Consider the following 288,358-nt stretch of genomic DNA (forward strand, 5'->3'; position numbering starts at 1 on the left):
CACCAAATTAACTGATATTTTACTGCCATGGCAAAAAAAGTTTGGGTTGATGATGAAAATTCAGTTTTTCATACAGGGTGAGTCTTTGACTCGTACAAATATTTTAATAGTAGATTCTTGAGGTCAAAAGAAACACTTTTTTTCTATAACATTTTTTTCGATTCGGCTCGTATAAAAATATATAACCATTTTAAGTTTTCATAATGAGCTGTGCCACCCCTGGGAAACAAAATCACCTTCAGAATAACTAGCTAAATCTGTGATACTACACATCTGTTTCTTTTTTCGAATTTCACAGGTATATTTTCTATTTTTGAACATCAAATTACTCGAAAATATGGGGCATTAATCTATACGAGAAAATATGAAGAATACTTTTAGACACAAAACGTTCAAATACGAGGATATATTGAAAAATTCAGAATTTCAAAATATTTTAACACTCAACATATTCTCCTCTTAATTGGATACATTTATTATAGCGAATCTGCAACGTCTCTAGACCTTTCAAAAAAAATGTTTCTTCTTGCTCTGCAAACCAGACCTCCACAGCTTTTATTTCCTCCCCGTTGGAAGAAAATTTACGACCTTTTAAACTTTTTTCCAGTTAGGGAAAGAGATGATAGTCAGATGGAGACAAATCTCCATTAAGGGGGGTGTTCTAGTGATTCAAACCCTAAATCACGAATTTTTTGCATGGCAACATGAGATTTGTGTGCTGGGACGTTGTCCTGCAAGAACAAAACACCATTGGATAGCATTCCGCTTCTTTTCTCTTTAATTTTTTCCTGTAGAGTGGTCAGTAATGTCGAATAGTAATCTTTGGTTATTGTCTGATAAAATCATGCCACGAACTGCATCGGTATTTTCGAGGACTGACACAGAAACTGTCTTTCCCGATCGGCCATCATCTTCAATGGAAAATTTATCTCTTTTGAAGCTTGCAGTCCAATTTTTCACGGTCGCATACGAAGGACATTGATCACCAAGGGTATTAAGCACATCTTCGTAAATCTGCTTACCTCTAAACCCTTTTAAATACAGGTACTTGATGATTGCTCGATACTCCAATTTTTCGATTTTCACAATTTCGGTGGACATCTTCTTTCTATTATTTTATTCCGTAAGTCTGGTTTACTTTTTTGACCTCACACTTCACACTGACACTTCTAATGAGTTATTGTTCGTTGCTATGGTAACGTAATATCCAGACCAACTAGATATCAATACATCCTCGTATTCATTAGATATCTTCCAACTCAGTTTCAAGAGTTGGGTTCTTTGAATTTTTGGAACTTTTATGGTACGTAATGGTCATAATGGGAAAATTGGAAGACGTGTTCGTAAAAGATTCATCAAATAAATGAAAAACAATATTCCGAAATTCATTTTATTCGATAAAACCGTTTGTTGAGATTGAACTAAAAACAACCTTTTTTATGGTTTTTCAAGAGCCTGTATTGAGTCGAAAACTCACCCTGTATAATAGAGAATTTCAATTTTCATATATAATTATTTCGTTTTTTAATGCTTTTGATTTTCCAGTGATATTCCATTCCATATTTGTTTTTAATAAGAAACTAAACGGTGCTATATTGAATTCATTGATATATCATAAAATTCAATCAACATGTTTTATTCTAATTTCCATTGGCATTTTGTGTCAAAGTTTAGTATCTCATTCATCATGCAATCAAATTAAAATGAGATAGCTCGATCATCGCTGATTGGGCAGAGTATACACAGTGCGTTATGAATGGAAACCTTATATGAATAGAAATATGGTTCTATTCATAATCTCGTCATCTAGGTAGCTGGATTTGATGATCATCTCATCACAAGCCGCAGAAAACCCATTAGGGCCTAGATTCCGTAGGGATCGTTTTTATCCGAGGCAGATTAACACATACTCCCAAGAGCCCTATTATTATGCGCACCTCGGGGAGTATCTGTGGTGTGAAAAATCATACACAGCCTCGACAATGAACGAAGTGATACAGAACAAAGTGTATTATGAAAACGCGTCAATAATACATTGGGAGGTATTAGTGCGTGAAATCGCGTACACATCCCATACACAGTGTGAGCCAAATCCTCATTCAGCAAACATATAGTTTACGGCTTAGAAACATCGCACTCAAAACATTTTATTCACCGGAATCTTCTGAATGCCGGCAAAAAATTCGGGCCCTAAATGGGGCATACGGCGTAACGAGGAAATCTCCAATATTTCAATGGCAACAAACGAGGCCCCTTCTAAGCGCATAATATGCTTGTTCTCCATTGTGGTCAACTTGAAAAGAACACGGCATTGTAAATATCTAACCTTTCTTTTCTACGTGTCGGACTACTGTATCTCAAGAGGCTCCCATTCTTCCATATTTACACTATCTCTTGCGGATCTTGGCGCAGTAACAAGTATCAAAAAGGAGATTATCTTTTCTTGGGTATCGGGCGCTTTTGTTGCCCGCGGTTTGTTTGGATTTTGCGTTCTGTCCTGCGGAGAACGTGCCCGATTTTATTGAATTTCGGTTTCCGTTCGCATTTCTGGGGTAATTACGAGGCTAAGTACTTTATTGGCGAGATGCCCAGCTGGGTTGGTTATCTTGATTGCTCCGGATTTTGGCGGATGACAGCTGCTCTTTTCATGCCGCCGTTGAAATTGTCCGAATTTACAACAATTTCATCTGGTTTGGAGATTGCGATCTGGAGGTTTAACCACGTGTTTGGTTATATTGATACGGAAATATGAGAGTAGTCCGCTTAGATTCTCATGATATGGCCAGGAAGCTGATCTTTGTCTAACTTCTTTGAATGCTTCTTGAATCCACAGGAATTCTACACGCGATTTTAGTATTCGTTTGCTGATTGAATTTACACCAGTGTAGGAGAGGTGTAGTTTATCTACATATCCCTTTGACTATGTGAAGATAAACTACACTGTAAATCAAAGTAGAAAAGTGCTACACTTTTTATGCAAACGAAAGGACCTATTAAGTCGGTTCTATTGATATTGTTGTTATGAGCATCAAATTATGATCTTTATAGAGTTTTAAATTCAATACAATTAGTTCAAGGGTATATTCCCTGAGTAATTTTAGGGCAAAAAGTTGCAGATGCGGAAAAATATCAGAGGCTCATACAGTTTGCCGATGAAACAAGGGTTTTTCGTTTTGGGTTTTTGAATATACCAGTAGCACACATCAAAAAATTCCGGAGATTAGCTGGTTAGTTGATGACATTGATGAGTTCTACATTCTGCCAAAAAAAACTTTGAATTCATTCTGGAGATTAAATGACTTTTAAATCATTGATCTAAGTGTCAAAGTTTTGTGGTATTGGCTGTATTCCTTTGAACACTGAGAAGAGCAATAAAATCAATAGTTTTCCAAAATTCATAACCAGATCATTCATCTATACATAGCTACCAAGCATAAACCACAATGCTTTGAGCTGAGTACAGGCTGGGCAAAATTCGTTGTTTATTGGTGGGATCTCGAGAACTATAAGAGCTAGAAGAAAACGGATGACACATTTCCGAGCCCTTTTTTAGAGAAACAAAGAATGGTGAAAACCATAGCCACCAACGATTCTTCGTTTTTGAGTTATCAGCAAAAATTGTGAAAATCGAAAAATTGGAGTATCGAGCCATCTACTGATCTATACAAGTACCTGTATTTAAAAGGGTTAAGAGGTGAGCAGATTCACGAACATATGCTTAATACCCTTGGTGATCAATGTCCTTCGTATGTGACCGTGAAAAATTGGACTGGAAGCTTCAAAAGAGGTAACTTGTCCATTGAAGATGATGACCGATCGGGAAGGCCAGTTTCTGTGTCAGTCCCCGAAAATATCGATGCAGTTCATGACATTTTATTTTATCAGACCGCCGAATTGGGCTAAAACGGATATCTGAAGCACTGAATATTTCATACGAACGCTTTCATCATATAGTTCACGTCAATTTGGGCATGAGAAAAATTGCTGCAAAATGGATCCCCAAATGTTTGAATGTTGACCAAAAGCGTGCAAGGGAAGAAGCATCGCGTTCGATCTGTGCTCGATTTGAAAACGATGTAGACTTCTTAAACCGAATTGTTACTACGGATGAGACTTGGGTACATTTCTACGATCCAGAAACAAAGCAACAATCGATGGAATGACGACACTCTGGTTCTCCAAGACCTAAGAAGTTTCGTGTCCAAAAATCTGCTTCTTGCTTCAGTTTCTTGGAATTGCCATGGAGTAATCATGATTTATAAGGTTAGAACAATAACAGAAGATTACTATTCGACACAACTGACCACTCTACGGGAGAAAATTAAAGAGAAAAGACGCTGAAAGCTATCCAAAGGTGTTTTGTGTTTGCAGGACAACGCCCCTGCACACAAATCTCATGTTGCCATGCAAAAAATTCATGATTTAGGGTTGGAATTACTAGAAAACCCTTCTTATTCACCAGATTTGGCTCCATCCGACTACCATCTATTTCCTCAACTGAATAAAAAGTTGAAAAAGTCGTAAATTTTTTTCCAACGTGGAGGTAATAATAGCTGTGGAGGTCAGAACAAAAGAAACATTTTTTTTAAAGGTCTAGGGACGTTTTAGGTTCGCTGTAATAAATGTATCCAATCAAGAAGAGAATATGTTGAGTAATAAAATATTTTAACATTGAAATTTTGTTTGGTTCTATAGTAGGCTAAGAATTTTTCAATATATGCATCTTTCGATTGCAAGTCATTCAGCCTAAGCAGTAGTATTCCTTTTCCCATTCTTTCCTCTTACATATAGCATCGTGTTAAAGTTCTTGTCAAAGCTTATTTTTTGAATCATAACACCGCTAGATAGTTCCGCCGATGAGAAGTACGTGCTTAAAGAGGGCCAGGCTCTCTGACTTTTAATTCCCATATTACCTTTGTAGGATTTTGGAATTAAGACAGAGGTAAAGTTGTCGGACTGTTAGTTCCTCTAGGGCAGCAAGACCGTGATTTTAAAGCTCGATAAGCATTGCGATTTTCAACGTAACTCATTTCGGTGATAGAGGCAAGTACTTCACTTGAATCGATTGGAAGAACATTTCTTGCCACAGATTTGTGTAGTGAGAGACAATCAAGAGTCCAGCACCTATCCGGACAAGACTACTAGGATTGATAAGCTTGGTACTTGAATCTATTAAAGAAATATCTCATGACGTCCATCTTCTTCGTCGAGCGTCAAGCTTCGCAGAGACTCTGACTAACGCTTGACGCGTTAACGTGCCCGCCGCCTAACTAGGCCGTCAGAACTCTCATCCATCAGAGAAGACATAATGATACACCCGTATTCATTGACGGTTAGATTTATAAAGCCATCAGCGTGTAAACGGGGCGTTTTCTACCCGAAATAACGTTTTTCGATTGAAATAATTGCGTCCGATATGTAACATTATCAGGGCAGGTGAAAAATCAATATTTCCCGGCCGAATGCGATCCGGGATTGTCGAAAACGTGGCAACACAAACACCGAATCCTGCAGTTTCCATAAACCGATTTGATTTCCGTAGCAGGACTATGGCCTGCAGATGCTGCGCCCCCCTCTGCGGCCACGGACGACGAAGAACTAATCATGACTGCGGCCTCAGTTAGACTCTATTATTTAGTCAACTGCTTCCATTGATTGGCCTGATTGGAAATTGCCATGGAAAATCAGTGTTTCCAACATTGCTGAACGCTTGTCGAAACATTGTTAGCGATTCTTGGACGTATGGCGGGTTTATGTGAGGACTCTATTCAGTAACTTTCGACTGGACGATAAAGTATTAATTGGATTTGAAACTCGTGGCTTAGTTTCAGTTGGCGGTAATTACTTCCATGCATCGCTTGTGATGACTAGTTTTGTTACAAAATCAACTATAAAGTATATCTACCAATTTGTTGGTCCCAATACTACCGATTCCATTGTTGTCTTCAATTTTATATTTAATTCTCAATTTGTTTCGTTTAGGTTTTCTGAAGAGACTTAAATTTATGGAAATATTTATTGAACTTTAATGTCATCAGTTTCATTGCTTAATTTGTGCTGGGGATCGAATCAATATCTCACATAATTTTCGTTTTAACTTCTCTTCCCTAATGAGCTATAGACAGCTATGGTCAGGGAAACTGAGTTCAGTTTATCCCAGTTAGTGAAAGCGTATTTTCCCGACTCGTCCATATATATCAAGAAACTGGAAACATGTTCGGAAGACCGAGAAGTGGATGCTGAAGATCTACCACTTCTGCACAAGATCGGTTTCTGACCATGTCTACCTGAAGAGAGCCTTGAAGTACCTACTTGTGAATGTAGCAGCGGCTTTGAAACGATTGAAACAGTTCACCCAAGACTTCGAGACGTAAATCTACATTCTCGACGACTTTTAAGAAGGACGGGAGGACGTAGTTTTTCTTTGAGGAGGCAGGTTTTTTAACAGTAGAGTTGCTCTTTCAGAATATGCATCACGTTTAGATCTACGATAATTTACCTGGAATATAATCGACTCGAAAGATGATTTTCGAAAAATTCCTAAAAAGTTGGGTTCAGTTAAAACTTCTTCAAGACCGAAAGGTTGCGCCGAAATGAATGAAATTCTCAGATGTATTACTAGAAGAGTTGTTTTTTCAGAATATGTATCACATTTAGATCTACGAAGATTTTTCTGGGATATACGAGTATCAAAATTTGAGCTTCGAAAAATCTCCAAAAAGATGGGGCCAGTAAAAACTTCTTCAAGACCGAAGGGTCGTGCCAAAATGGATGAAGTTCTAAGATTTATAACTATAAGAGTTGCTCTTCCAGATTATGTACCACATTTAGATCTGCGATAATTTTCGTGGAAGAAAAACTACTCGCAAGTTGACCATCAAAAAATTATCATAAAGATGGGGTCAGTTGAAACTTCCTCAAGACCGAACGGTTGTGCCGAAATGGATGAAGTTCTCAGATTTATTACTAGAAGAGTTGCTCTTTCAGAATATGCATCACATTTAGATCTGCGATAATTTTCCTGGAAGAAAAAAGACTCGCAAATTGACCATCGACAAATTCCCAAAAAGATGGGGTCAGTTGAAACTTCCTCAAGACCGAACGGTTGTGCCGAAATGGATGAAATTCTCAGATTTATTACTAAAAGAGTTACTTTTTCAGAATATGTATCACATTTAGATCTGCGATAATTTTCCTGGAAGATAATCGACTCTAAAGATGACCTTCGAAAAATTCCCAAAAGTTGAGTTCAGTTAAACCTCCCTCATCCCTCAAGATCGATCACATTTAGATCTACGATGATTTTTCTGGAATATATGAGTATCAAAAGTTGTCCTATGAAAAATCTCGTAGAAGATGCGGTAAGTTAACAATTCGTCAAGACCGAACGGTTGCACCAAGCTCGACGAAATTCAAAAGGTATCCGTTAACAGAGTTTTTACAGAGCTAGAAGATTCAGCTTCCGATTCGCCCTCAATTGGCGTCGTCATTGTGAAAACGACGCAAGAAATGTTACAATAGACGCAAAATATAACACAACACAGGGTCTGCCAGCTCATAAAACTTGTTAGGACCAAAGTCGAGTCTCGTTTATCCGTGATTAAAAACAATATCGCATCAGCGGAATCGAGTTAGGGGGCACAAAGAGTCTAAAACAATCGAAACGTCCGTACATACACGAACTGGCACAAAGTGAGAATGCGCCAATTTTCCCCTAAACGGGCCATTGTATCTGCGAAATATAATAAAAGCATTTTTATGGGAGCTCCCATCTGCCGTTCTATCTTGGCACTAATCAGATTACGTACTCCATTTTTGAAGCATCCCGCCCAGGGCGCCAACAATTTAATTTAAAAGTCATTTGTTCCATGCAGGAATATTGTGAGGATCGCTAATAATAATAATAATTTCATTTCGTTGTCGGGACAAAAAGAGAGGTATTACGGCGCCAGTCCGTGTTGTTAAAAATGAACCTTATAAACTCGTTAAGCGGGGAAAATTCATAATTTTCAACACCTCATAAAAAACGTAAATGAAGAGATAAAGGAGCTAGGCGGCGTTAAATCTGCTCGTTGCGCTACAAATTGCGCAATTTCGTCGACGTTGAATACGAGTGTTGCTCTACTCGGATATATTCAATTTGGAAATTCTATCAAAAGCAACGGTTTTTCGTGAAATGTTCCGGCTACTCAGATTTTTCGGATATGAGAAATGCCCTCGGTGAAAATTCTGGAAATAGTCGAAATAAAATATCCTGTGGACCCTTAAACAGGAGTTAAACTTGTCAGACAATTTATGTTTCTGGCGTAGTCTTATTGTAAAATCAGTCATATTATAATACGCCTAGGCTTTTTCAATACGACTAGGCATGTTACAATATCACAACAATAATCCAGGATCTCACAGTTTGACTGACAATTTGAGGCTTAGAGTCATTCGGAGTAACTGAGCGCAGAGGGTAAGTGTGCGCAGTGCGTATATCTCGACTATGCAATGTATGAAAGAGGGGTTCATTTGGGTGAAGCAAGGGCGCAGAATCTCCAAATTAGTTTTTCATAGGAGTGCGCCATGCGACGTTTCGTTAACTTTTTATTTGCAATCAATCAAATTCACTAGTTTTCTTGTTGATTTTCAGCATCTCTGCAAATTCTGCCAGGTCCAAGTTCCGAGTCCGACAGTGTTAAACAATATTTTATTCGATCATACTAATCTAAATATATAATAAAAAATTTCAGGTTCTCTTAGCTGCTCAACTCTATAAGAACGTCAATTCAAATTTTGGCTTACTGGGGAAAGTGTGCGCGGGTAAGTGTGCACATAGATTCATTATATGGGCATTAGTTCAGTGAGGAATAAATTATGACATTGTTGATTTTCTTGGTTAGGACTCGATCAATATTGTTCTATTTGTTCGGAAAAATATGAAGAGCCACCAACAAGGGAATGTATCAAGTGTTGTGTTTACCAGAAATGGTGGCACGAACAATAAAGCACTGCTTATAAAAAGGCGCTTCTGTATTGACTATAAACAGCATTTCATTAATATTGTAACATTTTGATGACATTATTTTGTAATTTGTTTTGATTGTGTGGTTCACTAAGCACTGCGTTCACTTACCCCGTGAGGGTGCGCACACTTACCCGCAATACGGGGCATGTGAACGCACTCCGACTTTCACCATTAAATTTCTTTTTGCGGAAAGAAAACGTTTTTGTTTGTTGGCTTTTTGATGTTTTCTTATAGATTGGAAAATTCTCTATCTTATGAATATGTTTTAATTTTCCTAGCTTCAACATTTGAAACAGGATATGGCTTGAAAGGCGAAAGTGCGCACAGTTGCCCCGAATGACTCTGTTATTGTCAAAATTCAAAAACGCGCGAACACTTTGGATTCTGATTGAAGAATCTAATTTATGCAAAAATGAAGAAATAGTGATAATGACCAAAAAAGAGTAGTAGTAGTGTAATGCAATGGGCCAAAAAAGACTGCAGAAAAAATGCTGAACGTGAGTACCTACTAAGAAATTGAAACTTCTTGAGATAGGGCTTTCACTCCCAATCTCTGAAACAAAATCAATTAAAAATGAAATCAACGATTTGCTCCTGCGTAAATTCTTGCACTAATTTGTCAGGAGCAAATTAACTAGAAAAAATTGTTGCCTGACAATGAACTCAAAATAAATAACGTTGAAATTATAATTCTTCGTAACGTTTCGGAGTCTATATCGTTATTTATTTTGAGTTCATTGTCAGGCAACAATTTTTTCTAGTTAATTTGCTCCTGACAAATTAGTGCAAGAATTTACGCAGGAGCAAATCGTTGATTTCATTTTTAATTGATTTTGTTTCAGAGATTGGGAGTGAAAGCCCTAAAAGGTTTGTGAAGAGATGCAAAATCCTCCCAAAATAAATTTCAATCGATATCTTCTTGAGATAGGTCAAACCGCAGCAATCGAAGTTCCTAGATAGAGGACCTCTGGATTCCAAAAATATCTCAGGAACCATAGTAAAAATGTTAAACCGATGGTTTCGAGGGATGAGATTGCCACAGTAATGAAGTGATTAATATTCCAGAGAATAGTGTAATTTCCTCAAGGGAAGCTTTAAGATTATTTCCAAAATTCGAAGGACAGGGATTCAAAGAGTGTTCTCGCAAACCAAATCAAATCCCATATGAAATATACAAGCAAATGTGATAAGGGTGGACCATGTTGTAATAAATAATCAAAATCTATAATTATTTATTTTTTGTCCTATAGGGATTTCTATGATTTGCCTGGTATATACACTGCCAGTCGTATTATAATACGACGTATTTTATACAGTCAAATTCTAAAAACATCAGGTACAATAACAATAAGACTTAGAAGCGTCTTAAATAATCAGTCATATTGTCCGATTTTCATTTACTTTGTTAGTTTTACAAGTTGCCTAGTCATATTGAAAAAGCCTAGGTTTATGATAATAAGACTGATATTATGATAAGCCTGCGACATTTCCACAAACCGGAATCAGCCAATTGATGGATGAATTTAGGTGGGGATTTCACTGAATACAGCGTGAGTCATTGACTCGTACAAATATTTTAACAGTAGATTCTTGAGGTCAAAAGAATTACTTTTTTCCTTCACCAATTTTTCTGAATCGGCTAGGTTCAAAAGATACAGGCTGTTGAAAAACCTTAAAATGTTATTTGTACTTCTATCTCACAAACGGTTTTATCAAATGAAATGTCTTTCGGAGTATAGTTTTTCATTTATTTTATTAATCTTTTTCTAACACAAGATATCACCCACGTCTTCCAGTTTTCCCATTACGTACCCCTACCATAAAAAAACCAAAAATTCAAAGAGCCCAACCCTTGGAACTAAGTTGGAAGCTATCTAGTAAATATTTGAACGTTTGGTGAAATAAAAGTATTCTGCTTATTTTCTCGTATAATGCGCCTGTTTCGAGCAATTTGATGTTCAAAAATGAAAAATATCTGTGAAATTCGAAAAATTGGGAACTTTGACCGAATGCAACTCTTTTTGAAAGATGTACAGATGTATAGTCTCAGAGTCTCACAGATTTAGCAAGTTATTCTGAAAGTAATTTTAAAGAAGAAGCTTGATCATCAGTGATGCTGACTGGGTCCAGAAAATATCTAGTTACTTTTGAACAACTTCCATATGGACAAACCTGAAACCCTCATTTTTACTCTCATTGTTATCGACTGAGAAAATCAAATCCAAACTCCACCCTCATCGAAGCGTCAAACATTACCAATCACCTCATCCCATGCATATTCATCGAAGAAATTCCCTTTCCTTTCACCGAAGGCGGATTAATATAGATGCATATAGATCAGTTCGTTCCTTCAGGGGTATGAGTTCTTTAATAGCCCAAAATGACCCCAAAACGCCAAGATAAAGTTGCCAGAGTACCCTCGGGAGTCAATTAAATTGTCCCCCTGTATACAAATGATTCGAATGATTTGAGTTTGGCAAACACCGATATGTCGTCCCTTTCATCCCGGACTTCAATTACAGGAGAGCGGCGAGGGCAAGTTAGGGGCAGGACCGGATTCAGCCGCGGATTCCAGCTAGGAAAAATAACCCTGCTGCATCGTGTTTCATTTTGAAATGAAATATCTGTTCATAATAGATAATTTACCCAGTAAGCTCTAAAAGAACTTTTAGAGAAAAAGAAATACTCTTTTCCTATATCTAATATTTTTTCTGATTCGGCCCTTATAAAAAGATAAAGCCATTTTAAATTTTCAAAATGAGCTGTGCCACCCCTGGAAAAACAAAATAACCTTCAGAATATCTAGCTAAATCTGTAACACTACACATCTGTGGATCCTTGAATCAAAGTTGTATTCAGCCAAAGTACCCTATTTTTAAAATTTCACATATACTTTTTAATTTTTGAACATCAAATGACTCCAAAACGGCTCATTATACGAGAAAAATATGAGGAATACTCTTATTTTATAAAACGTTCAAATATTCATTAGATAGCGTCCGTTTAGCGATAGTTTCAAGAGTTGGGTTCTTTGAATTTTTGGTATTTTTATGGTACGTAATGAGAAAACAAGAAGACGTAGGTGATATCTTGTATTAGAAGAAGATTCATCAAGAAGACTCACCTTGTACAAATGTGTAAGAGTAAAACAAGCACATATCTAAGGAAAAATTAACCGGCGGAATGAATCAGGTTTGCCGAAGAGAAGTATGAACATCTTGATTCCGATCAGTTTCCAACTTGATATGATCTGCGTTTTTGAAAATATTGAGGAAAAGTTCGTTTTCTGTTTCTGTGTTCCAGGTGAATTCGAAAATAGTCGAGTCCGGCCCTGTTCCCGGTTCCGCCCTCCCTACGCAACGTTTTATAGAGACATTTGCACCCCAAGCGATGTTGTAATGATTTTTTGAACGCAATTAGGTTTGTTTCATACTTTATTGAATTGGACATCGTAACATTTGTTGTGGGTCGCACTCGGTGATTTTTATTGAATTATTTTTGATTTTATGGAGTAGAGTCCTGCGCGAGGGGTTACCGTACGGGGTTCCGTATGATATTTGTATCAGCGCTTTTGTAACTTCACTCCATGGAGTATTGAAATCTTGATTTGATAATATGTGGGTGGTCTACACCATTATCATTACTCGTTGTGGGACACCAAGAGGCGTGGGGATGAACACATGCCGTAAAAAGTAGCTTCTTTTGTTTATTGTTCATTGTTAGGCATCTGTCGATGGGTCGTAAGAATATTCAATCTTCATGGATGTTCATCCCCCAAAAAATCATGACCTTACTCCTTACTCAGACAGCATCATCTATAGATAATAATTCCCAGTGAGAGAAATATTAACAGCCCTTAATCGAAGTCAGGAGCATGTTCAAATCCATTTCCAAGTTGGTCACCCATCCAGGTAACGAACTCACCCAACGATTCTTGGCTGCCGAAAAAATATGATTATAGGTACAACCGATCATCCAGAATCAGATAGGTACTTCTTAGATCTAGCATTTTTTCCAAGGAACTTTTTGGTGTGTTCCAGTCTCGAAATATTATGCTCCAGAGAAATTCTCCTTCGGTTTTTTCCTTCTTCTGAAAGTCTTTCTTGTAGGTACGTTTTCTTTTTGACCTATACCACAGAAGGGGTCTCTACCAATGAAAAAAGTGTCCTTATATCTTGTGAAAGCAAGATGATGACACGACTTTGTGAGCTCCTAAATAAAAATCCCAGGTTCTTCCTAGCAGACACGTGGTTGTGCCAGAGATGTACGAGGACATATTGAAAAATTCTTAGCCTACTATGAAACCAGACTAAATTTCAACGTCAAAATATTTTATTCCTCAACATATTCTCCTCTTAATTGGGTACATTCATTACAGCGAACCTGCAACGTCCCTAGGCCTTCGAAAAAAAATGTTTCTTCTTGCTCTGAAAACCAGACCTCCACAGCTTTCATTACCACCTTGTTGGAAGGAAATTTACGACCTTTTAAACATTTTTTCAGTTGTTTAAAGAGATGCTAGTCGGATGGAGCCAAATCTGGTGAATAAGGGGGGTGTTTTAGTAATTCAAATCCTAAATCACGAATTTCTTGCAAGGCAATATGAGATTCGTGTGCAGGGGCGTTGTACTGTTCCCATAGAGTGGTAAATGTTATCGAATAATAATCTACGGTTATTGTTCTATCCTTATCCTAAAAATCAATCATGCTTACTCTATGGCAATCCCAAAAAACCGAAGCAAAAGCTTTTCCAGCAGATTTTTGGACAAGAAACTTCTTAGGTCTTGGAGAACCCAGAGTGTCGCCATTCCAGCTATTGTTGCTTTGTTTTTGGATCGTAGAAATGTACCATGTACCCAAGTCTCATCCATAGTAAAAATTCGGTCTACATCGATTTCAAATCGAGCATAGATCGAACGCGATGCTTCTACCCTTGCACACTTTCGGTCAACATTCAAACATTTGAGGATCTATTTTGCAGCAATTTTCCTCATGTCCAAATTGACGTGAACTATATGATGAACGCGATCGTATGAAATATTCAGTGCTTCAGATATTCGTTTTAGCCCAATTCGATAGTCTGATAAAACGTGTCACGAACTGCATCGATATTTTCGAGGACTGACACAGAAACTGGCCTTCCCGATCGGTCATCATCTTCAATGGAAAATTTACCTCTTTTGAAGCTTGCAGTCCAATTTTTCACGGCCGAAGGACATTGATCACCAAGGGGGTATTAAGCATGTCTTCGTAAATCTGCTTACCTCTTAGCCCCTTTAAATACAAGTACTTGATGATGGCTCGATACTCCAATTTTTCGATATTCACAATTTCGGTGGACATCTTCTTTCTTTTAATTTATTGTGTAACTCTGCTTTATTTTTTTGACTTCTTGACACTTCTAATGAGTTATTGTTCGTTGCTATGGAAACGCAATATTTTTTTTATGCATGGAACTGGTCTATGCTAACTAGATATCAATACATCCTCGTACTACTACCATGTATATACACTAACTCACCAGAAAGATTCTCGTACATGCCAGAGAGGACAGGGGCGTACTTAGGTTCGTTGGTGAAAGTTTGTCTTCCTTTTGAAAGTTTATTTTCTCGTGATTAATTGTTTTTTTTTCGGAATTGGGTGATTTTCGAGAGACTTTTTTGTAAAATTCTAACATTGCTCAGTTTCCCACATATCATTAATTGGGAATGATATTGTCTATGATTCTACCACTGAAACATAGTCCATTTCGATATTCTCAGCATTGCAGTCACGTCTTTAGCTCCAATTATGAATGCCTAATAAAATCGATCTGATTAAATGAAATTCCTTGAGGAGCCTGTCAGCACCAGAACGTCGGGAACACAGCAACTTGTATATCCCTGCCCCTGCCCATTATTACTGCGAAGGCTGAGGGGATGAGACCTAATGGCTTACTTCATTTTGTAGAACACCTTTCAATCAATTTTAAACAGTTATAGGTTCATAACAGACTTCCAGCCAGATTACGGGTAGATAAGAGAGGCAGAAAATTACTAATCCCTCCGAAACATTTCTATGCAATCATCCCTTCGATCTTGCATTTGACATGGTTGAAAAGGCAGGAGCGCCACGCACGAATCGCTTTAAAGAGCCCTCGGTCGTTATTGGTTATTATTGTTATTGAATTGGGGGTATTTGAAACTTTGATCCTTTACCCGATAGAGCTAATGTTATAGGGACTACATTATTCCGTACTTTAATAAATCAGTTTGGATTTTATTACGGTTAAGGGTTTGTTCGTTACGCGGCCACTTTCTAAATTATTCAGATCATATGTGGTCAACTCAATTATGTCATCGGTGAAATTAAGTTTGTTGCGTGTCACAAATCATCCTGTTCAGCGAATAACTTTCGAATAATGGTTATTGACGATGTGTATTGTTGTTAATATTTCATGGGGTTTTTCGTCCTTGAGCTTCGAATTATTTGATTTCGAATTGATGGTGTTTTGTGGCTGAAAAAATGCTCATCATTCAACTAAAAAGTGATCTGTTGAAGGAATTAATTGATGGCAGACTCCATCTCTCTAAAGATTTTTCGAAGATCAACTTTTGACACGTCGTAGATCTAAATGTGATACATATTCTAAAAGAACAACTCTTCTAGTGACAAATCTCGAAATTTCATCGACCTCGGTGCAACCATTAGGTCTTGACGAATTTTTAACTGGCACCATCTTTTTAGGGATTTTTCTAAGGTCAAATTTCGACACGCGGTATCATCGTAGATCTCAATGTGATACATAATCTAGAAGAGCAACTTTTCTAGTAACAAATCTCGAAATTTCATCGAGCTAGGTGCAACCGCTTGGTCTTGACGAATTTTTAACTGACCCCATCTTTTTAGGGATTTTTCGAAGGTCAAATTTCGACACTTGTATCTATCTCCCAAAAAAATCATCCTAGATCTGAATAGGATGAATATTTCGAAAGACCAACTCTTCTAGCAGTAACTCTCCGTTTGGTCTAGAGAGCTTAGAATGTTACCTCCAATTTCGCTTTTTCTTCAAAACATAAAAAAGAAATTTTCACACCCAATTAGAGGGATTAGGTAAGACTTGCGTAAAGTTTCTATTGACAGAAGGCCAAGGGGGTTACATTCTCGTGGAGGAATCCTCCGGGTTCTTTAAAGGGTGTAAACAATGACGCACAAGCACCGATTAACCCCAACGGTCTATCACCCCTCCTGTTCAGATGCACCCTCCAGGCCGGTTATTTACATAATTATTTGTAAGATAACGAGGCATTTCAACTCGCAAATCGAGTTTCGCCCAATGATAGAGTTATGTTCGTTCAATTCTCAAGCATCTTAGCCATTTTCGTGTATACTGTTTGGTATTCACAATATTTCAATCCACATGGATGATGAAGATGACTGTAACAGTATCAGCCAAGATTTTGACTAGTAGAAACTTAAACCGAGAGAATTACTTTAAAGTTTTGAGGGGATCAGAAGCCTTTTACCCTTCGAATTTTGGGTATAAAAGACCCTTTTATGAGTGAATGTGAAGAAGGTAGAGAAAAATATTGATTTCTCATTTATTTTTGTATAATCTGGAGAGGACCTATGAGCAAAAAGTGGTTCATCAACTAACTGATAACTAACCAATCTTGCCAATGCAAAACGCGTTGGAAATCCGATAGGATACGGATCTGATATTTGCTGATAGCACTTGCTATCTACGAAAGAGGATATGCGCCTTTTTCAGTGTTTCCATCCCGAAAGAAATATGCCGATGCGAAATGCCCTGCGAAAATCACACTTTCCAACCCTATCTCTGATTGCCGATCTAAGTGAGCGAGATTCCCAACTGATATTGGCTAGTATTTTTAACTAAAATTCCATGTCTCGCTCTCTCCAGAATAAGACTCAACAATTTCCGTCAACTTTGGAAATGAGGAGCGAATTGGAAGTTGATTGACAATTTTGCGACTCGGGCTGAAAATTCATCACCATCTTTTAATTTGCCCACTTCTAGGTTTTAATTATCTTCATTCGATTAGCGAATTATTGATGAATTTCCACGGGAAAATGTGACAGGAAAATAAAAGAACAAGCGGTTAGGTCGATGGCATTCGGGCGTTCTTCGTCTTTTTTTTCTGTCTCCGTTCCGCTTCGATCTCCGTCTTTAATGAATTTATGATTTAATGAAGGTGTCAGCGAGTATCGCTTCGGATTACTTTGTTCGCTACATCGTTCTCTGAGAAATTGGGTCGAACATTGGGAGGTTACAAATAGAGAACCTCTTTCGTTCAACTAAAAGACTAATGGATTTTTTATCCTGCTTCTATTCCTTCCTTTAGATACTGCGTTTCCTACAGTACCCACGATTTGCATTAATGAAATATATCATTAGATAATAGGAATAATTTTAAGGGTTTAACGACTCTTTTGTTAAACCCTTAAAATTATTCCTATTATTCATAGTATAGACTCTGATAGCACATAAACTATCATTAGATATATGATATTTACGTTTACCTAAGAAAAATCTCTTCAGATTCAGAGGAGGGAAATCCCATTTCTTAAATTTCCTTTGAACCAAATGATATGAATGAAAATGAATATATTTTTTTAACTACTACATAAATATTGATATTTTGGGATATTCAGAAAACTGCGCAACATTCTGAATCTGGAAAAAGCATGATGAGCGCATGAAATTTGTCCTATTTTGACTTTTCTTTCGATTTACAACTTTCGATAAGCTTTAACATAGGCAACCCCTAGTGACCACTTGGGGTATTGTGGGTTATCAACCCTTTGACACGTCTTAATAATTTCAACAAAAGAGTAAGTTATTTGAAATAAAAGAAAAAGAAAAATTCTGTGTTCTGTGATCGTGAAGGAGATTAACTAACCTCTCTTTTTTAAAAGTGAAGTAAACACGAAACACGGTACGTACGTTAGAAGGATTTTCTTCAAATTCAAGTCTATTAATTAATCACAATGAAACGAGTAGTAATCGAACAGAGTGAAGGTAAGTTATTACGAATAGTGTTACAATTCATCATTATTAACTCAATTTATACAGATTCAGATACAGAAGAAGTTGGAAGCAATTCCTCTTCGGGAAACGAGGAACAAATGGACGAAAGTCATTCTGAGAACGAATTGTCTGTTGGGGATGAAAATGATGCCAGTGAGGAAGATGTATCAAGTGATGAGTATGAATCGGATAAGGAAACTGGAGCGAAAAATTTAGCTTGGGCAGATTCAGTGTCCAAAATTTTAAAAAGTAAACCGAAAGCTAATAAACCTCTAGTGCTGTCCAAGGCAAAGAAACTAACTGAAGTAAAGCCCAAACCTAAGGAAGCAGGTTTTGAAGTAGTACTTGATGATGGTAATGTTAAAAAAGAACTAGTAGAAGAAAAACCTGCTGAAAGTGAGAAGAACACTAAAACTAAAAAGAAGAGGGTAAGCCCCGAGTTCGATATTTCTATACTTATGTTTGATATCTTTTCAGAATTTATTATATATGTAGTTAAGTCTCATCAATATAATTTCTTTTAAAATAAACGACTCTGATATATTGTTTTTTTGTTTTAAGATAAAAGATATTCCTGGCTTGAGAGTGAAGCCTAATGTTTTGGATAAGGATCGTGAAAGAGTTCTAGCAAAAATTGCCACAAGAGGTGTAGTTCAATTATTTAATGCTGTTAGAGCTCAACAAAAAGATATAAATAAAAAGTTAGATGAGGCAGGACCTTTAGAAGTGCGAAAAGAGAAAGTAATGAAAAGTATTGATAAAAATACTTTCCTGGATGCTTTAATGGGTAAGCGGTCAGAAAATGTAGATGAGGTTCTAGAGAAAGATATTGAAGCACCATATAAAAAGAAAAAGTTGGCCGATAAAGAAGATGCCGATAAGAAAGTATGGGATGTATTAAGGGATAATTATATGATGGATGCTAAAATGAAAGATTGGGACAAAGAATTAGAAATTGAAGAAGAGATTGAAACAGAATGAAACATCAACTGAGGATTAAACCAATACTGAATAACTTTAATTCAATGTATATATCTTGTACAGACTTTTACTAAGATAAAGACTTCATTAAAAATGGGTAGTTTGTATTTTCACAATAAATTTTCATTGAGTTCCGGTCTAATTTATTGTTAATGAAATTTATATACACAAGAAAGAAATTTCCATCTTGATGAAGCTTCTAGTTATCAAATATACATGTGTTGTAACCACCCAAGTACATGTGTGATGTATACCGTAACTATTTAATTTTGTGCAAAATTAATTATCATTAATACAACTGAAAGTCTGCTAAATGTATCATCTGCTAAGTTGAACTGAAAAATTAGATAGAAATTAGAAATCCTTCGCCAGGTTATGTCAAATTACAATTCAAGAACCCCTTTCACCCAAGACTTGCGACGTCACTGTTCCAATATTGTTATTTACTCTATGCTATGAATATGACTACCGGTAGTAGTGCGGGTAAAATTCGAATCGTCAGTGTGCTTTGATCGTCTAAAATGCATTCTAATCAAGATAAATTCAAAATATTTAATTCGCTAACTGGAATAGTAGTGGGTCTAGAAGGCGAATACACCACCATCGATCTGAGAAATGAAGCAATAGTTACAGGAAAAATTGAAAGTGTGGACGGGATGATGAATATAAATATGGAGGATGTAACTTTTTATGATGCAAGAGGTAAAAATTATCAGTTTAATAGCTTATATACATTTAGAGTTCATTTATATGCTCTTATTCAAATAATGAAACTGTTTTTTGTTTTTGAATGGAGGTTAAGGTAAGCTCATAGAAATAAGTATTTTTTCCATAGACGTAAATTTTTCCAGTGGTGGCGTGTAGATTAATTCATTTTATTTAGTTTATTTTGAAAAAACAACACAATAGTTCATTCTATTCACATAAAATTCATTTTTCAGGTGTGAAGCAATCATTTGAAACCTTTTTCGTAAATGCAAGAACAATTCGTCATGTCCATATACCGAATAATTTAACTCCAGAGGAATTATTTTCCAGACAACAAATGAAGATGTCTAGGGTGATTACCAAAGAAAAACCTACATTCAAAAAAGTGAGAGCCCAAAGGAAAAATGCAGAGACTGTTAGAGAAGCCTTCAAATAGCTTACTCATATTTTAATTCTTTAAATTCATTTTGTCGGAATTACTGTAATTACACATATCTCCAGTTTTAGTGCTTTTTATTATCAGAAAAATATATTATTATCAGAGGGATGTCTTATAAATAATAAAAGTGTGTTGAAATTCTTTTTTTATATTAGTGACTTCTGTGTTTATGACCTATAAACGTCACAACAATAACCTCAATAATCATAATAACAAATAATCGTTTTTGTTAGGTTGTTGGAAGAAAATTAAATTGATTATTATTATACCAAAACCTTGGTCTATAAGCGCTTCTATTATTATTTCAAATGGGTAGAACATCAAAAGTTGTCGTTTGCGGCATGAAAGGGGTTGGGAAAACTACCATTCTACATCAAGTGATTTATGGAAATGTAACAACAAAAACAGTAAGAAAATTTTTTTTTCTTGAGATGTGCCTAATATCATTCACATCTTCTTTAGGAGTTTTATCCAACTATAGAGGATATTTATGTGGCCAATATAGAGTGTGATAAAGGGACTCGTGAGAAAGTGAGATTTTACGATACAGCAGGGATAGAGCAATCACTTACAAGTACAGCGAATGGAACTACAAACCAACAATTACCAAGACACTATCTAGCATGGGCAGATGGCTATATCCTTGTATATGACACTGAAAAATCAGAATCTCTGGACATACTAGTTGCACTGAAAAAAGATATTGATAGAAACAAAGACAAAAAAGAGGTTAAACTCCAGTTCGGTTCATTTTTGCTTCTTATTACTTATCCTTTTTCAGGTAATTATCACTGTCATCGCTAATAAAACAAAGGAGGTAGAAAATAATGGATTTGAATCCACCATCAGTAAGGCAACGGCATGGTGCAACCGAGAGAAACTGAGGCATTTTACTGTAAGTGCATTTGAAAGGAAATCCCTTTATGAACCATTTGTTCATATAACGAATAAATTGAACCCGTCACCAAACAAAAGTACCTTCACACCTCTGTCAATGACAAGGAAAGTGTTGAAAGATTCTGTAGGGTGATACGTGTTTTGTATAACTCCATTATGATCTGCTATTTATTCATGTTAATTTTTATAATTTTATTATTCCTATTTTGATTGATCAATCTATATCTGCATCTCATTTTTAGTCATAGTTACTATCGTTATGTATATATATTCAAATAAATTACGTTTTAGTGTATATAGTACCATATTATCATCTATGTTCCTATATTTCAACACAAATTGAAGCTGGTAGTAAGGTTTTTATTGCTTTTTTGCTTTTTCCATCGGAGATGTTTGATGTTATTCATCAAGTTTGTTATGATATTAGAATAAGGGATTCATTTAGATAGAGAGATAATAATAATTATACCCAATATTATTATACATCCCTTATGATAATTGAAGTAAATGAAAAGTGGATTTCGATTAAAAATATATTGAGACTTTGAGACCACATATCTCTATAGATATAATATAAGAATTTATTATTAATTAATACATTAGGTTCATAAATTTCTAGTATTAAAAAAGGCTTACTCCTAAATATGTACAAAATATCTGCAAAAAATACTTGATGAAATATTAATTGATTCAAAAATCATTTGTAGGAATGTTTTAGTAGTTATCAAAATGTTTCTTCAAAGATTTACATTCTTCACTGATTGCTTGGGGTAAATCTTCTCCAACTTGCTCTTGGAAATATTTTTCTATCGAACTCATCTGTAAATTAAGGAACAATTTCAGATAATTCAATAGTTGAAATTTGATTGATTTCAATACCTCTTGTTTCCAAAATTCTGGGTCAATTCTGAAAAGTTCATCAAAATCGATGTTCGATAGCCCGTTGAAATTCAAGGACCCTTTTTTTGGTATGAACCCTATCGGGGTTTTCAAGGCACAGTCTTCGTTATCCAGTCTTCTCAAAATCCAGTCTAATACTCTGCAGTTTTCTCCGAAACCAGGCCATAAAAATTTACCTTCATTATTTTTCCTGAACCAATTAACCAGGAAAACTTTAGGGAGATTCGTTGTGCGTTTTTCCATGCTCAACCAGTGTTGCAAATAGTGACCAAAGTTATAACCGAAGAATGGTCTCATTGCGAAGGGATCATGCATTATAACTTTGCCCTAGAACAAATGAATGTCAAATGAAAAGCTCTGCAGAGAAGTTTCGTGGATTAATTCCAAACATGTTATTTTCTTCTGAAAATAATTACCTTGTGTTCAGCTGCTGCAGTAGCTTCACTCCTCAATGAAGCGCCCATAAATACTGCATGCTTCCAGTTTTTAGCCTCAGTAATTAGGGGGACGCCAGTTGGCCTTCTTCCACCGAAGAGAATTGCAGAAATTGGTACTCCTTCTGGAGATTCCCATTGGGGATCGATTATGGGACATTGGCTTGCAGGCGTGCAAAACCTAGATGATAATAATAAATTAGTTAGAATTGTTTTCTCACAAAGCATTTGTTTCAATATTTGGACTTTAATCTTTTATTGATTTTAGTTTTTTTTCATTTATTTATTTTTATTTAGACAAAAGCTGGTACCTTGAATTAGGGTGGGCAGCTGGGGTCTTGCTGGACTTTTTGTTCCACGGTTTTCCTAGCCAATCAGTGATCTCCACGTTTGGATCAATATCGTTCTCCATACCTTCCCAATATACTCCCCCATCACTGGTTTTTGCCACGTTCGTAAAGATCGTATTCTTGAATATGGTCTTCATAGCTATAGGATTGCTGGCGTTGGAAGTACCAGGAGCTACACCAAAGAAGCCATTTTCAGGGTTGATTGCCCTAAGTTGTCCGTTTTCGTCGAAACGCATCCAAGCTATGTCATCGCCAACACACTCTACCTTGTATCCTGGCAGAGTGGGCGTCATCATAGCCAAGTTGGTTTTGCCACAAGCGGACGGGAAAGCTGCAGCTATGTAGCGTTTTACGCCGTTTCTGGTAATCCCAAGGATCTGCAAAGAAAAACCAGATAAGATTTGACAAAAATTCACTCCACCCCACAATTTTAAATTCTGGGATCCAACTACATACCAACATATGTTCTGCCAGCCATCCTTCTCTTTTAGCAATCGTGGATCCTATTCTCAGGGCAAAACACTTTTTCCCTAGCAGAGAATTTCCCCCATATCCACTTCCGTACGATACTATTTCCATGTTTTGTGGCCTAGAAATTCGAAATTCTGGTTAATACCAACCTGATTTCACCAATTAAACGTTAGACCTACTTGTGAAGGATGAGAGTCCTTTCAGGATCGCACGGCCAACTTGGCATATCTACGACTCCGTTAGCTGGCGTTCCAACCGAGTGCAGACACTTGACAAACTCTGTGTCCTCCGTCATGGCCCTCGCTACTTCTTGGCCGATTCTGGTCATGATCCTCATGGATGCAACGACGTAGGCGGAATCGGTGATCTGGATGCCAATCTTGGATAGGGCCGAGCCGACTGGGCCCATGGAGAAGGGGATGACGTACATCGTCCTCTTTTTCATGCAGCCGTTGAAGCGTTCAACGACCGCTTTGTCCATTTCATACGGTGACATCCAGTTTCCCAAGGTACCTTTGACGCCTTCCGCGGGTGTTGGGATGGTGTCTGATTTCTTCTCGGTGCATATGAAGGTTTTGGATTCTACCCTGGCGGTGTCAGCTGGGTTGGTTCTTGCTAACCAGCTGGAATTTGGAGAAGTAAGTTGGAAGCCTCAAAAGTTTGAAATGAATAATCTCCGTGACTTACCAGTTTTCATATTTGGGAAGCGCTTCTATGGTACCTTGTTTTTGAAGTAAGGAAAGCAGACCTCTGTTTTCAGACTCTGAGCCATCGCAGATGTGGATGTTCTCCGGTTTGCACAGGTCGATCTTGTCCTCAACGTAAGTCCTAGCCTGCATTGGAAACGAAAAGTTATCAAAAATGTCCGTCATTTTTTGCTTTCGCGGAGTAAATGGAAAGGTTCCACGCGGGAGCTTGAGTTGAAAAGCTTATTGTTATCAGCTCACAATCGAGGAATTTTTACAACCTTCGTAGCTATAAAAAGTGTAGAATACGTGAGGGATGATAAGTGGAGCCGATTTAACGCTTCGTTTTATGCAAATCGCATATTGTTGTATAAATCAATCTGAAGTTTCTGGGAAATATACCTACTGGAGAAAATACGGAAAAAAATGAGATAAAATCAACGAATGTTACGACATGTTTCGAACTAGCCAACTACCATCACTCAGAGTATCTATTAACAGAAATACCATTTCGTCGAGAAAGAATAATAGGACCATGGTTTCGGCATCATTTGAACTTGTCAGAGCAACACAACTTTTACCTCGACGAAAATGGAATGACTTTATAGCCTCTTTTTCGATGTCAATAGTCGGTAGGGTTTGTTTATATGGAAACTATAGGCCACGTCGATTCACTAATTTTTTTTTGTGGTAGTCGAATCCTTCAAACTTACCTTTTCAGTGAGCACATTGATGTCTCCATAAACAACAGAAACTCCTCTCAGATGATGGAAAAATCCATAACTCGAATGTTTCAACTGTTTACTGAATCTGCCTATTTCTGTTCCATATCTAAAAGAAAATCAATAATAACTTACAGGTGAAAATGCATTGTTATCAACAGTTGGGATTTTTTCATGCTTCAACACTAAATGGTGTTAACACACAATCTAATATTTATTTTGGAAAAAGAAGTAATAAAACAATATCTATTATTATAGGTGGACCCTACATGAATTAATGTGGTCTACGCCATTGCATTCGATGCACCTAATCCGATAAAAATTTCCACGAAGATTGATGTAATTCATCACATCATATTTTTCTCTGATATTGATTAATAATAAAACTGATAGATCTGATATTATGATCCCATTTTAGATAGCCGGTGTACTAATACGTTACTCATAGCCTACTTTCATCGACAAATTTTTCCTGTTGAAAAAATTGGTTGTGACTTATCTGAGAGGACTTTGAAATGTCGATTTCCGCGTAACATATCGCAATGTTTAGTTTTTACTCGATCTTTGGGACTTTGGTCAATCTAGGACACAACAGTGTTTTTTAGAAAGAAATTGTCTTTCTGAATATAATCATAGGGACGCAGAGTCCAATAAACATTTCCGCTGTTGTTGATTAATTGGAGTTGTTTTTATTTGTCTGTAGAATGAGGAAGTCCTAGAACTTTCAATTAGAGAGGTTGAACTAAACTGATGATTTTGTTGGACGCAAATCGAGTATGATCTCAAATATCAAAAGAATATTTTGAGCATTATCAATTATCTGTAGACTCTACGCTACTTATTCATAGGTACACTGATATTTTGAAAGATTAATTGGTTGATAACTTGAATATGTAATAAACTACGAATCAAAAGAAACGAATAAAAAAGATATTAACCTGAATCATTAAAATTTGTTGATAAACCAATTGCTTTTCATGAATGTTGATAACGTTATGAAAATGTAGAATGTATATTATTCGTAATACACTAATACAGGTACCTATTTATAATTTTCTGATTATTTCCATAACGTCATCTGATTTCCGCGAATATTTCACAAATAGGTACAACTCCGGGGAAGGAAATGTGCAATTTCAGGAGCGCAGTTTTCCAAAGCCACAATTCAGGTAGATTAAAGATTGAATTTTTTTCTAGTTTTTAGCATCTACCTACACTTCACAAGATGTTCAACTAAAATTGGCACAAATATTATAATTGATAGTTCACATCATACGACATGCCAATTTCAATAGCAAATCTACAGTGTGATATTTTTTCTGGAACTCTGATGTCGCGTTTTCCTCTATAGAAATTTTTTTTGGTGAGCCACTGTTAATTTGAAAGAATGTAAAAAAAAATTGTTATTTTAAATTTTATGGTCTCATGTAGTATTGTCGTATCTTCTACCGATTTCGAGAAAAAAATTTTGAAAGATTCTTTCGAAATCCTCAGAAAAATCCAAATTGTTATAAAGAATCCAGTTAGGAAGCTGTGGTGAATACCTAAATTCATATTAGTTTTCATGCACAATTTCAGTTGAAGATCTTGTGAAGTGTAGATACGTTCAGAAAAAAAAAACACTTGAAAAAATTCAAACTTTAACACCCTGTTTCTCAAAAACGAAACGTTTCTGATCTCATGTTTATGGGACTTTTTTTTTAATTACTAAAGGAATCCCCCCACTTTTTTTGTACCTCCAATTTAAGAACACCACACCCTGTATATTGTACTAACAAGTTTTGAAGAATTACAAAAGTAACATTTGTATTCCGAAAATTCTCATTCAATAATTTTGGTTACCAATTTACTATAGGGAAAGACAGGTAGGTAGTAGGAACATTATTGAAGGATAACAGGGCAGGTGTTGGTTTATTGGGCAACCTATTCTGGGTGGAAATTTAATGAAGGAGATTTTTCAAATGCGAAGCAATTTATTATACAACAGGTAGATTTTGTGGAGAGGACTCCCAAATGAATCTCGATTTAGAAGACTTATATTTCAAAGGATCTACGAATAAAAATTCCAGGGAAATGGCTAATCAAATAATGAAACTAATTCGAATTAAATTCAAATCAGTATTATCTGAACATGTGTAGATAATCGAAAAGTGTAAAATCAATTAGGTGAACTCATGAATAGTTTACATCAGCCTAATTTCCCTGAAGAAATGAATATCGATAAAAGTTGAAAATTGTTCGAAAAAATTTTCAGATGAAAGTACCAGAGAAAAAAGCTCTGTCGACTCAAATACCTATATTTTTCCGTGCCCAGAAAGGCATTCAGTCAAAATAAGACAAATTTTCAACGGATTATACGAATTATAAAAAATATTCCTACTGAAACAAACATAAGGATAAATGATTAAGAATTCCAATAATCAAATGTCTCAGGTATCTAGGTTGCTCTAGATACTAGCGGTGAAAGTAAAATTTTGATAAATCCTACCGATCCTTTCTCCACCTTATTCTACTCCTGTTCTCAAGATATACAAAATTACCGGTTGAAAATCTTTGAAAAAAATACTTACGAGAACAATTCTTCGCAATTTTCTTCGTACTCAGGCATCTTGATCTCTTCTTGTTCGTTCTACCGAAACCAGAATTTCGCAAAAAAAATTATTTCAGTCGTAAACCTCGGAAATTACCCTTTCTAAGTGTAACTCTTATGGTACATAGAATAAAACCCGAAAATGTATTTCAAATATATTTTATCGGACTTTGAGACGAAGCAATTCGGCCTGTGATATTTTGGTATTAACTTTGAAAAAGCCAGATTGCAAAAATTAAGTTCGAAACTTTCAATAAGATACAATACCGGAGAAGGTAAGTAAGCGAATAAACCCGTTCGTTTTGTTCTCCGGCTTTATACAATTCTGTGACGCGCTGAGGGAGTGGGGGGTGCCTAGACTTTTATTACTATAACAATGATTACAAATATTATCGATTTGGAAATTGTTGATATGCCGAATATACGATTTTGATCCTAGTTCTTGGTACTGATCTATGGTAGGTAAAGGTATACAACGATAATCAAAATGATGAGAAATTAAGGGTTACTTTGTAATCAAGTGCCTAGGTCTAGGCATGGCGAAGGTTCTTCTTCATTTGGACCATATGTTGATATTTGATAAGGTATATTCGATATGAAACAGTTTTACACCGATAAAACAGATAGAAAATGAGATGGATATTTTACGATTTTTATTGCATTCTATGATTAATTTCTCAGACAGACAAGTTTTGTCCATGGTAGAATTGATTATCAGTTAATTATGCTCTTTAATATTGATTAATTTTTCGATGAGTAAGTAATCGTTAATGCGATTATGTTCTGATATCTATATTTTCTTCGAATGTGTAATATTTCATGGTTAAATCAGTTTTTCTAAGAAGATTCTAGGGTCAAAATATGAGAACCTATGTAAAAGAGCTTAAAGAACGTTTGTGGTTATCTTTCACATTGAATAAGTACTAACTGCTGAGTTAGTGATTGTGCAGAAATCTTTTCAAAAATGTTCATTTTGTCTGAAAATTACAGCATGATATCATATCAACTTTTTCCTACAAAGTACAAAAAAGCCCTATATTTCAACTTCCAAAATACCATCGCCTACATGAGGACTAATTTTTTTAACGCTCGTTATTACAGCAGCAGAAAAATATCCCTGCCATATGTAGTTTTGCATTGTGATAACCGAAGGAAAATTATCCCAATTTTTTCTTACGTCAATATTACATTATCTGAACTGAACTATCAATAATAGAATTTTGTAACTTTCCGCGTAAATTTATATTTAATAAATTATCTCTGCAGGGGACACAGTGAATGTCGAGAGGTTAAATTGACCCAATCTGTTGTTTTATTATTCATGAAATTGCAATTTTATGTATATATTTGTTTTCATTTCGAAACTAAAAATAAGTGAAATTACTTACGCAAATTATTTTGAATTTTTTTTGGACTTTTTTAAACTACTATTTCGAAAGTTCGTCAGTGGAAAAAAATCTCATGAGGGATAACGAAATTTTAACGGTCTTTGAGCTGAACTACTCAACAACGAAGTTTTCAGTAGACTTCACAAAATGCTGTTGTAGTTTTGGTATTTTTGGTCTGTTCTTTGTTTTATATCCATATACGAAAGAAATATTTTTCCTACAATTCATATCCAACCGATAATGTTTTTTATTTGGAGCATTTCTGCAATTCGCGATTGACTTCGCTCGTCATTCAAACAAAGAAATTCCAATAGCGAATTTAACATTGTAATCCTAAGCGCTTATCGCATAAAGTCAACCTATGCTGATATTGCGTCAGAAAATCAATTCTACATAGGCGTCCAACATGTACCTGAAGCATGATTCACTGGAATCAAGGGTAGAAAAAGCTACCCCAACTTTTTTGTCGCAAAAACAATTTTTTTCTAATTTTGACATATAAAGTGACACTTTTCAAAACCAATTTTATTTGAAAGACTCAATTTGCACCCTGTATATTATTGATCAGTTGTTCATTCATGATATGATTCAAATAATTGGTAAGAATTCAAACTTAGACATTTTTAATCTTTATACGTGAACAGTAAAAGAGTAATTGGAACCTATTACTAATTCAAATAAAAAATAAATCTCATGATTCCTTTCAACAATTCCGGCGTTTTCATGAACAAATTTAAACATGGATTTCTTCCTGTGCGCCACCTGTACTTATAACGTAGTGTTCAAAAATCCAGTTGTTGAAGATAACGAGGAGGTAGGATAGTTGGACACTCCAATACATAAAAAAAAATTTTTTCAGCATAAAAGTCCTTGATCGCTAGAGGCTATTGGTAGGAGCGGTCCAGCATCTGCCTGAACCGCTATTTGAACGTCTGATCTCTGATGAAAAAAAATGCTATTTTTAGCCTGCGGACACGCCACTGTTTCCATCCGCCAACACACCTACAATCTCGACCAATAGCGTACGGGTTTAAAGTCGAGCCCCACGGCCTTCAAATTGAAATTGAATCTAAACCGGAGTTCAAGTTGCAAATACACAATCAGCTGGCTTCACATTTTGCTCGACTCCTCTCACCCAAGATCCCAGGAATCTCGACAACAAAGAGAGAAACACTTGAACTTCGGACAGGAAAATACGAAGATAAAACGATGACTTATCTGGCGAAAATAGGTTGAGAAAGAGGGATTTCGAAAGATTTCTAGGGCACGCTGCTTCAGATAACAGTTTTTTTCCTTTATTTGTCTCTATGCGCAGATAATTGTTTTGATTCTAAAATTCCGATACCCATCGATGTTTTATTTCATCATCCAGCACATATAAATGCCAAGCACAATAAAGAGGTGTGTCCGCATTGCTAGAGCATGTTTATTTGTCGGCCCATTTTTAAAAATTTTCTAGAGCACTTTTAAAATAAGAAAAAATTCACTTTAACGTCATATTAAGGGCTAAGGAGTTCAGAAAATTGTAAACTAAACAGTTCTCGAGAAAAACATAATTATTCAAACACAACGTCAAGTTTTGTCGAGGAAAAATAAATTCGAACATAAAGATAAATATTGTCTCTCTAAGAAGAACCCAATGAAAAGAATTCAGTTTAGAAAAATGTTCAACTTTCCATCGAGCAGTGACCTATCATTGATGTTTTTCTGAACTTAATTCTGGACCGATTATTGGTAGGTATTAAGATTCTTAGAATATTCAATAATCTCCCGAAGGAAATCAACAGAGAAGCAAATCAAAACAGTGAACCGCTCTTGATTTAACTGCCTTCATCCTGAAAGGTCTTGTTGCCTATACAGCATTCCAACAAGTGATTTTCTTTAAAGGGGATCATTTTATAATATCCTACCTGGCTTATTATATATCCACTGTAATTATACAAGCAACTCACCTTCTGAGTAGTACTGAAACACCCATTATATTCTTTGAAAAATATACCTGTAATGAAAGAACACCTTTCTTAGCGACAAAACGACACAGTATAGATTATTCTACAAGCTTTATGTACTCAATTAGAATAAAATTTTACATAACCAGGTCTATTATAGAACTTACAAGTTTCGATAAAATTGATAAGAAATTGTATTTTAATTATTCATAATCTTAGTTGATTTACAGCTGTATGGAGTTATACAGGGTGTTTACCACTCTTATAACAAATACTCCAAGATTTCAGAGAATGAGGTATTCAACTGCAAATTTGCATCTTACGAGAAGTTCGCCCTGTATACATAACGATTGGTTTCAGGGCGTTTATGCGCATTTTGGTCTTTGATAGCAATTTGAAATACTTCTCGATGACTCAAAATCAAATTATTTTTCTCCGATGAGTTCAAAATACTTCAAATGAAGTGTTTACTTCCATTTTATATTCTTCATACTTAAGTAGGGCTTTGTTAAGTTTCATTTGACAGAATTCTTCACGTGATGCGCAAACAAACATCCAATTAAACGCAGAAACTTAATCTACAATATGAATGAATAAAATGAATAGGTATTTGATTTACGAAATGAAGGTAGTATAGGTGGATGTAATTCAAAACAGTGCAGACCATATTTAGTACATATATTAACACATGAGATTCATCTAGTTATTCCTAACATGACGTAAACTATCTGCAAACAGCATACACATTAATTCAAGATAACATATTATTCCCCATTTGAAAATTAAGCATACAAACGCTGACCTCTAAAACAGTTCCATAAATATACGAGTTGGAACAATCAATTAATTTAGATAAAAGCAACAACGACATATGATTAGGAAATATGACTTACTTCTTGACTATCTCTCACAATCAACTATCACAAAAAATCTTGGAACGTTTTACCAATAAAATAACTTCGTGATGTGCATCCAAAGGGTTTCACAATTAATTGAATACTATTGATCTGGTGGGGACCGAGTCAACTTTTGCTTGTTTATCTCTTAAGTGCGATCGGAGAAATTATTTTAATCTCCTAAACGGGAAAATTACAAAAGAAATATCTACATTTGTGTGAAAGACAAGAGAACAAAAATAAAATTCGTTGTTGTTAGTTGTTAAGCTCTAATTTCGTACAATTGAGTTTCTCAACAGATTAGACGTCATTGTAGGTCTCATGCGTTCAACTCGCTTCAATTGAATGGAAAATTTCAACGAAAAAATACCCTGCGAGCATGGAAACTGGGACCTGTTGATCAATAGAGAATTCTATTGAATACGTATACGCTAGTGTTTGTTTCTCGATTCTAGAATCTAGAATACCTATGAAATTATTGATCCCCTGTTCGAGACCACATTTCTAATAGAATTTTGAGCACAACATTCACCTGAATTATTGATGACTATTGAAAAACTATATATTTTCTGCTGATTGTAGAATTGCGAAGTAGGTATTCTTTGAAATATCCGAAGAAACTTAAGTAGCTCTCATAGATTTCGGTTTTTAATTCCGAATAATAAACAGTTTTTTGAAGATTCCGAGAACGAATATTCGTCAATGCAACATGCATGTCGTACCTATATATACAAACTCTTCGTCATATAATATTTTCGATAAATTGATGAAATTTGGGTGAGAAATCGAGTGAAATTATTCCTTGGAGTCTGTGAAAAGTTTGATTTTTCTATTTTCTGATGTTTTTCCGGATCGAAGGTTGTCAACTATTTTTCCCCAATAATTTTTCCTCTCCCTGTACTTTTCTTTAGACATCTTTACAGCCCAGAGTCAAACTCGAATCTAGTTGTACAGTTTTGAATTAATGAAACCTATTTGTCGGTATAGATCTTTGCCTTCTAAGATGATAGATGTCACTGCCTTAATTTTGAAGATCCCTTTCATCTTCTGTTTTTATCGTCTTTGACAGATGCTGACTGCGACACTGTTGACAATTTGATATCCTGTTTTTGACACAAGAATATCAAAACAGCTGACACCCCCAGATTTTTATCGAAAAGTTTGCGTAGTGAAATATGATTTGTGATATGTGTTTCTCTATTATATGATTAATTTAAAAAATAAGTAAGTTTTTTGTTGTGTCGCAGTCATTGTACTTAGCTAGCATGGGTATTTATATGCACGAACGTTCGGTTAATTCTCTCTGTACATTGTTTATTCGTTTTAAGGAAATGAAAAAATGATGCCGATCAGAGATAATCAAGATGTTGCGTGTTTCTTCGTCACAAAACATTCATGGAAAGGAAAGTACGTAAAGGTGTTAATTCTATAATAATATGGGTAACTTATGATTGATTTCTTCAAGGTATAAAAGAATATTCTCAGTTGGATCCCTGGGGATAACCACATATAATCCAAACACACTAGATGTAACGAACCGATGGGTGTACAATGATTTCATTTCCCTTCAGCCGTTGCCAAAAGCTGGCAATGCAAATAATGAGTTCCAAATAAGTATGAAAAAACAGAACAAAATTGATAATATGAGATTCTCGTCTGATCACCGAACACAATTGTTGACAGAAGCTCTGAAATTTAGGAATCACTTTGCGGAGAAACCTAAGGAAATATTAGTGAGTATACCTTCAAAAAAATATAAGAACAAATACGAATTGTTTAGATTTTAACATTTGGCATTGAGAAGAAACTGTGTTTATTTATAATCATTCAGTTTTGTTCATTGTAATTCTATTTATAGTACAATGCATTCAAACTCTGAATTGAATTTCCCTGAAATTTCTTCTTGTTTTTTCCATAATGATCAATATTTAGAGATAATCAAAGAAATTTTCCAGAGATATCAAGCTTATAAACATCACTGGTCCGATGTACGACTGCCAGTACTATTAGAAGTGACCCCTTATTCTTTAGATCAGTTGGATCCCACATCCAATGTAGTTCTTGCCAGTTATAACTTTAAAGATTTCGAAGGAATTTGTATAACCTCGGATTATCCAGGTTAGTAAGGATTGATAACTTTTCTTTAATTGCAATAACTTTGCTTCAAATTCAGGTGGATTTGTGATAGTGTGTGGAGGCTTTGGAAGGCTCCATTTATTCCAGTCAAGTGAATATGAAGAAATAAAGATCAAGTTGATAGAGAGTGCTGCAATTAATTTAGGTTTAACTTTGAAAGTTTTGAGCACTCCCATTACTCTGGAGGATTTTCAGAAACAAAGATTTGGTAAATACAGGTAAGTGTGAGATAGCTTTACCCTTTGAGGACTGAACTTTTTTTAATCTTAACTTCATTATTTCTGTTGCAGTGATGATGAACATTTAACGTCGGTTTGTGAGTTTTCAGTCTATAAAGTTCACAAATGCAGACATCCTGAACCTTTGCGAAGAACCCTATGCCTTTCAGAAACTTGCATTTTGGAGAGAGATCCACAGACGTACAATATATGTACTTTGAAACCATTAGGATATATATTTGCTTTGGTTAGAGACAATAATAATCCACAGCAATTCAGTATAGAATACATAGATGGCCAAATAAGGACTTACACAGCAATTGATAGGTATAAATATTCATTTTCAGCTTTTAAAAAAGTTATTCTATTCATTGTTATTTCAGGGATTCTCTATTAGCATCACTACTTGATGGAGTTAGAGCTTCAGGAAACAGAGATGTTCACATTAAGATGACCCCGACTGAACGTGGTTTCAGATTGGGTCTTCTACAAATACCTGTCGAAGAAGAGCCTGAAAGTATTCATGTCAAATTTTTATACAACCCCCCTCCCAAAAAATCTTTCACTGAATGCGTCAGAAGATTCAATGCAAATGTACCTTACAGTGGTTTATTATACAGTGTTACACAAGATGTGAGTAGTTTGATGAATTTCATTTATTTATTTGAACTAGGGAATTTCACTGAATCCTGCTTGAGCTCAGGTTTGGTAACATTTAAAAAATGAAACAGAAAAAAAGTTTTTTCTTTTATTTATATTTTGTTGTTTATATTGTATTTTGAAATTATTTTATTGATATCTTGATTATTCATTGTGGGATACTAACCAGCATTTTAAATTCACTCGTCATCAAATTGAAAAGTCTTATTGCTGTTTTTCAGCCTTTTTGTGTGTTAAAACTTTTTTTTACTACTTGATTATTCATTCAGGGAATTTTTTCGGAGAACAAAGAAAAAATGATAATAGGTGCCTTGAATGCATTAGTCAAAAATGAAGGTGATCAAAAAACCATAAGCGTTTTTGATCTTGAAGCTCAGTTTCAAGCATTGAGACGTTTGATTGCCAGCAAAGTAGGATATGCAGCATTCACAACATTACCAGGGTAGGTTCATCTACAGCATATTAACGTCAAGAATATAACGCTGAATCTGAAATTTTTTTAGATTCAGAGAAGCTATTGGTTTAAAAGTGGTGAACGCTCTTAAACGTCAAGATTTCGCAGTAACACATGCTGCAATCGACATGGTGTGCGCTCTGATGCACCCCATGCACGAAGAGAGCGATTTAAAACAGGAACAACTGAACAAACTGTCGTTACTTCAAACTAAGAGCTTCCTGGAGAACCTTTTAGACATGTGGACGTTACATATCGTGAGTGTGATTCAATTTCGGAGAGATTCAGTCGATAGTTTTTTTTTAATTCTAGAACCAAGGTACAGGAGCACTTGTCGTTTCGGCCATGCTGGATTTTTTGACGTTTGCGCTCTGCGTTCCCTACAGCGAGACTACGGATGGAAGACATTTCGACAGTTTGCTCGATATGGTATCTGAAAGGGGGAGATCCTTATTCAGACTTTTCCAGGTTGAAATTTTTGTTATTTCTCATGTTTTTTGTAGTTGTTACTAGAAGAATATTTAGAATAATTGAGTTATGGAAGTCAACGACATCTTTTGTGTTATTCGAATCTTAATAGCAAGCGCTAGCTCCTGAGGAGGATATGGTGGATATCGGAAAAACGGTTTTTGAGTTATTCGGATTTTTCGAAAAAATGTGGGCTACAGTTGGCAATTTTGAATCTATCGATGTAAAATTTCGCACCAAGGTGCTCACCTGAAGCGTGACGAAGCTTATTGATTTTGGTCAGTATCAATCCAGCCGTTTTTGAGTTTTTTGAAATTTACCGATAATTTTCTGCTCGTCACATATCGGAATTTTTCCTAATATACTATATGTATAAAAGCGGTATGTTGTTGACTTCTATTACTCAATTGGTATCTGGTCGTGAAATCCTTCCTTTTTGTTAGATAATTTAATCTGAGGAAGAACGACCAAATCAGTTAGAATTCAATTTTAGCATCCCTCAATGGCAGTCGTTAAGGGCGCAGGCCTGGTGATGCGCGCTCTAATCGAAGAAGGAGAACCGGAGACTGCGGCCAGAATGCAAGAACTGGCCCTTGCCGAAGGTGCTCTGCCCAGTCATCTTCTTGCAGCCCTTTACACTCAAGGATCTGACGGCAGACTATTGACCCATCGTCAGTTATCCAGGCACCTAGTAGGCCTCTGGGTTACGGGAAACCCCATAGCGTTGGGACTCCTGAAGAGAATATTGGTAAAAATTCAGATACACTAAACTCTGACACAAATTTCACAAACTCCTTTCCACAGCCAACCGGATTAACTAGTTTTCTAGATTCCCAAGACAAGGTTCCAGAGAATGCCGTGGAACAAGAGCTACTAAACCACCGTGATAATCTGAAGCTTGCTCAGGACCATGCGTCTCGTAATAAGAAAAATCCCAATTGGTTGGCCGTTGAGCGTAAAATAAAACTGATGGAAAAGCAAGTCGAGCATTACACCAATTTGGCTATGCAACATTGGGGTGCGAGAGTTGGATTGTCGGTTGAAAGGAAGGATAAGAACAGGGAGAGACCTATTGTGTTGAGAAAGAGAAGGGAGAGGATCAAGGCAGAGGCGAATTGGGCTCTTTTTTATTATCAGTTTAATCAGGATCACGCTCTTCCGAATCTCATTTGGAATCACAAGGTAAATGGAAGAAAATTATTGGGGAAAAAATTGATATGTTGTTTTCAGACCAGAGAAGAGCTACGCAGTGCCTTGGAGAACGAAGTGAGACTTTTCAGCAATGATAGGGAATTGGCTGGAGCAGCTCTGGTGGCTTGGAATCATCAAGAATTCGAACTAACCTATCACTGTCTGGCAGACGAGATAAAGATCGGAGATTACTATCTTAGATTGCTGTTGGAAATGGATGAAAATAACGATGATTCACCAATAAGAAGATCGTAAGTTGAACTTTTCGATTTCCACGGAAATTTCTATATCTGTATCGTTTTTTCAAGCTATGAGTTCTTCAATGATCTCTACCATAGATTTTTATTAACAAGTAAAGTAGAAATGAAATGTATGTGTCTTCAAGCTATGTCCATTGTTTATGGACGATATTATGAGGATATTGGACCCTTTAGTGATACTAAATATATTATAAGTATGTTAGAAAGAGTAAGTAACAATTGATGGTATTTATAACCCTAGTGAATTACATATTGTCTTTCGGAAGAATAGTAGATATTTTGGAAGTTTAGTTTGGTGTACAGGGTGTTTTCATAGCCGAGTCTTTTTTTTAACATTTCACCACTACAAAATATTCAAGACGGCGGACTTACCATCCCCTGAAATTCGATGCGAATTTTTGAATCTGTGTCTTCTGAAACGTAATACGTGATAATTCTTTTTTGAAAAATACTTTTTCGGAATGTAAGGGAGCGCATAACAGCCTACTGAAATCAATTTCGTCGTTAATTTTTCCAACTTTGTATGGGTGATTTTAGAGACACACTGTATTTCGACCAGTTCTACTTTCTGTCAAAAAAAGGCTCTCCTTTGAATGCACCCTGTATAGTGGATGAAGAGAAAGTAGAAAATTAACTTAGTGCCATTAGATATTTATTTCCAGTGGTTTTCAATTGATTTTAACGAACATATTTCAATAAAAAATTCTTCACCAACTACGTAGTGATGTTGAGGAGATCTACTTTGTATATTGTTTATAACGAAGATTTTTCCTCTAGTGTGTGGATAAAATGGAGCGTGATAGGCTCGTTATGTTCATCAATAAACTTATCCTCCATCATAAGAATGTTAGAGAAATTGTAGATGCAGGTGGTGTCAGAATATTTGTTGAACTGATGACACTGGCTCATCTGCACACCTCAAGAGCTGTGATACCCACCCAGACAAATGTTATAGAGGCCGGTCCTGGCATGCAAATTGTGCAGGAGAAAGAATGGCACTACTTGAGGAGTACAGAAGAGGGTAGACAAGGACCTATTAGCTTCAATGAGGTAAATCCATTACCCGTAGTATCTTACATTGTAAACGTCACTTCGTCTATGAACTTCTAGATGAAAGACCTCTTCAATAAAAACGAAATAAATCCAAGAACAAGATGTTGGGCAATGGGCCTTGATGGTTGGAAGGCTCTCGCTCAGTTACCCCAATTGAAATGGACACTTATCGCCAAAGGGCAACAAGTGTTGAATGAGAGTGAATTGGCGACATACTTATTGAAAATTCTGATCAAAATGTGCGAATATTATCCTAGCAGGTGAGGATCGGTTTTCTCTTTAGTAGGAAAGGAAAAACGAATTTACTATAAATTATTTCAGGAACAAAGATGATGCGATCATACGACCCCTACCCAAGGTCAAACGTATCCTATCGGAACCCACTTGTTTGTCGCATATAGTTCAACTTCTCTTAACTTTCGATCCGATACTGGTAGAGAAAGTTGCTTGTCTGCTATTCGAGGTGATGAAAGATAATCCCGAGATATCGAAGGTTTACACCACAGGGGTTTTCTTCTTCATTTTGATGTACACTGGAAGTAACGTACTTCCGATCGCCAAGTTTCTGCAACTCACCCATATGAAACAAGCGTTCAAATCAGATGACGTAAGTAGTTCTACAAATTAGACCAGCAACTTCCTCTAATTTGAATTTACTGAATTTTCAGAATTCTTCAGATATAATGCAAAGGAGTATATTGGGACAACTATTGCCAGAAGCCATGGTGTATTATTTGGAGAATCATGGTGCTGATAAGTTCGCTCAGATATTCTTAGGCGAATTCGATACACCTGAGGCCATCTGGAACACTGAAATGAGGTCAGAAATCGTGAAATGTCGCTCTTTTAACTTTTATTGAACCTCTTGAATAATATAAAACTCGTTTGTAGGAGAATGCTGATTGAAAAAATATCTGCTCACATCGCCGATTTCACCCCTCGTTTGAGAAGTCACACAATGGCTAGATACGTATATATTCCTATACCGGCAGTTCGGTACCCTCAGCTCGAGCATGAACTGTTCTGCAACATATTCTACCTGCGACATCTCTGCGATATAACAAAGTTCCCAGATTGGCCCATACCCGATCCAGTAAGTTCAATCAGCTGCTTCGCATTTCACTTGGGAATAATCACTAATTTCAGGTTATGTTATTGAGAAACGTACTGGAAGCTTGGAAGTCGGAGGTTGAGAAGAAACCTCCGATTATGACGGTGGAAGAAGCCTATAAAACATTGGAATTGAACGGAACCCAACACGAGGAGTCTGCAATTCGAAAGGCTTATTATCGTTTGGCTACTATTTATCACCCGGATAAGAATCCGGCTGGAAGGGTACGTATCTGAATGATTTCAAGAGCAATTGTGACGTTGCGTTATGATTTTAGGAACAATTTGAAGCCGTCAATCAAGCGTACGAATTTTTATGTAGCAGGAGCAGTTGGAATGCGGATGGGCCCAATCCTCACAATATAGTGCTCATCTTACAAACCCAGAGTATTTTGTTCCATCGTTACTCTCAAGGTAAGCGTAATTAAGCTTAAGTTAATGAAAAAGGTACTAGTTAGTCGGTAGATTTACAACAGCCATAGATACCCCTTTTTGGCAAGTGCAACTCTTCAGATTGGATAAACACATAAAAAAAATGCGAAAACCCGTCAAAAACCTCTTAAAATATGCCTGTAGAACTATCTACGACCATCTTGCAGTCGAATGTTACGCCCATGTATGTGCAGATTAATCGAAGACACTTTTTCAACTTCTCCCAATTTTAGGCTATTATTTAGTGCAGATCGAAATGAGTTACGTTAGAAATATCATTCATCGAAAGCTGATGGTCCAAAATTGGATGACAGATTTTCGAGACAGAATCAGGAGAACCCAATTTTTGTTTTTTATCAGGTGGCCCATTGAATTTCTCGCATAAAAATAGTCTTTTCTTTCATCTCAGAATCCGGTCATATGAAAATCACTGAATTTGGTGCAAAGGAGTTGTGCGATATCTCAAAGTGCTACCTATTTCATTCAAGACAATTTGTACTGGGCCATAATGTCTTCCATCTACTAAATATTAACCGCTTATTTGAATTTCTTGAAAATTGTTTTTGCATCAGAACTATACCATTCATCTTGACCTTGAGCCCTCAAATTGTGATACTTTCAGAATTGCATCCTTATAAATACGCTGGGTATCCCCAGCTTATAAAGACCATCAAACTTGAAACGGAGGACGATCAATTATTTTCGAAGAGTGCACCTTTACTTTCTGCTGCAAGTGAACTTGCCTACTTCACAGTGCACTGTTCGTCTTTGAATGCGGAGGAATTAAGAAGGGAAAACGGTTTAGAGGTATGGCTTTCGGTGAATCTTTTTCGTGATTCACCATGATCGATTTTTGCAGGTACTCTTAGATGCATACACAAGATGCGTCAATGTTTTGAGTAAGTCTTCCAAACACAACGACGTTGCTGTTCATGTCTGTATGCATATTACGAGATGCTTCAGTGTTGCCGCGAAATTCCCCGCCTGTAGGGAAAAAATGGTTGATCTCAAACAGTTGGTTAGAGATCTTTGCAGGATTTTGTATTTCAAAGTGAGTTTCTATAATGAATTTAACTGTTTCATGGTTAAAATGATGATTTTGGTTTCAGCACCTCACAAGACTTTGCTCGGTAGCAACTGAGTGTGTAAAGGCTCTCTCGATAGACTCGATACTTCAACTGGAACTGTTGAAATCAGGAGCGCTATGGCATCTGTTACTATTCATGTTCAACTACGATTTCACATTAGACGAAGGAGGGGTCGAGAAAAGTGAAGACGCCAATCAGCAAGAAGTAAGCAATAGATTGGCAAAGGAAGCTGTTAAGGCTTGCGCTGCATTGGGGGGCTATTTACAAGGGGAAAACCAACCACCTGCAAATAATTTATGCAGAAGTATTCTGGAGTCTCTCTTGACAGAATATCTGGCCAATCAGCTTGGAAACGATGATCACCCAGAAGTGGTAAGATAATTATCGAATAAATCCTTTCAGTTTGATTATAAAACGTTTGGGAACATGGAGTTATAAGTGAGTTTATATACTTTTAGATACTGAAAACTTTGAATAGCAATAGCGAATCTCCTTATCTCGTATGGGATAACAGTACAAGAGCCGAACTCATAGATTTCCTGGAAAATCAGAGAGATTCTAGAGGCGATCCTGATTTAACTGTTGTGAACGATTTCAAATATTCGGCACACAAGGATGAACTTAGAATTGGAGGAATATTCATTAAGATGTATAACGAACAACCTGCATACATCATCAAGGTATATCCGTTTCCTGTTGAAGGAATCGATGTTCTGACAGTTTTTTTTTTCACAGGATCCTAAAGACTTCACAACTCATCTGGTGAAGTTCATTTCCGAGCAGTACCCGTTCATACGTAACCTAGAAGATATCGCAATTTCGGTGTCGATAGAAAATAGGCTGAAACAAACTGTGATGGCTCTGGAAGCCTTAACCAATGTGATAAGAAACAATAGCGGCGTCGAAACGCACTGCATAGGGCACTTTCAACTATTCTTCGGCCTACTCCACGTCAACTATACACCAATACAAAAGGGTGCACTCAATGTTATTGCTGTTGTTACTAGAACCAACGAGTGCATTAACGATATCGCTTCGGTAGAGGTCCTAGGATACCTATTATCGCTGCTATACACTCTGCAGGAGCAACAGTTACAAATTTTGGCTGTGCTGAACGCCCTCATGTCAACCACGAAGATTGTTAAAGAAGCTCTGGGAAAAGGGGCAGTTGTTTATTTATTAGATCTGTTTTGCAATTCTAACGACCACAATATACGTCAAACCTGCGCCGAACTTTTGGCGAAAATGACGTCTGACAAGTTGGTGGGTCCTAAAGTGAGGTTAGCTCTTGGTGCATTCCTACCTCCGATATTCGCCGATGCGATGAGGGACAGTCCCGAGACCGCTGTTAGTATGTTCGAATCTCAACATGAACATCCCGAATTGATTTGGGATCAAGATTCGAAAGATAGAGTATGTTTAGCTGTTGCCAGGTTACGTAAAGAGTGAGTAAAGACAAATTTTAATTGATTTTTAATGAAAGTCTGATTCACCTTTGAAATTTAAGGCATCATATGGAACAAATCGTTGCTCCTTCCACTCCATGGAAGATGCCAGATACAAACGGCCTCTCTAACTTTTCAAATCCGAACGAAGTAATGGTTGGTGGTGTTTACCTCAGGATTTTCATAGCTAATCCATCGTGGACGTTACGGAAACCGAAAGAGTTCCTTTCGGAGTTGCTGGAGACTTGCCTTTCCCTTATGGCAAAGGATAAACCAAATGTAATTGTCGGTGGATAGTTTAGGTGAATAATTTTCATCGATGTTGTGATTTCAGGTGGATTTATTGGAAATATCAACTACAGCTTTATGTTCGTTAGTCCAAACACAACCGGCACTTCTAGATTTCATTCCAGCGATGGGACATATTCCGAGGCTTTGCAGGCAAATGGGATCCAATATTAGGCAGATTTGTGTCCCCAAATCAGCCATTTTGATCTTCCATTCTTTGTCTCTCAGCACCGTGAGTAGTTTGAAGAGCAGTAAAAATAACAATTTTTTAAATAAATAGGCGTCAATTTCATTAAGTTTATTTTCACAGATATGCATCCATGCTATTGCCCAAACAGATTGTATGCATTCGCTGAAAAAAGCAATGCAGGTGCGGAAAGATATGGTTGCCGTCGCTTGTGAAGCGCTAAGTCGACTTTTCTCCAACAATCAAGAACAGCTGGTGAAACAAGCTCTAGAAGCCGATTTTGTACAGTTCCTATTAAATTTACTCGAAGCACGGCTTGAGCTGATCGATAATCCAGCCATGACAAAAGCGCAAATCGTTAAGGCGCTGAAGTCGATGGGAAGAAGTTTATTATATGGAGATAGAATAAACGCGATACTTGAGAAGAGTTCCATTTGGGCAGAGTTCAAGGACCAAAAACACGATCTCTTCATTTGTAATTCTCCTGTGGCCGGATATCTCACAGGTAAATCAATTTTTTTCGCACTTATACAACTTAACTCAAATCTAAGAAAGTAACAGAAGTTGTTCAGCCTCTCTTATGTCCCAGTAATACTGCATAACTCAACCATTATTTACTGTGAGATAACTGAACTAGTTGACTTGATTCAATTCCTTACAGCTGGAACACCAACTGTTGCCGGATATCTAACCCAAGGTCCTAGTAACAAAGTTTCTGTTGCACCACCACCAATTGATAAGGAAGATCCAGTTCTTAATTTTGATTTACCTTAGTGTCATCAACAGCAGGAATTAAACTGGTTATTTAATCTTTACATTTATTGCAGTATTTTTTAACTGTATATACATATTATTCCGTGATTCAAAATTTTATATTATGTATAGACATTCCCAAGACTAAGCAATAGGTATCTTAGCAGTGTCGACTGCAAGACAACCGAAATGTATAAAATCACATTGTACAAATGCATTAAATTTAAGCCAAAAGTACTGTGTATACTTTAATTAAATTATTTATAGAGAACAAAAATTTATATTTTCTCTATCAAAATATCGAGTGTATCTCTTTCCTTTGTTTCCACATTCTTAATCCATTTATAATGAAATAAATATTTCTCAATCATGAGTTATTTGAATTATAAAAAACCTATCTGAATAACCTCTTGATTTCAGAAATTCGTTCTAGAATTTGATTATTATGATTTCAGGTTAAAAGAATACTCGAGAAATAAAATTTCAATTCAAGTTTTATTTTTTTAATTTTTTCGATTTCACTTTAACACTTTTGATTTTTCTTTTCGCTGGTTTCTCTGAGATTTCCTCCATATTTTTGAAAATCTCCTCATATTCATCGTCAACTTCTGTTTCAGCAACCTCATTACCCATTTCTTTTTCCTCTTTTATTATAGGTTTTATTAATATTCTGTTCAGGTTTTGCTTCATATATTGCTAAAAAAAAGTAATTTTTTCAGCTTTATTGAATTTTCTAGAGAGCCATTAAGTTTACCTTGTAAAGGATCTTTTTACTGTCGAGATCAAATATTCGTAAATAACGATCCAAGCTTGTTGTGAAAAGGATTGGTTCTACAGGATCACACAAAACAGAGGTGACACTTCCACATATGTTAGTGAATGTTCTCAAACATTTACCATTTTTCATATCAACATATTCAACGTATCCTTTTGTTGTTCCAGCGAGAATATTTCTAAAATAAATATTTTGAAAATTTTTATTCCACTTTCGGCGATTAAACAAGTGAAGGCTTCAGGAGTCAAACTGCTTCTTATCTGGCAATGTAGTTGTAAATTATAGACCGCCACCAAAGTCTTCACTGGTTTGAACAGCATGTAACCTGACTTTGTTAATCCCTAAAATATTATTTAGCAATACTATACCTTTCTCTATAGGCGGTTGTAATGCAGGTGAAACTAGCTTTAGGTTCTAAGAATTTACAAACTGGCCTTCTCTGAGCTCTGTCATCATATAGTAAGACATGTCCTTCTTTAGTTGAACAACAACATGTGTTTTGTTCTTCTGGAATAAATGTTATTCCTCTTATGGAAGTTTTGATTGGCAGATTGAGAAAATCGTGTCCCATCTGAAATTTCAATGGATAAGACAATTCTTAATGGACAAAAATAACTTACAGATTTTGCCCCAAATACACACTGTTTGGTTTCAACATCCCATAGTTTCAAGTCATTCATTTCCCCTCCAGTTGCTATAATGTTTGGTTTATTTATATTTTGACAAGAAGTTTCTAGGGTTCCATTTTCAGTTGAAAGAGTCATTATACTCTCTGTTTTGTTTTTTGTATTCAATATATTGATATTTCCTTTAGAAGAAGTCACCAATATTTTTTTGTTAAATAAACCAAGTCCTACCACTGATCCATCATCTTCGAATTGATTTAGGGTCTTAACATATTTTTGTGCAATTGTATCATAAGTGCTAACGAGTCCATTCTTAAAACCAACTAATATTTCTGTATCTCCTCCCCAAATCATGGAAGAAATTTCGGAAGCTTGTTCTGCGAACTCGTATTGAATTTTGTTTTCTGGATTTAGATCTGTATCTATAGACATAAAAGAAAAATGATATTTGTAAGCTAACAGTGTTGATATCAAACTAGAAAATTGTTACTTACACGTTAGAGTTCCTCTTACCGAACCAACATATATAGAATATCTATTATTCAAATCCATTTTTTTAAACAGTTTTTGTAATATCTTAAATCTAGATACAAAATATTTAATGTTTATGACAATACCATAATTTTAACCCATAGACATAGAGACTATGTTTTAACCGTTTAAACGGGACAGCACGTTATTTTGTAGGTTAGGGCCACAGATGGATTGCTCATCACGTGGTTTTCATCTTTTTGAGTTCAATGTTCTACTGTCACTGTAGTTCTAAGTAACATAGAACATAGTAGAAGTTTCCTTTCAAAATTTCTCTGGGATATTCAAAACTTCACCAATAGATGTCGCCAAAGTTTGTAAACAAGTTCACTGACACAAGGGTAAGTGAGGTTAATCAAACCTAAACCTAACCTAATTCCCAACTTTGCTTCTGCAGGCAAGGGACAAGTACAAGTAGAAGGCAAAGATCAAAGATGAGTCAAACAAAAGGAAATAATATCCTCAATAATATATTCATTCATCAGTTTATGGATGATGCAACCCTTTTCAATATGATCGATACAGAAGAATCTATTTCCAAACTTTCTTGTTTGCTGCAAGTGCTCTACGAAAGAATTGAAAAAAATTTATCTAAAAAACATAACTTCAGTGTAGCTAAAATTTTGGAGAGTGAATGCTCCTACGATATGAAAAAGACTGCCCTCGACTTTGCCTTACATATTCAAGCTGATCTGGGAGAATTCATATATTGTCTTCGTTTATTCAATGAGAAATTGTCCATGATAGATTTGGAAAGCAAATGGGAAGATATTATCATGGATTCATCAGAAATCTTATGCTTAGCTGCCGTTATTATTGATGTGAATATTCAACATGAAGAAGACATCTTTAAGTATGTGGATAAGTTGAAACTTAAGATTTTTTTGTTGAAAATATGTGCTTTGAAAATGAGTAAAGATTTTCCTCTTGATAAGAGTTCTTTATTTTTCAAATACTTTATGTACATTTCATCAAGAGATCCTAAATTTATTGATGAAACTTTGCAATATTTTGTTGAACAAGAAAATTTCGATTTCTTGTGCCTGTTGTTTGATAAGACGCTGAGATATCTAGTAACATGCGAATACTTTAAACAAGACAATTTCTGGACTTACATAAAGATTCATATTGTAAGTGATGACACTGTAAGAAAGAAGCAAGTGCAGTATATTTTGTGGAGAACTATAGATTACTACAAAACGAATTGTATGTTATTACCTGATGTATTACAAACGGGAACATTTCAAGATTGGGACTTTTTCTTTATTCTGCTGGAAATGTCTAAAGAAAAACAACTGCACTTAATACAACCTACTTTGAAACTATTACCGTCAATAACAGAACTGCATATGAGTTGGAGAAGTTGTCTGTATCGAGAACTTCTGAATCATTCACAGTTGATTGTTGTATATAATATCGTAAAGCATATACTGAAATTGAAATTTTCTTGTGACGAAATTCATCGAAAAATCCTATTCGATTGTTTACTGGCCTTGAATAAATTTGAATATTCAAACTTGAGTAAGGATGTCTTCTGCCAGCTTAGAATATTTTGTGATGAATTGACTGAGGATTGTTATCTCATATTTTTCGAAGAATTTTTGAGAATCGATTGGAACCCAGCAGCAGCATGGTGTGTATTAACCAGTTCTTCGACAATCTTAGGCAAAATTCCACACCATTTGATTACAAAAATGCTGTTGTGCTTGAAAAAGTTACCACATACATATATTAAACAGAGTTGTATAATTTTTTTCATTGAAAAGTTTTTGAATAATTCTACCAATCTTTTTGAAAATCTAATGTTAGTGGGGAAATTTTTATTTTCAACTCATCGGAAAGTGGACAAGGAAGTCTTTTATCGAATCATTGAACAAAGAAAAAGTGAAATAAAAAAATACGAGGAGGTATTAGAAAAATCACTAATTATATCTCTGGCAGAGATGGATTCAGAATGTTTAGTATTCAGTTTGGAGTTGATGAGAAAATTGAATATGGAAATAAAGAAAGATTTGGCAATACCATATTCAGGTTTAGGTGATATAATACTCTTTTACTACCCAGCTCTGATAAAACCTTCTGACCTGGAGAATTATTTAGTGGAAAGGTTTCAAAATGTGGATGGTAGTGATGATCAATTTCTTTTTAAACTTCTGGAGCTGCTATTTGATAAAGACTTGAATAATATATTATCCAGTGAGAAGTCCTTAGCCCTTTGGAATTCAGCAGGAACTGATGAGACTAAACGATTCTTTGCAAGTTATTTGTTGCTCCTGACAGTTGGTCCCAATACAATTGATTCAGTTATAATGGAACAAGCAGAAATTTATTTGAAACATTCTAAATATGACTTCGGTGCATCATGTATGAAAAGATGGAGGAAGTGTGTTGAAAAAGTGCAGGACGAGCAACAAATGAGTGAAATGCTCAAAACCTTTCTTGACCTCCTAGATAGTGATGATGAAAAAAAACTTGAGATTGTAGTCAGTAACTTGGATTTGGTTGTTAAATATGCTACTCTTTGGAAAGACAAGGTCATCCAGATTTTGGATCTCTGCTTGAGAAAATTATGCACTTTACCAAACAATTTGATGAGGGAGTACTCTGCAATGTTTTTCCATTCAATATTCCAGGCAGATCTGTTTTCTATTGCCGCATTTGCTGAATGTTGGGAAAAATGGTATTCGGAATTGTTCCACTGTTATTTCTTCGATTGTGATTATTTGCTCAAAATTATGTTGGAGGGGTGCCGAAACATCATTTTACAGGAAGCACCGTTTGTTCAGACTTTGGTACCATTTATTCTGGGCGCTTTGACTAAAGGAACTGTTATTCAGAAAAATCAAAGGTGAGTTTGAGCTCCAATTGAACATTTGATGAAAGAATTGCGGAGTATTCAACAATGCTTTACAACCATTTTTTCAAATTTCAGGGTGGAGTATGGAATATGTCAGGAAATTCATGATAATATCGATTTGCCATTTATCCAAAAGTAAGAATTTGACTATACATATACTTAAAAAAATATTAATCCAATTTTTAATGTTCCATTTTCAACAGATGCTAAGAAAACTTTTGCTAAATTTATAGATCATTGATCTTTTCTTTCAGTCCCAATATTATCACTTCGGAATCAAAGATGTTATCTGTGGAATGTTTATATCTTTTAGCTAAAAACAAGAACACTAAACATTTTCCATCAGCTGATAGTCTGATGAAGATGTTGTTAGAGCGATATATGGAAAATTACAACAAGAGATATTTTCCAGAATCGAAGGTGAATAATACGAAAGAGCTGAACAGACATATAGAAAAAAATTATTTTAGTTGGCACTTATAATATTTTTTTCTGCATGTCTGCCGAGCGCTTTCGTAAAATTATCTTTTTTTCGCGCTTTTCATATTTTATAATTTTAGATCCACCTTGACAAACTTAGAATTGTTCAAGCTATGCTCATTATAGTTAATTTTATAGACAGATCAAAAGACCAATTGGTGCAATTTATACTGAAGAGTTTCTGTGAAGAGAGTCACCAACCATCAGTGAAACAATTGTTGCAATGGTTGCTCATAATTTTGGTAACGGAAACGCCTGATTACTTGAAATTGATGATCAAGAAAGTAGAAACTGAAAATTTTTCTCATCCCTCAACTGTTGTTACATTGATACCAGTGATGTATCATTTGGTAACATCCTTAGGAGATAAAGTGTATTGGAATGAATTTACTGATGCTTTGATACCTTTGATGATGGGAGCCAACTTCAAACTGAGAGTTTATTCTCAGGTAAAATTATAAGAAATTTTATCCCAGCTTGGTAGAATTATTTATATTAATTTCTTTTAGGTTATTCTCCGAAATATTTTACAGAAAGCAAAGGAAGCTCAACTTCTTGAGTTTACTGATAAATATTCATTCTTGGAAAAATCTATTTCAGCTGTACTTGATGCTACTGGTAATTCCGTATCAGAAACTTTGAAACACGACATCGTATTCATTGAAAATTTTGATCCAGCTCTACATTTTTCTGTGGAAACTATATTCGTTACTCTACCCAAAATGCTGGATGTACCCCCGTCTGAATGGGAAAACGTTTTAGAACACCGTTTTTCTGAAAAATTCGACATAAAAATCGAAGCCGTAAATAAACTGCCTAATATTCCTCACCCAAAAATTGTCGACCACAAAAACGAGGATGATTTGGTTTGTGTGAATGTACAGAAGAAAATAATTCCATGGAAGCAAGATCTGCCCAGGTAGAACGGTGTTGTCTCGAAGACGTCTTCATTAGGTCTTTATTGGTCTTCGACGTCACTCGGACGTACAATAACGTCTCTGAGACGTCAATTCAAGTACGCTAGTAAGACGTCGTACAATAACGTCTCCGAGACGTCAATTCAAGTGGGCTAGTAAGACGTCACACAAAAGACGTCTGAATAACGTTATTCTTAGACCACTCTGAGACTTTAGACTTATAATTTTTTCAAGGTTCGATATATATCGGACAGTTTGAATATAGATATGTAGATATGAAACGGAGGATAACGTCCGTTAAATTATAAATCGCTATATTCATATCCTTTAGATTGAAGGAAAATGAAATTATTTGCAGTCAAAAACCTGAAAAAAATATGACTAGCTATCCTGTTCCATTTAGCCTATGTAAATGCATGTGTCAACGCATTGATAATTGATCTTTTGCTTCATTTCCGTTAGTACATAGTCTTCAAAATAACTTTTTCTGACACACTTTTTCATGATACTCAATACCAATAATACCAACATCTTACACAGCCTCGACGGCCGTGACGGCAGCGCACTCGGCTAGGATGCCGGAGGAAGCGGGTTCGAATCCCGCCGATATCATAGATGTTTGTGGGTGTCTTGTACCTAGGATTTCATATAATGTATGCTGATATGCTCGAACACAAGGCCAGGGGGAATAAAAAAAAACAATGTTGGTTTATGTTTAATTTTTATCCATGAAATTCCAAAATTTTCTGAAAAATACTAACGTCCTCAGAACGTCAGAAAGACGTACGCAAGACGTAAAAGTACCGAATAATCGTCTTCCAAATTCGTCTTCAAGACGTCACCGTAAGACGTCTTCAGGCTGTGACATATTAACGTCACCATAAGGTTTCACTGACGTCACCAAGTTGGTCACCATACGTCCGAACATGACCAACCAAAGACGTCTTGAAGACTAAAATTTCTACCTGGGTGGAAGAAAAAATTGATAATGACTGTCTGAACAGCCTCATTTGTGTCGCTTCATTGGTCGAGAAATCCAGCAATATTGGCGGTTTGTCTAGGACATGCGAAATTTTCAATGTGCAACAGCTGGTACTGCACAACATTAAAATAAAAGACGATAAGGAATTCAAAAATTTGAGCATGTCCTCGGAGAACTGGGTCGATTTTATGGAGGTTAAAAGGGACGATTTATCGAATTTTTTGACGACATTGAGGCAACAAGGGTATTCTATTGTCGGTCTAGAGCAGACCTCTGAAAGTGTGAAGCTGGATAAATTTAAGTTTGAGAAGAAAACTGTCATATTGTTAGGGTAAATATATTTTCATATTTACAGTCTGTTTAAAAAAAAATCATTTTATTCGTTTATTGGTATAATCCACGATAACTTTCTATTATTTCAACTAAATACTTCAAGGATGAAGAAGAAGTAAAGACAATTATCGACGTTTACAAAAAGTAGGTACCTGCGTGGAGGACTCAACCCACGATATCTTGATTGCTGGTGAAATGCTCTTTTCTAGCACTGAATTCTACTAGTGCTTCTCTCTGTCCTTTTGGTAGCTCAAAGGTTTTAGATAGCAAGTGGTCGTGGGTTCGAGTCCCGCCCAACTAGCAAAATAGTCTTATAATTTTTTTCTTATACGACAATTTGGCCTTGTAGTTGTTGTAATATTGTCCCACGAATACTTTTTTGTCATGTAAATATTCTGATAGGGACGGTTTTGTTGTGTTGAACTAAAAAGTTCTATAAATTATCGTGTAAATATTCTCAGAACAATATTATAGGACATTTATACAATTATTTCGCAGAATGTTGTATAAACGTTTACAGGACAATTTTTATACGACATTTTCATCCATGAGATGTAGTTGTCGATTAATTGTCGTAATGATGTATTTTGAAACAGTTATATGTCTCTTATAGGAATGTCCTGTATGTGTATGTTGGGAATCCTTTTCACGACTTATTCTGAATGTGAAATATAACTATCGTAGAAGGCCTGTATGGTAGGTCAACTAAAGGACGCTTACAAAATCATTATAATACAAAAGATTCATATTCAACAAAGCTATACAACCAACTTTTATGTAGAGGTAATATTCGTCAATATAGGTCTGATCTAATGCGTTCTTGGGAAAAAGTAAAACATAGTGGAGCTTTCAGGCGAGTGTTATGAGAAAATACTGCGTGCAGTAGAAAAAACTCATTTTGAAAGTAGAGCACACAATTTACTCAGGTATAAACACATGGAATTGAGTGAGGTTATATGATTTGTCCCCTAAGAGTTCTCTTTGCGACTAAATGTGATCAACGCAAAGAGGTTATAATAAACTGATGTTGATGCGACCATACCGGTTCTATATTGTTTTGCGAATGTTGCATAATGAAATAAATTTGTTGTATTAATGAGGAATGAAGGTAACTAAGTATCATGTAAAAAAACAAGCAGATAAGTTGTTACAGTAATGTATTCAAAAAATTTTTGGTGATATATATAAGTAATACTATATTCGAAATTATTATGAAATATGTTATGAAGGTACCATAAGTTCTCAGAATATTGACTTTATATTTATAACTATTACGGGCCTGTTATTCTATGCAGCAATAGATAACAAAGGTTGTATAAGTATTCGATTGATGTACCTTACAGAATCAATATGTTCTATAAAAGTTTCGTCTGTCATCAGAAAATTATATTGAAAAGACGCCATCTTAAAAACTAGAAGGACACGTATCATCAATCGCCATATTGTAAAAAACAAATCAAATGTATGGAAAATTATAATTTTGGGTCTCCTATGTAGATGAAATTATTTTTCTTTATATCATTGATGAAAAATTGAGTAATAGGGCACATTGAATGGAGCAAGAACAAAAATCAACAGAAATTTTTTTTTTTCGAATGAAGTTTTTTTTCTTAATATTATTTATTTCTGAAGCGCATGAAAATTTAGTATCATATATGCCATCTATTTCACAATAAAATTAATTTGCCATGTGAAATACCCTATGAATTTCGCGACATTACATTTTATCATCAATATATCCGCTGTAACAAAGATTCAACACTTGAAAATGAAAATATATTTATCGATGTGGAAGAATGATTACTTTGTCTACTAGTGGGGCACATTTACACGATCGTATAGTTTTATAAATATTCTCAGAATCACAAAATAGTCTTATACCTGAACGAAATATAATAAGGAATGAAAGGACGTATAGGGGAACTTTAACAGTTCTGAAAGTTCTATTAAATGTCGTGTAACAGTTCGCTAAACGTTTATTCGTCATTCCTGTAACAGTTCTAAAGTGCGCTACCAAATTAATCTAAATAACTAAATTGTCGTATAAATCTTGCCCATTTTGGTTGAATAGGTGTTGTATATACGAAATGAAAAAGTTTATAGGACTTTGTCTTGTCGCGTAAAAATGTACTGAGAACGTTTACAGGATTTTTACAAGACATGAAATTGCTAGCTGGGCGTATAGGCAGATACTTTTTTCAAAATTCAATAATTGTCACATACGAAAAAATTTCTTCTGAATCATTTCTGTTCAAAAAAATACACACATAAATACTGCTGCACTCCAAATGTATGATGTTGCATGATTAGTGATTAGGATGAAAAAATGGGGAAGATTAAAATACCTAGTTAATTAATAGAAGAATAAATTTATTTCAGAAACGAGAAAGGAGGCATTCCTGCTCCCTTACTACCTTTATTGGACACTTGTGTAGAAATACCTCAGTTTGGACAAACTAGGTCATTAAATGTTCATGTTGCTGGCGCTACATTTATTTGGGAATATGTAAAACAACATATGTTATAACATTATGATTTGAGAAGAATATGTATATGAAATGTAAATATGTATCTATAATAAAGAATCTTAAAAATGACTGATAAAAGTGGTACTTTATTTTCTTCCTATTTGTTCCATGAATAAAGCTAAACTCTTCTTGAAATGAATCTCCAAATTTTATGGACCTTAGTATAAACGTTTGGTCTCGACGAATTTTTAAGTGACCCCATATCTTCTTCGGAATTTTTCTATCTCCTAGAAAAATAGTCGTAGAGCTAAAAGTGATACATAGTCTAAAAGAGTAACTCTTCTAGTAATAAATCTCGAAATTTCATTGACCGCAGTGTAACCATTTGGTCTTGGCGAGTTTTTAAGTGACCCCATCATTTTCGGAAATTTTCGAACGTATACTCTCGACATTTGGTACTAGACACGTGATCTAACAGCTGTCCTTTTGTTCGGATATCAAAATTAGAATGTACAGAATGCGGAGACCTGCATACTTGGTTCCATACTTAAACCCAACCCTGTATAATCATGGAGGGTGCAAGTCATCATTGTTTCCTCCTGATTTGGGATCGTCTACCAGTTACCTTATCTTGGGCAAATAAACATTTATAACAAAAATTAATGAAAAACGGTCAATCTATCTGTGTGAAAACTAGATGGTCTGTGGATAAATTATTATTCCGGACCACCTGTATGATTCGATCGTTGAACACACGCGATCGCGAGCGCAAACAGGATCCTTGTCTGTTAGTCGAAAACAAACTTTGTCAGTTGAATTGTCCTAGCACTTCATAAAGCTAGTGTGGCAAAATGTTAGAGCCGCGCCAGAAGTAAGCGAACATAACGTTTACCTCAACATTCGATTGTTTGATGTTTCGTCTGTTTCAGTCGTTCTAGTGGATGCTGGAAAAGGAAAACCCGCCTTGAAAAATCCTTGATCCCTTGTTGTTCGATATTGTGCGTTTTAACCGTGCTGCTTTTGATTCTCTACATTTTACAGACTCCAGGTAAGTCGCGGTGTTCCTTTTTTTGGACAAATTGATTTTTATCTTGTAAATCCCTTAATCTTATGGAGAAGTGTCTGATAGGCGTATTAGCTATCTTCCATTGAAAAAAAATCGTAAAATATTACTATTTTTGAACCACATTCCGGCCGGAATTCTAGATGATCAAATTATAAACAAGGCGCGCGTTGTTTTGGTTGGGGAGCTTTCAAAGGATTTAAGCTGAGAAGTTTCTGGTGGTATAGCGAAAGAAACGTTAATGTAATTTACGTATGCGGAATGCAGAACATCTGATTGCCAAGGTCCGTTGGGAATTGTTCGTTTTAGTGCATGTGCTATTATTAGACTTAATATCTAAGGAACATAACTATGAATTCTAATGATCTAATCTTTACCGACCAAAAACGGTTCGATGACTTGATTGTAAGCTTATGTTACTCATCGATCTCTGTAATCAGTGTAATCTACTGAACCATCGAAGAAATTTGTTTTCATTTGTGCTAGACGTGCGAAATTTATTCCCTGTATAGATCAATAAAAAGAGCATTCAAATTTTGGAGACTGTAGACAGGATAAAAGGAAACCTAAAGAACATCTTCGCAGTTACATGTATAAAATTTAGCACAAATACCTCCTTCCATTTATAGAGTCTCGCGTTAGGATATTTTAATTATTTTACTATATTCTGAAAGTTTTCTCTCAGACTAAATTTATTTCAAAATTCCGTAATTCTCACCTTTCCAGAATCTGACCCAAAGGATATCTGCACATCCAAATACTGCGTGAAATCTTCCGCAGAACTTCTAGATTATGCGGATTTCAAAGAGAACCCTTGTAAAGATTTTTACAAATACGTTTGCGGATCTTTCTACAAACATGCAGTTAAAAAACAAGCTACCACTCCCCTAGTCACCCTCACCGAAGAACTCGAGAATGAATTGAAAGCGATAGTGGTCGATCCTATCGGCAATAGGAATCCACCAGCTCTTATCTCTATGAAGCAATTTTACCAGCAATGCATGGACGAGAAAAAGATCAACGGTGACCACAGCAAAACCTTCTTGAAGGCAGTCGATGAGCTTGGCGGATGGCCTTTGATGAAAGGTGATTCTTGGAATGGGGCAAACTTCGATTGGGTGGACTGGCAAATAAAGGCCAGCAGGCTAGGCCTTCCAGTTTATGGATTTTTTACGTTCAGTCGTGTGAAAACGGAAGCTGGAGGCTCCATACTGAAAGTAACTGAAAAATGGGAATGTAAAAAATTTCTCTCCTCATTTCAATGCGTTTTAGGTCGCTGAACATTCAAATGAAGCCAATTTCTATGTTGCTGGCAGCCGTTACAACAGAATCATGTTAGAAGTTCTGGAAGAACTAGGGGTCGAAGATAAAAATGGAACTATTGAAAAACAAAATGGAGAAGTCAATGAATTCATGCACCAAATAGGATTGGTAATTAAAGCAGGGATAATTATTAATCTAATAGCTTGAAAATAAATAAAAAAACATAAAGACGTTACTTTTTTCCATTATTGCAGCTTAGTATACCCGAGACTAAAAATCTTGAAGAGAAGACACTCAAGGACATACAAGAGGATTGCCCTTCAGTACCATGGTTGAAGTTAATGAATTCGCTGGCAAATGGACAAATTAAATTCGATAATGAATCCAAAGTTGTTTATGGTTCAATTCAGCATTACTGCGATAAATTGGATGATCTAATAAAAAAAACATCTCCAAGGTGCGACAGCATTCTTGAACATGTCTGAACGAAGTTGTGATTTTATGAGAACATCTTTTCATATTTTCAGAACCGTTGCGAATTATTTCATTTGGAGTCTTCTAGATCAAACTTACAACTATCTGAGTATAAGGAAACTGTATGCAGGAATGGATTATGTATCATCATCCAGATTTGAAACTTGTTTCGAAGATGTGGAGAAGAGGTGAATATTCGAGTTGAATCTCTTATTCTTATCATATAGAAAACAATATAGGTCGGAATTTTCTTTCAGCAGGGTTTTCAAACTTGACAATGTTATCATGCTGAATTTTTTTGAATATACCGAATTTTCTCAGAGGAAGTTGCTACGAAAAATTCCATAGTGACTTTCAGTACCTCGCGATCAATTTTCACGGAATTCACCACAAAAAGGAAATATCCAACTATAACTTGGATAAATCGATGGCGAAGATATTGCATAAGGAAATATGTCTAGGAATATGTTAACCAAAATTATCCAATTATTTCAAGGAAAATTTGATTAGGTATCACGAATTCCTTGCAATGAAAGCCTATATGCGGAATTTCGACCATACAGAAATCGGACTTTTGATTTGAACCACAAATGGATTTTCCGTGATTAAAGAAAATCACAGACATCTTTTTTCAACTGATTTTGTTTCTATAATACAAGGATCTCGCAAGAATTTTGTCGAAGAACATTTTTTCCTTGTTCATGATGCATTAAAGTAGATTGTAGATTGTATATAAGGGGGTTGCGACCTAAAGGTCTATTGTACCCCTATCAGAGTAATTATATTTCGCCTTTTTCTTCCTTCTGAATCTCTTTCTCTACCACAGAATGGTTCCTTGCCAATGGAAGGAGTTTGTGCTCCTCCTTGTATCCCTAAAAATGTATGTTAGACTACTTTCATCATTGTTTATCCTAGTAGGGTTTTATTTGAGTGGAAAATGAAATCATTATAATGATTAACTGTTATTGAATAATGGTGTACAAATTCTCAATCTTTTTCCAAGGTTTCAATATGTGAAAGAGACTGTCTACATCAGGAAGAAGACACCTAAAGTGGTTAGGGATGATTTATCTGAAATGATCGAAATTATGAAAGAAGTATTCATCGAGCATGTGAAAGCAAGTGATTGGATGGATGCTAAAACCAAGGACCTTGCTGTGAAAAAAACTGAACAAATCGAGAGTATGATTGGAGGAGATGATGAAATGTACGAGCCTGAATTTTTCGAAAAAGCTTTAGGAATTGGAGAGGTAAAGCCAAATATCCTCAAACTTATTATACTCCACCAGAAAGACCATGGCTGAATGTGAAGAAATATAGAAAAATGAAGCTGTTTGAATACGAGTGCAATCATTAATTGCCTTGGTCCTTCATGTTGGGTTATTTTAATGATAATAATAATGATTTTTTTGTTTCTTTTGTTCCATGGAGATATGATTTATATTGTATTATAAGAACATATTCCATATTCTACTTGGACAACCATTTTTCAGTAAGTTTTTTCACTTTTCAGTTTAATTTCACTTCAGGTAATATGTTCGAAATGTCCCAACAAAAAAGTTTAAGCGAAACAAAATTTTTCTTCAAAACTTTGTATCAGGACGATGATGAAGACTGGGATGGTTTCTTCCAAAATATGATGCAGGTCAACGCCTTTTTTGTACCACCCCTAAACGTCATGAGTAAGTATCGAGAATCAATATACTTTTCTCGCAAGAAACAGCAATCTTTTCTGTTTCAGTTCTTCCCGCACCAATTCTGAATTCCATCTTCTACGACTACCGAAAGCCGGCTTTCATGAACTACGGTTCAATAGGAAGAGTTATAGGGCATGAGATTATGCATGGGTTTGAAAAAAGTGCACGGTATGTTGTTGCAGGATCAGGGACGATCGATTGGTGGACCAATGAAACTGCTGATGCTTACGATAAGAAGGTTAAATGCGTTGTGGAGAACTATGAGAAGATTCCCTTCCGTTATAGGGTGAGTATTTCCATAATATCAAATGGGGAAATCAAATAACGAAGTTATAGGTATCTACATAATACAACGATAGGTTTTACAATCAAATCACCTTACCGAAGTTATTCCTGTTCACATGAGAATAATAAGATCTGTGCGCCTAAACAAATATCTCCCCAAACGCACACTGAACCACCACCGAAAAAATGTTGGCATAACTTTTTGAAGAATTTTAATTTCGAATCACAGTTTACTCGTGTGGCGCCTAGATCTCCGACTATGAAAAGTAGGCGAGTTCGAATGAACTTTTTTTTTACGATCTGAATCGAACTAGCCAATTTGCCATCGTCAGGACAACTACTTGGAGAAACGTTCCACCGAAGAAGAGCAGATGCTGACCATGATCTAGTTCTCATTTGACCTCGTCAGGAGTAACACAGCTACGTCTCTGATGGAAAAACGTTTGAAATTGATGGACCCTAATTAAATACTGGTAGTCGCTTCTGAGTATCATCGAGTAGAACTCAGAAGCGACTACCAGTATTGAATATTCAATAACACTTGTTCCAAAAAGTTTGTTAGTTTTTACCTTGAAGTTATCTACACTTTTTTCAGGCTCATATTCTTGTTGCGATTTATTAAAGATCTGTGACGTTTCTTCCAGTTGAACGGTACCTTGACTCTCGACGAGAATGTCTCAGATTTCGTTGGCATCGATGTGGCCTACGAAGCATACCTCAAATATGTCAAAAAGCATGGCCCAGAAAAAGGTATACCTGGAATACCGCTCAAACCCGAACAGATATATTGGATACAAACTGGAACCTGGCTGTGCTTCAGGAAATTAGACGACAGCGATGTAGATTATGAGGAAGAAGACGAACACGCCATTCCCGGTTTCAGAGTCCAAGGTGGAGCCAGAAATTCCCTATATTTCGCCAAAGATTTCAATTGTCCTGAGGGGTCATTCATGAATCCCGAGAAAAAGTGTCGTATACTCTGAATGTTGACAAGATATATTTTTCAATGAATGTTTAACATTTTATAAGAATTATTGTGATAAACCAATTAATGTTGATGTTTAATCCCTCTGCATTCTCAATCAATGTTGCACTAACATTCTTGCACAATAAAGACTCAAAAATTCGACTTATACTTTTTATTCAAATATTTTACAGAATTTACATAATTCTCCATACAATTTCTACGAATATCCTCTGGTTATTCAACTAGTATAGTAACAATATATTCCAACAATATTTATAAAAGTACAAATAAATTATTTACAAAATTCAAATATTTCTAAAATACATATTAGGATCAGTGTACATTTTGTAAGTAGGTATATAAATATTAGAGTTTATAAATTTGTGTCAGTTCTATCTCTAGATACCCTGAATACTTTCATTTTTACATATTTTTGGCAACTGAATGTAATGGAAGGCTTGATTCGCTTCAAGAACAGGTATAATCATGATATAATGCAGTTCTTATCTTTCTCATCTAAACCGGATTTTTTTCCTTGCGATTGGTTCGAAGCTTGTCTACGTCTGGCGCAAGCTAGGGCGTCATTAGGAACGTAGGATATTCTAACGCCACCGTAAGCTCTCCTTGGAGGTAACTGATAGTCTAAGTCATCACTAGAAGAACTAGATGAGCAAGTTGAACAATAACTCCTGTTGTCGTCGTCATCGTGGCGGCTCGTAGAAGGCAACTGTGGAAGAGCTGTAGGTCTCTTGGATTTCGTTTTTCTGTTCAACGTATCTATGTATTTCGAGCGACCCGAGTAGCTCCTGCTTCTTGGTAGCCGGTTGGAAGCTTCAACAGTTGCTGCGTCTGCTTCATCACATTCGAACGCGTCGTTATCACCGAGAAATCGGACACTCAATGTAGTTTTATCACGTTTGTTTGGAGATCCTGGAGTAGTCGGTTGTTCTTGATTGGCGCTACTGGTCGAAGTGGCAAGTTCAGGCATCGAAGAAGCATGAGGTTGGATGTTGTCACTCGGAGTTTCCAGTTCTGGCAGGTATTCGGTCGAGTTCGTGTCTAGTTTACTCTCGTTTTGACTCACGTCCGTGTTCTCTGACCGTAAATTGGGCGACCAATCATCAAGGCTCAAGTCGGCAAGGTGTAGAGGTTCCCTACTTCTATCTCTAGAGTGAAGAAGTTTCTCCAGATCCTGGGAGGAAGGATTTCTATCAGTCAACAAACGTTCAAGATTCCTCTCTAACAGCGCTCTGTCCAAACCCCTGCCACCTACTGGACTTTGCTGTGCCGTTTGTTGATTTTGTACTCTACACGCTTCTTCAGTAAGGAATAGGTTATCTTGAGGACCTGTTTGGCTACTATCGGAAGGTGTTGGAGTCGCTGGATTCGATCCTGGTTTCGGCGATCTCTGCAAGGCACGTCGTCCCATTTTTGGCGATCTTACTGGCAGTGATAATTTTCCTATGGGCATCTGGCCTGAATGCCTTGGCGGCGATGACGGTGAAGATATGGTGGATGAATTAGTATTATTGGCTTTTGTACTAGGGGAAGGTGGCGGCGTATGAGAATCACTTGGAGATGAAGATCTTGTTTTTCCTTTGTTAGGCGGTCTCGCTATTCTGCTACCAGGCCCCGAGCTATCTGAAGGCGTTGGCGGTTCCCCTTTGCTACAAGCAATAGAACAATAAATTGCTCCCCTTCTAGGGAGGAAAGACCTTCCGAGTAAGGAAGAATGGCAGGTGTGGCAACAGAAGCAGTTTTCGGTGGCATGCCAGTGTTGACCTTCGTGGCTCATCTGTCCTTGATCCACCCCGATGGGTTCTCCGCAGGAATCGCAGTATTCGGCAAACATGGCGTCGAAGCAATGGAGACAGTATGGGCGCCCCTCTCTCATAATGTATCGCTGTCCACCTAGCTGACGTTCGCACTCCGAGCAAGCGAAATGCTTCATATGCCATGCTCGACCTTCGGCTTCCGTACATTCGTCTGCCAGAATTATCTGAAAAAAAATCTTCTTGTAATACTTCGAACAGAAAACAGGAAAGTAAATTTTATTTACCTCATCACAAGCGGAACATCTTGGCTTGATGGTTTCAGCATGATGTCGGCCACAATACAGCCTTCCCTCTTTGTAGAAATAGATCAAATCCACCAGGAGTTCGTTACAAACGTAGCAAGTGAAGCAGGCGGGATGCCAGCAGGTGTTTGGTCCAGCTCTAGAAGCGAATACGCATATATCTCCTGCAGAAACGGTCTCATCGCACTGTGAAAAATAAATATTTAATTAAGACTCCATCTTTACATTGAGAATGCTGAGTGAGTGGTGAAATTCAATGTTCAACTCACCCCATCACATTGCATCGATGTTGGGGGTTGCCTCACAGAACCCCTTCCAAGGGCTTCCCTCTTTCTTTGAGCAGAAAACAACCTCAGCTCTTTTCTCTCCTCGTCACTCAGGGCATGGCAATATCGTACTTCGTTATCATGCGGCGGAAGCTGTTGAAGGAGTTGCCGTACTCTGTATCTCTCTCCTACTGAGTTCACGTATGGTACTTTGTCTTCAGGAAGAGCGCTGAAGTACAAGTGAACCTAGAAAAGTATAAAAATTTCTTCTTAGTCTAATAGTTCGTGAGGAATAGAATTTTCCAAGTTTTGAAGCAGGATTGCTAGATATACTAACCTGGTCCGGTCTGAGTCCTGGTGGTACCCAAGTATATTCTTCCAGAGCACAGCCGGAGTCATCATCGCTCTGAGAATGCCTCTGGGGATCTCCAGTAGGTGGGGAGAATGGAGATCCTTTGCCTAAGAACCTGTCCGAAGGATCCATCGTTGAATGTTTGCTTCCAGCTCCAGGCGATGAGAGAGCTGGGGAAGCTATAGGGCCTCCCAACTGCCCAGCGTCATGTGTTGACATTCCGTTGTCAGACCAGGGGTAGTTACGACATACCGTCCTGAAAAAATTGGTATATTTTAGTTGACCAATCAACATTTTGGGAGATTGGAGATTTGAGTGTAGAAATTTTTTTTTTATGTTTGGGCATGTCTACTTCTGGTTCGTCGACATATCTATTGAAGAATTAAGTGCCATTGGAAAATTATTGGAGAAAACAATCAAAACGATTCATAAATACGATGGTTGATTGACGTGAGTAAACATTTATGAAAAGATAAATTGTATAGGCAAGTATTCCTGGACCTCTCTCTGGATTGTTGATAAAATTAGGAATAACTGGCATCAGCCCAACCAAAACGAAACGTATTTTGCGTTCCGTATTTCTGGATAGAATTTTGTAATCGATCCACCCGACTCTTGTTCCGAAATTCACGATTTTGACAATGATCAGATGTTGGATAATTTCGAAATTTTTTGTCGAAGGTACTCAGGGAAATCGAGGCTTATTATGCTATCGAAAGATAACTCTCAATTCTTGGAAGGCTTCCAGATTTCGAACTGATTTACGAATCCGGCTAAATGTTCATAAGTTACTGGATATCTTTCATATACGAGAATTTTGATTGATTGAACAATTTTAATTCGAGGCATGACCTAAGATTTGATTCATAATCTTGATGGTTTTGCTATATTTTTGATATTGAAATGCACAATGTTGAATTCTACTAAGGAGAAAATTATCAACAGAAGGAGCCAAATTACGGTTCAACTGATTTCGAAAAAGCCCCACATGAAGAACCTTGATAATAATTAAGTAGAATCAACTGCTTGTAGAGAAAAAAGTTGGCAAAATATTTCGAATTGGATTAACATGATGAACTTTAATCTACAAACAAATGAGGCTGTTACAAATGAACCAAATGATCTCATTATTTAATCAATAATTTTTTTTTTTTAAATTGCGGAATCAGATAACCTCAAGCAATTTACCAAACTTCTATCGATATCTAATTAAATGATGACCCTAAACAATTAATGAAATGAAAAAGTATCGAATTCAACCAACCAATCGACCTTGGATCTCTGATAACTCCAAGATCTCAGAGGCTCCACGCTTGGTCAGTTCTTCGCAGGCAGGTGATCCAAGTAAAAATAAATACCAACTAATATTATTTTGTTCCATGGGATGGAGCGTTGGCAAATCGGCAAATCGAAATGTTTTAGAGTAGCTCCGTCACATTCTGCCAAGTGAAGTCGCGTTGGCATCATGCCTAAGGCAAAGTAATGAAATTTCAAATCGCGTTTCTTCAGGTATTTCAACTTTATTTGGTTTCAGTGAAGAGGGACGATGTTGGAGTAGGAGGACAGGGTTGGAGAAGAAATTGATAATTGGTGCCTCAGTGCTCGCCGCTATAGCCCTTATACTTTTCTTGATATTCGCTTTACAGAAGTCCTGTAAGTTGAATTTTGTGCTGAAACTTTTTGCGTTGCATGCATTCTAGTCATTCTATATAAGATCGAATATTTGAATATTTTTTCGTTGGATTCCACTAAAAACTGAACATCCATGAGAATCGATCGTTATTGCAGATTTCGGCGAAGAAATCATTCAATCTTCAGTGAATTTGTAGCTTTTCGAATTTTCAGAAAACTCAAGGTTAGATGCTTTTCCAGATTATGATCGAGGAAAATATCAGGTCAAACTCAATTAACATCGACAGCTGAATGTTGTCCACTTATTTCTGACCCTACTACTTTATCTCTTGAAACGTAATTCCATAACGTTCATTCGAAATTAATGCACATTATAGATAAGATGCGATGATTAAAATTCTCATATAACGAGTAAATGTTGATTGATGATGAAGAACCTATTTTAATTTTTTATCCATTTCAACAATTGGTTCAGTAGAAATTTGTTGATAAAAATGTATATAATTTTTAATTTACCACTTAACCACAGTTGGACAAATAAAAAAAAAAGATTTTTTAAGTATCATTGATAGAAGTTATGCTGTCTCAGAGACATCCTCAAAAAACCAAATAAAAATGCATTTTTGGAAAGACCAAAATATACTTAATTCTTCTTTCGGTAGAACAAAAGTTTGCAAAAGTATAACATTTTCCATTTCTCCATCTCGATGATGAACTGTTTCCCGTTTTTATCTCATAATTGATCCACATTATTCAAATTTATTAACATCAATTTATGCCATGCGAAATTCATATTCCACATACTTCTACCCTATTATGTTGCATGCAGTTTCTATTTTACAATTGGATATCAAGGTGATGTGAAAATGGACGCTGAAACCCAACAATTTCTCAGATATTTATTGTATTGAAAAAAAAAAGAAAACTTGGGTATTCCTTGACGTCCTAAGTTTTAATTTTTATTCGGTGCAATATGTTATTAGTAATTTACGATTTTAAAAAGAGGAAGTTGTAGGCTAGATTATGTGGTTTGGAATTGTGTGGATGTCACAATGAATTAACGTCGATTCTGTTTTGGCAGCGACATCAATGACGACGCTTAGAAAAACGCTGTAAATTTTACACTCAAGTTTGTTTTCGAACTTCTAATCTCCAATACAGGGTGAGTCTTTGACTCGTAGAACCATTTCAACAGTATATTCTTGAGATCGAAAGAAACACTTTCTTTTACCATTTGAAATTGGAATTTGGCTGAAGTCAGCTCTGTTTAAAATATACACAGAGATGTGTAGTGTAGATTTATGGTGGTATTCTGCTTTCATCTGTAAGCCAATCTGTAACTTTTCATAAGCTTACAGGAAAACTGCAATTCTGGACGTTTTTAGTGATCTGTAGCTTACAGGAATTCGAAACTAATTACGATAAGTAGTTCGAAAGTACACTGTAAAGAAGATAGTTACAGGAACATTTCCAGAATTGCATCATTTAGGAATCTGTCAATCGGACACTGACAGATAGATCGCACGTTACAGATTTGTAATTTACAGATGGAAAGCAGAATACAACCATTAGTTGGTTATTCTGAAGGTAATTTTGTTTTTCCAGGGGTGACACATCTCATTGTGAAACTTTAAAATGGCTATATTATTTTATAAGGGCCAAATCGGACGAAATGGTATGGGAAAAATATTTCTTTTGACCTCAAGAATCTACTGTTAAAATATGTGTACGAGTCGAAGACTCACCCTGTATATTGCGGGTTATATGAAAAATTATGACCAGGACGGGTATCGTTTCCCGTAAAAAAAATTTTTTTATGATTTATTTCACAATTTTCAGCCCTTCAGTCTGGGTTATCAGACACAAGAGAAAGAGGGGGTTACAGTCGAATGATACTCGATTTTTCAATTCCATCTCAGGTAGTGTTCGATGTAGAACTTGTGACAGGTTTTTCCATTTTTCGATCTATATGAAAATAGTTTGTAGTGTTATTAAAGCATTGAACATAGCTCTTGTTCAATTTCTGCTATAGCTATAGCTATAGCTCAAGTAAAAAATAAATAATTCTTCGATAGGTGAGGTCGCCGAAGAAGAATGCAACACCAAGAGCTGCGTGAAGGCAGCAGCGGAGCTATTAGAATTCGTGGACCTCAAGGCTGACCCATGTCACAACTTCTACAAATTCTCGTGCGGATCGTTCTTCAAAAACGCCGTGAAAAAAGACACCCCCTCTCCATGGACTTCCACGAGAACCCTCTTCGAGAATGAGATGAAAGGACTGGTCGTCGATCCCATAGGAGACAGAGATTCCAACGCCCACGTTCTGATGAAGAAGTTCTACCACGAGTGCATGAACACCACCAAGATAGAGGAGGATGGTGATGACACCTTCATGGACGCCATCGACGAGCTAGGTGGATGGCCCTTGATCAACGGTACCGACTGGGATGGCAAAGATTTCAACTGGGCCGATTGGTACATAAAAGCGAAACAGTTGGGTCTTCCCGTGATCGGGTTCTTCCATTTTGATAAAGCTAGTCCGGGTGTTCTGAGGGTAAGAAAAAACTATTTTCTCCGAGACAAAATCAATAAGTTTCGAAAATTATCAAGGTTAGAGGACCATTTTTGGATTCAGAACATTATTACACCACAACAAGTTTCAAGAGGCTCATGAAAGGAATATCTGAAGCATTCGATGCCCCTCCAAAAACCAAGGATTACCAAGATGTTCACCACTTGATCAACGCACTATACAGACATAGATATGTGAGTCTGCAAATCAATCTTTTCTAGGTTTCCTAAATAGAACTTTTTCCTCATCCTCTCTCGAAACATTTCCTCTTAGAAAATCCTCATATTTCACCACAATCTTCGACAATGACACTCTCTCCTATATAGACAGTTTTCACTCTCTCACAATGATTCTTTTCTAATTTAATTCATTTGACAGGAACTAGATTCTATGTTTGAAGATGATGACGACGAAGATGATGATGATGCTGATGATAATGACGACAATGACGATGATGACGCGGATGAAAAAGAAAATGCGGAGGAACCTTCCACTATAGCCAATTTAACAGACATATGTCCCAACGTGCCTTGGCTAGATATCCTGAATGGAATTTCGGGAAATTCTTCACAGTTCGACAACTCTTCCAAGGTTCATTTTCGAGAGGAGCATATGCTGAAATACTGCACGAAATTGGATACTTTGCTGAAGGACACAAAACCAGAGTAATTATACCCAAATAAGTTTGAATATGCGTTCATAGTAAAACTTCAATATTTTTTAATTGAGACTTATATTAATATGGAGTTATGGAGGATTATTCTGGTCCAATCTCTTGCTGTGGCAAAATAGAATCAAGAAGCTATTTACTTTCTTCTGACGACACCAATTCATGATTTTTCATCTTCCCTTGCATCTCATTCTCGATTTTTGTCGGGAATCTCATCTATTGATTCGACTTTGTGCATTTATGGCCTTGATTTTCACTAATAATTAATCTAGTTTGGCAAGTTTGTTCATAGCAACACTTATTATAACTTGATTCCAACGAAGCACACTCAAATCTTCATAAAAAAGTTAACTAGCGATGTTATAACGTTGTTCAATTGCTATTTTTCCGAGCTCACTAAGGAAAAGACTGTTAAATTATTCACTATTTTAGGGTGATTGCGAATTACTACATATGGAGCATAATTCACAATGCCCATAAATACATGAGTAGAGACATCAGAGGAGTGTACGAAGACATCGATGATGATGACGATGACAGGTTCAAAACTTGCTACAAATCGATCGATGAAAGGTAAGGAAAAACAACGCAAAACGGCAACAGTTCTTACATTTCTCGTTCTCAGGTTCGAATACGTCAAAGAAACGGTTTACATAAGGAGGAAAACATTTCCGAAGGTGAAGAGGGATCTTTTCGAAATGATCGAAATAATAAAGAAACTTTTCGTCGCTCGTCTGAAAAAATGCGATTGGATGGATGAGAAGTCAAAGGCTATGGCTCTGAAGAAGGCCGAAAGCATAGAAAATCTGGTGGGAGCCGATGACGACCTGTATGACGTTAAGAAGTTTGACAAAATTTTGGGTTTGGATGAGGTAATCGTATTTTCATGATGAGTCTCTTGCGACTTAGAGTTCACTCCAAAAACGTTGCTAGTGACTGAGATTCGATCATTTTTGTTTCACTAGGACAAATTGGAATTTTCGATAATAGAAAAGAAAATCTACTTTAGCTTAGAGGTCAAGTTCTTAGACCAAACTACTTTACAATTTCAGTTCAACTTCACATCCGACAATCTTTTCAAAATGTACCAAGAGAAACTAGTCAAAGAGGATCACAGCTTCTTCGATAAGCTCGATGATGAAGACGATGATGATTGGCCAACATTCTTTGAGAATGCCGTAGAAGTAAACGCATTCTTCCTCTTATCTGCTAATGTTATGGGTGAGTTGAATCTATTTCTGACTTTGATTTGAAACTGCACATGAACTCCTTGAAAAAATCCAGCTCTCTCACCTGAAATTTCAGTTTGGAGACTACTGGAGTTATTTGGAGTGTTACCTGATTTCTTGTGAAGTTTTAGCGTTATTTTCAAATTTTCAGATAGTTAAGTAGGTTATGTAACTGTGAAGGTAGATATTCTCTGTTGAAACGTAATTCTTAGCTTCTTCTGCACCATTTGAAGTGTGAAATGCCAATATGGCATTCTGGATTATCAGCAAATAAATACTCATAATCCTCTTTCATTCGATACTACACCTAGTGCACTAGAAAAACTGACAGAGACAGATCTTTCAGTTTGCAGTTATGTTTCTCCATCAGATGATTAGAAACTGATAATTATTGAACATCTTTCGAAATTTCAGTGATTCCTGCACCCATCCTGACATCCATCTTCTACAACTGGAAGTTCCCAGCTTCTATGAACTACGGGGCTATGGGCAGTACAGTTGGTCACGAAATAATGCACGGTTTCACCGAATCTTCCCGTGAATACCTCGTTGATGGCGAACCTGTGGACTGGTGGACGAACGCCACCAAAGAAAATTACGACAAGAAGATACAGTGCATCATAGACGAATACGAGAGCATACCATTCAAGTACAGGGTGAGTTCAGGGGATCAAATCTGGTCTGTTAGTTGATGGTAGTATTGAGCAAAGGTCACAAGGCCAAATTAACTAATTTTTTTTTTCTTTTCAAAGCTGAACGGGACTCTGACGCTGGAAGAGAACATAGCTGACTTCGTAGGCGCCGACATTGGTTACGAGGCTTACAAAATGTGGGTCAAGAAACATGGCGTAGAGAGAAAATTGGCAGGAGTACCCTTGACACCAGAACAGATCTACTGGGTTCAGACGGCGACCAATTTCTGCTTCAGGAAACTCGACGACAACGACGTAGACTTTGAGGAAGAAGACGAGCATGGAATTCCGGCTTTTCGAGTCCAGGGTCCTGCCAGACATTCCGTTCACTTTGCGGAAGCCTTCAACTGTCCCTTGGGCACTTTCATGAACCCAAAAGACAAATGCCAGATTCTCTGATTGGTTCATTGTCCATGATTAAATTTTTCCAAATTGCCATAATTGATTTAATGTGAAAACCTATTTTCAACAGTATTTTTCACGAATCTTGCCCGGTTCGATCAACAATGAGATTACTGCTTGAAAAAACAATTTCATAGCGTAAAGTTTGAAATGAATATAATTATTTATTATTGTTGTCAAATGTTGTGATTTAATAAATTGTTTTATTTTGATAATGCAGCAAATTTTATTGGACCCTTCCAATCAATTGCAGAGTCATTTTTGCTTCTGTGACATATAAGAATTATACAGGGTCTTCATGAATTATTGAACATTGCAATGGGTGACGAAATAGTTCTCATTATGCAGATTGAATTGACTTTTAAGGTTTTGGGAATGGAACACAGAATTTCAATAATATTTGAGCAAACAATGAAAAATATGTATTGTTTCGAAATTTCTTGATGTCAGATTCAAGTCTCATTCAAAGGAAATGCTTCTTGTGGAGGGTAAAACATATACAGGGTAACTCTTCACAAACCTTTTAGGGTAAGTCTTTGACTCGTACAAACATTTTAACAGTAGATTCTTGAGGTCAACAGAAAAAATTTTTTCCTTAACCATTTTTTCTGAACAGTCGAAAAAACCATAAAAAAATGTAATTTGTAGTTCAAACGGTTTTATCGAATAAAATGAATTTCGGAATATAGTTTTTCATTTATTGGATGAATCTTTTTTGAACACAAAGGTATCACCCACGTTTTCCAGATTAACCATTACGTACCATAAAAATTCCAAAAATTCAGAGAAATCAACTCTTGAAACTGAGTTGGGCGCTATCTAATGAATATTTGAACGTTCTGCAAAATAAAAGTATTCCTCATATTTCCTCGTATAATGCGCCGTTTTCGAGAAATTTGATGTTCGAAAATTAAACAGCATCTGTGATATTTGAAAAATTAGCTACCGTGGCTGAATACAATTCTGTTCTAAAGATCCACAGATGTGTAGTGTCACATATTCAGCGAGTTATTCTGAAAGCAATTTTGTTTTTCCAGAGGCGGCACAGCTAATTATGAAAACTTGAAATGGCTATATCTTTTTATCAAGGCCGAATTGGAAAAAATGGTATATAAAAAAGTGTTTTTTTTTGACCTCAAGAATCTACTGTTAAAATATTCGTACGAGTCAAAGATTACACTGTATAAATAAAATCCAATGATCGGGTCATTCGATTGGTGCTTCATTTGATGCAACGAAATGGAGATTGATTTCTGGTCTAACTGAAAGCAGTAGGAAGTTGATAGATGATTGAAATTTTTGTGTACAAATTTGCAGGGAACTAAAACCTAATAATTCGTATTATAAAAACGATAGTTCCAAGGAGTCAACGATGAGGAATGAACTAAAAGTGTGAAATCATCATATAGTTGATCGTTTCTTGACTCAGTTCATCACTGCACTTGAAAATCAATCATAAATATGTATCAGCAATGAACATATAAGATCAATCATATACCGAGTTATGTATATTAATAGGTCGTTGTGAAAAGATAAAAATAGAAGACAAAGTGGTGATTCACTAGGATTATCAATTCAAATAACATCAATATATACATTATGCAGAGCTCGAATAAACAGGAAAATAGCTCAATCCAGTCTGAATTTTTGTATGGACGAGGCAGCAACTAACTCAAGGATTCCTTTTCTATTCTCATTCTAGATTTTCTTGAGAATTCCATCATAATTTGACGCTTGAGAAAACATAGATTATTTCCCAAAGTATAATTCGATAAAGGCATCGAAATCGAAGAGTTGTATGCACGGTCAAGGTTGCAGGTTTTATTCGAAAACAATATCTATTGAATCATCGAAAACGCAATTCCCTCCTTTGAAGGAATTTCACGATTCGCACGAATACAGAAGGAAATGTGACAATAAACAGGAACACCGAAACGTATCAGTAATCATCAACTACATATCATATCAACTGAATTAATTTCGAATTTTAAACAGCCTTTTTAGCATGCCCTACATATTGTGTTTCACAGCTCGATTCCCACACATTTCAATGCCGCAATTAATGAAATACAAGGCATGAAAAATGTCACCGTTGTGGAACAAAAATAATGGGAGACGTAGTTTGTTGTCATATGGGGGAAAATGATACATCTCACGAAGGCCTTTTTCATCGTCAGTGATTCTAACAGTGGCGGTTCTTGAGGGGGAGCTATGTTGTTACGATTGTTGACCTGAATTGAAGGATCATTAATAAACTAAAAAATGATGTTTATTGAATTCATAAAAAAAATTTTTTTCGAATGAAGTTGTTATTAATTCTTGTTCCAATTTTCTTACAACATGTATTCCAGGACCTCTGCCACTGTATACTTCCGTCCTAATATAATTGGCATTTATAACCGCAACCCGTAGGGCAAAAACCGCTATCAGTAGACCTCATCAACTCTGTTTGTCAAGATGCTAGAGCCCAGCAAAAAGTAATGTTTTCAAGTTCTTCAAAATTTCAGAAATGACAAACATATCTCATCCTAATTTTTAATTTTTTCCCTCATTTGTAGTCGCGCGAATGACGAAAAACAGAGGCGTAACACTGGATTGGAGAAGGGTTTGATCTCTGCTGTTACCTTAGTGTCCGTTGTTGCTGTAGTGTTTTTGATACTCTTCGTCACCAAGAAATGTGAGTTTATGAACTAAATAATCTCAGTAGTCCACATGCAGCATTCGAGTTTTTATTTATCGAAAATTTCATTCATTAATCTCTTGTCTTTCTATGGTTTAAATAATACAGATTCATCTTGTTTTTCATCAATCATTTTCAAGCTTTCAATTCATGTAGTCATATCAACAGCGAATTTTTCACTCCATCGAAATCAATACAATCTTTATTTGAACAAAATTCTCAGACTTTTTATATGATCATCAATTACTTCATCTGACAGGTATCCGGTAAAATCCAGTTTACTGGGGGGTTGAAATAATCACATACAGTACCTACTTATATTCACTATAAAATCTCTATTGAACTTCGAATTCAAGAGGTGCAAACAAAACCAAATAACGGAATATACTTATGAACTATCAACACTTTTCATCGCATTGGTTTTAGACAAAATATCCCTCTAATCTCTCTAATGTTCATAATATCTTAAATTACTTCATTAACTAAGGGTTATTGATCTCTATTCCAAGATTTTACTCAACAGAATTCAAACTTTGCAACACTTTGCAAACACTGAATGACAGTATATCTCGTTGTCTCTTTCAACCTTGCTCCAAATATCGTCTGAGCAGAAGTCTGTTCGAAAAAGGTGCAATGCAAATTCGGTTCACCGTACTAAAAGCTTTTTCATATTCCTTGAATCGGGTGAAGTGAACTGTTGACCCTCAACAGTCCCAGTAGTTGAAGTGGTCCAGAAGTTAGGAACTAAAGTTTTCAGATGCGCATTCGATATATTAATTCCCGCTCTAACAAAGGTCAAATAACATTGTTCATGAAGGTCAAGTTGACTATTGAAACTAATTTGTCATAAAGAATGACGCCTCTTCTGTTTTTTAAAAGGAACGAATAATAGAAATATTAGACGCCAGTTCTTTTCGATAACTATTAAGGACGTTCACATTGTGGCGTTTTTGTCAATAAATGTTCGAAACACGTACAGACCATTTATTGCAGACTTATAATGATATCGTTCTAATTAGGATTCTACTTTGAATGGAGTGAGGTAGGTTCTAAAAATATAATACAATAATGAAATGGTGGACATCGACTTGATTAATTGGCCAATTAAATACAGTGTCGAACTATTTTCACTGCGAAACACTACAGAATTTCAATGCCATCGAAATGATCTAGTGAACTATCATTAATGTTTGAAATAAATTACGATGAGCGCTGAAATAATTACTCTGAAAATGGGAAGGTTAAAGAATTAATGGACAGGATTGTGAGAAAATGAACGTTTTATTCTACTTCCTACTAAATGAGTATATTAATTTTTCTAACGTTAATCGATTTTCTCCAATATTGTGTGAAATAACCAGAAAGTTTATCAATGAATTTCTTATGTTGTCGATTTCCTCTGATGCCAGATAAGAAGTTGACGTATAACGTCTGGTGTTCCAGAATCGTTATTAAAAACCTGAATCAAACTCAATACGAACCTCAAATCTTCCACTAGTCGAAACTATTTTCTTATAAATATCCGATAATCGAACTGAGAAGATTTCTTTATTTTTCTTGGCGTTCGATGGGAGGTTCAAAATAAAATCTCGTTCAGGAAAATGAGTTGCAGTATGAAAGAACTACGACGTAAATCAGCATAATAGATTTGTGACTTTTCTCCCTATAAACAATCATATTACCTTGATTGAAACTACATAATCATCCTATTTTGAACAAATAAGGAAGTCCAAGGCTATAGAACCAAATAAATTCTCAGCCATAAATGAATAATTTCGCCATGCAAATAGCTGACTGCTAAATCTATCTCAGGTTCATCAGAAGAAGAATGCACGGACAAAAACTGCGTCAAGGCCGCCGCGGAACTGCTAGAATTCGTCGATCTCAAGAAGGACCCCTGCAACGACTTCTACCACTACGTCTGCGGTCATTACATAAAAGAAGCGGTCAAAAACGACGCCCCAACACCGATTCTTCAGATATCGAAACAGGTGGAAAACGAGAAGAAGGCAATCATCGTCGATCCTATCTTGAAGAAGGATTCTAAGTCGAACGTTGCCATGAAGAAATTCTACCAGGCCTGCATGAACGAAACAAGGATAGACGCGGATAAAGACGCCAATTTTTGGGAAGCCATAAACGAGTTGGGTGGTTGGCCTTTGGTGAATGGGTCTGATTGGGAAGGTTCTTCTTTCGACTGGGTGGACTGGCACATCAAGTCTGTCAAATTGGGGGTTCCTGTCATTGGTTTCTTCGACTTCAAGCCTGCCACTGTTTCTGAAAACACTACCATTTTAAGGGTACGTTCTAAGGTGTATATTTTCTTTGGGTAGTGACCCACAATCCCTAAGTAAGCTATCCTTATGGTACAGACGGAAAAGAAGGGATATCCAAATGGAACCTTGCGGTACCCCCTTATTCTGCAGTCAGAATTATTTCAAAGAGTATGAAGCCACCTAAATCTACCTTAAAAAACATTTATTCTGAAAATTATTGATATCTTTGAAATAAATAGTGCAGTCTTCTTATTTTAATATCACTCAAATTTCTGAAGTATACTGTTTTATTTTCTTTTAGTGCCAAAACGTTCTGTCTTGTTTATGACTTTTTGCAGATTACCAAATCTGCCATTGCTCGTGTTTCTTTGAGCAGATACGAATATCGTTCTTTACTCGGAGATATCATGAAGGCATTCAACGCTACTGGTGGTTCCCACGAAGATATATCTGAAGCATACGAATTTTGGAAGAACGTGAAGAAGGTACATAAGCGTGGGTATAAAGCTTACAGAAGAGAGAAAGATTTTTTTTTTGAAGTTCACATTCGAATTGTATTTCAATGAAATGGTAAAATAATACTCTAGCTCACGTTTTGCAGCTTCGTCTCTGTATTCTTCTAGTTAACAATTAGGCTTATTTGATACCTTTCGACAGTTGGCAGACGATTTCAAGGAGGACGACGATGATGAGGCGGACATCTCAACGGTTGAAGATTTATATCGGGAATGTCAACACGTACCTTGGATAAAACTCCTGAATGGCCTGTCCGACGGAGTCAGAGAATTCCAGAATGACACCGAGATCGTGTTTGGATCTATAGGAAACTATTGCGAGAAACTACAGAAGTTACTGAGGGATACATCTACACGGTGAGAATATTTATCGCGATACCTGAAGGTACCTACATGAAAAATTAATGTTTTCAGGATAATAGCTAATTATTACGTGTGGACTATAATCCACAATTCTCATCATTTCATGAGCAAAAAGGTGCGAGAAGCCTACGAAAATCTGGAAGACGAGAGCGAGGAAAGATACAAAAAATGTTTCGATTTGACCGATGAAAGGTGAGACTTTGGTCTACGTCAAATTGCGATGATATCGAGCTCCATTTTCAGTTTCTTATATCTGAAAGAGACAATATACATAAGGCGGAAGACGAATCCTCAGGTGAGGCAACAACTGGATGAACTGGTGGAAATTATGAAAACCATTTTTATCGAACACATCAAAACGTGTACTTGGATGGACGAAGACACTAAAAAGCTGGGTATTAAGAAAACGTTACTGCTTAAAAAAGTTATTGGAGCCGATGATATCCTGTACGACGTCGACAAGTTCGATAAAATTCTTGGTGTAAATGAGGTAAGAGCCCCATCATTCTAATCTGTGAGAAAATATACCAAAATTTGCACGTACTTTTTCAGCTCGAATTTTCTTCAGATGTTCCTTACCAAGTCTACAGGGAAAAGAGGATCAGAGAGAATAAACACGTTTGGGAAACCGTGTACGAAGAGACACAAGACGAATGGAAAGTTTTCTTCAACCTGATGGATGGTGTCAACGCTTTCTTTTCACCTTCACGAAACACCATGGGTGCTTATGATCCTTGATCAACATTTCAACAAATTATGAGTTGTTTTTATTTTTCAGTTATACCAGCGCCTATTTTAACTTCCATTTACTTCAACTACAAACTACCAGCCTTCATGAATTACGGATCTATTGGCAGGGTGGTAGCTCATGAGATGCAACATGGCTTTGGAGAAGATGGTCGTAGGGTAATCTTGGAGGACGACCATCAGATAGACTGGTGGTCCAACGCGACGGCTGAGGCTTTTAATGAAACCAAACAATGCGTCATAGAAGAGTATGAAAGGATTCCTTTCACGTATAAGGTGATTAGGCTGATTATGCGTTTCTAGATCTAGATCCCTGAGTATAACCATCTCCAATCTTAATTTATTTAAACCCTTTCTGATCTTAAATCAATTCTAAAACGAAATAAGTAGTTATTGATGAAATTTTCTGTAATGTTTTCACAGTTAAATGGCACTCTTACCCTGGAAGAGAACTTGGCAGACATTGTTGGAATAGACGTCGCTTATGAAGCTTATAATGAGTGGGTGAAGAAATACGGAGAAGAGAAAAAACTGCCAGGGATACCTTTGACACCCAAACAAATATTCTGGATACAAACTGGCACCTCACTGTGTTTCAGAAAACTGGACGATGACAGCATAGATTTGAACCTGCCAGATGACCATCCCATACCCTCGTTCAGGGTTACTGCAGGTGCAAGGAATTCTAGATACTTCGCGAAAGATTTCGATTGTCCCGTAGGATCTTTCATGAACCCTAAGGAAAAATGCAGAATTCTATGAAATCATCGTCTTCTAGTTGAAGCAAGAAGTATATCGAATCAATTTTATTGTTGATCTCTGCTGAAGGAGAGCGAAATTGTACAAATAATAATACAGTATTGAATGGAATATTCCTTTTATTGGGAATCGACACCTGATGCATTTCAAACTGTAACCTTGTTTCAACAGTAAAATTTGTAAATAGGAAAAATTTGGTATTATTTTATATTATTTACATAGGCGAATGAAGATGAAGAAAATAGCTCAAAATTTTGAATCAATACGAATTAATAACGCTGCTGTCTGAAAAGGTGAAGTCCAAGTATGTTGTGGACATAGAAACAGATAAGTATTTCTCAGAAATGTTGGATCGAACATCTGACCTTAGCCACGAGGTGTTATTCTTGGTGATACGATTTGGGAAAATTGATATCAATGCAAGTAAGCAAGGGTATTTTCAGTTGGGCAAACATTCAAATTTCACAGTTATGATGAGCGATGGTTTTTAGCAACAAACCTGGTCAAAGACTTAAATTTCTTCGTGAATGTCAGCAGATATGTATATGGTATTCACCTACCTATGTATATGTGCGTTTTTTATAATTTCATTGGGGTCATTCCTGAATATGGATTACTGCTCCTTTTCTATCTAGAGATCGGTCAATATTAAATCAGTAAATACTTCCCTTGATAAAATATCATACCCCCCCAGTAATCATTGTCAAAAAAGGGCCTCGCAAAAACGTTTCGCTCCAGGCATCGCATTTGCTTAGGACGGCTCTGTCACCAACGATCTACTCAGATGAAATCTATCACCATTCGCAAAATTCACCCACTTATCTAATGACCGATAATCTACATTCCGTTATCGACCAAACAGTAGAGCACATTATTGGCTAAAGGATGCAATTCAATTGGCAGTTTATTTCTCTTCCAATTTGAAAAAATTGCATGCGACGAGCTGCCACTGTTTCCTTCAGTTCTTACGTAATAGTCGTCTGTAACAGAGTGTATAGTTCAAAAACAACCTCGATTCTTTCCCGATCGAAATATGCGCTCAGTAGACTTCGTGAACGTCGTTTGAAAAGATGCTGGAGCCCAGCAGAAAGTAATGCTTTCGTGTTTTTCGGCATATCTCAATTTTTCATTGTTTTTATCGTTTGCAGCCGTGCTAAGGGGGAGAAACAGAAGCAGAGGACTACATTGGAGAAGTGTTTGATCCCTGCTGTTGCTGTAGTGTCTGTTATTGCCTTGGTTTTTTTGATATTGTACTTCACTAAAAACTGTGAGTTTTTCAGAGAAATATTCGAATGAACAACAAATTTGTTGTTCAACAATTGTTTTCTAACGAAGTAGAAAAATCAATCAATCAATCAATCAATCAATCGAATAGTAATGATTACTAGTTTCGGGTGTATACAGGGTTATCGTTATCATGATAATTCCTTCATTAAGAAATTCTCGGCTTCTAGAAGAAATAGAGTTCTGAAATTCAACACACCGGTATTTTCCATTGGGGGCAATCTTTTCAAAGTAGTTTCATCCAAATCGCATTTTTCGGCTAAATTGGAAGTGGCTATCAATATTTTTATGAGAAATGTTTTTCGTAGATGCTATGGTAACGAATATATACAGGGTGGTTCAGAACTCAGGGGTGCTGTTCGTGATAAAAAAGTAAAATAAAATTTTTGGATATTGTCTTGTTTCCGAGATATGAGTGTTCAGAATTTCTGCATGTCATCAATTTTAAACTTTAATAGCTGATAAAAATACAGAAAAAATCAAACAAAATGTTCAAAAATGCCTTCATTAGCATCGATACATGCTTGGCAACGCAGAATAAGGGCAATTGCATGTTTTGCCTATTCTGAGTGGATTCGACTGCATTAATAATTCGTTCCATTAATTATTGTCCTTTATCATTAATTTCCACTGCGTAAACTTGTTGTTTCAAATGTCCCCATACAAAATAATCCAAAGGATTCGAATCAGGTGATCTCGCTGGCCATAGCACCTGACCACGCCGACCAATCCATCCACCATTGAAATTTTGGTTTAACCAGGCGACAACATTTCATCCAACATGCGGTGGTAATTTATGAAATTTAATTGATTGCATACAGAAACATTATTGTGCAAAAACTCGGAAACAAGTATCATCGGCCAAAAATTTTTTTACGCGCAATCAAGAATATCAGTCTCTCTATGTCTCTCGCCTCGAGTTTTGAATCACCCCAAGGGCGGATCCAGGATTTTTTTCTGGGGGGGGCACAACGGGCAGACGAGCAAAAAAATCAACAGTAACTGTGAGAAATGAACTTCACTTTTATTTTTAAGAGTTCAAGTATGTATAGAAAGATCCGTCCGTCTGGGGGGGGCACGTACCCCCGTGCCCCCCCCCCTAAATCCGCCCTTGAATCACCCTGTATAACAATTTTAATGATAAATGGCTACTTGCAGCGGTCTGCAATCATAGCGTCCAACCTATCCATAATAGAGGAACAAACAAAATACCTAAGAAAAACGCAATAATTTAGCATCAGATGATGTCATTCGATTGGAATTGCCATAATAAATTCATAAGTTCGTAGATAGAACTTCATTATTTCAAATGACATCCTTCTATTTTTTTTCACTTATCGTAGACAATGCCAAACTTTTTTCTCTAGGGTTAAATATGTCTTTCATCCACCGTTTTCAAGAAAACTTATATGTTTATTCTTAAATTTGGCTGAAGTGCAAATGAATAAGTGATGATAAATTTGACAGTGCTTGTAAGAACATTTCCTAAAAATTGTAACAAAATTTAGAATACCTCGATGAATATTAGTTAGCTATTCTAACCTTTCGCAAGAACCCATAAAATTTTTTAGATGAATCACAACAAACCCAGCTCATAAGGGTTTTTTCATTTGATAGTTGGACCTATAAGATACATTTTTCCTGGGTCCCAGACTGTATTGCTACGCCACTGTAAACATATCGCCATTCTAAACGAACAAGGAAGTAAGAGACCAACCCAAAGAGTCTGTTCTTAACATAAATAATTCATCTCGCCATTCGAATACGTTTTGAGGTCGGTTCTTAGTTTGAATAAATTTCAGGTTCTCCATCAGAAGAAGAATGCACGGACAAAAACTGCGTCAAGGCCGCCGCGGAACTGCTCGAATTCGTGGACCTCAAGAAGGATCCCTGCGACGACTTCTACCACTACGTCTGCGGTCATTACATAAAAGACGCAGTCAAAAACGCCGCCCCCACACCGATTCTTCAGATAACGAATCAGGTGGATAACGAGAAGAAGGCCATCATCGTCGATCCTATCTCGAAAAGGGATTCTAAGCCGAACGTTGCCATGAAGAAATTCTACCAGGCTTGCATGAACGAAACAAGGATAGACGCGGATAAAGACGCCAATTTTTGGGAAGCAATAAACCAGTTAGGTGGTTGGCCATTGGTGAATGGGTCTGATTGGGAAGGTGATTCTTTCGACTGGGTGGACTTCCACATAAAGTCGGTCAAATTAGGGCTTCCTATCATTGGTTTCTTCGAGTTCAAGCCTGCAGTGGTTTCTGATAACACTACGATTCTTAGGGTGAGTTTAGTGGGTACCTCGAATTTTCTCAAACTCTTCACTTGAGGAAGCAGCTTCAACAATACCCCGATACGTTATTCATATTCTATTAGGTAACAGAAAATATGTGTTAACAAAATAGAACCTTGTGGAACACCTGTATCTTTCAGTTATCATATGTTTTCGGTTGCACGGTGAGTTTCTTGAAGGTGGAAACCTCTGCACCACAATCTTTGGATGATTTGGATAAAAAATAACTTTTCCCCTTCGAAATTTCTACGTAGCTTTTGGTTTTTCTTCCACCTGACTTTTGATCGTTTACCTTTCCCTGTCTAAAAACGTCAATTCCAGGAAAGAAACTATTGAAATATTCCCTCTTTCACTGGATGTTCTTATTCAAGAGCTTTTTTTATTGCAAGTTGCCTCAATTGGTGGAGCCTTGAGACAATTTTTGACTTTCTCGATCGTGATTTTTTGCAGGTGACCAAATCTGCCATTACTCGTGTTTCCTTGACCGAATATCCTTTCTTGATGGGAGGTTTAATGAGAGCTTTCAACGGCACTGGTGGTACCAGCGAGGATATTTCAGAAGTATATGAATTCATGAAGAATGTGAAGAAGGTACATTATATAGTGTGGTCCGAAAGTGAACAGAGAAGCAATAGAGTTTCGAAAGATAACGATAAGGCGGCAAGCATTTCCTATGGTTATAGAAACGGTAAAATAATCTTCTAGCTTACGTTTTGCAGCTCCTCCTTTCTGTTCACTTTTGGTCCCTTCTGTTGAGTTTACGATTTAGCTCATGAAATTTTTTGGACAGTTGGGTGAGGATTTCAAGGAGGATGGCGATTATAATTCGGACATCTTAACGGTCGGAGATTTAAATCGTGAATGTCCACAAGTACCCTGGCTAAAACTTCTGAATGGTCTTTCCAGTGGGGTCAGGGAATTCAAGGATGACACGAAAGTCGTGTTCGGATCTATCGGAAAGTATTGTGAGAAACTACACAAGTTATTGGGGGATACATCTGCACGGTGAGAATATCTATCGGAATATCTGAACAATGTGGAAAATTGACGTTTTCAGGAAAATAGCCGATTATTACGTGTGGAGCATAATTCACAACTCTTACGATTTCATGAGCAGAAAGGTGAGAGACGCCTTTGAGCATTTGCAGTTTATGAGAGAGGAAAGATTCAAGAAATGTTTTGATTTGACCGATAGAAGGTGAGAACAAACACTGACGTATTTTACATTGTAATGCAATAAAGTGGGGGTGCAATTCTAGTTTCTTATATCTGAAAGAGACACTGTACATAAGGCGAAAAACTAATCCTCAAGTGAAGAAACAACTGGAGGAACTGATAGAAATTATGAAAAAAATCTTTATCGAACACGTCAAAGCGTCTACTTGGATGGACGAAGAGACCAAAAAGAGAGGCGTTGAGAAGGCTTTACTGATTGAAAAAGTGATTGGAGCCGATGATATCCTGTACGATGTGGACAAGTTCGATAAACTCCTTGGTGTAGATGGGGTAAGAGATACTAATCGAATGTCTGAGAAAATTTAAGAAAATTTGCACATACTTTTTCAGCTCGAATTTTCTTCTGATGTTCCCTACCAAATCTTCAGGGAAAAAAGGATCAGAGAGAATAAACGCCTTTGGGAAACGGTATATGAGGAGACGCAGGACAATTGGGAAGTTTTCTTCGACGAAGTGGATGGAGTCAACGCTTTCTTTGCAGCTCCCCTCAACATCATGAGTAGGTTGATCAGCACTTGCTTCTATTACTCGATCAACAATGCATCGAATGATAACTTCGTATTTTCCAGTTATACCAGCGCCTATTCTGACCTCTATTTTCTTCAACTACAAACTACCAGCCTTCATGAATTACGGATCTATCGGAAGGGTGGTTGGTCACGAACTGCAGCATGGGTTCGGAGAGTTTGGTCGCAACGTGATCTTGAAGAACAACGAAGAGGTTGACTGGTGGACTAACGCGACGGCTGAGGCTTTTAATAAAACCAAACAATGCGCCATACAAGAATACGAAAGGGTTCCTTTCTCGTATAAGGTATTTACCCTTAGGATCACATCTTCAATCTTAATTCCTCTAAACTGTGTAACAGTGATTTAAACCCTTTCTGACCTTAAATCAATTCTAAAACGAAATAAGTAGTTATTGATGAAAATTTCTGTAATGTTTTCACAGTTGAATGGCACTCTCACCCTGGAAGAGAACCTGGCAGACATTGTTGGAATAGACGTCGCTTATGAAGCTTACAATGAGTGGGTGAAGAGATATGGAGAGGAGAAAAAACTGCCAGGGATACCTTTGACACCCAAACAAATATTCTGGATACAAACTGGAACCTTCCTGTGTTTCAGAAAGCTGGACGATGAGAACATAGATCTGAACGCTGAAGATGTACATGCCATACCTTCGTTTAGGGTCACTGCCGGTGCAAGAAATTCGAGATACTTCGCGAAGGATTTCGGTTGTCCCGAAGGTTCTTTCATGAACCCCAAAGAAAAATGCAGAATTCTATGAAAGTAGGTGTTTATTTCGTTAGAGCTGGAGGCCTCTCGAAATCACGATCTTCCAGAAATTTCTGGATTCAATTTTATAGTTATAAGATCTCTTCTGGAGAAGAGTTATGAATGCGAATTGTACAAATTAATGTGTTGAATCAACATCAACCATTTTTTATCTGGATATCACATTCAAAGTAATGCAAAGTGTAACCTTGTTTTAACAGTAAAATTTGTAAATGAAAAGAGAAAATTGGTAATTCGTTACTTTATTAATATACCCAAGTATAATTAAATAGAAAAGATAATATTGGGGGATGAAGAGAAAAACTCCAAATTTACTGTCGCACTCAATATGGATTTACACAGATTGTGTATTTGAATTGAAAATGTGAAAACAAATTTCAATAACAACCAATAAATTCTTTCTCCAGACGAAAGTATTGTAGGCAACCAATGTTACAATCTTCAGCGGAAAACGTGTATGTCTGGTTATCTGCCGACGTTGTTATCCACTATATATTATATAGTTATAAACTATTCATGATTTCAAGGTGGAAGATTTGACGAGAATTCAAGATGAAGAGGTAAGGCATTCGGTTTGCAGGATGAATTCGTAATATACACTAGTGACTGTGTATCCATACGCCATACGATGTAGAATCGATTTGAATAATTCTGCATATATACGGCCAGTGATTTGTAAAAATATTTCACTGTACATAATTTCAAAGAAGATCATATACACAGTGCCCAGGTTTGTGATTCAAGAAGTCGAAATACACCAAACAAATACCTTATCAAACTAGGTCCTAAAATCCACCCCCAGGCAGTTAGAAAAACTATATCATGACCCCCAAAAACCCCCTGTATTTTTCCAATTGTTTTTTCATAGTTTGACAAAGACAAACGTGGAAGTTTTCGGATATAAGTCAAATTTTTCGATGATGATAACAAAAATTTCAATTTCTGCCAGTGGCGGAGATAACCGCAGGGATTCTGACAGAATGCCAACAATATCGATAAATAAATGGAATACTGAAACGAAATAAAATTGAACAATAGTGGTTTCTAATATACATAGCGACTGACTATACTCAATTTGGCTGTGAGGAGCTAGTACGTAACAGAAATGATTCCGAACTAACTGTTTCCTTCCATATCACGCGTTTCGCGTGTAAAAATAGACTGTTTAATTTTTCTCGATTAACGGAAGCGAACCCATTTTTCCGTTCGGTGCGTAAACAGAATTTCGACACGTGAAATCTGAGCGGAAACCCAAGTGAAAAACAACATGGAATGCCGACGATAATTGACGACAGCTGCACAGAGACTCCGGAATGCCAAAATATCACCGAATTAATCCTACCTACATCGTATAATTGGGGTTAGTCACAACTTATTACCCATCGAATTAAAACCGTATTAGATCACACACACGACTTGAACTTAACAGCATCAATTATAGCACACGTTGACGGACCTCTTCCAGAGACAGTCCTGGAACTTTTGTCACTTATAATGCGAAGTTGCTTGCGGTCGTTCGTAGTTTGAGAAGATGTCTTTTGGATGTGTGAAGAGGTCGAGGGTGTTCTGGGAGAACCGAAGTGAGTTGGAGAAGAAACTGCTGCTCTTTGTGCTGTTCCTGAGTATAGTGCTGTTGGTGGTTATTTTATTTATAGTCTTCGTCGATAGAGGTGAGACGATATTTTTAACCGACTCACCTAATAGCTAGTGTTGAATAACTAACGTCAAAAATTCAGAATTTGAAAGTACAGCATGAGTTTCATCATTACTTTCAAAGGAAAAGCAATTACTGAAGGCCAAAATGCATCTGAAATTCAATTGAAGGTCTCTTGACCTCTGCACTTAATAAATGTAAGAATTAAAACGATTATACGGTCAGACGATGTTGAATGTTTCGCACATACTTCTTTTTCGGGGAATTTGCTGTCAACAGAATGTATAAATATTAATTGGATTGATGAACTAAAGGCCAACTATATCTCATTAGTAAAATAATCACTCAATGGGGAATAAGAGAGAATTACATATAATATCTTTGAAATTTTGTTTCCAATTATTAAGTTTCAAATTGATTCATTTCTAGGGGAAACACGCAGAAAAATAGAGGAACCGACAATTCAAAAACGAGGTATTTTCAACTGGCTTGAAATCTTCTTTTAGGTGTAGGATATAAATCTGTACATATTTTCAAACGCTTCAATCTCACTAGATTTCTAATTTCACCCACAACCTCTTTTGTTGCCAAGCTGTATAAATGCACTTCTGGACTAAGGCAGGCAGTTTTTAACTCTTTTCAATTAGGTGACGACCATATTAAAATCGAAACACGCGCTATTCATCAATGAAGACAAATTTGAATGATAGAAGAAGATTCGAATTCTTCATTATTAGTTTCTCCTACCAATTTTCATGAAATATTCATAATTAAGAAAGCTGACTAATATGTTTGGATACAGGTGTCAATGTAGAATTGAGTTGTCTGATATCAGGACCCATTTGCATGAGGAGAACAGATAAAATATTTAATGGTCCTCTTGGAGATTTGCATGAAGCTGAAGAGAAAGGACGTGACTGATTGCTGAATCAATTAACATAATTTCGAAACGGTATTCATTCCTGAGATGTACGTTACATTATACAAACAGAACATGCTTTTTACGATACGTGAATTAATTTTTTTTATATCGTATGGACAGGACCGCCATTTCGAACAAGCAGAGATTCCTGAGAGGAATACCTACTTGAGAATTTTGCAGATTGATTGGCCTCAACCTAAACTGTATTGGTTAAAATCTCGAATCAGGGAAATTTGCGATGTAACTTTTGAATGATAACATGTCATATGTTGGACCTTCATATACATCCAATTTTCTTTCAGATGATACTTGCCTCACCATGAATTGTGTTAGCGCCTCTACTCATATTCTCGACTACGTTGATTTCTCAGTACGACCATGCGAGAACTTCTACAACTTCGTGTGTGGTTCTTTCTTGAATAAAGCTTCGGAATATAACAAAAAACCCGCTATAAAAAACATTGAAGAACGGACTCGAAGTCAGATAGAGTCGCTGATCACGTCAAACACTGATGACACTGCGACCAACTCCCTGAAGCTACAAAGGCAGTTTTACAGGAGTTGCATCAACACAACTGCGATCGAAGAAGACGAGAATGACACTTTTTTGACCCTTATCGATTCTATTGGCGGCTGGCCGGTCATAAAGAATAACTTTTGGGATGAGAAGAATTTCGATTGGAAACAGACAATGATAATGTCCAGAAAATTGGGGCTCAGCTTCCAGAAATTGATCGGGTTATCCATTTCCTACAGCGATGAGAATACGACGATATTAGAGGTTAGATCATTTGAGATAGGAGCGTGGTGGGATGTATCCAAATCTTCATTTTCAGATAACCCCTCCTGATGATGTCGATCACATCAACGCCGAAACAATGGAACCGTATGTAGAGCTCATACGAGATGTCGCCATCCTCCTACACGCCCCAAGTTTAGGCATCAATTCCGATCTACGTCACGTGGTCCATTTCCAGAACGAACTCTACAGTGTGAGATACACCTCTCTATTAACAGCATCAATAATGGAACTAACGAAATATTCTCGTTTTAGATAATAAGCAAGGCTCGAAGTTCTAAGGCTTCGTCGAAAGAAATGACTGTCAAACAATTGCAAGACAAGTATCCCCGGATATCTTGGTTGCAATTCCTGAACGCAGTGCTGTCAGATGCTTTGGTTTTGAAAGAATCCGATACTATTTCTCTGAGATCCGAAAGATATCTGATAGATTTGGAGATTCTCCTCCTGAATACGAAAAAAAGGTGGGGTAGAAAATTGTAACGTGTTTTTGGTTCACTGATCAATAAATTGTATAGATAGATTCATTTGACATGTTTTTTCATTTATTTTTTCAGTACACAGGCAAACTACATAATTTGGAAAACGATAGAGAAATTTGTGCCCTTTCTAACAGAGGAGATCCGAAGTAGGTTTACAAGATTTCAAAGACAGTTTTTGGATAAGAAAACCAACGGACACACGAGAAAGGAAGAATGCGTGAAACTAGCTAAAGAAATGTAAGTTTCTCGCATCGAAACGAAAAATCCGATTGTACCAATTAACTTTTCAGGTTCACCAACGTGGCTGAGATCGAATACGCGAGAAGATATACTGATCCAGACACTAGGAAGGTGGTGAAAAATATTTTCGAAAAAGTGAAGGACGCCCTCATTAGAAGACTGAAAGCTTCCACGCGTTTGGAAGCGCATTTCGGAGAAGATATCGAAAAGGAAATGAGAAATATGGAAATACATATCGGTGGCACTGATATGATATTCGATAAAGAGAAAGTAGAGGACGCTTTGGGATACAATGATGTAAGGTTTACTATTCAATAGTTGCAAGAATTAGATTATCATAATTCATATTTATCTTTTCTGAAGGAATCAATTGAAATAGTTGACCATTTCATCATCGAAAGTTCTCTTTTTCGTATAATGAGATGTTACATTTGAAATTCAATGCAACTCATCAATAATGGACAGTTAAATACCAAAGAATACGAAATGAATATCGAATTATTCTAATTGAATATCAAAACGGAGTTGTCTTATCCCAAAGGTCTCCGAAATTTTCCCATTTTCACAATTTCGACATACTGATACAATTTCTCGCAAAAATAATCATTTTGTACTTTCAGCTGATATTCTTGAACGATGATTTGGTGAAAATAGTGACAAAGGTATCGATGAATAGAGTCAGTTATTTCTTCGGTAAAATTGGAAAACAGGATGAAACATTTGCTCCATATACGGATGTGAATGCTTATTATAGTTCTTGGAGAAACGCCCTAAGTAAGTTGAATTCCTTTTTAATAAGAGAAATGAGCAAATTTTGAACTTCAAATCGATCCTCGATTCTGGAGCACTCGAAAACCAAAAATTTCTTTTCAGTACTCTCCGTTCCCCTCCTACACGATATTTTCTACGACAAAAATCGTCCAAATTTTATGAATTATGGAGCCCTGGTATCTGGAATAGGTCATGAATTCGCGCACAGCTTGGAGAAGTTGGGAAATCAGACTGAAGAGACGAAGGGTAGGTTTGTCTTCATCTACAATGAGGCATTCTCGACTGCATTCGGGAATTACTCCAGGTGCTTCGAAGAAGAATACAGACGATATCACAACGAAACGCATCAGAAATTTGGGGTGAGTAAGGAGTAAATATAAGAATTTCAAATTGCCGTTGAGCCAATCCTGCGATATGTGGTCAGATGTGTTGAAATGACCAATGACCTGTATGGAAAAGAGTAACTGAGGACCATATAAACTCCATTTATGGACCCCTATTACTCCTCCATGGGTCATTGGTCAGAAATCACCCTGTACAGGGTGGGCAAATTTCGATGTTTTAGCACTACAGTTTTTAAACCAGAGGAGATACACAAAATCTGATACCCCATTCTCGTTCTCTTTTCCTGAGAAACCAACAATAGTAGTAGTCATTTTTGGCCACTTTCTTTTGTTTTCGAGTTATAAGCAAAAAGTGGAAAAATGGCGATATCGAAATAAATTTATATCTCCGCTAATATTGATGATAGAGCTCTGAAATTGAAACATTATACAGGCACTTTTTTACGTAGAATCCAGTGGCGTGCTCGCCTTTTTAGCAGGATTTTTAATTACGAAGCTATGACCCAAAGTTATGTTTTTTTAAATAAGAACACTAGTTTTCTGTGCATTTTTTTGAAAGCTTAATTTTTACTGATTTCAAAAATATATAACATCATATGGTTTGTAAATATTTCTATGGTTTCAACTTCTGATGAGCATAGAAAAATATAGCATCGTATGATTACCAGTGTCTCTTTCTATAAGTCCTTTCAGTATTATGAAAATTTATGAAATATATCTTGATTCAAATTTTGTGAAAATTGGTAAAAAGCATAGAAAGAATGACATTGCCGGAAGGAGACTTCTTTTGTTATAGGAAACTCTATTTTTCTGTGCTCGTCAAAAGTTGAAACCATAGAAATATTGAGAAAAAGTGTTTTTGACCGTTTTCTATTATTTATATTGATACAAACCATATGATATATATTTTTGAAATCAGTAAAAATTAAGCTTTCAAAAAATTGCACAGAAAACTAGTGTTCTCATTTAAAAAAACATAACTTTGGGTCATAGCTTCGTAATTAAAAATCCTGCTAAAAAGGCGAGCACGCCACTGGATTCTACGTAAAAAAGTGCCTTATAATGTTTCAATTTCAGAGCTCTATCATCAATATTAGCGGAGATATAAATTTATTTCGATATCGCCATTTTTCCACTTTTTGCTTATAACTCGAAAACAAAAGAAAGTGGCCAAAAATGACTACTACTATTGTTAGTTTCTCAGAAAAAGAGAACGAGAATGGGGTATCAGATTTTGTCTATCTCCTCTGGTTTGAAAGCTGTAGTGCTAAAACATCGAAATTTGCCCACCCTGTACATTTTTCGAGAATTCACGAAGAAAGACATTTCGTCTAGAAAAACTCATTTTCGCAAATGGTGCTCTTTTTCAGACACCCCCTGAAATAAGCAACTCAACGCTGGAAGAAAACATAGCAGACTTCGTGGGTACAGACATTGCCCATGAACTTTACCAGGATTACGTACATCAAAATGGAGTAGAAAAGAATCTTCCAGGTATTGACTTGACGCCCAACCAAATTTTTTGGGTTATGACAGGAACGTTTCTCTGCGGAATGCCGTCTTCAGAAAAACCACTGTTTCTGCACGCAAACAGCGAATACAGGATAAATTACAGACTCAGAAATCTACCGCAGTTCGCTAGAGATTTTCACTGTCCCTCTGGTTCGTTTATGAACCCTGAAGAAAAATGTAAACTGTACTGATAGAATAGTTATTTAATAAAAAAAAACAAAAAGTATGAGTTTGTCTTTCGTAAGTATAATTCATAAAAATTAGAGTAAAGAATCCATGTTCCATATTATGTGCTTACTTACAAGTCTCTCCACTCAGAATATATGACGAAACCGTGTGAACACTTACCTGAAACAAGAAAAAATCATTAGATGAAAGTAACCAAGCAAAGCGAAGCTAATATAAACAATTCACTGTTTCAAACAATAACTCGATTTCCATATTCGGCGCTGTGTTTGACATTCCACTATGGAAACAGTGATGTTCTCGAGACATATTTGAATACATGAATGTGATTAAAAAACCATTTCCGAATATTGACTTCTACATTGTTCCTCGGTCCTTCAGACAAGATACTTGAGCTACTCTCTCCTCGGGTTGTAGTTTACATTACAACTCCTCGAAATATCGAAAAACATTCCACGTTCCTATAGTCAGGCGCTGATCTGACTTGGTCAATGGATAAAACCAAGAAAGAACAAACATCATATTGAAGAGCAAAGCTCATAATTGACAAACATGTGGTAAATTTGTTCACCTGAATGTGGGATCATCAAGGTAAATGTTGCAATGACAAATGTGGTGTTTGAATATGAAGATGATATTTGGAATCACCAAATAAAGTCTGTACACGTGTAAGGATACATTGGAAAGGATATAGCGTTGATGGATATCACTCAGATACAACATAAGCATGGAACAAATTCTTTCAACGTCACACATCCATCACAAACGGTTTTGAGCGTACCTAAACGGCGGATCTAATTTTTCTCTTCAATCTTTCACCCATGAGAGATAACATCGAGAAGAAATATTGGCCTGACAGCCTAAATAACTATCATTTATAATGCGAGTTACACAATCCGTAAGTTATACATATCCGCAAGGCACATACAACATATTAATGTATGTTTACGTCAGTTATAGTGCCAAATACCCTTGTTGACATAAATGATTAAAACACATCAATATAACTCTTCCAGATCGAGCGTGAACTACTTAGATCAAACTCAGCGTGATATTATTGAAACGAGTTTATAATTATTCCCAAAGAGAAAAACGTGAGCGCTAATTGCCTTACGGTCTTCAATGTATCTTCTTGACGTCGTTCGTCCGTTAACATAACTACTTTGCAGTGAGCTTCAACTGGTTTTTGAATACAGAAGGAAAGTTTTCACTTATAAACCATTTGGGACAACAATAACTTTACGCAAAAGACTTGTTTCGGCTTGTGTTGATTTGGGATATCGAAGTATGTATCCTGATGATGCCATTTGTCTTCACCAAATGTGGAATCTTATGGAGGTAGTGCTTCTTGTCTCCCGTTGGTGGTATATCTAATACCACTAGGCAGTATTCATTGAAAAGATATATGTATAGCAACTCTCATGCGATGAGACGTTGGTTTCTGCATATTGTAGATACATCCTCTACGTTACTCTAGAAATTCTTATAGAGATATCCCTCACCTAACAACTATTCATAATTTTCAAATGGCTAATTAGCGATCATCAAATCTCAGCATTCCAGTCATTAAACACGAAGGGTCCAGATCATAGCAAGGCTGAAGTACTTAAGAGCTGAATAACTGCTATTACATTGCGAATAACTCATGAAATTGGTAGTTAATAATCTACATCTGTTATCATCCTACCAACAGCGGGAGCCACATTGCTTATATGTTGGTAGTTTTAACGATTTCTTTTTTAAAGAAACTTCCTCAGAGCCGCTATCAAGTTTATATTACTAGTGCACGCAGTAATTTTATATCATTTTGATAGCTTACCTCTTGTGGTTACCGGAAAAAGAGAGAATCATATGGACTGGAAAATGTCTGGTAATCATTCGTTATTCAAATTCCTTTGAGACTTATAGGGGGAGTATTTTTTGCAAGATAAACGGAAGGAGGCCACCAAGTCTGGGAGAAAAAGGATGTGAATCAAAGATACTTGAATCCATTCGCATGTAGAGGTACAGAAGCAGTGATTGTCCTCTATTAATCAAAAAACCACCTGAAAAGTAGCCAATGAATGTTTCCAAACTCAAGGATGGGTATAAAACCACCAGATCATAAATGTTCATCATTTGGCACCGACCCTTATCGAATTTTAACGAACTCGGTGACACAGCACCCATAAACCCCATCTCCACCATTTTTATGGAACTTAAAGGCCGCCAGATACGATCATAAATTCATGATCTTGAAGTCCGATCTCAATCTACAGTTATTTAAAGTATCGTTAAACCCCGAAATCTAGATATCCACTTTGTCTTATCGTTTTTTCGGTAGGCTGTAAAAAAAAAACGAAATATTACCTGTTCGGTTAGGATTCCTACCGAAAGGCGAATTCCTCATGTCCGTTGGGTTGTTTAGTTAGGATCGTAACTATGTAACAGACGAAAAAGGTGGTCATAATGGCACCGGCAATTAGATGCAGGCCCGGAATGGGGGGACCTCACACAAATATAGGGCAGGACGTAGACGGGCGTTTTCAGATAATATAATGGGCGTGAAATGGCATGACAGTTGGGCTGAGTTTCCTCTGAAATCTTCCTTGAATAGACAGAAGAATTTATAATCGATATATACCATCAGTTGAATGTTGTGGTGCTGGAGAGTTGAGAGCATTCCAAAATATTTTTATGGTCATTTTTAATATATGTATTCCAGTCAACGATTATTGATTTCAATTTAATGGATGAAATTTGAGTATGCGATGCTTCAAATTACTTGGAATTGAATGCACTTAAGCAAAAAATCACTCTGGTGGGAATATATTCCCATTATCGAACCTTTGGAAACGAATTCTGATATGTCGCAGTTCGTAAAATGTTTTTGGTCAATCGATAAAGGTTTTGTCGGAAGGTACTGGATTTTTGTACCAAATTTTATCGACAAACCCTCTGAGAAAGAGCTCGTATGGGGTATGGATGGATTGAAATTTTACATCACAGTACATACAGTAGAGGTAGGTATATGAAAACATACATATAAAACTCAAGCGTTCAATTTCAATTATAGCTTTGTATTTCAATCTTCTTCTTAATAATCTTCGTCCTGTATACCCAAAATCGACCGACTAGACTCACTGAACCGATTCCCACACATAATTTATCGTTTTCCATACCGAATCAATTCACTAAACCATTTTGTATCTTGCCGTGAACACTATGTTTAAAGATACCACACTTCTCACAAATTTTTTTTTCCCCATTTATCTAACCGGCTGCTTTTATACCGCCTGTATTCGACTAATAAATTACCCGTTTCTGATAAAAGACTCCTTGAACACCCAAAGAATATAGAACATAATGGTAGGGAGAACAGTTGCCTTGATGGCATTTCTTGGGAAAAAAATTTCGTGATTGCCAGGTAGCTATTCCAAGTTTTTGAAATTTGATATACGAGGGTGTACCGATATCTGGTTAGCCTAGGCCAGTTCCATGCATAAAAAAATATTGCGTTACCATAGCAACGAACAATGACTCATTAGAAGTCTCAGTGTGAAGTTTAAGGTCAAAAAAGTAAACCAGAGTTACGCAATAAATTAAAAGAAAGAAGATGTCTAACGAAAATGTGAAAATCGAAAAATTGGAGTATCGAGCCAGCATCAAGTACCTGTATTTAAAAGGGTTACGAAGATATGCTCAATATTCCCTTGGTGATCAATGTCCTTCGTATTCGACCGTGAAAAATTGGACTGCAAGCTTCAAAAGAGGTAAATTTTCCATTGAAGATGATGACCGATCGGGAAGGCCAGTTTCTGTGTCAGTGCCCGAAAATATCGATGAAGTTCATGACATGATTTTATCAGACCGTCGAATTGGGCTAAAACGGATATCTGCAGTGCTGAATATTTCATACGAACGCGTTCATCATATATTTCACGTCAATTTGGACATGAGAAAAATTGCTGCAAAATGTTTGAATCTTGACCAAAAACGTGCAAAGGTAGAAGCATCGCGTTCGATCTGTGCTCGATTTGAAAACAATGTAGACTTTTTAAACCGAATTGTGACTATGGATGAGACATGGGTACTTTTGTACGATCCAGAAACAAAACAACAATCGATGAAATGGCGACATTCTGGTTCTCCAAGACCTAAGAAGTTTCGTGTCTAAAAATCTGCTGGAAAAGTTTTTGTTTCAGTTTTTTGGGATTGCCATGGACTAATCATGATCGATTTTTTGGATATGGGATATGGATAACCGGAGATTATTATTCGGTATTACGGACCACTCTACAGGAAAAGATTAAAGAGAAAAAAAGCGGAAAGCTATCCAAAGGTGTTTTGTTTTTGCAGGACAACGCCCCTGCACCCAAATCTCATGTTGCCATGCAAAAAATTCGTAATTTAGGGTTTAAATTACCAGAACACCCCCCTCATTCACCAGATTTGGCTACATTCGACTATCATCTCTTTCCTCAACTGAAAAAAAGTTTAAAGGGTCGTAAATTTTATTTCAACGAGGAGATAATAAAAGCTGTGGAGGTCTGGTTTGCAGAGCAAGAAACATTTTTTTTGAAAGGTCTAGAGACGTTGCAGGTTCGGTGTAATATATGTATCCAATAAAGAGGAGAATAAGTATGTTGAGTAATAAAATATTTTGACATTGAAATTTTGTTTGGTTCTATAGTAGGCTAAGAAATTTTCAATATATCCTCGTATATATATTTCATCGTAACTAATTTTAATGACAACTCTGGAGGACTTTAAGAGAGCTAGAACTCCTGCACCTGAAGACTTATGATACCTAGAAAATAATCTAATGATAATTCACCATGTGGGTAGATGGTAAGTTTGATAATGTGCCTGGTACAGAAGCAGGAAGTCCCATTTATATGTTTGATACCGCAGCACGATTAAATAGCTCACTAGTAACAGCGTTTTTATTGCTATTTGTACAGATAGCAATCGCTCATAAGTGTCTGTAATTATTACAATTACAATGTAGTGGACTGTGAATGATAAATTCACCAGATAGGCCCGGGGGTTTTCGATATTCCTATGAAAATGGACAAGAGATAAATATGGAAATGAGGCGAATATTTTCAGCGCTTCCGGCTGTATTTTAATTAATTGATTTGTGTAATTTGGAAGAATTATAGGATGGACATTAGATTGATCGGGTTTTGGAATGCTTCAGAGGATTAATCAAGTGATAAATGGGTTCTCGAATGGCAGAAACATTTTTCGACATCGAGAAAATGCTTCAGGTCAAGATAAGATGGCATTTTGAAAATAATTAATATGTATTACATAGAGTGAGTGTTTGACTTGAACATATATTTCAATAGGAGGTGAAAAAAAACACTTTTTCCATTTACCAAAAAAAACTCAACTTTTAAAAGTGGAATGAACGCTCAAAAATGAATTTTTGACCTATTGGAAAATAAAAGGAAATTTTATTGTCATTATATTGTTCTATGTTGTTCACTTGGCAAAGAAGAAGAACATTTGAAGGTTCAGAGAAAATATCATCTATACTTTGAAATGAAAGGTCTCAACCTGAATCTGGTAACTTTTTCAGGGAATCCCTAGATTTATATTACATGTTTCTATAAAACATTCGATTATTTCAACATAAACGTAGTGAACACAATTGCTTATTTATGGTCACCCATTATTTTTATTGCCAAATCAAGTCTTTGTCTGTATAAACAATAACTTTCGAAATCCTTCCTTTTCCAACTTAATTTCTTGCAATTAAAGCCATAAATGACGCTATTTTCGGTATCGTAAAAGGTAGTTCGCGGGAACAACTTAAATTAATGTTTCTCTTGGATTCAACACTTACATCTAGATGGCTTACATCTACGACTTTACAGGAAGGTGTGATTCAACTTTTGGTATACATTGTTTACTGCCTTTCTCACATCTAGGCTACTTCAAAAGATGTGATGGGTTTCCTGTTGTCAAATTTGAAGAAAAAATGGTGAAGACCCACTACACGTCATTATTTGTGAAAGAAGGACCGAACATCAGAAATATTAAAGAAAAAAATAAATTTGTTCGTGAATTGAAATATTTTCCACTCATTTCTCTCATCCAACTAACATCGAGGAAATATCTTGCGCAGCGTTATAATCCTCCTGAACGCAGCGCACTCTGTATTCTAACGCAGTCCCAACAAGATTTGTGGCGTCCATCAATCAAACCAACGTTGAATAAATCTTCTCCCAGTCTTTCAACTTTCATTAGCATTTTAGCAGGTCATTGTGTTCTCGAGTGGTGGGTTGCTCGGTCCAGTCAGTCCTTCGACATACCAAAGGAGCGATCAAATTTATTCGGTAATTTCAATGTTGACTGACCCACATGCAATAAACGAATTAAGTTTTACGAAATCGTAAAACGCAGTCGTACACTATCATCGCTTATTCATGAGTTGATAATTTTCCTGAGATGGATAATTATCTGGCACAAGATGTTCCTGGTCAAACGATCGAGTTCCTAGAAGGATAGAAAAAAAATTTGTTTTGTTTTACGAGGCGATTAAAAAAAACCTCTTCGATATTGATGGGAACTTGGTTGTTATATCAACTAACCTGCAAGAACCATATAGACTTAAAATGAGCCTACTTGGAAGGACTTTGAGATTATATCAGCACCTTCCAATGGACCAAAACATCATGTTTTCGCTTCTTCCCACGTCAGCTAAAACTACAGAGGTGATGCAGTGTGCAAAGGAAGCTTAGATACACCCTTCACCTCAGAATATAAGGCTAACATATTATTTTCGAAACAGCTACAACAGAAACGTTGACGAAGCCAAGGAGAAGTTTAACTGGAGTATGAAAAACAAAATTAGTATCTATACTCCATGTTTCATCCTAATCTAAACGACTTACATTTCAGCTGAATATTTCCACAATCAGAAAGATTGTGAATGAAGAGTGAATGAAGAATTTCCTTCTATTGGGAGACCCAAAAAAGTGGTGGCATTTGAGAATTTTATGTTTCAGTGAATTAATGCGAAAAGTTTACTACAGGATGTTCGATGAATCACAAATACGTGCCAGTTGTCCTGTTAGTTGTTTATTCATGTGAAATTTTTGTTCAAGGGTGAAGTTTATTTTGACTTGAAACTTCCTTTAATTTCTTTCACTTATATTGATGCAAGATGATTTTTGTTGAAGAATTTAACATTCTTGTAATTATCTGTTAATTAGTTCGGGAGATACCCATTCCCAACCACTGCATCATATGCATTTCATCATCGGGTTAATATTTTTGAAATCTACAACTGATGTAACGTATTCAAACTTTAGCCAAAGAAGATAACGAGCATTAACTCTCCTCAAGCTAGTGCATATTATGATATTATACTGATCTCTTGTATTTTCCATGCAAATAACTGGATTTGGTATGCCTTCAATCAGTTTGTATAAACTTCAATTATGTTCGTCACATATTTTCCGAAGAGATTCGACATTGTGATAAAATACGTAATAACAGAAACATAGCGTTGATTTAATACCCAAAAATCTTTTAACAAGCTTCATAGCCTCACATTTTCGTACTATACAGAGTGAAATGTGTCTAAAATGTGCTAAAATAAAAGTGAATGGAGTATATATATGAACATATGAAGTGACATCTCCCCTTGAAGTTTCCTCTGTGGTTTACGTGACATCTCTGGTTGACGTGACGTCCCTGAGTGGTCATACAACCCTTCCCTTTTATGACTGCGTTTGATTTCTTCCATATTTCAAATGCTTTATTAACACATAATAGCGCGTTTGGGAACCCCGTAAAAAACCCATTGATGCCAACGCGACATACGTGAAAAATCTTTCGTTATACCGCGAACAATCGCCACTCTGCGACCGCGTAGCCATCTGAGATGTTCCACAATCTGCGAGTAGCGAATTGAAGGCACGATTCCAAAAAGGTAGAATCAGATAAGGGAAGAGTTAAGGCTTGACATAGTACGTGCTACTGTAATAGCGCGCCACTGCACATTTTTTAGAGCCTCCGCGAGACTGCAGCAGCAACTCTTTCTCGGGCGGAACGCTACAGGGCATGCGTTGTTATGGTAATTTTACCATACGGAGGGTATGCATATGCATATGAAATGAGCGGTTTGGATTTTTTTCCCATAAACATCTCTCTTTCAAATTAGACGCTGGATCTGGCCGTTCAGATGAAGACCAGAGATACTGTCGATTAAGTGGATTAACACGGGGTTTGGTATTGGCCGTAATTATTTCGTTTATGTCGTGAAATCGTGGAAGATGAGTATTACAGGCTGTGTAGTCGTCAAACATTAAAGATATGTTAATGATTGAGATATTCAGAGTACATACGATGAAAACAAGCAGGAAATTCCATAAAAACATTCAAAGAGTCTTGGCCGATATTGCAGATTTAAATTGGTAATTTTGGTAAAATGCCATTTCAACGATGCAAATCTAAGGTTAAATTTCGAAACGCGTATCTTCCAGGAAAATTATTGTAGTTCTAAATGTGGTCCATATTCCGAAAAAGCAACTCGTCTAGTAAAAAAACTGAGAATTTTATCCGTTCGGTCTTGAGGAGGTTTCAACTGACCCCATCTTTTTGGGAATTTTTCTGAAGTCAACTTGCGAGTTGTTTTTCTTCAAGGAAAATTATTGCAGATCTAACTGTGATACATATTCTGAAAGAACAACTGTTCTAGTGAGAAATCTGAGAATTTCATCCATTTTGGCAGAACCGTTCAGTTTTGAGGAAGTTTCAAGTTACCCCATATTTTTGGGAATTTTTCTGAAGTCAACTTGCGAGTTGTTTTTCTTCAAGGAAAATTCTTGCAGATCTAAAGGTGATACATATTCTGAAAGAAAAACTGTTCTAGTAAGAAATCTGAGAATTTCATCCATTTTGGCATAACCGTTCAGTCTTGAGGAAGTTTCAAGTTACCCCATAGTTTTGGGAATTTTTCTGATGTCAACTTGCGAGTTGTTTTTCTTCAAGGAAAATTATTGCAGATCTAAATGTGATACATATTCTGAAAGAACAACTGTTCTAGTAAGAAATCTGAGAATTTCATCCATTTTGGCAGAACCGTTCAGTTTTGAGGAAGTTTCAAGTTACCCCATATTTTTGGGAATTTTTCTGAAGTCAACTTGCGAGTTGTTTTTCTTCAAGGAAAATTCTTGCAGATCTAAATGTGATACATATTCTGAAAGAAAAACTGTTCTAGTAAGAAATCTGAGAATTTCATCCATTTTGGCATAACCGTTCAGTCTTGAGGAAGTTTCAAGTTACCCCATAGTTTTGGGAATTTTTCTGATGTCAACTTGCGAGTTGTTTTTCTTCAAGGAAAATTCTTGCAGATCTAAATGTGATACATATTCTGAAATAAAAACTGTTCTAGTAAGAAATCTGAGAATTTCATCCATTTTGGCATAACCGTTCAGTCTTGAGGAAGTTTCAAGTTACCCCATAGTTTTGGGAATTTTTCTGATGTCAACTTGCGAGTTGTTTTTCTTCAAGGAAAATTCTTGCAGATCTAAATGTGATACATATTCTGAAAGAAAAACTGTTCTAGTAAGAAATCTGAGAATTTCATCCATTTTGGCATAACCGTTCAGTCTTGAGGAAGTTTCAAGTTACCCCATAGTTTTGGGAATTTTTCTGAAGTCAACTTGCGAGTTGTTTTTCTTCAAGGAAAATTATTGCAGATCTAAATGTGATACATATTCTGAAAGAGCAACTGTTCTAGTAAGAAATCTGAGAATTTCATCCATTTTGGCAGAACCGTTCAGTCTTGAGGAAGTTTCAAGTTACCCCATAGTTTTGGGAATTTTTCTGAAGTCAACTTGCGAGTTGTTTTTCTTCAAGGAAAATTATTGCAGATCTAAATGTGATACATATTCTGAAAGAAAAACTGTTCTAGTAAGAAATCTGAGAATTTCATCCATTTTGGCATAACCGTTCAGTCTTGAGGAAGTTTCAAGTTACCCCATAGTTTTGGGAATTTTTCTGAAGTCAACTTGCGAGTTGTTTTTCTTCAAGGAAAATCATTGCAGATCTAAATGTGATACATATTCTGAAAGAAAAACTGTTCTAGTAAGAAATCTGAGAATTTCATCCATTTTGGCAGAACCGTTCAGTCTTGAGGAAGTTTCAAGTTACCCCATAGTTTTGGGAATTTTTCTGAAGTCAACTTGCGAGTTGTTTTTCTTCAAGGAAAATTCTTGCAGATCTAAATGTGATACATATTCTGAAAGAAAAACTGTTCTAGTAAGAAATCTGAGAATTTCATCCATTTTGGCATAACCGTTCAGTCTTGAGGAAGTTTCAAGTTACCCCATAGTTTTGGGAATTTTTCTGAAGTCAACTTGCGAGTTGTTTTTCTTCAAGGAAAATTATTGCAGATCTAAATGTGATACATATTCTGAAAGAAAAACTGTTCTAGTAAGAAATCTGAGAATTTCATCCATTTTGGCATAACCGTTCAGTCTTGAGGAAGTTTCAAGTTACCCCATAGTTTTGGGAATTTTTCTGATGTCAACTTGCGAGTTGTTTTTCTTCAAGGAAAATTCTTGCAGATCTAAATGTGATACATATTCTGAAAGAAAAACTGTTCTAGTAAGAAATCTGAGAATTTCATCCATTTTGGCATAACCGTTCAGTCTTGAGGAAGTTTCAAGTTACCCCATAGTTTTGGGAATTTTTCTGATGTCAACTTGCGAGTTGTTTTTCTTCAAGGAAAATTCTTGCAGATCTAAATGTGATACATATTCTGAAAGAAAAACTGTTCTAGTAAGAAATCTGAGAATTTCAACCATTTTGGCAGAACCGTTCAGTCTTGAGGAAGTTTCAAGTTACCCCATATTTTTGGGAATTTTTGTGAAGTCAACTTGCGAGTTGTTTTTCTTCAAGGAAAATTATTGCAGATCTAAATGTGATACATATTCTGAAAGAGCAACTCTTCTGGTAAAAAATCTGAAAATTTCATCCATTTCGGCACAACCGTTCGGTCTTGAGGAAGTTTCAACTGAACCCCATCTTTTTGGGAAATTTTCGATGGTCAATTTTGAGTAGTTTTTCTTCCAGGAAAATCATCGCAGATCTAAATGTGATACATATTCTGATAGAGCAACTCTTCTAGCGAAAAATCTGAGAATTTCATCAATTTCCGCACAACCGTTCGGTCTTGAGGAAGTTTCAACTGACCCCATCTTTTTCGGAATTTTCCGACGGTCAACTTGCGAGTAGTTTTTCTTCCAGGAAAATTATCGCAGATCTTAACGTTATACATATTCTAAAAGAGCAACTCTTCTAGTAAAAAATCTGAGAATTTCATCAATTTCGGCGCAACCGTTCGATCTTGAGGCACTTTTAACTGAACCCAACTTCGAGCACTGATCTCTGGAGACTTTAATGCTAAGTCAAGCGACAAACCTCGTCTAGGTCTAGTCAACTACAATCGTAATTGACGAATTACTTCAAGAAACGAGTATATTCAAACTCGCGTTGTGTTTCCCATCACAACATCGAGTTTTATAGCCACTGAGCTGTTCGTAAATCTTGTTTTTCATCGAATAAACTGTTTCTTCTCCAACAATCTCTTATTCCAATTGTTTCTATAATGCGAATTCGTTTTTACACGCTGTATATCTCGAAAAAAAACTCTCCTCGCGATTCAAATTCAAGATGATATCCGGAAAGACCTCAAACGGAGCTGGCTGCTACACTTACATGGTAACAAATGAAGACGGGCAAATTCTGACTTACCGACCGATAAAGTAGAGATTCTTCTCCGCTTATGGCCCTCTCCGTTCTCCACGCATTCCGGCCAATGATAAGTTCCCGCCATTCTGGATTCGACCGAGTAATCGGCTTCATTGCAATTTTAATTATCGAGTCGCCCTGAGCCTTTTATGTATATCAAATGATATTAAGATGCACCTTTTTTCCCTCTCGCATCGATTATGAGCGCTCATTATGAGGCCGCAATCGGAGTTGAATTACCATTCGCTCTGTATACGGGCCTTGAGAAATGGACTGCGTCCCATTCTATGGGCTCCGTTTCTACGTGGGCGTTTGGGGGACCGTTCAGAGAGGAGTCAGCCCAACGGGATGCTGTCGTGTTTTTTGATCCCTTGTCTAAACACACAGACTACAGCTTGCCCCCCATCAGTTCTAGAGTTCTAATAAACTCCAGTACCGGGGATGACCTCTAGGAAATTACTTTCTTGACCGAAGCATTTCTTGCTTTGGCTTGCAATATCGAGGCCTTCCATCACCAGGTGAATGCTTTCTCCATATTAGTTTTCCTAACTATCTCGTTACTAAATAGATTCGTTGAGGAGATATATTTGGTCAGAGATGTCCAAGATCTCTGATCCCTAATTCTCCCATCATCCATACCTTTCCTGGATATCCTTAGAATGATCTCATGAGGATTTATCTACCTTTAACAAGATTATGAAATGTGAGATCTGTAGAGTCATTCGGGGTAACTGAGCGCAGAGGGTAAGTGTGCGCAGTGCGTATATCTCGACTATGCAATGTATGAAAGAGGGGTTCATTTGGGTGAAGCAAGGACGCAGAATCGCCAAATTGGTTTTTCATAGGAGTGCACCGTGCGACGTTTCGTTAACTTTTTATTTGCAATCAATCAAATTCACTAGTTTTCTTGTTAATTTTTAGCATCTCTGCAAATTCTGCCAGGTCCAAGTTCCGAGTCCGACAGTGTTAAACAATATTTTATTCGATCATGGGCATATTAATCTAAATATATAATAAAAAATTTTAGGTTCTCTTAGCTGCTCAACTCTATAAGAACGTCAATTCAAATTTTGGCTTACTGGGGAAAGTGTGCGCGGATAAGTGTGCGCATAGATTCATTATATGGCATTAGTTCAGTGAGGAATAAATTATGACATTGTTGATTTTCTTGGTTGAGACTCTATCAATATTGTCCTATTTGTTCGGAAAAATATGAAGAACCACCAACAGGGGAATGTATCAAGTGTTGTGTTCACCAGGAATTGTGGCACGAACAATAATGCAGTGCTTATAAAAAGGCGCTTCTGTATTGACAATAAATAGCATTTCTTTAATATTGTAACATTTTGATGACATTATTTTGTAATTTGTTTTGATTGTGTGGTTCACTAAGCACTGCGTTCACTTACCCCGTGAGGGTGCGCACACTTACCCGCAATACGGGGCATGTGAACGCACTCCGACTTTCACCATTAAATTTCTTTTTGCGGAAAGAAAACGTTTTTGTTTGTTGGCTTTTTGATGTTTTTTTATAGATTAGAAAATTCTCTATCTTATGAATATGTTTTAATTTTCCTAGCTTCAACATTTGAAACAGGGTATGGCTTGAAAGGCAAAAGTGCGCACAGTTGCCCCGAATGACTCTAATGATCTCCAATGCCCTAGTTGGACACGTTTTCATAGCTCCAGTGGTACAAACACAGGCGCACCTTTGTATTATATCAAGGGACATTTATATTTTAAATTCTCCTTAGGTAGGAATTTGTTCATTTAAAATAGGTAGATTTTTATAATTTTAATATAAGCTAACTGTTTGAAAGAAAACTACTTTGATACTTATTTTTATACAACCGTTCGTTTTTGAGGAATTTTTAATTGACCTAGTCTTTTTATGAATTTTTCGAAAGTCAATTACCGACAAGGGTATCTGCCAGAAATATCATAAAAACATTCAAAAAGTCTTGGCCCATATTACAGATTTAAATTGGTAATTTATGAAAAATCTAAGGTCAACTCTCGAGAAGCGTATCTTCATAGGAAAATTATCGTAGGTCTAAACGTTATACATATTCTGAAAGAGCAACTCTTCTAGTAATAAATCTGAGCATTTCATCCATTTCGGCGCAACCGTTCGATCTTGAGGAAGTTTTAATTGAGCCAATCTTTTTGGAAATTTTTCGAAAGTCATCTTTCGAGTAATTTATCTTCCAGGAAAATTATCGTAGATCTAAACGTGATATATATTCTGAAAGAGCAACTTTTCTAGTAATACATCTGAGAATTTAATCCATTTCGGCGCAACCGTTCGATCTTGAGGAAGTTTTAATTGAGCCAATCTTTTTGGAAATTTTTCGAAGGTCAACTTTCGAGTCGCTTATCTTGCAGGAAAATTATCGTAGATCTAAATGTGATACATATTCTGAAAGAGCAACTCTTCTAGTAAAAAATCTGAGAATTTCATCCATTTCGGCACAACCGTTCGGTCTTGAGGAAGTTTCAACTGAACCCAACTTTTTGGGAATTTTTCGAAGGTCATCTTTCGAGTAATTTATCTTCCAGGAAAATTATCGCAGATCGAAACGTTATACATATTCTGAAAGAGCAACTCTTCTACTAATAAATCTCGAAACTTCTTCCAACGCAGTGAAACTATTTGGTCTTGGCGAGATTTTAACTGACCCCATCTTTTTGGGAAAAAGTCTGAAAAGTTCAATAGGTGCGTAGTGTTATTTAGCTTCATTGCTTTCATTTATTAATATTGTTTTACAAAAACGATGAGCCTTTTTAATACCTAATAGCTGTAAGAGTCTCAAGAAAACATATGTTGAATAGGCTACAAGGGACTGCTGTAGATTTGACCCATGCTATAGTCGGGGGACACTGAGCTTAGATAATAGTTTGCATCAAAAATAGAAAATTGAATAATAGAAATAAAAATAAGAAAATATAGAAAGGTTCAAAAAAGTAAAAAGCATCTCGGAAACAAGTGAGAGTGACTCTGAAATAGTAAATATGTATTTCATACGCTGATACTTCTGATGATGAAAACCTTGACATAGACAATCGTTGGTCAATGGAAATTTGTTCTTTCAATGTTTTTCCCGATAAACAAACTTATGGTCAAGTCTCTGTCGCCCCCTCTTGAACTCTCCCATGGTTTAGGGAGAAATTAGCCAATTTTCGGTTCTTAAAAAAAGAATTGCTGTACTCGAAATGTTCATCTTATCACCACTCCACTATTATGTATCGTTACCTATTTGGGCATGATATCTTCAAGCAAAAAAATGAGTTGCTACCATTTACAGATACAACTAAAGTGGTTTCAGAGTGAAATAGGGTTCAACTCTCCCGGACTCCTTATATGCTCCGAGTGCATAAGAAAACTTGGAGATCTAACACATTATTACGTTGTAATTTTTTCTTTGGCTGGATTTACCTCGAAGTTTGATCCATTACTTAGGTAAATCTAATACACATGTAAACAAAAAATTGAAAATGATGAATTGAATGAAGAAATTCATGATTGCCTTGTCCATTAGTATTTTCAACCTGAAAAACTCTACATATACAGGGTGTTCCTAAATTGAACGTACAAACGAAAAGAGGAGATTCCTTAAGTGACTTTAAGAGAAAAAAGTCCCATAAACATGGGGTCGCAAACGTTTCGTTTTCGAGATACAGAGTGTTGAAGTTTGAATTTTTTTCAAGTTTTTTTCTCGAAATCGTTGGTAGATACGACAAAACTACAAGAGACCGAAAAGTTTAGTATAAGAACAAAGCTTCTTTTTACATTTTTTCAAATTAACAGTTGCTCACCAAAAAAAAGTTCTGCAGAAGAACAGGTGGCAGTGTTACAGAAAAAATATCACCCTGTAGATCTTCTATCGAAATTGCCATGTCACGTGGTGAGAACTCTAAAATGTAATATCTATGCCAAATTTCAGTTGAATATCTTGTGAAGTGTAGATACTATGAGAAAAAAACTTGAAAAAAATGCAAACTTCAACACTCTGTATCTCGAAAACGAAACGTTTGCGACCCCATGTTTATGGGACTTTTTTTTCTTAAACTAACTTAAGGAATCTCCCCTTTTCGTTTGTACGTTCAATTTAGGAACACCCTGTATACATATTTCTAAGTAAATTTGGGTTTTCTGAAGAAAAACGACAGATTTATTCATTATATCAAAGTTTGAAGTTTGATTTGATGAACCACTAACGAATCCGCACTTTTCTGCATCTAAATCTGCTTCAGAACATCTCGTAGATTTCTGCGCCTCGCAGTAACATAAAGCGTTTTTCCTTTATGCCCGTAACTTCCAACGTAGCAACGTTACAAAGAAGGCGAAGACATTAAAGGCCGTAATACGACCGTTTTCATGGCCGCAGCTCGCGGACCATGCATCGTAACACTTTATACACGCACTTTGTCAACAGGAACTATTGTAGTCGGAGGAGAAACGGCACCGGAGCCGCGATCTGAAAAAACCGGATCCTAGCGCCGCCGCGCGTCCGACTTATGAATTTCGCCGCAACAAATTACACGCCGATTCAGGAACGTCTTGTCCGGACATTCCGGCCGCTCGAATCGCTCGAATTTCGAAGCGGTTCTTCTTCGTTAGGACGCGATTGTGGGTCCGGCGGTCGGACGGACGTGATTTATCGGGAGTTTAACTAATCGGGAGGGGCTTTTCCTTTTTTTTCGTTCGGATCTGATCGCGAACGCTTCATCAGCAGAATTGGCTTGGTCTCTTTCGACGGGGCGGTTGGAGAGTACAAGGATCGATCATGTTGTACGAGAATTATTTTTCGAGGGAATTCTAGGACATCTAACTCTGCAAATAACAGAGAAACTTGTATTGGGAATTCCAGCAAGTCAGAGTACGGATTAGTTAAAAAAAATCCTAGCATCCGAAGCGAAAGCTTTGATCCAATTTCTAAGTGTTCTACACAGTCCATTTACAATGGGGTAAAAAATCTCACCGATTTGAGCGTCAGTTTTATGAGGGGAGGAGGATAAGAAATCAAAAAGTAGTATTTTTTTCACTTTTTCAAGAATATCTCGAGAACAATGTGGTTTCTCACAAATAGTGTGATATACAAAAATGATCTACATTAAATTTCGACCAAAAACGGTTCTATATATAATCTTGCTGAAGTGAATGGTTTCAGAGTTACAGGGGCTGTAAATGAAGCATTTTTCAGAATTGTTGAGAAATTGAAATTATCATTAAAAAACCTTTTTTTTTAAAGGATTGTGGTTTTAGTGGCCGGTTATTAAAAAAAAGCCTCGTCACCTTTTCAAGGGGCACAACTTTTTGGAAATATGGACAAACCTTCCTCTAGTACAGATGAGAAGTTCATAAACTGATTGTGGGTTTATCCAGAGTTACTATGGAAACTAAGGCTACAAAAAGGTTAGATGCCGTTCACGTGATCGTCATGTTCCATTTGAGCTGGTTCCTTCAATGAAATTTCTAAAACATGTCCCAGCAGATTTAGCAAGTGTCCACTGGCGTTCATTGAGAAGAATGAAATCATATACGAGAATGTATTGATATCTAGTTAGCCTAGACCAGTTTCATGCATGAAAAAAATATTGCGTTACCATAGCAACGAACAATAACTCATTAGAAGCGTCAGTGTGAAGTTTGAGGTCAAAATAGCAAACCAAAGTTACGCAATAAATTGAAAGAAAGAAGATGTCCAGCGAAATCGTGAATATCGAAAAGTTAGAGTATCGAGCCATCATCGAGTACATGTATTTGAAAGGGTTAAGAGGTAAGCAAATTTACGAAGATATGCTTAATACCAATATCCTTCGTATGCAACCGTGAAAAATTTGGCTACAAGCTTCAAAAGAGGTGAATTTTCCATTGAAGATGATGACCGATCGGGAAGGCCAGTTTCTGTGTCAGTCCCCGAAAATATGGATGCAGTTCATTACATGATTTTATCAGACCGTCGAATTGGGCTAAAACGGATATCTGAAGCACTGAATATTTCATATGAACGCGTTCATCATATAGTTCACATCACTTTGGACATGAAAAAAATTGCTGCAAAATGGATCCCCAAATGTTTGAGTGTTGACCAAAATCGTGCAAGGGTAGAAGCATCGCGTTAGATCTGTGCTCGATTTGAGAACGATGTAGACTTCTTAAACCGAATTGTTACTATGAATGAGAGTTGGGTACATTTCTACGATCCAGAAACAAAGCAACGATCGATGGAATGGGGACACTCTGGTTCTCCAAGACCTAAGAAGTTTCGTGTCCAAAAATCTGCTCGAAAAGTTCTTGTTTCAGTTTTTTGGGATTGCCATGGAGTAATCATGATTGATTTTTTGGATAAGGGTAGAACAATAACCGGAGATTATCATTCGACACTACTGACTACTCTATGGGAAAAAATTGAAGAGAAAAGACGCGGAAAGCTATCCAAAGGTGTTTTGTTTTTGCAGGACAACGCCCCTGCACATAAATCTGAACTACTAGAACACCCTCCTTATTCACCAGATTTGGCCCCATCCGACTATCATCTCTTTCCTAAACTGAAAAAAGGGTTAAAAGGTCGTAAATTTCTTCCAACGAGGACATAATAAAAGCTGTGGAGGTCTGGTTTGCAGAGCAAGACGAAACATTTTTTTTAAAGATTTACAGACGTTGCAGGTTCGCTTTAATAAATGTATCCAATTAAGAGGAGAATATGTTGAGCAATACAATATTTTGACATTGAAATTTTGTTTGGTTCTATAGTAGGCTAAGAATTTTTCAATATACCCTCGTATATTCACTATGTGAACCTAACAAAAGTGATAAAAAAAAATCTAGGATATAGCAAAATCATACCATGATTGGTATGACACCTCTTTGAAAGTGATAAAAACAAAATTTAAATATTCACATTGTAAGTGCACGACAAAAAACCGTTGACACATCAGAAATGGTTCATTAAGAGAAGGAAACAGCTATTTAAGAACAGGTAGCTAGTTAGAGGTAGCGAGGAAATACTAATGGGCAACTGAAATTAAATAAATGGACTACAAAACCGTGTTGGTTCATGATTCAGCAGAACTGTAGAGATGGTCATGAGGGAGCTCCAGAGAAGAAACAATATTTCAGCCCAGAGAAGTGAAGTAACACTGGTAAATATGTTCTGATTTTGAAATAGACAATTGAGTGAAATCAAAATGAAGACACCCTGATGGAAGCTAAAATCACTCTCAAAAAAACGATGAAATTTATATTTGATCGTTTACTCATCTTCGTCCAAGAAGTTTTATATCAACAACAGCGATTTTTATGTCATGAATTGAACACACAACACACAACTAACTGGATTGAACTGTGCTATTAGAGAATCGACTGAGTCAATCAAATCTCAATAATTATTGTGATCTGTTCAGTTGAAACTAGAAAATGTATCAGAGATACGTGATTTTTCACCACACATCTCATACGCACATATTCGTTACAAAGCGTGTGAATTCCATCGTGAAGATATATTATTAATTTTAATTGCGCATTCAGTTCTATATTTGTGAGTTATAATTATCCATGATACCGTTTCTTTGATACGTTCACGTTGGCATTCAAATTTTTTAATGACACGAACCTACAAAGTAGCATGTTGGAATTATCTGAATAGAAAATATATAGAGCACCGTCCACCACGTATATTATTAAAATAATTTTTCTGTGCCGAACATGAGAATTATGTTAATGGTCCGATTGATCGGAGGAAAATATCTAGATTGTTCTTCGAGAGTTGCATTTCATCTTTCGAGATATGAAATGGACTTAATCTTAATAATTGATATTTGTTTTCCTGGGAAAGGAAACACCAAACTATTGTTTTTTGTCCTGAATGGAGGCCAGCTTCTAAATACGAATGTAGTTTTTGAATTTTTCAGAAAATTCTCCTCATATCTTACTTGCTCTATATATGCAAACTATTTTTCGAATGATTGAACTAGTAATACTGTATGATGTACTCTCGGAGTGACTGAAATTAACTCGTTTGGAAATTACCAGAAGAAACTAGTCAATTTCATTGAAGAGTCTGGTTAAAAATTAAAACTGACGTTGAGAAATTGTTCATGGCAGAAACCGATTTGCCTTTTTCATTGGGGTAGGACGATTATTGATGAGGTTCTTCATCATCTATTTGTGTTCGTTGGAATTCAACCAATCGACCGGTATTATGGTACCTTAAGCGGTATCACGATCCGTCTATGTATAGGGCCAGAATTGCGATAGATTGATAAAGGTACTATTTTATCCTGACGACAACGTTTAGAAATACCGTACTGAAATGAGCCAATGGAATTTTGCCAAGAGCTTATCAAGTGATCCAGTTCTTGTCATTATAAACTAGACAGCTTTTTTAACCATTATATTCTCGATTATATTCCAAATAATTTCCAGCAATGTCACAAGGAATATAAATGGGCATTTATCTCCCTGCACTCACTTCAGATAAGTGTTTGAGCACGATTTCGAAAGTGTGCTCTTCATCAAAGCACATTTCAGATTAACTGTACATCTTATTGATGCTAATAAATTAAGAATTTTTCGAAAGTAACTTGCCATAGCCTGACTCCAGCCACTGACATATTAAGTACTGTCTTAACGGAATAAGGTAGGTATTATTGTTGGGATGTAATATCATCACGTTTTACCAAGAAGAAACGGTTATTGATACGCTACAAGGGAATATCGGTAAAAAGAGGAAACATCGCAAACAACTGTGGTACACGGCGACTCGATGAAATTCCTGTTGAATGTTTAACTAGATCTACATGGTTTCATCTTCCTATCCAGAGCTTAAGAAAAAGGAGCCAGATATCGACAAATTTTTTCATTTTCAGATTCAATCATATTGAACACACGTTAAATACTGGAGAGAAAGAACACGGATGTGAATACCGCAGAACTAAGTGGGCATAAAGAAAATATTGAGCTGAATTGTCATATTATTCCTTATTACTGCAGGATATTTATCTATGTAAATAATTAAGTATTCATTAATACATGACAAGGATCATTAGAAATCGATTGATTGATGGTAATTAAATTCAGAAACGATAATAATTCAATGAGAATTAAGATACAAAGCTACTGGGAAGAATGTATCACTTTACGACTAATTTGCAAGTAATAATCAATTGAATGAGTAGAGTTTTTACATTTGTTTTCAAGGACGAAATGATTATATGGTAATTTTCGAATTTTGCAATGATAATAGCGTCGAAATATTGTGTTGGATCTGTTAAAATTCAATTATCATTGGATATCTACGTCTGTCTGACAGTCAGCATACCATAATTCATAAAGAATAGATCTGAAGAAATTTTCTGGTTAGGTTTAGATTAAGGAATACTGCGATTGAGTTAGTTAATTATCAGAATCAGCTCGATAGTTTTGGAGTTATGGGACATTTCGAATATTGTCTCTCAGCCTTCAATTCACTTCCTGTTGGAGACATAAGGACTACAATTTTATGCGGATTCATCATTTCACCAACGCAGCAGAATCAAAAGAACCCCACAGGTCCAAATCAGATCGGAAAAAATCTAGGATAGTTGTGGTATCATCCGCGCTGAATCTCATCGTCATGATGTTATTTATCATCAATTAACGGAATAATTGCAAAGCCTCTTACCGATCCCAATCGGGATCATCCCGCTTATCTCTGGCGGAATAAAAACAGTTTATGATCATCTATTTACATTTATCTGCACTGTCTGGCGTGTAATTAATGATCCGCGTATTCTGGAACGCTTTGAAGAACTCTCCGCTGATACTTACAGGGACTTGTTCGGCAATGATTGGATTTCGGTCGGCGTGGAACAATGAACGTCACCTGTCAAGTCGACGTCAATCGGGGGGAAAAATTAGCCCACGGACCGGAGGAATTTGTCCAAGACCAATTGATTTCGAGATTTAACACTTGGTGCTAATTGTAGTCCCCGGTGATGGATTGATTCGTAGGAATCTTGGATAAATACGCATAGCTCCGTGGATATTGTCCGTTTTTCGTAGTTTGATATCTGGACAATGGGTGGTTAGCTAGATGATTAAATTTCTTGGTACAGCTATGGTTTGGTTCCAGGAAAATTCGAGGTTAAACGGTTGGTTTCACTGGCGCTCCAAGAATTACGATAATCGATAATTCATGGGGTTTTTGGGATGTAAAGTGTTGGTTTTAGTCTTTTTCGTTCAGCTACGCTCACTTTCATGCCTCGTCTCTTTAGAACGCTGTTCTTAGAATCTTGTTCAGATAACACACCGTGAAATGATCGAGCTATTTCAGGAAAGTTGATTGTCAATAAGTATCTATATGTTTGATAATGGAAACTACCCCTCATAGTTCTCGTCGAATACATTCGCTATGTGAAACGATCATGATCTATAAAAGGCTCGAAGCAATTCTTCGTATAATGAACAGGCTGTCTGAATTTGAGGGAATATACACTGCGCAAAAAAATTAACGCACATTATGGAAATCTCAAATTTATTCTACAACTGAAGGTGTTCTCAATGATAATTATTTTTATCAGAATTATGCATGCATATGTTATCCACTTTCAACGGTTTTCTTCAATACAGATGTTTTTTCCCAGCAGGAATAAAAAAAGATGATATTATCAGATTTTGAATATATTGGCTCCATTCTGAAATCAGTTGTTCTCGATCAATTCTAGTGATCAATAGTTTTTCTTTCGTTTGATTTTCTACACTCGATCGCTATGCAACGCGAAACACGCAATTTGTCCCAAGAGGAATGCCCAAGCGGTAGTTTTGCGAGAAGAAGGGTGGACATACACAAGAATTGCAGAAAGGTTTGGAGTTTCCCATACAAGTGTGTCCAGAATGTTGCAGCGATTCAGGGAGACAGGTATGAATGTCCGAAGACCAGGACCACGGGCAACAACTGCCATTCAAGAACGTTACTTGAGAGTTTCTTCGTTGAGACAACGGTTTGCAACCGCTCGCCTCCTTCAAATTCAGCTTGAGCAAACTCATGAGGTGCAAATTAGCACTCAGACAATAAGAAATCGCCTCAGAGAATATGATTTGAGGCCTTGTGTCGCGGCAAGAGGCCCAGCTCTTACCCCAGCCCATCGAAGGGCGCGTTTGGATTTTGCGAGAGAGCATATCCATTGGGAAGAGGCCGATTGGGAAAGAGTTCTCTTCACAGATGAGTCTAGATTCTGGCTCCACCAATGTGATCGATGTTCCCTTGTATACAGACGTCCACATGAAAGATATGCTCAGTGCAATTTCCTAAATACTACTGGTTTCGGGGGAGGATCGATTATGGTATGGGGTGGAATATCTTTGATTTCTCGTACAGACCTAGTGGTCGTTGATAATGGAGCTATGAATGGTGATAAGTATATAAGGAACATTCTTGAAGAGCAAGTAGTGCCATTTGCCCCATACATTGGTGAAAATTTCATTTTTATGGACGATAATGCCAGACCTTGAAGAGGTTGAAATCTCTCGAATGGAATGGCCAGCAAGAAGTCCAGATCTCAATCCGATTGAGCAGGTTTGGGACAACCTCAATAGAAGGCTGAGAAGTTCAGAAAATCATCCAGCTACTCTTAATGACTTAGGAATCCAACTCGGAGAAATCTGGGAAGGATTAGATCAGAACATTTTAAGATCACTCATTTTGAGTATGAACCGTCATTGCCGAGCTGTAATTAACGCAAGGGGTGGAAATACCAAGTATTAAATCACTTATCAGCATTTCAGTATTTTGAAAATTGTTAATTTCTCTTCTTTCACATAAGATTCGGTGAAATCATGAATTTTTCTTCCATTTTATGTGTCTTGTTTCGTTCAAAACCTTCCCGAGAGAACATAAAAAATAAGTTATAAAGTCAATGTAGAGTTAACTTCCATTAAAATTGAGATTTTCAGAATGTGCGTTAATTTTTTTGCGCAGTGTATTTCAGAACGTGACAATTGTAGAAAAAACTTTCTATGCATCTCAGGGAGTGTCCCCTAATTATGACCTTCAAAAAACTGTGGTTATTTTGTCAAAATTCGACAGAGACTTTAATGAATTACACATCATCTGATGTGAACAGAATCACAGCTTGATTAATGTCGAAATCTCCCACAAATTGGATATCAACAATAGAAAAACGAAGACGTCATCATCCATCATCAGAGTTTCCCTTTCGATGATGGTCCCTCGTCCCATCTTGATAATTATATTCAGGACGTTGGGACAAAACGAAGATAATGACCAATCAAAAAGACATTAATACTTGGGTAACTGCAGTAGCTGAACTTGTAATTGAATTGTGATTATGTTTACTCCACTGAACTGTTACAACCGTCCGAATATGTTACTCCTATAATGATCGTAATTATCTCGTTATGGGTCAGTTGTGAACGGGGTTTGAAAGTTGGAACATAATACGTATTATAAGGTTTGTTTGTAACGAGGGACTAAAAGATTCACTGGAGAACTGGACGATGGATACTTCTCAACCCTTAGCCATATAGGTCCGAATGGTATGAGAAAACCACAAGAACGGAAGCAGCTATTCGAAGATTACATTGAGCTCTTACAAAACCCTGAGAAAAATCAACCGATATCTTCAATCCATTCAGAAATCCTAGACTTAATTGGTAACATTTCGAGATTTAAAATGTGTATTAAATGAATTTTACACACGTGAAAGTAACTCAAAATAGTAGTTAGCCGATAATTTGGTTCCAGTTTTGTTCATTTTCCTTCAACATGGTTAAACCAGTGATTTGTGAAATAAAATACAAGACTCATAAGCCCGATAAAAATTCACTATGTCTTTCACAGTTGCCTGAATGATATGGTAGAACTTCCTCCTCATTTCAAAACCACTTGAAGACGTCTCTTCATAGGCACACTCGTTCTGTCAGAAGGCCAACATTCCGAGTGTCCATCTGTCCATATCACCAGTTTCCATTGTTCTCCCGTCCTTATTTACAATGCCAGGAATGGAATGAAGACGAGGGAAAACCAATTATTGGCCCTACTCATTAACGTGGCTCGTCGTGTACTTGTCAGTTCTCGAAGAGTTCGAGCGGTGTTAAGTAGGAGGAACACAGGACCGATCGTGTAAACATGAATTCCTTCTGGAGACGTGTGATGGGATACAGATTCATTCGTAGAACGGAGTTCCAACGTCTTGGTAAACATTTACACGGTGACGAACGTCGGTGGGGTTATTTTTGGTGTTTGGACAAACCGCGTCTGTTTTGAGGGTAAATATTCATTAAGTGTGACGGTCGTGACCAAATTCTTCTCGTCCATGAGAATATGGTCAATTGTTGATGAAAAATATATCGTTTGAAGTGTTTTTCATCACTGAAATCACTAAGTCAATATTGTTGACGTTTTCGTCCATGAACTGCTCGTCAAAAGTTGAGGATTTTGATGGTTATATTTTCCTCAAGTTGTTTTTATTTCATAGATATGTTATTTATATCATATTTTAGAAACTTCTTCTGTTTCATCGTGAAGAAAGGTTTATCGAGAGAACACACATATTCATTCAATATTCTCTGCCTAGTACTACGAGGTACCTGCAACGTCTCTAGACCTTTAAAAAAATGTTTCTTCTTGCTCTGAAAACCAGACCTCCACAGCTTTTATTAACTCCTCGTTAGAAGAAAATTTTCGACCTTTTAAATTTTTTTTCAGTTGAGGAAAGAGATGGAAGTCGGATGGTGCCAAATCTGGTGAATAAGGGGGATGATCTAGTAATTCAAACCATAAATCACGAATTTTTTGCATGGCAACATGACATTTATGTGCAGGGACGTTATCCTGCAAGAACAAAACACCTTTGGGTAACTTTCCGCGTCTTTTCTCTTCAATTTTTTCTCGTAGAGTTGTCAGTAATGTCGAATAGCAATCTCCGGTTATTGTTTTACCCTTATCCAAAAAATCAATCATGATCACTCCATAGCAATCCCAACAAACTGAAGCAAGAACTTTTTCAGCAGATTTTCGGACACGAAACTTCTTAGGTCTTAGAGAACCACAGTGTCGCCATTTAATCGATTGTTGCTTTGTTTCTGGATCGTGGAAATGTACCCAAGTCTCATCCATAGTAACAATTTGGTTTAAGAAGTCTACATCGTTTTCAAATCGAGCACAGATCGAACGCGATGCTTCTACCCTTGCACGCTTTTGGTCAACATTCAAACATTTGGGGATCCATTTTGCAGCAATTTTTCTCATGTCCAAATTGACGTCAACTATATGATGAACGCGTTCGTATGAAATATACAGTGCTTCAGATATCCGTTTTAGCTCAATTCGACGGTCTGATAAAATCATGTCATGAACTGCATCGATATTTTCGGGGACTGACACAGAAACTGGCCTTCCCGATCGGTCATAATCTTCAATGGAAAATTTACATCTTTTGAAGCTTGCAGTCCAATTTTTCACGATCGCATACGAAGGAAATTGATCACCAAGGGTATTAAGTATATCTTCGTTAATCTGCTCGACTCTTAACCCTTTTGAAAACAGGTACTTGATGATGGCTCGATACTCCAATTTTTAGAATTTCACAATTTCGGTGGACATGTTTTTTCTTTTAATTTATTGCGTAACTCTGGTTTACTTTTTTGACTTCAAACTTCACACCGACACTTATTAGAAGAATCAAATCATTTTAGATAAGCGCAATAATCAACCATATAAAACATCGCTTCCCAAAGCCATTCTCATTCCACTCTCATCAACGAAGATGATTAATGTCTTAATCCCAGATAAAATCTCGCTACACTCATGGTCGTGGACGTTTCGTTAATTCGAAAAATCCACCAGAAATCGTAATCCAACAAGTGGCACACCACGTGTAGGTAGCAATACAGGCCCGACAATAAATCAATACGACTTTCTGGTACCTCTGGCAATTCATCTGCATGTTTGATGAAGTGGAACAATTCCGACGTCACACACAGTATTCACAGTACGTTTTACCGCCATTCTCGATCGCCTATCTTCCGCTTCAATCTGCCCTGTAATATCCTTCCAACTGGTATTTTTTTTCGCTCACCTGACAGTTATCGCGTGGGCTTGACTCGAGGAACCAAGTGTACACGCCGAAGATCTATTAATCATTCGTTAGAACAATTAGTAACAGTGTATGCGATAAATTAATTGGTACGATAGATGAATTCCAGCCAAGCACAGTTTTATTGAGGAAAGAAATTGGAAAAAATTCGTGGGTGAATTACAAAATCATGATATAATAAACTTCGGGCAATAAATGGACTGTCCTGCAATTTGAACAGTGAAATTGGTCATAAATAATTTATTTTCTTGTGTTACTTACTGTGTCCACGCATGCAATGTTTAATTTCTGAAGGTGGGATGTGAAACTTACCTGAAAAAAAAAATCGAATTAATTGATTATTGTGAAGAGAGTTTAATATCTGAAATTTAAAATTATAAAAGTTTTGACGGCATGCGGACAGGAATTGAATTCTGAAAAAAGTACCACACAGAGCAGGATCCGAACCTACGACCCCCTGATTACCGGTCAAGTACTCTTCCAACTGAGCTACCCAGGCAGGTTCGAATCCTGCTCTGGGTGGTACTTTTTTCAGAATTCAATTCCTGTCTGCATTCCGTCAAAACTTCACATAATATTAATTGATTATCCTCGAAAAATAGTAGGGATACTGAATTTTAGCAGAATTACTTGAGAATCAGTATAATGGAATTCTGTTCTATGAGTGAAATCTTTTGAGTGATATAATTCTTGCAACGTACAGACCATAATATGGACCATTTCTTCTAGAATCGATTACAAATAAATGGATAACATCAAGACTACGAAAGAAACTGAAGATGATGGAATTTTTGAGTCGATTGAAATCACAATTATCAACTAAGCAGCAAATGTGAGATTGCTAAAAAATTGCCAAAGTTTGTCTAGCTATAACTAGGTTGCATTTTCACCCAAAGAAGCAAAGCATTATCTTTAGTTTGCATGTCACTTGGGCGGGGTAATTTTTGTTCAATTTCATCTTACTATAAAGGGCGTGAATATGGAGAAGTAGCATTTTTCAAATTCAGCCTGCTTTTCAATGAACTTTCTAAGCTGTGGAAGCTATTGCAAGGGCAGTACACTGTATATCTGTACCTGACGAAAAAAAGCGTTCAACATCCTACTGAAAAAGACGATCTTAATTATTCAACATTAATATTCAATACACAGGGTGATCCAAAACCGTGATACATACGCATTGAACATAATTTCCTCTCAGGAAAACCTTCCTAAGATCACCCCAACTTTGTTTTCAACGGCAACATACTGCAATACCATAAATTCACGGATTACACTTCGAAATCAACCTGCCCATATGAATTGGTTCACAAAAGAAACCTGCTGAATTGGTTACACCTGCCGACGACAGCTGTTTGAAATTTGTGGGTCGAGAACAACAGGTAGGTAAAGCATCCGACCGAAAAAAACTGTACCATGTCGAGAACTTTTTCAGATGAGATTCTTCGAGAGGGGTAACACATCATTTAACCCATTCTTGAGTGTCAGCTCACTAAGTTTTTTTTCATTAGGTAGTAAAGTGATCTGAGTATTAAATGGGGTTGAATACCTACTAAAAGCATAAACCTAACATTGTTTCGAAGCTGTCTTGACTAGTGTAAACTTCCCCTAAAATCAAAGGTCCTGTATTTCTGCAGATGAAAAGTCCTGAAGAAGGACCCCGAAAAAGCATTGGACACTATATGACGTATCGTATCACCGACAGCTCTAATATTTTTTTAATCACCTCCGATATCTCCAGCATCACCCATAAAATCTTGAACAAATAGAATATGGGGAAACAGCTAGCCCATGAACTAGCCCATTAAGCTGCCTCGTACGAGAGAGTGTGGGAATGTTTTGATTTATGAACCATAAAGCGACGTTTCAAGGATAACTGTAGCTTGTTAAGTCGGATAAGTGCGATCTAGTCAGATCGCAAAAGGAGCTCAATGAATGCTACCTTCCGATTCAAACATTGTTTCAAGAAGCAGCAACGTCTGTCTAATGAAAGGCATTAACCGGAGAGGAAATTCAACAATGGATTTGTTAAATGTTAGCTCTTACGTCGAGTTATGCTGTCTATTTTATGTGAGATTCCTTTTTAATTGATTATATTCGTTGGAGACTTTATTGAGGTGCACGATGAGAAATATTTAACGGAATGATGATCATTAGGGGGCTTTTAGGGTTAGAGTAACGGTTTGGGAGCAATAAATATTACTTTTTCTTAATTACTGCGAAGAGAAATTCATTTCTATGTAGGAACAAAGGTATTGTTTCTTTGAAAATGAAGGCAAGCGATTGTGTTTAATGTCTCAGCCTAGATTCATGGATCATTTCAAGGCAGGAAGGTTGTAAATGAAAAAAGGAAGCTCTCAAGCTTGATGCTTTTCGAAAAGAACTGCATAAACCATTTCGTCTTTCTCTTGAATCAAAAAGAGTCAATAAGCAGTTTGAAGACTTTTACTGTTAAGAAACTGGGGGATTTTTAGTGATATCATTCGCTTCCCAAAACATTTCTTGGGCACCAGTATATTAAATACTCAAGCACTCAGATATTTCCTTAAAAAGATCAAACATCAAATGAATAAGTTATATTTTTGCTTGAACTTCTCGCCCAATGGTTCAATCCAGCAGACCCGTGCGGATATCTGATCAATGAGATCTAAATAAGAACAGTGTACGTACTCTGTCCTGACGTGAGACAATAACTATGTAGGTACTTGAACGTAAAACTCAATAGCTCAATTTTTCACGGCACTCTCACCGTATAATCAATATCGGCCAAGATTTACTGGCACCAGTGACTCGGCGCAACACTCTGTGTTCGCTCCGAGCATATATTTACGAAACCAATTGTTGCTTAAGCTCCCATAAATATAGACATGTAGATGGGAATTACCTATTTACGCTCAACTTCTACTTCGGTCTATGACGATGATCCGAACAATAGTTATCGGGAGTATTTGAAATTAGTTACGCCGTTGAAGTATGCTGAAATTGTGGCATTCGTCTACTGTTTTACAGGACTCCGTTGCCTTGGCTATATTTTAAGTCTTACTAGGTATACGTTTCTGATTCTCTTCATTTCATACCGGCCTATTATTTCGCTGAATATCATGAAAATATAAGGTGAGTGCCGACAGAACTACACTGTTATCTATACCATTATAAAAATGTTACGAAGGTCTTTCTTCAGATAGCAGATGAAAAAAAATGATTGTAGGTTTCGTCTCCAACTTTGAGAATTATTAGTCGATTTCTTCACACCTCTTGCAACGATTTCTGAAAAGGGTGACTCAATAACAAATTAGAACAATAAATATCAATTCACAACACATTTCATCTTTTCTAACCGACAATAATTCAAAATACGACCCTCAACACGCGTTCACGCCGGAGCTACAGGTGCTCATTAAACCCTAATTGAAATATTCATAAATTTTTAAACTAGGCGTTGATGAGAGATCGAGAGGAGATAGCGCAATTTATAAAGTCATAGGTATTCACGAGATTTCCATCTGTGGCGAGGCCTGAATGCTGGCTGATATTCATCTCGAGTTCAGCGTCGTTATTGCACTCCGCAACAACTCTTCGGAATGGTCAAAGAACTGGACTGGGAAGTGAGATATTTCTGCGATGATGGGAAATGATATGTCATGTTAGGTTTTCGGAATTCCTATGCGACTGTCTGGTCCGAGAACGCTGATGATATATGAACGAAAAGCGCGTATCTTGCGTTTCGCATCGGAATGAATCAGTTGAAATAGGTATAATAGTTGGGTAGCCCAAAAGGGATTCACTCGAGGGTGTCAGATTAATATGAGGGGAGATAACTTGGACCCTATAGAGTACCTATACCAAAAATTAGACCTGCATATAGGGGGAATTATTGTCACAGGACAGTGTGTCAGAACAGTAAAAAAAAACAATCATTGTGCACACTCGAGCGCGGTGGCTTTTCTTCTTATTTCGAAGCTAATAATTCAAGAATGACGGAAAAAATATAATCTGATAGTTTCAGCAAGCCGAAACAGTAAAAATTCGCCATAAAGGCAACAAAAATCCGTTTTTTCGAATTATCTTTTCTCCTGGAATTCAAATTGTTTCCGCATTCATTAAAAAAGTTGTAGAGCATTACATTTTCTACAAATTTTGTCCCAAGCAATTTTTTCTACGTTTGAACGTTTTTGAGATATATGGCGATGAATGTACATTAGACTGGGTTTCTTCATTGACCTTGGCCTTTCGCATGTGTGGCTAAGCTCCTCGCCCTTATCGCCCTCTAACCCGAAAACGGTAAAATTGCTTGAGATGAAAGTTGTATAGAATTTTATTATCTACAACTTTCATAATGAATGCAGAAACGATTAGAGGTACAGGAAGGGAGATATTTAAAAAAATTGACTGGTTATCATCTTCAAACTGGCAGATTAAGAAAACTTCCCCTGATTAGTGTCAGATTAATGGATCCACATTGCTGCAACACCGACATTAACGATCTGTATGATTTGACACGCTCGAGTATGTAAAACTAACCATTTTTTTACCAAATCCTCTAAAAATGCTCGAAAAAAATCGAGTAAATCCTGATTTAGAATCATCGGCTCCTCAACTATATCAGAGTTGAAACGTTATAGAAAAAACTGTTTATTCCACATAAAGCATTTTTCCCAAAATTTTTTTACTTAAAACAAGCCAAAACAAAATTGAAACAAAAATGCAAGATACTTGGTTAAAATGAACGGAAATATGAAAAAAAATTGAAATATGCAGCATTTTTTCAAATCCACAACAAAAACGTAATTCTTAGATAATATTCAAGGGAAACTAATGAATATTCCGAATAGGCACTTTTTGCCGGAAAAATTATTGAAATTTGGAATCATTAGGATCTCTCTTTTGTTCAAATAAAGAAGATTTGACGACAGGGGGAGATTGACGTCGATAGAGAGGAACCTCTATCCGCTTGGTTAAACATCCCACACGAGGGAAATAACACTAAATTCAAAGTGAAATGCCCGCAGAGTCAACGTAAGACACTAAGAGACTCCCTCAGCTTTGAGGGGGGCCAATAAACTTACACGTCAGGGTCCTGTAGCTCCAAGGAATTATTTCCGGGAGAATTGCTGGACGCCCTTGGTGGTGGCGGCGACCGAATCCTGCCCTCGGTCCTTCCATCCGCATTAACTAAATCCTCGAAGAACTGCCGTCCGTTGGGCGCACTAAGATCGGCGGTTCGGTTCACACCGTTTCCGCACACTTCACCGAACCTCTTACCGTTTTCGTTTTTTTTGCCGTACAGCTGCCGGTAGTATTTCTCCTGATCGCCGTACATCCAGCATACCTTCCACCACTGCTTGCACATCAGGACGTTCGCGGAGGCACTCACGTTTTCGCGTTTGGTCGCCGGATTCGACATCGTGCTGGTCGGCGCGTTCTTCATGTTTCTCGAGGTGTTTCTCTTATTCCCTTGATGATAACTGGCGTTTAAATCTGTAAAAGATGCTGGTTGCAGAAGGAGTACATCGAAATCGATGCACCGTTCGTCGAAAATGAAGCCATATCATCGAAATTCACCGACGCCATGTTTATGCGTGTTTCTTCACGATATTCAGTACAGTATATTATAAAAGACGATAAAAAACATTAAAAATAGAAATACACCGAATTGGAGCAATGTAATACAAACAGTTTTGCAAAAGAACGATGCTATGTAGAAGGAATTAATGGGAAAAAGAATACACTACCCATACTTCAAAGTTAAATGGTACACAGATGGTTCAAACAATACGATAGGTGCTGGGTGCAGGTGCTGACATATACGGGACAAGCACCATGTGTACATTATCTTTAGGTTCCTGGAAAGAATCTATCAAGAATGTGACATAGTGATCCATTCTGATAGTAAAGCAGCTATGTTATCGACTCAAAGCTGACATGGGAGTGAAGAAGGAAACTTAATGAAATATGCGAGAACAACAAGGTCTCTTCAGTCTGGGTTAATGGTGACTCTAAAGTCAAAGGAAACGTGGAAGCCAACACACTAGCCTGAAAAGGAGAACGAAAGCCATTTACTAGCACAGAACCTTTCTGTGATCTAGGAAGATATATAAGATTCTATAAGAAAGAGTCTCTGGAGAAGGGAGAAACCCAAAGAGTAACACTTTGGAGGAATCTTCTAGGAATGGATCATATCAAAAAGTTCCTTCGAGATTTTGGAACTGTAAGATCCAAGAAGTATTTGGATCTAAGGAAGAAGTAAGTCACGCTTCCTCACAGGACAATGTCGCCTAAGGAAGCATATGATTGGAATAAGCTTATCTGAGGAGTGTAGATTCTGTGGGAAAGAGGAGAAAACTCCTGTCCACATGGTTACAGAATGTCTCGCCATTGCAAGCCTGCGCTAGGAATGTCTTGGACGAAAAAATTATATGAGGAATGAGGACTCAGCCTCTTTGAAGCTCTCTCAGATACTGGAGTTCAATAGGGGAAAGAGATATTTTCTTCTGGACTGCTGAGGTGATTAATACATCTTTTTTAAATCGTCGACGTTTTCATCCTTTTTAGGATTGTATTATTCTCCCTAGCAGCCCTGAAGCCAATATCCCTTTCCCCTATTGAACAGCAAGGACGAGATTAGTTACATACTGAAGTTAACTGGAACTCTGGAGCTATAGATGGCGAGCTGTAGATGTCACAGTTATGAGAGCAGCTCTGATGGGGCTGCCACCTTAAGGTTGCAGTGAAATGTCATCCCCTTACCAAACTACAAACTACTACTACAAATGTTTTGCATTTGAAACATAATCGCAAGTGGCAACACCGCATTTTGAGAATGTGAGCCATACTCTGGTTCAACGGGAACATCCAATGTTCCATCCACATCAAAAAACCCCTCTACCACTTATAACTTGTAAACCGAACCATAAGCTCGAAAGATAAATGACAATGTGCTCATTATACAACGTTTCAACTTCCTAGAATATAGGAGAATCATACTATCCACTTCTAGTATGGTCATAAATGCCCACATCTAACCCGTGTTCCATGGGCAAACCCGAAGTTATGGACGTCCTTTCACCCCATTACCGCGATCGTATCGTAGGTGTTAAGCGTTTATTGAAGAAACCCATTGCAAATCACTTTTTTAACGAATCCTAAACCATAAGTGTGGAATCCGATATCCGTTCATGAGTCGTGACTGGTTATTGAAATGCACACTGAGGCTCAAGGTCGTCACGGTATCTAAGAATGCATTACAGCACGGATCTTTCGAACTTTGGTATTATGGCTCGTTCAATTGTTGTTGGCGGAAATTCGATATTGGTCTCTTTGCTCTGGTTTTGGGTTCGCGTGGAACGTAATCGCTTTTGGATCTAATTGGACGGAAGCTGAAGGTGTTATATGATATAGGGTTTATTGATGTTGGTCATGTTACAGTAGGATCTCTCTTGTTAGTGAGGTCGATGTAGCTGTATTGTCTGAGGATCGACTAGACTGCGGATAGGTTACATAATTCCAGAAATGCGAGATGGATGTGTAGCGTGGTGGACAACATTTATACACTGTATCGAATGACATGGGTTTAAGTTCCTTATTGTCATGACAATGAAGATATATAAGACAGTCTTCTCATGTTGATAGATACAACTTCTTTACTGAATACTGTGATACTTTCGGAATTTGCAGCAGGTTTCAGTTTTCTACTTTGATTGGAGGAAAAGTGCACTCTTATCGTGTCGATAATCCAACAGACAAATCATTTGGCTCCCATCTTACCTGAAAGTGCAGGCATTCGAAAATTCCCCGAGAGTCCTCCATAAGTATTGTTTCAAACCTTCTATCGAACCGTAGCCTACAATTTCACGAACTTTTATTTGATTTCTTATTATGAGCACTTTCGAACACTACGGCAGACTGTTAACCACGCAGTTAGAATGGTAGGAATGCAAGAGGAAGCCGGTGGATGCAGCGTTTAACGTGCATCTCTTATTGATTAAATCCTCGGCAGCTAAGTGTTTTACGATTACGCGTATCTAATGTACCGTTAATGGAAAAATCTGCATGTGCTGTACCTTTGTAATATGGACGATACTACACGGTTTCTTCGATTTATTGCTGATTGAAACCGTAGAATGATGGCCGTTAGTTAACGATCCTTTAGAAATGAGCCTGCGAACGTACAATTCTTCTGAATTGTGACTCTGGTCGCTGTAGAGAGCGTAATTGGAAATATCCGAGAGCATGTGCGAATCTAACGCAATTTACTCTGATGTGACTCAATATTCTGCTGAACAGTTGTCGAAGCTGTGATCAGAGAAGAAAACTAAGAACTTATTTTGAGAATAATTCTTCTTTTCATTCTTTGTTTCCTAATAGACAACAAAACACACTGATGGCAGCATATATTTGCCATCTCGTTTATTACATAGTCGTGCGACTGTGGTCGCGCGCTCTTACTAGTATCCCACCAGTCGTACGACTGGAGTCGCGTGATTGTGAGCTCTTCGAGACCTAAAATGAGAGTCTCTTAAGCTTATGTCCAGTATGATTCACCAAGATGATCTTTGCCTGCATTGTGGTACCCACAGCAACAAAAAATAACCACCAACATACCTCGCCACATTGCGCAAAACAAATTTGCCAACATTCACAGTCCTTCCTGTTGTTACTGCGTAGCAGATCGAGTCCTGCGGGCGACCCAGCATCCTTTTTTCTCTGCCATCGCTAATTAATTACGATGTTACGGTTAGCTTAAGCTACGTTTAGTGCACGGTACGACCGAAACGGTAATGATTTCGTTACGTTGAAACGGCTTTCTGGAAGTTTATTCCATCGGGACTAGTTAATTGAAATTTCATGCGGTGGAAGTCGCTTGGAAAGAAGAGTTGACCGTAATGGACGAGTAGACACTCCATCTCAAGGTTATTATTTCTGCATTACTTCGGGTTTCGCTGCTTCTAACTATGGATTTTAGCCTGCAGATCCGTTTTACACCTTACTCATCGGAGATTTAATAATTCCGTACGCGTACGCTGTGATTAAGGACGAGGTTGGTTTCTTATCAGAGATTTAATGCATATTGAATTACGAGTTCGTTCTGTTCACCTTGAACTTCAGTTCATCCAGGAACTATCACTGTCAACTGACTCCAGAGAAAGATCTGTATCTCGAAACCTTCAGATCTTTCTCTGGAATTACCTCAAGTACTTTTCTATTTTTTCAAAAATTTGAGTGGCTCGAAACGACAACCGTAAGGTTTTGAATGAAAAATTAAATGTTTTCATCAAGAGCATATCAGTCCAATTTGTCTCGCGAGCTAATAAACAATTTCCTACAATAATAACATTTGTAGATGTAGTTCATCTCTCGAGTCATTCTTCCATATCAGCCTCGCATCAGATATTTATACGCTTTGTTGAGCTTGAAATGACGGAAATTCAAGCGTAATTCTCAGGTAAGATTTTATCACGTCAATTTGAACGGTTGGCTTATGCTTTATCCGTATCATGTAGAATTTTTCGGAACCGTGGGAATGCGAGATGGATAAGCGGTTTTACCCTAGTTCTGAACCCATTTCACCTCAAAACTTTTAATAGATTCGACAGACACGTTAGAATTGAAATTTCCGAATTCTGTGGGTATCTAGATGCTGCTAAGATTTCAAATTCAAGGACGACTTCCTCTGATCATTAATCAATTGCCACAAATAGGGCAATGACTCTAGATTCTTTTAACGAGAAGGGTGGCTGATTATTTTGAAACTTTCCGAGTGTTTTCTATTTTTTTTTTTGGTACAAAAGTGAGAATATTTTGTCAGCAATACCTCATGCTTTCCCTCACTATTCATTGTACAACCGAGAAACTGCGGATCCAAAAACGTCCGGAGTTGCAAGATTTCACACATGCACCTATTTCGAAAGCATTTTGTATATTATCGATTAATCTTCTGAAACCTTCTTCGATTTATCTCCTTTATTTCAGCTTTGACAACAATGGAATTCCTTTCAAAATATTGCATCCTTTACTGTTCAAGATTCTCAGGAGTTTCCACGCCACATTTATAAATTCAAGATCAAGAAATGTTTTCCTTTGAGAAAATAGACCTGGCTTGTCGTTCACAGTACAGGTGTACTGTTCTACGTGTGCCACCCTGTATGAGGCGTTTAGCCATTACCAACGGGCTGGACCAGAACCGACACATCCAATATTAATTAAAGCAAACAGGAAATTAACCAGCCATTACCAGCGCACGACGTAGAACTGCACAACAATTTGTCCAACCCGGAACTTCAGCCAGTTGCAGCGCGGATAAAAATCTGGATCTATTACGTCTAAAATACTATTGGCAATGCCTCCCGAGCGAGCTCTTTAACGATTACTCCTCATGCTCGTATTTCGTACCATGGACATGATCCGGAGACGAAGGTCGGCCAGGAACACCTGCCCATCTATCATTTCCTAATATGGTCGAGACAGAGATTATAATGGGTTTTAAGTGATTAAAAGCATAGAGGCTAGAGATCTGATGAACTTGGGAATGGAATGGGATCTGATTCATCGCAACTCCATTAAAGTTGCGCATTCACTCCTTTATAAACAGTGGTTTCGTGCGTGTATTTCATTGGTTGAAGTTTATACGACCTAATATCCATATTTGTGGTCGATCTTCGAAGGAGGAGGTTACGTGCAGATTCTCAATCAGTCTGCTGATGAGATAATATCTCAGAACTCCCCTTTCATTACCATTCCACATATTTTGCCTCTACGATAACTCTCGGGATGACTGTGTTCAGTTTCTCATCTTGGGGCACCTTTTCAACGTCCGTCCTCAATATATGCCTAGCAATTGACAGTTGTGAAGTGGGAAACTTTCATGGGAAGAAGCTTTGGTTAAAGTAATAATAGGCCCCCACTAGAATTATTTGAGCGAAATAGTCAGGTCTAAGTGACAGAAAACAACTGTAAGATATCTAGCGAGTTTTTCTGATAGGTTTCTGAAGCCTTGGCATAGTAAAGGTCAGATCCTAACGTTGTCCATAGGAATACCTATAGAACATTGAGATATCGCTTGGTAATATTCTTGCTTATAACGTGTAGCAGTGCCAGAAGAGGTATTACTGCAGTATCTCAAGGTCTCTGATAAGTGCTGATGCCATATCATGTCTCATGATGATCATGAGGAGGTAGTTCGTGGCATGAATACAGATCATTTGATATGAAGAGTGTTCGGGCAAGATCTGAACCTAGGGACACACCAGAATTTAATCTGTGGAAATTAGAAGGGAGGCTTTTGATATCAATCTGTATACATCAGACGGAAAGGAAGTTTGACATCCACTTGCGAGGTTCAGGAGGCTTATTCAATAACATAAACAAGGGTAGGCAAAGGTTCAAACGCCATCTGATTTCTTTTTGCGTTCATTTGCAGTCTACTTAAGAGCAGCAGACAGATTCCGATACATATAAGGTTAGAACAAGAATAATTATGGTTTAATTCAAAATACAGAGAGAGTTTTGATCACTCAAAGTTAAGAAGGACCACTTTTTGTTACGATTGTTATGGTTACTATCAAATCAATCTGTCGCAGTAGTTTCAAGGCGTGTTTGAAAAGCAACACTACCTCTATAAAGATGGTAAACAGCCAATTATCTGAGATTTTTCTAATCTTCAGCATCGAAAAGGTATCTTAATTCCATCGCCGGTTTGAATCTGAGCAGTCAGCATAGCGAGAGACTACAACGTAAAGGGTAACGAGTTAACTGCATTTTCATATGGATGATGTAGTGCATATGAATGGCTGATTTTTCCGCAAAAGTGAACAACCTTGAAGCCCGTTTTTATTCGGAAATTGCGCTTTCAACGGCCTGCAATAAAACTGCGATATAGAGGCATAATGGTTGCTCATAGGGGGGGATTTCACATTCATAACTTTCAGTCGTGGATGGCTATAAGCTGTTTAATGGTTATGATATATTGTTAAAGGACACCACACTCGATAGAACAGGAATGTTTCATCGGGCAGGTGTGAGTGATCTTGAAGAGTACAAATTCGAGATTTCTGATCACAGGAAACCTTTATTCGTATTGATTTCGAATGGAGACAGAGGCATTTTTTCCAATAGAGGGACCAAGAATACAATTATCAAATACACGATAACTTCATGTAAACCCCCCTTTATTCGTTTTACAGCCATCAACACCGCAAATTCGACAATAACACTAAATTCTCCGATATTCATACGGCCGAGCTATGCATAAACGAGTTTTATTTAGCGCCAAACGCCATAAACCAATGCAACAACCGGTGGAATGTTCTAGTTTACAGTACCCCTATATACATGTTGCGTACGCTATAAATAGATTTTTTTCGATCATATCTCTTCACGCGTACCATGGACCAAGGGTTTGTATATGGCGTTCAATCCTGAATTGAACTGTTTGCAATTGTAAATTATTGAAATGGTCTCGATTCAATTCGTATGAAAATTCCGTTTGAAATATGGAGTTGAGGGTTTTTTTGAACTGATTGCGAGGGTCGTCGATATTTCATCGTGACAGCAGTACAAAAAACGATAGGGAAAACTTCCAAAATGTGGAATTTGATCCTGAGAACTGTTACGCATCGACTGAAATGAAGAGACATTTTTGAGGTTAGACTATGAACTAGACTGAACAGGGCAGTTCCTAGGGTATTGTATATATAGGGTATAAAATGACCCTGGTCGATATGGCTAAATGAATAATTTTTTGTACGGAATAATTTCGGTGGTGGAGCGCGGGTAAAACAGAAGGAGAAAACAAAATTATTCAAAATCCGAAATTTTTTATTTTTCGAACTATATCGACCCGGGCCATTTTTCTCTTTAATTCGGGGTCGTAGATAACGAATATGCAATTAGATTTTTCCTAGTATTAGTATTGTAGGAAATACATCATTTTTAGTGGAAAATTTCGAAAAAATTGTCCAATTTTGAAGAACTACAGCAGGCAGAAAAAAATCCCTGGACATATGCTGATTTTTTGTTGATAGAACGATCCTTTGCTAATAGAAAAATGCAACTTTCAATCAGCTACCGCAAGCAGTTTAGATTTGATGATTTTTTCCGCGAAGGTCCAAGATTTCGAATTTTCCATCGACCATAACTTGAAAACTAGTCCTTTCAGCAAAATTCTGTTTGCATATTCGTATTCTACGCCCTCGATTTGGTAAATACTCAAATTTTGGTGGAAATCGGAGAGATCGAAAATTTTTCAAATTTTTTATGGAAAAACTGCGATTTTTGTGAAAAATATTTTTGGTCTCCGATTTCCACCAAATTTATACTGTCGACTGATTCGAGGGCCCAGGTAACGAATATGCAATGAGATATTTTTTAAAAAATTTATTTTTCAAGTTACGGTCGATGAAAAATTGGAAAATTTGGACCTTCCGCGAATGCCCAAAATTTCGGATTTTCCATCGACCATACCATCAAAACTAAACCTTTCAGCAAAATTCTGTTTGCATATTCGTGATCTACGCCCTCGATATAGTGAACACTCTAATTTTTGTGGAAATCGGAGAGATCAAAAATTTTTCAAATTTTTTCCATACATATGCATGGAAAAATTGCGATTTTTTTGAAAAATATTTTTGGTCTCTGATCGGAACCAAATTTATACTGTCGACTAATTCGAGGGCGTAGATAACGAATATGCAAACGGATATTTTTAAAAAAATTTATTTTTCAAGTTATGGTCGATGAAAAATTGGAATATTTGGACCTTCGCGGAAAAAATCATAAAATCTAAACTGATCAAGGTAGATGAATGAAAATTAGAATTTTACATTTGCAAAAGATTCATCTATCACCAAAAAAATCAGCATATGTCTAGTTCTCTTTTTCTGGCTGCTACAACTTCTCAAAGTTGAACAATTTTTTCGAAAATTTTCACTAAAAGTGTGTTATTTCCAAAAATTCTGGTCCTACAAAAAATCAAATTGTATATTCGTGATCTACGATCTCGAATTAGTCAATGAAATGACCCGGGTCGATACATTTTGTACTCTTTAACGAAACGGAACCGCGCGGCTGCCGCCCGCATGCGGAGCACGCGCAGCACCCACGCTAGGGACGGCCCTGAGGCTAAAACAAGACTATATTTTTGTGTTTCCGATAATAGACTATCTGGAGTTTTCCAGAATCAGTAGAAAAATAAATTCTGTAGAAGGGAAAAATTGCACCAGCCTTTCTAATACAGTTAGCTGCGGTAGTGGAAATATCCACGTGCAATTTTTCAAGCTTATCTCAACTGGTGCAGTTACCCGGGAATCGTGACCGATTTCTTTCAGTGTTATGTCACTCTACTTATTTGCCAGGCGGTGTTCTACCGCTCGGCAATAAATATTCAAATGCACCAGATTGAAGTCAGGCGATAAGGCACTTACAAGAAACAGGGCTGTGTCCAGCTTTGTTCCTGAAGGAATTTCCATTTTTTCAACTGAGGTTTGAAAAGTTAGAGACAATCAAGGATTCGAAGTTTCATAATTTTCGCATTTAGTTACGATTTTTCTTTCAAAATAGTTGCCACGTATTCTGAGGTTCTCTCTGGAAATGAATCTAATGTTGCACTTTTTGCTGCCTCAGAATTTGCAGGATTATCTTTAATTTTGCCTGAGGATCAATATTTTTGATTTGCCTTCGCAATTATGATACGATGAAGCATTAAATACCTGAATTTTTCCGCTCAAAATCGAATAATACTGCTGTCATAAAGCCATGAATTGTTCCAACAATAACCAGGTCTTTTTTTGATTCGAACTTCGCCAAGTCTACAGGGTGAGTCTATGACTAGTACAAATATTTTAACAGTAGATTCTTGAGGTTAAAAGAAACACTTTTTTCCTTTACCATTTTTTCCGAATCGGCTCGGTTTAAAACATACAGGCTGTTGAAAAACCATAAAAAATGTTATTTCTAGTTCTATCTCACAAATGGTTTTATCGAATGAAATGAGTTTTGGAATATAGTTTTCCATTTATTTGATGAATCTTCTTCAAACACAAGATGTGACTCACGTCTTCCAGTTTTCTCATTATGACCATTAAGTACCATAAAAATACCAAAAATTCAAAGAACTGAACTCTTGAAACTAATTTTGACACTATCTAATGAATTTTCTCGTATAATGAGCAGTTTTCGAGCAAAAGATCCACAGATGTGTTGTGTTTTTCCAGGGGTGGTCACAGCCTATTATGAACTCAAAAAGTGTTTCTTTCGAGGTTTCTTTTGACCTCAAGAACCTACCTATATAAGAAATCCAGATATTCTAAACTCAAGATGATGAGTGCACGCGAAGGGTCATCACCAACTAAACTAACTGAAAAAATTCGAGTTGAATCTACATCAGTATCTCGTCGAGATCCAGATCGTCTGTCGAGAATGGTTCTCAGCGAGCAATTATGTAAATAGAGACGAAGCCCGTGAAATTTCAAAAGTACCGAAATGAAATTGTTCCCCGCAGTCCTTCGCCGAGGACAGGAATGATTGAATCGTGAAATCACGAAACATGCAGGTTATGTGTCGGGTCAGATCAAGGTAGATGCGCTCACCATTGTGACACAGGTTCTTATCCATAATATCCTGTTTCGTGATTGATGGTAGATGTCTGGCTTTCGACGGGGAGTTGTAACGTTTTTGACTGGATGATCCGTGCATTCCTTGCATGGGTTTTTATCGTTATTATTCGTTGACAGGTTTCTTCTTTCGAATGGAACAAACTTCAGAATGTAATATCTTCGGTTGTATATATTTATTTGACAAGATTGTTAAAAATCAACATTGCTTACGCTCCCAGCAAAATATGAAATCGCATTTGAAGTTTTCGAAGTGTTGGGTCAAAAATTAACATATATGCTGCACCATCTAAGGCTGAGGACATTGTATTAAATGATGTCGTTTGATATAAAAAGTGTGGAATAGTTTTGAAATTCCATGAGAACGACAAGTTATATGATTCAAGGGTCAATTCCATTCCAGGGTGCCTTTCAAAATTTTCACTAAAAATGCAAAAATAGATTTTCTCGAAAATTGTCTCTCAGATCCGAAAGTTAGGTAGTATACAGGGTGGGTCTTTGACTTGTACAAATATTGTAACAGTAGATTCTTGAGGTAAAAAAAACACTTTTTTCCTTTACCATTTTTTTCGAATCGGCTCGGTTTAAAAGATACAGGATGTATCTACCATTTCGTACCATAAAACTACCAAAAATTCAAAGAACCCAACTCTTGAAACTAAGTTGGACGCCATCTAATGATTATTCGAGTGATTACCTTGAACGTTTTGTAAAATAAAAGTATTCCTCATATTTTTTTGTACAATACGCTGTTTTCGAGAAATTTGATGCACAAAAATAAAAAAGTATATTTGAAATTTGAAAAATCGGGTATCTACTTTGACTGAATATAACTCTGTCTAAAAGATCCACAGATGAGTAGTGTCACTGATTTAGCTAGTCATTCTGAAGGTAATTTTGTATTTCCAGGGGCGGCACAGCTCACTATGAAAACTTAAAATGGCCTAAAACTCGAAACTCGCTTCTGATCCACAAAAGTGACAGATACTAGGTGTGTGTGTGGTATCGCGTTCTCTCCAAGATGAATACCTTCACAACCAAAAGTAACTTCCCTTCTCTATGGCTATATAAGACCCCCGCAGTGGAGACTAAGACCCATAACCGAAAATATCCAACAATTAAATTATTCCATCATCCTCTCGGTTTTCTTTTATCATTCTCACCTACTGCGAATCATACCAGGTCTCTAAATCAGTCTCGGAATAGAATCGTAATTAAATAATTGAATCTCCACATGGCCTCTATCATATTTCACTGGAGAACAACGAAGCGAGCGATTTTATCGTTTAATTTTTTTTACATCTTCGCAATCTGTGGCTTTCCTCTAAGGTCTCTATAATTGAGTTACATTCAGTAATTATTATTTCGTCGAGTGCATCTTGTGGGAGAATATCCAGCAGAATTTTCGTATTTCAAAAGGATTACTTACGTTAATTCGATGTCATTTTTTTATCAATATTTCTTCTGATGGATGCGATGCCCCATTTTCGTGATTCATTCTCATTAGGTGAAGTCTCGCGTTTGAGATTTACGATATTGGAATTCAAATTAAAGGCTAATATTATTCATAGGGTATCGTCTGATTAGGACGATCAGATCTATGAAAACCGCTGTGTATGATCAAACCCGAAAGAAAACGAATGGGTTGGCTAGACGCAAGATGATACAGCACTTACAGGTCTTTTTTTTAACGTAGCTTGGACGGTTCGTTATTTAATCCAGTTCATTTAGTTTTGAAACAACATTCTCTTCATTCCTATTTACTTTTCGATCTCCTTTATAATCACGATTGGTTTTTCAGAACGAGAAGAGAGTAGTTGAAGAATTAATTGTGAATCGAAATATTCACTGATAATAACATCGCTGAAGGAAAAGATCTAGACTAGTTTCGAGTCTACAGCAAAAAAAAGCCCCCTGAATAATTATAATGGCTAGAAAAGTTTCTTCTACCGAAAATTAAATATGACAGATGGTAAGTCGAGCTCCATATATTCCTTTCTCGATCCTTGCTCGAATATATGGACGAAAAGATCAATATGCATACTCGCCCCATAATGATAACGTTTCCGAGTAAACATGGTCGCTAAATGTCGATATTAATGTAATATCCTGCTCGGAGATGTTTGTCAGGAAGCGAATAATTATAAATCGCTAATACAATCATCGATGCGAGCGATGTAGACCGGATTCCTAAGTTAATCGAACGCCATCCACTACGAGTGGACACTGTGGCGAGGAGGACTTTTTCCAGAAATACCTGGAGAAGGAGTTTGTTCGCAAGAAGGCAGATTGCGAGGATTCTTGCCGAATAGACGCATCTTGTTAGTGAATACTTGTGAAGAACTTCTCGTAGATCAAGTTGAAAAAGACACGAGATTAATGGATTCATAACGAAGAGTAACGAGATGAGATCGGTCGGTTTTTCATAATTGGAGCTCTTATTTTATGGTTTCGGAACGTCATAACAAGATTGATCTATGAAGAAATAAACTGCTCCACATGAATTAAGGATATTGACTTAAATTGCAAAAAAATATAGTTAAAATAAGATTTTTCTATTGAAAATTATCATATTAATATGATTTCAAGTTGCAAATTAATTTTAGCCTGTAGATCTGCAGCGTATACAGGGTGGTTAAGAAAAATCGAGTTAAATAACGAAATTTGATTCCCAGAGAATTCAAGCATTTTAAGACTATTAATACAATGTATGGCCTCCACGGGCATCAATATCAGCTTGACATCTTCTTTGCATACTACACACGAGGTTATTGAACATTTCTTGAGGAATTTGGTTCCATAAACGGGGCAGAAGCTCTCTCAGAGCATTTAAGGATTTTGGGGTAGGTTGATGATTATCTAATCTTCTTTGGAGCATATCCCATGCATATTCTATGCAATTCAAATCAGGTGAGTGCGCAGGTATTGGTAAATGTGGAATACCAAGCTCCACGCGGGCATTCTCAACTATTGCTGCACGGTGCGATCTAGCGTTATCGTCTAGAAATTGAAAAGTTTCACCAATAGCAGCGTGAAAATTTGGCACAACATTGTCAATGACATGCTCCCTATAGTGTAAGGCGGTCATATTCCCAGGACAAATGTGTAGATCTGTGCGCCCGTTGAAACATATCCCGGCCCATAACATAACACTACCCCCTCGGAATGGCTGGACTTCTTGGACATAGCGACGATTACGGAGTATGCGTGGGATTGTCCATACCCTTAGTCTTCGAGAATCCAAAAATCGTCCATATCTGGATTCATCAGTGAAAAGGACACTACGCCATTGATCGTTCCAATTGATATGTTGCCTTGCCCATTCCAGTCTTTGACGCTTATGGTCACGTGTTAATGAAACTCCTCTTAATGGACGTCTAGAACCTAGATTCACCTCTCTCAAACATCGTTTGATGGTTTCGATGGAAACTTGGACCCCATCTGCATTTTGAAGATTATTCCGTAGCAATCTACACGTATAGATGTAGGGTTTCTTCTCGCCGAAACGGTGATGAAACGATCCTGAGCAGGTGTTGTTTTTCGTCGCCCACCAAGCCTTGGTCCAACACGGAACCTATTTCCCTGAACCTATTCCAAAGTCGAGATATCACACTTTGGCTGACTTGGACGGTAGCATTCCGATAGCCCTATGAGCCTCAGCGTTTGTTAATTTACGTCTTGGCATTTTCAGAAAACTCGTTTCAAATCGAAGCCGTTGATAAACTGACTTCATTTCAAAATAAGAACATTCATGAAGCATATGCAAAGAACCAAACTTCAGAAAAATGACGACCAGATTGACGAAATGTCTCATACTGATTTTTATTGGATCGATTCAAGTTGTTATTTAGTTTTAATTGATTTTACAGCGATTTTCTCGAAGAATACATACTTTTGAAAACGATTACGATATCCCTAACTCTTGTTTAGCAGTATAGAAGACGTGTGGCGTAACCGATGAGGGAGAGTTGTGTATTATCTATGGAATACGATTTGGCTGTCATTCGAGATATTCCATCTCTTCGCAGCAGTGTGTGAAACTGCAATCGAACAATTCCTCCAACGGCCCATAGGTTATATCGCGAAATTTACGAACTCTTTGTAATTTCCACGAGGAGATTCGTCCGCACAAAGACGCAGCGTGGTGTTCGAGACGAGAAGAATGGAAATATACAGGTGAAGTGTCCCTATGGCACTATTGGCTGCGTTTTATGTTTCCCAAACACCTGTCGCATGGCGACGATAATAACTTTCCATTCCGAAGCTATTATACTATATATAGGATTGGCTTAGACAAACTCGGATCCTGACTGTTAGTCGCTAATGAACCGACGTTTATTTGCAATTTTTGTTGGTGGAGTGATGAGGTCCGGGCTGGAGGAATGTGTATTTCTAATTTGCAGCTTCTTCCTATCCCGATCGGATAAGACAGAGTAAATCCCAATGAAAAAAAATTTAAATTTCCTGAAATTTTTTCATTTTAAAACATCTAGGCATCGATTGTGATCATTTTGTTGTCTATTTGTTCCTTATTGCATCTAGTTTATCACCTGATGTCGAGACTGCAGGAATTTGTATTAAATTTGATGGTATACAGGGTAGAACTGAAAGTTGCAATTTCCTTTAAATTTCTGAACACCCTGTGGGGCTAATTAGTGACGCAATGATGGCTCTTTAAATGAGTTTTCGAAGCCTGTTCTTCTCTTAACATTTTCCTGTTCAATCTACGTTAATAGCTCCTTCCTGATAGGCATTACGATTTTTCAAAAGGAACTATGCAGTTTCTAACATTAAGACGTTAAGAACAATACCTACTATTCGATCAAGGAAGACGGTTTTCCTGTTGCGCAGCAACGTTATGATAAGTGTTTATGTAATTCATCTCGTCAGTTACAGTTCACTGGAATTCAGCATTGCATTTAGCAAGTGATTTTTTTATTATGCGGTCAGAAGAAACTGCGCAAGTAGTTGCCCATTTGGCCAGAATTGTAAAAAATCATCTCGATGAGATGAACATCCATCAATTAGACTGGCCTCCACGTAGCCCCGATTTAAACCCAATTGAGCATGTGTAGGAGAAGTAATTAAAAATGAAAATTAAAAATGGGTATTCAAAATTTAAAGCGTTTCGTTTCTATTGCACAACTTGACAGCATCGACTGAAATATGCGTTGATATTAAAGGACAACAAATACACTATCTAGATGAGATGGACAAAGAGGGCTTTCTATGAAGTCTGCGACGAACGAGGAAGATCGTGAAATTTTATGGGATTTTTATGGCCGGTTGCTGTTGAGGCTCGCCAGTGAGTACGCGCCTTATGATGGCTGTAAATCAACAGCTGTTGTTTTATAAACAAGCCATTGTTCTTTTTATTTTCTAGTAGGCGCTGTTGCCAAATCGTAAACTAGAAACAAAGCGATTTAAATTTTAAAACCTTATATTTGAAGAATGATTTTGAATAGTTTCCGCGGTGCATTCGAAAAATTCATGAATGAAACTCATAATTTTTCACCTTAAACTTGCATATGCTGTGATAACCCAAATTTAGGAGAATTTCCCATTGCCAATTGTACTGGAAGCTCACCCCTCCGTTTGGAAGCAGTGATATAAGAGCATTGGAGGCAATATGCAATATTAGAATATAAGAATGTGTTTATTTTTCATAATTTCATCTGTATATTCTTAAAGTATTATCGTTAATGTTATAAATTGCATAGTTTCTTTTGGAAAATCATATTCATTTCTTTCAGGAACGAGCCATTGACGTGAATTGAACAGGAAAATTTCAAGAAGAAATCAGGAGTCGAAAACTCATCATTGCGTGACTAATTACTTACACAGGGTGTTCAAAAATTCAGAAGAAATTGCAACTTTCTGTTCTAACCTATATACCATCAAATTCCTGCAGAGTCGACTTTCGGTGATCAACTAGATGAGATACGTTACAAATAGACAACAAAATGATCAAAAACTATGCACACCTTAAAAAGTTGTTTTAAAATTAATTCGGTTCAACATTTTTTGGTATGCTTAGAGTATGCACGAACATCCACAATCATCCTTGGAATTCCAATCGAAGCGAATCGATCATGAATCGATGGACCAATTCCCGAATCCAAACAGCTAAAGATCAATTCGGTTCCTGATAGAGCTCTCGAGGAGGCGTGAACGATCCCATTCGTTCGAAGAATGCCGTATTGACTGATCGTTTTTTCCGGGCATATAGGAAATTTGACACGGCCAACAAATATTAGTTCGACAACTTTTTACCCGGAGAGAACTATCTGAGATATTCGCCTATGGGAAACGCGACGAATAAGAGTTCAGAATGGTCCCTAACTGCCGACTTCTGGAATAGATTTGAATTAATGGCATTGATCAGCGAACCAATCAATGGACGAGATTGTTATCTGAGGCTGATTTATAACTCATCCCATCGTGCTAACGCAGAAAGGAAATTGGATTAATTTCATTCGTCTATTTATTGGTTTAGGTGGTATTACGTGGTATAAGTCCGTTTTTTCGAGTCTAATAATGTAATGTACCGTAATTGTTATAGTGTTGATTGGAGAAAGGAAGGACATAAACGTATCGATTGCGATTCGAATCTATTTCCGTGTTCCTGGAGGAGTTCATTTATTTTGATCTTCCACAGACTATAATAATTGAAGAACACATTGTGTGTTTTATGCGTCAACACGAAGAAATGTTTCTTTTCGATTTTATTTCTTAATTTTCAGTGAGTTTATGTCAATCGAGAGTTGGAAGGGCCCTTGAAGAATTTCTGTATCAAATTTTATTGGGTCATCTCCAGTGGAGAGAGAGTCAATAAAGTCTGGATGATAGACAGAAAATCGATATTATAAAATGAATACTCAAATCTCAAAACAAGATAGATTCAAATAGTATTTCGAGACAATGTGAAATTGTCTCCTAAATGCTATGAAAACTACAATATAAAAATAGTGTAACCTAAGCGGAAATGTTCTTTCGTGTCATTTTCTGATTTTGTCTCGAAAATGGTGTGAAACGATTGATTTGGTAAGTTTGATGAATTCGTGTTCGAATTTAATTCTGTATAGGCGAAAATACAGTAACTTCAATCACTTTTCAGGGTAAGAAAGCCTGTGACTTCACTTCAGCAGAATTCTCCTGATTTTCATATTTTGAGTAAAGTTTTCTTCCATAATTTGATGAATACCTACTGCCTGATGATAATCAAAGCGAAACGAATAGAAAATATTATGATTTTCCTCCTGAAGTTTTGACAGTGAATGATAAATGGAAACTTTGGACGTATTAAAAGTCGCCATGTTAAATTTTCTGGGTTTCTAATCTATCGTGTTCATAACGAATCTACCACAAAAAATGGTAGTTTTCCAACAGCACGTCAACAATAAATTAAGCCCGAGTCATGATATTAATCTGATTTCGCCTTAGCAACACTTCCCTACGATAATTCTGAAGGAAATGCCTCTGCCTAACCCGCAATTGAAATCCATTAAAAGTGACTCCATCAAGATTATAACTGGATCCCATTGTAGTCAGCCAAGATGAGCGCAATTCGATCGAGGAAATATCCTACCAAATGGCGATTTGATGATTTTCACTGGCCATTTTTATGCTCTACCCGCTGAATGGCTTTAAATCGATAAGCGATTAGCGGATGATTCGCTTTAGAAACCGGGGGAAGACATTATTGAAAATTCGAAGACTCTCTCTCTTCGGAACATCGACGACGCGAATTTTTTATGGACCTCTGATTAACCGTAAGATTACTCTAAAATGAAATAAGTTATGATCCATTACCCACAACGTCTTTGGTGCTTTTGAGGTTATAAGGTACTTTGTTTTAGTTGCTATCAAGAATATTTTACTGATGGAAGGTTCCCTTTTTCTTTCAAAGAAATTGGTACATTTCGCGTAATATTCAGCTCTGTACTACGTTTTTGGAGAAATTACTCAGTTAACAAGCAAAACTAAATACTAAAATACCTATTCATATTCAAAAAAAAATTCTGTTTATTTTATATGTATAAAAGAATGACAAGACATGATTTATATATCGAATGATTCATTTTTCCGTTTTCAATTATTTCCGTGAAGTTGTCCACTTCGTATGTACATAAATAAATAAGTTAAATAGAAAGCAATCATATAAATCTATTTCAATATTTGATTGACGTGGAACTTTCTGGAGACTCTCCTATAACCCGAGGATATGAATTATGTACATCACTATAGCAGGTTAGAACTCAACATCAATCAACCAACATCTCTAGAAATACCCGATATCCTCCGATCCAACTTTTTCCTATTGAATAATTCAATTTCAGGTGAATTTGTAGCTGGATATCTCCTATCAGTCGTGATTTATAAGTTACACACTTTTTTGTTGTTACTCCGCTCGTTCCGCTATTAACTTGACGTTTCGTGTTTGTTAAAAACTTGGAAATGTCTTGTTATTCAAATATGGACGTGTATCCCGGGACAATTAAGGGGTTAATTTCAATCCTGAAACGTTTACAGTTGTCTCGATTAATTTGTTTCTCGTAACGGGAAAAACGATAAGAATATCACTGAATCGAAAAGTTTCTATGGCTGGAAATCGAAGGAACATTTTTTTTAAAACGTTTGAAATTGCTGAATTTTAGTATTACTTCTTTTCATCGAAATTTATTCTTCTCTGATAAGAAGTTTTTTTTCTGAATCTGATAGCACGCTTTTGTGATTAGGAAATTAAAACATTAGAAGAGATCATATGTATGTACAGGGTGGGCAAAATTCGTTGTCCACTTAGAGGATCTTGAGAAAGGACACATTTCCAAGCTCTTTTTCAGAGAAACAAAGAATGGTGAAAACCATAACCTCCTACGATTCATCGGTTTTGAGTTATAAGCGGAAAATGAGATTTTGACGACTTTGAAAAGTTTTCATAACATTTTTGTCTTAGAAGTTACAGATCTGAAACTTGAACATTCTACATGCACTTTTTTACGTAGAATCCACAGACGAACTCAAAATATTTTTTCCTTTGGAAACATTAAGCGAACTTTCGTTTTTTTAAATGCAAACTTTTATTGAATCGGTATTTTGAATTGGAAAAAAATCTTTTGTCAGTTGTTTCTACGTTTACAAGTGCCTAAAAAGGTGCAAGTTTCAAATCTGTAACTTCAAAGACAAAGAAGTTATGAAAACTTTTCGAAATCGTCAATATCTCATTTTTTGCTAATAACTCAAAAACGAAGAATCGCAGGAGGCCACGGTTTTCACCATTCTTTGTTTCTTCGAAAAAGAGATCGAAAATATTGTGCCTTCCGATTTCTTCTAGATCTTATAGTTCTCGAAATCCTCTCAAGACAAGGATTTTTGCCCATCCTGTACTATCTTTAAAATAGTAATGTAAGTTTTAACGGCATACAGACAGGAAGTGAATTCTGAAAAAGTACCACCCAGAATTCAATTCCTGTCTACCTGCCGTTAAAACTTTCATTACATCATATTCCAGACATTAAACTATCATCTTTAATAGTGTTTGTTAAAGGAGTTTGAACTGAATTTATACTCATTTTTGTCGAGTAGAAAATTAAGATCATCTGCTGAACGCTGCAGGTCTTAGTATGGTGGTAAATAGACATTCAATGCTACTTTTCAACGGTCAATGCAAATAAGCCGTTTTTTCATCTTCTTGCTCACAACTTTTGAGTTTGTCTAAGATCTATCTGCATTAATTTTTCATCCTTCAATGGACTCATTGGAGTATTCGGTAAAGAAATGGAATTGAAGTCGCACAATTTCAAATTTAGTGGAGAGGGTTTAAAATTTGTCGATTTTTGCACAGGAAAAACATCCTTGCGTGCATAATCAGCAGGACAGCGTATTCCACAGAGAAATTAAGAGGCCTCCTTTAAAAATCTCGGTTTTAGATCGACTTCCAGATATGGCTTCATTAACGACGTCGTTCCGGTGTCAAATTTAAACGTTTACCATTCGTCCGTTCCAAAACTGGCACGTGACATCTAGATTAATCCCCGTCTACATCCATAATCCTTCGAGACACTCATTTAAATACTTTTACAACCACACGTGACACTTCAACTCCTGAACAAAGCTGCTCATCACCACAACATTCCCGATAAGGATCGCCCGGTGTATATCCTGCGTTTTTTCCTCGGCGACTGCGATCCCTTAATCCTTCACGTCATCCCGGATCATCGAATCGCGAGATGCACGAGTCTCGGTGGTCCGTAAATCACGATCGCGCAATCCGCGGACTACCTGGGACAAATGACGATCGAACAGGTAACAAATGCCGGCCAAGACTGCCTTCTAGATCCGCTGACAGGACGCGGTCGTGAGCGCTCGGCGAGAGTCGTTGCCACCTTGATCTGGCGTTTGAGCCCCACGGCCGCCATGTTATCTCTCCGGAGGACGATCTCCGGGAGGATATCGGGGATGGTGGTGAGCGGAAGTGGCGGCTCTTGGAGATGCCATCGAAGGTGGCAGGGTCAGGGCGGTTTGTGGCCAAGACGATGAACGAAAATGTGGGGGAAGATGTTAGAAATATGGACATATGGGGTATACTCTGTTTCTGTGGTCTAATTGCCCAATAAATGGATGAACGAGTTCAGAAACTCTTGCTTATCATGATATGACTTTTTCACGTATTTTTTCCATCCCTTTGTGCCTTTTTCTAATCGTTGGAATATCCTTGGACATCTGTATATTATCGCAAAAGACTTCCTATTATGTCAAATGTCACTAAAATGTTAGTTGAAGATCCGAAATGAATCAAATAAGAGGGGAATACGAATACCTATATACAAGGTGATTTATTGGTAAATAAGCGGAAGCTGAGGGTAGATATAGGGGACACTGGAGTCAGTCAGTATATATAACCTATATTCAAAGGGTCTATCCTCGGGTCTATCCCTCTTTATAATCAAGATACATAAGTACCTCTTTTACTGATTTTACCAATTTCTTCAATTACCCATAACTTTCAAACCGCCCTATATACTTTGATGATATTTGGTAGGTTTATTTTCCGCAACAACTAGTTTATACTGACATAGTACCCAACTGATGCTTTTCCAGGTCCGGCCTAGGAAAAACTGATAAATAAGATTGGAGCAAAAAAACACCCTACTTCATATTTGATATGATATTCGATAAAAAGAGAAAAATCTAAAGGAAACAAGGTATTTCTCTTACTTCCGCAAACATTCTAATACTCAATAAAGCTAGTCAAATCTGAATTTTCCGACAATACAATAACAGAAAATCATAAAACCCGAATTTATTCGTTATTTACTAATTTTCCTGATTTAATTGAATCTTCAGCCTCTCATCAGACCCTTATTTATGGGAAATTGAAGAAATTGACGAAATGAAAAAAACACTCTGTATCTTGATTATAAAGAGAGATACACCCTTCAAATGTTATTTTGACTTACCCGCGTGAGTCAGATCTACACTTAGATTCCGCCCATCTACCAATGAATCACCTAATATAAAGGGTACAGTTGCGAAAAAATTTAAGGGGTGATTCTTTGTCAAATGGGTCTTTCATACACATTTTTTTCTGAACAGCACGTTTTTTCAGACAAAGAATCACCCCTGAAATTTTTTCACAAACTATTTATTCACTTACACTCTGTACATCATGTTATCCGTACACACCGTTCATCTATCTATATCTGTCAATAATTCGATTTATGACAATCGGAGCGTATTGCTAATTAACACAATGAATAATTGGGAATGATATACTATGATACTGGTCTTTCATAAACCTGTCAAAATATCAATGCCTTTACTGCACCAGTAGAATTTGTAAAAATTATTATTTTCGGTTAATGTCTCCAGATTCAATCCATGACTGAATTATTCGCCTTCAAGCCGTTCAAGCGTTCCACATGGTATCAGACTCAGAGACTTCAACGTTCGGTTAAGCGACAAACTCATCACTGTGGAAAGCTGTCATGATTGTACGTGAAGTTTAGTTGCAGTCAACGGATAAGGTATAATCGGAATTATTCTGAAAGCCTTTTTTTGAGAATAGGCTAGAATTCCGAATCCATTCGGAAGGTACAAATTACATCATCAAAGTATCAGAGACCGTATGTTATGTTTTCTATAGTTGCACAGGATCACAGAACAAAATGAAAAGCAGATCAGAAGATCTGGAGGATTCGCCTTTTGTGGTTTTATATGACTTGTGATGTTTAGGAAAGTCGGAAATTCTACTAACCAGGACCTAGAGCATTTCCAAGCGAGATATAAAAAATTCTAGAAATTTTTTGTTTTTCTGTCGGCTATGGATCATGATGATGCAGTTTTTGAGAAAATCACGTTCTTCCCGCGTGAAACAAATTAGGATCTGGTCAAAAATGTTTTTCCATCAGAAGACGAAGGAATTTCTGTGAAAGAACCCGGGACAATATATATTCGAAAGAGGGGCCATAACTCGACAACTATTTCTTTGATTCCAACTAAAACGCACATTGTGAATTCTCACATTTCTATTAATTTTGAAGTTGATGGCTCAAAATCCAACCCTTGAAGTGTGAAGTGAATAAAAGTGCATTACACAAGAACGCACATAAAAAATTGAATCTTCGTTCTTCGAAATGAATTCCTAGAAAAATTCTTTCAGAGTTGAAAGAGTGTGCAAAAGCTTCTTTGAAGCTGGTGCAGGTTAGGTATAGTATTTTTTCTGTGAGGTTCACTTTCAAGAGAGTTATCCTTTCTCAAATTCTACAATATTTTATAGGCAAGGCTTACATAATTTTTTATCCACCAAACTACTACGAAAGGGTTGAATGGAGTAAGATTCATCACAATTTGTATAGAATGTCTAACAGTCTATTAGATACGTCAGGTATGTCCCTGCCATCAAAACTACCGGCCATATTTCCCCATAATTCCTAGATCATTATTCCGAATCCTGAATCTTTTATCGTTATGGATCATTTCTTGATAAGAATTCAAAAAAATCACGCAAAAATGTATATTTCTTGCAGCTATTTCGTTTTCTTATCTCTGAATTAGTTCTTACAGCACTCACCTCACCTACGATGCTACATTGACTCCATCATCTCGTCGAGTAGGTAAACGAATTAAATTCCTCTCGATCTAACCAGCAGCTGTCGGCATCGAGATACTCTCTCATTATTTTGAGTGCAGACTTGGGCGGTCATTCCGCGGAGCAATATTCGATACACGGCGGAATCGAATCTACTTACAGCATCTTTTCTGACATAATCGAATGCAAATTCAGACGTTTACTTTCGGAACATCTAATTAAGACGTGGAAGTGTGGGCATATCGGCATCGGCGATCTAGGCGTTTGCACGATTTTTTTCGATACGCAACTCGAGTGCCACCTTAATTTTGATTAATTCGCGATTTGCATAATTCCAACGCGTCGCTGGATGGTAGCAATCACACTTGGTAGGAGGAAGACTTTGTTTACGCATTGGTGGTGATGGTTTTAACAGATCGTGTAGCCTTAAATGACGCCTTTCAAACACGTGCTCGTTGGATACAATCACATTAATGTTGCCCAATATAAATATGGGCATCAACACAGATATTTTATAGATCTTATAACAACTTAAATTTCACAAAGTGTATCTATACTTCATTCACATTTATTTTAGCAGTCGGTTGGCCATGAAATAATTTTCTCAAGTTTTTGTAACTAGAACGGAGTAAGGTTGGCACTCATGAAATGTCGGTAATGTCATAACGCCGTTGCCACAACTAATATCAATTTTTATTACGAAAATGCCGAAAGTGATTGAAAAAAGAGACAGGGTTTCAGGAAGTGCTATTTAGAATTCAGGTATGCTCATTCAAATAGTTATATCCTGATATTCTAAAATCCACAATACGTCAGACGGTAGCGAACATCTGTATCTGTCATCTGTATCTAAACGACTTATATTTCAGCTGAATGTTTCCACAATCAGAAAGATTGTGAATGAAGAGGATGACAAAGAATTTACCTCTATTGGGAGACCCAAAAAAGTGGTGGCATTTGAGAATTTTATGTTTGAGTGAATTAATGCGAAAAGTTTACTACAGGATTTTCGATGAATGTCATGGTAGAATAAGTTCCCGAAAATTGATTTTTCTATTTTCATTTGATTTGTCCTATACTTTGTAAATGTCTTGAGGTACCAATGAATACCTAATTATTATTATATCAATGCATTAAGAAGAACAACCACAAATACACGCCAGTTGTCCTGTTAATTGTTTATTCATGTGAAATTTTTGTTCAAAGGTGAAGTTCATTTTGACTTGAAACTTCCTTCAATTCCTTTTACTTATATTGATGCAAGATGATTTTTGTTGAAGAATTTAACATTCTTGTAATTATATGTTAATTCCTTCGAGAGATACCCATTCCCAACCACTGCAACATATGCATTTCATCTTCGGGTTAATATTTTTGAAATCTACAACTGATGTAACGTATTCGAACTTTAGCTAAAGAAGATAACGAACATTAACTCTCCTCAAGCTAGTGCATATTATGATATTATACTGATCTCTTGTATTTTCCATGCAAATAACTGGATTTGGTATGCCTTCAATCAGTTTGTCTTCCAGTTTTCTCATTATGACCAATATTTACCATAAAAGTACCAAAAATTCAAAGAACCCAACTCTTGAAACTAAGTTGGAAGCTATCTAATGAATATTTGAACGTTTTGTAAAAAAAAGGATTTTTTATATATTCTCTAAATGCGCCGTTTTAGGGGGATTTGATATTAAAAAATGAAAAATATCTGTGAAATTCGAAAAATTAGGTACTCTGGCTGAATACAACTCTGTTTGAGAGATCCACAGATGTGTAGTGTCACAGATTTAGCTAGATATTCTGAAGGTTATTTTGTTTTTCCAGGGGTGGCACAGCACATTATGAAAACTCAAAATGGCTATAGATCTTTTTATCAGGGCCGAATCGAAAAAAAAAGTATAGGAAAAAAGTGTTTCTTTTTACCTCAAGAATCTACTGTTAAAATATTTGTACAAGTCCAAGACTAAACCTGTATAAAGTGTACTATCGCTCACAGAAATCCACAGCCTTTAACTGTTATGCTTATGATCAGTGTGAACATGTTCTTTTTGAACACAGAACTAAATTTTGTGAGGTTAAATACGGTAACGTTATCTATTTAAGATTGTCCAATTTTCAGTTAGATGCTGTAAATAGATTCCTGCATCCTACGTACCGAAAAATGAGATAAAACTTTATAAACCCCTCATGAGATAAGTGGGCAACATTTTTGTTCCAACTTTTCCTTTTCGTATGTGTTGGTTACGCCACTGATTTTTCATGAATAATCTTCTCCGTACTTGCACGAAGGTAAAAACTCACAGGTTTTTTGTTTGTTAAAATTATTATACCTAATTAGCCGAAAGTATTCCGGTCTATCTATTATAATTATCCTAATCATTTATAATTATTTATAACTAGTACTCGTACCTCCAGAGAAGCTTCAACACACGTAATGTGGTGTTTTCTCTACGTGATTTGTTGATTGTGTTGGTTTCTAAGAATTGAGTGTAAGAATTTTGAGTGTCGGAATAACCCGATGATTATAATATATACCTCAACTCCCTTATTATTACATCTTTTGAAATCCTGCTGGAGTTGAGATAGGCATTTACTCGCTTAGTCCAACGTTGAAGTCTCCGGTCATTTTCGAATTGAGGTATGATAATCATGTAAATCCTTGCTTAAAATATGATTTAAAAACATATTTTCGAAGTGGAAACCGAATAACCAAATCTACGAGTCATAGGAGACTCCTCTTTGAAAAAATCACATTTATTCGAAAGCGTGGACACTGTGTAGATCAGGAATCTTTCTCATCACTTTTTCACGTGAACTAATGCGCATACCATCGCAAGAAAGCTCGAATACGATCGGGCTTGATCACACGGCCATTTGACCACCTAGATTCCTATGATCGCATCAGTCACATCGTCCTGTGTTAGCACCGAAAGAACGTTGAAGGAATTGATGGATATATACGTAAATCCGATACATTCACTGAGCTGAAACTTACATCAGTTTGGAATTTCACGAGTGTACCGGAGTGTATAACAACTCGGCGGAATCGATGAATGGACATGGAGCTGTTGCAGGAAACGTTGCGGTTAGTTTTCTGAATCACGTGGAGGTATTTATGGGTTTTACGATTGGAGAGTATGGAACTCTAAATGAATATGTTCTGTAGGGGAGACTAGGGAGCATTGATACATGGGGAGGCTTGATACAGGCTTATATCCGCGATCTGTAGCCGTTTTCAAAAGTTTTATACTAGTGAACACTATTCTTTGGCAGAGGGCATTGCGTGACGTTAATCTGTAAGGCTTACAGTAGTTTGTTTGTGAAATATTCAACGAAGAGTGTTTCGAGGTGAGAAATTGTAAGTTTTTACTCAAGTTACCTAAGGGTTTTATGATCATGCATTAATTCTTCGGCATAAACAAACATTTCACTGGGAAATATACATAAAACTACTCAATTTACAGTTTTATTCGCCTTTCAAAATATATGAGTATAAGATGAAAACATAAATCCCTCTAAAAATTGCTTTCGGGGAGGTTTGAGACATTTGTCGTGGGGAGGCCTGATACATGAATCATCTTCAAAAAAATATTCCGTAGCTAGTTGGATAGGCCTACATGAAGGCGTTTTCACCATCCAACATATCAAAGGGATTTTTAACAACTGGAATTTATACGTACAATCCCCATGTATTTAACGAGGTCGACTTTTCTTGTGCGGAAGTGACTAACCGACCATTTCATGATTTTTCTACACCTATGGGACCAAAGCAAGCCAGTATCATTGCTGACCTACCTACTGAGCTTAATAATCCTCTCGATTACTCTCCCAGTACATCGTATCAATCCTCCCATATGTGGGGAGGCTTGAGACAGTTTGCATGTTTTTGTGTTCAACGTTCTCTATAGAATAAGATGGTTATGTTTTGAGACTTCTATATTTATTTTGTTGAACGATTAATTGAAGAATCATATAATATAAGAAAAGTCCTGTTTCTTCATATAATTCAGTTTCCAGAATAAAAATTCCAAAAAACGTATCAACCCTCCCCAGTCTCCCCTATTGCGGAAATGAATGGATCAAGTGGGTGGGAACATCAAAGGACTCATAGTCATAGCAGAGTAATCTGAACTATAGTGGATTTTGAAGATTAGATGGTAGAAAGAGAAAGAGTTCCTATGATGTACCCACATTCAGCGGTGGGGAAAGCGTCTGCAGGTTTTCAAAAATGTCAAAAAAATCGTCAGGTGTAGAGTCATTCGGGGCAACTGTGCGCACTTTTACCTTTCAAGCCATACCTAGTTTCAAATGTTGAAGCTAGGAAAATTAAAACATATTCATAAGATAGAGAATTTTCTAATCTATAAAAAAACATCAAAAAGCCAACAAACAAAAACGTTTCCTTTTCGAAAAAAAAATTTAATGGTGAAAGTCGAAGTGCGTTCACATGCCCCGTATAGCGGGTAAGTGTGCGCACCCTTACGGGGTAAGTGAACGCAGTGCTTAGTGAACCACACAATCAAAACAAATTACAAAATAGTGTCATCAAAATGTTACAATATTAGAGAAATGCAGTTTATTGTCAGTACAGAAGCGCCTTTTTACAAACACTGCATTATTGTTCGTGCCACCATTCATGGTGAACACAACACTTGATACATTCCCCTGTTGGTGGCTCTTCATATTCTTCCGAACAAATAGGACAATATTGATCGAGTCTTAACCAAGAAAATCAACAATGTCATAATTTATTCCTCACTGAACTAATGCCCATATAATGAATCTACACACTTTCCCCAGTAAGCCAAAATTTGAATTGACGTTCTTATAGAGTTGAGCAGCTAAGAGAACATAAAATTTTTTATTATATATTTAGATTAATATGCCCATGATCGAATAAAATATTGTTTAACACTGAGGGACTCGGAACTTGAACCTGGCTGAGTTTGCAGAGATGATAAAAATTAACAAGAAAAGTAGTGAATTGGATTGAATGCAAATAAAAAGTTAACGAAACGTCGCACGGCGCACTCCTATGAAAGACTAATCTGGGGATTCTGCGCCCTTGCTTCACTCAAATGAACCCCTCTTTCATACATTGCATAGTCGAGATATACGCACTGCGCACACTTACCCTCTGCGCTCAGTTACCCCAAATGACTTTACATACTGGAGCGTGTCAGATGATACTGTATATGCCCTACAAAATTGAAGGATTATATCGCCTCAAAAGACCAGGCATTTTTAGAGTTGGAATTCTAAATTTGCCAGAGAGGTGGAAAAATTAGTAGACAGCGATAAAGAACACTTTCAATGACCTGTTCATTAATTTTGTTCTGAAATAAATGCGTTTAGGACCATAAAAACGACCAAACTCATTAATACTTCACGGAAAAATCAGTTCCTTTCGTTTGCATAAAAAGTAAAGCACTTTTCTACAATCGATTTTAGTATTCGTTTGCTGATTGGATTTACACCAGTGTAGAGGATGTAGTTTATCAACAACTCCTTTTGACTATGTGTAGATAATCTGCACTTGATGTAAATCAAATCGAGTGTAGAAAAGTGCTACACTTTTTAGGAAAGGACCTATTATGTTTTTGGACGAGGAATCAATTCGGCTTTACATAACACCCTGTTTATTTTGCCTTCCAAATTCTGTGACGTTCCCTTCTAAATAATGAAATCCACAATGCTGCAAAAATAGTAGATATTGTTCCTCAAGAATAAAGATCTTTTTCATGGAAATGATGCAATTCTTAGTGTCTTCATGGGTTCAATATTTGCTTTTCGACGCAAACGTATCAACATTCACCATTGGGTATTAAACTCAATGATTAAACTCGATGCATTCACTCAAAAATCTTCCAGTCGAAGCCTAGTCAACAAAGACATCGGAAATTGGAGCAATCGTCCTGAAAAGTATTCCAATACAAGGAATATATTCTCGGCAACGTCTAGTATATGCAAATTAATATCGTTATACCTATCAAACACCATCCCGACCGAGAAATGAACCCGTACCGTGAAATTTTCACCGAGCATTATTCAATCAGATACGAAAAATCTCAACAAGACTCTCCGGCCATCTCCCATTGTTTATTGTTATTCAAATCCATGCATAAATGCAGCTACGAACAATGCGTCGAGACCGATGCCTGGGAGTCTAATCAGGCGCGATGCCTTGGCCTGTCAAGGCGTCGATATGCTGAATTTCCATCGGGGTTTAGCATGATTTATATGATTTTATGTCTTTTTCCCATAGCATGGAATAACGGTTCGTTAAGTAGCCTCGGAATATTGGTAATTTGCTAAAAGACTTTCGTGGTAGCCATTATGTCGACCTAGAAATTTCAATCCGGACTGATTGATTGTGGAATCGATCTGGGGCACAGTTTTCTGGAATTTCAGGGGATTGGCAGTATGAATTCGAGTAATTCTTAGACATTTTCCTCTATGCCTACACATATAATTAAAGAAAAGACACAGAAAAGTAAAAACTTCATACGGATTCATTTCCCAAAACACTGATCCTAGAAAAAAATTAATTGCATATTCCTGATCTACGACCTCGATTTAGTAAGTAAAATGACCCGAGTCGATAAAGCTAAATGAGTAATTTTTTGTTCGGAATAATTTGGTGGTGGAGCGTGTAGCAGACGAAATTATTCGAAATTTTTTTATTTTTCGAACTATATCAAGTTGGTTCATTTCTTCGACTAATTCGAGGTCGTATATTACGAATATGCAATTAGATTTTTCCGAAGATCAGTATTTTAGGAAATAAATCATTTTTAGTGAAATATTTCGAAAAATTTGGTCAATTTTGAGGAGCTGTAGCAGCCAGAAAAGAGACACTGGATATATGCTGATTTTTTTGGTGATAGATTGATCCTATGCGAATAGAAAAATCGAATTTTTGTTCATCTACCGCGAACAGTTTAGATTTTACGATTTTTTCCGCGAAGGTCCAAAATTTCTAATTCTCCATCGACCATAACTTGAAAACTAATCCTTTCAGCACAATTCTGTCTGCATATTCGTAATCTACGCCCTCGATTTAGTGAATACTCCCATTTTGGTGGAAATCGGAGAGATCGAAAATTTTTCAAATTTTCCATACATATGCATGGAAAAAATGCGATTTTTTTGAAAAATATTTTTGGTCTCCGATCGAAACCAAATTTATACTGTCGACTAATTCGAGGGCGAAGAAAACGAATATGCAAACAGATATTTTTTTAAAAATTTATTTTTCAAGTTATGGTCGATGAAAAATTGGAAAATTTTGTCCCTCGCGGAAAAAATCATAAAATCTAATCTGTTCGCGGTAGATGAATGAAAATCAGAATTTTATATTTGCAAAGGACTCATCTATCTTCAAAAAAATCAGCATATGTCTAATTCTCCTTTTCTGGCTGCTACAGCTCCTCAAAGTTGACCAATTTCTTCGAAATTTTCCACATAAAGTGATTTATTTCCTAAAATACTGATCCTACAAAAAATCTAATTGCATATTCGTAATCTACGACCTCGAATTAGTCAAAAAACTTCGCAACAAGAGGATTAAAACAATACCAAGTGTCAGTGACATATAGGTCAAGGATAATACTTTGAATGAATCCAATATCACCAAAGTAATGTCGAAGTTAAAACTAGTCGAAATTAAGCAAATTTTAGCTGTCGCACTTGCTGTTTAGTTCATTTCAAGAATTTCCCTGAAATCGAAAGACAGAAATGCCGTCCATGAAATTTTTCACAGGTGTGAACGCTCATCCACGGTGTAAATTCAACATTTTCAACGGATGTCAATTCATTTTTAGATCCTTATCAGACTTATGCCGTCAACGTTACTCTGATGGTTATATACTTCCTTAGATAGATAAGCGGTGGCCAATGAAATCAATTACCTTAATGTATTCTAATGTTTATGTTCATCTGCAACTTTGAATAAGTGGATTAGAAGGAGACTCCATTATAATTTTATGACCACATTAGATGTTCCATTTCTCATAAAGTTCAAAAATGTCTGCAGCTATTGAATAAAGGTAATTTTTATGGTCGAGTCCTTCATTCCTAATTAATTTTTATAACCTTCAAGTTCCCCAGGCATTCTGTTCATTCTTTCATTCGAAGGAATTCAACCCGTACATACATATTATATTTCTTCTTATTTCCCATGGTATGCTCACGATGTCAGAGTTGAATTCCTCACCATTAATTTCTGAACGTCTTGATTATAACGAAGGAAAGAAAAGAAATTGAATGCAACCAGATCGAGCTGCTTCTAATTTGTCATCATCCGTTTATAATCGCACAAGGTATGTTGATGAATAATTGATAGCAGACATCTCAGTCGTCCATATTTTATAATTGATATTTTCAGAAATATGGTAGACCTCAGATGCTCAAACTCTATAGCATCATCACACTCATTTAGAGTCAAACTAACCATGTGAACTTTTCATTAGCAAAAACTCTTTTTATATATTCTGGAACAACTCATTAGGTTAGATGAAAAACGATGTTTCATTCATCAGCAATTACTGGCGAAGGAACACCATAGAAGGATTTTAAAGCTCCTGTTCGGTTGACATTTATCTGAGAACACCCAACAGGTTCCGAATATCACCTTCAGACTGAACGATACCAAATCCATATTTTATTGGCTGGAAGTCCTCTAATAACATGCCCATAACGTATTTGCTTCTAATTGGTATAGAACAGGCTCTAATTAGCGTCGCAATGTGAATTATGTTTCATATAGATTGTAATTTTTTATATGAAAAGACGTCCACAAACATCTGTAGATTTCCTCTTCTAATTTATATTTTTATTGACTGGATACAATGGTGGAAAATTATAACGTATCCACTTTGATTTAATTAATCAGGAGTTAATTATTCAAATCACCAAAACGTGGTAATTCTGAAGATTTCTCTCCATCGTCTAAGAGAGGTAGACAGATTCTTTATAGTTATGAAGTAACCACTGAATGACAGGCGGTACGACTTTGTGGATCATAAAGAGCATGTGTTTACAGATACCTGCATCGGCATACAGGACATTTTTTTCCTACGAGCTACCTGATGATCTTTATCCAAGCAGTCGTTCACATTCATTTGAATTCTCCATTGTGTTCTATGCGAATATGAATTGAATGAGAGGGGAAACTATAAGATTCATGTGATAAGGTGCATCTATGAGAAGAAATGTAATTGCATTTTTGCATACGAGCACTACGGATAAATGCGGCTTCGACATGCAAGTATAACTTCGGAAAAATCCGAAGATCACTTAAAAATTCGTCAAGACCGAACGGTTACAACGAGGCTAATGAAATTTCGAGATTTATCACAAGAAGAGTTGCTCTTTCAGAATATGTGTCACATTCATCTCCACGACGATTTTTCTGGGAAATACGGAACTTGAAATTCCAAAGTCTACCTCACGAGGATTTTTTTTTGAACGCACGTTAATTTGCGCATTTCAGTTCTGTCATGGGAAACGCTGTAAATCCAAACAACATCGGATCGAGCAACCATTCTAATTCGCCTGGAAACGAAGCATCTCCTCGGATTCGATCACGTATACGATCCAATTTTTTTCGAATTCCCCATATCACCAAGCTGAAACCCACCAGGAACATAATGGTCGATTGAACTACTTATTTCGAATTACTACGCACGATATCTAGGCTGGCAATTAGGTTTTTTTTCACTCGAAGCAAGAAATTCATAACTGATTTATATACGACCGTCCGCTACAGACATGACGGTCATTCAGTATCGGGAACCATAAATTGTCTTTGAACTTGACGCTCTGTGATTATCGATTACGTTGAAATTCTATGATAGGAGCGGCGTAATACATCAATCGGAGAAGATATGATCCAATTCAGTGATTTTTATGCCCCGGGAAAATTTATACCGTTGCCGTGAAAAACTCGGGCTTATTGGTCGATTACAAATCGTTGGATGTGGGAAAAAGCCAATGGATGCCTTAGAAACGACACGAACGATCGATGGTGGAAAATTCATCATTCAATTCTGTCAATTTTCCTTTGCGCTGACTGGGTATTTTGTGAAGTACATTATGATCCTACCCTGCTCGGATCTGAACGAAACTTTCCAATATTATGTTATCATTAGCATAGACAACCAGAGTTCTCCGATTCTATGCGTACAGCAGTAAAAATTTGGCTAGGTATATCAAAATATTTTGATAGTAGATTCGTGGGGTCAAAAGAAACACTTTTTCCTTTACCATTTTTTCCAAATCAATTCGGTTTAAAAGATACAGGGTGTTGAAAAACCATAAAAAAATTTTTTGTTTCATCTCACAAACGGTTTCATCGAACGAAATGAATTTCGGAATATAGTTTTTCATTTATTCGATGAATGTTTTTCGAACACAAGATATCATCCACGTCTTACAGTTTTCTCATTATGGCCATTACGTACCATGAAAATACCAAAAATTCAAAGAACCCAACTCTTGAAGCTAAATTGGACAGTATCTAATGAATATTTGAACGTTTTGTAAAATAAAAGTATTCCTCATATTGTCTCGTATAATGCGCCGTTTTCGACTAATTCGATGTTCAAATATTAAAAAGTATCTGTGAAATTTGAAAAATTGAGTGCTTTGGCTGAATACAACTCTGTTTAAAAGATCCACAGATGTGTAGTGCCACAGATTCAGCTAGTTATTCTGAAGGTAATTTTGTTTTTCCAAGGGTGTCACAGCTCATTAGGAAAACTACTGTTGAAATATTTGTGACAGTCAAAAACTCACCTTGTGTAGTAGGTATGATATGTAACTTATCATAGAAGCAGAATTCCGGTGTAAGGATGTGATCTGGTTAGAAAGTAACGAGAAGTTGAAGACTTCGAACAACATGTCTGGAGAAATGATTAATTATTGTGGGTGTACCTTGAACGCTTTCTGTTGAATGCTCCTCTATAAATCTTTTTCGAAACAATGAACTGCAAGGATTGAGAAATTAGAATATAAAACATGTAGTTGAAGGCGGATTAGTTCGGAACCAAATATACCGAGTGATATTGAAAGGAGGACATTCGGCACCTGATACTTGGAATATTTTGGTGATATTCAGTATTCTAGTAGAAATAATTGAAGAAGGTCGGTTCACGTAGCAGAAGTTGCTAATTTCTCTCGACATACCTAAAACAATGAACAATCTGTTCAATTTAATTCAGAGCTACTTTAGCTACTGCTTCACTTGATAGAAATAGAGAAGAACAGTTCTCTAGACTCGGTTAATTATTTTATCGATTGTTAATTATCGAGTTCCTTCAAAGACGGCTGTATTACTACACCGTTATGCAGAGCAGTGAACCATGAAATAGATTTCTCTACTCATTGTATTCGTTTCATTGATCACTGGTGGTGCTCAGAATTCCAATAGATATTTGAGGTCGAAACAGATGTCCGAAACCATTCTTCTTTGGATTCATCCCAGGATTTCACCAAGTTTCGACTGTTAGATATACGCCTAACTTCTTGAAGTGGGAAATAGATGATTTAACATCATATTTCCTTGAAGATCCTAGTAAGGACCTCCTCTTCTGATAAGAAGAAGGTCCTCAAAAATTCTTACAGTTGAGACTTGGACAAGGCATCGAAGAGAACCAACACTGGTTAATTATCTGAACATCTGTTACTGATGTCACCAATTGATGATGTTCAAATGACGTTCATCTACTAATTTTTCGATCTACTTATCTCGGTGTATTGGATGTGGAGTCTCTTTAATCAGGTGATCTTGCCCATGAAATTTCCTCGATCGAACGATCCGGTGGCGTTAAGAAAATAACCAAAACGACTTCCTCTTTACAGTAAACAACCGAGCAGATCACCTAGCGATATCAACTATGAGCCTACCGAGAAAATTGTCAGAGTTATTTGCATGCATTATCCGGCATTCACTTCGGCAGGCAGGCTTCGTATAATTAGCGCCTAACAACTTCTCCTTTGATATTATGGAAAATGGTCGCCTTTATAGTCTACACGGTTACATCTCGAGCTACATTCGACACAGAGCGCGCTCGTTGAATTCATAAATCGGTTTGGACGTCGTGTGCCTATCAATTTCAGACTTGCAAGAGTTCCGGGTCAAATGGGAACGATTCCACTGACCGTCGGTTAGTTATAAAAGTTTTTCGGGCATACCTGGAGGACAGGAAGCTTTTTGGATTCCTGATGATGACACATACCTGAAACAAAATGGTTATTAGACAATAATTCAGAGAAATGGCAGAATGAGTTAACTTATGTGGTGACTCATGACTTCTTCGGAAGCTTGGTCATTTCTACGAGTAGACAACTCAAAGCTGTCTCGAAATGCTAATACTGAGCGATCAATATGAAGCAGGAAGCGCAAAAGGAACAAACGCTAAGAGTCGCTTTTTATTTTTTGTTCTCGCTTGATCCAGAAGCTCCATTACGCAGAAAATAAATTTTTTCTCATATACAGGGTGAGTCTTTGACTCGTGCAAATATTTTAACAGTAGATTATTGAGGTCAAAAGAAACACATTTTTCCTTTACCATTTCGTCCTTATCGGCTCGGTTGAAAAGATACAGGCTATTGAAAAACCATAAAAAATGTTATTTTTAGTAATATCTCACAGACGGTTTCACCGAATGAAATGAATTTCGGAATATCGTTTTTCATTTATTTGATGAACCTTTTTCGAACACCAGATATTATCCACGTCTTCCAGTTTTCTCATTATGACCATTACGTACCACAAAAACACCAAAAATTCAAAGAACCCAACTCTTGAAACCAAGTTCGACGTTATCTAATGAATATTTGAACGTTTTGTAAAATAAAAGTATTCTTCATATTTTCTCGTAAAATGCTCCGTTTTCGAGTAATTTGATGTTCAAAAATAAGAAATGTCTGTGAAATTTGAAAAATTGGCTGAATACAACTCTGTTTAAAAGATTCACAGATGTGTAGTGTCACAGATTCAGCTAGTTATTCTGAAGGAAATTTGATTTCTCCAGGGTTGGCGCAGCTCAATATGGCTTTATCTTTTTATCAGGGCCGAATCGAAAAAAATGGTATAGGAAAAAAGTTTCTTTTGACCTCTTTTGAATCTACTGCTGAAATATCTGTACAAGTCGAAGACTCACCTAGAATGGTCTGTGGATGTTTGGCATTGCAAATCCTCCAGCCTGGTATGAATCAACTCTCAATATAGCCAAGCGTCGAGCATGCAGTCTGCAGTCTCATCCGTTGTACAAACCTGACCTGGATGGCTTGAAAAAAGCGTGGGCTCTTTATAACAACAATTTGCAGATCTATTCTCTCCATACTTTCAACTCTCTTCGGTGGCTTTCTGTGACCCAGATGCGTCGTATGTGTGTGTATTTAAGACCTTAAACAAAGGTTAAGTAGGTTGTGCTGCTCTCACTCGTTATATAATTAGATCATTATCGCGTTTTACTATACGTATATCAGAAATTGAATGGCTCTCGCGAAAATTGGATAATGAACAGGTAGCGAGAGTGTTATTGATCACGGCTATTGTCCAATGATACCAGCCATTAGACGAGAAATTTCTAAAAGGGGACAACTGAAAAAGCATACTACCGAATCTAGCTGGTCGAATGCTTCATATTGCAGGAGTTTATTTCGTCTGAATCAAGTGAAAAAATTGGAATTTTGTGTAAGTAATGGATTATTGGAGGAAATTTGTTTCAAATCTTCAAGAATATGAGGTGCAGTGACAAATGGTCTCTCTGAAGATAAATCTTTGAATTTTTGGTTGGTAATCAATTTCAGCAGAAGAGAAGTGACAGACGTCCTTGAATCCTGTCCGGATTTCGACGTAAACGAAAGATTTCAATCATCGAAGACATTCCAACTAAATTGGAGCATCACCATCGAGAACAAAAGAACCTACCGGAGTCCGAAAGTCACGCAACGTGAGACTTAAACAATTTTCTCGAGGTATAATTGTCTAAATTACAGTGTAATATCGAAACCACAACTCAATTCTCGAAACTCATTACACCGGGGAGTGAGTTCTTGAATGATGCGCAAGGAAATTGAAAGAGCTGATGTCTCAAATTGATATCTACGCTTTGGCATCCCCTGATGGACTGATCTTTGTTGTGCGGGCGTTTTTTCTTCTGAAAAGGAAAGTGCGAAAGGCCATATTGAACACTTGTGACGTAGGAATCATCTATCGGCGGAGTTTATAAACTTTTAGTATTTATGAGCTCTTTGTAATCCTTCTGTAGATTCTTTTCTCAGTTTTTAACATTGTTCTTCGAATTGTGACAATTCTGCAATTGAAATATAATTCACTGCTAGGAATATCTACGTCTGTAAAGGTTTGTCTATCTATGCGTATATAAACCGATTGATGTAAAAACTTGATGAAAATTTATTCGTCAAGTATTTTTGAGATTGTATGTTTTGCTTCCAAAGTAAGGCTGTTGATGACCATTATTTTTCAAAGTAGGTATACTTAGAACCCATATCCACATTTCATAAAAAAAACCACGCACCCCATATGAACACTTCGCTGGTCATAAATTCTTCACTAACGCAACAAATCTACATAATATAATCTTCACCTTCAAGACAGGTCTTCGGCTGCATTCAAGCAATTCATTTTCATCATCTGTGAAAATCCTCGACTGGGTTCTAATGTTCGACGACATTACACATGTTCAGAAGGCTTCACAAGGAAGTGTTAATTGATCAAGATAAACCTGACGAGATTGACGTCGAAGATAGCTTCGAACTAGACTCTTATGAGCTACAATTCTTTGTCCAACACATACCAATGAAAATGAACCAGATCATATATAAATGAACATCTCAATCTCCTGTAATGTCTCTTCCTCTAGCATGTTGAGATCGAATTGAGCTGTTCTTGATGAACTCCGCATTCTGCTGACCGTTACATAGATTCACCCAACTGCAGTTCTATTTATTTTTTCCATTGCATTACTGCTCTGATTATTATCATGATCTTTCCAGTGATTGTATGGAAAAATCTTGAAGGGGTGCACCCTATGCTGAAATCTTTGATCTCCACCTCGCATAAAACTTCCGCAAACCGTCAAAGATCCCTCAGAATCCCTAATTGGGACCTTTGCCGAACATCCTGAATCGAATAAACGAAAAGCCGAAATAACCATTAACAAAGAGGGAAGATAGGTATAATTATGGGACTACAGCCACCCTAATTACAGACTCCATTTTAACTGCCTTTAGATGTTGACGATAATTTCAACCGTGGAACGGCATCTCTAAGTTTTTCTACTTCTACGTCCCAATGTGCATCAACCTGATTTTATGGCCAATAAATGCGAACGTTTACAGCTCACCGCCGCTATAGATACTTGCCATTTTTAGCCACGGTATCGGATGCAAATATTCGATTTTATTACGCCATAATGGACATGAAAGATGTATTTGATTTCTGGAATGAAATGGGTCATATAGGTTGATAATTAAGATCTAACTGTTCAATGCAGCTTCTGTAGAATACCATAAAACGAAATGGAAGACCTCACTAGTAAAAATTTAGGTATCTGCAAGAATTCTGTTTCGAATAGAGAGAATTTTTATTCACGAAATTCGGCGTTCCACTAAATTGTCAGTTAAGGATGTTTTTCTCTTTTCAGTTGAAATCCATTTAAAATGACCCTAGCAGAAATACATATGTTGGTTCCTAGAAGCCTGTAAATGTCAGTGAAACATGTTCTCGATGGCAATGATCCAGAGCTAGATTTTGCTGTGTGGGATGAAAAAGTGCTCTTTTCCTGATTCAATGATAGTTCTTTTCCATATGAGAAATAGATTCACTAGCGAAAAATAGTTGATATAGACATCATTTTTATTCAATGCAAAAGTTTCATAACATAATGTCAATAAGTGATGACATTTGACGTTTGTACTTTGACCGATCTTCAATTACAAATGCTGGACAAGCAATAGAGTCATTCGTGGTAACTGAGCGCAGAGGGTAAGTGTGCGCCTTGCGTATATCTCGGCTATGCAATGTATGAAAGAGGGGTTCATTTGGGTGAAGCAAGGGTGCAGATTCGCCAAATTCGTTTTTCATAGGAGTGCGCCGTGTGACGTTTCGTTAACTTTTTATTTGCAATCAGTCAAATTCACTAGTTTTCTTGTTAATTTTTAGCATCTCTGCAAATTCAGCCAGGTCCAAGTTCCGAGTCCGCAAGTGTTAAACAATATTTTATTCGATCATGCGCATATTAATCTAAATATATCATAAAAAATTTTAGGTTCTCTTAGCTGCTCAAATCTATAATAACGTCAATTCAAATTTTGGCTTACTGGGGAAAGTGTGCGCGGGTAAGTGTGCGCATAGATTCATTATATGGGCATTAGTTCAGTGAGGAATAAATTATGACATTGTTGATTTTCTTGGTTGAGACTCGATCAATATTGTCCTATTTGTTCAGAAAAATATGAAAAGCCACCAACAGGGGAATGTATCAAGTGTTGTGTTTACCAGAAATGGTGACACGAACAATAATGCACTGCTTGTAAAAAGGCGCTTCTGTATCTACAATAAACAGCATTTCTCTAATATTGTAACATTTTGATGACATTATTTTGTAAATTGTTTTGATTGTGTGTTTCACTTAGCACTACGTTCACTTACCCCATGAAGGTACGCACACTTACCCGCAATACGGGGCGCATGTGAACGCACTCCGACTTTCACTATTAAACATTTTTTTTGCGGAAAAAAACGTTTTTGTTTGTTTGCTTTTTGATGTTTTTTTATAGTTTAGGAAATTCTCTATCTTATGAATATGTTTCAATTTTCCTAGCTGCAACATTTGAAACACAGTATGACTTGAAATGCAAAAGTGCACACAGTTGCCCCGAATGACTCTAATCAGGATTTTCTTCAACTTCCCTCACCTATTACCATTATGATTCCATAACTGAATACTACAAGAAAACAACATTCATTTAATGGGGCATTATTAGAACATCTATCAGGGAAACATTTTAATGGGATTCAACGAGTTCATTTCAACGCTAACGACATCACTTAGCTCTCTCCACTCCTTCAAACTATGATTATTCGTTTCGTCTCTTTTAAAAATCCAGTCCTGCCTTAGCCTACGTTCATCCTCACAAAAACAAAAGAACGTATCTCGAGCAGCTACCAATGTGTAATTCTCCCGCCCATGCCTTCGGGGCCCTTCGACCCAACATAGAATACGCCTCTGGTCATGCATCATTAACAGTCGCCACATTCTGTCATGGCGGGCCACAGGGTTCGAGCCGTGGCCTCTTATTCATTACTCTGATTATCAATTTAGCGCGTTCGTCTCTCGGTTGAGGTTAGGTGCCGCTTAGATTATTTCTCGATGTTCCTGTTACATGACTTATTGGAAAATCATGTTTCATAACGTACCTACCATGAGATGTCCGTTGGAACCTGATGGAATGCTGTTTCTGTATCGAGTATTGAGTAGAGTTAATATTCTTGCGTTTTAGAGTGGATTAATCATGGCAACAGAGAAAGGAAATCTCTGAGCCTAGTAGAATGGCTTATCATCCATCTATGCGACATTCTCATAGGAATTCACGTCAAATCCAATTGATATATTGAAAAATTCTTAGCCTACTATAGAACCAAACCAAATTTCAATGTCAAAATATTTTATTACTCAACATATTCTCCTCTAAAGCCCGTTTGCAACAGCCGAGAATTCTCTAGAAAATTTACTCGAGATTTCATGCGCCGTGAATTATGTACCGTTACATACGCACTTTCGGTAGAATTCTCTGCGTACAAAATAATCTCTGCTGTTTTCTTGCGAGAATTTTGTAGAGAATTCTCGGCTGTTGCAAACGGGCTTTAGTTGGATACATTTATTACAGCGAAACTGCAATGTCCTTTCAAACAAAAAATTTCTTCTTGCTCTGCAAACCAGACCTCCACAGCTTAGTACCTCCTCCTTGGAAAAAATTTACGACCTTTTAAACTTTTTTTCAGTTGAGGGAAGAGATGATAGTCGGATGCAGCCAAATCTGGTGTATAAGGGGGGTGTTCTAGTAATTCAAACCCTAAATCATGAATTTTTTGCATGGCCACATGAGATTCGTGTGCAGAGGCGTTGTCCTTCAAAAACGAAACACCTTTGGATAGCTTTCCGCGTCTTTTCGCTTAAATTTTTTTCCGTAGAGTGGTCAGTAATGTCGAATGATGATCTCCGGTTATTGTTCTGCCCTTATCCAAAAAATCAATCATGATTACTCCATGGCAATCCCCAAAAACTGAAACAAGAACTTTTTCAGCAGATTTTTGGACACGAAACTTCTTAGGTCTTGGAGAACCAAAGTGTCGCCCTTCCATCAATTGTTGCTTTGTTTCTGGATCGTAGAAATGTACCCAAGTCTCATCCATAGTAACAATTCGGTTCAAGAAGTCTACATCGTTTTCAAATCGAGCACAGATCGAGCGCGATGCTTCTACCCTTGCACGCTTTTGGTCAACATTCAAACATTTGGGGATCCATTTCAGAGCAATTTTCTCATGTCCAAATTGACGTGAACTATATGATGAACGCGTTCGTATGAAATATTCAGTGCTTCAGATATCCGTTTTAGCCCAATTCGACGGTCTGATAAAATCATGTCATGAACTGAATCGATATTTTCTGGGACTGACACAAAGACTGACCTTCCCGATCGGTCATCTTCTTCAATGGAAAATTTACCTCTTTTGAAGCTTGCAGTCCAATTTTTCACGGTCGCATATGAAGGAAATTGATCACCAATATTGGTATTAAGCATATCTTCGTAAATCTACTTACATCTTAACCCTTTTAAATACAGGTACTTGATGAGTATCTAAATCATATTCTTATTTCGAAATTAAATTTTTTTCCGATGCAAAAGGAACAAATCGCGCGTGAAGGCCAGTTCTCGATCGCCTCAAGACCCTATATGAAGATCGATTTTTTGCTGAAAGCATCCCGTTCCTGCAGTCACTCTTTCTATCTAGGGAGAGTTTACGACAAGACGTTTTATAGGCGTTCAAAACGTTCCCGCTCTTCTGGACGTACATTGAATGAAAGTGGAGAGATTTAGCGCTGGTTTATGGATTTCGGGACCATCCTTAGGTGACAGATTCGCAATTTGTCTTATCTTTTTCCGAACGGAATTTACGACCGCGTGGAGAGAGTATGGAGGTATTTATACCAGCAGGCAGGAGAGCGATGTAATAGAGATGGAATTGCATGGGTTCCCAGAAAATGCAAGACACCATGAAGTTGTAACACATTGAGTACTTTTTTACATACAGCGCTAGCTGTATGTAATCATCTTGTGTTCTTGTATGATCGCCAGGAACATTAAGTTTATGCATCGATACATAAAATGATCATAATCTTTCCGTTTATTTGAGCCTTATTCATAACAATTCATAATAGGGAATACTAGTTCTGACGAAAATGATGTATTTTTTATGGAAAATCTTCGAAACGTCACATTTCGAAATAACTATTTCAACCGTTTCCCAAAAAAAATTATTTGAAGTACTTAAAAATGAAAAATACAAATGGGTATTTAAAGTTTAAAGCGTTTCATCTCCATTGCTCAAGGTGGCAACATCAACTGAAATATGCCTTGATAATAAAGGACAACAAATGCATTATCTTGATGAGATAGACAAAGATGGCTCTGTCTATGAAGTCTGCAACGAACGAGGAAGGTCGTAAAATTTTATGGGATTTTTATGGCCGGTTGCAGTTGAAGCTCGCGCCTGTAGATCAACAGCTGTTATTTTATAAACAAGCTGATCGGACATTGTTCTTTTCATCGTCTTGTATGCGCTGTTGCCAAATCGTAAACTCCGCACAAAGCGATTTTAATTTTAAAACCCCATATTTGAAAGATTTTGAATAGTTTCCGCGGTGAATTCGAAAAAATCATTAATGAAACTCATAATTATTCAGTTTAAACTTACATATGCAGTGATAACCTAAATTGAGTAGAATTCCCCATTCTAACAAGTGACTGGACCCTAGAGTTATTATCAGGTTTGAAATAAATGCCATAGAGCTGTAATTTTCCTCTGATGGTCCCAGTGTGAAAAATGCATCGTGAACACGAAAAGAGGAGCAGATCATTTCTTCCTCTGCTATACTCTATCTTCATTGATAATTACTGGTAGATTCCCTTAACGACGCGCAAAAATTACCATCCAATAACCGAGTTAAATTGGGAGATCCAAGATAAAATATATTCCCGTGGTATCACCGTTCAATCCTGATGGTATCTCGTTTCTTACCCAATAATTCATCCTCAGGATGGCGCAACTCCTTACGAGCACCTCGTTTGGATAATCAAATTTCCTTACGTATGCAGAAAAATTTAATTGAAGTTACTGTGAGAATGCCAACGAAATGGGAGGTTCTCGATGCAGATAGGGATTGTTAATTCAATTTATAAATTGGCCTGGTTGCCATTGGATAGTTTGCGCAGATCGCGATCTCGTAAAAGTGATGCAGGGCGTGATTCGATTACCGACGGGAATTTTTTTATTCTTCTTGGAATGTGCCTAAGACGGATATTCTGAGTTGTGCGGCCTTATCTTCTGTAACTATCCTAAGCATCATTTTTGGTGTACACTAGTACGTTAGTTTTTGCTGCCCTGCTCAAGAAATGGGGAATTCTCCTCAATTTGGGTTATCACAGTTCAAACTGAATAATTATGAGTTTCATTGATGAACTTTTCAAATGCACCACGGGAACTAATCAAAATCATTCTTCAAATATGAGGTTTTAAAATTCGTTTTTAGTTTACGATTTGGCAATAACGCCTACTAGAAAATAAAAAGAACAATAGTCTGTTTATAAAATAACAGCTGTTGATTTACAGCCATTATAAGGCGCGTACTCACTGGCGAGCCTCAACAGCAAACGGCCATAAAAATCCCATAAAATTTTACGACCTTCCTCGTTCGTCGCAGACTTCATAGACAGCCATCTTTGTCTATCTCATCAAGATAATGCATTTGTTGTCCTTTATTATCAACGTATATTTCAGTCGCTGTTGCAAACTTGTACAATAGAAACGAAACGTTTTGGTTATTTCAAAATGTAACGTCACATGGAGTATTCCCTATTCTTGCAGAATAATGGCAGTGGAAGGTGGAATTATGCTCGCATTGTCTTAGTGCCCTTTTTGAAGAATTTTTTTGAGCTACTCATCATGCCCGTAGTCGAAAAGATAGAGCACCAATACAGTGTTAGGTCACAGTAGAGCAAAGACTATAAAAGTGCATCAATACTACCAGTGAGAAGCCTGTAGATTTGGAGAACGACTCGTTTAACATCTGAGTAATTCGTATAATTAGGTACTGAGAAATTCCAAGAAAACCCAATCCGAAGGCGGATACTACTGATAACCTACTCTCCCAAAAGGAGATCATCTCCTTTTTCAATGGGATCAACATGGGACAGTGGCCTCGGCGGTAAATAGCGTGGGAGATAGAGATAACAGCCTGATGTTCCAACAGCTACTGCGTCCTTCCAGGCGTTTACGGTAATTCCGCAATTTATTACGTGGTAATATCTCACTTGTGTAATCAGTTTGGGGCACGTAATGGTCATATTCATTCCTGGACAATTGCCATATATATTCCGCCTCTATTTGAATTCGGGAGAAGCTTCGTATATCTCAATGAACGTGCAGTATACACGCGTAGTTCGGAGTCCCCAGCCCAATATGAGGCTGTTCAATTTGAGCTCCGCTTCGCATAGTTCGTGCAACGGCAGTTTCGTGCGGGAAAGTATCACTTTTCGCACTTACTACGGAAATAACTATTCTCGTGAATATTTGAAAGTTTGGTATGAAAATATAGGTTTTCGAACACGCTGAATCTATTGCGAGCAGTTCCGAGGGCCCATCTCTCTTCGTTTAGTTTTTTATCTCAAAAATGTCATTTTTCAGAAATTACAAATTTCAATCTGCGATATCTACTGTTATATTCTTCTGATCGAATTGGGATTTCCGGTTATATAATCAGCGTCGCCTACGCTTCCACCCTAGCACAAAAACTCGATTTCGAAAATCTCGATTTTTTGGGTCAAAAATGAGCAAGGGGTTAGACCCCCCTAAAATGACCTATTTCATACTCTGTCTGCAAATCAGGATATTCTAGTACTGTCTTAGGATATGGAGTGCATAAAATTTGTTTTGAAGATTCTAGAAAAATAAACAGTTGATGATTCATTCGAGGATTGCACTCCAAAGAGCTCTTCGAAGTCAGCTCGAAAATGAAAAGGGGAAAAACAAAAAAAATTATTTTCTCCTAAACTGGGCCAGACATTTGAAATTTTGGCATGAAAAAATAGGTTTTCGAACACGCTGAATCTATTGCGAGCAATTTCGAAAGCCTACCTCCTTTCGTTTAGATTTTTATCATGGAAATGGCATTCTTCAAAAATTGCGAATTTCACTTGAGAATTCGTCAAAAACGAAAGGTTGTGCCGAGATGGATGAAATTGTCAGATTTATTACTAGAAGAGTTGCTCTTTCAGAATATGTATCACATTTGGTCTACGATAATAATCCTGGAAGAAGTTGTCGAAGTCAACTTGAAAATGAAAAATGAAAATATTTTCTCCTAAACAGTGTCGGATGTTTGAAAGTTTGGTATTAAATTATAGGTTTTCGAACACGCTGAATCTATTACAAGCAATTCCGAAAGCCTATCTCCATTCCTTCAGATTTTTGTCACTGAAATGGGATTTTTCAAAAATCGCAAATTTCAATCTGCGATATCTCATGTGTTATATTCCTCCTACCCAATTGAGAGCTCCAGGTTTATAATCAGCGTTTCCAAGGCTTCCACTCTAGCACAAGTATGAGAAAGGGGTTAGACCCCCTTAGTGCATAGATGTTGTTTTGTGGATTCGGGAATACCAAACAGTTGATTCTTCGATAGAGAAGTGAACTCCAGGAAGAATGAAGAAGCTGAGAAAAAGGCATTCAGATTATCACTTCCTTTTGCCTCTTGTGAGCTCGGGAAACACCAATATATAAGGCAATGGTCCAACAATGGATGGTAAAGAACAGAAATGCCTCTTTGAGAAACACTGGTAGACTTCCACTGGTAGAAAGATTCGTGGATTCCACATCATAAATATAAACATAAACATAAACGAATTTCTAGGTGCTTCTCCCTTACCCCAAAGTCCGAATTTCGCTTGTAAGTACAAACCATTGGCGTTATCTACACGCTCGCCACGGAACAAACGGTCATTATCTACTGACCGTCAAGTGATAACTGAGGCGGGCGACTAGGCCGGGGTGAATTATGACGTCATGTATCTTCCTTTGTGACATTTACGGCAGGTCGAGTTAACTTATGATCTCTGTTTGCTTGACTGCAGGCGAAGTGTTATTGTATATGGGTAATTTATCGAAACGGATTTTTATTACCATTGTTAATATGACGGTTTTCGTAATTGAATAATATAAGTGCTATGCGCGGTTCATTAATCTATTCCGTTTCGGATAGACATCGAAAAGTTTAGTGTGTGACAAGAAATTTCGGAGTGGTATCGGTATTTTATGATCTCTCATAAGGAATGAACGAACATGGGAACAACTCCTTAGTTTTCTTTTGAATATGAAGATACAATCAGATAAATTATTCGAATGGAGTTTCAACGATCACCCTTATACTATTTTGATGAAAATGAATTTCAATTCGCGAGTTTAACAAATATATGAAGAAGACAATGCGTCAATTATAGAAATTGTATTGCAGAGGAAACACACCTTCCACCCAAACACAAAAAAGTTGCTCGAAATTGTGAATTGTTCGGTTGACCGATAGTAAATTAAGGGAGTTGCAGTTCAAATACTTGGGAAGCTTCGTAAATACTAGGGCTAACCTAGACACGGAAATACACAACCGTATCAATTCGGCATCACGGCCATTCTGGAAGCTAAAGGACACAGTGTTTCAAAATCACGACCTCAATCTGAAGACCAAGACAGCTGTTTACAAATCAGTCGTCCTACCAACGCTTCTTTACGGAAGCGAAAGCTGGACGCCCTACAGACGACATATTAAACAGCTTGAACAAACGCAACAACGTCATCTAAGACAAATAATGCACATCAGATGGTTCCAAAAAGTTTCGAATGCGTCTTGCAACGCGAGAGTTGTGCAACAATTAAGAATCAAGTAACGAGGGCCCGACTCAGATGGAGCGGCCACATTCTGAGGATGCAAGACACAAGACTCCCCAAAATATCCCTGTATGGCGAACTCACTGAGGGAGCCCGGAAACCAGGAGGCCAGTATAAGCGGTTTAAGGATACACTACATCAATCCCTAAAATCAGTTAATAGCAGTCATAACTGGGAACAACTAACGTTAGACAGATCATAGTGGAGGTCTTTGGTCCATAGTTATAATCTTAAAACTCGAGAAGAATACAGCGGCAGCTAGATCTGGTTAGTGGACTATCCATGCCCGGAGTGTGGAAGAATCTGTAGGTCACGGTTGGGTCTCTTCAGTCACAGGAGGGCACATAGTTGCAATTAGTCCTTAGAAATTATAAGTCTGTTCACACCCTTATTTTTTGTTTCTTTTTTTGTCTTTTTGTAGATTTATTCCCGGTTAAGGGATACAGCAATGAATGAATTCCTTATATAGGAATATCTTCCACTCCAGAATTCTGACAGGAAGATACTATTATTGTTACAAAAAAAGGATAAAAAATAAGAACGAATAATGAAAAATTTCTACCAGAATGATTATCACCTCTCGAAGATCAAATTTACTTCATCTTTCTCAACAATCAATTAGTTGAACGATAAAGTTTCAAAACAAACATAAGAAACGAGGTTACAGCCAATTTATATCGCTGCCAAAACACCATGAATTTAATAGTACTGGTTTCATTTTATGAATCGATTAAATCCTGATACCTACGCCAACGCAATCAACGTTTTTTGAGACATGAAAATCACTGCTGTGATCGCAGTTCTGTTGTGTTTCCACCACAAAAGAGTGGAGACATTATTCGACAATCTTACGACATTTACAATAGGCTGGGAAGATGGGCTTTTGAACCTTCGTTCGTTTGAACCAGCAAACCGCCGATATGAGCAGCTTTCTCAAGTCCTAGCCTGCGAAACACACAGGAATTGAGTCACCACGAAGCTTAAGCAGGCCCTTCACGTACAGTTTTTCTTGACTCCCGATGCGACGCTCCTTCGCTCCATTCCAAAATTCGAACGTGAAGGGAATGTTCACTCCTGGATCGTCTCGCATCTGACTCGGCGCGAGACGTTCCAACCAGTCTAAATTCCTGGAGCGAAGGACACCAGGAGCCATTAAAAACCGAACGTGAAGGGACGACTCTCGCGCCGCTCCAATTCAACGAGGATAGTCATATCGTAAAACATCGAAAGAAACAAGGATAAAATTGCTTTCGTGGTTTTTTCGCAGTTCGCAAGATATTTTCGAAGGATAGACGCTTTTTTTTTAAATGGCGAGAAACTTTTCCTCTGAATTCATTGGATTATATAAATTTTTCCATGCTTATGGAAAATTGAATGCAGTGGATATTCCAACAAAAATTTCAGGGAGTTTAAAATTGTTTAAATGATTTCTGCAAAAGTATTCAACCGGATGCAGATAAGGCCGCTCCTCATGAAAATATCGGAATTAATGAATTTGGCGTGCTGTATTGGAATGCACGTGTAGTTTCATCTCTACACTACGCTCCGGGAATCACGCGCCTGAAGCATCGCATCGGGAGTCAAGAAAAACTGTACGTGAAGGGCCCGCTTTAGGCGTTAACCTTCATCAGAGCCAACTGCGTTCCTAAATCAGACCGCAAACGCCGCAATGACTTACAACTGTCCAATGGTCCCTCGCAGCCGTCATAAATAAAACCGCCAGTGCTTGGCGAAGACCAACGCACCCACGACAACGATCCATTCATCTCGGCTCGGACAATACGAATTTCGTATGGAGGGCACAAGAAAATGACATATTAAATCTCGTCCCTCGCGTTCGTCATACCGGCCCGTCAGTAGTGGTATTATATTATCTCACGAAACGTTGTCGTATTGTGAAATCACGTTCGGTCACATGACGTGTGTACTCCTCCGTGTGGGACAGGCATAATATGTGACTCGAATGACGCGGTGAGCTCGGGGCTTCTTTGATTTCCCCTGCGACTCGCCAGGAATTTTTAGGAGTCCGTATGTAGAGACTCGTCGATCCATTTGCATGCCGCTGACAAAATGTTTTACGAGGACCATTATTCTCACTGCGTCGATCTATCGCGTCTCCTCCGCTTCGTCGCGAAGCATGCGGGTAATAAAACGGATTGATGGCCTCCTCGAAATATTATTTCGATTAGCGACTACATAACTTCTTGGCCGACATTGAGATTCGTGAGGTTATGAGCGGAGATAAATTTTCGACAATCGATATGTTGCAGAATGTGCTGGTTCATTGTTTTATGGCTTTTGCCTCCGGTTCGAGGTGACTGACACTTTGACAAGTCCTTCGAAACATTGGACGCCATGAGAAAAATGCCTGGAACCTGGGGCCACTAAGTGACAAGGGGCAGCTTTCTGGCTATCCCAGAAAGAATGGAGAGAGGCCAACAGACTTGCCACAATCTCCTCTCCGTTGCAAGCACAGTTCTGTTGTATAGAAAAATATATGTACAAGAAAGAGTTCCAGAAGAAGGAAAAACCCGAAAGAGAAACACTACGGAGGGATATTTCTGAGTTGGATGGTTCCAAAAAGTTCTTTTGGCACTGCAAAGCACAAGAAGTATCTGGATACTAGCAAGAGTATGCTACACCTCCTTACTGGATTCCTTTCACAGGGCATTGTTCCTCAGGAAACAACTAAGGAGAATGAGCAAAAACTGACGACTGCAGATGCTGTGGGGAGGACGATCATATTCCAGATCACCCAGTGACAGAATGCCTTTTTATAAGAGGATGTATTGATTCTAGTTAGCCTAGACCAGTTTCATGCATCAAAAAAATATGTCAGTGTAAAGTTTGAGGTCAAAAAATTAAACCAGAGTTACGCAAAATATTGAAAGAAAGAAGATGTCTACCGAAATTGTGAAAATCGAAAAATTGGGGTATCTGGCCATCATCAAGTACCTGTATTTAAAAGGGTTAAGAGGTAGATTTACGAAGATATGCTTTATACCCTTGGTGATCAATGTCATTCGTATGCGACCGTGAAAAATTGGATTGCAAGTTTCAAAAGAGGTAAATTTCTCATTGAAGATGATGACCGATCGGGAAGGCCAGTTTTTGTGTCAGTCCCCGAAAATATCGATGCAGTTTATAATATAATTTTATCAGAACGTCAAATTGGGCTGAAACGGATAACTGAAGCACTGAATATTTCATACGAACGCGTTCATTACATACTTCTCGTCAATTTAGACATGAGAAAAATTGCTGCAAAATGGATCCCCAAATGTTTGAATGTTGACCAAAAGCGTGCAAGGGTAGAAGCATCACGTTCGATCTGTGCTCGATTTGAAAACGATGTAGACTTCTTAAACCGAATTGTTACTATGGATGAGACTTGGGTACATTTCTACGATCCAGAAACAAAGCAATAATCGAAGGAATGGCGACAATCTGGTCCTCCAAGACCTAAAAAGTTTCGTGCCCAAAAATCTGCTAGAAAAGTTCTTGCTTCAGTTTTTTGGGATTACCATGGAGTAATCATAATTGATTTGTTGGATAAGGGTGGAACAATAAGCGGAGATTACTATTCGACCACTGACAACTCTACGGGAAAAAATTAGAGAGAAAAGACGCGGAAAGCCATCCAAAAGTGTTTTATTTTGCAAGACAACGCCCTTGCACACAAATCTCATGTTGACATGCAGAAAATTCGTGATTTAGGGTTCGAATTACTAGAACACCCCACTTATTCACCAGATTTGGCTCTATCCGACTATCATCTCTTTCCTCAACTGAAGAAAAGTTTAAAAGGTCGTAAATTCTCTTCTAACGAGGAGGTAATGAATGCTGTGGAGGCCTGGTTTGCAGAGCAAGAAGAAACATTTTTTTTTTGAAAGGTCTAGAGACGTTGCAGGTTCGCTGTAATAAATGTATCCAATTAAGAGGAGAATATGTTGAGTAATAAAATATTTTGACATTGAAATTTTGCTTGGTTCTATAGAAGGCTAAGAATTTTTCAATATATCCTTGTATGATGACAGTGTAATCCAATCTACAAACGAAACGCCTGTAACTTTCTTATTGTCATGCACTGAACACATTCATTCATTATGTTTTCAATGGCAGAACATGAAGTCCTGTTTTGTATGCTGCGCGAGTCTCCAAAAACTCCATGTTCACCAAAATTCCCCCTTTCATCGCACAGAAATTGTGGTTTCACCTGAGGAATTAAAAAAATAACAATATTCATCTCAAGAAACTAACAATGCCATCTTGTTCAAATAGAAGATAAACGAGCTGCTTGATACTATTTTTGATGAAGAAGAAACGCCATTCAAAGGGTAACGAGAGTATTGCGTTGCGTCGCAGAATCGTAAATCTACAGAAGAATAATTTGACAACAGATGTTTCCAGCAGTTCTCCTATCTGAATTAATTGCGAAAGTTTGATTTATCGTCAAGACTTCACACCCGCCTGCAGGCCAATACATTATATCGCATGACTCGAAATTAATTTCCTCAATAGTTTTTGTTCCCAGGCAAGTGCGAAAAACGAGACGACAGTAGGCAACGGCTGGCTGCTGATGATCAATGCTCGATTTATAGCTTAGTTTCAGTAACATAATCTAGAAAGATCTGACGGAATTTTGGATATTTTCTGACGCAATAATTTTTTTGCATTTCGCAGGATGTTGCAGATTGGAATAGGGAAGGACTATTTAAAGAATGTTCGGTTATGTCGACGATGCTGTCGACAGGAATATTGGGAAAAAGAACCACCCACACCTCAAATCCTCGAAAGAAATACATCCACAACAACAATAGCAAAAATAGCTCCCCAAGGGTGCAAGCTTTTTCAGTATTTGTACCCCTACAACTAGAATCAGGCATTGAGATATATATGACCTTAAATTCAGACAACCTGTATACCACCTTTCGAACGTCGACAAGGCATTTTCGTATGAATGATGAATAACCCCTTGTTCCATAGGACAGACATAAATAATCCACCAATAGATTGCTGTCTTGACCTTTTCATATTTTCCATCATAAAACTCAGGAACCGTATCGCCTCCATCCTGGAGTTGGCCTGCTCCGATGTTTCCATCCCATCGCCACCTCAAAGTTCAGCCAAGCTCATATTTTACCTTTCTAGCGAAATGCGATATCGGTCAATGTACTGAAAAACCCCGCCGAGCCACAGCAAGAGTTGTTTGCTTACGATCGCCGTCGATCTAATTGAATAAAGAGAAAAGTCCCATTCGCGAACCGCTACATTGAAATTAATTTCTATGAGTTCTGAGGTAATTTATAGAACAGAAATTGTTGCAGTTGATAAATAACTCGACTCTGCGTCAATACATATTCGCGACTTTTCTCCAGGTTGTGAGTGGGAGACCTCAGAGGCGTAACTTAAATTGTCTCGGAAGAATGATATTTATAGTTTCTCCTGATACGGTCTTTCTGAATATCGAGCAAATCATTGATGATTTGGAATTTGCAGTTTTTCTGTACTAAAACTATCCGTATGTTGGACCCAAATACGGGGGGAGTACCGTGGATTAATGGAGTGTAGTGAGAGAGAGAGAAAGCTTACTAACACGACACTCAAAAAGTCTACAGGTCTTTTCGCCACTATGCTGTCTACAGCCATCCAGTTCTAATGGCCTTCTGTGTCCTTCCCATAGAATCTGCTTTCGTTAGTTTCTGCTAGACCTAATCTCATTGAGTGCTACCTGAGCCTGTAATTCCCTGTAGGGAATCTAGTAAGGAGGTGTAGCATATACTTGCTAAGATCCAGATACTTTTCAGATCTCCCAATGTTGAGGTTCCCAAGGAACTTTTTGGAGTACTCGAGTCTCGTTAAATTCCTCCAGAGCATTTCTCGTTGAATTTTGCCTTCTCCTCCTGAAACTGTTTACTGTGAGTATATTTTTCTTTATCACAGAAAAGTTCTGGTCTAGTGGAAGGAGTTTGTGATCCATTCACCAGCTGAAGAGGTATGAGATCTGTAAAAATCTCCAGATGGCAAGATTTCCTTGCTTCAGTGATTCAAACACAAGCTAGACTTTGTCTAGATTTTCCTCTTACAGTTCTGACTTGGCTTGGCATGCCAGAACATTGCCCCATAACTGATTACCAGTCCCACAATCACTGTTCCAAAGGTTGACTCTTCGAAAATTCTTGCATTCGGGTATATTTTGATCTGAAGCTTCTTTTTCTAGATGACACAAATTTTACCTTTACAAAATGCATTTTCAGAAGCAAGTTGAAATTGAGGTTTATCCTGAAAGTGTTTTCTTAAAAATTCTGAATGTATTTTAGACTTGAATAGTCTGTAACAAATCATCATTTCGTATGATGCCAACAGTTGCAATACTTTGTAGTTCTCAAGTGAATTTGGCGGATATAGCTGTCGAATTTTGGCCAATTATCAATTCGATGCTGCGAACAGAACTGTCGACAAATGTTTACAAGTAATTACGTTTGTAATGGATGGATTTCGAAGGAATCACCACCTCAAAGAAATCGAACGTTTCTGCTACATAATCTCCGACTTGAAGTTGTACTCACGCGACCAGTTCACGATGTATTCTTCTACAGAATTCAAAGCTGAAACTGGTTTCTTCACCCATCATATTCAGCCGTACAAATCAGACCCAAAAAAAAAGAAAACTTCGATCATTTCTAATACTCGCAAGACTGGCAATCCTGGGGTTGCCGGTTCCTTCTATTGTGCGCTGAAATTAAGTTATCGATATGGCAAGGTATGCAACACCGGCAGTCGGGATACTTTAACGACATAATGAAGGATACTTTTCTCGGAATTGAAAAAAAAAGCCGGACGACTACCTCCATTCCGACTCCAAAAACGCCACTGGCTAAGCGTCACGTGGATTGACCGCGTTGATAGGCGTCCCATGCAGATCTGGATGGGGGGGAATAAATATACTAACAGGATTTGTGTCAATTATGGGTATTAATATGTACGTTCGTTTATCTATAACGGTCCGACTACTTCTTCGTCTCGGATTCCGAACAAATTGCGATGGATAGTTTCGTCGACGGATGCAGAAAAAAATGGCATTATAGAAATGGCAGTTAATGAGTTATTCGACGTTTTCCCGGTCGAGACGTCCAATTCGGAATATTGTATGTAATTATAGATGTGCATAAGGCGAGATGTGTTCTAGATTGACCGAAGGCTTGTCCGAGGGCAGGGTGTGGTATGTTTCCATGTTGCTATGCTACCGTGAATTAGAAAAACATGCGAAAAAGAGGCCATCAGTCTGTTGCTTTTCAATTCCGAAATTTTCTTCTCTTTCGTTCTTCCAGTCAAAGGATAACCTATGTCAACCACTTGGTGTCCTCTAATGAACACATACAAGTGTATTATACGTTTAATTGTGGTAGGGGACGTTGAAAAAAGGTTACTCGTTGAATTTGGTAACGTGTTTTTCGAAACCTAAAGTCAACCACACTTATGATACAAGTATAATACAGCCACCAATAAGAAAAGTGTCCTTATCTTGCTTTTTCAAGAAATATTCAATAAGGATTAGGAAACATTACAACAAAGTTGAATAAGAACCATTTGACAATTCGTTACTGTAGCCACCAGTAAGAAATGATTCTTATCGTTATGGTCAGTGTCAAAGAACTTAATCTTTTGCTTTTACAACAATAAGAACCTAACTCAACTTAATCTTTCAGAAACTCAGAAACACAGAAAGTATTCAACAACTGTTGACTTTAGCCACCAATATGAAACCTGTACTCATCGTGTCTCCCTAACGTTTAATCAACAGGAGGAAGAAAACGTTGCATCAACGTTGAATTTCGGGTTTCACCAGCATTAAAGTTTCAATTGAATTCCCAATAGATAAGCTAAGATCATACGAAGTACCCTGAAGTAAACTATATCGAATTGCTGAGCAAAAAACTAATGAAAATAGAAAAAGATTGTCCTTTGCAAAATCCATATTCCCTCCACCTCCTTTAGAGAGTGCATGACAAACTTCCCAATTATAAATGAAAAGTTGACAATAAAAATTGACGTGTTCGAGCAGTTTTCTACGAGAGAGTAATTTTGTGCGACACTATCTAGTTACTTTTTGTATCTTCTGAACTATTCTGATTAGGTCATGAAGATTCTGCATTTCGTGCTTTCTTATCCGAAACCAAATATTCAAATATAAATGGTGCGAAGAGTTTCTGACCTCTTGAAAAATGATTCACAAGAAGGCTACGTGGAAACTGACATATGTAAAACTAGATATCTGGAATTTGGACATCTGTTAGCAACATAATCTTGAGTATATACGAAAATGTCCAGTTTCCTGCAGGATATGTATCATTTATGGGAATCTTCGATGTACTTCTTTCATTTGTACATATTTGAATTGGAGCTAATCAATTGTGAAGCCTATTGTGTGGTTATTCAGGGTGAATATCATCTTGACAAAACAGTATATATGTAAGTGCGATAGAGCTCAACTTTCCCTTCTCAATCGAATACTATACTAAAGGGGTTACACAAGGAAGAAATCAACAATAAAAATTATACCCTGCGAAAGTTCTTTCGAACATTCGTTGAGTAAAATAAAATTACCTATATTTCTCCCCGAGTTCTTTCGAAAAAATGAGACTCCTGTCCTCAACTCAACCAAATCACGAAAAGTGAGACGAGATTTGTAAACTCACACATAACACGCAAGAAGGAAACCATCCTGCTTCTATTTATTGAAAAGGCAAGAAACCTTCTAGATGTCCACCACAACTTTTGATAACATTTTCTCCACCCAACTAAAACTATGAGGAGTAGTTCTGGTGACAAGTAGTACTAGGATTCCTGGTAGTTCACGTACATGGTAGTTCAAATAGCTCGTAGATCCCAAATATATTACGACCATATAATGGCCGTTTGATTAAACGAAGATCAATCTCTTAAACGACGTTTGAGCATAGAATCTCTACGAAAAAAAGACGTTTAAGGAGTTAATCTGGTTTAATGAAAAGGTCACACGGTCATAAGGCCCAGTTATACAGTTCAAGTTAAAGCTGAGTTTTGAACCCCGCTCAACTCTATATCAACCGGTGTCGTCTGCGCGTAGTTTCATGGACAATCTTCACAAACGGCTGCGTTCTCATCTTTTCCATTTCGTGTCCCCCCAGTTATTATAACTCGTGGTCTAATCAAGGAGATAATTCGATAAACTAGGTGTCGGTGAATCGCCACGAAAATTGATGGACTTCCACGTGACGTCAAGAGAGAAAGAGTACGAGAGAACCAGACGTGCCCGGTTCCCTATCAATTTACAGATAATAATAGCGACATTATATATACGACTCGCGTAATCAGCGCGACTATAAACTACACCCCGCGCGCATCCGCCCGTTTGTAATTTCCGTCCGCCGGCGTGCCAGCGTGCTCGCGGCACCGTCCGCGGGACGCATTAATACTAAATTAGACTTTTTTTTTTCGGCCATCGGGAGAGATGATTTAAGCGAACCTGATGAACCGAATGGGTGGTAATAAAAATTCCACGGCCGGTAGTTACGGACAATTATGGGACGTAAATCTTCGCGGAGACTGTAGTACGAGCGGCAACGTTCGGGATGATACGGGGGGTGGGGGTTGCGTGTATGGAGATGAGCTACCGCGACTCTCTTCGATCGTGTTCGAAAATTGCATCGGAGATGGGAATATGAACGAGTGGAGAGGAGATTCGACGATTCAGCCTCGGCTTTATGGAATGAGAGATTGGTTTCGCACTGTATCTTCCACCCATTTCCTGGAATGCGATTTTCTATTTCCGCAGGGCCCGATGGAATAGATCGATCAATGCTCAAGTGAATTTTAAGAGCGCCCCTCCGAACTCTACACTTTTTCGCCAATCACGAGAAGCTAGGTTCAAAATCAGACATATTTTTCATTTTGGTGGTCTCGTGGATGCCTTACAGTCGTATTTCCTATAAGGGAATACTCCTTCTGACGAAAATGATGTATTTTTTATGAAATATCTTTGAAACGTCACATTTTGAAATAACCATTTTAACCGTTTGCCAAAAAAAAATTATTTTAAGCACTTAAAAATGAAAAATAAAAATGGGTATTTAAAGTTTAAAGCGTTTTGTGAGAATTGTACAAACTGACAACATCGACTGAAATATGCCGTGATAATAAAGGACAACAAATACACTATCTAGATGAGATAGACAAAGGTGGCTCTCTATGAAGTTTGCGACGAACGAGGAAGGTCGTAAAATTTCATGGGATTTTTATGGCCGGTTGCAGTTGAAGCTCGCCAGTAAGTACGCGCCTGTAGATCATCAATAGCTGTTATTATATAAACAAGCTGATCGGACATTGTTCTTTTCATTTTCTTGTATGCGCTGTTGCCAAATCTTAAACTCCCCACAAAGCGATTTAAATTTTAAAACCCCATATTTGAAGGATGATTTTGAATAGTTTCCGCAGTAAATTTGAAAAAATCATGAATTAAACTCATACTTATTCAGTTTAAACTTGCATATGCAGTGATAACCCAAATTGAGAAGAATTCCCCATTTGTGATTATAGGAAATCGTTTTTTTAACAAATCTACTTTGAAACCAGCGAATTGAGCTTTATAGTTGAAAAGAAAAGGGTTCTTGAATAATTCCCGAAGTTTGTACAAAATTTCATCAGTTTTCAAAATTCGAGCTCAATGGTTTTGTGATAATGGAAATAGCGTGGGTACCTTCAGTATTATTCCATTTATCTACTGGACACCATAAATATTTCGGAAAAAATCTCATAGATGGACTTCTTCCATATGGAAGAATTCCCAAAAGGAATACCTTCGAAATTGTTCCACAAAAACGTTCTATTTACTCGACCCAAAATGATGTGGACCCAAAAACGTCATAGGGTATGATAAAACAATAATTATTTCTAACAAAAAAAATTATTTTATATGTAATCTTTTCCATTTCGTTTCATCTCTGATGCGCCCATTCTCTATGGTTCTGGTCCAAACAAAAACACTCATAGGCTTGAGTCCATCATGGTCGAAATAATCTCTGAACTCATTTTGATGCCACATTAAAGGTTCGTAAAATATGGATCAAGCAATTTCGAATTTATTTGGGTTTTTCAGTTCTTCCTTTGAGCGAAGTTGTTGGTTGATTCAAATAATGATTCTAGCATATAACCTTATTATATTGGGAATGAATGATACAAAAATACTCACTTTCAGGCGCTATAGAATTGAGATATTCCTCGACACTAACCTGGAACAAAACATTAAATTAATTCGATATCCTAACGGTTACATTTTTTTTGCTACACTGGAGAAAGAGAAGTTATTCACTCATATTTTTGTAGAGATATCAGTTTCTAATTGGAAACATCGAGAGATGGTGAATAAAGGAGTTTGAGAAAGAAGAATTTATATAACTAGACAAATCGACCTCGAAAACACTACTTAATATTCAGGTAGTACGACACAAACCCAAGAAGTTACGCGAAAAAAATTAATGCGATCTGAGCGCATTAAGCTTCCTTTTAAATAATTTAGGAAATCAAAGAACGACTAACGACTAACATAAATCCGTGCTTTAAGGTAACAAGTCTTAATGCCACAAGACTGGCTGTCAGATAAAAAACTTTTAGCTCTCATAAACACCGAACAACGTGTGTGTTCCCCGTATAATGACTAAAAAATTACGTTTTCTTGATATAATAGAGGCGGGAGCGAGCGGATTGCACGAAATAACACATAAAAAACATTCAGCATATTCGTTTTGACGTTTGAAAGACGAAAATGGGAATTTTGCCGTAATTCGTAATTCATAAAACCAGTGCTTCCTCTGTGCGGCCGTTAGTTCAACGATATTTGACACCTATCGTCGAGTTAAAAACCACTCTTTCATCAAACCAAGGATTGTGTTTTATTGGGAAGATATACAGTCCCTCTGTATCGACGTAGCATTAACTCGTTTCTTCGATTATAAACTTTGTGAGGTTCGCAGCCGAAAATTTAAGAGATTGTATCCAATTAGATTTATAATGATAGGACCGTGAGAAATATTTCTTGGGTGGTGTGGAATTATAGCTCAGATAATCGAGGCAGGTCTCCAAAGTGTTTCCGGAATTTCTCATTTCATGCCGCATGGTTTAACAGTCGGTTCATTAGGGGTGCTGTCTCTTTTTACATTCTTTCGGTTCTTTAGCGAAACGAAATCAGATTATATGGGTGATTGTGAATAGGAGAGAAAAACACGACACAAGAATGAGTTGAATAGGAGTTCTGTGATTTAATTCGACTCCTCACCGTTAATGGTTGAATTTTCTTGGAAACTCCTAGAATCTAGAGGCAACTTGAGAATATGGTTTAATCCAACTAACATCTAACAACATTTTCACCTTGATATACTCATTTTACTAGTAGAGAATATTGGAGCTAAACCTAAGAATACAATATTGACCCAAAACTCTTCAATTATTGCTTCAAGATACAAAAAAAAGATTTTTCATGCACTATCTTAGTCTTGCTCAATTTTTTTATCGATGCCATAATATTATTCCTTTATACAGGGTGAGTAAACAGTGCTCTATCGGTCGATTTTCTTCGATTCTAATAAGAGCATAAGCTAAAATTATTTTCGACCGATTTTTGACTTTATAGGTTGGTCCAAATGGTTGAAATACGATACCATTCCGCCTTTTAAGATAAGAATACCCAACATTGATACCATCTACATGAAATTATGATTTAGAAATGCTCCATTTGTCATGAACTATCTGTGTGCCCTTTTGACTCCACTTTTTATGGTTATGATGGTTTTACTACAAATTTTATCTTGAAAATGGTTCGACCTAAATATATGATTTTTTTTATTGATTTCCCGAGAGTTTCAAGTCTTGCAGTTGTTTAGATCACTCTACTGCTGGTTCGAAAGTCACTGCAATTTTTTTAAAAACACAATTAAACTTGTAAATAATGTTTATCAGTTATTAGCAGTTTTCAAAGTTTTCGAAAAACCGTAGAGTCTAACTGCATTTTTGTAGTCTTCGGCTGATCACTGTCCTTATATTCAACTGTATACTTTTAGTAGGGTATTCGAATTAACGACATACTGAATTAATGAAAAAAAATTTGTAATTTCAATTATTTCGTGTAGGTATTTTCTGGTTGGATACGATCAAAGTGGAAGTCTTATCTAATTTCCATTGAGCTTGGTACATGGTGCAAAATGGTGAATGCGATGGTCACACTTTCTACTTCTACATTGAAGATATTTCACGTGTGTTTGAAAGGTCATGGATTTTTGCGTACCTGTAAAAGTAAGAGACAATGGAAGAAAAGGTCCAACTGCAAGAAATGTAGTTTTTCTTTCTGAGGAGTAACTGTACAGATCATAAAAAAACTCTTATCAGTATAAGCGATATTCGGAAAAGACAATACTGGATTCAAACATACAATACTCAGAGAAAGGCTCAACTGTACCAAAAGAATTCTGAAGAGAAACTTTCAAGGAGGATATATCCAAAATCTGGGGTACTTTTCAAACTATAATTTTTTATGATTCATTCCTTCCTTATCAATTCCTCTAACTGAACTAATATTTTTCTTGGATCTTAGACCACATTTAATCAAATTTGTTCCATAATTCTCGAGTGAAAGCTTGAACTGCTAATGGTTTATTACTGAGAATCCAAAAACACAACCAGACGAACGAGGGTTCTATAAACCTGGACCTAATAAAATACCAACAAATTCCGACATCCTATGAAGTTGTTTTGCCTCAACACCTCTTGCCGTACCCCTCCATCCCCTAATTGATTAACGTTTATTGTTATGGTCGCTTCCCTTGGCTGTTCCCCAAATCGAATTGCGGAATTTGCTTATTCCGAATTAGTTCTTGCGGCCCCTCCGCCAAATTAAGCCAGCATTCAACGGAAAACGCTAGGGATCGTCGCAGAGGCCCTAAATACCGATGAAGTCCTTTATTCGAAGATATTGACGCATGTTCATGCGGTAGTCCCTCGATGTGGCGCCACGGGGTATACCTCCCCGAGGATCCGGGGAAGAATCCGGATAGTGGATGAATTTATTAATTGGATCACCGGAAGATGGATGATCCACCGCTGGAATAATATGCGATTGTTGTAGGAAAGTGGAAATATTAATTCTGGGTTCTATTCGGGCCCGGGTTCCGGGATAATTCAATGAAAACTGGGATATTCATTTGCGAGGGTCCTAGGGGATTGTATCAATCATGTCGCGATATTCCATTTGACTTCATCCGAGTGAACGATTTGATTTGGGTCCTGACTTGAATGAGGCCAGGACAGTGATGATTAATCACGAATCTGATGAAGGTGAAGCATTGGAAGCAATCTCGATATCCAAAGGATTATTTTTCATTACTTGCTGGATAATTACATGGGCTCTTCAATCATATCTTCGGTTTAAAAACCCAAAATATTTACGGGTGTGAAGGCAGCAACGGTTTCCAGCAACGGTTTTTTCATTTTCGCTTTTACCATACAGATTGTAAAAATACCTGTTGTTCGGGATTTTTTGATATGAATGGGTTATTTAGAACATTATAAACACAGTCTATAGGGTGAAATAATTTGTGCATCGAAAACTACCCCCACCAACCCCCCGAAATTTAACTATCTTGATGCACAGTGAAAAAACCCCGTTGCTCGTAGTTTTTTGATGGAAATGGGTTGTTACCAACATACTAAACACGATCTATAGGGTGAAATAATTTGTGCATCAAAAACTACCCCCTTCAACCCTCTGAAGTTGAAATATCTTGATACAGTAAAAAGTGTGAAAAAAACCGTTGCTCGTAGTTTCTTGATGGAAATGGGTTTTTACCAACATACTAAACACGACCTACAGGGTGAAATAATTTGTGCATCAAAAACTACCCCCCTCCAACCCTCTGAAGTTGAACTATCTTGATACAGTAAAAAGTGTGAAAAAAAAACCGTTGCTCGTAGTTTTTTGATGGAAATGGGTTGTTACCAACATACTAAACACGACCTACAGGGTGAAATAATTTGTGCATCAAAAACTACCCCCCTCCAACCCTCTGAAGTTGAACTATCTTGATACAGTGAAAAGTTTGAAAAAAAAAAAGTTGCTCGTAGTTTTTTGATGGAAATGGGTTGTTACCAACATACTAAACACGATCTATAGGGTGAAATAATTTGTGCATCAAAAACTACCCCCCTCCAACCCTCTGAAGTTGAACTATCTTGATACAGTGAAAAGTTTGAAAAAAAAAAACCGTTGCTCGTAGTTTTTTGATGGAAATGGGTTGTTACCAACATACTAAACACGATCTATAGGGTGAAATAATTTGTGCATCAAAAACTACCCCCCTCCAACCCTCTGAAGTTGAACTCTATTGATGCAGTAACAAGTGTAAAAAAAAACCGTTGCTCGGGTTTTTTTTATGGGAATTAATCATTCCGAACATCCTCAATACGGCGCATAATCAAAATGAGTTGCGAAGATTTGCTTGCTAATTATTTTCTGATTCTGGTACCTCAAGCTGGCTCTCTAGATAGGGACAATAAAGTCGCTACTCGGGTAGGTCTGGATTGCATGTGTGGTATGTTGGTAACAACCCATTTCCATCAAAAAACACCGAGCAACGGTTTTTTTTCACACTTTTTACTGTATCAAGGTATTACAACTTCAGAGGGTTGGAGGGGGGGTAGTTTTTGATGCACAAATTATTTCACCCTATAGATCGTGTTCAGTATGTTGGTAACAACCTATTTCCATCAAAAAACCCCGAGCAACGGTTTTATTTCACACTTTTTACTGTATCAAGATATTTCAACTTCAGAGGGTTGGAGGGGGGTAGTTTTTGATGCACAAATTATTTCAACCTATAGATCGTGTTCATTATGTGGGTAAGAACCCATTTTCATAGAAAAACTCCGAGCAACGGGGTTTTTTCACTGTGTATCAAGATAGTTAAATTTCGGGGGGTTGGTGGGGGTAGTTTTCGATGCACAAATTATTTCACCCCATAGACTGTGTTTATAATGTTCTAAATAACCCATTCGTATCAAAAAATCCCGAACAACAGGTATTTTTACAATCTGTATGGTAAAAGCGAAAAATGAAAAAACCGTTGCTGGAAACCGTTGCTGCCTTCACACCCGTAAATATTTCAGACAACTTTCCAGTTCGGTAAAAGAAAGGAATATTGGTAAATATAAGTTCCTGGAGTTATCAATTCAAGTGCGTAGTGATAATATCTATAAAGGCACAAGTCTGCGGATCTGTGAGTTCATAGAGGCTTCCTAGGAAAAGAACCATTTCAAATCTGCCAAATATTTTGGTTCCCAGGAGGCCTGATTAAACTCTTCATGGTACTCTCATCCGAAGATTCAAGACTGGTGTAGACCCTGCACCTTTTTGGATGGACTCCATGAATGCTTGGGTGCACATTTTCCTCAAGGAGAATCCATGTGTTCTTTGCCTGAAGCACCTAATCCTTCATCATCAACATAACAGTAAAAGAAAGGAGCCATTCATATTGTCGATGAGGTCGACGAAACTAACAGCGACATCTCTCGGATAGTACCACTAGCACTCGAGTGCTCGACAGTGAATGTTTTGATTCTCTATGCACTACCCGTGGTAGCCTGCAGGAGTCATCGATCTTTGATAGCGAAAACTGGAAACACAAGAACTCATCACGAGAAGCGCCACCTTCCAGGCTCGTCAACTTGGCTGTAGTACTAGAAACAAGTCGGTAGTACCGGTATCCGTTAGTCCCGTCAAGGTCGCGGTACTACCTTCATCGGTTATATAACTCACATAGCTTGTATCGTGTATACTTGGTTGCATAAGCTCCTGGCGAAACTATTCGTTAGAAGGATTTATGTCTTGTATGAGGATGCATCGGATATCATGGTGTTCTGCTGGAAATTCTCTTCTTTTAAACCAATAAGCAATAAACTCACAAAAGATATTTTGTAGTTATCTTCATTTGTTGAGACTAAATTGCGATATTTTCTTTTATTTCCTTCAAACAGTCATTCATGCAACAAATGATACCATTCTGGATTAATTTCTGCGTATCTTTTCCGCATCAAATTCGCTAATCCTCAGTCATTTCCCCCCCTCGTACACACGGTGGCTCAAACAACTGGAAAATGAAACGGCATTCGAATAAAAATTAATAGCTGAAAGCTATAGGAACGAGCCAACTCAGAAGCGTCATTAAGTACATAACCCAGGAAACAAAGTGGTTAATTGCGAGTTCACGTAGTTAATTTCTTCGGCTCTGGACTGAAGTCTGAAAATATCATCCCTAGAGATCTGAAAACAGTATGCCCCGTTCCCTCCAACAATTAAAAGTGGAGACTAACTCACCTCCGAGAGCAATTCGAAAGAATAAATTTGAATCTTGTTTTTAATCTAATCTAATGGAGTTTTATGAATATTCAAGCGGATGCTGCTCGAGATGGGCTGCAAGAGAATTCTGATAATCAGCCTTGCAATAATACACGGAGTGAGTAAAATGTGAGGCACAATATGCATATTTTAGGTGTTTATTAGTTTTTAGGAAAATACTCGAACAAGTCATTTTTTTAAATGGGCGTCTTTCATGTATAATTGAGGAGTTTTGGCATGAGGAGTAGAGGGTAGTTTTTTAACGGCAACCCCAACTTTTCATGTCAGAAGTCGATAGCCATTTTTTGGTGAGGATAGTTTGGTCATGTATGAAAGACTTCAACTGATAGAGCGAGCTATGGAGTTGAATTCAAACTGCTGATTTAAAATTCACACGGCAGTCGTTTTTTTACCGATCAAATCATATTCTCTAATTACCCACCACAAATTCATTTCCATAATTACCCTCCGATGAGATAGATTCATTCAAGCGTGCAGCATCTCCGTCAGCTCTTGTGAGTGGACCGACACTCCGAGATATTTCTGAACTAATAGGTAATATCCAAATGCGATGCATCGTTAAAAGTTGCCATCACAATTATCTCGTAATAACGATGCTAGGGCTGGATAAATCTTCACTGTACACATTTCTCCTGGCATATAATTTAATGCAGGCTCTCTCTTGATTTATGAATTCGCTGAATGTGTTCCTTTCGCAATTTACGTCGACTGCGATTCGAGGCAAAAATTGCACATATCCTTAATTGAGTTTTGGTATAAGTGTGACCGTTAGTCCCGGGCACATTGTCCATATGTCGAAGATGTGTTTACCGGATAGATTAATCGATTTTCTGAAAGCTGTTTTCATGTGAATATAATACGTTGTTATTAGTTTCAACGTTACTTCCTAGATGTGTACGATGAAAGGACAATGCTGGCTTTGTACGGGGACCCGAATGGAATTCCGCATACAGGCGTTTGAAACTAATGAAACCATCCAATCTCAAGATGTCTCCATCACAGTGTGCATCACCGATGGTATTGACAAACACCACATCCACCAAGGCTTCATTAGTCCTAACATCTGACAAATCCTCCCCCATTCCAAGATTAATGGCCGACCAGATCTAGATTCGATCCGGAAACGAACCTCGAGAATCATAATGAAAAATCCCCGCGACAGAGGAAGACTCAGATCCCCTCCAAGATTTCCATTCTGAGTGGAAGGACTACAATAAAATACGTCTGTAAAATATGCGATGATAGCACGTAGTTCGCGATAACTCGCCGAATAGCACCTGAGCTTTATGGGGGAGCAGTGTGCAATAATATTTCAACCCCTGCGCCAGCGTCACGTGGTGTGCTGGATGACATCCATCAGGAGGGGCGAGAGATTATAGATTGCCCCCTGTAACCCCCAGGACTTCTGGAATGCGTCTTTGTTATGCCTGCGAGAGATTGCCGAAGATACGACACGTCGTTCATTTTGAGTTATACAAGAAGGTTAGAGGAGATGCCTGGAATATGTATGAATATACAAGGTGAGCGTGTGGTTGTCGGAAGATCTCTCTGATGGATGAAGAATACATTCTGGAGAAGGCGAATGGAAAGGTTAATATGAAACGCAAAGAGAAACCATCGAAAAGCAATTTCCCATCCATCGAAATCGTTGGAAATTATTCCTAAACAACGAAAAATCGATTATGGAAAGTGGATCTACAAATCACCAAAATATAGAATGGATATGAACGGCAGGAGCAAATGGAGAAGTCTGAGTAACAAAAAAAAATGGATCATTAGGAATTGAAGTAGGCAAGTTGAAAAAGAACAGGAGAGAATCATGATTTGGCGACCCATACAACGACTGCAAAGGGGGCTTTCCTATTCTGAAAAATTCTACGCAAAGTCGAAACTGCTTCTAAGAGTGCAGTAAAACCCTTTCCTGCTCCTTCAACTCACCACAATTCCATCTGCACAAAATAGTTAGAGAACCTTCAGCTTTTGGACTACTGGACTGAGAGAGTTCGCTTGAAAATCCATATATACAGGGTAAATCTTTGACTCGTACAAATATTTCAACAGTAGATTCTTGACGTCAAAAGAAACACTTTTTTCCTATACCATTTTTCCCAATTCGACTCTGATAAAAATATATAGCCATTTTAGGTTTTCATAATGAGCTGTGCTACACCTAGAAAAACAAAATTACCTTCAGAATAACCAGCTAAATCTGTCATTACACATCTGTAGATCTTTTAAACAGAGTTGCATTCAACCAAAGTATCCAATTTCAAATTTCACAGATATTTTAGAACATCAAATCTACTGTTAAAATATTTGTACGAGTCAAAGACTCAGCCTGTGTATGGGGAGATCTCCTAATTTCAACTCGAGAACCTGTGACCAAATTTTTTTGCCTCAATGTTGAGACTGCCTGTTAAATATCCAATCTTCGCTGTAGTACCGTTATGAAGTATCGTCAAATCAATTTAATATTTCCAAGAGCCGAAAGTAATTCCGCGTCTATAACACCAAATTCCTAACGTTCATGAAGCAGCCATTCATCCATTTAATGAAGGTTCCATTTCGTTGCCTGCTAAGCCGCAAATCGCAAATACTTTTCGCATCGGATGCGGTGTCAGAGTGTCAAAATAACTCATTCCCATCATGAAGTTTTCTGTGTCGACACCGCTCTAACATTCACGGTACGTTATTATCTACCGTTTAAGTTGTCACAACCATCGACAGGTCGATAATCGATTGAAACCCGTCGGAGGAAAGGATTGTGGGTGTTTCGGCCTTTCGAATGCCCATTACCATGGTTTAGAATCACTCCAGTTCTCGGTATCGAGTATCAGGTAACAAATGGGCAACATTTGGGGTGAGATCCCAATTCATACATTTCTTGACGCAGTTAATATGCTGGCTGGCAACTATTCAAAAAAACTCAGTTCAATTTGGCCAATTTCAACAAATTTCGATTAATTTCAAGAATTTTTCAGGAACTTTCTATAAATTTCAAGAAATTTCTATAAATTTCAAGAAATTTCTATAAATTTCAAGAAATTTCTATAAATTTCAAGAAATTTCTATAAATTTCAAGAAATTTCTATAAATTTCAAAAATTTCTATAAATTTCAAGAACTTTCCATAAATTCCAAGAAATTTATATGAATTTCAAGAAATTTCATAGATGCCCAGAAATTCTATATATTCTAAGTGCCCAAAAATTAAGAAAACTACGAGAAATATATTAAATTCTATAAATTTCAAAGAATATTTATGAATTTCAGGAAATTTCCATAAATTTCCGAGAAAATTCTGCAAACTCCAAGGAATTTCCCTAGAACTCCAGAAAGTAAAAACTTTTTAGATGCCGCAGCGTCTAATTGAATTCTTAAACCACGTTCAGTTCCAAGAAATCTTATGAAATAGAAATAGAGTTTTTTAATTTCCGCAATTACACCACAGTAAACTATGATCAAATTGTGAAACAAGTCAACTCAAAAAACCTATGTACTACAAAATTGAATGAATTCATCAATACAATATGGTTCACATTGAACAGTGAAATTGGAAATTGACTTTCTGTAAGTGTTGTAGTTTGTTTCATTTCGGAATTTAATAATTGGAATGGTTTAAGAATTAAATCATTTTTTTATGAAAATTCCAATGAATTTAAACGAATCCAAAGTGATGTCTGATAACACAAGAAATTTTTATAATTGTAAAGACTTGGAATAATACCTACTTGATAATAGATAATTTCAATAACTGTCATCAAATTTTTATGGAGCTCAAGTGATTTCAATTTCAAGAAATCTACATAAATTTAGAGATATCTATGAAATTCGAAGAAATTTTTACGAATTTACAGAAATTTTATAGAGTTCAAGGAACTCAAACACTATTAGAATCATTTAGTTTCAAGAAATTTCTGTGAATTTCAAGATATTTCAATAAATTTCGAGATATTTCAATAAATTTCAAATAATCTATACAGATTGCATGATTAATCGAATGGAAAAAACCAACAAAGCTTCAGAAATTCGAGATTTTTGACGGTTACCAAACGCAAATGTGGAAAAATCTACGTCATTCGTCGATTTGCCAAATGTGAGGTTAAAGGAGGTTTTTTGCCTGGCTATTTTAAAATTTACTGTGTTTCAAAGAAAATCTACCAGAAAAAGTGTATCTCCTGACCCGCCGGTAAAATTCAAAATGAAATCTCACCGTACCTCATTACAAGCTTCATCGTTCTCTCATCCGCACAAATGAATCATACATCGGCAACAATATTCGCTTTCTCATCCATCAAGCAGGGAGCGCACTCTCCCCAACGCGCCTCCCTTAGTTCCTCATTATCTCCGAGATTGCACAAGATAAAGCACGTCATGCATTTCGAATGTGTTAATGACGCGCGCGGAGATGAGTCCGCGTTACGCTTGTCACTCCGCGATAATGCCGGGGTACGTTATGATTGATGCGGTGCAGTTCTGGTTTTCTACGCGGCCGTGCTCCGACAAGGACTGCGAATAAATTCGATATGTGAGGGTAATTTGGGATGATTATAGTTATCAGCGTCGGAGAAATGTGACTGCTGTCTTGATTATCGCGGTGGAGTAGGATGCGGCGTCGTAAAAGAAGAAGCAATCAGGATGATGAGGAAATTAAAGTTTAGCGACGGTTAGGAAAAATTTTTTTGTATACACGAGGAAAGGAACGAGCTTTCTAAACTTGTAAAAGAGGAACGAACTACTGGAAATGATACCCGAACGGTTCTGAGCAATCTGACTAGGCCGGAGGTCATAAACAAAAGCTCCTAATAAAGCCATGCCCTCAGAATTTCATTAATTTTCTATAGCTTGTAAGACTACATATTCTCATAAGAAAGACCACAAGATATGAATTGTTTTGTTTGAATATCCAAGAATTTTTATGTCATCATGTGCTGGGCAATGAAATGTTGATGAATATTTTAATTTTATGTGGGAGTAGTAAAAGGATAATAATTGAATTGAATTTTTCTGCAATGTGCAAGGATTCTCAGAAATCACATTAGGTCTTAGATTGAATTTCATATGTGAATTAGTGTAATTATATGCATATCATTCATCATTGATACTTTGGATATTAAAAGACTGATATTGCTTTAATTGCTTGAGTAATATGATGCAATTTATTTAGATAAATATTATGTATATGGCCTAGGAATGAATTACGCAGTGAAACTTTTTCAGTAATACGGAGGTATTATGATACAAAAAATGAATTTTATTTACAGAGACCAAGACAAGGTTCTTGGTTATCTAGGGTGTAAGCCATAACTAGTGAAAGTCAAAATCCGAGTTCACAAAGTTTATTCGTTGTTTCGCAATAAGGAACAAAATAGGCACTATCACATAACTATGAAAAACAACGATTTACATGCAGATAAAATAAATTAGTCAAGTTAAAATCACAGTGAAATAGCTGCAATAGAAACAGTCTGCTTTACATAACTTAGAGGGTTGTGAATACAAAAGAGCAATGCAAAGGTGGTGAATTCACTCAGCAGAGATAAGGTTTGAGCAAGACGGCGCAGAAACGCAGCGGTTCACCTCCGAGTGCCTTCTGCTCCCCCCGGGTTTCCACACCAGCAGAGAGCACTAACAGTAGAGGATACTGGAAAGTTAGGGAAAAGAAGAAGAGGCAGTTTTAACGTCCAGGACCTCTTCCCTTGCTTTTGTGATGGATGTCGTTGTCCACACATCAATCTCTTTGAATTAATTCTCAATGATTTGAGGAGGTTTGGAGATCAGATACTAGTTTACACGGAGAGTAGCGTTTTTGGCTTCGCTATTCATGGAACTCATTTCATTATAGTCTTCCGAGCTCGTTAGGTAAACTAAACAACAATTCCCGACTCCACCACGTAGATCAAACCAATCTCTACTCATTGACGTGAACTATTCCCATTATAGCGTCATACTGGCCCAATTAAGAGAAAGGCAGACCACCTTCATCAATAAACCCTTTCAGCGTCGCAGCATCAAAGTGAACTCTAACCCCTCACGGTCCAGGTGGGGTAACGAGACTGACCACACCGTCGAACAGACCCCGAACAGCAGCGCGGCTTGCCCCGTTCTGTTTCGCATCGATCCTGACCGGAGCGGGCGTTCGGAACCTCTCACTTTCAATTAATCACCGCGTGATCACGAGCGGCATTAACGACCCGTCGGGTTACTCACGCAATTGAACTACAAATCCGTCAAAGTGTCAACGAGACGGATTCCCGGTAATTCAGTGGCCGCCGGAAAATGCGGACGTTCTCGAAGGAAGGACGACGGACGGCGGGGGCGCCTTCGAAATTCAATTAACGCGGCATCGAAACGTTAATTCGCAAATTGCCAATCGGAACGGCGGGGTCCGCCCCTCATTAGTTGGCTTTTTAGAGGCGATTATAATTCAGCCGGTAGATATGCACGATTCCGCCTGCCTCGGACATGCCCCCGGATCCGTCTTGGAGAGTCCGGTGACGCGGGCGAGGCTGTCGTGAGAGAGTCGTTGAGTGACGCGGGACGGCGGAAGAGGTCCGGCCTTTGTTCCGGGCTGATTATGAGATATTCGATCTGATTCACTGGCAGTATTCACGAACAGCTGGTGACTCTTTCCGCGAAATATGCATGAGTAAGGGAGATCGGCCACCGAATGCGAAGTTGAGCGAAGCTGAGAGTTTTCAATGCTAAATGATGAGCTACGTCACTCGATTCGTAGCTTGTCGATTATATTAGTACTGAAAATGCTCAGCTTCGCGCAACTTCGCATTCGGTGGCCGATCCGCCTAAAGCTGCGTCCATATTATACCGCTGTGTGCCGAGCGGTTTTGCCAATCGGCAAAGCCAACGAGAGAAGACGCATCCACATTAACATAGGTGTACACAGTCTAAATTGCGACTGAAGCAGCTCGAAGCCACTGAGGCCAGCAGTTGGCACATCCTCACTATAAATTTTCGTTGGCTTCCTTTGATGGAGACCGACAGTTCAGCGATTTTTCAGTGGCACACAGCGGCCTATTGGCACAAGTCGACAATGACTGAAGCCGCTCGACGCCACTGAGAACAGCGGTTGACACATCCTCACTATACATTTCTATTGGCTTCCTTTGATGGAGACCGACAGTTCAGCCATTTTTCTACGGCACACAGAGGTATGTCGGCACAAGCCGACAATTCATCCACATACACAGCGGCTATGACGAGCGGTCTTGCCGCTCGGCACACAGCGGCATAAAGCTTGGAGTTGCATCCACAATATGCCGCTCTGCCGCGGCATAATGCCGACACACGTTGGCACACTCTCGGCACACAGCGGCATAAAGCTTGGAGCTGCATCCGCAATATGCCGCTCTGCCGCGGCATAATGCCGACGCACGCCAGCACACGCTCGGCACATAGCGGCATAATGTGGATGCAGCTCCAAGCTTTATGCCGCTGTGTGCCGAGAGTGTGCCAGCGTGTGTCAGCATAATTCCGCGGCAGAGCGGCATATTGCGGATGCAGCTCCAAGCTTTATGCCGCTGTGTGCCGAGAGTGTGCCGGCATTATGCCGCGGCAGAGCGGCATATGTGTGCTGAGCGGCAAGGCCGCTCGTCATAGCCGCTGTGTAAGTGGATGAATCATCGAATTGTGCCGACATGCCGCTATGAGCCCCTGAAAAATCGCTGAACTGTCGGTCACCATCAAAGGAAGCCAATAGAAATGTATAGTGAGGATGTGTCAACCGCTGTCCTCAGTGGCGTCGAGCAGCTTAAGTCATTGTCGGCTTGTGCCAACATGCCGCTGTGTGCCGCTGAAAAATTGCTGAACTGTCGGTCTCCATCAAGCCAACGGAAATTTATAGTGAGGATGTGCCAACTGCTGGCCTCTGTGGCCATGATTATGTGGATGCGTCTTCTTTCGTTGGCTTTGCCGATGCCGCTTGGCACACAGCGGCATAATGTGGATGCAGCTTCACGGTGGTATCTGATTCTGGTGGTTTAAGAGATATTAAGCCAAATGGCTCAGCAAATGTTCTGTTTACTGAAGAGTCAATGCAACTTTTGGTTAAAATGACTCTACCGCTTGTGGTAATCAAGAGTAGATATGATAGTTACGTCAATTCACGCTTGTATGACGAGTTCAAGATACCAAAGGGAGCCGAGTATTTTGAAATCTTCCACATTACTTTGGCAATGTCGGATTTTCACCCAGAGTTGCAAAGCATTATCTTTGGTCTGTATTAAACTGGCGCAGAATATTTTCGTTTCAATCTTCTCCTGCTGTACCACGTGGGAATTCAAAGGAGTTCTCGTTTCTGACAAAGAATTTGAAAACAGTGAAATAGTAGAGATTCTCACAAAGTTCTTAGGCAGTCGTTTCACTTTCACACATTGTACAACAAGAAGGCATTGAAGAAATACCCCGCCCAGTGACGTATAGACCAAGAATCATACTTCGCATCTTTCGGTGAAAATTCAACATGGCCAATTTGGGCAATTTTTCAGCTATCCGACTCCATTTGCGCTTAATTCCGATACAATTTTATTGAGCATACGATCATTCCGATTTCCGGTTCCCCCCACACTCACAACTCTTGATTGAGTGATAAATTTCACTAATCAACGTACAGAGGCCACTTCCAACGAAAATCACCACATCCGAACCCGGTCAGTCGAGTCGAAATCCTTAATTATTTCCCGATAAATTATTCTAGAAATCCAGCGTCCAAATCAAGTGGGGCGACTCCTTTACGCCTCCGTACGAATTAATTCATTTTGTAGCAGTTGTCTGACTAATTGGAGGAGGTCGTAAAACTATCCTCCCACCGTGGAGCCTGGGATTTATACCCAGGCCGTGAAATGTGTGCTTCAGAGTTTTGATACAATTGCCGAACGGCCAATGAAACGGTGCAGAACTTCGGCGGTGAAACTCTTATAAGGGCGACAGTGGTAGGAAGTGTGTATTCATGTTGATGCGTGCGTTCAGGGCAGGCTGTTTTTGGTGCAGAACATGATGTAATGTTCGCTGAAGACTGAATATGAAATTTTCCTTCACAGGGGTACTTTTTAAACTGGAAACGTCCTATAACTCTGAAAAGTTGAACGAAATCTCTTCAGATCATGGCATCATGGTTCGTTCAGCGTAACAGACAGAGATTGTTTGCACTACAAGGCTAAAGATAAATTAAGTTCTTCTATTCAGAAGCGTCTATGTCAGATCGTACATCACACAGTAGGTTTTCAAATGTAGAACAAATCAAGATGAATCGTTTCACCAAAAATTGTCTAAATAATATATTCAAGATGGTGGAGTTATCATCCCCTAGAGTTTGATGAGATTCCGTTAAATTTCAACTAGGGTACAGTGGAAGTCGGCAGATAATCCGTCATTGTACTTGTACACGAAGATTCAAAAGATTCGGGACTATTCAACTGATTGTATGGGGTCATTTGTAAAGATTGTTGGTTGGTTAACACAGACATTAGATAATGAAGTGTATTTTGGCCATTCGGCATCAGGTGGTCTCGTGTGAAAAAATATTTCACTATATATGTAAATGATAGCTCTTGAAATACCTGACCTCAGAATATTTTTTATCTTCTTGTTGTATGCTTCCGATTTTGGCAGGGTGATTCGGTTCAAGTCACATATTTTGATGCAACATGTATGCTCCTTCTATCTAGCATCCTAATTAATGGAGCCCTTCAAGAGTTGCATTCCATTTCAAACAGAAATTTTCAATTACCCCCGTATCAACGCTTCCTATTCAACGCTTTTCCAGGTACAAAACCAAGCTCGTAAACATAACACCCTGCAGTCACTCATTCGTACATGAATAGAACCCCCATCGCAAAACATTAATGGTGAAATACAACCTTTATCAGCACCGTCCTGAGTTATGAAACCCATTAAAAAACGTAATGCTGAGAGTGGTTTATGGTTCTCAAACAGCAAATACTCATTAATTGAGGATGTTGTGAGGCCATTATTACAATGCAATAAATCCAACATCGGCCTCAATAGCTAATTTTATTTGTTATTGAAAAACAAACGCTGTTTCTCTGTCTCTCTCGCTCTGTCAGTCTCGTCGAAATGCAGTTCGGTAGTTTAATCATACGGAGAAATTCAATCAGGGATTCTCATAATTCACGAATTGGTCAGATCCGCACTTAGCGCGGACGTGTTGTTACGGGTATGCGTGTAAGAGTGTAATAAAGGGTGGTCAGGAATTGCTTTGAGAGAGGATATTTTAGCGTGAATATCTAATCACTTAATGGAGCAACTTTTCGAATTGCTAATGAGCGCGGTCGATTATGGGATGACTGAGCAGGATACTTTTTTAACTGGGTTCTGGTATCATGAGAATATTTATGTTCATGTAAGTATATCGTGAATGGTTCAGCTGGAGAGGGAGAATAATAATTTTTTTTAGATTTCCGAGAATAATTCCTGAACTCTCGCTGTTAATTTATTATCAAGTCGATCAGAGAAACTGATTTGGTACGATTTAGATGTATCCTAATTATTACGAATAATCTGTGATATTTCACAGAATGTTTCATACGAACGCGTTCATCATATAGTTCACGTCAATTTGGACATCAGAAAAATTGCTGCAAAATGGATCCCCAAATGTTTGAATGTTGAACAAAAACGTGCAAGGGTAGAAGCATCGCGTTCGATCTGTGCTCGATTTGAAAACGATGTAGACTTCTTGAACCGAATTGTTACTACGGATGAGACTTGGGTATATTTCTACGATCCAAAAACCAAGCAACAATTGATGGAATGGCGACACTCTGGTTCTCCAAGACCCAAGAAGTTTCGGTTCCAAAAATGTGCTGGAAAAGTTCTTGCTTAATTTTTTGGGATTATCATGGAGTAATCATGATTGATTTTTTGGATAAGGTTAGAACAATAACCGGAGATTACTACTCGACATTACTGACCACTCTACGGGAAAAAATTAAAGAGAAAAGATGCGGAAAGCTATCCAAAGGTGTTTTGTTTTTGCAGGACAACGACCCTGCACACAAATCTCATGTTGTCCTGCAAGAAATTCGAGATGTAGGGTTTGAATTACTAGAACAGCCCACCTGATTTGGCTCCATCCGACTATCATCTGTTTCCTCAACTCAAAAAATCGTGAATTTGAATGACCTGTGGAAGCATAAGTGATATAGAATTCATGAATTAAGCTCTCAACCAAGAAATAGCGAAATATTCGAAACAGACATATTTCAGAAACGCCCTGAAGCTCGAGAACGAAGCAAGATATTCATGATCTGATTTCTGATGTCTCATTTTTTCGAAAAGAAAGATCGAGGGTCCTTCATCTTCTATATTTCATTTTTATGCTTTCGATTTTTTTTTTTTGGGGGATCCAGAAAGAGGCTTGTCTTCAACGCTGAAATTATCATTTTTGACACGTCGAAAACATTCACCACATACTTCAAAATAAATCAGAGCAAGTCCATTATTTCCGAGCCCTCTCGAGTGGACGCAGACGTAGCTTTCAGCAGGTTCATTAACGAACAGAATACGCCCCTGCACGCACCACTATAGCTATTAGAGAGTCAGCGCGATCTTAACAGGTCAACTTAGTCACTAATTAACAGAACTCTCTGATTTACTATCTTGTTTATCCCATAATAATACTATGGTAATTTACGGGTTCTCTTCGTTAAAATAACTAGACGTAAGAGCGAGTACATTCCCCGTTACAATAAATCCTTCTTTCTCGGTAAAGAGCCGAGCTGAGCGGATTCCTTGGATCGGTTTTGGCTGAATTAAAATGTCAGCGAACGTGGACACGTCTCTTATTACAGGACGGAGAGGAGAGGAGATCCGGCTCCGGACTTGGTCGCCTTTATTTGTGTCATTTTATTGTCAGGTAGCGGCTACCTTAAACAGCTGGCGACTATGGTTTATTGCAGGAATTCCGCTGCGTCGTAAGTGAAAGGACGGGAGTGGATGGTTGGCAAGCAGGAACATCGACGGCTCGCTAATGTGCAGCTTTGTTCGGGCTGCTTGGTATTCCGCGGAAGTCCGAGGAAGGATTGAGGTTGACTGCGTCGAGCTGCTGACGTTTTGGTGCATTAGGAGCCGGCTAAGGCCTGGCTTCGAGAGGATTTATCCTGGAAAACCCATCTTAGAATCTAGAAGACTGTAGTCGCAATTTGATCAGGCTGTCAAATATCTTGGTATCGTTAAAGCTGAAGCTCAAGAAGTTTCCACAATAATCTGGTTGAAATTGGGATTTTCTCATTCTCTGAAACTTCTGGGAAAGGTTGATAAGGATTTCTTAATTGAAGTATGTCATAATTCTATCACCAAGTGTTTTTTTCCATCCTCCTCACAAATTCTGCACTCCATATGCGTAGACGGATGAGGCCAGGGGCAGGAGGGCTCGCCTTTTCGCCAGAGCTTTAGGTTACCCCCCTCCTCAGATACTGGTTACGCTAATGCTGCCCTCTTCGGTTTCTGCTAGGCTAAAGCTCATTAGGTTCGTTTTGAGGCGGCAGTGTCACGTTATGAGGTCTTTGAGCACCTTTTCTGGCAAATGTATCATTTTTACACCTCCTTAGGCACAGCATCGTGAATATTTAACCAATAGTGAATGAAAGCACACACCACTGGTCACAAAAACTTCTCTAGCCCAGGGAGTGAAACCAGGACTTCGCAATCCCAAGCTGACGCTTCAAATCACCAAACTCAAAAATTTTTTGATTCAATACTTCCTATGCTGAACATCTTTCAACCTTTAACCTAAATTAAGAAGAAGATGATGACCGATCGGGAAGGCCAGTTTCTGAACAGAACTGTTCATATAGTTCACGTCAATTTGGACATGCCCAAATGTTTGCATGTTGACCAAAAGCGTGCAAGGTTAGAAGCATCGCGTGAGATCTGTGCTCGATTTGAAAACGATGTAGATTTCTTAAACCGAATTGTTTCTATGGATGAGACTTGGGTACATTTCTACGATACAGAAACAAAACAACAATCGATAAAATGGCGACACCCTGATTTTTTTAGACCTAAGAAGTTTCGTGTCCAAAAATCTGCCGGAAAAGTTCTTGCTTCAGTTTTTTGGGATTGCCAGAGAGTAATCATGATTGATTTTTTGGATAAGGGTAGAACAATACCCGGAGATTACTATTCGACATTATTGACCACTCTACGGGAACAAATTAAAGAGAAAAAACGCGGAAAGCTATTCAAAGGTTTTTGTTTTTGCAGGACAACGCCCCTACACACAAATCTCATCCAAAAAATTCTTGATTTAGGGTTTGAATTACTAGAACACCCCCTTAATTCAACAGATTTGTCTCCATCCAACTATTATCTCTTTCCTCAACTGAAAAAAAGTTCAAAAGCTCGTAAAATTTCTTCCAACGAGGAGGTAATAAAAGCTATGGAGGTCTGGTTTGCAGAGCAAGAAGAAAATTTTTTTTTGAAATGTCTAGATACATTGCAGGTTCGCTGTAATAAATGTATCCAATTAAGAGGAGAATACGTTGAGTAATAAAATATTTTGACATTGAAATTTTGTTTAGTGATATAGTAGGCTAAGAATTTTTCAATATATCCTCGTACATTGCCGATTTCAGGTTTCAAATCACATCGATTCAAAAATTATTCAGGATTCAAATTCCGCCGTTCCTGGGACACCCTTCAGCGGAAAATAAGACCAAACGACCGTCAATTCTCGGCAGTAATAAAGCCGTCTACAACAACAGCGTTGCACCCGGTAGTTATATCTTGACAAACTACGTCTTCCCGCTCAAGTGCCGTATGGGGAGAACAAACAACCTGCACTTTATAGGAAAATCCCCTAGACTATGGGTAAACATAAATATTTGCAGAGGAAAGTCTCCTCCTTGGAACACTACGGTTTCCATCGGATCCTCCGAAGAACGTTCAGACTAATGTACGCGATAGATCAAGATAAGAGCATGGATAAAGGCGGCAATTTGCTTTTTCTACGTCCGCGCCATCGCCTGCTCTATTTTTTCTGGCGACACCTCCGTCTTGGCTATTTGTTACACTCCGATTTATTTCTAAATGCGTCGGGTGTGGATGGAATTCAATTGTGGTCACCACGAGCAATAAATACCAAAAAGATAGATTTGATTAACCCTAATTAACCTCGCAGAAATCTGAGTGAGCTGCACTGATGATTTGAAAAATTTTCCTTGGTTGCATCCCAATTCCCAGCTGTTTTTTCTGTGAAAACTCAGATTCCTGAAATAGTCCCTATTCGAAGGACCTCCTCTTCGCAGATTCAATCTACATATCAAAAACCAGCAGTAAAAAACGCAGGAACAATACCTTATTCAATATATCCTCGATTTAATGTTACTCAGAATTAAATTTCATGTTGAGTGCGCAATTCCAGAAAGGCAATAAATGCGCTTTTCGACGTATTGCTCCATTCGTAGATTATAGGGAGTTGTTCATTTATTACCCATAAAATCTTCCATGATAATACGAGCTGATGCCTGTAGGTATTGGATTGTTGTGAATCTAATTTATCAAACTTATTGGCGGTAGCGTTTTTCTTCACTTCTACATAGAGCAGACCGAAAAAATGTATTAGTGGATGTGCAAAAGATGTTCATTGCATTTTAGCAATTAGTTCTTTACCTGCAGGTTTTTCGAACGAAATTGACTAAGAAGTTATTGAGAATGATTTTGAAACTTAAGACACATGTTGAGAGAGAAAAAAATAGAAGCCGTTTCACGTGAAGAATAGTTTCGAGATGCACTATGCCATTGGATTTACAGGGCAATTTTTAAAAGCAGGTAGTTTCGTACAGCATGTAAAACTGAATTTCTTGATTGCCACTTGATTTGGTAATAAATGAAGGTAAATTTCTTTTATTTCTAGTGCATTTTCACCTAAACTGGGCCATATATTTGAAATTTTGGTATGAAAATGTAGGTTATCGAGCACGCTGAATTTATTGCGAGCAATTTCTAAAGCCTATCTGCCTTCGTTTAGATTTTCATCTTGAAAATGGCATTTTTTTAAAAATTGCAAATTTCACTCGAGAATTCGTCAGAACCGAATGGTTGTGCGAAGATGGATGAAATCTCGAGATTTATTACAAGAAGAGTTGCTCTTTCAGAATATGTATAACATTCGGATCTACGATGATTATCCTGTAGGATACGAGACTTGAAAGTTGACCTTCGAAAAATTCCCAAAAAAGTTGGGGTCAGTTAAAACTTCCTCAAGACCGAACGGTTGGGCAGAAATGGATGAAATTCTCAGATTTATTACTAGAAGAGTGGCTCTTTCAGAATATGTATCACGTTTAGATCTACGATAATTTTTGTGGAAGATAAATTACTCTTAAGATGACCTTCGAAAAATTCCCAAAAAGTTGGGTTCAGTTAAAACTTCCTCAAGACCGAACGGTTGTGCCGAAATGGCTGAAATTCGCAGAATTATTAGTGAAAGAGTTGCTCTTTCAGAATATGTATCACATTTAGATCTACGGTAATTTTCTTGGAAGAGACGCGACTCGAAAATTGACCTTCTAAAAATTCCCAAAATATTGGGTTCAGTTAAAACTTCCTCAAGATAGAACAGTTACGCCAGGGTGGATGAAATGTCGAGACTCGGATAAGAAACCACCCTGTATAAGCGCCTCTCCCATAAAAGCGAAACATAATGTAAGACCAAACAAAAATGGCGACGAGAGAGTGAAGTACACAATACGATGTCATCGCAAAAATAACGAGAATCAACTTTTCTGACTCCACACGACAACCCCGGGGAGTTTCTTTAGACGAACATCACGGCACGAAACTATATTTTCCTCCGAGACAAAAGAAGCCAAAGCTCCAGCAGCTGCCTTTGATTTAGGCACGTTTGTATTGTTTCCGCAGACAAATGAGCGGCGCCCGGAAGCTCGACGTCGTTTCTATGACGACGGCCTGGTATTCTTCGATTTTGATTTATCTCTCTTCTATCTTGTCGGGCCACGGATAAAAGTGTGTTTTATTCCCTGGATTTGGGGAAATATGGGGATACTTTGTCTCACGTTCGTTTATATTGTTCGGAATCCGGTGAATGGACAATAACAGAATACTCCCTAGAGAGAGAGAGAGAGAGGAAGAAGATTAAACATGAAGATTGTCGCAAATCACTGAAATCAACAGTATTCCCATAAACCAGGGTATAATATTGTCATTTGTGAATTCACCTACCAATTAAACTAATCTTTCATAAAGTAGATTTGCATTCAAGTACTTTGGAAGTAAGACAAACAGTTTGTCTTGGGTTGGGGAAAGGATTTCAAGATTTCATTATAAATACTTTTTCAGACGAACTTCAAGAAGTTCAACCCAAAAAAAAATTGTTTGTGGTGGTGTTTCGAAATCAGAAGTTCATGTAGATTCAGAATATGATATGAACATTGGGTATTCTCTTTTGAAACAGCATGGGATCAGCCTATAAAGTATAAAATAATTTTATGTCGATTAGGCCAAAGTTTGAATTATAGTCCAAAATTTCTAGGAGATATCGCACGATCGAACTGTTCACTCACCCTGTATATTGGGGAATTGGTAGTCTCTACTTTCACAGAAGCCATTCCTAACGAATAATGAATTGGCGGAAAATGATGTTTGCTGGTGTTTTTGGACTCAACGACTTCAGTTGAAAAGAATACCCACTACGTGATATTTGTACGTGCCTCCAAGTATAGCAATTATCATGAGAGAACAAAGCTCCACTTTTTATATTTAAGTATTGTCTCTACTTAACGACGAATAGAGATATCACGAACATCTTGCTTGACAGAGAAGTTTCTATGAGGATATAGCGTTAACATATGGAAGTACATAAGTACAAGAATAATCAGTTTCTACTGTCGCAGTTTGAGAGTGTAGAACAAGTTTAAATCAACTTTTGAGCTCATCTTAAGAATAACAAGTAGATACAGTTTGTTCATTGTGGAAACTTGTCAAAAATCGTCAGAAAACAGCCAAATTGAAATGTCACTCTTACAAATCTGCTCAAATGGAAACAATACACCATTTTCAATTTATCTGTCTCTACTCCAAGTTGTCAGTAGATCCAGACACGCGGCTGGAAGCGCTCAGATTAATAACCCTAAATTACATAATAAGGAAATTATTCGCAACTTCTGAGGGGGTTCGTGCTCAGTCCCTTGGGACTGATTATCCACTTATCCTTAATCATTTCGGCAACATTCCTGTTCATCTAATAAAGTTATTGTATGCGTACCTGCGGGCCTGATTTGAATGAGCCGAGATCGGGATTCAACTCAAGAGCAAGGAGTAGAGAGGGTCAGAATTCAATTCCTGATTTACATCAGGTTTTAACATGAGTCAAAGTTGGTTGATTGGAAACATTTAATCAGAAACCGATATTGCTGGAATTTCACACAATGGTTCATCTTTTCCAGATAATGTTGGACAACTATAAACATGTATACGAAGCTTTAGGCCTTAGACTCAATATTGACGAAACCAAAATCCTGGTAAGTGCGCTAGAAAGCCTCCAAACAGATATCAGCCTGGAGAATGCAACTCTAGAACAGGTCGAGCAGTTCAAGTACTTGGGAAGCTTGATAAATACCCACTAGGGCTAACCTGGACACGGACATACACAACCGTATCAATTCAGCATCACGGACATTCTAGAAGTTTAGCTTCTAGAATGTTTCAAAACCACCACCCCAATCTGAAGACCAAGACAGCTGTTTACAAAGCAGTCGTCCTCCCAACGCTTCTTTACGGAAGCGAAAGCTGGACGCCCTACAGGCGACATATTAAACATCTTGAACAAACGCATCAACGTCATCTAAGACAGATAATGCACATCAGATGGTTCCACAAAGTTTTAAATGAGGAAGTCTTGAAGCGCGCGAATTGTACAACAATTGAGATTCAAGTAACGAGGGCTTGACTCAGTTGGAGCGGCCACATTTTGAGGATGCAAGATACAAGACTCCCCAAAATAGCTCTGTATGGCGAATTTTCAAAGGGAATTAGGAAACCAGGAGGCCAGTATAAGCGGTTCAAGGATATACTACATCAATCCCTAAACTTAGTTAATGCCAATCATAACTGGAAACAACTAGCGTTAGGCAGGTCTCAGTGGAGGTCTTTGGTACACAGTTATAATTGAGACTCGAGAAGGATACAGCGACTGCCAGATTTGGTTGGTGACTATCCATTCCCGGAATGTGGAAGGATCTGTTAGTCACGGTTGGGTCTCTTCATTCACGGGAGGACACACAGTCGCAGGTAGCCCTAAGAAATTATGAGTTTGATTGCATTGCTAATTTTTTTTTTAATTACTTTTGTATTAGATCTATTCATGAAAATGAAATTCTCGGTAACGGGATACAGCAAGGAATGAATGAAGTTGGCTATTGAAGGAAACCGATTTTTTGTTGCAGATTCGTGGATTAGGTACCATCTGAACTGTAAAATTTCGCACTGGATTCCAGAAGTAAATTATGAGAAAAAACAAACCAAAAGGGCTTCACTGAAAGCCAGGAACTGTTTGCATTAATTTCCGAGCACCACCCAATGCCTGAATAAGCAACAAATTCCCGAAATCCTTGTAATACAGGCGGGATCACATCTCCAGATAAAATTAATTAAATTCCTCATCTCCAAGCAGCCCTTTATTCAATAACAAAGCGGCCTCCAATTTTCATCCTAACAGAATTAGGGCCCTCAAAGTAAACGGGTTATAAATCCGTGCATATGGTTTCCACCAAGATAATCTCGTATACTTAATGCATTAAAGACCTTCGCCATCTTAAGTCAGGAACTAACTTGGCGGCATTTAACAAGACGTTAGAAGTGGTTGCGATCGCGTTCTTAGCGGGCTGAAAGGCTTAAGGGATTCTTCAGCATAGCCTGTTATTTATTGCGAGGATTAACCAGACCATATCAAGTCGGTAAACGTTGTGTTTATTCACTGAACGACGTGGTGCATTATAAGTTCGTGTATTTATGGGTGCGTTGAAATCGGTGTGTTTCAATGGCTTCTTAGCCAGGGTATGTAGGAGCCTCTTTTGAATACTGATGTTGGGCGTCATTAGCGGTCGATTTTGAACATGTGATTGAACTTACCGGAAAACTGATTAGCGTTTAGCAAAGATGGGCAGGTTACCTGAAACAAAGATAAAATTAGTCAGGTTAGTTTAGGACTCCTTACGAGCAAGGATGTATGCATAGCATCACCCTTAGATCAGATTAAAATTGGGTTCTGCATTAATGCCTTGATCAATGAGAAAGATTTGCTCCTAGCATGTGTTAACTTTGATTATCTTTTCGCTAGTTCGTCTGGTTTCTCATTCCCTTCAATGCCACAATGCGTTTTGACACCCAGGGAGTTGATTCTCGACAGGAGTAGCAATAGTTTTGTGACAAACTATGAATGGTGGCTTGTCCCAACTGGGACACTCTATATTCTAAGGATTTTCTCTAAGATGATGATGAACGTAGTAGAAAAATTTCTTTGGACCAAATTCCCCGAGTTACCCGGAAATATTCGCTATTAATTAATTTCGGAATCTCAGTGGCGTTCTTTTAGATTTAATTTCGCAAGGATTGCACTCTAATTACTGCTAATTACTGGTCGCAAATTGAATTTGCTCGAAGTCTGGAAGGAAAAAGGGGGACTTCTAGGAAAACGGGCGAGCAGTAATTGCAGTTTGATGTTCATTTTTTGCGACCACACTCTAAAATTCCCGGTATCAAGGCACTGGGGATTTTATGCGGAATCGGATGCGATTCCAGAAAGAATTCGGCAAGAATTCTCTGTTCGAACTGGGTGGCGCATGGGGAACTATGCGAAAAATTACCCTACTGTATGAAAAACCATTTAATTACGTCTGAAAGAAATTCAACATCTCGTCAGATGTCATCATGATGTCAGATTGAAATTGATCAGATTATAACTTCACCCAAATTTCCCATAGAGGCCATAGTATATGTTTTGAGACTGGTAGATTCTGATCTGCTATTCAGGCGATTTTTCGATTGAGAAAAGATCGATCACCAACCGAAAATGGTGGTCACAGCTCTTAGCGCTGGTCGCTAAGGGTTAAAGATATTCCATATATGAGAGAAACTCAAATTATACATTGCCATAATAGTTTTTGTAATTAAACTGTCAACCACATGAGTTATCCAAGAAAATTTCAAATAAATTCAGAGTATAACGATTATTTGTGAGAGAATTTCTTCAAAATTGGAAGAACTTTCGAGTGGGTTTCGACAGACTGTTACTCCAAGAAAAATGGTCGTACAGCGAATTTGAAGGAGTGAAATTATAGCTCCAAGGGTCCACTCTTCGAAACTGAAAACCCAAATTTTTTATCGTCAGTGGTTTTCGAATGATTCTGGGAAGTTTTTTTGTGAACTTATTCTCTGCATCAACCAGATAATGTCATCTATCGGATTTTGAATGGAAATGGGTCAATTTGTCTTAGAATATCGAAGAGTCAGCAATTAATGGTTACACGGAGTATTGAAAATGCTTTTCAGGAACTTGAATCAATATTTGAATTGTTTTCTTACAGAAACACTTGACTTTGCAAAAAACCATCGGAGCCATTGTTGCTTGTTCAAATTCTTGTGAAGACAAATTTTGTCTGCAAGAAACGATGGCTGAGCCTTATGTAGAATAAGATCAATTTTCTGAAACCATTATTCAACTCTATCTGCGACCATTGGTTGTCGAGATATCGATAATAAAAAACGAAATGATTTATTTGCGTTCTAATAGTCTAATAGCTTAGCGAGATGGGTCGCATCAAGGTCTCTGAAAAATTGAAGCTGAATCAACAAATTGTCTGGTCCATATAGAAATTAAGACAAAAAACAAATTTCCAATTCCGTTGATATGAAAAATTTCGAGAAACTTTTCAAGCTCAAGCTTCTTTAAATTCGCTGAAATTCACTTGAAAATTTAGATTTTTTTTCGATCTCCCAGTTTTTTCCACTGATATACTTTTTACAGTGGAAAGAAAGAAAGAAAACTTTTCTGATTACAATTCTGGGAAAATGTTTTAGTACATTCAAACGTCTCACAAGGAAACCTCCGAATGTAAGGGTGGGATCAAACAGCTTTACAAAGAAGAAAAGGAAGAAAAGGACCAATCTGATTGGCAGATAGAGTTTACGTGTTTGCCATTTGCTCATTTAACCACACTTACGGCGGGTTTCATAAAACTTTGATTTTCCGATCAACGATTTGACAGTACCCCGATTTCTAAAAGCAAATCACTGAAACCTTTTCATTTCTGAATATATTGAAGAAGTAGCAATTGAGAATAATTGAATGGACCTATGAACATTATAATTTGACGCAAAAAGGATATTCTGAATGATCATGACTGAATTATCGATTAAAAACAAATTGACGTCTATTCGTCAATCAAGCGTTGATTCCTCGATCAAGCTTTATGAAACCCGGGGTAAGTCTTCTGAAGAGTTTTCGGATAGAACTACAGAAAAGTCCAAAGCTGTTGAATCCGGAGATTTTGGGGGCTATTCAACGGAGTGAATGATCGTGGTAACTATACTTCATTCAAATTTATTTTAGCAGTCGGTTGGCCATGAAATAATTTTCTCAAGTTTTTGTAACTAGAACGAAGTGAGGTTGGCACTCATGAAATGTCGTTAATGTCATAACGCCGTTGCCACAACTAATATCAATTTTTATTACGAAAATTCGAAAATGCCGAAAGTGATTGAAAAAAGAGACAGGGTTTTAGGAAGTGCTATTTAGAATTCAGGTCCGCTCATTCAAATAGTTATACCCTGATATTCTAAAATCCACAATACGTCAGACGGTAGCGAACATATTCAAGGTAAGAGAATTTATATAATGTTTCATCTGAATCTAAACGACTTATATTTCAGCTGAATATTTCCACAATCAGAAAGATTGTGAATGAAGAGTATGACAAAGAATTTCCCTCTATTGGGAGACCCAAAAAAGTGGTGGCATTTCAGAATTTTATGTTTGAGTGAATTAATGCGAAAAGTTAACTACAGGATTTTCGATAAATGCCATCGGAGAATGAGTTCCCTAAAATGGATTTTTCTGTTTTTCATTTGACTTGTCCTATACAATGTAAATGTCTTAAGGTACTAATAAATACCTAAATATTATAATTACATCAATGTATTAAGATGAATAGCCACAAATACGCGCAAGTTGCCCTGTTACTGTTTATTCATGTGAAATTTTTGTTCAACGGTGAAGTTGCATCTTAACTTGAAACTTCCTTCAACTCCTTTTACTTATATTGATGCAAGATGATTTTTATTGAAAAATTTAACATTCTTGTAATTATCTGTTAATTCCTTCGGGAGATACCCATTGCCAACCACTGCATCATATGCATTTCATCTTTGGGTTAATATTTTTGAAGTCTACAAATGATGTAAGCCAAAGAAGATAACGAACATTAACTCTCCTCAAGCTAGTGCATATTATGATATTATACTGATCTCCTGTATTTTCCATGTAAATAACTGGATTTGGTATGCCTTCAATCAGTTTGTATAAACTTCAATTATGTTAGTCAGATATTTTCCGAAGAGATTCGACATTGTGATAAAATACGTAATAACAGAAACTTTTACGTAGAACGGGCAACATAGCGTTGATTTAAAACCCAAAAATGTTTTGACAAGCTTCATAACCCCACATTTTCGTACTATACAGAGTGAAATGTGTCAAATTTCCATGGCCAACCGACTGCTAAAATAAAGTTGAATGAAGTATAGAGGAGTCTATCGCCTATTGGCGACTGCAATATCTCCGTGTGCGGACGCCCTTACATAAGATCGCGTCGGCGAGAAAGAAGCATGGCAAATCCTTAATAACCCAAGACACTCGGCTTTATCAACTTCTGCTTCGTTTCCAATAAACGCACCTCCATCCGGTCGTCGCAAGATGACGACTTAAAAAGCGCCGAACGGTCCAGGCAATCTCGAACGATTAAAAGCCGAAGAAATTTGCAGAAGAACCGACTCGAGTACGTTACGACTTCCTTATAGGGACACCGTGGGGCATACGGCGGCGGAGGTGCACCTGCAGTTAACATAAACACGATTATAAAACATGCAGATATACACACGAATGTTGGTACTTGTTGTTGTCACTAGGATATAAACCTCTAACTGTCCGTGTAGTTACATCGGTGGAGGTGTCCGTTTCGCTCAACTTGGATATGTATGAATTAGGGTAGTGCGATTGGCGGATATACCTTAAATGGAGTGCGAGGGAAAGGGATAGAGTAATTCGGGGCAACTGTGCACCCTTTTGCCTTTCAAGCCATAGCCTGTTTCAAATGTTGAAGCTAGGAGACATAAAACATATTCATAAGATAGAGAATTTTCTAATCTATAAAAAAACATCAAAAAGCCAACAAACAAAAACGTTTTCTTTCCGCAAAAAGGAATTTAATGGTGAAAGTCGGAGTGCGTTCACATGCCCCGTATTGCGAGTAAGTGTGCGCACCCTTACGGGATAAGTGAACGCAGTGCTTAGTGAACCACACAATCAAAACAAATTACAAAATAATGTCCTCAAAATGTTACAATATTAGAGAAATGCAGTTTATTGTCAAGACAGAAGCGCCTTTTTACAAACACTGCATTATTGTTCGTGCCACCATTCATGGTGAACACAACACTTGATACATTCCCCTGTTGGTGGCTCTTCATATTCTTCCGAACAAATAGGACAATATTGATCGAGTCTTAACCAAGAAAATCAACAATGTCATAATTTATTCCTCACTGAACTAATGCCCATATAATGAATCTATGCGCACACTTACCCGCGCACACTTTCCCCAGTGAGCTAAAATTTGAATTGACGTTCTTATAGAGTTGAGCAGCTAAGAGAACCTAAAATTTTTTATTATATATTTAGATTAATATGCCCATGATCGAATAAAATATTGTTTAACACTGTCGGACTCGGAACTTGGACCTGGCAGAAATTGCAGAGATGCTGAAAATTAACAAGAAAACTAGTGAATTTGATTGATTGCAAATAAAAAGTTAACGAAACGTCGCACGGTGCACTCCTATGAAAAACTAATTTGGGGATTCTGCGCCCTTGCTTCACCCAAATGAACCCCTCTTTCATACATTGCATAGTCGAGATATACGCACTGCGCACACTTACCCACTGCGCTCAGTTACCCCGAATGACTTTATGTGCTGGAAATCGGGATTCAGCATCTGCCCCTTTTCTGACATTAGATAGATTAGAGCGCTTATTTATGTACAGTGTAGTCCAACGAACAGTTAACACCTCGATTTTCCGGTTTTAAAATGAAAATGTGGAAAATTGTTCGAAACTGTCAATTTCTGATCAGAGGAGGAACAACTTTTCCGCCCTTTGCATCCCCGTCACTGCGACCCCCTACCAGGGGTGAGCACAACCCCTTGATTTTGAATAGGGATGAGGGGTGTTGCGATACCTCATGTTGGAGATCTCATCGAGTACTATCTGATCCAGAAATTTCGCTTCAAATTCTCCATCGATAACGAAATGACAGGTAAAATAGTGGAAGAGAACTTCCTTTTATGATTAGTTTATTAAATGCTGAAAATGGACACTATTCACTTCCATGTAGTAATAAAAGTTTCGCTGAAAACGTCCACTTACAGGATGGGCAAAATTCGTTGTCTACTGAGGGGATCTCGAGAAATATGGCAGCTAGAAGAAAACGGATGTGCCATCCGAGCCCGAGTTCTTTCTTCCTGATTAATCCAAATCTGAAAACAGAATCCGCCTATCATTTGTAGATTTCGAGTTAAAAACAAAAATTGAGGTTTTGACGATTCCGAAAAGTTCTCATAACTTTTTTATCTTTGAAGTTACAGATCGGAAACTTGTATGAAAGTGGCACTTTCATACGTAGAATCTACTGACAAAAGATTTTTTTCCAATTCAAAAATAACAAATTCAATGAAAGTTTGCCATTTAAAAAAATGAGAGTTCACCTAATGATTCGAAATGAAAAAATATTTTGAGATCATCATTGGATTATACGTGAAAATGTGCCTGCAGAAGGTTCAATTTTCAAATTTGTAACTTCAAAGACAAAAAAGGTATGAGAACTTTACGAAATTGCCAAACTCAAAAAAGAAGTATCGTAGGAGGGAGCGGTTTTCACCATTCTTTGTTTCTCCGAAAATGAGCTCGGAAATGTGTCATCCATTTTCTTCTAGCTGCTATAGTTCTCGAGATCCTCTCACTAGACAACGAATTTTGCCCACTCTGTACATTACTCAAGACCATTACTGGTGTAATTTTACGACATTCATTAATGATCCGAGTTCGCAAATCATCCAGTGACTCAGACTGGGTAGCGTAAATCTTGGATTTCAGGTGACCCCATAGAAAAAAGTCCAGTGGACCCTGATCAGGTGAACTTGGTGGCTAATCAATATGTCCCCTTCTTACAATCCAGGCGTGAGGGAAATTTTCATCTAAGAACTGACGCACCGGTTGAACGAAATGATGTGGAGCTCCATGTTGTTGTAAAATGATCGTTTGCTGATCTTCTGCATTCTCCAATACTTGCACGAGGGCTGGATAAGTGGTTCTCCAATAGATCTTAATAAATTTGGACAGTGAGATTGCCGATCATGTGATTTTCATAAATACCCGCCCAAACATTTAATTTTTGGGGATGCTGAGTATGCACATCACGATATAATCTTGGATTTTAATCTGACCAATAACGACAGTTATGCCGTTTTACAATGACGTTAAATAAAATGAACGCTCGTCCGAAAAACTGATATTAACGTTGATGACTTCACTGACCATTTCACAGAACCAATCGTAGGATGGAATTTATGTTGTTTAAGGATTCTCATGATGTGCATGAAACACCAGATACATCGGACAATTTCCTCGTACTGAAGGTCGGATCAATTGCTACATGACCGATGAAAGCCACGTCCCTCGCTTCGTCTCTTTCATGTCTTCCCCGTCGACTAGTGGCATTTTTTCAGCGTATCTCAAGGTGTCAATACTTCCAGTACACAAGTCTTGGGTTATTTCGACAAGGTCCAACGAGAAAAATCGAAGAATTCACAATTTTCCATTGGCGAAGGTGGCCGATCTGTCCCCAGATCGACGGGCGTTTAACGGCGTTTTTCGAGTTACGACAATCCCTTGATAAGAAGGAACACAGCCGAATCTCTAGGGCGAATCGGAATCACGCAGAGGCATTTATCGAAACTCAATAGGAATGGCGATCTAAAAACGAGCCGGCTGCCGTCCAGGTTCGATAACACAGCCCCGCCAACTTGAAACTCCTGCGTTCCCCGAGGTATGTTTCTATGTTATCGGGCATAGAATCAGGATTCGGAGAGTTAAAGCCAATTAATAGCTGAATCAATCCACCTTATGTGTCTCCGGATTTCTTTGGTCTTATCGAAGTAGGAACCTACGCAGAGCCATAAAGGAACTCAGTGAAAACGAGGAAGCCGTGAGGTGGCAAAAAAGGCGCGTGGGACGTTTGATGGAGCACCATTTGAACTGCTCGTTTTCGATATGCGATCTGAAAAGAATCGATTCTACGGGTATCCATTGGAAGCCCAGAAAATGCCCAGTTTATTGAGGCGCGTTGAGGGAATCTTAAAGAACGTATGTTATTTATATTCACTACCCTCCATTTCTTCCTTGGCTCTCTCAAAACAAAACGTGTTATTTTGAATAAAGATGAGCGAGACTCTTCAAGAATGCCATTTTTTGACAACATTTGTGTGATATGAGAAAATGCATCTATGAGAGAGAGTTTCAGGAGTAAAAAACCAAAAGAGAAACTCTCTGTCGGAATCTTCCAGGAATGGAAGATACTTCAATCACTTTGCAATGACTTTTGGTCGCGTAAACCATTATAGAAGTCCTCTGGTGGCCAGCTATTGAAATTCGTTTCAAAATAACCCCAACTGATTTTAGTTTAATCTGAAGAATAATTCGATTATACAGGGTGAGTCTTTGATTCGTACGAATATTTTAACAGTTGATTCTTGAGGTCAAAAGCAACAATTTTTTCTTATACCATTTTTTTCGATTCGGACCTGGAGCTGTTCCACCCCTGGAAAAACAGAATTGCTTTCAGAATAACTAGCTAAATCTGTGACAGAAACATCTGTAGATCTTTTGAACGGAGTTGAATTCAGCCAAAGTACCCAGTTTTTCGAATTTAACACATATTTTTTATTTTTGAACATCAAGTTACTCGAAATCGGCGCATTATACGAGAAAATATGAAGAATATTTTTATTTCACTAAACGTTCAAATATTCTGGATTTTCATCGAAATCAAAGAAAAAAAAATTTAGTCGGGAATTTTCGATAATCCCAGGGGAATTCCAAAAAAAGTCCCAACAAAATTTTTTTTCTTTGATTTCGATGAAAATCCATGATTTTTGATACATGCTGATTTTTTTGGTTATAGATTGGTTCTTCGGGAATACAAAGAGCCATTTTTCATGACTCTATCGCCAAAACTCTGGATTTTATGATTTTTTTCGCGAAGGTCCAATTTTACGGATTTTCTATGGCCAATATCTCGGAAAATAAGTTTTTTAAAAATTTTCTGTCAGCAGAATCGTAATCTACGCCCTTGAATTAATTAAAAAACCAAGTTTCATCCAAATCGAAGAAAAAAAATTTCAGTCGAAAAATCGAAATTTTTTAATACATATATGTATGGAAATTTTGTCAAAATCTGAAATTTCTCCTATTCATATGAAAATTTGTTTTTTGAGTAATTCGAGGGCGTAGATTACGATTCTGCCGACAGAAAATTTTAAAAAAATTTATTTTTCGAGATATCGCCTCCGGAAAATCCGTGAAATTGGACCTTCGCGAAAAAAATCATATACTACAGAGTTTTCGCGATAAAGTCATGAAAAATGGCTCTTTGTATTCTCAAAGAACCAATCTATAACCAAAAACGTCAGCATGTATCAAAAATCATTTTCCTATTAGCTACAGTAGCTCTCCAAAGTTGACCTATTTTTTCGGATTTTTCCGGTTTCAGCCGATTTATTTCCAAACTAGGGAAGCTAGGGAAGTGTTAATTTCAGTATCATGATCTACGCCATTGAATTAATATCAAAACAGAGTTTCATCGAAATCCAAGAAAACAAAATAGTTGGGAATCGTAACAGTCCCAACAAAATTTTTCCTTATGATTTTTCAACAGCCTGTACCTTTCAAACGGAGCCGATTCGGAAAAAATGGTAAAGGAAAAAAGTGTTTCTTTTGACCTCAAGAATCTACTGTTGAAATATTTGTACGAGTCAAAGACACACCCTGTATGGGATGCTAAAAAATTATATGCAAGGCCCACACCATGGCATGACTCTTTGAATTATTTCGCAACATTTACACATTCATACACTGAATATCGCCCTGGATTGTTTCCATATTCATGCCTCCAACTATACTTCATTCAAATTTATTTTAGCAGTCGGTTGGCCATGAAATAATTTTCTCAAGTTTTTGTAACTAGAACGAAGTTAGGTTGGCACTCATGAAATGTCGTTAATGTCATAACGCAGTTGCCACAACTAATATCAATTTTTATTACGAAAATCCCGAAAGTGATTGAAAAATGAGACAGGGTTTCAGGAAGTGCTATTTAGAATTCAGGTCCGCTCATTCAAATAATTATGATATTCTGAAATCCACAATAAGTCCGACGCTAGCGAACATATTCAATGTAAGAGAATTTATATAATATTTCATCTGATTCTAAACGACTTATATTTCAGCTGAATATTTCCACAATCAGAAAGATTGTGATGAAGAGGATGACAAAGAATTTCCTTCTATTGGGAGACCCAAAAAAGTGGTGGCATTTGAGGATTTTATGTCTGAGTAAATTAATCCGAAAAGTTTACTACAGGATTTTCGATAAATGTCATCGGAGAATAGGTTCCCTAAAATGGATTTTTCAATTTTTCATTTGACTTGTCCTATACAATGTAAATGTCTTAAGGTACTAATTAATACCTGATTATTATTACATCAATTTATTAAGATGAATAGCCACAAATACGCGCAAGTTGCCCTGTTACTTGTTTATTCATGTGAAATTTTTGTTCAAAGGTGAAGTTGCATCTTAACTTTAAACTTCCTTCAATTCCTTTTACTTATATTGATGCAAGATGATTTTTGTTGAAGAATTTAACATTCTTATAATTATCTGTTAATTCCTTCGGGACATACCCATTTCCAACCACTGCATCATATGCATTTCATCTTCGGGTTAATATTTTTGAAATCTACAAATGATGTAAGCCAAAGAAGATAACGAACATCTACTCTCCTCAAGCTAGTGCATATTATGGTATTATACTGATCTCTTGTATTTTCCATGCAAAATAACTGGATTTGGTATGCCTTCAATCAGTTTGTATAAACTTCAATAGCGTTCGTCACATATTTTCCGAAGAGATTGGACATAAATACGTAATAACAGAAACTTTTACGTAGAACGGGCAACATAGCGTTGATTTAAAACCCAAAAATGTTTTGACAAGCTTCATAACCCCACATTTTCGTACTATACAGAGTGAAATGTGTCAAATTTCCATGGCCAACCGACTGCTAAAATAAAATTGAATGAAGTATATGTTCGAGCGAAAAAAAACAGGAAAAATAGTAAATCCAGTTTCTGGAGTCCTTATACCCTTCGATAATCTGGCAGCTCACCTTCCAAAAACGAGGTGGATCACCTCCGACGCTCGAAACATCGAAACGATCAAAATACATCTTCCCCACAGCCAAGTAGGTCGCATCTGCTTCAGCAAATAAGATCCGCTGTTCACATACCACGAACAGGTTCTCCGATCTGATTTACCATCCGAGGCAACATAAAACACAAATATGCCTCGAAACATACACGCCGGTAATGGACAGCGGAGATGGTGTGTGGATTACCCGAGCAATTCCACTTGTAATTGCCGCAAAGGAGTATTCGGAAACTATTACCAAAGAGTAACAACAAGAGGTTTCACTTCGCCGATTTACAAGGGAAGATCGAATGCATGGAATTTCAACCTTGAAGTGGGGAGACGCTACGCGCCAGCAATACTGCGCTCGGATTCACTACAATCAAACGAGAATCTGGGCGACCAATCAGATTGGGACTTGCGAACAGAACGAACATCTGCTTTCGTTTTCGTCCCTCCACTAAACCAAGGAACATTCAAGGGCATTGAAACGCAACCGGCCAAAATGATAGAGTGAATACTCTTGTTGATACTCTTTGCTATTACAGCCGGGCATCACGCAAACGGCCAACCTCTTCTTGCCTTCTGAAGAATGGGAAACGACCTCATAAACTCTATTTATATTCATTCCGTCCGAAAAAAAAAGTGACAACGTCTGGGGAGGTGTTCTGGAACGTTCAACAGGTTGCACGTTTTGGGTCGAGAGCGGTAGCGATAAGATGTAACTGCTAGACCGTTGTGCTTTTGTGAATATTTAACATATCTTCCGAAATTGGTCGAGTACCAAGGTGCAGCCTGCAGTTGAGTAGTGAAAATTTAATCGAGAATATTGCCGTTATTCTATTTGTAATTTGTTGATTGAAAGTAGGTGTTTTCTGTGGAAAAATAGCAATTTCTGGGAAACCTTAGGTGCATATACAGGGTGTGTCTTTGACTTGTATAAATATTTCAACAGTAGATTCTTGAAGTCATACTATTTTTTCAGAATCAGCTCGGTTTAAAAGATACAAGTTTGTGAAAAACCATGAAAAAAGGTTATTTCTTCTCACAAACGGTTTGATCGAATGAAATGAGTTAAGGAATATAGTTTTTCATTTATTTGATTAATCTTTCTCGAACACAAGATATCACCCACACTTGGGGTTGTAGCAATGCAATCCCATGCAATGGATGAGTTCAGAAATGTTTGCCTTAGCAAACGCCTTGTACCTATAACTTGCTGTACAATTCTGGGGTAAAGGAACCAATAAAACTCTTTGTTCTAAAGCCACGTTTCGATTAATTTCATCATCTTCTTCAGGCTAAGAACACTTGACAGCTGATGAATTCAGCCTCGTTAAACTTTTCATTATTTAAAACAACATCAAAATAAACAATCAACAGTGTATAGGGAGGCAACATCGATGATTTACATTCTTTGGTTTGGCAAACCAAAGAATGTATATCGTCGATGATGAATTCATCAGCTGTCAAGTGTTCTTAGCCTGAAGATGATAAAATTCATCGAAACGTCGCTTTAGAACAAAGAGTTTTATTGGTTCCTTTACCCAGAATTGTACAGCAAGTAGATAGATAGATAGATAGATAACCTTTATTTGATCTAAGAATCACAAATTGTTGATCACGTCACAAAAGAGAAGAGAAGAAAGAACACAATGACAAATAAAAAAATTCAAACAATATCAGAAAAGAATTAAAGTCCTTCAAAGGATTTTTCACTCAGAAACTCGTTGAGATTGTAGTAGGCCTTTCTAAGTAAAAATTTTTTCAAGCTTTTTTTCTGCAACACTGCACTGCCATGCTTAAAGCTTGGGGGCAAGATATTCCAGATCTTGATCATGAGATGAGTTACGTTTTTTTGTATGTAGGTAAAGTTGGTTCTTTCCACACAGAGGTGAGTTTTACCTCTAGTGTCATACTCATGCTTCAAGAGCAAGGTTTTGAAATCCTCATAGTTTTTTATCACATACATTATACATTCATATATGTATAAGCTGGTGAGTGTTAAGATATTATGCTGAATAAAGACATCCTTACAGCTTTCTCGTTGGTTCTTCTTGAAGATTGTTCTTAGGCATCTTTTTTGTAGCTTAAATATTCTTTCTGCCTCAACGGAAACCGCCCAAAAAATAACGCCATACCGAAGTCTGGAATGCACATAGGCATGATATGCAGACAGGGCAGCATCAATCCCAACTCTGTCAGTGATGACTCTAAGAGCATAGCAATATTTTGCTAGACTTATTGCTATGTTATCGACTTGCGGTCTCCAATCAAGGTTGCAGTCAATATGAACACCAAGGAAAGGTATAGAGCTCTCAGCTGTTACGTCCCTATCCTGGAAAGTCACCTGCAGTGCCCGCTGATTTTTCTCTCTGAAAATTAATAGTTTCGTTTTATTGATGTTCATTTCCAGTTCATTAGATTGCAACCATTTATCCATGTTTATAAGACTTCTCATTACATCATTCTGGCACTCATCCGCAGTGACACCACCACAAATCCTAGAAACGTCATCAGCATACATAACAGTGTCAACATCTGTTTCCCGTACCAGATCGTTAGTGTATATAATGTACAACAGGGGACCCAGTATTGAACCCTGAGGTACACCCCTCTCAACATATAGGGCATCTGATGTTATTCGTTCACCATCTTTTGTTGTTTCTGATGTTCTTTGAATTCTTCGAGTTAGATAAGATGTGTACAGTTCTAGAGCCACACCTCTTATGCCATACCTTTCCATTTTCCTCAGTAATATTCCATGATTTACTCTGTCAAAGGCCTTTGTTAGATCGAGGCAAAGTGCTGCTGTTACATGGTTTTTGTTTAAAAATTTTACTACTGAATTTAGTGCCTCATATACCGCATTTATTGTGGATTTTCCTTGTCTGAAGCCATATTGTTGTTTAACTAAGATGTTATTTCTTTCAAAAAAGTTTATGGTTTTGTCAAATATTATTTTTTCGAAGATCTTATTTATGTTTGAGAGTAAAGATATTGGTCTGTAATTTTCATAGTTGTTCCTAAAATTTTTGGAACGAGAATTTATATTGCCCTGTATAACCTTGATAATTCCGAATCCCCAAATTTCTCTGCACGAATACACGACCTCCTTCGCAGTACAACATTCACTACTCGGAGATCGAGGACCTGCAAGTCATGGAAATATATGATGGTCAGCTTCCTTATTATAGTAACTCAAGTACGGTCGCCTACACCTTTACAGGACCCTTCGTCTCATGCAAATACGCAGGAGATCCGGCACTCAATCATACAAATAGCCGTTGTTATCATTGTTAACACTGTTTCGACCATCGATAAATTTCAGGGAAGGCTGAAATTGCTGTTATTTACATATCGGAGTGGTCATAAATGGAGACAACGTATTACGGTTCTCACGAGGGCTGATGGAATATGGCCGATGTGCAAGGCTCGGGAACTCGTGGGTTTTATGCCTTATGAACTCGAAGGATTGCTTGTGGGGTTCTGTTCGATCCAGGATAACTTTGGGCCAAATCATTTTGAATACATTTTAGTACTAGAAGAATAGTATTCGACAGGAAGAGCAACGCTATGTGTTATAGCCTTATGATATAGTAGAACACTCATTAGGTAGTATGTCATAGTCATTAATCCTACGAAGATATGTATGGTACCCCGTTGACATTTTTTCTCTGCTTACACTGAGATTTGGAACGAGGAACAGGTTTTTAGGATCTGTCTCTTGTTGCCATTTCTTTACACCCGCTTCATTGTTTTTTAGATTGTAAAAGTTTGTAACACTCTTTTTCAAAAGAATATATATTAATCCTAACAAATTGTTGTTTCCCTATATTTCAAGTTTTCCCCTGATCACTCTGAAAGTTTCCAGATTCTCCTCCCTCTATCATGCAAATTTTCAGCGCAAAACTGTGAGTTCTCTATGAACGTTTTATGTGCCATCCTTCGTGGAACATCCTGTATGTTGTTCTTTATCTTTCATTCCTTTTTGAAAATTGGTGGATAAAAGTTGACAACGTCATTTCAAAAGAGAGCTATTCTCCCAATATATTGTATCCAGAAATAACCCTCTATTATATTTTTTCTCGACCCAGTCCGCATCTCATACAACCTGCAGCACATCGAAGGACATTTATCTCTGTTCTGCAGAACCAATATTTGCACCTGCATAACTCTTTCATTAAGGCGACCGAAACCATCTGAATATCATTTGTTGAAAAGGAATTCCTTGATTGCAGTCCGTTTTAATTGAGTTGTCCAGAACAGAAATTTTCACTTAGCAATCGGCACTTATTAAAAGTATAATGGAATGTGGTTATAAATCTTGGCGACGAATGCAGGCTCGTATACTTAACCCAGGCCGGTTTCGCATATTCCTGAAATTGTCCTCCCTTTGTTAGAAAGCGTTTTATTAATACGCCACATCCTTGCGTTTTCATTTCCATTCATTAGTCGAGTCCACTTAATTGGCTCCCGCTGTATAGCGTTCGAAGCCGAGTCAATTAAACCATCATATCCCATACCTCGGTCGATTCCAGAACTTGGTTTTTCTTGCTAGTTTTTTGCTTGATAGAGCAGATAGCATGAATTTCACCAACTGTTTTGAAAGTATGATTGAAGAATCGAAACTGGAAAAATTATTGCGATTTAAGCATTGGAAATATCCGAGAACCGGATCAATTTATGGAATCATTTCGTTTTTGTCAAGGCTGCATTTTGTAATAACTATAGAGTTAGTACCTCATTTGATGCATAGAAAATTAACATATGAAATCTGTTTTACTCTAGAGATACCTTCAAAAATTCCCAAAAAGTTGCTCTTTCAGAGTATGTATCACGTTTAAATCTACTATGATTTTTCTACTAGATACAACCTAACTCGAAAGTTGAATAATAGAAAAATAAAAAAATTTTTTTCTGGTAAACAGTGTTAGATATCCGAAAGTTTGTTATGAGAATAAAGGTTTTCGAACATGCTAAATATAATGCGAGCAATTCCGAAAGCCTATTTACCATAGTTCAGATTTTCATCTAGAAAATGGCATTTTTCAAAAATGGCAATTTTCAATCTGCGATATCTCCTGTTATATTCATCTGATTGAATTGGGATTTCCGGTTATATAATCAGCGTTGCCTAGGCTTGCACCAAGCATAAAAAATCGATTTCGAAATTCTCGATTTTTTGGGTCAAAAATGAGCAAGAGGCAGAACCCCCTAAAATGACCTATTTGCTACTCTGTCTGAAAATCAGGATGTTCTATTGCTATCTTAGGATATATAATGCATAGAATTTGTTTTGGAGATTCTAGAAATCCAAACAGTTGATTATTCGATAGAGAATTGCACTCCAGAGAGCTCTTCGAAGTCAACTTGAAAACGAAAAGTGGAAACAAAAAAAAATCATTTTCTCCTGAACTTGGCCAGATATTTGAAATTTTGGTATGAAAGTAGAGGTTTTCGAATACGCTGAATTTATTGCGAGCAATTTCTAAAGTCTATATCATCCATTCGTTTAGATTTTCATCGTTGAAATAGCGTTCTTTCAAAAATTGCAAATGTCAATCTTCATCTCCAGTTTTTCTATTTCAATGCTGTCAAATCGGATTGCATACTTTATACTTTGAATCAGTGCCTTTCGCAGAGTGTGGCAGAGCCGATTGCCGAGAGAATCTTCTCTTTTCACCCTATGATAAAAGATGTGTATAATATCAATTATCCAATGGAAGCCTGTCGCCCCACTATTGACATTTTTCATGCCGTCAATTCAATATAACTTAACGAACTTCTCGCTTCATCTGTTCCATCAGATAAAAACCATCGGAAAACAGGCAGTGACGGCACTCACCGAATTGATAACATCCCCAAAACCTTTGTCGGTGTTACCCTCATGCCATCCTTCTTATCATCTTCAGCCACAGGGAGGATTCCCATTCGGCATCTGTGGCGAACAACGCATTTCTTCCAAACTGAATAAGGAAATATCCAATTTAATCTGAATTTATGTGATCTCACATATGGGCCTCATAAATATCGCCCCCTTATACATCACACCACCCCCGTTAATTCAATCAATATTAGGTGGGGATGAAGAATAGGGTGACGGAAAATCCATAGTAATTGCGAAACAAGGAAGTGCCCGACAAAGCATTGCTGTTTTCTCCGCATGCCATCCAATATTTGTAATTGCAGCCATGAATCAAGATCAGCTATAAATTCGGTAAGTGGATTCCTATGCAATATCATCAATGATTCGGTAATTGAGGGCCTATTCCATTGCTACTTGGTGATCTATTGTGCACTACATTTTCTCTTTATTGTTGTGCCCAGGTAATGGTGACGAAGATTTTACAAGCTAGTATTCTTTTTCTGGTGTTCGTATTTGATGGTCTTTTCGATAGAGTTTGCCAGAACTCTTCTACATATTGGCCTTTGTGCCAAAGAAATGATGTCACTTTTGCCCAAGCTGATAATCTGTTGTGTCCTGACATACCAGTTTAGGGCATCTTGACCAGTTTCATTGACAATTTAAATGGTTGCTTCATCTATCATCTACAATTTCGTGCTTCAAACCTTTCCTTGGCTTTCAGTGGTAAGGCATTCTTTAATTGAGTGCTCAGAAGTTTTTGATCCTCCCCAAAAGATCTCCATTTTCTGTTGTACCTAATCTAACTCGACCAAGATTATGTTTTCTTGGCTATGAAGTTGATCAGTTTGCTGAGTCAACCCAGGCACTCTATTAACAATTTTGAAGTTATGACGTAGATCTCAGTTGAAGGTTGCACAAATGTCCCATCCTTTTTCTAGATGAAATCAATACCTACAAATTCAAATCGAAACCGAATAGGGAAACTTATTGTGATCCAGCTACTCCTCATCATGCTTCGTTTATTGTATCAACCTCGACTTGAACGATCACGAGTAGCATTAAAATTTCGCAACAAACCACCAACCGAATATAAAACACAGGTATAAAAGGGATAAATAAATACATAAATAATCTATCCCGTTGGTTCGTGTGACGAATAAAAGGATATAATTTCGACCGCTGACACTAGGTGATTGATAGGCGCATTTACTAAACTCACAATACCAATGGAACGAGTTTTTTTCCGTCTATATATAGACGGCCGTTTCAGATGAAGGTATTCGTCGATCGCTTTTCTGAAATATACGTACAAGACGGTACGGTCGTTGTTCAATTATGCCGTTGCGCGTTTTTGCCGTCCTCCCGACAAAATACTGTTTGCACTTTCATGGGAAACGGCAAAAACAGAACGGAATCGAAAGAGATTTAATGGAAAAAAAAATAGAGCCGAGAACGGTTCAATAAGGCTCACGTGTCTAATGGATACCACAGTGTCTTCATATAGATCGCTGTCCTGCAATGGTAAAGGAAACAAATTTCAATCCTTACCTTATATTGGCCAATTTGACAACTGGTCTGTAGGGACCCTTCGTAACAGCCTTCACGCATTCTGCAAACTTCTCCGTACTATCACTCAAACATTCCGAAGGACTTTCGTTCAGTTCCTTCCTATGGTTCAGCGAAACGTTCCTATCAACCCTACAACCCGGTAACGAGACCGAACTGGCACTGAAATCGTACTCGTAGTTCCTCTTGGAGCACCTTTTCCGAGGTTTTTTCATTTCGCACCTAAGATCGATGGACGATATGGTCTGGAACTTACGGGGATCTTCATTCGGGTACTTCTGGCTCCCAGGATACACCGAATCCAGGTTGTAGTACTTCATGAAAACGCCCGAATCGAAGACGTCCTCGTAGTCCAAGTTGGTACTAAGGCTGTAGTCGACGTCCATCGACTTTCTTCCGTAGAAATGAGGCGTTTCGTCAGATGCATCGGTGTCTGGCGTCTTGTAGCCGACGGAAAATTCTTTAATCTCCTCGTTTTCATCGATATCCGACATGAAATGTTCGTTGAAGTATAGACTTTGGTACTCTGGCGATATCTCGTAAGGTTTCCCTTGACGGAATTTCTGTCGTATCTCCCTTCTTAGCTCTTCGACTTCTTCAATTTCCTCGGACACGACCGACACACTCGAGAGGTACTTGCTTTTCGGTTGGGCCTGTTTGGTGGTCGTTGGTTTGCTGGGTAGCTCCATAGGGGGTCTTGGGGGAGCCTCGAACGGTTTCCGACGTATCGGCAAAGGCGACAGGCTCAAACACCTGTCCCTGTAGACGTTGAAGCCGGGTTTATCGCGTTGGAAAGTGGAGGACCTGGGGAAGATGGGCGAACGACCGGGGATGATGAAATCCGTGGACCTGGAGCTCAGGATCCTGCGATAACCGCAGCCGCCTCTGGTCTGAAGGTCGAACCGCGACGTCATCATGATGTTGGCCATGGGAGGCGGCGTCGGCAGCGGTATGTCCGGCAGATAGTGAGGAGATGGCGGAGCCTCCTTTTCACGGTTACCCGTCGATTTGTCGTTCGACTGCATCTTCTAATGACGTTTTAAAACCTCCCGTGATCGATTTATCGGCTCGTTTCAAAGGATAATCCCTTCACGCCCAACGGAGACGGAACTGATTCGATTTCACGAATGGGCGTGAAATGATCGCGTTGAACAAAACATTCTGGTGGTTTGAGGAGTTCGATGCACACACACCTTGAGTATTCGAGGCGTCAAAGTTCATTTAACAGTTCTAACCCATCGTTGACATTTCTACTTTTCACCGATTCAGTCCAAAGTTACAAAAAACATTTTTTCAACGATTCTGTAGATGTTCAACACAAAAGATGATGTTTTGGTACCTGAAATTTTTCACTAGTTCCATTTTGAAATGGAAGGGGAATAAAAAACTGTACTTCATTCATATTTATTTTAGCAGTCGGTTGGCCATGAAATAATTTTCTCAAGTTTTTGTAACCAAAACGGAGTAAGGTTGGCACTCATGAGATGTCGTTAATATCATAACGCCGTTGCCACAACTATGTAATATCAATTTTTAATGCGAAAATGCCGAAAGTGATTGAAAAAAGAGACAGGGTTTCAGAAAGTGCTATTTAGAATTCAGGTCCGCTTCAAATAGCTATATCCATATATTCTTAAATTCACAATACGTCAGACGGTATCGAACATATTCAATGTAAGAGAATTTATATACTGTTTCATCTGAATCTCATCTGAATTTCCTTGTATTGGGAGACCCAAAAGAGTGGTTTGAGAATTTTATGTTTTAGTGAATTAATGCGAAAAGTTTACTACAGGATTTTCGATGAATGTCATCGTAGAATAAGTTCCCGAAAATTGATTTTTCTATTTATCATTTGACTTGTCCTTTACATTGTGAATGTCTTAAGGTACTAATAAATACCTAATTATTATTATTATATCAATGTATTGAGATGAACAGTCCCAAATACGAGCCAGTTGTCCTGTTAATTGTTTATTCATGTGATATTCTTTATTAAAGTTAAAGTTCATCTTGAGTTGAAACCTATAATTCATTTTATTTATATTGATGCAAGATGATTTTTGTTGAAGAATTTAACATTCTTGTAATTATCTGTTAATTCCTAGGGAGATACCCATTCCCAACCACTACATCATATGCATTTCATCCTCAGGTTAATATTTTTAAAATCTACAACTGATGTAACGCATTCAAACTTAAGCCAAAGAAGAAAACGAAAATTAACTCTCCTCAAGCTGGTGCATATTATGATATTATACTGATCTCTTGTATTTTCCATGCAAATAACTGCCTTCAATCAGTTTGTATAAACTTCAACTATGTTCGTCACATATTTTCCGAAGAGATTCGACATTGTGATAAAATACGTAATAACAGAAACTTTCAGGTAGAACGGGCAACATAGCGTTGATTTTAAACCCAAAAATGTTTTGACAAGCGTCATAACCCCACATTTTCGTACTATACAGAGTGAAATGTGTCAAATTTCCATGGCCAACTGAGTGCTAAAATAAAATTGAACGGAGTATAGAAATGATGCGACTATCCAATGAAGAAATAATGGTTGGCCCTGAATTCGATCTAAAAAATAAAATAGCATGGGTGAATTGAAAAATTCGAACCAATTCGGAGAACATAGTTGATTCATCTCCTTAATTAGCCTCTCTGGAATCAACCAACGACTGTCCAGGACTGACTAGCTGCTAAAACACCTATTTTAATCACAGTCATTATTTCGCTACAAGCCCGGTAATTTTTTCTGTCGATAGCGGATTTGAATTCCATCCCGAATAGCAGACGGTCGGAATGGGTGTCATCAATAAACGTTTTGAATCGAAGCCGAAAACACTCATTAAAGTGGTAGACGATGTGTTTTCGTCACCTTCCAAGTTGTCTTTCATGTAAGTCCAGATAATAGTATAACCGACGAATACGCCGTCAATGGAAAGAAGTGAATTGGATTATAATTGATGTTTGACTGTCCACCTACGTAAAACGGAGTTTAAACATTGAATGAGAGGTCTAGTCTGCGCATTTTTATGCAGATTGCCTTTATTGGACTTATCGAAGAATCGCGACTGGTGTAACGGACGTTTTTCACCCACGTGAACTATAAAAAGAGGCCTATAAAAAGCGAAATTCAGACCTTCAATGACGATGATTGAATTCAAATTTAGGATCGTGGGAAATAAAATGTCTTGAATATTCAGGAGAAACGAAACAATGAAAAAGTAAGTTTTAAGGACCAATTATCTAAATGAGCGACTAATTTGAATATTGAAATCTTCAAGTTAGTCTTTGAATTGAAAACAAGATTAGTTTTCGATTAGATGGACAATAATTGATAGGAGGAAATCAACTGATTGGAAGTTTTGCTTCTAAATGGAGTTTCTTATAGGTATATCTTTCTGATTCTGACTCAATCTGTTGAATTGATATAGAAACAGAATCACAGTAAAAACATTTTCATCCCAAAACATTTATTCGATGGGAAGACAGAGATATTTTCAGAAATCTTGGCAAATCATTTGAATTTGACAAAAGAGAGGTTAACTGAAGCAGAAGACAGAACAACAGTTCACACTAGTGCTCGAAGTTCAGATGTTTGCAATTTTACTTTCAGTTCTGTGAATCAAATTCAATTTTACAACTTCTATCGGCACAAAAGGTACTTCTATTAGTAAACATGTTTTGCTTGAAACTATTCGACTCTGAAAACAGAATTATGGACAGATAACTAACTCTCGGTGTTTGCATCGAGACGATAAGTTGATACACTGGTTGTTCGATGTTGAAATCAACGAGATGAATCATACAGATTCCCAAGAATTGAATTTAACATAAAGCTATCCCGAAATTAATACTTTGGTCAAAGATTCTCGATACAAAATTGGGAGACCCTCCATTTGTGATTTTTGCCAGGAGGTCCTTGTTTTAGAGTTACAGCCACCTCAAAATAGTTTTTTATTTTATCTGAGAATCAGATCATACGAAAATCAATGAATTTGGTACACAGGAGTTATTTATTTGCGAAATCTCATAGCGTTGTCCATTTTCGAAACTGACGAGACAATTTTTACTGGGCCATATTGTCTGTGGAACCACTTAACATTAACCGCGTATGTATTTGAATTCCTCGAAAGTTGAGCCCTAAGAGAGCCTATTCAAATGAATAACTTTTTTCTCTCTTGCAATTTTTTCACGTAGAAAAAGAGAAGATTTTTGAGAAAAATCTAAAAATATGATTGAATGACAGCCATCTTTCATTAACAAGTAGAATTCCATACGAATTCTTCGATCACATTTTTAGATGTTTCTGAAATATCTTGCTTAGAATGAAAAAATTACAAGAGACCGGAAGGTTAATCAATTGAATGGGCTATCCAACAGTTTTTCACTCTTCAAGGAAATTCGAATACATTGTTAATGTCTAGTTGTTCCAAAGACATTGCGACCCAGTAAAAAGTGTTTGTCCATCGCCAGAATACCTATAGCAGTGTGAGATTTCGCATATAATAAAACTCCTGTGTACCAAATTTAGTGATTTTCTTATGATCGAATTCTGAGATGAAAAGAAAACAGTATTCTTGGGGGCGAAATTCTGTCCAAGATCAAAAATAGGGGTTTCCTTATTTTGTTTTGGAAATCCACGACCAAATTTCGTTGAATTAATTTCAGGGCACCTCATAAAACGCTGACATGACAAATACTTCAAAGCACCATCAACTACATCATTTAAAAACCCTTCCAAAACGCATCGAACACTGAACATCCACATCAGCTTCAAACGCCACGTTTTCCCGGCCACCGGACCATCCGACGCCGCGTTTCGCGCTTTTTTCGCATCACCAGCACCGACGTCACAAAAATCCCGACGATTTCTCACTTTTCCGTTGGCCGAAACAGAGCAAACCAATTTCGCGACACGTCGACACACTACCGGTTATGATAAAACTGAATAAGTAAGCCGCGTTGTTGGCAAAGTGATTAGACATTACGAATAAGGGACAACCCCACGTTGTCGGGGGCGCGCGGACTACTAGGAGCCTGAAGGGGTGAAGGGGGTGGTCTATGACTAAGCGGCGAGAGAGATCGTTGCACCGGGGGTGGTTTCCGTCGGGCTGACACACTCCCCCATTGCTGAAAGCACGTTTCGGTTCGATCCGGGGCGCGAAGTTTCAAGGACGCCACGCTTTGATTATGCCCCAACGACGGACGGGATGGAGCAAACTGGGGGACAGGTGGTCTCGTGTGATCGGGGCTTCATATGGTGGGTATTGTATCTGTACACGCTGGAGCTGGAGTGTCTGGTTCACGGATATGCGTTTGGACAGCGTAATGATAGGGGATGAAAACGTGTTAAAGCTTGCAGGTACGGGGGTTGTCGAAAATTTTGTTGTTAGTCCTCCGGTGGCTTGTCCCCATTGAAAATAAGCTGTCCAGTTCACAATTTCAGAGACGTTTTTACAAGGAACATTGGTTGCAACTGGTCACTAAATCCATGGAATTTCAGACAACTTGCTTTGGATCTACCTGTAAAGTCTTCGTCTAAACTCATACGTTATACTACAATTATGTGAAATTACGTGTCATTAATTTTATTTGATACATCTTAGTTTGAAGAAAGTTTCGCTAAAGGTAGGCCATCCTTTAGTAGATTAAATATTCGTAACCGAAACAAAAATTAAAGTTTTTAGATGAGCGTAGGAAAATCAGGTGTTTCTTTCAGGATAAAAAAGTGGAAAAAAACATTGGAGATGAGATCAAAAAGTAACCAATGAAAATCGCCTAAATTGTTCGAAGAATTGGTTTCCGGGTTCTCAATACAGTCTTCTTGTGTACCAAATTTAGTGATATTCGTATAACCGGATGCAGAGATAAAAAGAGAAGATTATCCTTAGGGACGAAATTTAGGGGAGACTCCAGGCAAAAATTAAAAATAGGAGTCTAACGTCCAGTTTCATAATCGAATTTAACGTCACTTTGAGCTTAAAGCTTCCCTTACTGTCATTTTTAGTAGGGTTAAAGGAAGCTTTAAAATTAAAGCGACTTTAGGTTTGATTATGAAACCGGCCGTTATAATTTTGTTGCATTCATATCGAGACACTAATATTTTCAACCTTCCTCAGATAATAACGAGGATGTATTGATATCAAGTCTAGACCAGTTTCATGCATAAAAAAATATTGCGTTACCATAGCAACGAACAATAACTCATTAGAAGTGTGAAGTTTGAGGTTGAAAAAGTTAACCAGAGTTACGTAATAAATTGAAAGAGAGAAGATGTCCACCGAAACTGTGAAAATCGAAAAATTGGAGTATCGAGTCATCATCTGTAGACTTGTATTCAAAAAAGTTGAGAGATAAGCAGATTTACGAAGATATGCTTAATGTACTTGGTGATCAATGTCCTTCGTATGCGACCGTGAAAAATTGGACTGCAAGCTTCAAAATAGGCAAATTTTCCATTGAAGATGATGACCGATCGGGAAGGCCAGTTTCTGTGTCAGTCCCCGAAAATATCGATGCAGTTCATGACATGATTTTATCAGTCCGTCGAATTGGGCTAAAACGGATTTCTGAAGCACTGAATATTTTATAGGAACGCGTTCATCATATAGTTCACGTCAATTTGGACATGAGAAAATTGCTGCAAAATGGATCCCCAAATGTTTGAATGTTGCGTTCGATCTGTGCTCGATTTGAAAACAATGTAGACTTCTTAAACCGAATTGTTACTATGGATGAGACTTGGGTACATTTCTACGATCCAGAAACAAAGCAACAATCGATGGAATGGCGACACTGTGGTTCTCCAAGACCTAAGAAGTTTCGTAGCCAAAAATCTGCTGGAAAAGTTCTTGCTTCAGTTTTTTAGGATTGCCATGGAGTAATCATGATTAATTTTTTGAATAAGGGTAGAACAATAACCGGACATTACTATTCGACATTACTGACCACTCTACGAGAAAAAATTAAAGAGAAAAGACGCGGAAAGCTTCCCAAAGGTGTTTTGTTCTTGCAGGACAATGCTCCTGCACACAAATCTCATGTTGCCATGCAAAAAAATTCGTGATTCAGGGTCTGAATTACTAGAACACTCCCCTTATTCACCAGATTTGGCTCCATCCGACTATCATCTCTTTCCTCAACTGAAGAAAAGTTTAAAAGGTCGTAAATTCTCTTCCAACGAGGAGGTAATGAATGCTGGCCTGGTTTGCAGAGCAAGAAGAAACATTTTGTTTTTAAAGGTCTAGAGACGTTGAAGGTTCGCTGGAATGAATGTATTCAATTAAGAGGAAAATATGTTGAGTAATAAAATATTTTGACATTGAAATTTTGTTTGGTTCTATAGTAGGCTAAGAATTTTTCCATATATTCTCGTATGTATTTAAATACTCCTAATAAACCATTTTGTTAACTACATTTTTGTCATTGTTAACTCTGCCATCTGGAATATTTTGTACGGGCGTTCTACCTTGTGTCAAATAATAAATGATATCCATAATATTCGTACGATTCAAAGACCCACCAAAGCAAAAGAAGGATCAGCTCAAACAGGAAGTAAATATCGGACCAATCAATCAAACCACGGACATTTCGGACATGCAACTCGAGACAAGAAAAATCTGCCTCGATTTTTTATTAACAGATTTCCACCCCCGGCGTACCAACACAAATCGTTATCCGCGGGAGTTCTAGGGGTGCAACACAGCCTGCAGCGAATGCTGAATTAAAGTTACCCTTCGGCTATTCCTCCATTGTTATCGGCGGGAGACAGTTTATCCGTATCCCTCGAGGGCCAAAACTGCCCATTAGATCGCAGAGATCCACCGAGCTTCAGTCCTCCGGTTTGACTTGGCAGGCCACACATCATACATACTGATGAGTTTTGAAGGGTGGACAAAATGAAATCTCTGGAACGGCCCCATGATAAAATACCGAAAATCAATAAAAAAAAAACTTTGGCAACCATTGGAGTAAGATGAACCAGCAAAATGATCATAGAGGATTTTTATTTGGGATTGCGGAAGAAATAAACATATGAATATTAAACTTGAACTATAAATACCAATGAAAAAGCACCAAATTCCAAACTTAGAATTTCTATTTCCAATCACATCGATCATTCTGAATTAGAAGTACTTCATATATTCTGACATAATCTTTATTACCTATTTCCGTTCGTTTCGACCGGTTGTTTTCACAGTTTTTCTATGTTTCAACAAATACATTAACATGTCTGAGATATGGTCAATTTAATTGATTTGTCTGCAAAACGAAAAACGTGTTTTTATGAGTTGAAGAATTTGGTCTTTTATGAATTCGAGATCTTCTTGAACTAATAAAAATTTGTATAATTTTATGGATGGTAAACATGGCACCCACAATAAACCTTCTGTAATTCACACCTTTATGGTGTAGAAACTTTCTCACACTTATTTGTTAAAGTATTTCCTGACCCTAACACTACCTTCATATACACATAAGAACCAACTACATCATACTTTTATGAAGAAAATGTGAATGAGCAACAGAAAAGAAAATGACCCTTCCAAATTAGACTCATTGGATATGAGGATAAAATTTGGTCTTGATATTTTCACCTTGCTGAATTATGAGGTTTTTATACTAGAATTAATTAGCCAAAAGAGTTGAATTCCTTTCACTTAACCAACTGAGCTCGATAACTAACTGCATACATATACTGTATATCAAGGGAAGTCGTAAATGTTTATGCCAATCAATTCTTTCCATTCAATAAGAATTATTTGTGGAGTAAGGACAGTTACAAGACCATACAAACATTAATTGAATAGATAGTGTCGACATAAATCACAAATCGGTCGCACTTAGTTTATAGCGTGAAGGTTCTTCGACAATGACTGGATTGCGTTGATGTTGAATATTGAGAATAAATTATCGATTGTTTAGCCGATAGTTTGTATGAACATTCTACGGGATGAGACTTGAAGAGTAAGAAATGTTCCAACAATCTAAATTCAACCTAAATTCCCCAATAAACACAGATATGAACGTGAAAAAAACGTAAACGTAACTCTCAAGTGATCTTTACTCCAGACTTCTGAACCTAGATAAACCTTACGTGTTTCGCTGTCACAATAGCATCCTCAGACGGGTGAAGGTAATACTATTAGTAGTAGAGGCTGGAAATTTCGTTCCACAAAATAATTAAGTTAAGGAGACACCTGCAGAACGGATAAAACATGAACATAAACTCGCCGAAAAAGCCCTCGATAGCAAATCCATTAGCAACTTATCTTTACGCTCTCCAAACTCGAATTTAATCTGCTGCCGGTCTTGTAGTTTATTATATTAGTAGACGGCGTCACTCCGACTTTATTTCACTTTCGTCGTGGTATTTCGCCTCATCAGATATCCCAAAATTTTTATTGCAACGATATCAGCCCCACGTCTTGTCGGTGGTCCATTTTAAACCGAAACCGAGAGGCTCTAAAAATGACTTTATGGATTCTTATAACGCGGTTTTATACATTTCGTAACCTTTGACGTCGCGGAGCGGCCGGTTAACGAGTTTCCAGAGATTAGCTCGACCTTCGAAAGAATAAAAATTGTTTTTTAATTGGACCGCAAAAAAACCGACGAGAAATTACGACCTCGAAGACTGGGCCGAAAGTTGCATAAAAGCGCGATTTGGTCGGATTTATGTTAATGAGAAATTCATTTGCAATTGCTTCGATATATGGATCTTCTTATGTGTGGTCAGGTTCGTCATTTTTCTGCGAAGAGAGAACAGGATCGAACTTGTGGCGACGAAGAAGGTCATGAAGAAAACGCTACAAAAACTAGAATGTTCAGATGGCCATAGCAAGTTGCCAAATAAAAAAATGATAGTAGTAGCATCTTCTATTCAGAAATCAAAGCATTGAAGGAAGGGGATACTAGGGATCAAACATAGTCAGATGAAGAGAAAATTGAAGAAGGAGTTCACTCGAAGATTAAGAAAGATAATTAAAGCTACTTAAAACACTAACAATCTGACCAAAGCGATTGAAACCTACACTTGCTGAGCACTGAGCGACTCATTTGGTATCATCTCTTGGACCACCACAGAGAAAATATCATTCTAAAAACTAAACAGAAAGAACAGAGCTGCCACGACATCTTGGAGTCGAGGAATTGTTTGTAGTAGCAGTAGTTTGTGATGCTGATATTGCCATTTTCATTTCTGTATCCCGTTACCGGGACTAAATCTACAAAAAGACATAAAAACAAAACAGACTTATAATAATTTAGGACTAATTGCGACTGTGTGCCCTCCTGTGACTGAAGAGACCCAAACGTGACCTACAGATCCTTCCACACTCCGGGCATGGATAGTCACCAACCAGATCTGGCCGCTGCTGTATTCTTCTCGAGTCTCCATTAGAACTGTGCACCATAGGCCTCCACTGTGACCTGTCTAACGCTAGTTGTTCCCAGTTATGATAAGCATTAACTGATTTTAGGGATTGATGTAGTGTATTCTTAAACCGCTTATACTGGCCTCCTGGTTTCCGGGCTCCCTCTGTCAATTCGCCATACAAAGCTATTTTGGGGAGTCTTGTGTCATGACTCCTCAGAATGTGGCCGCTCCATCTGAGTCGGGCCCTCGTTACTTGAGTCTCAATTGTTGTACAACTCGCGCGTTGCAAGACTTCTGCATTCGAAACTTTGTGGAACCATCTGATGTGCATTATCTGAGTTTGTTCAAGCTGTTTAATATGTCGCCTGTAGGGCGACCAGCTTTCGCTTCCGTAAAGAAGCGTTGGGAGGATCACTGCTTTGTAAATAGCTGTCTTGATTGAGGTCGTGATTTTGAAACGCTCTGACCTTCAGCTTCCAGAATGACCGTAATGCCGAATTGATACGGTTGTGTATTTCCGTGTCTAGGTTAGCCCTAGTATTTATGAAGCTTCCCAAGTATTTGAACTGCTCGGCCTGTTCTAGAGTTTCATTCTCCAGGCTGATATCTGTTTGAAGGCTTTCTGGCGGACTTACCCAGGATTTTGGTCTTGTCGATATTGAGTCTAAGGCCTAAAGCTTCGTATATATGTTTATAGGTGTCCAGCATTATCTGTAGATCATAGACATATCTGCGTCGACCTACTGGTTGACTTCCGGGAGGTTGTTTCCTGAGAGATAAGGCTTCATCATTGCGATCTAGGATCCAGTTGAAGGAGTTATATGAAATATATCGCCAAGGATGCGACACATGAAACCCTCAGCACATCACCATGGGATTGCCACAGTTCGAGGGCACAGAGTATAAGAATAGACATGATGCTGTGCCTCCACCAAGAATGTTCTTAGTTTCCTGCAATTTCCCAAATTTCTAGAATTCTACGACAACACTAGCATTGTTTCTCATTGGATGGACCACCCAACTGGGGAAAACCATCGTATAGATAATTGTAAATTAATGTCACATCGGCGTTACATTAGAAACCTCCATATCAGAGTCGTTTACCCTTCTAATACCCGAGATTCCGATTTGAATTTCAAATGCGCTCGCGAGATCAAATATTCGGCCTTAAATCTCCCAGCATTCCGATTTGTGAAGTATATACCAATTTAGTATTAATGAGATTTTTTATAATGAATGACCTTTCCGTACGTTCTCTCGTTTCGGTATCTCCTTGATAAGTGGGAATTCGAATTAAATCGATTGAAATTCAGGCTTTCTTTCTGGGATTAGTGTCGGTTCGTATAGAGGTGGATATTTTGAATGATAGGAATTTTCGGGTCCAGATTGAAAGCATGCATTCTTCTGGTGAAATATCGGAATGATATTGCATCAACGAATTTTCGAATAGATATACATCGAGTAGGGACGCAAGCTGATGGAAAATCTGCATAATATGAAAATATAAAACAATTCCAAATGGTATTACCAAGATTGATGTGTAACTTTAACTGACTCTACCCACATGGCAATGCCGTGGAAACTTAGGAGCTACTAATCAACAGATATCCTTTTGAAAGAGAGAGAGTATCATACAATACAAACTTTTACAGATGTATTTACAGCAACAAATTGAAAATTGGTCAAATTCGAAGCCATGAAAACCTCGGATATTGGTTGCTATGACAGTAAATTTCACAGCTAATCTGTGCCCAATTTAGTTAGCCGTAAATATAATTATATTTCAGGGGAAGATAAAGGAGGTGAACAAAAATTCAGATAATCTCGATGAATCCTTTCAAATCACACCCATACCGCAAAAGTGATGAAGACGATCTTTCTCAACAAATACACGTCCTTCTCATTCTTTAACTTCTGATGAGACCGCCTATAAAAGCTTATATTCACGTACAGAAGTGGAATTTCTCAGTTCATTCTTCTCGGTTTGCATGGCTGGGTTCCCAGTCCCGCCTCGTCAGAAAGACAGGTTTCTCTATTTGACTTGCATATCATCTTATTTATGGGACATCTCCCCGGTCTCACCGTTATAACCCCACTTGTAACAGACATAAATCCATCGTGGTCGATTATTTGATTCAGGATTCAGCGCCTGCAAATTATACGTCTTAGCGTCCGGAGGTATTTCGCGAGTTGTGAGAAGATTTCAAAAAATTTTGGAATTTTTTTTGTCCACCACTTCAAGAATTCTTTCTGTATTGCAAAGTCATCTTTAAGCGACAAACGATGTAGTTGTAGACGCCGAACTAGCAATTCTATGATGAGAAATGTTTTGGTTGCGATCAGATCAGAGAAAATAGGCAAAATCACCTTCCAAAGTTGGCTATGAATACGATTATCCTTCCCAGCTCCTGTTCGGCAAGGAAAAAGCAAACTCACATCGGTTGATGGTAGCTTCACTAATTAAACGGCCGGCCAGCCGACTGCTCAAAATTAATTTCGTCCTTTTAATTTTGATGAATGTTTGTTTGAACAGCGTTGATGAATTGGCCTGTCTGGAAATTCATCAGGTTTATTATAAATGCGTTTAGGGAAGCCTCTACCTGGCCGTTCTTGGATTCGTGAAATATTTGCGGTGTCGTCGGATCGGACGATAAAATAACCCATCTTTTTGGTGAAAATAGGCACTTAAGTTGTTTTTGAGGATATGGAATATTATTTGTTGAAAAATTCATAGTCAAGCAGGCTATGGAAATCACTAAAGGAAAAAAGTGTTTCTTTTGACCTCAAGAATTCACCGTTAAAATATTTGTACGAGTCAAAGTCAAAAATCCATAACCAAACTAAAGAAACTGAATAACATGATTCTCATTAAAATGAGTACTACATTTCAAGCTCTTCATAATTGTTGCAGTGGCTGAGATGTCATTCTGTTTGATCCAATACTTGAAATGAAAAGATCACCGTTAATTTGATGAGTTTTTGCGAAGATTCTAGTCTTAGTTGCTCAAAATCAGGAACAGGTTGTGTTTTTGTCGTTAGTAGTTTTTTCCACAAAGAAATCTTCACTTTACACTCCTCAGAAAGCTAACAATGTACCAATACGTGATGGTTTTTCCGGAAAACACGATAAATATGGGGAGTCCAGGAAAGTTGAACCCCTTTTCACTCTGAAGCCACTCAAGTTGTATCTGTAAATGGTAGCAACTCATTTTTTGGCGTCAAGATATCATGCCAAATAGGTAACGATAGATAACAGTAGAATGATGGTGAGATGAACATTTTGAGTACAACAATTCTTTTTTTAAGAACCGAAAACTGGCCCATGTCTCCCTAACCCATGGGAGAGTTGAACAGGGGGCGAGAGAGACCATGAGTGTGTTTATCGGGAAAAACATTGAAAGAAAACAATTTCCAATAACCAAGGATTGTCTATGTCAAGGTTTTCATCATCAGATGTACCTATCAGCGTATGAAAAACATATTTTCTATTTCAGAGTCACTGTCACTTATCTCCGAGATGTTTTTTTTCTTTTTTGAATCGTTGTATATTTTTTTATATTTATTTATATTATTCAATTTTCATTTTTTGAAGCAATATATTATCTGAGCTCAGTGCGAGAAACCTAGACCACTGATTATATCTCCCGACCATAGCATTGGTCAAGTCTCTCGCACTCCCTTTTAGTCTATTCTACAGATGTTTTCTTGAAACTTTCACAATTATTTGAGGTGATTCAAGTCTCCTACCTGAGCAAGGACTTCCCTAATTTTATTTGGAGCGCGGCATGTTCTTTTTTCAAAATTCGTACGAACATCCCTCTAAAGAGTTATGACAACCCTTGCCACTTGAATCTGGAATGGAAATAGGGGACGAGTACTGTACTGTTTTATGTTGGCCACCTTTTATGTATGTTTCTATTACTCCAACACTAAATGGAGACTTCATTCTGAAACATTATGGTTTTCTCCGTTCCTAACTGTACAAGGTTTCTGGTAAAATATATGATTTTCGATAATTCGACCATTCCATCTGACCAACACTAAACCCTTCAATTTCTCGACCGGAGCACACCTCAAGACCTACCTTGGTTCCATGACCCCCGACCAACACCTAATCATATTCGGTACCGCAAGACCCAGCGAGATCTCGATAAGCAATCCACCAATTGTGCATTCCTCCACTTATCTAATCTATTCTTCTGTACGAACCTCGCCCCCCGTTCCGCGTCTGCGAGCCGGAAGATGGCAGATAAACCCAGAATTCACTTACTCACCGATAGGGGCGTACCATCGGCTTGTCCCGGGGACATTTCCTCGGAAAATTCATCGGTCGTCATGCTCTCACCTGTAAAAATGAAACGACCAGTTAGACGGAGTTATTCCGAGATCGCAGATAGGAAATCGACGGGGTTCGGCAAAACTTGGAAACGGCATAAATAAGTTTCGTATCTGTGTCCGATGGAGACGTAAACATGAGGATGGTGCTGCGCGGATGGGAGAAGATGTAGGAGCGATTCTTACCAGATGTAGAGATGTGGAAACAGGAAAAATGTGGGTCGTTGGCGGTGTCACGTTACACGCGGTTGGTTCCCGATGGAAATATTGAAATTCGCCGTTTGGTTCGAGTGCTGGACAGCGCCATTTGTAATGGGGTGAAAAATGCTATATGAAATTGTATACTCTGCCAAGATACGCGCAACGTTTCTACAAACGATGACTCCTTTCAGTAGAGGAGTTTTATCATTGCTGCTTGGAAGAACATGTGGTACCTTCAATGACCTTTATTGGGGATAATTTTCTGCTTATGCACAACGATGCTCGACCGCACATACGAGGATATATTGAGAAATTCTTAGCCTACTATAGAACCAAACAAAATTTCAAAGTCAAAATATTTTATTACTCAACATATTCTCCTCTTAATTGGATACATTCATTACCACGAACCTGCAACGTCTCTAGACCTTTAAAAACGAAATGTTTCTTCTTGCTCTGCGAACCAGACCTCCACAGCTCTCATTACCTCCTCGTTGGAAGAAAATTTACGACCCCTTCACCTTTTTTTCAGTTAAGGAAAGAGGTTATAGTCGGACGGAGCCAAATCTGGTGAATAAGGGGGGTGTTCCAGTAATTCAAACCCTACATCTCGAATTTTTTGCATGGCAACATGAGATTCGTGTGCAGAGGCGTTGTCCTGCAAAAACAAAACACCTTTGGATAGCTTTCCGCGTCTCTTCTCTTTAATTTTTTCCCATAGATTGGTCAGTTATGTCGAATAGTAATCTCCGGTTATTGTTCTACTCTTATCAAAAAAATTAATCATAATTACTCCATGGCACTCCCAAAAAAATTAAGCAAGAACTTTTCCAGCAGATTTTTGGACACGAAACTTCTTAGGTCTTGGAGAACCAGAGTGTCGCCATTCCATCGATTGTTGCTTTGTTTCTGGATCGTAGAAATGTACTCAAGACTCATCTATGGTAACAATTCGATTTAAGAAGTCTACATCGTTTTCAAATCGAGCACAGATCGAACGCGATGCTTCTATCCTTGCACACTTTTGGTCAACATTCAAACATTCGGGGATCCATTTTGCAGCAATTTTTCTCATGTCCAAATAGACGTGAACTATATGATGAACGCGTTCGTATGAAATATTCAGTGCTTCAGATATCCAATTTAGCCCAATTCGACGGTCTGATAAAATCATGTCATGAACTGCATCCATATTTTCGGGGACTGACACAGAAACTGGCCTTCCCAATCGGTCATCATCTTCAATGGAAAATTTACCTCTTTTGAAGCGTGCAGTCCAATTTTTCACGTTCATTGATCACCAAGGGTATTAAGCATATCTTCGTAAATCTGCTTACCTCTTAACCTTTTTATACAGGTACTTGATGATGGCTCGATACTCGAATTTTTCGAATTTCACAATTTTGGTGGACATCTTCTTTCTTTCAATTTATTGCGTAACTCTAGTTTACTTTTTTGACCTCAAACTTCACTCTGACACTTCTAATGAGTTATTGTTCGTTGCTATGGTAACGCAATATTTTTTTTATGCATGGAACTGGTCTAGGCTAACTAGATACCAATACATCCTGGTATATGGTATATTTCCTCTATTTCACGAACGATTACCATAAAATTTCGAAATCCACAAGGTGTACCAAATAAGTATCCACTTTGTCCACGTATGTACAGTCCTGATATTCCGAATTGAACGAAAACAATAATTCTCACACCCGGGCAGCAATTTAATCAGACACTCTCAGTATTTTGCCGATGAAGACAGGAAACCAACGCTGAATATCTGTGTTAAGGTAAGCGCACATACAACGGCATCGGACGGACGGCATGGAAGGAACGGCACGGCAGCGGCGGAATTTTTATGAAGGTATCGCACATATAACATCGGAATCGCCGGAGGAATGAGGAATAGATTAGTTGCGAATATATCTTCAAGCGGTGAGGAACTAGCGTTTGTTCTGGAGGAAGAAGAGTTTCAAAAGCGAAGGAATCGTAGACGAATGTGGATACATGACATATGTAAAAAAGGAAGGATTTTGGAGAATATGTTCATTTATTTCCGCACTTGATGAAGGACGAAAAAAAAATGGTTGCTATAATTTCTGTCACTTGTGGGCAAATTTCGATGTTTTAGCACTACAGTTTTTAAACCAGAGGAGATACACAAAATCTGATACCCCATTCTCGTTCTCTTTTTCTGAGAAACTAAATATAGTAGTAGTCATTTTTGGCCATTTTCTTTTGTTTTCGAGTTATAAGCAAAAAGTGGAAAAATGGTGATATCGAAATAAATTTATATCTCCGCAAATATTGATGATAGTGCTCTGAAATTGAAACATAATACAGGCACTTTTTTACGTAGAATCCAGTGGCGTGCTCGCTTTTTTAGCAGGATTTTTAATTACGAAGCTATGACCCAAAGTTATGTTTTTTTAAATGGGAACACTAGTTTTCTGTGCAACTTTTCGAAAGCTTAGTTTTTACTGATTTCAAAAATATATAACATCATATGGTTTGTATCAATATAAATAATAGAAAATGGTCGAAAACCTTTTTTCTCAATATTTCTATGGTTTCAACTTTTGATGAGCATAGAAAAATGTAGCATCGTATGATTACCAGTGTCTCTTTCATTATTATGAAAATTTATGAAATATATCTTGATTAAAATTTTGTGAAAATTGGTAAAAAGCATAGAAAGAACGACATTGCCGGAAGGAGACTGCTTTTTTTATAGGAAACTCTATTTTTCTGTGCTCGTCAAAAGTTGAAACCATAGAAATATCGGGAGAAAGTGTTTTTGACCATTTTCTATTATTTATATTGTTACAAACCATATGATGTTATATATTTTTGAAATCAGTAAAAATTAAGCTTTCAAAAAATTGCACAGAAAACTAGTGTTCACATTTAAAAAAAACATAACTTTGGTTCATAGCTTCGTAATTAAAAATTCTGCTAAAAAGGTGAGCACGCCATTGGATTCTACGTAAAAAAGTGCCTGAATAATGTTTCAATTTCAGAGCTCTATCATCAGTATTAGCGGAGATATAAATTTATTTCGATATTGCCATTTTTCCAATTTTTGCTTATAACTCGAAAACAAAAGAAAGTGGCAAAAAATCACTACTACTATTGTAAGTTTCTTAGAAAAAGAGAACGAGAATGGGGTATCAGATTTTGTCTATCTCCTCTGGTTTAAAAACTGTAGTGCTAAAACATCGAAATTTGCCCACCCTGTACAATTCATTATAATTTTGTACGCGCAGTATTAAGTTCTCCTGAAAACTCATGCTTCTGCCGTGAATTCGTATTTCGTATGACTACCCGTACAAGCCGCTGCATGTGGAGACTTGTAAAATGACGCAGATGCCGCGGCAATCTCCGATTGGTATCGCACATATGTCGGGATCGGCCGGCACAGCGCGCATCGGTCGGAATTTAATTCTCGTTCCTCAATTCCGTCGGATGCGATGCGATGCGATGCCTGCCGTCCGCACATATGTGCGTTGCTCCATTCAGTTCCATTGAAAGTAATTTATTCCGATCCCTACCGTCCGTCCGATGCCGTTGTATGTGCGCTTACCTTTAAGTTGCCTGTGTGAGATCATAAATCACCACCAAAGGATTAAGATTGTCCCCGAGGCATTGTGTTCTAAAAAGTAACGATATGGAAGCTGCAAGGATGTATGAGTCGGTCCCTGAATCCCCACTTTGTTTCCTTTTGTTGGAGAAAGTCACGAGCTGCGTAGAGGCTATAACTTATTGTTTCTTACATTAATAACGAAGTAGCCATGAAAGCCCCCCTGGGGCTAGGTAATGAAATTGAAGTGGATTTCCGAGATTCTCCCATATTTTTTACGATTGCGAGAGGAAAATTCTCGGGGCGAATGCTGGGCGCTCACTGGTCCATGGACGTACATATATATTACACAATGGAAGTATTTCTGAGTAGAATAATAAACAATCTGCTCGGTTCCCTTCCTGCTATACGTAGAAATTATTGGCATTCCTGCACTCAAAGCAGAGAGGGGTCGAAGGCATTGATGAAAAGCGGTTCATTTCTTCCAAGAATATACAGGTTGAGTCTTTGATTCGTACAAATATTTTAACAGTAGATTCTCACTTTCTTCGTGTAAGTTGATGTTCAAAAATTTAAAACTATCTGTGAAATTTGAAAAATTGGGCACTTTGGTTGTATAACACTCCGTTTAAAAGATACACAGATGTGTACTGGCACAGATTTAGCTAGATATTCTGAAGGAAATTTTGTTTTTCCAGGGATGGATACTATTAAAATAGTTGTACGAGTCAAAGACTCTCCTTATGTAACCAAATTTTTCCATCAATAGTAACTTGCGTTCACCAATACCGAGGCCAAAATCTCTAATACCCAATCCACCTTGGAACACCCTGTATATTTCATTTCGAAATCGAAAGATATAAGGACAGTGAAGTGAAATAATCTATAATTTTATAAAAGCAACTAATAGTAGTCGCTCTTCTTCACGAACTGATCAATTGACTATGTGCAGACACAGCATTCGTTCGTTTTATTGGAGAGGTGGTCTGAGGTCAGTGGTCACAGGCTTGGCGGCTGTGTATAGCTAGAAGCGAACAGCAATTTTTCATCTAATTTGCATTATCCTTACCGGATAGCAGCTTATTATTATCAATTATGACGAGGTGGAAAAACTGGCGCTATTACCTATACGAATTAATAACGTTAATATTCCAATTTTTTCGAATTTTTGTTATACTTAACATGGAAACAAATCGTTAAGTGTCGATAATTAGTGATTGAATCGGTTCCGCCAATAGGATAATACTCTGGTTCTTGTTCGTTGGCACGAGCATAGAGTGTTATTATGAGTGAAAATTATATAAGTTTGAATTTTTCGCGAACCATTTACTCAATCTTGTCTTCATTTCAATCCCAACAGCAATACGAAAGTACCATCAGACAGTGTATTATAGCTATAGAAAATACATTTTTTGAATAGAAAATTGGATATCTGAAATCGATTACCATCTCAGCTAATATAACGATTCGAATCTGTTCAAGTATTTCATAAAATGGGTCTACGTTTATATGGTTCGCAATTTTATTGACTCATACAGGATTCGATACCATATTAGCGGTGGATAATCAGCCATTAACTCTCTCTCAATTCACAGACAGGTGTAATCAAGCCTGCTAATTATGATAGGATCGAACATTGATTTCTCATAATTATCTGCGTGCATTATTTCAAAAATACCTACCAGATCGAGTTGCGATTATTTGATGCCTTATTTTCAATTATGCACAACCTGCGTTATAAGATAAGATAACGTATAAATCGTTTGCTTGAATACAGGGTCATTCAAATAGATCGTCACCTATTAGAACTTGTTACAAAACGGAATTTTTAGAAACTTTCTGAAACAGGTCAATGAAAAGAGTTTGTGCCCTTTTCCTTTCATATCGTCTTAGAATCGATATCGTAAGATCTAATTCCTTTGATTTCAGCTTTACTGGCAGAATATATCGATATTTCTTGCAGGTTCATTTCCATACAGATATTGACTAGATTCCATGTTGGGCTTTTATTAGGGCAACCTGTGTATCAACTCTATATAACTAACATAAATGATCAGTGCAATCATTTATTCTGTAGTTTTTGACTTAATTTCTACTGAGATATTTGTTGGGATTCCATTGATGTTCTGTTTTTTTCAGTGGTCACTTTTATGGCAGCTTAGCAGAGACTGAATTCCCCTCTTTAGCAATAAAGCGAGGCAACTTCTGCCAACGAAGAAATAATGTGGAAGTGTCCGCTTTACCGCTTCTCTCAATTCAGCTCAACGCAATTCAGACAATCCCGACCATCTTCATCTGCAGAATCTTGATTGGCGAAATTCCACACTGTCTTTAACGATAATCAGCTCGAAATCCTTCTTTTTCTTCGAATGTGTAGGTAGACATAAATTTTTCCCCTTTCGTCTCCTAATGATAACCATTATTTTAACAACGCCACATAAAGCTGCCCAATAGTTGTAGCGTCTTTCATTAAACCCGCGTTGGGTTTACCAGTATGCACCTAATTGTTATTAGAACCTGATAGAGGATGATTGCGCGCAAACAGTCTGAGTTGGGAATAATTGGAGTTTATGTTTATTCATAGGGTGCATGAATGAGAAAGCTAGCTAACTAACAAGAGCCTTGAAAAAAATTTCAATCAGGCTTGAAAATCGATTGGATTTGTTGCTTTCGAAAATTGCAGAGTGGAGTTGCTGAAATGAAATTTAGAGACGATCAGAAGTTAGAATAGATTTAGTTTTCATTGAATTGGCGAAGTGTTAAGTCAATTCTTACCTTAGTAGGGAAGTGAAAGACACAACATCGTGGAATGAAATATGATGCAGTGTTTTTATACTGTAGACTCTTGGAGACAAAAAAACAAGAACCACAAACGGTATATGAAAAAGAGTTTCCTTCGACCTTAAGAATCTACTCTTGAAAGATTCGTACGAGTCGAGCACTTACCCTGTATATCCGAAATCCATCTAAAACAAAGGGAGATGTTGAAATTTGAGGCACATCATGTTGAAGGCAGAACTTTTTTGTCCAAGTGATTTAAGTTAAAGGAGCATTCTTATGGATCCAACACGTGAGGTTGCTTAGTTTTTTAAACGCGTCCAGCAATCAGAATCTCAAGCTCAACGTAGCGCTGGCCTCAGAACGCTTTTTAACAGATGACTGAAAGCTCTTCATACTGTGGCCTGGGTGATGCATAAATAAATGATGCGTTTGTCCACAACTGGCCTTAATCATAGAGACGAACTCAAATTATACCATAGATGAAAAAAACGAAGGTCTTCCATGGTTGCCACGTAACCCTCAAATTCTGACAATTCCAGGAAAAACCCTGTCGAACCGAACGGTTCGCGAAATCGAATCAATTATTGGAAAAGAAGCGCGCTGAACAGTACAACTTCGATAAAATACATGTTGATGAACCTGTTTCCGAGCGTCGGGGCCGTCTTCGTCGCGATGAAAAGCAGTCCGTCCGGCTGACCTTGGAACGAGATGAACGTGATCGCTGTCCGCGATCCGGCAGCCGATTTTATGTATAAGAACAAATTTAATTTGCTCTCCGGGACGATTGGGCCGGTAATCTCCGCGAGATCTTGATTGGGAAATCGGCATCGTTTCTAATTTTATGGGAACGTGTGGGTTAGAGGCTGTTAAGTTAAAATCCGAGTATTAGACGGGGTTTATTGCGTGATTAGGTTCGAAAGGCCCGTTTCTTCATTAGTGGGAATCGTGAATCTGCTGATAATTCCAAATTGCAGTCGGATTTCTATGAAATTATGCGTGTGTTCATGCCTCCTCCTCGAGGATCTAATGGTAAATCCATACAGGGTTCCTGAGAACCAAGAACTGAGGAAGGAACCAATCTAATCGGCAGATGGTGACCACGTGAACTCCATCTGCCAATCAGACCTGTTATTAAGCTTCCGTACTTCACAATTTTGAAGTAGGCAAAGGAAATTTCCTGACTCTACTAAACCATCAACACCTATGTAGTCATCCGTTCAATCTAAATGAACAGACATAGCCTTCTTGAAAATTTCTATCCTAATAAATCTATGGTTAGATTGAGAAACCTTGATTTATTCCCGAAATTCGAATTTTATTCAATTACGGCGAAATTACTGATTTCAGAGGCATGGAATGTTGGGGACACTCTAAGTAGTTTTTGACGGGCAATCGATTGGAATTACAAAATTATAGGGTTGCCATTTGAAAAAAGTGAGATTTTATAGAGGCTCAGTTTGGGGCCCTTTTTCAGACACCGTGTATAATATTTCCTCATAAGTTATACAAGAAACAGTATCAGCGTACTTTCTTTTGTTCTACTTTCGCAAAAAGAAATTCTTATAATGAGGGATTTTGAAGATATGGACACTAATCTGTGACAACCTTTTTTTCGAAAAATTTGATAATCAGGTTATAATTCAAAAACCGCTTGAGTGGTTTCACATATCATACATCAAATCAGTGTTGAATTAAACGAAGAATTCGAATATGTAAAAATATACAGGGTGTTGCATTTGAAATAACGAAGTTACATTCGTTTCCGGTGAAACCGGAAGTAGGTTTCGCTTGAAAATATTTTGCAATTAAAGTTCATGTTCTCTAAAACGAGAATCCAAAATCTTGAATCTGAATTACAATTCCTTCCTCGAAAACTTCTAATGAAACATTTAAAAAAATCACCCTGTATACGATGCTTTAGGCCTTAGACTCAATAACGACAAAACCAAAATCCTTCAAACACATCACCCTGAAGAATGAAACTCTGGAACAGGTCGAGCTGTTCAAATACTTGGGAAGCTTCATAAATACTAGAGCTAACCTAGACGCGGAAATACACAACCGTATCAACTCGGTATCACGGGCATTTTGGAAGCTAAAGGACGGAGTGTTTCAAAATCACGACCTCAATCTGAAGACTAAAACAGCTGTGTACAAAGCAGTCGCCCTCCCAACGCTTCTTTACGGAAGCGAAAGCTGGACGCCCTACAGGCGACATATTAAACAGCTCGAACCAACGCAACAACGTCATCTAAGACAGATAATGCACATCAGATGGTTCCACAAAGTTTCGAATCCAGAAGTCTTGCAACGCGCGAGTTGTACAACAATTGAGACTCATGTAACGAGAGCCCGACTCAGATGGAGCGGTCACATTCTGAGGATGCAAGACACAAGACTCGCCAAAATAGCTCTGTATGGCGAATTCACAGAGGGAGCTCGGAAACCACTAGGCCAGTATAAGCGGTTTAAGGATATACTGCATCAATCCCTAAAATCAGCGTTAGATAGATCAGAGTGAAGGTCTTTGATCCACAGTTATAATGGAGACTTGAGAAGGATACAGCGGAGGCCAGATCTGAAAATGCAAAAAAATCGTTACTTGTACATACTTGAGCATGTGAGATTTTCATAGAGATGGTTAATCTCGGTGTTGCAGACGTGTTAACCCATTAATCTGACAATAATCAAATGGGGTTTTCTTAATCTGTAAGTTTGAAGATGATAAAAAGGCGAGTAAAAAGGCAGTTTTTGAAAATATCTCCCTTCCTGTACCTCTTATCGTTTCTGTGTTAATTACGAAAGTTGTAGATAATAAAATTCTATACAACTTTTGTCTGAAGCAATTCTACATACTCTCAACCGTTTTCGGGTTAGAGGGCGATAAGGGCGAGGAGCTTAGCCACACATGCGAAAGGCCAAGGTCAACGTAGAATCCCAGTCTAATGTACATTCATCGCCATATATCTGAAAAACGTTTGAACGTAGAAAGAGTTGTTTCGGGCGAAATTTTTAGAAAATTTGATTCTCTACAACTTTTGTAATGATTGCGGAAACAATTTGAAGCCCAGAAGAGGAGATAATTAAAAAAAAACTTATTTTTGTGACCTCTATGGTCAATTTTTGTTGTTTCGGCTTGCTGAAACTGTCAGATTATATTTTTCACGCTTAAATTCTCAGATTAAGAGAATCTATACTTTTTAACATGTAATTAACCACATATATCTTGATCTGACACACTCCAATATGTACAATGATGGGTTTTTTTATTATTCTGACAGGCTGTCCTAGACAATTCCCCCTATATACAGAATGTACTCTACAGGATCCAAAGTCTCCCCTTATAATAATCGAGTAAATCCCGAATTTCCCACTTGGGCTCCCCAACCAAAACAGATCACTTCTTTCTTCCCAACAGTATTTCATCACTAGAACAAATTGTCAGCACGCTTGACACATCGACTATCAATGCTTCCAAGAAAGCCTATGACATAATTCAAGGATCATGTTGATGAGTCGATTGTTTGCTGATTTCTCCTTTTACCTCGATTTCCTGAAGTATTGAGTCGAAGATGTGAAATCCGCTAAGGCAGATCTCCACAATCTGGTTTTCCATAAATCGTGAGGATATTAGTGAGGAAAGCTCTTGAGCCTTTTCCCTTATTTATCTTCTGCTTTCGTACGTTCAGATCAACATCCTTCACCGAATGCATCGAAACCATCTTCAACAGTGTTATAAACTTTCCGAAACGGAAATTAAACTCGGCGGAAAGTTTCAACTCGTTCACTTATTTACATCGACGTCCCTAGAGAAATAGAGCTTCCGTTACCCCTTTCGTCTGTTTGTCAGCGGGATCTAATTTTAAATTATTTATACGTTCCCATCTTCGCAGGAAATGAACCAGTCAAATGAGTGGCTGCGCACTATGAATTATGGGAATAATGGAATGGGCTTTTTTTCTAATGCCACCAAGATTACCGATTTGCACGGAGGTCTCGGTTATGTGTTTGAACTTCAGTTGAAATGATTACAGCGGTTTTCGAACTATCTTCTCATAAATTCAATGGCTTTCGTTCATAGAAGCGACGACTAGATTCAAAAAAACATCTACATATACACCCTAATAAGCGAAAACTCTTATATTATAATACTATCCCATCCATCTACCCAACAGCATTATTTATAAGAATGGAAATTTGCTTTCTTTGACTGCAAGTAAAACTGAAAGAAAAGTCATTGAAAATAGTTAATACGTTGTAACGAATCTTCAGCTGGATAAAGATGAGGAACTGTACCAATTCCCTGAATATATCTCAGTCAAATAGTGATTCATTAAACATTGTATTTCATCCCAGTGAGATCTCAAGGTCTGATGTCACTACGCTGTTTACAGCTCACTCTCCAGTTTCAGAGTTCCAATGAATAGTATCTGGGATAGCTTCAAAGACGTTGCCTGCAAGTTGGCTCACAATAACGAGGCATAATCTAGAATTTCCTCTTCCACCCCTCAAAATATGCACTCAGATTCTGTACACCACCAAGGAGTACACCAAGATGCACAGTGCTTAAAAAGAAGCTTGACTTCCAAAATAGATCGCTATAAACATCTCTTTTGCATAAAGATATAAAAGAAGGAAAAAATAGTGAATTATGCAAAGAAAATATAGACAAATTAAAATTGCTCAAAATGTTTAATCGATAGTGAGTAGAAGGGAGCTCCACACCCATCTGACCTCAATAATCACAGTCTACATTCTGCAACATCCATGAAAACTTCAGGTAAAGCTCAACACCATGCCTAATACATCACCATATACCAGCCATCAATCACCCACTCATGAGTAGGTCATAATTACAGCATAACCAAAAAGAAACTGAACATTCATCATGTTTTCTATCTTTCCTCGGGCAAAACGTAAATTTATACCTTGTTCCTGTGAAACTCCGCAGATATCAAAAAAGAATCGCGAAGAATTCATTCACTCCTTTCACAGTTACACTACCACGGACAGAACAATGGTGTTACTAAATTGGAATTTATGAAACACACAGCTACACGTTCACGTATCTTGGTGCACACACACTGGCTGAAACCAGTATGAATTATTTTTGCAATAGATATTCATTCCGAATGCCTCTGTTGATGTATGATTCGTGACCCTTCGTATGACAAGTAGTACCTCAATCCAGCTGATGCAGGATTCTGTGCTGCTGCGTGGTTAGTGTAAATAATGGATCGTCGTGGTAGAGATGTCAAAATAGAAAGGAGTGTTAAACGCGTGCTAAGTGCTGGCTTACCGTTAGGCTCTCCATCAAACCTGGACGCGAAGAAATTATCACGAGGAAGAGATACGAAGAATTCGCACAATGGCGAATTGTGAAGATGATTGGAGGGTTTTTTTGGAGCACGAGATGACGCTGATATTCGAGTCGTGTATTCCTTTCTGCAATTAGGAGATGCAGTCGTTCAAAATGAGCAAGAAACGACGGGTCGTTGACACGTGACTTTGTTGTTTGTTATTTACCTGTAAACAAATCTAAGAAAATGGAGATTCTAAGAACTAAGAAGGAGTACTAAAAAGTTTCGTTGAAGTTACTTCACTTCAAATAGCAAGATCAACCAATTACCATTGATGGACCACTAAAATACGCACCGTGCAATAAATTATAATAAAAATGTAATAAATTGTACTATGCTTGTTTTGGCAGTGATTTGGTTGGTGCAAGATAAGCCACTCGAATAGCCTTCTCCTGGAACGAGCCAAGCACATGGTTATGCTTGAGCAAGTCCTGCAACAAGTCTCAAGAAGTCCCTATGCTCTGGTACTGTGATGCCTGATCGTTCTGAATTGTTGAATAAAGAGCACATCACTTGCTTTTTCGAAGAATTGAAGCACAAGAAGAGGAAATAACGCTAGAGGATATGAACTCATTGGTTTGTTTACATATTTTCACTGTTCGAATAATGTGGTTGTTTTTGTACCAGCTTGTACGTTTAGACACAAAGTATCAACCTTGAAAATTCCACATCCTACTAGACGATGAATTTTTGAACGCACATCATAACATTGTGGCCATACATCACTCCGAAGATTATTCTAAGACTTGCCATTCACGAAGGGAACAAAGAGAACCACCTACATACATTGTAACTTTTATTGACCATTTCGGACGAAACCGGCGTTTTTGCGGACAATTTTACCAGTCGTCCATCCTCTTAATTTCAGCCTTAATTCTTCCCAATCATACTCATCCTCGTTCGTAAAGGAAACGGGTTCCCGATTCAAAAGACCGCGTAGATACCTCCTTACGAAGTCCGCGTTTGTAAATATTCACGTTCTTATTTATGTTCTTGGTGAAATACGATCTAGTCCGTGGATTGTTAAATTTTATTAACCCATTCACCCATGCTAGCGGCATATGGTGTCATAACAGTACCTATCCTGCAGTACAAATTCTATTTCTGGGTTGCATATGCATCTGAACTGCACAGATTCCAAACGGCTGGTTTAAAACGATTTCTTCGTTAGTTTGACTGATGGTTACATAAATAAATATCACGTGTGACTCGAATTGAACACAGCGTTTGAACAAGAATCAGTCTGTCCCGAGAGAGAGTTGTTTGGTTAATTATATTGATCGGAATGGTGTTTAGTTGGGAGATGCCGTCATTAATAAGAGAAAAAGATGATCATTTTCGAGGACGGGTTAATTATTGAATTCTTGGCGCGATGACAACTTGATGGGGAGATAGGCTAACAAGGTACGAAGTAGCTGCGACTTGGTTGTCTTGATGACGATACGATTTGAATAACGATATAATTAGGATAAAGCACCCTGTATAACTAGTCATTCGATTGATTTTTACAAAAAATTTTGTGTCCTATTTTGAAGGTAACCTCCGCAAGTCAAACCCACCTTATTTTACAAGGCTCTTAAAAAAATCATCGAAGAATATGCATTTTATTGAGAGGATCCTGATGCAATAATGGGGAATTCTCCTGAATTTGGGTTATCACAGCATATGCAAGTTTAAACTGAATAATTATGAGTTTCATTCATGAATTTTTCAAATACACGGCGGAAACTATTCAAAATCATCCTTCAAATATGAGGTTATAAATTTGAATCGCTTCGTTCCTAGTTTACGATTTGACAACAGCGCCTACTAGAAAATGAAAAAAAAACAATGGCTTGTTTATAAAATAACAGCTGTTGATGTACAGCCATCATAAGGCGTGTAGTCACTGGCGAGCCTCAACAGCAACCGGCCATAAAAATCCCATAAAATTTTACGACCTTCCTCGTTCGTCGCAGTCTTAATGGAAAACCATCTTTGTCTATCTCATCTAGATAGTGTATTTGTTGTCCTTTACTATCAACGCATATTTCAGTCGATGTTGCCGCCTTGTGCAATAGAAACGAAACGCTTTAAATTTCAAATATCCATTTTTATTTTTCCTTTTTAAGTACTTAAATTATTTTTTTTGGGAAACGGATGGAATGGATATTTCAGAATGTGACGTTTCAAAGATATTTCATAAAAAATACGTCATTTTCGTCAGAAGGAGCATTCCCTATTGTCTGGAAAAGAGCCTTCAAAAGCAGGCGGTCTGGTTTACTAAAAAAAATTCATAAATTGTTCCAATTTAAAAAAGAATGATGTTCCATTCAAATTTTCACATTTTTCTTCAACTGAATCGATGATCATCAGAAATAACACATAATAAAGGGTGTTGTGACCTTTCAGCATCAAGTGGTGTGTTGTAATGGAATATTTCACGTCCTTAGAAAGATCAAAATTGGGATTTGAATTGATGAGTCAGTTGTAATAAATCCTTATCCGTACTGATCCTTATCCTCAGTTATATTTGTTTGTATGTTTGTCTCTTCATACCTCCGGAACCGATTTTGATGGCAATTTCACTATAATGTAGAGAATTTATCAGTTTAGGTTTTCGTATAACACTCATTCCTATACAATGAAGAGATGACGAAAAATATCCATTTTTTTTCTGAAAAGCTGTTGATTTAAGGTTTTCATTGCCGACGCTGCTTGAACTATAAGGAGTAGAGGCAAATGATGAAGTTCAAGTTTGTAGAGCTCAAAAAGTTGTATTGAAATCATATTAACGATAATTTTAACATATGAATATGAAAATGAATGTGACCATTATCTGCGGCATTTATTTTCGATGAAAACATAGGTTTCCAACGGATATTTCAGGAGAGTTTGGACCTGCAGATCTTGGAGTGGTGTATCAATAAACCCCCTCATTCTACACTCAATTTATACATTCTCCGTTTTCAGGTCAATCCAGCACTTCTCAGTTTCTCATCGTTTTAATGAATATAGAAAAAATAGAAGAATACTGACATATCTTACTAAAAGGCTGCGTTGAACCATTGTGCCCCAATTTCATCAGCAGAACGCGCCATTGTTTACCCCCACACAACCCCGCAGGTCGTAATTCAGGTCCATCCGCAAATTTCCAATCGGCACTGAAATCGAGCCAGCCATTCACTCAAGAATAATTACCGAACTCTGAGAGCAACCCGACGAGGGTTATTTCTATGTAAATGGGGCGCATTTCCCCGGCTCCCGAATTCTTGGACAACTCCATCGGGCCAACCTTTCAATCAGCGACGCTGTCTGCGAGACCCTAATGGATTTTCCGCCGAATTTTCCCCCCGTTCGCATACGCGCGCCGCCGCCAGTCCATGATTCACGGAAACGAAGGAGTAGGTACGGTCCGTCGTCGGTTTGAGAAAGGGAAACGAAATGCTTATTTTTCAATGACAGTCCATATTCAATAAGGTATTGTGGAGAATGTAAAATTCGAATTGTAATTCAAATGCGGAGCGATAAGCATAGGCGGACGCGGAGAAATAAGGAGGTATATAAAATTTCTGTGGGGAACACACAAGGAGTTTGCGATGTTTGGTTGTAGTTTTCGTTCTCTTCCACCGAGATCTTCTGCAGAATCTCGATCTTGAAATGATTTTGCTGAGATTTTGACGGAGCTGTGCTGTGTTGAAAAACAAACAATAGAATTAAAGTGGCCGATACTTGATGAAAATACGTAATTGATCTAGGAAACTATTAGAGCTAGAAGAAAAGGGATGACACATTTCCTAGCTCCCTTTCAGGGAACACAGAATGTCGAAAACCGTAGCCTTCTACGATTCTTCGTTTCTGAGTTATTAGCAGAAACTGGGATTTTGAAGATTTCGAAAAGTTCTCATAATTTTTTTGTCTTTGAAGTTGAAGACCTGATACTTGAACTTTCTTAGGCATTTTCATACGAGAGTCTACTGACAAAAGATATTTTCCAATTCAAACATGACAAATTCAATAAAAGTTTGCATTTAAAAAAAACGAAGGTTCGCCTGATGATTGGAAATGAAAAAATATTTTGAGCTCGTCAGTGGCAGGCACGTAAGAAGTGCCTGTAGAAGATTCAAGTTTCAGATCTGTAACTTCAAAGACAAAAAAGTTATGAGAACTTTTCGAAATCTCGAAATCATTTTTTGCTAATAACTCAAAAACGAAGAATCATAGAAGCCTCACCATTCTTTGTTTAACTGAAAAAGAGCTAGAACATGTGCCAACTATTTTCTTCTAGCTCTTATAGTTCTCGAGATCCTTCCAGTAGACTTGAACCACTTCAAATATTTCAATTCAAATTTCGCGCTACCGGTATCGTAAATGGCTTGCGACATACTCGTAACAAGGCACAACTAGTGGTGGCTCCATTTTGGCCGCCATCAGAACAGTTCGGGAGTAAGAGGGTTGAAGGAGATTTTGTTGTTAGGAAGTAAGAAATTGAATAATTTTTGTTTGTTACACGGTCTGAAAAGTTTAATAGATGCGTGGTGTTATTTAGTTTTATTGCTTTCATTGAATAATATCGTTTTAGAAACGATGAGATTTTAATAATAGTTGTAAAAGTTTCAAGAAAACATCTGTTGAATAGACGAAAAGGGAGTGTGACAGACTTGACCCATGCTATGGTCTGGAGACATGATCAGTGGTCCAAATTTCCCGCACTGAGCTTAGATAATAATTTGCTTCATAAAGAGAAAACTGAATAATAGAAATAAATATAAAAAATATACAAAGGTTCAAAAAAGTAAAAAGAAGTGAGAGTGACTCTGAAATAAAAATATGTATTTCATTCGCTGTTACATTTGATGATGGAAACCTTGGCATAGACAATCGTTGGTCATTGGAAATTGTTTTCTTCAATGTTTTTCCTGATAAACAAACTTATGGTCATGTCTCTCTTGCTCCCTGTTAAACGCTCCCATGGGTTAGGGAGACATGAGCCAATTTTCGGTTCCTAAAAAAAGAATTGCTGTACTCAAAATGTTCATCTCACCATCACTCTACCACTATCTATCGTTACCTATTTGGGCATGATATCTTCACGCAAAAAAATGTGTGGATACCATTCACAGATACAACTTAAGTGGCTTCAGAGTGAAAAGGGGTTCAACTCTCCCGTATTCCCCATTTCTTTTCAAATTTAGGACAGGTATAATACTTTCACGTGCGAATAACTAAATTTATTCGATAGACAAGTCTTATTCTTAGGATAAGTGAAAATGCAATCTTTTCAGTTTCAGATAGTGCTATTCATCGAATAAATCTATAAATCGGTCATTGAAACTCAATTAAAAGAGTTTATTTGTCATAGATCGAATGCCGGTACGTCATTATTGGTTGAATTTTTCAGATTCTTGATATACGGTTATTCTTTGGGTGATTTTCATGAAATGTTTGCTTTCTAGTTGGAATTTGACAATTTCTACAATGCGGTGTCTTATTTTACATTAATCAGTGAAAAGTAGTATACCGTGTTTTCATAGAATTGTTATTCGTCAAAGCCATATTTTGGCGATTAAGCGTCTTAATCGATGTCTTAAAGCGTCTTTAAGCGTGACGTCATTAATTTTGTTGTCGCAAAAATAGAATATCGCTGATGGTTGAGTCATCTGTCGTTGTCATTAGACAGCGAATCGAATTGTGAATTTTTCAATTTCTGTTATATGGCTATTATTTGAAAAATATTCATTTATTCTAAAGGATAATGCAGAAACTGCAATATTGGCAATAAAAGCACTCTTCCCTAGTCTTCCCTAGGAATTCAAATCAAATTCGATATAAACAACATATTCTCCCTTCTTCTTTATATTACCTCTTTCCGCTTAAGACGTTCTGTGCTTAAGACGACACAGGCCAGAGACAAGATGACTCTATGACACAGGCGCTCTCCACAGACCGCCGGGTTCCGCTTAAAGCGTCTTAAAGACTGACGTCATGACTTATTCGCTCGAATAGCACCGCTTGAAGACGCTTCACGCGTCTTAATCGCGAAAATATGGCTCAAATAATTTCATCTGACACATAGACATAGATCTGAAAGCACCGAAATAAGATATCCTTCAGATAGGAAATTATTTGACATATACTTATTGACATTGAATAAAATTTATTCGAACGTGAAAGTATCGGGTCTTAAATGAAAATTACACATCGAAACAAAATCTTAAGATTCGATATCCTTGGACTGGAATATTCGGGAGTCTGGACTTGTTAAACCGAAAAGAAAAAAATATCCTGGAAAATAATCGTACATTTTCGAGCATCCTTCACAATATCCCCCTTTTCGGAGAATCAATGTCCCCGGTCCCGTTACTGGAACCTGGAATATTCAGGCGGCATCGCCTGGGACAGGCAAATCGATCACGGCCGATCGTGGCGCTGTCAGTGAAGGCGTGTTTCGACTTTCAATACGGCTAATGGCGAAATTCCGGCTAGCCCGCATATTGTTCTCGACTTTCTCTGCCCCGGAGATATTTCAAATATTGGACTCAAAGGTTATATCCAGGGAATTTATGGAAAAATTATGCGAGCTATGTACGCCGCGTTTGAAGGACGATATAGGATAAGAGTACGATCGAGAAAATTGTTTGAATGTATGTAAATACGTTATTCATCACAGATTTGGTCCTTCCCAGTAAGTGAAAATAGAATTTACACAATTAAATTGAAGGAAGAATCAGGACGACTCCAATTGTATTCTTTGTATGTTTCGAATCATCCAATATTAAGAATCAGGCATGTTATCCCAAGAAATTTTCACAAATATGACGCTTTTTCTGAGCAGAACTCGATATTTTCCAACGAAAAAATTATGTCACACGCACACGACATCTAGGAGCAAGATAGCACCTCAAACGTCTGACAATTCCAACGTAAACAAAGATTATAGAGTAGAAAGATAGGACACGAAGCGACTAACGGCCGTTTTCAATAACCTATCTATCCATCGAAACGGTGGATAGATAGATTCTAGGGATAGACAAATCTGTCATTCTGTGCTTGTTTACGTTTCAATATTCTATCTGCAGATAGCGATTCTTACTGGCCGCAGCGATCTATCCCTTCCTCTGAAATGAGGTCAGATTGACAACCAGAGATAGGAACTTTCATTATATATGCGTCTATCTGCGTTTCAAAAATATTTGAAGTAAACCATCGATTGTAAAAAGTATCTCCGGTAGTTCAGTTTTTTGATCTGTCGAGTTCGAGCAGTAAGGGGTAGAGATAAGCGTTGGAAATTGCTATCAGGGTGGATTTCAGTGCTTTTTTCTTAACAATTGAATTGTAATTAACTTTAATAAATGGATTATTTGAGTAGCGACGATAGCGACATGGAATTATTAGAGATGATTGATGATGAAGAAAGTGAATCGGAAGAGACCCAAAAAGTTTATAAAGCACGAGTTGATTACATGATTATTTTGAATGATTACGAGTTCACATGTAGAATTCAACTGAGCAAAGGTGCTGTGAGTGAATTATTGGATTTAATTAATCCATATTTGAGGGCGCAATGTGGGAAAATTGAAACCGAAGAGTTGAAGGATTCGGTCAATCGTCTCCAACTCTCCTCTTTCAATTTATTGTTGGTAGCATTAATAGCTCTGCTGGTAATAACCCCATCAGCTGCTACAAATTGTACCAAACGCATGGCCTCTTCTTTAGTCATTGGTTTTGATTTAGGCTGAAAAAATCATTGCCTTCAGAACTTGAAATTAATGAAAAATGAATATCGATAACAACGGCGCTTTTATTTGAAGGTACTTACGGTTGAGGAATTCATTTCCGCGAGTATTGCGTGTTTGAGAATCTCGATCAACAATAATTATTGTGATGTATTTATTGCCGTATGCACCTTTCATTGAACGACGTTTAAGCATAGAATCTCTATGGGAAAAAAAGACATAAATGAATTAAGCTCGTTTAATGAAATGGTGCATACGGGTATGTAGTCATACACACACGATTAACCTTGTATACATAATATTCAAATACTTACACTTCCTAGTTTCTAACACACTCCAATATCTCAACCGCTAGAAATGAATTAATGATGTGAGGTCTTATATTAGCGTTCTGTGGTCTGAGCTGAATAGATTCCTATCTATCCTTGCCTTGAGATAGATAACGTCAAACCATAATTGTGAAATGCAAACCATAGATAGATAACTACAAGGATAGATAGGCAGACAAACTAGAGATAGCGATCTATCCCTTATCTTGGATAGGTTATTGAAAACGGCCGTAAAGTGATGTGAGCGCCATCTGCGTTTAAAATGTGTTACTGAGACCTTCAAAGGCACAAAAGTGTTTATTTAGTTCCTTCTAGTAGCTGATTATTAAACTTTTTTGTCCAACTTTTTGGTGAAAATTATTGCATGGTGAAGAAGTGTAGATCAAATAAAATGGATTTTCCGAAATTTATATTTTTTACTTTACTAAGGAAAATGGAAATGTAGGGAGAGTCCGGGAGAGAGAACCCCTTTTCACTCTAAAGCCACTTAAGTTGTAGATATCTATAAATGGTATCCACTCATTTTTTTGCGTGAAGATATCATGACTAAATAGGTAACGATAGATAATATTAGAATGATGGTGAGATGAACATTTTTGGAGTACAGCAATTTTTTTTGGCTCTTTTTGGCTTATATCTCTCTATCTGACCATAAGTTTGTTTATCAGGAAAAGCATTGAAAGAAAACAATTTCCAATGACCAACGATTGTCTATGTCAAGGTTTTCATCAACAGATGTATCAGCGTATGAAATACATATTTTCTATTTCAGAGTCACTCTCACTTATGTATATCCGAGATGTTTTCTACTTTTTTGAACCTTCGAATATTTTATTTATATTTATTCCTACATTCAATTTTCTTTTTTGAAGCAATCTATTATATAAGCTGAGTGTGAGAAACTTGGACCACTGATTATGTATCCCGACCATAGCATGGGTCAAGTCTTCCGCACTCCCTTTAAGTCTTTTCAACAGATGTTTTCTTGAAACTTTTACAGCTATTATTAAAAAGGCTCATCGTTTATAAAACAATATTAATCAAGGAAAGCAATAAAACTAAAGAGCACCACGCACCTATTAAACTTTTCACACAGTGTAACAAACAAAAATTTCCTACTTTCTAACAACAAAATCTAATTCAACCCTCTCACTCCCAAACTGTTCTCATGGCGGTCAAAATAGAGCCGCCACTTGTTGTGCTTTGTCGAGTATGTCGCCAGCTATTTACGATACCGGTAGCTCGAAATTTTAATTGAGATATTTGAGGTGGTTCAAGTCTCCTACCTGAGCAAGTATCCTGGACTCCTCATACGTATTGAAACTCACAACAGGTGAGTCGGTCATTCATTGATTTTTATTATTTTCAGGGCGTAAAGACAATGACTTCAGCAAACACTACTGACTATATCATGTGCTGTGAACATTTTACTGCAAGTCAATTGAAAACTGTTCATCCATGTAAATTGTGGTATGCAGTGTGCATCCCTTGCATGAAAGGCCCATTTAGGGGAAATTATAACCTTTTTACGTCCATTCGATGATTCCCAAATGCTACTCCTTCAATATATTCAGAAATGCAAAGGTTCTATTGACTTGACACGTTTGTCACGTGCTGTGAGTGTTTTGTTCATTCAATAATCAATTTATATATTGTGTCATAAAGAGACCATATCATGAAGGAATCATAAAAAAAGGTTAAAAACTACGAGATATGAGGGCGTTTCCTATCTTTCTAAGCTATAAACTGAATATAACTTTCTGATAGGGTCATAATTTTTTCAAACGCGATGAAAACTCATTCCCAATGATTCCGCAATGTTCCATACGATACTCAGGTCGAGGAATTGATCAAATTCGATCACCATAATAACACCACAGACACGTCAATAAATATGGAAAATTGATAATCAAATATGCAGGCATACATTAAAATTCTACATCAGACACGTTTTACACGCATAAATTAATCGTTTTGAATTCTTTCTTCCAGTCATCTCGACAACGGAATTGACCAACCTTAATTCCTAAGTTAAAAGTCCCGACTGTCATCTTGAATCATCTCCTTTATGATTTTAATTATACGTTTTTAATTGGCAATTTCTGCTCTTCGGGAAGATTGGTTTTTCGCCGAAGTAGTCGTAAAATACCACGCAATTTCAGATGACAACTGGAAGGAATAACCGTACTATTGGTACGATTGAATCGGGAGTTGTTTTCAAATCGTTCGATTAATTCTTGACAATGCTAGATCGTTCATCATGCCAACTGAGAAAAATTTGATTGTCCTTGCGCCTTGAGCAATAACCTGTACATTTTCTTCCTTGTTCATATATTATATACTCATCGTTTCCACACACAGTGATTTTTTTATATATACAAGTGTTTTTGATGACTTCCCTGCCAATAAAAATTATAGCCCATACCTTGAACATCATTCTTGGGTTACCTACCCATCGTTTCATTCTTTTCCAATACATCTGTCACTAGGTAAATCAATGCTACCTACAAAATGAAATAACGTTGGTTATTTTCTCGGTTATTTTCGTTCATAATGTCCTACGTATAAAATAATGAATATTCCGATTATATTTACCTTCCTCATAAGGAAATTGGTCCCTTCTCTAACACTTTCAATTACTTTCGACTATCAGATTTCGAATTAGAAGCACAGCTATGAATGACAGCGCCATGGTGCATCGATTTGAACCATAGTGTTTGTCTATGTCTCGAACCATCAATAAATTCGTTTGTCTATCTATGAAATTATTGACCTAACAATATTATATTATTTCTATGATGAGGACGAAGATTTAATTATATTGAAGATCTGTAGCACATCAGCAGTTATAAAATATAATATCTCTGAACATTACCAAAAACGTACCGAAATTTCCTAGATTATTATTATGAATTTTGAAGCTGATATGACAGTTTCACTATGAACTATGAATAACTATGAATAACGGAATACATTTCTGTGTTCCGTTGCCCATGACAATAATAAATTCATTGGAAATTCGTGCATTCGTGGAGGTCATCAATCGACCATTTCGTGTATATTAAACTGACTTATTTTTTCGACGGATAAATATATATTTCTGATGTTCCTCAAGAATTCCGCTTTTGACATATTGAGATCCATCTTCCATCAATGTCTAATGTCTTAATTTCCGTTTCCTCGAAGAGCGAAAGGAATTTTCTCGTAACTGTTCTGTCGGCGTATAGACCAACAGTCTATATTTATGTCTTCTGCTGATAAAAGAAGTGTTTTCGATCCATAATGTTGCGAAGAAAGACCCAATTAGGAATCTCCCGGTAGATGTAACGGTTCCGATTGGACATTCTCCTTTTTATCGACGTGATTTGCATTTTATTGCGCCATCCTGTTTTACAAATTGGGCTCAAAGTATAGAGGCCTATGACTTTTTGGGAATGAATGTTAAACGACACGATTTGGCTTTCTGATCGAAGAATATATTCGACATGATTCTTAAACCAATGTGCATTCTTTACGAATGGTGATAGTTTGATGTATGAGATTCGATAGGGAAATTCCTGAATATAATATGAATCGATTACGAGCAAAATAAAAAGCCTATTCCCATTTGTTGAGATTTTCGTAGGCAGATAAAAGTTTTTTTTAAATTCTGCAACGACCAGAAATGGATATCTTGATTTTCGCATGTATTTTCAAATTTAACGTTTATTTTACTGAATAAATAGCTGAATAAATAAGTCCCACACTCAGAAACAAAGACTGTAGATTGGAAAAGTGGATACCTTATCGACCTCGATGATTTTCCACTTGTCCAACGAACGGTATCCTTTCTGGTCTATCGACCATCTCCCCTTGGCCTTAAGGCCTTTCGCTTTGGGCCAGTCCGGGCATGGATTTATACTCGAACGAAAGGGGCATATCGAAGGAACGCCCCATTAAATGATTGAGGCTTATTAAACTGAAAATATTTGCCTGCCCAACAATTATCGGTGGATTCTGAGACGTCGGTACTATAATCTGGTAGAATTGAATAAGGCCATAGGTCGGATATTAACGAGAAAGGTGAAATTATAAGTTCATTAACATATCTTCCGTTCTGACGCTTCCCCTCCGGTTTGTAATTAATTCGGCGTTGCTTAAATAATGAAGAGTGATATTAATTTCGTTGGATTTATTGCTAATTAGATTTGCGTCTCGGCCTGTTGGCCTGAGATCCAAATAACGAAGAGGAAGTAGGTAGGTGATTTTACCATAGCAAAAACGAAAATCGGTTCTTCAGAAGTTAACCTGAATTTGTATCCAGAAACTTTGGAAGGGTTCCAAAAAAAAAAAACAATTCGCTTTGATTACATTACTTTCAATGTTAACATCCGAAATCAAAGACGAAAAAAATTTAAATCCCAGTTTAACATCGAACATTGTGAAACAAACAAAATCAAAACAACGTTGAGTTTAGACTCGTTAAACTCTTCAGTAATACTTATCACAATACTTTAGCCCAAATATTATAATATAATGGGAGAAATCATTGAACTGACAAGACAAATTAATAAAATTCCCTGTCAATATCTCAATAAAAAAAACAGAGGGAATTAGCAGACCGTTTCTACGTAATTATGAGATTAAATTCCTAATCCACAGTTTTTTATCAACATGCTGATATTCATGGAGTCGAAGCAGGCACATTCTTGGCATTCTAATAGCTGTTAAGCTTGATGTTATCTTGATATCATGTCATGAAAAGTATTTTAATCAAGAGCAGAGTTTTAGGACGTAAAGTCATCCAGAATTCAAGAAATTCCGCCATCATTAATGAACAATCAGATAGTGTAATTATTCATAGGGGTTACTCCAACATATTGAGGGCATTGACCCTGTTGGAGCGAAAAGTAAAAAAAAAAAAAAAGCATTATTCTTTCGGTTCACGTATTGAAGCTTGTAGATTCTAATAAACCTACGAATGAATCTGTTCATCAGCCCTAAGAATTTTTCTCGTGAACTACTGACTCGAAGTGAGAATCAGCGATCATTTTTGATCTATTATTGAAAAAAAAAATCAAAACAAAAACATTTTTCAGAGACATTCGATCTCGATTGATACTTGATGTTTTAATGGTGCATTTAAGACTAAGGTATATATTTTACTTGATTTTCGACATAAAAAACTCCCATACAGGGGACCTTTTAGCTTTTGAACTTAAGAACGTTTTTTAACAATAAAAAAATATCGCTTTATTCTTCACTGATGAGTAAATTATCATCGCTAATGAGGCTTTTAATATTTCAATTCCACCGACTGCAAATAATTCTTCCCTTTACAGAATTCCTTCATAAAACCACCAAGACAATTTCTCAAGGAATATCCTCTGACCCACTCTGCACGCACCAGGTTCGAAGAACCATCCCATACCTTACTTTGTACCTTCCCGCTTGCGTCATGTTTATTATCGCGGTCTATAATCTAACATAACCTGTTTATTTGTTGGGCCTATAAATCAGCCATGTGAAACAAAAGATCCATTCTTTCACGGGGAATGCGCGGCTCTGTGCTGCTCGAAATCATGCTGAAATCATAATCTGGGCTCGAGATTTTTTCTTGTTTCCTCGCAGAATTCGAGAGTAGGTATGCCAATATGCCAAATGGGCGCGTATAGGTTGGCACGGAAATTACGTACTTTGATACATTGGGCAGGCCTAACAGCATTGTTTTTTATTATTCTGAAATTGGTTCTTTTGTTGCCATTTTAGTTTTGAAAAGAACAACAAGTCCTCCAAGCTCGAGGAAGTCCCGAAAAGTCTGTTGAGGAGAGATTTACCTATAGAAAAGAGTTTTGAAGGAACGAAGGAACGAAAGAGAATCTACCATGGTTAGTGGATCATTTCAAGAAGTCTGAAAATGCCTGGATATTAGGGAAAATAACCTTAACAACCTCAGTGGCGTTGCCACCCCAGGAAGCACCTGATGGGTCTAGATCTACCAGATTCTGTTGGCAGCGAGGAGGAAACTTGTATTACTTGGTTACAGAATGCCTCACCATTGCTAGCCAAAGTGACCAGAAACTTGTAGGAACTGTAGATGGCACAATAGCCCTTGATATCACAGTGCAATGTGAACCCCTAAACGATCTTTAACCTCAGCAATCAATTTCTTTGGGTACCATAAATTTCGTGCTCTTTCTTGTTGAATTTACGATCCTGCTCACATGTGGATCTATATACTTCATTCACTTTTATTTTAGCAGTCGATTGGCCATGGAAATTTGACACATTTCACTCTGTATAGTACGAAAATGTGGGGTTATGAAGCTTGTCAAAACATTTTTGGGTTTTAAATCAACGCTATGTTGCCCGTTCTACGTAAAAGTTTCTGTTATTACGTATTTTATCACAATGTCGAATCTCTTCGGAAAATATGTGACGAACATAATTGAAGTTTATACAAACTGATTGAAAGCACACCAAATCTAGATATTTGCATGGAAAATACAAAAGATCAGTATAATATCATAATATGCACTTGCTTGAGGAGAGTTAATGTTCGTTATCTTCTTTGTCTTACATCATTTGTAGATTTCAAAAATATTAACTCGAAGATGAAATGCATATGATGCAGTGGTTGGGAATGGGTATCTCCCGAAGGAATTAACAGATAATTACAAGAATGTTAAATTCTTCAACAAAAATCATCTTGCATCAATATAAGTAAAAGGAATTGAAGGAAGTTTCAAGTTAAGATGAACTTCACCTTTGAACAAAAATTTTTCATGAATAAACAAGTAACAGGGCAACTTGCGCGTATTCGTGGCTATTCATCTTAATACATTGATGTAATAATAATAATTAGGTATTCATTAGTACCTTAAGGCATTTACATTGTATAGGACAAGCCAAATGAAAAATAGAAAAATCCATTTTAGGGAATTTATTCTCCGATGACATTTATCGAAAATCCTGTAGTAAACTTTTCGCATTAATTCACTCAAACATAAAATTCTCAAATGCCACCACTTTTTTGGGTCTCCCAATAGAAGGAAATTTTTTGTCATCCTCTTCATTCACAATCTTTCTGATTGTGGAAATATCCAGCTAAAATATAAGTCGTTTAGATTCAGATGAAACAATTATTATTATATATTCTCTTACATTGAATATGTTCGCTACCGTCTGATATATTGTGGATTTTAGAATATCAGGATATAACTATTTGAATGAGCGGACCTGAATTCTAAATAGCACTTCCTGAAACCCTGTCTCTTTTTCAATCACTTTCGGCATTTTCGTAATAAAAATTGATATTAGTTGTGGCAACGGCGTTATGACATTAACGACATTTCATGAGTGCCAACCTAACTTCGTTCTAGTTACAAAAACTTGAGAAAATTATTTCATGGCCAACCGACTGCTAAAATAAATTTGAATGAAGTATAGATATAGTGATACAATATAATCACTAAGACTTAACGAACGTGTGAGTAATCCGAATCAGTAATGATATTCATAACCAAACCTGTAATGCTGAAATATCTGTAAGAACCATATTTCTCGATTTAATTCAACATTCATTATCTCCTGCAATGTTTCACGAGTGGATTATAATCAATCCTAAACTTCTCGATTAGAGTAGCCGAGAATTATGCCGCATTTCGCTTCTAGTGCAATTAAGATAATTTGCGCATATCTTAGTGGTGCTACTGGACTCGTAATCATCATGTTTCTCGACCCACTCCCATGCGAATTAGCTCCTATTCAGTATGCAACGACCAGACAATCACAAGACACATTGACATGTGTCTTGAACCGACTTGACTCTCACAGAAAACCACTATTTCTTTATGCACCGGTATATTATAGCTACGAGGAGTTTTCCCACACCAACGACTTCCTTCTCGAACCTTAAGCCGCTCAATTAAGGCTGCAGATGGATTCCAGAAATGCTGGGGCGAATTGGAATTATTCTTCGATGGATCGGATAACGCTGTGGATTATACCGAGTAGCACCTGGTGGTACATGTCTGTCTTAACAGAGAAGAAAAGATTGGTCGGGAGATAATCGAGGAAATTCACAGTTTGAAGCGGTAAATTGAACGAGTTCATCATCTTTCAAGTCCCTCAATACTGGGTAAAATAAGAATGGAAATATTTTTCTTGAAATTCCAAATCGATTCTCTTGTTGAAAAAAGAAGTAAGTACTTTAGCATAATATTCCATAATATTCGTGAGAGACCAAGACAACGCAAGCTTAAATCAAAAAGTATCGTCTCCACCGAGAATGGAAGTAACCAAGCTGCATGCCTAAAACCATAATTCCTCACTCTTGAAAGTTAACGAAATAAGAGCATAAGAGTTGGGGATACATTACATACAACTCAGACCTACCCTATCACCACCAAAACTAATGAAGGAGTAGACTATGGACCATAGGGTCTCATTTTGGCATGTTGGAGTCGTTAGTTAGTGGTAGGGACCTACTCTCTACGACAATCACGTTATAGACTTGGCAATTGCTGATGGAGAGAAGCTGGGATTTTTGTTCACAGATCACAAATTTTAATCACCCATAAGTTTGAGCTACTTCACAAGGCCCAGGTAGATAAGTTTGTCTGAACTTGTAGATCGTAGTGATCCAGTCTCAGCTCCAACATACATTCTCTCCAACAAAAAACTGGCCGATCATAAGTGGCAAGAGTTATCTTGGACTACTTTGAAGCAAACCTATGGCCACTCAGATCTCTGGATTCTTCGCTGACCACGTCTGAGTTATTATGAGCAGGATATCACTCAAATTAGCTGAAGTGACGGCTCAGGAGTACAACCATCACTTCAGAAATGCATCTAGATATGTATACTTCATTCAACTTTATTTTAGCAGTCGGTTGGCCATGGAAATTTGACACATTTCACTCTGTATAGTACGAAAATGTGGGGTTATGAAGCTTGTCAAAACATTTTTGGGTTTTAAATCCACGCTATGTTGCCCGTTCTACGTAAAAGTTTCTGTTATTACGTATTTTATCACAATGTCGAATCTCTTCGGAAAATATGTGACGAACATAATTGAAGTTTATACAAACTGATTGAAGGCATACCAAATCCAGTTATTTGCATGGAAAATACAAGATATCAGTATAATATCATAATATGCACTAGCTTGAGGAGAGTTAATCCTCGTTATCTTCTTTGGCTTACATCATTTGTAGATTTCAAAAATATTAACCCGAAGATGAAATGCATATGATGCAGTGGTTGGCAATGGGTATCTCCCGAAGGAATTAACAGATAATTACAAGAATGTTAAATTTTTCAACAAAAATCATCTTGCATCAATATAAGTATAAGGAGTTGAAGGAAGTTTCAAGTTAATATGCAACTTCACCGTTGAACCTTTCACATGAATAAACAGTAACAGGGCAACTTGCGCGTATTTGTGGCTATTCATCTTAAAACATTGATGTAATTATAATAATTAGGTATTTATTAGTACCTTGAGACATTTACATTGTATAGGACAAGTCAAATGAGAAACAGAAAAATTCATTTTAGGGAAATTATTCTCCGATGACATTTATCGAAAATCCTGTAGTAAACTTTTCGCATTAATTCACTTAAACAAATTTCCAAATGCCACCACTTTTTTGGGTCTCCCAATAGAAGGAAATTCTTTGTCATACTCTTCATTCACAATCTTTCTGATTGTGGAAATATTCAGCTGAAATATAAGTCGTTCAGATTCAGATGAAACATTATATAAATTCTCTTACATTGAATATGTTCGCTATCGTCTGACGTATTGTGGATTTTAGAATATCAGGGTATAACTATTTGAACGAGCGGACCTGAATTCTAAATAGCACTTCCTGAAACCCTGTTTCTTTTTTCAATCACTTTCGGCAATTTCGAATTTTCGTAATAAAAATTGATATTAGTTGTGGCAACGGCGTTATGACATTAACGACATTTCATGAGTGCCAACCTAATTTCGTTCTAGTTACAAAAACTTGAGAAAATTATTTCATGGCCAACCGACTGCTAAAATAAATTTGAAGGAAGTATAGATGAGTAGATCTTGCACCATACAGGTCCAGTACTCTTCTAGTCTAGAGAAACCATTTACATAACAAAATAGGAAAATGAGGCTATGAATAGACTCCGTATGTTCTCTTCATTCTGAATTCTTGTTTATCATTCCTAATACAGAATGCAAATCACTTAAAAAATCGCCACAAATGTATACAATAGCCGACCACCGCCAAGTGCGAGCAGTTTCCCACAGTCATTTTAATATCATTTCGGAAACGAAACAAAAAGAAACTAATGTTCTCGCGTACGTGAGCGAAGCAAGAAAAAATTGATGGGATGTTGTGTAATTAATCAAGCTGAGACAACGTTGAATTAAGACGGACAAATGCGTTCTAGGTACGTGGAATCTTGATGAAAGTCTTTGACTTTCTCGGCACGGAAATATCCATTATTGGGGATTTGTTTTTCGTTCTTCATTTCACCGTCGAGCAAATAATTGCTGACAAAGATTGATGATTTCTTTCTCGACGAAAAAAAAAGATTATTCAATGAAATCTGGTGTTAGCCAGAAAGTTGAAAGAAAAGCGATAAGTAGATCACTATATAGTATAGGAAACTCGGTTGACTCATAGATGTTTGAAAGAAGTAGAGACTAGTCCTTTCTGAAGTAGAAGAAACCACATATAGGAGTAGTTAGGGAAAAGTAGTTGGCAAGATCCCTTGTGAACCAATGGAATGTCGAAGACGTCAGTAATGGCCTATAAATGATCGAGATATCTTTTTATTTCTATATTGAAACAAACAAATCGCGTGTTAAACCTCAATTTCGCCAGCTGATTTACGACGCAGGAACCAATCCCCCATATGTCAAACCAGCCTCGTGACAGGGTTGCTGTAGGTATTGCCCTACATGCAATCAGTGCATTTCCTCCTCTTATTTACGATACCGCACTGCCATATTGAATAAAACATGCAGAAAAATGCTCGGTACCTTCTTCGTTCACTCGATTATAGTTAACCTAAGTAAATGATGGTTCGCGTGTTAATTAGGAATGTTTCCAAGATGGAGATTGAATATCTCACGTTTGTCCCTTCAGGTAGGCTTGATGGGAATTATTTTTATGCGAAACCTGTTATTGAACCGACTTTTCCCATGGAAAATTTAGATTGAGATTGCCGGCGTTGCGTCGTTTATTGTATTTCCGATGTGAAAGCGAAAGAATTAATGTCACAATCGAAGTTATGAGCTTTGAGTAATTGCAAATTGGTCGTTCGGGAACTCATCTGAGCGGAAATCATAAATCTGAGGGACTTCCTCCTCTCTGAGATTCTTTTCTACTCTTTGGTATCACTAGATAACCCAGCATGAGGAAATTTGAGTTGCAGCTTGGACGTTAATCGAACGATGGGTGGTTGCATTCTTAAAGGTTCAAGGAACGTCAGAAAAAAATTCTGTCGGTCTGAAACTATCAACTTATCGCGCAGAAAGTTAAATGCTATCTAAATGAAAGCTGAGTGCCTAGTACTCGGCCTAGTAGGAGGTATGTAGTTCAAATGTGGTAGGGAACGTTGAATAAAGAATAGAACATAACGTTGATTTTACCTTTAATCAACGTTTACTATTCAACTCGTTACTATAACCACCAAAAAGAATCATGTCCTTCGTTTTTTTTCAACGAATAGTCAATAAGAGGTAGGAAACCTCAGATCAACGTTGAAGAAGAAACCATTCAGTACCCATTACTGTAACTACCAGCAGAGACAGAGTCTCTGCTACCAGTAATAAACGATTTCTTATAGTATCTTCTGGTTCAAAGTAATAAGCCACCAATATGACACGTGTTCCAATTGTGTCTCCTGAACGTTTAATCAACAGGATGTATAAAACGTTACATTAACGTTGAATGGTTGAATTTCGTGTTTAACCACAGCTTTATGTCTGAATCATTCTCTCTCAAGCCATAGACATACTGGAGTTGGACAGCTTGCTCACGACAAGTGGTTCACCAATCGATGTTCTTCTCGGAAGATCTCTAGGGGTTTCCTGAGACAAACTAGGGACGAAGCGCAATATCAATTATCCCAAGACCTCGATACTGATTGAAAAACTCGACGACACGTGCTCCCAAGATACGGGGAAATCCCCATTTCCCCTCCATCTACCCCATTTCACTCCCACTAAACGGCAACGTCCGCGGCACGACAATAAATCGGACGATAAAGGAATTTTTACGATTTGGAAAGCAATTACCGGCCCATCTGACCATCTGATCCCCTATCTTCCATTAAATATGGCCACACGCGGTCGTGTTTTATCGGGTAGGACAACAGGGGGCAGCACGGATAATACGTACAGATATTCAGCGCTAAGTTATGGTCATCCGCTATCGTTCTGCGGTTTCGCCACTGATACCGGTCTTTATTTCCTACCCTGGCGATGATATTTATTGTGTTTGGCGATTAGAGCCAGTTGACCGCTGTGTAATTAAATTGCGGACAATGGAGGATGCGACTGTTGGATTCAGATAAGTCGTCGACGCCTTTAGTGGCAAGTGTTACCGGTGTTGTACATGTTAATCGGCTGCTGCTGCGGAATCTCCACATGACATATGTCATACGATATCCTCTCGCTAATTGAAAACCCACCGCTGTTATCTGCCCTTAGAATAATCAGCGATTTCGCTTCTTTTGAAGTTCTTCAGTTGAAGAAAACGCTAACCGTTTATTGCTACAGCTTACCTACTGGTACATGATTGTCAATGGAAAAACTATCAAAGATCAGGCAATTGGAATCTAAGATCAAACTTAGAATAATCAATCATGTGTTGGACTGACTTTCAGGATACTCTGTGCACTGATCCACAAGTTTAGGCATACCATCGTAAGGTGGTACCATCGATTTTTTGCAGAGGTATAGCATCCCTCATCACCTTCCCTTGAACACTTTTCGACCACCTTCAGTTGTCTGTCATAAACCTACTGAGTTGAAGTCTCGGTTGAAGTATTTATTATTGTCATTTGAACCGGGGTTGTTGTGGCTCAATTAGCCTTTCTGGAACTGCGACCATGTCGATCATTTGTTCTCTACTCTACTCATTCGTAGGAACCCAAGGAGTTGTCCGCCAGCTCTGGACACTGGTATAACATGTGTTCAGCTGTTTCTGCTTCTGATCCACAGAGCCTACAAAGCTTATCTGCTGACTTTCCCATACGGTACAAATGATATTTGTACCGACAGTGCCCTGTCAGCAGTCCAACCATCACCCGAAGCTCAGCTCGTGACAGCTTTAGCAGTTTTCTGGTGTAGGACGGTGAAATCATCACGACTTTCTTTGATTGTGTGAGTCCAGGAGTGTTTCTTCAGAGGGTTTTTCTGTTGTTCAACTACCATTGTTGAACCGCTGCTTTATATTGGTATTTTCCAAGTCCACAGAAAAGTTCAGGTCCAGCAGGTGTTAACCTTGATGTCCTTTTTGCAAGTTCATCGGTTTTCTCATTTTCTTTAACACCACAATGCCCTGGCACCCATAGTAGAGTCACTTTGTTGTCTCTGGCCAGTTGCTTTATGGTATAACGCTACTCCCATGCCAGCAGAGATCTCTGGCAGTGTTTTTCCAGCCTGGCTGTCTGTGGTGATATAGTTATGCGCCCATTTGAGGTTCATTTCAAGACACTCCTGAGGGCATACGTAAACAGCCTGTGTCTCGGTCTGTTAAATAAAAGGTTCGCTTCCCAGGGCTTTATAGATCCTCAGTTTAGGTCCATACGCGCCAATGCCGGTGCTCCTTTTTGATTTTCATCCATCGGTTAACCATGACTTTTTGTCCAAACAACTCACGAAACTTATTGCACGGTCAACTATGACCGTCCAGGAATATCTAAGTGAGAAAAACAATGATTCTCAATTTCATTCTCATATCGAGATACAAGTTTCGGAATAATACCTATTTATTAACTTTTAATCGATCCGGATCTTCTGAATCACGCCCTTAGATCAATGATCACGCCTCACACTGAACATGTAATTTTTTTAATGAGAATTCTCCGCACCATACTCATCCATTTCGATGTTACTCTAGCCGGAATTCTACGACGATTCACCTTATAAAAATAGCGTTTTCTTCAAGACGTATTTCGAAGGTTCTCCTCTATAATAAACCACATGAAAGGTGTGTATTCAGTAAGTATCCCAATTAATTCCAATTGCTTTCAAGTCACGATTTTCGTTGGAATGACGGCAACCTTCGTTTCGTCGTTCCACAGGTATTTTGTGGTCTGGAGATCGAACAGGTAGGCTTTAAACTATAAAACACCGTCGAAATTCGTTTTATTAACGTGTGGTTCGAGGAGAGTGATCTACGATATGAGGATTAAGTTCTCGGCTTCATATGCTCGTTCAGAATTTGAATGAAAATCTCGACGTTTCGGATTTATAATCGAAATAAAGATTTCAACGCCAGCTTAATGATTTCAGATCGGTATTCCGCCCACAGCAGCAAGTAGATATGCTGTTTCACAAAAGTGAAGGAAATTTAGAAATTGTGAGGCTGTTTCAAATGTTTAAATTTTTTTTTAGCAATTTCATAAATATTAGAAATCTCGAGGAATCTCAAAGTTTACCGAGGTTTACTCACTTACTTAACTCGATTTTTCGCCAATATCCTTATAAGTTTCAAAGTTTCTGAAAATTCATACCTAATGGCATCTGAATGAAATCTTAGTCTACTACATATTCTCAAAAGTTAAAAATATGCCGTCTCAGCTAACTCCAACGTCGCAATTCCGAATTATTTCAAAAAAAACTGTGGGTCATTTATCTCACGATAACGAAGGCCACCTATGGGAGTACCTCATTCATCCGAGCAGACTACGAGATTAATCCCAGAACACACAAATAGCCGCTTGTCTGAAAATTCAAATTGAGGATAGTTTCGTGACTTCCACCCGGTGTTTATACAACTGGAAATTACCAGACCTTTTGTTCACTAAATTGCTGAATAAATCGGAATCACAAAAGATCACGGTCATACAATAATGGCACAGCAGCGCCGGTGTCTACACACCAGCACCATCTCGGGCATACACACGGAGAGAATGAAAATTGCTTCCATTAAAAATCCTGATGATCATCTCGCTCGATTCATCACGGCCGGTATGGCGCACAATGACAAAACAAGAAAAAAAAAATATTAATTGAACGCAGGTATAGGCCACTGCATGGAGGAGAGGGATAGTCATCGTCTCAGCATTTTAGAGCTGGAAAAAATGGTGCAGATTCCACTAAGAACTTTTCAGGATCATCTAGAGGAATATCTTTCATTAGAATCTATTGAATCAACTAATGTCATAGAGAATAATCTATCTACAAATTCAGAAATTTTGAGGAATTACTTTTTCGAGTGGCGTTTGCTTCCTAACCTCGGTCCTTACACAAATAAAACCGAGGTTTCCTGTTTCCAGAGTGGAGATTATGTCCACAGCTCGGTCCACAGTTTAATGGCTCAAGGGTTGTAGATTTCTTGAAAGAAACATCGACATATCAAGGGAGTTCTGCCTTCATACTTCTTGAAAAGAACGATATTCACAGAATAAATCCACTTTTTCACCTGTTCTTCGCCGAAATACATAAAAATCCCCAGCTTCCACTTATACGGTCCAAAACTGACATATAATTTCAGGAGGTAACTTCGTTTTTACACATAAGTGTTCCACATAGACCCATTAGTTTTTGCGACACCACTTCATCAGCACTGCTCCGTCTGGACGTGGAGCACCAACAAAGAAAAAATCACGAAATACAGAAAATAAAGGTTAATTCGAAAACATTATGAAGCATAGAGAACAGACAATACCATGCAATTATTTTCGTATTATTATCTTCGTGAAGCACGCATGCATTTGTGTAATTACAATGGCGATAGTAACATCCAGAATTGCAGCACTTATTCCTGCAGCCAAAGCTGCGTTCTGACTCCCACAAACATTGGGTTTTTCATTCTTCTCTCTACAACAATTATTATGTTTTATTACACTCATACTTTTCGTAGCTACGTTAGTGGTGGAGTTACTGCATTTTATTAACGTACAGTCCAGTCCAGTATCGAACACAAATTTTTGTTTTCAATAGAAAAACATAGATGACGATTTGATCGAGAGCTACATTGAAATTCCCAAATCAATGATCAGTGTTTTCCTCATCCCTCAACCGATAATGAGGAAAAAAGCCTCTAAAAAGCTTCGGTGTCACTCAAGATAAACATATTTTATCGAAATTCCCGATAATTAAACATGACACCTGAGTAGTTCCATCCATAATTGATGACTTACAATTCTGCACCCACACCAGTGCGGCTAACTCGTCACAAACTATTCAAACCCATCCTGAACGTTTTTAATTTCCATCTCTTGTTCAACAAGAGTATCTAATTTGCATTCACAGTCGGTACGAGAAGATGAGACACGCTCCTACGACAAGAAGCACTATGGGTTATTATTTCGGATGGCGTTGAAGGTGCTTTCTTCATTAGGTGAAAAGAAGACGTTAAAAGGCCATAAATAAGGATTGGGCAGCTCGACTGTGGCCTTTTCGACGACAATGAATAATACGGGTGTTTCGAGATGAAATGATAAAAATAATTGGATTCCACAGATACGTGTACTCTCATGGCTTCGGAATATATGCGTTCAATTTTTTTCTACTTTCTTATTGTGTAACTGTGAGATAAAGCTTGACTTCTCTGGAATGCTTGCCTATTTTTTGAAGCCAAATGCTTTTCCATTGAGTGAGCTTTCAAACATGAGTTTTTCATAATGATTCAAACACAAATGATTTCAAAAAATTATCCATACAATACAAAAATAACTATTGAAATTTTCGATGAGCATACGCCATTTTGCAACCTACTGAGAGCATTATACATGAGGTTCTTATACAGGGTGAGTATTTGACTCGTACAATTATTGCAACAGTAGAATCATGAAGTCAAAAGAAACACTTTTTTCCCTTACCATTTTTTCCGATCCGGCCCTGATAAAAAGATATAGCCATTTTGAGTTTTCATAATGAGCTGTGCCACCCCTGGAAAAACACAATTACCTTCAGAATAACTAGCTAAATCTGTGACGCTACACATCTGTGGATCTTTCAAACAGAGTTACACTCAGCCAAAGTACCTAATTTTCCGACTATCACAGATCCTTTTTAATTTTTGAACATCAAATTACTCGGCGCATTATACGAGAAAATATGAAGAACACTTTTATTTTACAAAACTTTCAAATATTTATCAGATCGCGTCCAACCTTCTTTCAAGAGTTGGGTTCTTTGAATTTTTGGTATTTTCATGGTACGTAATGGCCATAATGAGAAAACTGGAAGACGTGGGTGATATCTTGTGTTCGAAAAAGATTCATCAAATAAATCAAAAACTATATTCCGAAACTCATTTCATTGGATAAAGCTGTTGGTGAGAAAGAAGTAAAAATAAATTTTTTTATGGGTTTTCAGAAGCCTGTATCTTTCAAACCGAGCTGATTCAGGAAAAATGACAAGGGAAAAAAGTGTTTCTTTTGACCTCAAGAATCTACTGCTAAAATATTTTTACGAGTCAAAGACTCACCCTGTATAAATGATTGTCACGCCGTAGTGGGCGACAATTTTGAAATTTTTCAGTAAGAGGCAGCACATGATACTTCAAACCCAACTGCCATGACCCTAATGGATAAAATTCATGGAACTGTGTCCAAAACTTTAAAATCACCTGTTAGGTATAGTGATCTCGGTAGCATTATAATATTTTTCATCAACACAATCCCGAAAATGGACTCCTTTCTCAATTCACGTCAAAGACCTCCGGAAAATACATCAATTCATCGCCATTATGGACTTTTCGCTTTTCAATCATCCACTTTCTCGAAGCAATAATTATCAGTTCGCACAATGAATAGTGAGTCTCCTCATAAGGCGATCACCACAAGAGTCTGTCGAAAAAAGTTGTACTGAATGCAACCACTTATCTGCCAGTGAATTATTTCGATCTCGATGCCGTACAAGAGAAAAAAGAGATTCTTGACTGGTCAGGTAGTCGACACAGGACTGGATATTTTCTATACAGTTATCAAGCTATGCGTATCTTCAATTCATTTATGATAAAAATTTGTTCTGCGATTGGTTATGGTATCTCGGAGGAAGGCGAATTTCATGGGCCGGACTGCGCCCCGAACGTTGGTATTATTATGCTGCCAGGTCAAGATTCCTACTAGGGAATGCAGAATCTTCATATGATAACCAACAGAATAACTCTCATTCTTCATATACTTCCGAAAAACGAAAATCGAAATTTCATACAACAGTGCAATTTTACCACAAACGTACACTGCGCAAAAAAATTAACGCACATTCTGAAAATCTCAATTTTAATGAAAGTTAACTCTACATTGACTTTATAACTTATTTTTCATGTTCTCTCGGGAAGGTTTTTAACGAACCAAGACACATTAAATGGAAGAAAAATTCAAGATTTCACCGAATCTTATGTGAAAGAAGAGAAATGAACAATTTTCAAAATACTGAAATGCTGATAAGTGATTTAATACTTGGTATTTCCACCCCTTGCGTTAATTATAGCTCGGCAACGACGGTTCATACTCAAAATGAGTGATCTTAAAATGTTCTGATCTAATCCTTCCCAGATTTCTCCGAGTTGGATTCCTAAGTCATTAGGAGTAGCTGGATGATTTTCTGAACTTCTCAGCCTTCTATTGAGGTTGTCCCAAAACTGCTCAATCGGATTGAGATCTGGACTTCTTGCTGGCCATTCCATTCGAGAGACTTCAACCTCTTCAAGGTACTCCTGAACGATGCGCGCACGATGGGTTCTGGAATCGTCCATAAAAATGAAATTTTCAACAATGTATGGGGCAAATGGCACTACATGCTCTTCAAGAATGTTGCTTATATACTTATCAGCATTCATAGCTCCATTATCAACGACCACTAGGTCTGTGCGAGCAGTCAAAGATATTCCACCCCATACCATAATCGATCCTCCCCCGAAACCAATAGTATTCAGGAAATTGCACTGAGCATATCTTTCATGTGGACGTCTGTATACAAGGGAACATCGATCACAATGTTAGAGGCAGAATCTAGACTCATCTGTGAAGAGAACTCTTTCCCAATCGGCCTCTTCCCAATGGATATGCTCTCTCGCAAAATCCAAACGCGCCCTTCGATAGGCTGGGGTAAGAGCTGGGCCTCTTGCCGCGACACGAGGCCTCAAAACATATTCTCTGAGGCGATTTCTTATTGTCTGAGTGCTAATTTGCACCTCATGAGTTTGCTCAAGCTGAATTTGAAGGAGGCGAGCGGTTGCAAACCGTTGTCTCACGAAGAAACTCTCAAGTAACGTTCTTGAATGGCAGTTGTTGCCCGTGGTCTACCCTGTCCTGTTCTTCGGACATTCATACCTGTCTCCCTGAATCGCTGCAACATTCTGGACACACTTGTATGGGAAACTCCAAACCTTTCTGCAATTCTTGTGTATGTCCACCCTTCTTCTCGCAAAACTACCGCTTGGGCACATTTCTCTTGGGTCAAATTGCGTGTTTCGCGTTACATAGCGATCGAGTGTAGGAAATCAAACGAAAGAAAAACTATTGATCAGTAGAATTGATCGAGAACAACTGATTTTAGAATGGATCCAATACATTCAAAATCTGTTAATATCATCTTTTTTTATTCCTGCGGGGAAAAAACATTCTGTTTTCGTGTACTTATTTGTGGCATTTCCACTCATCGTCATCTCTACTTCAAATCTACATAATCTTCTTCGACTTCGAAAAATGCACCTGTTGTATAGAATGCTTCTTGACCAGGAAAAACTTCGAGCAACTATAAAAATGATAAGAAAAATAAGGGATGGAATGGTTGACTACACTGATGCCTCGAATTATGCACTTCAGAGGAATTCGCTAAATTTCAGAACTTGAGCAGCTTTTTGATACTCTCATCATTATCAATGAAGATCGAGGTAGATATCATGCAGCTTGAATATTTCTCAACGTAGTTGAATTTCTTTTTTTGTATTCTAATGAAGCTAAATTCTGGGCAGGATCCAGTTGTACCTAAATCTAAAAATGTGATTCCAAAGATCTTCCAGGAATAATGCTGAGAATGAGAATGGAAACCGATCCGATTGGCTGAAGGACCAGCTAAAAATCACCCGTGAAGACGCATCATCCTTCGTCATATCTTCCACGACAATCCGTCGCTGAACCGTTAAAGACGAACTCGAGTACTCACCTTTTTTCGATATTAATCAGATGTCCACTCCAAATACGGCCGGTTCGCCTCCAAACGAGTTTTTCCCCGAGAAATAATCCACCACAGCGCCCGAAACGGACCAAAAAGCTCCCACTTTATCCAACTTTCATGAGCACTCACTGAAATTCGACCCAACGATCAACCCGTTCTCGATTCCTGGAAGCTGCAGGAAGGCTCCTTCGATAAATCCACGAAACGCTTCAGTTATCTCCGAGAATCTGGTTGATGGCACTGAACGACAGTCGTCTCTGCACGATCAAATTCACCTCAAGACCTCACCGAACACAAGCTTGGAAGAAAAGCAGTGAGAAAAGTCTTTTTTTAGGAAAAAAAGTGTGTTAGTTGGGGTGGAAGAAGATGAAAGATAAATGGAGATAGTCTGTTAGTTTTTATTGGAACAATACGGATGTTAAATTTTACAAGCCGCACCGGCGTTCACAATCCTGACACTTGCGAATATTAATGCACTACACAGCGACCTACTGGACCGTACACAATTCCTGGCGTTCTTGCTTCATTGTTGCGATCCTCGGAGCAGAAGAAGAAAAAAAAAACTGCCATCGACGGTGTCCGAGGAGTCCGCCGTATGACGCACAAAACAATGGAACAACGGCGATCGCAAATAGTTTGAATGGCGGAGGTTAGAAGGAACAACTTCTCTTGGTCTTCCTTCACACACGAACTAGGTGGAACATGAGATGCAGCAGGACGAAGACGTCGGCGGCAACTCTACAGGTTCACCGACCGCCCGTGGTAGCGCTTTGACACAAACTGAAGGCGAGCTTTCGGTGTGTGTATTTCTTTCGCGCCGGCCGCGGGAAGCACCACGTGGAGACGTCAGATATGCGCAGGTTTTTGGCGATCCTGTATCTACACATTCCGGACTCCGGAGCTTTTCGGGAGTTTCAGCGGATGTTGACGGATGAGAGCGCTCGCAGGAGAAGATGCCCGTCTATGACGGCATCCTTCATCGATAGAGACCGGACGGGGAATAGTTTTTGAGATGTGTCCTCAGAAGTTGTTCTTTGTGGCTTATGAAGATGAAACTTCCAATCGAGGCATACTCAATCAATTTTTCCATTAATAACTGATTGATCATTATAGGGAAACTTAGTTTATTCTGCATGATGAGGATATTCTGGATCTTCATGGACATGTATGAAGTTATAACCGAGAAGGATGGAAACTTGTATGAAGTTATAACCGAGAAGCATGGAAACTTGTATGAAACTAACAAACTTTTGGACCATCAGAAACTTTTTTTCCAACACGAAGATGAAGATTAGATTGGCCGAGCATACTGAAAGTAGTTACTCGTCGAGTGGACTCGTTGACAAGTCGATATTCAAGTTTGTCTACGATTCAACTCAGAAGTTTCAAGTCAGAGGAAACATATATGAAACTAGCAAACTTTTGGACCATCAGGAACTTTTTTCCCAACACGGAGATGAAGATTAGATTGGCCGAGCGTACTGAAAGAAGTTACTCGTCGAGTGGACTCGTTGACTCGTCGATATTCAAGTTTGTCTATGATTCAAGTCAGAAGTTTCAAATCAGAGGAAACATATATGAAACTAGCAAACTTTTGGACCATCAGGAACATTTTTTCCAACCCGGAGATGAAGATTAGATTGGCCGAGCGTACTGAAAGAAGTTACTCGTCGAGTGGACTCGTTGACAAGTCGATATTCTAGTTTGTCTACGATTAAACTCAGAAGTTTCAAGTCAGAGGAAACATATATGAAACTAGCAAACTTTTGGACCATCAGGAACTTTTTTCCCAACACGGAGATGAAGATTAGATTGGACGAGCGTAATGAAAGAAGTTACTCGTCGAGTGGACTCGTTGACAAGTCGATATTCTACTTTGTCTACGATTCAACTCAGAAGTTTCAAGTCAGAGGAAACATATATGAAACTAGCAAACTTTTGGACCATCAGCAACTATTTTCCCAACACGGAGATGAAGATTAGATTGGCCGAGCGTACTGAAAGAAGTTACTCGTCGAGTGGACTCGTTGACAAGTCGATATTCTAGTTTGTCTACGATTAAACTCAGAAGTTTCAAGTCAGAGGAAACATATATGAAACTAGCAAACTTTTGGACCATCAGGAACTTTTTTCCCAACACGGAGATGAAGATTAGATTGGCCGAGCGTACTGAAAGAAGTTACTCGTCGAGTGGACTCGTTGACAAGTCGATATTCTAGTTTGTCTACGATTAAACTCAGAAGTTTCAAGTCAGAGGAAACATATATGAAACTAGCAAACTTTTGGACCATCAGGAACTATTTTCCCAACACGGAGATGAAGATTAGATTGGCCGAGCGTACTGAAAGAAGTTACTCGTCGAGTGGACCCGTTGACAAGTCGATATTCTAGTTTGTTTACGATTCAACTCAGAAGTTTCAAGTCAGAGGAAACATATATGAAACTAGCAAACTTTTGGACCATCAGGAACTTTTTTCCCAACACGGAGATGAAGATTAGATTGACCGAGCGTACTGAAAGAAGTTACTCGTCGAGTGGACTCGTTGACAAGTCGATATTCTAGTTTGTCTACGATTAAACTCAGAAGTTTCAAGTCAGAGGAAACATATATGAAACTAGCAAACTTTTGGACCATCAGGAACTATTTTCCCAACACGGAGATGAAGATTAGATTGGCCGAGCGTACTGAAAGAAGTTACTCGTCGAGTGGACTCGTTGACAAGTCGATATTCTAGTTTGTTTACGATTCAACTCAGAAGTTTCAAGTCAGAGGAAACATATATGAAACTAGCAAACTTTTGGACCATCAGGAACTTTTTTCCCAACACGGAGATGAAGATTAGATTGACCGAGCGTACTGAAAGAAGTTACTCGTCGAGTGGACTCGTTGACAAGTCGATATTCTAGTTTGTCTACGATTCAACTCAGAAGTTTCAAGTCAGAGGAGACATATATGAAACTAGCAAACTTTTGGACCACCAGGAACTTTTTTCCCAACACGGACATGAAGATTAGATTGGCCGAGCATACTGAAAGAAGTTACTCGTCGAGTGGACTCGTTGACTCGTCGATATTCAAGTTTGTCTACGATTCAACTCAGAAGTTTCAAGTCAGAGGAAACATATATGAAACTAGCAAACTTTTGGACCACCAGGAACTTTTTTCCCAACACGGACATGAAGATTAGATTGGCCGAGCATACTGAAAGAAGTTACTCGTCGAGTGGACTCGTTGACTCGTCGATATTCGAGTTTGTCTACGATTCAACTCAGAAGTTTCAAGTCAGAGGAAACATATATGAAACTAGCAAACTTTTGGACCATCAGGAACTTTTTTCCAACCCAGAGATGAAGAGTAGATTGGCCGAGTGTACTGAAAGTAGTTACTCGTCGAGTGGACTCGTTGACAAGTCGATATTCAAGTTTATCTACGATTCAACTCAGAAGTTTCAAGTCAGAGGAAACATATATGAAACTAGCAAACTTTTGGACCATCAGGAACTTTTTTTCCAACCCGGAGATGAAGAGTAGATTGGCCGAGTGTACTGAAACTAGTTGCTCGTCGAGTGGACTCGTTGACTCGTCGATACTCAAGTTTGTCTATGATTCAAGTCAGAAGTTTCAAGTCAGAGGAAACATATATGAAACTAGCAAACTTTTGGACCATCAGGAACTTTTTTTCCAACCCAGAGATGAAGAGAAGATTGGCCGAGCGTACTGAAGTAGTTGTTCGTCGAGTGGACTCGTTGTCTCGTCGATATTCAAGTTTGTCCATGATTCAAGTCAGAAGTTTCAAGTCAGACGGCACTCATAACAACTCATTGTGGATATTCGAAGAAGGGGCTTGGGGATACAAGACCCCACAAGGATGAGGAAGGCTTTCGTCACATACATAATTCGCAAGAAATTTTGATTTCTTCTTCGAGCGTGGTGATATTAACAGAAAAAAGTAGGTACATGATTTTATTACTAATTCAGTCTTGAACAGTTATTCTGAACAGGAAAAGTAGAACATTGGCCTACTGTTTGCAGCGTACTACACCACAACTACGAAAATATCACAAAACTGTTGAAAAATTCAGTTTGTTCTTCTTTTTCAGGTTTCAGACCGTTTTTCTAGAAAATGGTTGGATTAGACAAAGAGTACCTATCCTTTTTTTTTGACATACACTTCAAGTTTTCTATGGAAATTGCGAGAATTGAGTGTGTTTTCAGGAAATAACACTAAAAAACCCTACCTAACCAAACAGTAGGCGGTTGATTTTTTGTTTGTCATAATGAAAGACTATCATACTTAAAATTTTTACAAAATATCTCTCGCCTCTCCAATCTTTGACGAGCCTTATCTCAAATTTTCGAAAAACACTATATTCAACCTAATGTTTTTTCACGAGATATTTATGTGTTAGTACAAGTAATCAATATGTCCACTCCATAGAACAGAGAGTTAGCTTATGCATAAGTTATGCTTCTAAGTTTTATACTTCTGATTTTTTCTTCTCAATTTTAAAAAAATTTAGGGTGTGGATTCGAGACACATAAGTAAACACCACTGAATCGAATGATGTTTCCAATTTACATTGAAGATTAAAACAATTTATTCTAGTGAACTCACCTGGTTCACAATAAGTGGTCTCATGTAACTAGCGAATGGAATGGTTAGGCAGAAATCTGGACAAATACTTCCTTTTTCAAGCAGTTCAAAATTCCTTCTCAGAACTGATGATTCACTAACTTCGAATTTCTGATCTGTCATCTTGAGTACAATAACTACACGATAGCTTGTCTCAGCACTAGAAAACAGAGAAATAATCAGCGAAAAACTTGAACTTTATCTCGAGGTGTCAAAAAATCCGTCGATAGACTGTCAGTTCTAAACTGCACTTTCTATGTCCGCGCATGCATATTTTTTATGGTAAGTTGTTAGTTTTGCAGAACGACGAACATTGTTTAGGTTCTGTGGGTGAAAATTAGACGACTGACAAACGGTGGTTCCTAAAATTGTTGAGTACTGATAGAAAGACATCTGCAAAATTTGGTGAGTATCAAATAACTAGAAAATAAAACATATCCTTTTGACCGGTTTGCCGGTTCCACAGAGAAATTTTCAACCGATAATTCAGTCGCTCAAAATATCATTGTTGTATAGAATTAAGATCTGTAAAGATTGAGTAAAAAGTAACGCACAAAATTCATATCAGAGAACACCCGCAAAGAGTAATAAACCTTTTAATTTTCTACTTGTATTAATTATAATGAGCTGGAAGTTAAGCTCACTACTCGTGAGAAATGATATTCAACGTACTCTTTGGACAGTTATGGGTAGGAATGTGAAAAATTTACTCTGTACCAGGAAGAGATTCAATTTAATAAACTCTCTTTAAACCCAAGGTGATCGAATTCATTACACGGCACTAATTGAAGTATCTGGAAGAAGCCATCATCTCTATTTGCCATCGTCCTGGATTTTGCTGAACCTGTCGTCGAGAATAAAAATACCAACATCTTGTTTATTCAATAAATACGTTTTTTAATTCCGTTTGACAAAAATTCAACACTAATCCCAATGATCCAAGCCAATTTTCACATCAGGTAATGATGAAGAACCCAAAACATTGACATATTCATGCGAACAGAATGTGTCACACGCCGAGTCCTTGACCAAACCGTCAAATACTCGTTCAAGATCCACTTTTTGAAGCCCCTCCTTAGCGGACGTTCGAACAGACCGACATTCCTGTTTCGTGTTTCGCTCAGGCCCAAATTCGCTTCGTTGAAGACCGAAAAGACATAATCCAGCCAAATTGATTAATTAAAGTTTCGCCTGATACTAGAGCTATGACTGATCGTATCTCCTCGGCATGTGGAGGAATATTAAATATTCGATTCGTGAGAAAACTGGGGCGACCTAGATCTGCACACGCAATAAGGACCGAAAAAAATTTATATTCCACACGACAAATATGCATGATGGATTGTATTCCGAGACAAAGGATTGGGGTTTTATGGCTTTATTGGGAGATGCACAAGATAACTCGAAATGAAGTTATTCGAACGATCAGTCATGGAATTCTCGGTTATTTTATGGGTTGTGGGAAATCGATGTTTACTGTGAACAGCTTGGTTTCGTCGTTATGGATATGTGAACTCAGAAAACCAGAAAGACACCACTTCATTCTGGAAAATTGAGTATGCTATCAGTCAGAGAATTGTTGCTCCTATTTTATTTGATAGAGCATTGACAACAGAATGTTATAAAGAAGAAAGTATCAGACCTTTTATGGCTCGAGTGAATTTTATTGAATGGTCCAATAGTTATTTCCAACAAGAGTGAGCCAGAGCGAGCACAACTGTAGAAATCTTAGCCACTCTAAGGAATGGTTTTCAGGATAGACTCATAAGCCCCAATATCGAGCATGAATTTCCTCCAAAATCTTAACTGTGACTTTCTAATACCTCTTTCTGATTTGGAGCAACTGGAGACTAGAATCGTTGAAAAAATTCACCAAATTAAGGACGATCCTGTAATTTCAAATAACTTTTTTCAATCTGCCTGTAGAAGATGTGAGAATTGTTTGGATCAGTCCCAAGTTTGAAGAGTTTAGTCCTGCCAACATCAGGTAGACATTTTCAATAAAAAACCGAACATTTCGACTCCTACTGCTCTCTCTGTTCTTCAAGAGAGCAAAAACGATTGAAATCGCATCAATTTTAAGAATTTGCTTCAGCGAAAGAGGCTGATGTCGAACAAGAAGTCCCCCTAGTAGCAAATTCCTTGGAATCGGTGTTCTCAAGCAAGCACCAAGGCCAATTCGTTTCTGCCATCAATCGCAATCGATGTGGAAGCTCCGAGACTTCGGATCAAAACTTTCGATCCGCAATCTGGTCGGGAAAAGTTACGACCATCGTAAAGAGCAATCATTAATGATTTTATGGAATCTGGATACCTAAAAAGTAAAATGTGAATATTTCAGACAGTTTTTTCTTCAGCATTATTAAAAAAAAAATCATTATTTGAATCTCAACTTTTACCACAACCGAAAGAACCTAAGTTTGCCGTCTTCTGTTGTCAGTCCGGGAGCTGAACACGCCCTTCATTCTCCGGAGACCTCTAGGAAATTCCTTTTGATCCGAGATGAGCGAAGACGAAATTGGTTTACAGAATTCCTGGAGATGATGGCACGGCATGTCGGGAATGCCCCTTGAATAATAATAATACTCGTCTTTGACGAGTTGGAGGGTTATGGAGAAGTTTGTGGAGTTAACGGAGTTCTCTGAGGGACTATGAGTTTCTTCGGAAACAACAGATCAGTTTCCCTTTCGCTGCTGTGGGAGAAACTGCAAGAAAAATTTCAGTGCCAGCTGTACGAGAATCTGAGTTGGAAACTGCACTCGTCAGGACAAGATTCCTTCAAGTTTCAGGTTAAACTATCTTTCTTAGAAAGAACGTTAAACATATTTGTCTAGTGTTTAGTTGTAGGGACGTGAAGACTTTCTGGTCATATGCCTCAGACAGGACTTCTCTCAAATTTCGATCTATTGTGATATTTTCATTAATACTGGGTGCTCTGTGTTCTATGATATTAAGTGTATCATTGCGAGATATCATATTGATAGCTGCTAAGAAGTTGAATATGCATGCATGGGATTAAGCAAGAAACCTCGAATTTTAAATTCTCCCATAATTTTACATTTATCGATCACAATATTCATGAGAGACATTGATTGAACACCTGACGACTATATATGTATGGGCACGAATACATAAGCAATCGAGTATTTAACGTGATGTGTACCTTTTTACAAAAATTGTATGCATTGACGGCCGAGGTCCATTAACACTAACGAGAAAACCGTGTTGCGAGCTGTTTCTATCGATTCGCTTGATGTAGGTATCACATTTCAAATGCCAAAATACTCAGCACTACGGTGTATTAGTTACACTGGTTGGTTCTGCTATTTCCCATGAATGGATAACACTTGAAATTCACAAAAATCGTTCCGTCGATAAAACAAATTGAAAATTGTACGAATGAGCGATCTTCCTAAGCTCCAATGAGGAACATATTATTTTATTTTGTTCTGCTAACAAAGAATAGTAGATTCGATACAGAAGATCGAGTAACAGCTTTTAAAATACAAGGATTCTTCATCATGCAAGGAAGCATACACTTGCAGGTAGGGTGTTCCTCAAGGATCTATGATGTGACCATTTCTCTTCATCATTCCATAGCTGCATGTCTTGAGGAAAATACATATAGCATCCTGTCCAATCTTGTTTTCCTGAACAAATTAGCACTAAGAAAGAATAAAAAATGGTTCACTTCTGATAAAGAGTATTTCGCAAAATAAATTCGTTTAGCTTTGGTTCGGTTCGATTATATTTGAATTAAAACGGAAATTTCATGAGTTGAAGTAAATCCATTACTGTATTGCTCACAATTGTTCAATTTCTCAACAACCTTCAGGGCACAGCATCTTCCTTTTTCATTCGGCAAGTTTCCCACTATCCCATCCTACCTACCGGGAAGCCTTATAATTAAACGCCATCAAATCCCGGCATAAATACAATTCATTCCGAAATTATAGTTGTCCCGCAATAAAACCATCATTTCAAATCAAAGAACAAATTCTCTCAGCGCCTGTGGCGTGGCTCTAGCCGGAAACGGTTCTATAATTTCGATTGCGGTCTATGCGGTTTCTGGCAAATATCAACCGTGAATTGCTGGTGTATCTGGATAATTTCCTATTACGGTGATGTGATGTACCTACAGATACAAAGGATAGCAACGTTCGATACAAGTTCATAGATACCCATATTTTTTTCTTTAATGAAGAGTGTTCAGAAAATTCTAAGTAGAGTAGGCTTTGGCTTGGAAATTTCAAAGATGATGATTGGTATCTGAACTTCAAGCCCATATTGCAACATCACTGTTTCTATATTGATCTGTATCGATATAAATGGACTTCTTCAAAGAAGTAGTTGAATATCCTAAAACAATTCGCAAAGCACCTTGACAGATTATTTCTCATAGTATACTTCGATCTGATCAATTCCATAGCTTACTATCTGAAATTTTCTATCGTTAGGCTCCTGCTCGAGTGTTTTCAGGCGGAAATAAGTGAAATCGAAAGATGCATGGACATAAACCTGGAAAGAAGCTATCAAGGATGTGACCTAGTGATCCATTCTGATAGTCAAGCCGCTATCAAAGCACTGAACTGTTATATCATCGACACAAAGGCCACTTACTGGCTTAGAGCCTACCTGTGGTATAGCTATAGGAAAGAGTTTCTGGAGAAGGAAGAAACTAAAAGAGAAAAACTCTGGTGTGGTGGAATCTTCTAGGATCATTCCAAAAATTTCAAGACTGCAAGATCCAAGAAGTATTTTGATCTGAGCAAGAATAAGTTACGCCTTCCACCGACTTCCTTACAGGACACTATCGCCTTAGAAATCCTATGATGAAAATGGGGTTATAAGAAACTGACGATTATAGTTCTGTGGGGAAGAGGACTAAACTACACCTGTTCATCTAGTTACAGAATGCCTCGCCTTTGCAACCCTGGGTAAGGAAGGTCTTGGACGAAATAATTATATGAGGACTTGAAGCCTCCTTGAAGCTCTCTTAGATGGTGAAGTTCATTGGAACCCTGGAGCTGGAGGGTGACCTGTAGAGGGCGCA

General features: G+C 37.5%; 13 protein-coding genes across 16 annotated transcripts; 10 read left to right on the forward strand and 3 right to left on the reverse strand.

Annotated features, from left to right (window-relative positions):
- Window positions 1-17,917: 17,917 nt before the first annotated feature.
- Window positions 17,918-19,154, forward strand: LOC123308418 (RRP15-like protein). The gene is made up of 3 exons (XM_044891054.1): window positions 17,918-18,032; window positions 18,087-18,469; window positions 18,603-19,154. The coding sequence occupies exons 1-3, from the start codon at window positions 18,002-18,004 to the stop codon at window positions 19,020-19,022; spliced, it is 834 nt and encodes a 277-aa protein (XP_044746989.1). The 5' UTR covers window positions 17,918-18,001; the 3' UTR covers window positions 19,023-19,154.
- Window positions 19,155-19,460: 306 nt separating this feature from the next.
- Window positions 19,461-20,310, forward strand: LOC123308420 (U7 snRNA-associated Sm-like protein LSm10). Its single transcript, XM_044891056.1, has 2 exons — window positions 19,461-19,724; window positions 19,964-20,310. Exons 1-2 carry the CDS (start codon window positions 19,544-19,546, stop codon window positions 20,164-20,166), a joined length of 384 nt encoding a protein of 127 aa, XP_044746991.1. The 5' UTR covers window positions 19,461-19,543; the 3' UTR covers window positions 20,167-20,310.
- Window positions 20,311-20,348: 38 nt separating this feature from the next.
- LOC123308419 (NF-kappa-B inhibitor-interacting Ras-like protein) lies at window positions 20,349-21,361 on the forward strand. The gene is made up of 3 exons (XM_044891055.1): window positions 20,349-20,576; window positions 20,632-20,898; window positions 20,951-21,361. Exons 1-3 carry the CDS (start codon window positions 20,478-20,480, stop codon window positions 21,197-21,199), a joined length of 615 nt encoding a protein of 204 aa, XP_044746990.1. The 5' UTR covers window positions 20,349-20,477; the 3' UTR covers window positions 21,200-21,361.
- Window positions 21,362-21,585: 224 nt separating this feature from the next.
- Window positions 21,586-31,687, reverse strand: LOC123308415 (phosphoenolpyruvate carboxykinase [GTP]-like). Of its 2 annotated transcripts, XM_044891049.1 has the most exons (10): window positions 31,450-31,687; window positions 30,560-30,606; window positions 24,621-24,738; window positions 23,909-24,054; window positions 23,401-23,844; window positions 23,207-23,339; window positions 22,712-23,127; window positions 22,383-22,581; window positions 21,946-22,293; window positions 21,586-21,885 (listed from the first exon to the last, which is right to left on the reverse strand). In XM_044891049.1, exons 2-10 carry the CDS (start codon window positions 30,583-30,585, stop codon window positions 21,781-21,783), a joined length of 1,935 nt encoding a protein of 644 aa, XP_044746984.1. In that variant the 5' UTR covers window positions 30,586-30,606; window positions 31,450-31,687; the 3' UTR covers window positions 21,586-21,780. The 2 variants fall into 2 exon arrangements, with proteins under 2 accessions (XP_044746984.1, XP_044746983.1); XM_044891048.1 differs by lacking the exons at window positions 30,560-30,606; window positions 31,450-31,687 and adding an exon at window positions 27,200-27,510.
- Window positions 31,688-32,560: 873 nt separating this feature from the next.
- LOC123306541 (dnaJ homolog subfamily C member 13) lies at window positions 32,561-43,565 on the forward strand. Its single transcript, XM_044888583.1, has 30 exons — window positions 32,561-32,721; window positions 32,781-32,859; window positions 32,918-33,185; window positions 33,408-33,570; window positions 33,626-33,806; window positions 33,879-34,133; window positions 34,190-34,439; window positions 34,736-34,908; window positions 34,970-35,177; window positions 35,233-35,388; window positions 35,882-36,136; window positions 36,193-36,570; window positions 36,619-36,830; window positions 36,888-37,047; window positions 37,617-37,889; window positions 37,950-38,152; window positions 38,214-38,499; window positions 38,561-38,712; window positions 38,784-38,985; window positions 39,039-39,227; window positions 39,281-39,416; window positions 40,057-40,241; window positions 40,294-40,485; window positions 40,544-40,894; window positions 40,981-41,202; window positions 41,258-41,967; window positions 42,030-42,246; window positions 42,302-42,487; window positions 42,566-42,947; window positions 43,104-43,565. The coding sequence occupies exons 1-30, from the start codon at window positions 32,718-32,720 to the stop codon at window positions 43,214-43,216; spliced, it is 6,741 nt and encodes a 2,246-aa protein (XP_044744518.1). The 5' UTR covers window positions 32,561-32,717; the 3' UTR covers window positions 43,217-43,565.
- A 120-nt stretch (window positions 43,566-43,685) lies between these two features.
- LOC123307344 (WD repeat-containing protein 74) lies at window positions 43,686-45,200 on the reverse strand. Its single transcript, XM_044889609.1, has 5 exons — window positions 45,091-45,200; window positions 44,591-45,018; window positions 44,339-44,541; window positions 43,950-44,148; window positions 43,686-43,891 (listed from the first exon to the last, which is right to left on the reverse strand). Exons 1-5 carry the CDS (start codon window positions 45,146-45,148, stop codon window positions 43,691-43,693), a joined length of 1,089 nt encoding a protein of 362 aa, XP_044745544.1. The 5' UTR covers window positions 45,149-45,200; the 3' UTR covers window positions 43,686-43,690.
- Window positions 45,201-45,554: 354 nt separating this feature from the next.
- LOC123308086 lies at window positions 45,555-53,302 on the forward strand. The gene is made up of 7 exons (XM_044890629.1): window positions 45,555-47,975; window positions 48,060-48,119; window positions 48,239-48,404; window positions 48,545-48,913; window positions 48,974-49,376; window positions 50,352-50,694; window positions 53,076-53,302. The coding sequence occupies exons 1-7, from the start codon at window positions 45,562-45,564 to the stop codon at window positions 53,221-53,223; spliced, it is 3,903 nt and encodes a 1,300-aa protein (XP_044746564.1). The 5' UTR covers window positions 45,555-45,561; the 3' UTR covers window positions 53,224-53,302.
- A 581-nt stretch (window positions 53,303-53,883) lies between these two features.
- Window positions 53,884-59,075, forward strand: LOC123307750 (neprilysin-2-like). Its single transcript, XM_044890174.1, has 10 exons — window positions 53,884-54,035; window positions 54,094-54,212; window positions 54,954-55,444; window positions 55,500-55,658; window positions 55,745-55,947; window positions 56,018-56,152; window positions 56,968-57,214; window positions 57,478-57,646; window positions 57,706-57,947; window positions 58,591-59,075. Exons 1-10 carry the CDS (start codon window positions 54,016-54,018, stop codon window positions 58,927-58,929), a joined length of 2,124 nt encoding a protein of 707 aa, XP_044746109.1. The 5' UTR covers window positions 53,884-54,015; the 3' UTR covers window positions 58,930-59,075.
- On the reverse strand, window positions 59,071-224,690 carry LOC123307744 (protein espinas-like). Of its 2 annotated transcripts, XM_044890168.1 has the most exons (6): window positions 156,923-156,943; window positions 121,093-121,504; window positions 61,594-61,864; window positions 61,260-61,502; window positions 60,973-61,176; window positions 59,071-60,912 (listed from the first exon to the last, which is right to left on the reverse strand). In XM_044890168.1, exons 2-6 carry the CDS (start codon window positions 121,452-121,454, stop codon window positions 59,398-59,400), a joined length of 2,595 nt encoding a protein of 864 aa, XP_044746103.1. In that variant the 5' UTR covers window positions 121,455-121,504; window positions 156,923-156,943; the 3' UTR covers window positions 59,071-59,397. The 2 variants fall into 2 exon arrangements, with proteins under 2 accessions (XP_044746103.1, XP_044746102.1); XM_044890167.1 differs by lacking the exons at window positions 121,093-121,504; window positions 156,923-156,943 and adding an exon at window positions 223,633-224,690.
- LOC123307745 (endothelin-converting enzyme homolog) lies at window positions 62,926-68,904 on the forward strand. Its single transcript, XM_044890169.1, has 10 exons — window positions 62,926-63,087; window positions 63,143-63,261; window positions 65,316-65,794; window positions 65,851-66,006; window positions 66,191-66,477; window positions 66,915-67,055; window positions 67,108-67,354; window positions 67,535-67,703; window positions 68,126-68,367; window positions 68,464-68,904. Exons 1-10 carry the CDS (start codon window positions 63,074-63,076, stop codon window positions 68,800-68,802), a joined length of 2,193 nt encoding a protein of 730 aa, XP_044746104.1. The 5' UTR covers window positions 62,926-63,073; the 3' UTR covers window positions 68,803-68,904.
- On the forward strand, window positions 71,139-76,338 carry LOC123307748 (membrane metallo-endopeptidase-like 1). Its single transcript, XM_044890172.1, has 10 exons — window positions 71,139-71,282; window positions 71,364-71,482; window positions 73,298-73,785; window positions 74,100-74,246; window positions 74,419-74,633; window positions 74,691-74,831; window positions 74,883-75,129; window positions 75,192-75,360; window positions 75,418-75,662; window positions 75,810-76,338. Exons 1-10 carry the CDS (start codon window positions 71,263-71,265, stop codon window positions 76,146-76,148), a joined length of 2,130 nt encoding a protein of 709 aa, XP_044746107.1. The 5' UTR covers window positions 71,139-71,262; the 3' UTR covers window positions 76,149-76,338.
- Window positions 77,073-82,499, forward strand: LOC123307749 (neprilysin-like). Its single transcript, XM_044890173.1, has 10 exons — window positions 77,073-77,235; window positions 77,294-77,412; window positions 79,232-79,722; window positions 80,182-80,322; window positions 80,522-80,736; window positions 80,789-80,929; window positions 80,991-81,237; window positions 81,298-81,466; window positions 81,537-81,781; window positions 81,920-82,499. Exons 1-10 carry the CDS (start codon window positions 77,216-77,218, stop codon window positions 82,256-82,258), a joined length of 2,127 nt encoding a protein of 708 aa, XP_044746108.1. The 5' UTR covers window positions 77,073-77,215; the 3' UTR covers window positions 82,259-82,499.
- On the forward strand, window positions 83,415-89,218 carry LOC123307746 (neprilysin-2-like). 2 transcript variants are annotated; one of them, XM_044890170.1, is made up of 11 exons: window positions 83,415-83,626; window positions 83,708-83,936; window positions 84,350-84,394; window positions 85,145-85,623; window positions 85,679-85,834; window positions 85,897-86,105; window positions 86,199-86,360; window positions 86,414-86,660; window positions 86,984-87,137; window positions 87,237-87,493; window positions 88,849-89,218. In XM_044890170.1, exons 2-11 carry the CDS (start codon window positions 83,798-83,800, stop codon window positions 89,179-89,181), a joined length of 2,181 nt encoding a protein of 726 aa, XP_044746105.1. In that variant the 5' UTR covers window positions 83,415-83,626; window positions 83,708-83,797; the 3' UTR covers window positions 89,182-89,218. The 2 variants fall into 2 exon arrangements, with proteins under 2 accessions (XP_044746105.1, XP_044746106.1); XM_044890171.1 differs by lacking the exon at window positions 84,350-84,394 and having other exon boundaries at window positions 83,420-83,936.
- Window positions 224,691-288,358: the final 63,668 nt, after the last annotated feature.

The sequence above is a fragment of the Coccinella septempunctata genome, chromosome 2 (assembly GCF_907165205.1).
Source record: "Coccinella septempunctata chromosome 2, icCocSept1.1, whole genome shotgun sequence".
NCBI classification, from domain to species: domain Eukaryota; kingdom Metazoa; phylum Arthropoda; class Insecta; order Coleoptera; family Coccinellidae; genus Coccinella; species Coccinella septempunctata.

Coding starts and splice junctions, on each gene's coding strand:
- LOC123308418 (XM_044891054.1), top strand. CDS start 18,002: ATGAAACGAGTAGTAATCGAACAGAGTGAAG. Junction 18,033..18,086: donor AGTAATCGAACAGAGTGAAG/GTAAGTTATTAC, acceptor CAATTTATACAG/ATTCAGATACAGAAGAAGTT. Junction 18,470..18,602: donor CTAAAACTAAAAAGAAGAGG/GTAAGCCCCGAG, acceptor TTTTGTTTTAAG/ATAAAAGATATTCCTGGCTT.
- LOC123308420 (XM_044891056.1), top strand. CDS start 19,544: ATGCATTCTAATCAAGATAAATTCAAAATATTTAATTCGCTAACTGGA. Junction 19,725..19,963: donor AACTTTTTATGATGCAAGAG/GTAAAAATTATC, acceptor TTCATTTTTCAG/GTGTGAAGCAATCATTTGAA.
- LOC123308419 (XM_044891055.1), top strand. CDS start 20,478: ATGGGTAGAACATCAAAAGTTGTCGTTTGCGGCATGAAAGGGGTTGGG. Junction 20,577..20,631: donor GAAATGTAACAACAAAAACA/GTAAGAAAATTT, acceptor CATCTTCTTTAG/GAGTTTTATCCAACTATAGA. Junction 20,899..20,950: donor GAAACAAAGACAAAAAAGAG/GTTAAACTCCAG, acceptor ATCCTTTTTCAG/GTAATTATCACTGTCATCGC.
- LOC123308415 (XM_044891048.1), bottom strand. CDS start 27,237: ATGCCTGAGTACGAAGAAAATTGCGAAGAATTGTTCTC. Junction 24,055..24,620: donor TCAATGTGCTCACTGAAAAG/GTAAGTTTGAAG, acceptor TTTCCAATGCAG/GCTAGGACTTACGTTGAGGA. Junction 22,582..22,711: donor GCTGCCCACCCTAATTCAAG/GTACCAGCTTTT, acceptor ATTATCATCTAG/GTTTTGCACGCCTGCAAGCC.
- LOC123306541 (XM_044888583.1), top strand. Junction 34,440..34,735: donor TATACAGTGTTACACAAGAT/GTGAGTAGTTTG, acceptor TTATTCATTCAG/GGAATTTTTTCGGAGAACAA. Junction 40,486..40,543: donor GCAGGATTTTGTATTTCAAA/GTGAGTTTCTAT, acceptor TTTTGGTTTCAG/CACCTCACAAGACTTTGCTC.
- LOC123307344 (XM_044889609.1), bottom strand. CDS start 45,148: ATGGATTTGAATAATAGATATTCTATATATGTTGGTTCGGTAAGAGGA. Junction 45,019..45,090: donor GGTAAGAGGAACTCTAACGT/GTAAGTAACAAT, acceptor TTATGTCTATAG/ATACAGATCTAAATCCAGAA. Junction 44,149..44,338: donor ACAACCGCCTATAGAGAAAG/GTATAGTATTGC, acceptor TATTTATTTTAG/AAATATTCTCGCTGGAACAA.
- LOC123308086 (XM_044890629.1), top strand. CDS start 45,562: ATGAGTCAAACAAAAGGAAATAATATCCTCAATAATATATTCATTCAT. Junction 49,377..50,351: donor AATTCCATGGAAGCAAGATC/TGCCCAGGTAGA, acceptor TTTCTACCTGGG/TGGAAGAAAAAATTGATAAT. Junction 50,695..53,075: donor AAAACTGTCATATTGTTAGG/GTAAATATATTT, acceptor AATTTATTTCAG/AAACGAGAAAGGAGGCATTC.
- LOC123307750 (XM_044890174.1), top strand. CDS start 54,016: ATGTTAGAGCCGCGCCAGAA. Junction 54,036..54,093: donor ATGTTAGAGCCGCGCCAGAA/GTAAGCGAACAT, acceptor CGTCTGTTTCAG/TCGTTCTAGTGGATGCTGGA. Junction 56,153..56,967: donor TTCGAAGATGTGGAGAAGAG/GTGAATATTCGA, acceptor TCTTTTTCCAAG/GTTTCAATATGTGAAAGAGA.
- LOC123307745 (XM_044890169.1), top strand. Junction 63,262..65,315: donor ATTCGCTTTACAGAAGTCCT/GTAAGTTGAATT, acceptor ATTCTTCGATAG/GTGAGGTCGCCGAAGAAGAA. Junction 65,795..65,850: donor CTAGTCCGGGTGTTCTGAGG/GTAAGAAAAAAC, acceptor AAAATTATCAAG/GTTAGAGGACCATTTTTGGA.
- LOC123307748 (XM_044890172.1), top strand. CDS start 71,263: ATGCTAGAGCCCAGCAAAAA. Junction 75,130..75,191: donor AAATTCTTGGTGTAAATGAG/GTAAGAGCCCCA, acceptor GTACTTTTTCAG/CTCGAATTTTCTTCAGATGT. Junction 75,361..75,417: donor ACCTTCACGAAACACCATGG/GTGCTTATGATC, acceptor TTTATTTTTCAG/TTATACCAGCGCCTATTTTA.
- LOC123307749 (XM_044890173.1), top strand. CDS start 77,216: ATGCTGGAGCCCAGCAGAAA. Junction 77,236..77,293: donor ATGCTGGAGCCCAGCAGAAA/GTAATGCTTTCG, acceptor TATCGTTTGCAG/CCGTGCTAAGGGGGAGAAAC. Junction 80,323..80,521: donor TCATGAAGAATGTGAAGAAG/GTACATTATATA, acceptor TTTTTTGGACAG/TTGGGTGAGGATTTCAAGGA.
- LOC123307746 (XM_044890170.1), top strand. CDS start 83,798: ATGTCTTTTGGATGTGTGAAGAGGTCGAGGGTGTTCTGGGAGAACCGA. Junction 84,395..85,144: donor ACCGACAATTCAAAAACGAG/GTATTTTCAACT, acceptor ATTTTCTTTCAG/ATGATACTTGCCTCACCATG. Junction 87,138..87,236: donor TTCTTGGAGAAACGCCCTAA/GTAAGTTGAATT, acceptor ATTTCTTTTCAG/TACTCTCCGTTCCCCTCCTA.
- LOC123307744 (XM_044890167.1), bottom strand. CDS start 224,675: ATGCAGTCGAACGACAAATCGACGGGTAACCGTGAAAAGGAGGCTCCG. Junction 61,865..223,632: donor GTCAAATTGGCCAATATAAG/GTAAGGATTGAA, acceptor CAATTTTTTCAG/GACGGTATGTCGTAACTACC. Junction 61,503..61,593: donor CAGGACTCAGACCGGACCAG/GTTAGTATATCT, acceptor ATACTTTTCTAG/GTTCACTTGTACTTCAGCGC.